At 45.0% G+C, this 288,358-nt stretch overlaps 1 long non-coding RNA gene and 1 pseudogene across 6 annotated transcripts; both read left to right on the top strand.

Moving 5' to 3' along the window:
* The first annotated feature begins 56,020 nt into the window (after window positions 1-56,020).
* Window positions 56,021-219,221, top strand: LOC123276936 (uncharacterized). 6 transcript variants are annotated; one of them, XR_011494126.1, is made up of 11 exons: window positions 56,021-56,168; window positions 57,256-57,427; window positions 57,575-57,779; window positions 58,333-58,388; window positions 76,622-76,716; window positions 81,023-81,226; window positions 85,937-86,206; window positions 111,512-111,667; window positions 113,059-113,184; window positions 116,960-117,009; window positions 119,684-119,789. It is a non-coding gene; the product is annotated as an uncharacterized lncRNA (long non-coding RNA). The 6 variants fall into 6 exon arrangements; XR_011494125.1 differs by lacking the exons at window positions 57,256-57,427; window positions 116,960-117,009; window positions 119,684-119,789 and adding exons at window positions 68,377-68,474; window positions 180,897-181,001; window positions 219,207-219,221 and having other exon boundaries at window positions 56,029-56,168; XR_011494122.1 differs by lacking the exon at window positions 57,256-57,427 and adding an exon at window positions 68,377-68,474 and having other exon boundaries at window positions 56,029-56,168; window positions 119,684-119,759.
* On the top strand, window positions 120,241-253,923 carry LOC123284661 (heparan sulfate glucosamine 3-O-sulfotransferase 4-like; annotated as a pseudogene).
* Window positions 253,924-288,358: the final 34,435 nt, after the last annotated feature.

Below are 288,358 nucleotides of genomic sequence, written 5' to 3'. Positions count from 1 at the left end.
GAGCAAGACTGACAGGGTGTTTGACGTACTGGACCTCACAGCCTAGTTGGAAAGGACAGACAGGCAGCAACTAATTACCTAGGAGATACGTAAAAGCAATTTTGTGTTGAGTGTTGAGAAATACGGCATTTACTGTTAGACTTTGTGACTTAGGCAGTGATGCTTAAGCTGAGGGCAGATGCCTAAAAGAAAAGGAGGACTTGTGCGGGAGAGCGTTGGGACAGGGCAAGGGAGGAGTGTGGCCTGTCAGAGGAGCTGAAAGAATGCCCTGGAGACTGGGGCCCGCGTAGGGACTGTAGGCTGGGGAAAACAAAACTTTTCGATTAAGGCTGGCGCTTTCTATAGGTTTTGGAGACCAAGCGTGGTGATTCGGAACGTGGACTCTGGAGCCAGACTCTGTCAAATGGGTCCTAGCTCTGCCACCGACGGGCTGTGTGAACTTGGGCAGGTTACTGCAGCATTCTGTGTGTCAGTTTCCTGATGTGTAAAATGGGGATGATTATCATACACACTCCATAGGTGAGCGTAGAGGTGAAAGGATATTTCGTATCAGGAAGTTACTTAGAGCAGTGTCTGGCCTTTAGTAGGTCTTAGTAGCGGTTGACTAAATAAACGGATAGATACATACATGAGTATTAAAGGCTTGGAGACTGTCCCTGGTGAAACGTGTGAACTGGAATGGATTACAGCCAACTTTATTTCCTTTCCAGCTTGCAGTTGCTACTGACCGCATCTGTAGCACTGTGGAATTAGAAATCATCTCTCTCAAATTGGCTGCTATTGGTAAAAGAATCTAAGGCTGTCAAAATTATCCCAGGGAAATAAAGGCCTTTTCAGTAGCATTGTAGGGTTAGGCTTATTCTCTATGTCTTGTTTATATTGGTTTGTTTAGTATTTGTTGGTAACGTCTTTTTTGTGGTTTTTTTTTTTTTTTTTTTTATTTTTTTCCCCCCCGCAAAGCTGCTCGGTTAAGAAAAGCAGATTAGCTGTAAAATGGTTCAGACACAAAGAAAAGTAGAGAGTCGTGTAAGCAGAGCACGCCTTTCCTTGACTCTCTGTGGAGAGCTTTTGTGATTCCAGCTCCTCTCTGCCTCAGACACGGTGCCCTCTGCGTGTCCAGTCCTGTAAACAGTGCAGGGTCTGGAACCGTGGAGAATCTAAGGCAGTATAGTCATGCTTTGCTTAAGAGTGGGGATAAGTTCTGAGGAGTGTGTCATGGTCAGGCAATCTCGAGACTGTGCAAACACCACGGAGTTCCTAAACCTAGAGGGCAGAGCCTCCTACACTCCTAGGCCGTATGGGACTAATCTTCTGGGACCCCCGTTGTTGACTGAAACGTCCCGATGTAGGGCATGACTGTACTTCCCAAGTCCAAGGGCACGGAAGTGTAGCCTGTGGGGCTTTTGCAAAGAACAGAGACGCTCAAGGCCTACTCTGGACCCACTGACTCAGAATCTACTGGGATAGTTCCCGGCTTTAAAGACCAGACATAGTCCTCATCTGGAGACATCGCATCAACGGTTTTTCACACTGGGTTTTCCCTCATCTGAAAAAACAGGCCAAGAGATCGTGAGGATGCATAATTAGTGTTTTAATACATTTGGCAGGACTCAGTGTTTTTCACGTTCTGTGATGCTGTGATCTGCATCTTCCGGGTAATGTGTTAAACCTTTAAATCTTGTCAAAAAGTCACGTCATTACCTAGAGAATCCTTCTGTGAATTCCAGGCAGATTGCCATCTTTCTGCTTCCGCCTCCTCACCTTTAAAACGGGGAGAACAACGGTAACCTACCTTTTGGATGTGAGGATTAAATGAGACAGTTGGTGCAAAGCAGTTAGCACGGGATCTGGCACAAAGTGAAGCCTTCAATAAATTATGATTATAGTAGTTTTGATTTCCCTCCAGTCGGAATATAATTTAGTTGAAGTTAGTGGCTATGTCACAGCTGTGTCTCAGGCTGGCGTCTGCCGCCCTGAGCTAAGCCATAAAAATCCCTAGAAGAACTTTTCAAAAGCCTGTTAGCCTCTTGAGGCTCCTACACTTCTTTATTTTATTTTATTTTATTTTATTTTATTTTATTGCAGTAACAGTGGATTCTAACATTATATGGCTTTCAGAGGTACGTGGTAATATATTTGGAATTCTGTGTAGGTTACATCGTGTTCACCACCCGAAAACTAATTATAGTCCGTCACCTCACATGGGAGCCTCATCACCCCTTTTGCTCTCTCCCCTCCCCCCCTCCCCCTATGGTAACCACCAATCCAATCTCCGTGGCTCTGTGTGTGTTTGTCGTTGTTTTTAGCTTCTGCTTATGAGTGAGATCACACGGTGTTTGACTTTCTCCCTCTGATTTATTTCACTTCCCATAATACCCTCAAGGTCCACCCACGTTGTCACAAATGGCCGGATCTCATCATTTCTTAGGGCTGAGTAGCATTCCATTGTGTATACATACCGCATCTTCTTTATCCATTCTTCCCTCGATGGGCACCTAGGTTGCTTCCAGGTTTTGGCTGTTGTGAATAATGCTGCAGTGAACCTAGGGGTGCACGTGTCTTTCTGCATTTGTGTTTTCAAGCTCTTTGGATGAATAGCCAGCAGTGGGCCAGCTGGATCATATATATGGTAGGTCTCTTCTTAGTTTTCTGAGGATACTCCGTACTGCTTTCCATAGTGGCTGCACCAGTCTGCACTCCCACCAGCAGTGTAGGAGAGTTCCCTTCTCTCCACATCCTCTCCAAGACTTGTCTCTTGTCTTGTTAATCAGAGCCATTCTGACCAGAGTAAGGGGACCTCTCCTTGTAGTTTCGATTTGCATTTCTCTGATCGCTAATGATGTTGAGCAGCTTTCCATAGGCCTGTTGGCCATCCGGATATCTTCTGTGGAGAAATCACTGCTCAGATCTTTTGCCCGTCTTTTGAATTGGGCTGTTGATTTTCTTTGTTGTTGAGATGTATGAGTTCTTTCTGTATTTTGGCTATTAACCCCTTATCCGGTATATGGTTTGCAAGTATCTTCTCCCAGTTGTTAGGTTGCGCTTTGGTTTTGTGGATGGTTTCCTTTGCCGTGCAGAAGATTTTTTTGACTTTGATGCAGTCCCGCTTGTTCATTTTGTATTTTGTTTCCGTTGCCCAGTCAGACACGGTACTTGAAAATGGGCTGCTAAGACTGATGTCAAAGAGCATACTGCCTATGTTTTCTTCTAGACGTTGCATGGTTTCGGGTCTGACATTCAAGTAAAAGCCGAGGAGGCTGCAGTTCCCCCGAGAGCGAGCGTAGCGGGGACCCTGCGTCCCTGTCAGCGCACCTTGCGGCTCCGCGAAGGTCCGAAGCAGCGTGTGGGCGGGGCCCCAGGAGTTCTCCCAGGAGGGTGTCCCTGTCGCTGTCCGCAGGGCACCGCCCGAGGGGGGGGCGGGGCAGCGGCCGGGGAGCGTCTGGGCGGCGGCGCGCGCAGGGAGCGCGCGGCTGCTGGGCCGCCGTCCTGGGAGGCGTCGGCGAGCCGCGCCTGCCTGCCCAGAGCCGAGCCCGGCGGAGTCCGGCCGGCCGCGCTCTGCTGCTCTCTCCCGGGCCGGGCTCGTCCGTGGACGCCGCTCCGTGTCCCCGCTGGGCACAGCAGCCCGGGCCCTCCACAGCCACGGCCGCTAGCCTGAGGAGGCCCTCCTTCAGCTCCCGCTCTTCCTGCTCGCCGGACACGGACGACCAGGGCGCCTGCGAAGATGATGCCATCTGCGAGAGGTACCTGGGGGCGTGGGCCTGGGGGCTGGTGGGAGGCGAGCGTGTCCCTGAGGAATAGGCTTGTGCGCCGAGAGGTGCCCGTCAGGTCGCGGGGCAGCTGTGCGGCGCGGGGCGCCAGGGGGTCTCTTGGTGCGCTTCACGCGTTCATGGAACGGGCGGTGTGTGCCGGGCACGGGGCCAGCCTGGGGATGCGGTGCCCGGGAGTCGGGCGCGGAAGCGGCCCCCGTGGTCTTGGCTTCTTGGAAGGACAGACGCGAAGTCGATAAGGACACTGGTCTCGATGCGTTCTGAGGAGTGCAGGTCTCCCTCTTTTAGACGATGCGTTCCGTTGGGGTTTTCATGAAGCCTGTTGTGCCCCGGAAGCTCAGGCCGGTTCAGGGGAAGCGGCCTGTCGAGGGCCACGTGACGTTTGTGTGCAGAGCCAGTGCTTCCCAAAGCCCTTGACTGTGCGGAAGTCTCCCTGTTAGGGGTGCGGTGGGGGCTGTCCGGGGAGCATTGTGAGCACAGGTACGTGTCCCACACTTGAAAGTGTGGCAAAGAAAGCGTGAGGCTCGAGGGTGCTCCGTTCGTTCCCTCCTTCCACAGAAAGTCTGGAGGGTTGACTTTGGGACAAGTCCTTCCTTTCCTCTGGTCGGTGCGTGTTCAGTGGTCTGGACACTTGGTGAGCAAGACTGACAGGGTGTTTGACGTACTGGACCTCACAGCCTAGTTGGAAAGGACAGACAGGCAGCAACTAATTACCTAGGAGATACGTAAAAGCAATTTTGTGTTGAGTGTTGAGAAATACGGCATTTACTGTTAGACTTTGTGACTTAGGCAGTGATGCTTAAGCTGAGGGCAGATGCCTAAAAGAAAAGGAGGACTTGTGCGGGAGAGCGTTGGGACAGGGCAAGGGAGGAGTGTGGCCTGTCAGAGGAGCTGAAAGAATGCCCTGGAGACTGGGGCCCGCGTAGGGACTGTAGGCTGGGGAAAACAAAACTTTTCGATTAAGGCTGGCGCTTTCTATAGGTTTTGGAGACCAAGCGTGGTGATTCGGAACGTGGACTCTGGAGCCAGACTCTGTCAAATGGGTCCTAGCTCTGCCACCGACGGGCTGTGTGAACTTGGGCAGGTTACTGCAGCATTCTGTGTGTCAGTTTCCTGATGTGTAAAATGGGGATGATTATCATACACACTCCATAGGTGAGCGTAGAGGTGAAAGGATATTTCGTATCAGGAAGTTACTTAGAGCAGTGTCTGGCCTTTAGTAGGTCTTAGTAGCGGTTGACTAAATAAACGGATAGATACATACATGAGTATTAAAGGCTTGGAGACTGTCCCTGGTGAAACGTGTGAACTGGAATGGATTACAGCCAACTTTATTTCCTTTCCAGCTTGCAGTTGCTACTGACCGCATCTGTAGCACTGTGGAATTAGAAATCATCTCTCTCAAATTGGCTGCTATTGGTAAAAGAATCTAAGGCTGTCAAAATTATCCCAGGGAAATAAAGGCCTTTTCAGTAGCATTGTAGGGTTAGGCTTATTCTCTATGTCTTGTTTATATTGGTTTGTTTAGTATTTGTTGGTAACGTCTTTTTTGTGGTTTTTTTTTTTTTTTTTTTTATTTTTTTCCCCCCCGCAAAGCTGCTCGGTTAAGAAAAGCAGATTAGCTGTAAAATGGTTCAGACACAAAGAAAAGTAGAGAGTCGTGTAAGCAGAGCACGCCTTTCCTTGACTCTCTGTGGAGAGCTTTTGTGATTCCAGCTCCTCTCTGCCTCAGACACGGTGCCCTCTGCGTGTCCAGTCCTGTAAACAGTGCAGGGTCTGGAACCGTGGAGAATCTAAGGCAGTATAGTCATGCTTTGCTTAAGAGTGGGGATAAGTTCTGAGGAGTGTGTCATGGTCAGGCAATCTCGAGACTGTGCAAACACCACGGAGTTCCTAAACCTAGAGGGCAGAGCCTCCTACACTCCTAGGCCGTATGGGACTAATCTTCTGGGACCCCCGTTGTTGACTGAAACGTCCCGATGTAGGGCATGACTGTACTTCCCAAGTCCAAGGGCACGGAAGTGTAGCCTGTGGGGCTTTTGCAAAGAACAGAGACGCTCAAGGCCTACTCTGGACCCACTGACTCAGAATCTACTGGGATAGTTCCCGGCTTTAAAGACCAGACATAGTCCTCATCTGGAGACATCGCATCAACGGTTTTTCACACTGGGTTTTCCCTCATCTGAAAAAACAGGCCAAGAGATCGTGAGGATGCATAATTAGTGTTTTAATACATTTGGCAGGACTCAGTGTTTTTCACGTTCTGTGATGCTGTGATCTGCATCTTCCGGGTAATGTGTTAAACCTTTAAATCTTGTCAAAAAGTCACGTCATTACCTAGAGAATCCTTCTGTGAATTCCAGGCAGATTGCCATCTTTCTGCTTCCGCCTCCTCACCTTTAAAACGGGGAGAACAACGGTAACCTACCTTTTGGATGTGAGGATTAAATGAGACAGTTGGTGCAAAGCAGTTAGCACGGGATCTGGCACAAAGTGAAGCCTTCAATAAATTATGATTATAGTAGTTTTGATTTCCCTCCAGTCGGAATATAATTTAGTTGAAGTTAGTGGCTATGTCACAGCTGTGTCTCAGGCTGGCGTCTGCCGCCCTGAGCTAAGCCATAAAAATCCCTAGAAGAACTTTTCAAAAGCCTGTTAGCCTCTTGAGGCTCCTACACTTCTTTATTTTATTTTATTTTATTTTATTTTATTTTATTGCAGTAACAGTGGATTCTAACATTATATGGCTTTCAGAGGTACGTGGTAATATATTTGGAATTCTGTGTAGGTTACATCGTGTTCACCACCCGAAAACTAATTATAGTCCGTCACCTCACATGGGAGCCTCATCACCCCTTTTGCTCTCTCCCCTCCCCCCCTCCCCCTATGGTAACCACCAATCCAATCTCCGTGGCTCTGTGTGTGTTTGTCGTTGTTTTTAGCTTCTGCTTATGAGTGAGATCACACGGTGTTTGACTTTCTCCCTCTGATTTATTTCACTTCCCATAATACCCTCAAGGTCCACCCACGTTGTCACAAATGGCCGGATCTCATCATTTCTTAGGGCTGAGTAGCATTCCATTGTGTATACATACCGCATCTTCTTTATCCATTCTTCCCTCGATGGGCACCTAGGTTGCTTCCAGGTTTTGGCTGTTGTGAATAATGCTGCAGTGAACCTAGGGGTGCACGTGTCTTTCTGCATTTGTGTTTTCAAGCTCTTTGGATGAATAGCCAGCAGTGGGCCAGCTGGATCATATATATGGTAGGTCTCTTCTTAGTTTTCTGAGGATACTCCGTACTGCTTTCCATAGTGGCTGCACCAGTCTGCACTCCCACCAGCAGTGTAGGAGAGTTCCCTTCTCTCCACATCCTCTCCAAGACTTGTCTCTTGTCTTGTTAATCAGAGCCATTCTGACCAGAGTAAGGGGACCTCTCCTTGTAGTTTCGATTTGCATTTCTCTGATCGCTAATGATGTTGAGCAGCTTTCCATAGGCCTGTTGGCCATCCGGATATCTTCTGTGGAGAAATCACTGCTCAGATCTTTTGCCCGTCTTTTGAATTGGGCTGTTGATTTTCTTTGTTGTTGAGATGTATGAGTTCTTTCTGTATTTTGGCTATTAACCCCTTATCCGGTATATGGTTTGCAAGTATCTTCTCCCAGTTGTTAGGTTGCGCTTTGGTTTTGTGGATGGTTTCCTTTGCCGTGCAGAAGATTTTTTTGACTTTGATGCAGTCCCGCTTGTTCATTTTGTATTTTGTTTCCGTTGCCCAGTCAGACACGGTACTTGAAAATGGGCTGCTAAGACTGATGTCAAAGAGCATACTGCCTATGTTTTCTTCTAGACGTTGCATGGTTTCGGGTCTGACATTCAAGTAAAAGCCGAGGAGGCTGCAGTTCCCCCGAGAGCGAGCGTAGCGGGGACCCTGCGTCCCTGTCAGCGCACCTTGCGGCTCCGCGAAGGTCCGAAGCAGCGTGTGGGCGGGGCCCCAGGAGTTCTCCCAGGAGGGTGTCCCTGTCGCTGTCCGCAGGGCACCGCCCGAGGGGGGGGCGGGGCAGCGGCCGGGGAGCGTCTGGGCGGCGGCGCGCGCAGGGAGCGCGCGGCTGCTGGGCCGCCGTCCTGGGAGGCGTCGGCGAGCCGCGCCTGCCTGCCCAGAGCCGAGCCCGGCGGAGTCCGGCCGGCCGCGCTCTGCTGCTCTCTCCCGGGCCGGGCTCGTCCGTGGACGCCGCTCCGTGTCCCCGCTGGGCACAGCAGCCCGGGCCCTCCACAGCCACGGCCGCTAGCCTGAGGAGGCCCTCCTTCAGCTCCCGCTCTTCCTGCTCGCCGGACACGGACGACCAGGGCGCCTGCGAAGATGATGCCATCTGCGAGAGGTACCTGGGGGCGTGGGCCTGGGGGCTGGTGGGAGGCGAGCGTGTCCCTGAGGAATAGGCTTGTGCGCCGAGAGGTGCCCGTCAGGTCGCGGGGCAGCTGTGCGGCGCGGGGCGCCAGGGGGTCTCTTGGTGCGCTTCACGCGTTCATGGAACGCGCGGTGTGTGCCGGGCACGGGGCCAGCCTGGGGATGCGGTGCCCGGGAGTCGGGCGCGGAAGCGGCCCCCGTGGTCTTGGCTTCTTGGAAGGACAGACGCGAAGTCGATAAGGACACTGGTCTCGATGCGTTCTGAGGAGTGCAGGTCTCCCTCTTTTAGACGATGCGTTCCGTTGGGGTTTTCATGAAGCCTGTTGTGCCCCGGAAGCTCAGGCCGGTTCAGGGGAAGCGGCCTGTCGAGGGCCACGTGACGTTTGTGTGCAGAGCCAGTGCTTCCCAAAGCCCTTGACTGTGCGGAAGTCTCCCTGTTAGGGGTGCGGTGGGGGCTGTCCGGGGAGCATTGTGAGCACAGGTACGTGTCCCACACTTGAAAGTGTGGCAAAGAAAGCGTGAGGCTCGAGGGTGCTCCGTTCGTTCCCTCCTTCCACAGAAAGTCTGGAGGGTTGACTTTGGGACAAGTCCTTCCTTTCCTCTGGTCGGTGCGTGTTCAGTGGTCTGGACACTTGGTGAGCAAGACTGACAGGGTGTTTGACGTACTGGACCTCACAGCCTAGTTGGAAAGGACAGACAGGCAGCAACTAATTACCTAGGAGATACGTAAAAGCAATTTTGTGTTGAGTGTTGAGAAATACGGCATTTACTGTTAGACTTTGTGACTTAGGCAGTGATGCTTAAGCTGAGGGCAGATGCCTAAAAGAAAAGGAGGACTTGTGCGGGAGAGCGTTGGGACAGGGCAAGGGAGGAGTGTGGCCTGTCAGAGGAGCTGAAAGAATGCCCTGGAGACTGGGGCCCGCGTAGGGACTGTAGGCTGGGGAAAACAAAACTTTTCGATTAAGGCTGGCGCTTTCTATAGGTTTTGGAGACCAAGCGTGGTGATTCGGAACGTGGACTCTGGAGCCAGACTCTGTCAAATGGGTCCTAGCTCTGCCACCGACGGGCTGTGTGAACTTGGGCAGGTTACTGCAGCATTCTGTGTGTCAGTTTCCTGATGTGTAAAATGGGGATGATTATCATACACACTCCACAGGTGAGCGTAGAGGTGAAAGGATATTTCGTATCCGTAAAGTACTTAGAGCAGTGTCTGGCCTGTAGTAGGCGTTAGTAGTGGTTGATTAAATAAATGGATAAATGCATACATGAGTATTAAAGGCTCGGAGGCTGTCCCTGGTGAAACGTGTGGAGTGGAATGGATTACACCCATCTTTGTTTCCTTTCCAGCTTGCAGTTGCTACTGACCGCATCTGTAGCACTGTGGAATTAGAAATCATCTCTCTCAAATTGGCTGCTCTTGGTAAAACAATCTAATGCTGTCAAAATTATCCCAGGGAAATAAAAGCCTTTTCAGTAGCATAGATCACTTGACTTTTACACCCAAAGTCCTGGACATTATTGTTGTCTCCAGTTTATATGAGGACACTGAGACTTAGATGGATGAAAGGTCTTTGCCAAGGTCACCCAGTTAGTAAAGTGTAGAATCAGTATTAGAACCTGACTTTATATCCCCATCTCTCTGCATAGTGCCGTAGGTGCTAAACAGGTTATTTCAGTTAACGTGATCATGCACAAAGTACCCTGAACTCTCTTATAATTTCTTTGTCCCTTAGAAAAGGAATCTGCTGCTGTCCTTAAGGAGTCGATAAGATCTCTGGGGTAATAGAATTCATTCTTTGTAATAGAAAATTATGAAAGGGTGAATCTGCAGGGCTAAAATGTTGAAGAATGTGTGTTCATTAAGAGTCTTTTAGTTGCAAGTGGTAGAAACTCAACTCAAAATGGCTTCAGGATAAAAGAATACATGTATTGGAACACTTAACTGATTCAGATATGGCTGGATCAAGGAGTTCAAATAATGCCATTGGGCATATGTCTCCTTTTGTTTTATTCTTGATTCTTAACCAGTCTCTCCTCAGTAAGGGAAAAGATGGGCACAGGCATCTCCAGGGTCTACACCCTACCAGCTTGTCCACCCCAGAATAAAAATTGTGTCTATTTCCCAACATCGGTTTAACAAACCTCCTGAGGTACGGTAGTTGGCCCAGGTTGGGTGGTATCTCATTCTTGGAGCCTGGGGTTGGAGTTGAGCTTCAGATAAATCACCTGGACTGATAATTTGGATGTGCTGGCTCCCTCAAAAGAAAATAGGAGGTTACTTCCAGAAGGAGTGATTAATGACATAGGCAGGCAATAAAAGAGAAAACATACTTTCACTACAGATGGAATATTTGGAGTTTCAGATTAACCCGTTTGTCCCGGTGTGATCCCTGTTGGCTTCCTGGAGGAAGTAGATCTTCCCTTTGGCCTTGATAAACATGGAGGGTATTGTGGTGAGGAGAGAAACAGGAAAGGTATTTCAGGCAGGGAGCCCCTTGTTCGCAAAGACTTAGATGTGGGAAGATGTGTGCAGGGGCACTGAGGAGAGGGTTTGCCCTCACAGAAAGGTTAGGGCTAGTGTCTCTTGATTAGGTCCCTGCTGTGTGCCCACAAGTGATCGAGCTCCTCGAAGGGCTATGGATAGTCGAGAGTCATCTCACAGTCTCTGGAGGCGGATGCTTGAGTTTTATCGTCATTTTCAAGCTGTGTGATGTTGGGCAAAATCTTCACGTTCCAGGGCTCAGTCTCCTGTTCTGAAGAATGGGAATAATAGTACCACCTCGCTGTAAGAATTAAAGCCAGTGGGGGCCGGCCCGGTGGCACGGCGGTTAAGTGCGCACCTTCTGCTTCTCGGTGGCCCGGGCTTCGCCAGTTCGGATGCCCGGTGCGGACATGGCACAGCTTGGCAAGCCATGCTGTGGTAGGCGTCCCATGTATAAAGTAGAGGAAGCTGGGCAAAGATATTAGCTCAGGGCCAGGCTTCCTCAGCAAAAAAGAGGAGGATTGGAAGCAGTTAGCTCAGGGCTAATCTTCCTCGAAAAAAAAAAAAAAAAGAAAAAAGAAGAATTAAAGCCAGTGATGCCCAGAGAGTGCTTAGCATTGTGTCTGTCACCTTAATATTCGATAAACGTATTATTTTTATTTCCCTCAGTGACATGAGGTTAGTTTGACTCCCCCCTTTCAGATGAAGGTAAGTAACACGTGTAATGTGCTCTGAATCCAGAGACATGGCCCTCCTCTTATCAGAAAGCTCTTCGTTGGGGGGAAAGACAATTAGATAGCTAAGGCAGGGCTGAATCGTGTGGAGTCTTACCTCGTCCTAACAGAGCTGTGCTCCCACCATCCCAAATCCATGTCCATGTGGGGTTTTGAGTCAGAAACACCTGCCTTTAGGTCCCACTTCTACCCTGTACTGGTTTTGTGACTCATGAGCTACTCTCATGGTGCACATTTTAGGATACGTGACATCTTTCAATATCACACAGTTAAGAAGATTCAAAGCCCAGATTTGAATGTTGGTCTTCTGATTCCAGACAGGGGAAATCACAATCTAGGAAGTTCAACTCTAGGAATCTCTAGAAATTCAAGGGCTAAAATGACACGGTAGCATCCTCCTCCATCCATAAAAGCCCTTAGGAATTCAGGTAGCTCTTGGGGAAACCAAGGCCCCTCCTTGTCTCTCCACACCCCTTGGCCTCGTTCAGTCTCTGGGCCAACAGCTGAGCGCCCACCACATGTGGACACTAGGAGGTAGGAGGCCGCCTGTTGTTCAACACATGACCCAGGACCCTCTGGCCTTCCTGGGGTCAAACGCAGCTTTTCCTGCCCATGGCATCCATCTTAGGGTCGCTCTTGATTGCAGGATGGGGTGTCAGAAGTCCACTCAGTCATTCACACACATTAACCCACTCATCTGGATTATACAGCTCTGCCATTTTGAAAGCTCTCTCATATATGTATTTTCATACCATTCTCCTGGGAACAGCAATACCTACCATCTATTGGATATTTACTGTGTGAGTCTGGCTCTCTGCTCAAGTCCTGATGTATGTAGACCCACCAGGTTGTTTAAATGTCACCTTCTCAGTATGACCTTCTTGACCACTCTATTTAAAATTGCCTGCATCCTCCACCGCCCATTAGCATCCCCAGTCTCCTTCTTTCAGTTAATTTTTCTCAGTAACAGTTACCTCTCCCTAACCTAGCATCCAACGTAATTATTCATTTCCTAGTGTCTGTCTTCTCCCACTGGGATGTAAGTTCCACACAAGCAGTTGTTTCTGTTTTGATTACTTCCATGTGCCCAGAACCAAGCCTGGAAACTGGCATTATGGATGAATGAATAAATGAGCTTAATATTCACAATATCTCTGGGAGGTCAGTTGTATTATTATCCCTTTACAGACGATGAGGCTGAAGGTTAGGGGGAGTGCTTTGTTTTCGTTTTCGTTTTTAGTCAATTTGCCCCCAATGTCACAAAACAGGAGAGACCAGAAGCGAGACCCATGGCCAGGGTCGCTGGTTCCCAGTCCCCTGCTGTCTGAGCAGCCACGCGGAGGGAAACAAGTCAGTTCAGTGGCAGTCCTGTTTCAGTCAGCACTGCTGTTTGTGCTTGCAGTGTCCATAAAAATGTTATTTTAGTCCTGACACTGATGCTTATGAATAAAATTTAGTCCTCATTCAAAAGCACATTAGCTGAAGCCATTTGGCGTCCTGTTACAGCGTTAATTTTTATGGAGAAGAATACATTGGCGAGGAGTACCTCTTTCACCTTCAAACAGAACAAGCGCCTCGAAGGCCAGGCCTGGTGACGCTCCCTCTGATCATAAGGCATTCCGGCATGTTGCTGCCGCTTTACTTATGGGACCAGGGATGTAATTTTCAGATGGTGGTTTGTTTTGCCGCCGCGTTACGTCTTGGGCTTGGCAATTACATTTCATTAACAGGGAAACAATAAGCCATAAATCATTGATCAGAAACAGGTTGTTAATCGGTCTAGTTAAAGCGGCTGCCGGCTGGTAGGGCGCGGACTACAAATTGATGGATGCCTGGGCTCAAAACTTGCCCAGGTAGCCCATTAAAGCAATACTGCTAATAATTTTCACTACTATTTATTGAGTTAGATTCCTATGTGCCTGTAAGTGCTTTATCCTCACAGCAACCCTAAAAGGACTATTCCCACATTACAGATGAGGAAATTGAATTCCAAAATGGTTAAATGATTGGCGGCAGTTCGCACACCTTGCACGTGGCAGGGTTTGGACTCTGAAGCTGGTGCTCTTAGTACATTCCTCCTTCCCGAACTTCACCATTGGAGGGGGAAAGGGGACCGCATTTGAGGCCACCGGCCAAATGTCTGACTTGCACACTGCTCCCCGTGGCGGCGCCTTTCTGGGGAACAGACCTAAGGCAACCGCGAGGAGGTTTTGGGAGAAACGTAGAATTTGCAAGACTGAATTTTAATCTGTGCCTCCAAACAGCTGAAGTTGACCAGCACGGCCAGGCTGCAGGCTAATTCATCTGACTTCGTCTCCACGCCTGTCGTCCGCGAGCAGAGTGGTGGCAGCTGGGCCCGTTCACATCCTATCAACCTTGTCTGTTGGAATGACACCTGGCTGTGCTGAAGCCTTGGTTCCTGTAATTAGGAATGTAAACAACTCCAGCTTCCTCCCATCAGCGCTGGCTCTGTGCCTGCCTCCAGGTCTCCCAGCCCCAGGCTGTGCCTCCTGAAACAGGTGCCCTCCCCAAGCTGAGGCCCCATGGAACTGTGGGTGCCTTTTATTTTGGGTCTACCAGTGACCTATTGGTCCCCTTACCCTTTCTAAGGCATGACCCCAGTTAAACTCATAGTGACCTCACCTGGGTTATTTATTCCCATTTTATGGATAAGAACATGACTTTGGGAGAGATTGAATGCATGAGCTAAGGTGACACAGCTACTTTATCTCTGGGACAGGTTTCTTTATTTAATCATCAAAAGTCCAGAGTATACATTAGTGTTCACTCTTGGTGTCGTACATTCTGTGTACAACATAAATTTGTTTGGACACATTTCTCAAGACATATACCCACCATCGTAGTATCATACAGAATAGTTTCACTGCTCTAAAAAATCTCTGTGCTCTGCCTGTTTCTCTGCCGGCCCCCCAACCCTGTGAAACACGCATCTTATTACTGTTTCCGTAGTGTTCCCTTTTCCAGAATGTCATATAGTTGGAATTATACAGTATGTAGCCTTTTCAGATTGGCTCCTTTCACTTAGTAATGTGCATTTAAGCTTCCTCCGTGTCTTTTCATGACTTAATAGCTCATTTCTTTTCAGCACAGAATAATATTCCATTGTCTGGATGTCCCACAGCTTATTTATCCATTCACCTGTGGAACGACATCTTGATTGCTTGCAGGTTTCGGCAGTTATGAATAAAGCCGCTGTAAACATCCACGTGCAGGTTTTTGTGTGGACATAAGTTTTCAGCTCCTTTGCATAAATACCAAGGAGCACAATTGCTGGGTCCTTGGTAAGAGTATGCTTAGTTTTGTGAGCAGCCGCCAAACTGTCTTCCACAGTGGCTGGACCATTTTGCATTCCCACCAGCAATGAACAAGAGTTCCTGCTGCTCCTCATCCTCGCTCGCATTTGGTGGTGTCAGTGGTCTGGATTTTGGCCAGTCTAAAAAACTTTTGAACCCAGATGTTTTGGCTCTAAATCCAGTGAACCTTCTAGTGGGATAATAATGCGTATCTAATAGGACCAGTGTGAAGATGAAATGACATCACACATGTATTAGGAAAAGGAGAATATCTAACCTTTGGCATGTGCCTGGTGCTGTGCTAAGTGACAGGTGGACTTCATCCTCACAATAACCTCGGGACTCAGGTGCTGTTACTATCTCCATTTTGCAGATAAAGACAGCAGCTCAGCGAGATTAAGTGCTGTGCCCAAGGATGTGTAGGGAGTGGCAGAGGCAGATTGAAACCCAAAGCTGCCTGATTCTGGGGTCAGTGCCTTTAACCACTGGGCTCTGCCTTGCCTCGTATATAAGATAGATGTTCAATAACAGTGTTGTTCTCCCTCAGGCACACAGCAGGATCAGTTTCCATTCATTGCAGCAAAGGATCCACTGTGATGCCAGGGTCTCCATCAGGTGGCCTGTGGTGGTCCTCCTTGTAGCTTTTGTTATAAGACCCTGCGGTCAGCTCGCCAGCACACCCCGGCAGAGCCCCGAGTCCGTGCGTGCAGAGAATACGGAAGCCCAGAGCATCACCCTCCTCACAGCTTCAGCATGCGCTCTGAATCCTCGTATCATCAATAACATTGATACCAACTAATTTAAACCCACTGAACCAGTGAACTTGGGCTGCAGATGTGTTTATGAGCAGGATACTAAGTAGCTATTTTAACTAAGTGGAACATTTCTTGCTTCAATTAATGAAAAGGTAGCAACTCTAAGGAAATATTAGGGGCATTAAGTTTTATATTGGTGCCATTTATTATATATGATTTTTAACACTTTTAATCACTTTATTCCATGTTGACAGCTACTGAGAGAAAAAGAGCTTTCCACGGTGAGTGTGACCCAGGAATTACTGTCAAGCTGAGACAGATGATTATTAGCCCCTGAGTTGCCTTGGTCTTTTGAGGAAATAGTGAGGATTTTATTAGTTTTATTAATGGCACTCGGGGAGATCAAGTTATTGATTAGCAAAGAATGAGTCCTTAACACGCACATTTCTTGGAAAGGGTAAATGAAGTAGAAGGGAATTAACATTTATTCAGCACCTACTGTGTGCCAGGTGTGTGCTGGGCTATCTACATACTGAATTAAATCTCCAAGCAGTCCTGTGAGGCTGGCTACAGTGATGTCCATTACACAGAGGAGGAAATGGAAAGACTGAGATACTTGCTCATTCAGTAAAACTTTTGCACCCTGCTAGTTCACGACGGGGCTTAGATCGTGAATACTGTAATACACTCCCTGCCCTCAGGAAGCTTCTATTCTGGTGGGGGAACTAGATATTTATGATTATTTTTGATGATTATAATAGTGAAACAAGTGCTGGGACAAGGAGAGAATGGAGGTTCTCTGGGAACCTGGAAAAGGCAAACTTCATTTAGACCTTAGGATGAGAAGTTAAGGAGGGCTTCCTGGAGGAAGTGATGTCTAAGCTGAGATCTGGATGATGACCAGGGCTCAGCCAGGCAAACAGGGGAGGTGGAAGAGGGGTGGAAGCATGTGCCAGGTAGAGGGAATATTATGTACCAAGGCACAGTGGTAGGGCAGAACCACTAACTTCCCAAGGCTTGTGTCTCTAGTATGTGACAAAGCTAATGTCTGAATCCAGCTTTATCTGACACTTTCTATTGAAACCCAACACAAAAGGGAACCCGTGCTCTTCTTAGCCACATAATTAAAATCTCTAGTCCTCAAAGCAAGCATCCAAGTAGTCTGAGATATGCCAGCGGCTCCTAGTTCGTGCCTTGGTGGTCTGACAGTGACGTCCGTGGTCCCAGAGAGTCAGCATCTTAGGGCTTTGAAGCTAGGCGTGAGAATTGTTCTTGGCTTCCTTCATGGTTTCTCACACAGCGATGTAAGGCTTCAAGGGGATGTCTCTGTAAATGTTAGGTTGTGAGGAAGGAATCCCCGGGCTCGCCAGCTCAAGCGCTTGTAAGGTGCAGGGAGTATTTTGCCTTCGCGTTGGCGTGACTGAGGGTAAAGCAGTGCCAGCAGAATGGTGGTTCTTTCTCCACTGCCTGGCTCTGTCTTGCACCCTATGTGGCCCATTCCCAGGCAGGTGCTCCCCCTTGTGGGGTGGATGGCTCTCGCCGTTGTGATTCTTCATATTGTCAGTTGAAGTCCCGACCATATACGCAGGATGGGGTGGGATGCGAGCGACAACCTAAGCTCAAATGGAAGCCCTGCCATCTGAGACCCCTGGCTCTGATTGGCCGGCTTCAGCCGACTGCTCTCCCTGGAACACTCGCTGTTGTGAAGGGAATGTGATAAGCTGGTTGGCTGAGGCCGGGCTTGGGCGCTCCACGCCAGCTGTGCAGGGGCTGCGCGTGTCCAAGACACAGTTCTGGGGTGGGGGGGGGGAAATGGGGCTGTAACTGAAAGGATGGGGGGTGGATCCCGGGCTCTTGTGAGACTACCTCATGCCCTAAGGATATCAGTCCTCTCTTGAAATCCCAGTGACACCCACGACAAACACCAGCCTTGGGGAAACACTGAGGGGGAGCCCCAGCTGTTTCAGGGGTCGCGTGGAAGGAAGCCAGTCTGCTCTAGAAACCCCAACACCGGTGTTCCCGTCGAAGCTGCACTTCCACGCGCTGTGACACCTCACGCACATCTTTTAGTCACTCCGGGCCTCAGCTTCCCTCTTTGTGAAATAGGAATGTTGATCCTGGGTTTGCAGTGCTATTGGTAGGATAGATGGGATACGGGACATAAAACCCCCGGTACCTGTCACACACCGTCCACGCGGTAACCGCCAGCAGATCCAGTGAGCTGCCTGGCTTTGAATCCTTCCGCTCCTCTTAGTATGTTATTCAACTCCGTTAGCTGTATGATATCTTCCTTTTTCCTATTATTACCTTATCATATTTTTCTTTTTGTTCTAGGTAGTCTTGTTTGGTATTTTTAATCTTTTAGATTTCTTTTTTCAATCTTATTATAACTTATTCTCTCTGTTTACCCATTTTATCTTATGTTATCTACATAGCTTACCATTTCGTACGATATTGTAAAGAGAACATGATATACAGTGTTTATTTTCTAGTCACCATTTTTATCTTTCTAAGACTGCCTTTGAGCGAATTTCTTCTATTAGTAAATGCAATTAAGTTGATCCTACTTATTTATTTTTTAACCAATATTCTTTTCTTTAAATATGTTATTTGTTTTTAATGCTGGGTCTAAATACTCGGTGATTATCTGTTGTAATAATGGCACTGGAACTCTAAGCTGTACCCAGATACCCCAGCAACATTTAACAATATTACATTAGAGCCCTTTGCAATTAAAAAAATAAATAAAGGTACTTTAATAGCCAAGATCTTATTTTCGTCTCGCAAAAGCTCTGCCAGGAGGAAGAGAAAAAATTAAAGTTCAGAAAAGTGCACCCTCTTGACTCAAATCGCATAGCTGAATGGTGGAAGCAGAATTCTCTTTCTTTTCTTTTGACTCAGAGCCCATTGTTCTTTCCATGTTAACATGTTCTTTTGCTTCAGGACCATGCACCTGTTGAATAAAGCCAAATCCTTGGGAACTGGACTTCACTGTTTTTTTCAGGACAATTGAAATCTCATTTCCATCAAATTTCCCAGAATGTTCTTCACTAATCAAAGACAGTGTAGAGTTCACAGCAGGCTGAGGACGTGTCAGGTATCACAGCAGATTCTTGAGAGAATTATACTATTTTCCTCCAGCTATGAGTGTTTTACCAGGAAACAGGGCCTTGTAGAAAGATCATGACCTTTGGAGTCAAGAAGAAAGACGTTTATATCTTGGCTTTATCATTTCTTAGCTCTGTGGTGACTCGGTTAATCAAGACATTTTCCATACCAGGGACAGCAGCCCAATGTAAAGTGATTTAAGTAAATAGAGGAATTTATCAGTCTATGTATATGCAGAGTTCAAAGGTAGCATTTGCTAGGTCTCGTGTCCAGGGAGGGAAACTCAGTGATTGGCTCTGACCAGAAATCTGAGTAGCTGGCAAATCCAGGTGAATGGTGGAAGGGTGGGCCTAGGTGTTGGGGGCTATCCAGAAATAAGAGCTGTTGGACATATGCCTTTAGACAGAACACAAGAATTGGATCATTCCATGTTTCCAGAGAAAGGACTTTCGCTGCCCAAACGCATCGCTAGAGTTCCTTACTTGAAAACGAGTGACAGAAGTGTTTATTAAGGTATTTTGCACAAATAGTCTTTCTCTGCTTGTCAGGTTCCCATCAGTAAAGATTTCCGGGTAGACGAGATAGTTGACTGGTTAAGTCTCTCTCCGACAGAAGGGACAGAAATCCACCTCCAGCTGACTTAAACGAGTGTGTTGACTCACGGAACTCCCCACCAGGGATTATGCAGTATAATGTTTAAACTTTTAGGCTCTGGAACCTGACACCCTGAGTTAGAATCTTTGCTCCGCTACTTACTTATCCAAACAGTTTTCTCATCAGGAAAACAGAGACAATTATAGTGCCTACGTCATAAGGCTGCATGAGGGTTAATTGATTTAATATCAGTAAATCTCTTAGAACAGGGTCTGACACAGAGTAACTGCTAGTAAGCGTTGGCTAATTTTATCCCGCAGTAACTGGTGTTCCAACAATGCCCTGCATGAATCTGCCTCTGCCAGTTTTTGGACTGGCTCTCCTGTTGACATTGATCTCAGGCAAGCTGTCCCCTGTGCAAAGACAACCACCAGAAGCTGCAGGCTCGATGCTACCGGGTTAGCAATCCCGGCAGAAGGAATGTGTCTTTTGCTTAATATTTCCAGCAAAAGTTCTGAGGGGCCGGCTCCGTGGCTGAGTGGTTTAAGTTCGCGCGATCTGCTGCGGCGGCCCAGGGTTCGGATCCTGGGCGCGGACATGGCACCGCTCGTCAGGCTACGTTGAGGCAGCATCCCACATCCCACAACTGGAAGGACCTGCAACTAAGATATACAACTGTGTACAGGGGCGGTTTGGGGAGATAAAGCAGGAAAAAAAAAAAAGATTGGCATCAGTTGTTAGCCCAGGTGCCAATCATTAAAAGAAAAAAAAAAGGTTCCGAGGGTGACTTTCACTGGAACTAGGTAAAATGGCCATCACTGACTGGTCACTACGGGCAGTGGAATGAACTAGACTAATGTTCCCTCTGGAGCCAAACACTGTGTTTGCTTCTCTTTCATATTGAAGGTATTTTCATCGTGACACTTGAGAGGGTAGGTTGGAAGCGGGTGAAGGGATGGCCTGGCAGTGCAGGACGAGAAAAGTAGACTTTTAATCAATCCTGCTGTATTTAGCTTTATGCCACGCACTCACCTCTTGCAAGTGCCTGGTACCCCCAAGTCCCAGGCCTTCCACGTTCCTTTGGAACAAATTTGCTTGCTCCTTTTTTGTGTCTGCCAGTGTGGGTGCTTAATTCCAGCTTTTTCCATCCTGCCAAGTCAGTTTTGTCACCCACTCTTGTCCCCTCTCAAGTTCACTTTATCCGTGTATATTTACGCTACTTAACGTGTATTTACAGTCATGTTAGTGGACTTTCTGGAGAGAGAGGAGAAGAATGCACATGTTCATTCCACCTTGTAATCTTGATGCCCTACAGAAAGTTTTCTTAAGGCGGTGATTCCTGCCGTGCTGACAAATACTGTTCTCGAGTATAACGGTTTCCCTCAATAAGATGTGTTGGATAAATAGGAGAGACTATGGATTCTGCCTGCTTCCCTGAGCAGTGAGGACGCTTCTTTCTCTACCGTTGATGGGAGGCACAGCAGAACTGTGCTTTAAGAGTAGCTGGTGAAGAAACTGGTTAGTAAGTACCCTTAAAGATGCTGTGGTAAGGACAGCATTTGGTAGAGAGATGTACAATGGTTAAGATCGTGTGTCCAGTCTTATTAATCATAAATAAAGGTAAAAGAGCCCTTAAATGAGATCTGTGGGGAAACTCAACACAAGAAGCAGATGCTTAACTTCTGTGGGCACTTCTGGAAGCATCCATTTCATGAGACCTCTCATGGCCAATGTCTCTGCGTTACATATGCAACAGTGTTTCTAGGTGCCAACACCTTGGGCCAGCATGTGGGATACGAAGGTGAATAAAACAGAGCATCCACTGGGGCTTTGTTTCCCATTAGAAGGACTAAAATATTTTGGTAAAATGTGATGGCTGCCAAAATAGTAAAATGCCCACTGTGGGATGTGACATATAGCATGTTATACAGAATAAATTAAAATACCTGGGCAAAGTGATTTCCTGATTACGTTTTTTCAGACTCTTCAGTCAGTGGTTTCCACCTGAACTGGGAAGATATTTCTGTTTTTTTGTCCATAAGCATCAGCTCAGTGCCTATGGTTAATGTTCAGAGTTAACCCATTTTTATTATAATGTCTGTGGTTTTTGTATTTGTTGTTGTTACTTAATATCCGAGCTCATCTTCCCATTTAATGTCTTTTCTTTCAAGCATAAAATTTCCCCGCCTATGCTGAAATAGCATTTTAAAGAAAAAGGGTTCCCATATGAGTGTGTATTTTTAGGGCTAAAAGCAAAGATCCTGTTAAGGTGAATACAAAAACTCCACTATCTAAGTTAGCCTTGGGGCTGGTTAAGACCCGGAAGGTAGCAGGTAGAAGGAAGTGCTCAGGCTGGTTTTGGAAATCAATGGGAAAGTGTAAAAGTGGAATTTCTTAATAATACCCCATCCGAAAACTAAGGTGACTTTGTTTTTACTCAATAATATAATGAGTTTTATTTTGAGTGATGCTGGATTTAATGGCTAAATCAATATGTGTATTTAGCCTTGGGCTTTATTTCCACAGTAAGTGACAGGAGATAAGCAGCCTTAGAGTGTGTTAATTGGTTTGTGTTTAGCATTTAGGCTAATCAGCAGTAGCAGAGGTGCCCTGGGCCACTTCGGGCCTGGTAATGGGCTTTATCTAAACCAGGCTTTGTTTATGTTATTGACTGGAGTTGAATTGCTCCTGTTTCTTATACACTTGAATGTTAAGCTGGATTTGCAAGTGTAACTCAAGAATTAGCCCAGGTCTGGAACAAGGCAAACCAAATGAAAACAAGTATCATGCCATCCCTGGCATAGGACAGCTGTGAGGGGTAATAAGAGCTGGAGAAGACTTAGCTGGGTGAAGAAAACTTTAAACCAGGCATCAGAGCTCGAGGGACCACATGTGAAACCAGGATTTCTCAAATTCAGCACTATTGCCGCTTGGGGCTGGATAATTCTTTGGTGGGGGTTATCCTGTGCATGGGGGGGACGTTTAGAAGCATCCCTGGCCTCCTTCCAGCAGAGGAGAGTAGCACTCCTGCCCCAAGTTTTGACAAACAAGTGTCTCCAGACATTGCCGACTATCTCCTGGGAGCCAGCATCACACCTAATTGAGAACCACTGGGTTAAATGAGGCTCAAATATAGCTTTGGTCCCTGCAGAGGTAGGCATGTATGTATGTGTGTATGTCGTTGTATTAGATGCTAGCATTTTAACAGTTTGGAGATTTCACGTAATTATCTGCATTTTGGGGTTCTCCTGAAATATGGGGAGATCTGTCCTCAGTGCCACATGGTAATTACCAACAGGAGGTGGTTAGTAGCTGTCCCTTTTCAAAAAGACACATGCTGTCCAGGCCCCCTCTTCTGTGTCTCTCCCAGGCTGCTTCTCTCATTTGCCTGCACTGGCTCCTGGAGGCATTTGCTTTTCTAACTCCTGCTTTAACTTTTGTGCTGTCAGAAGCTTATCCCTTCACGCCAGGAGGATTTGGGATCAGATGGAACTGAATTTGGGTCTTGGCTTGACCATTACCGCTTTTGAGACTTCTCTGTGTCTCAGTTTCCTTATCTGTTGTATGGTTTAGCCTCAGGAGCATCTGCAAAATGGGAATGTTAACGTATACAATGTAGAGAAGTTAGAGACTTAAAAGGGACCATATCTGAAAGCCCTAGAACTTAATAAATGTTGCTCCCCTGTCTCATTTTTTCAAATGCCCCTGGGCTTCTGTTCCGAAGGTGCCAGACTCATAAGATTAGGCCATTTCCTCTCTTTCTCATTTGCATCTTTTCAGGCCATGGAGACCGGAGCCTCTATCCATCAGCTGACAATGGCCGTCAGGGCCGCCGCACTTTGTTTTCATGAACTATGAGGGGAAATGGGGGTTTATGAGGCAATATCAAGGGAAGCTGCTTCAACACTACTTTTCTCTCTTTCCCCTCAAGGACAAACTTCTGGGGACCAAGGCAGTTAGATACAGTGCCCCCGTTACACACACACACACAAATCAAGCAGGAAGTCAGGCATTCAGGACATGCAGCACGGATTCAGACTCAGCTGGCGTCTGTGAATTAGCTCCTAGGACCTTGAGGTCCTGAGTAATTTCTCCTGTACTGTCTCACTTGTCAGCTTCCGTCCTGCTGGTGGTCAGAGAAAGTGGGACGTTCTGAGTTAGTTTCGCTGGTGCTTCACTGGCCTTTACGCAGCTCCTTAAACCGTGGGGTCTTGTCCTGGAGTCTGTGCACATGCTGTTTCCTCTGTCTCACGTGTGCCTCTCCTCTCCCCCAAACCCTTTATCTAGTTACTTGTTCCCTTCCTTCAGCTCTCTGCTCAATTGTGAATTCCTCAGGGAAATGTCTTCTGATCACCTGATTCTGTTAGTTTGTTTCATGGCCTCATGCTCCTCCTCTCAAAGCGTCTGTCGTTGTTACCCTGTAGTCTCTTTAATAAGTATTTGTCTTCCCCGATAGACTTGCACTTCTCTCAGGTCAAAGGCCATATCTGATTTTGCACACCTTTATATCCTTAGCTCCCAGCATAGTGCCTAGAACATATTAGGTGCTCAATAAATATTTTCAAGTGAATGAGAGAATAGGTTTTCCTGGAGTAGCAATCTCCAGATTCCAGTGGCTTAACACAGCAAAGGGGTCTTTCCCCTTCAGGCACCCTTCTTGTCCACAGCAGTAGGCTCCAGCCTCTGCCGCATGTCATCCTTTCTCAGATGTGTAGGCAGAGGCAGCCTCTGCCATCTGGACTGTTGCATGGTCAGTGTGGCCAAATGTGCACCAGCTCTTAAATAGCCTTCCACCCAGAAGTGACATATTTCACTTCTACTCACATTGTATGGGCTAAAGCAGGTCACATGTTCTTGCTTAACCTCAGTGGGGTGGGAAGTGCAATGCTCCTGTGTAAAAACCAGTTTAACCGTCTTGGCTATAAGACCTGTGTGAACTACAGCCACTGACCTTGGGGAATCAGCTCTGCCAAGTCAGCCTTTCATTTTAGCTTAATTTATCCTGGCAGCGTGGGCCACATCTCCCTTGCTCTTAGGAAGCCCACATTAGCATCCATTCTTCCATTCCTTCAACTAACATTTTCAGAAACTGCATTCTGGGCCAGGCCCAAGGTGAGCAATGAGGCCAAAGATGAGTAAGGTATGGTCCCTGCCTTCAAGAGGTCTATAGACTAGTATGGGTGGGAGTTTTTAATGTGTTTACAGTCTAAGTGGCTTTACAGTGTGGAAAGTGTAATTTTTAAATATAGTTTTGTTTGTTAAGTTAAGGCTTTTAAATTGAGGTTCAAGGAAACCTGGCAATCTCTGGATATATTCTTGGATGTCTGTCACTGTCAAGTCTGAGAAGTATTCGTCTAGGGGGATATCTACATGGAATCAAATAAATGCAACAAAGTTTGATGACTTCACAAAGACACGTTATGTATAGTGCTGAGGGAATGACTAATTCTGCCTGTGGGAAGTGAAAGAAGCCTTCACAGAGGAGAGATTGTCTGAACTGGGTATTGAAGAAGAAGGCAGAATGACTAGATAACTTGTTAGAAGAGAGAGTATGTTTTGGAGCTGATAGCTGATTCCTAGTCTGGGATTTGCCATTGATCAGCTGCATGATATTAAACAGTTCTCTTAATCTCTCTAAGCCCGGGTTTCTCTTCTGTAAGAATGGACATGACAACACTCCCTGTTGTGAGAACGGTTAGCACACATACCACATTCGCAGCTATCATTACCAGCTTGAGAAGGAAAAAAGAGTCCAAGTATGGAGGTACGTGTGCAGTGGCAGAAAGCTAAGACACAGCTTGGCATGGTTAGGAAAGTGGAAGTAGTTCAATGTGACTAGAGATATGGATTGCTAACTCAAATTGCTCCAGGGGCCAGGCAGGTAAGATCAGCAAGTGAAACCGGAGAATAAAGATGGGTGGAGACTATGGCAAACTGGAGAGCCCACCTATTGCCTGAAAGCATTGAAATTTAACTGTTTAAAACACACGAGCAGGTACAATAAATCATGACTTCAGGCTGGGTTTGGCTGGTGGACTGCCAATAACAGCCTGATAACAGGCATGTGTGTGGTCATGAGTGTGTGTGCTTGTGTGCGTGTGCATGCAGAAACCGGGCTTGGAATGGAGACAATGTGAGGGATTATGATAGAAAGGGAGGCAAAATTACAAGGGCTATATGAGGTTGAGATCTGAGTTACAGAAGTGAGGATATGAAATCTGTAGATTCCAGGCTTCCCTTCCCATGTGTTATTCAAACCAAAATTAATGAAAGCCGGGCCAGGGCCAAAGAGCCTTTGGAGTTTCTGGAAGAGATTGAGAGGGCTGTAAAGTTGGAGAACCGAGTAGATTCTACACCTGAATAATCAGTTAATGCCTTTTTAATGATTGTGAAGGAGATATGTACAAGTTCCAAGTCAATCTCAAGGATTAATTAACCAAGGCAACAGGGCCTGTGTCTGAGCAGATAAGCCAGCAGAGAGTGGCTTGCAGACAAGCCCATTTTACCGTCAAACAGGAAGACACAGATTCACGTCTTACCTCCTCTCACGTGGCATCTGCAGAAAGGACTCAGCATTTTCCTGTCAAAGTGTATGAGTTTGAGGAGCAGGGAGAGGAGAAATGATATGCAAGAACACTAAAAAGAAAGGAAGGTTTGTTCCTCATCCAATGAGCCAAATCTAATAAAGAAAGCTCCAGGGAGAAGAAAATCAAGATTCAGGCAGCTGAGAAAACCTGGTTAGCGGAATCATCTCTAAGCACTATTGAAGATTTCCTGAAATTTGTAATTCCACTACCACAGTTTTTTGTTTCTCAGAAGCCACTAATATTTTTTCCATTGTTTATGAAAATGTCCAGGTACCCTAGCAATAAAGTTTGTACATCACAGCCGCGGCTGACATGTCCCTGTTGGGAAGACAAGCTGAAGAGCATGAGACAGTTAAATGGCATTTCGAGGCTTGAAATAGTACATTATAATTTTGCCCTTGTCTCTACCCCTGCGCTCCAGGAGGTATAGAGGCTGGGCCACATTCTTTATATTCCCCCTGCCTGTTCAAGGGCCGGGAACCTGGCAGGTGTTTGATCAATGCTTGTTGAATAAATTAATTTATTAAATAAGAAATTCACAGTAAAAGCCCAAGTGTGTTTGGAGAGGTCGCAACAAAGAGACCAGATCTTAGATTGGAGCTATTGTTAAAACGTGCAGTTCAGCAGAGTGGTCGGGGGCAAGGTCATCGAGAGCCAACTGCCCAGTTCCTATTCCTAGTTTTACCACTTAAAAGCTGTGTGAATTTGGGCAATTCACTTAAGACACTTGCCTCAGTTTCCTCATCTATCAAAATGGTGAAGAGAACGTTATCTCCCTCAGGAGGTTGTTGTGAGCATCACATACATTAGTTGATATTAAATCTATGGGAAGCACACAATAGAATTCAATCAGTATTATTCCTGGGGTGTTTTCTGGTAACATTCAACACACATTTATGCAGATTCACCTAAAAGATCCTTGAATTTTCATTTAAGTGCCAGGTACTGAGTTCATTAATTTTGTAGGCTTAATTTTCTTTAATCCTTGATGACTGTGTTTTCTGTAGTTCAAATATGCCAAACTTGTTCCTACCTCAGGACCTTTGCACAAATGATTCTCCTCAGGTGTTCTCGAAGGGCTCTGTTGAAAAGAACACCCACTCCTACTGTCCCTTTCTCTTCCCTTACCTGCTTCATTTCCTTGGTGGCGCTTTTCATCATCTGAAGTTGTTCATTTGTGGTCCATCTCTCCTACTGGAATGTGAACTCCCTGAGGGCAGGGACCTCGTGTTGTTCGCTGCTGTACCCTGGGGGCCAATTCAATGCCTGGCACATGGTGGGCACTCCCTGAATACTTAGTGAATGGACGAATGAAAGTTCTGTCATCACCATTTTACACATGAGGACAGCATGTCTCAAAAAGGTGAAGTCACTTGCCCACTATATATAAGCAAAGGGACAGAATTAGGATTTATAGTCATGATTCCGAGGTCCGGGCTATTTCCACCACACCTATGTGACTTAATGTGTTGGAAACTACTCCTGGCTGTTACAGTGAGCTAAAGCTCTTGAACACAGCAGCTATGCTGAGCCACCAGAGAAAAGATTTTTAAGACAAAATTAATAAAATTGATGGTTAAAAATAGATGACCCTATTACACCTGTACTTGGAGTTAGCCAAACGGGAGGTTAAGGATATAGTCTTCTAGATGCCCAGTCTGCCCAAGATTTCTGACTCCAGCCACAAGTTCAGGGATCCTCAGGGCCACTCTCACTTCAGACCAGCTGGTTACAAATTTTGGGGTTCCCACAACTACCCTCGGGTGCAATATTTCACTGGAATGACTCTCAGAGCTCAGGAAAGTGCTATACTTATGATTGTGCTTTATTATAGCAAAAAGATACACATCAGAACCAGCCAAAGAAAGAGGCATATAGGGCAGAATCAGGCAGGCAGTTCCAAATGCAGAGCTTCTGTCTTCCTCAGAGATGCCTCATCCTCCGGACATCAGGTGTGGCCTTTCACATGTGGTATTGCCAAGGCAGGATGTTCCTCCAAGCTTTGTTGTCCAGAGTTTTCATTGAGGCTCCATGACTTCGGCATGACTGATTGAGTGATTGCCCATGTGGCTGAGCTCCATCTCCAGCCCTCTTCCCCTCCACCCACGTCAGGCTGCTGCTGCAAAGCTCAAAGCCTCTGAGCACAGGGTTGGTCTTTGTGGTCCGGGCACGGCCAGCCCCCTCTCAGGCAGTTGGGTAACAGTTTATAAACTATCTCTGGGCCCCCTTTGAGGAACTTCATTAGCATAAACTATTCGGGTGCGGCCCCTCATGAATAACAGAGACATTCCAGTCACTCAGGAAATTCTCCCAAGAGCGAGGACAAAGGTCAGACCTCTCTCTAGAGGCCAAATTCCTTACTCCTCAAGCTGTCTCTCCAATTTTTTGGATTTAAGTTAAACCAACATTTCTCGGCTAAGAGTTCTTGGAATCCAACCCAGGGACATTGTCAGGTAGGAGAGACATTTTTGGTTGTCACAACTGTGGTGGGAGGTGGTGCGACTGTTACCAAAATATGAACAGACCGATTTTGCCCTCTCACACGCTGTCTTGCTCCTGCAAACACAGCAACTCTGATGAGGCTATCCTTATAGGTAAGGATATAGGAATCTGCCTATAAATGTGGCAGTCAGACCAGGCCCCAAATATCTGATTCTGTTCACCTAGACATGCTGTAGGTCAGAGTAGCTCACAGGTGTGAGTACCGCTGGTATATACTACATCATTCTAGAAGCTACGTGGACAGGGCGTTAAATAACACTGAGTCACATAATTAGGACGTTACTCACATTTTACTTCTCTTTCTGTCTGATTTTGCCAAGGAGAGTGTCTGAGTTTGGGGCTAGTGTATCTTTAACACCTCTCTATCGTTAGCTTACCTCCTTGTTTTTTATAAAGAAAGAGGGGTTTTCGACTTGGACCCTTTATCGACAATGTCTACATAAAATTTTAAAGTGTACTTCGTTTCTGTTTCTGATATATTTGTGCTTATCTTCCATTTTTGGCAAATGATACCAGTTATGCTAAGTTTCCTTATACATATAATTTCTCTCAAGAAGTACAAGTTCTAATTTAAATGAGAGCTTTTTATGTAAAAGTCATTCAATTGAAAGACGATATTAAGTAAATGTGGTAGAAACTTGTGGTGCTCACTCATATCTGGTCCTCCCTTTGGGCATCCAAGGGAACTCTGTCCCGTTTTCCTGCAGGTAGACAGGGCCAGGACATTAGTCCTGGCTCAGAGGCAGGCTGAGGCAGGGAGTAGCCTGCGTGATCTCCCCACTGTCACTCAGCCACCATCCACCCAGAAGCCATGTGCTGAGAGGACCGTAAGCACTTTCTGGTGGAGCCTCCCTGAGGTGGGGGCAGAGCACAGCTCCTGCCAGCCAACACTGGGCACGTGGCATGAGCAAGAAGTAGGCATTGTCTGCATTAGACAATTGACACTTCAGGATTCGTTTGTTATTACAACATAGCCTAGCTCTCTTTGCAACACAGAAATTAGTACCAGGAGTGGGGTGATTTTATAACAACTGAAAATATGCAGCATTAGCTTAGCAGTTGGAAGATGAGGCGCCTGGAAACTGCTGTCAGAGGCCACTAGCATGGTTCTCCCTAGTGGGCAGCAGCAAACATTTGGTCACACTGTCCCTTGTGATAACTTGGGAGGCAGACCATGCACCTGATTGACTGATGGCTCTAAGAAAGAATTGGAAAATAAGATACTAGGAGTGTGTGTTGGCTGCATGTGGCAATATATTGTGTGAAAGCAATGAGCTAGGAAAAAATTGGTCAGTTTGTAGTCAGAAATAAAAAATAAATGAATAAAGAGATTCCAGCAATTGTTTGCATAATCATAGTCATAGAACAGGAGATATGTAGTTCTGGCAAAAATGGAAACCCTTTATGGCAGCGCTGTCCGGAGCTGACTCTTTCTGTTGAGGAGTTACTGTTTAAATGAAGTCCCCTGTGTCAGGAGGGCACATGTCCAGGATCAGTCATCAGCAGAATCATGGAGTTCATGTGAAATCAGAACTAGGGTTCTTCAAGTTGGAAAGAGTCTTCAAGGAACTCCCTTGATGAATAAGGCTAAGATATAGGTTTAGGATATTTAATGCTGAAGGGCTGAGGGGTCAAGCGCCTTGAGAAGAAAACACAATTTGGAAGGAAAGGCAGGCTCCATGGATGGTACCTGAGGGAGATTGGAACAGCCAAGATTATGCTGAGAAGAACTGTCAGGAGGGAGCAGAGTGGGACTTCTGACATGAATTTTCAGAAGTCAGGGAGCAGCACCGGGATTCTAGAATGTGTTTTCTAAGGTAGGATTATGGGTGAGTTAGACAGCTGAGTCAAAAAGATACGCCAAAATGGCTCCTTGCACACATCTCCACTAGAGAGTTGATCACATGGCATTCCTCTTCCAGGCTCACCTATTATTCGACCTCTCTAGTTTGGGTGCTGCTTGAGAGCAGAGCTAAGGTCGTTGTCTCTATGCCCAGTGCCCAGCATGGGACCTAACCTAGGAGAGTGGGACTACGTTAAGATTTCATAGATGAATGACTAAATGAGTGAAAGTGGATAAAGGGAAATATAAATTGAGCAAGCAGCAGAGTTGGGGACCAGGGTTTATGTCTTGGTCAATAGGACGAGGAGTTGCAGAGAGAAGACTGGTCAGAACTGACAGTAAGGAACCAGAAGACTGGATGTTAGGACCCTCACTCATTCTTTCATTTATTCAGTCATTCAACAAACATTTTCTGTGCACTAGCTATGCTCCCGGCATGTTGCTGTGCTCTGGGGGGATCATGATGAGCAAAAGAGACATAATAATTGCCCTCAAAGAGCTTACAGCCTAGAAGACTCTATTTTACAGATGAGGAAACTGAGTCCTAGAGAGGGAAGGGTAATACAGCCAGCTATTGGCAAGGTCAGGAAAGGACACAATATCCTGACCTCTGCTTTTAAGTATTAGAAACTACACCAAAGACCGCAGCTAGTGCCCCAGGAGCCATATCTGGTCCTCAAAAAACATTGTATTTGGCTCACATAGTGTTTGGAAAATTGGGAAATTCAGACAAACATCAAGTTTTCAAGTTTCTCTTGAAAATCAGAAGATCTGGCAACGCTGGGCCCATGCTTCCTCGTGGCAAAAAACTGACAGGAGCTAAATAGCAAGCAGGTGTTTACTTTCAACACAGTCACCCCATCTCCGTTCCCTTTGTGGCGCCACCTGTCTCCCGTAGTCATGTGACTTTGCAACCCCTGCTCCACACTATCTTTAATTTCCACATCTTGGTGCTAACGATTCTTCCAGCCGTCTAACAAAGGGTGGCAAACATCACATTCTTATCCTGCAAGTGGAAGCTGCCAGCTACTCAACTTTTCTTTCTCATCCGATCTCCCCTCCATCTTGCCTCTCAAGCCTGACTTCTACTCGAGCATAGGAGCAAAATGGCGGGGTGAGCTGACTCGGGATTCTCTCCCCTCCAAAATACAACAAAAGATTGGAAGAACTGAATTTCAGAGAATAAACATAATGCCAGCTTGTTAGAGACCTACAATACCAAGAAGGTGGAGATCATAAACCTTGCTTACACCTTCGGAGGCGCTGGAACGGTAGAGAGAACATCACTCCCTCCCCTAGAGTCTGCGATCGCTGCGGCCCGGGTCAGGAAGGAGCGGGGAAGGGGCCGCGTGACCAGGGGATCATCCAGGACTCCTGTCGCTGATTCAGTGGAGACCCGCTGACGGGGGGAATGCTTCCGTCCATGGGGATCCCATAAATCAAGGGCATTGGGAGACCAGAGAACAGAACTGATCTGAACCCAGACCGGCGCGTGTGAGTAAGAGCGCCCTCCCCGGCCCCCAACCCCCCACCCCCCACCCCCGGCAAAACCACTGGGCGCAGCCATCTTGTCCCAAGTCTGAGAGCTCATAACACGCTGCTCTTGACCCCCATCTAGTGGCGACAGGCTGTAACTACAACTGAATTCTACCACCATGCGAAAAAACCGCTCCTCTACCATCCAGCAATTTATAAAAGCCCCAGACCAGAAGGAAAACAATAAAAACACAGAATTAAGTCCTGAGGACTTGGAATTAGGTAAACTAAGTGATAATGAATTCAGAGCAGCTATAATCAAAAAACTCAATGAGGTAGAGAGAAAGATAGAGAAACAAGCCGAGTTCTGGAGTTACTTTACAAAAGAGAATGAAATCATAAAGAAGAATCAAACAGAATTACTTGAGATGAAAAACACAATGGACCAGATAAAACAGAATACGGATTCCCTGAATGCCCGTGTAGGCAACATAGAGGAGAAAATTAGCATAATCGAGGACAGACAGGCTGAATGGCACCAGACAGAGAAAGAAAGAGAACTAAGAATTAAAAAATGAGGAAAATATCCGAGAGATCATGGATTCAATGAGGAGTAAGAACATAAGGATCATAGGAATTCCCGAGAATATGGAAAAGGAAAATGGAACAGAAAGTGTGCTTAACGAAATTATTGAAGAGAACTTCCCAAATCTGGGGATCAATGGAGAAATGTGTGTAGAGGAGGGTTTTAGATCTCCTAGATTTGTCAATGTAAAAAGACCTACTGCAAGGCACATAGTAGTAAAGTTGGCAAATAGGAAAGATAAGGAGAGAATACTCAGGGAAGTAAGGGGAAAAAAGAGAATAACCTATAAAGGAGCCCCTGTCAGACTGTCAGCAGATTTCTCTACAGAAACCCTACAAGCTAGGAGAGAATGGAGTGATATATTCAAAGCTTTAAAGGATAAAAATCTTCAGCCAAGAATACTCTATCCAGCAAGAATTTCCTTCAGATATGAGGGAGAAATTAAATCTTTTCCAGACAAACAAAAGTTAAGGGAATTTGTAACTAAAAGCCCTCCATTATAAGAAATCCTCAAGAAGGCTCTCATACCTGAAAAAAGAAAAAAGGGAGAAAGGGGACACAATCCACAGACTAGGGAGACCGATGGATAGAACCAGAACAGGATAGCAAATATTCAATTATAGCATTAGGGTAGAGATAAGGAAACTACCAAAGCAAGGACGATCTTAGCACTCTAACTACAAATTAGTAAGACGAGTTGGAATAAAAAATGAAAATAATTATTTAGGAGGGGAAGAACAAAGGGTCTAAATCAGTATTGGTCAAGTAGGTAAGAGACCACCAGAGAATAGACTATATTGTACACGAGATTCTAAATACAAACTTCAAGGTAGACACTAAAATAAAGTACAGAACAGAGTCACAAATCATAAATAAGGAAAAATCTAAGAAACCCAGCATAAGAAATTGCAATATTAAATGGGTAGTCTAAAGCACACAGGAAAAGAAACACAGGAAAACAAGATAATGAGCGACAGATTAACAGCATTAAGTTCACATGCATCAATAATCACTCTCAATGTAAACGGATTGAACTCTCCAATAAAAAGACACAGAGTGGCAAAATGGATTAAAGAACAAGATCCAACAATTTGTTGCCTCCAGGAAACACACCTCGGCCCCAAGGACAAACCCAGACTCAGGGTGAAGGGGTGGAGGACGATACTTCAAGCAAATAGCAAGGAAAAAAAGGCAGGTGTTGCAATTCTCATATCAGACCAAGTGGATTTCAAAATAAGACAGGTAGAGAGAGACACAGAGGGACAATATATAATGATCAAAGGGACACTTCATCAAGAAGAAATAATGCTTATAAATATCTATGCACCCAAGACAGGAGCACCAAGATTCATATAGCAACTATTAACAGACCTAAAGGAAGATGTTAAAAACAACACAATAATAGTAGGGGACCTCAACACCCCACTCACATCAATGGACAGATCATCCAGACAGAAAATCAACAAGGAAATAGTGGAGCTAAATGAAAAACTAAAACAATTGGACTTAATAGACATATATAGATCACTCCACCCTGAAAGAGCTGAATACACATTCTTCTCAAGTGCACATGGAACATTCTCTAGGATAGACCATACGTTGGGAAACAAGGCAAGCCTCTACAAATTTAAAAAAATTGAAATAATAACAAGCATCTTCTCAGATCATAGTGCTATAAGGCTAGAAATTAATTACAAGAAAAAAGCTGAGAAAGGCACAAAGATTTGGAGACTAAACAACACACTACTGAACAAGCAATGGATCATTGAAGAAATTAAAGAAGAAATAAAAAAATACCTGGAAACAAGTGAAAATGATAGCATGCCATAGCAACTCATATGGGATACAGGAAAAGCTGTGTTAAGAGGAAAATTCATCGCAATACAGGCACATCTTAACAAACAAGAAAAATCCCAAATAAGCAACCTTAAAGCACACCTAACTGAACTAGAGAAAAAAGAACAAATGAAGCCCAAAGTCAGCAGAAGGAGAGAAATAATAATATTGAAACGACAAAGGCAGTAGGAAGGATCAATGAGACAAAGAGCTGGTTTTTTGAGAAGATAAATAAAATTGACAAACCACTAGCCAGACTTACAAAGAAAAAAAGGGAGAAAGCTCAAATAAACAAAATCAGAAATGAGCGAGGAGAAATAACAACAGACTCTGCAGAAATACAACAGATTATAAGAGAATACTACAAAAAACTATATGCCAACAGAATGGATAACCTAGAGGAAATGGATAAATTCTTGGACTCCTACAATCTCCCAAAGCTCACTCAAGAAGAGGCAGACAATTTGAACAGACCAATCACAAGGAAAGAGATTGAAACAGCAATCAAAAACATCCCAAAGAATAAAACCCCAGGACCAGATGGCTTTTCTGGGGAATTCTACCAAACTTTCAGAGAGGATTTAATACCTATCCTTTTCAAGCTATTCCAAAAAATTAGGGAAGATGGAACACTTCCTAACACATTCTATGAGGCCAACATCACACTGATACCAAAACCTGACAAGGACGCCACGAAAAAAGAGAACTACAGGCCAATATCACTGATGAACATAGATGCAAAAATTCTAAACAAAATTTTGGCAACCAGAATTCAGCAATTCATCAAAAGAATCATACATCAGGATCAGGTGGGATTCATACCAGGGACACAGGGATGGTTCAACATCCACAAATCAATCAACGTGATAAACCACACCAACAAACTGAGGAATAAAAACCACATGATCATCTCAATAGATGCAGAGAAGGCATTTGACAAGATCCAACAGCCATTTATGATAAAAACTCTGAACAAAATGGGCATAGAAGGAAACCACCTCAACATAATAAAGGCCATATATGACAAACCCATAGCCAACATCATACTCAATGGGCAAAAACTGAACCCCATCCCCCTGAAAACAGGAACAAGACAAGGATGCCCTCTATCACCACTCTTATTTAACATAGTACTGGAGGTCCTGGCCAGAGCAAACAGGCAAGAAAAAGGAATAAAAGGAATCCAAACAGGGAGCGAAGAAGTGAAACTCTCGCTGTTTGCAGACGACATGATCTTATATATAGAAAACCCCAAAGAATCCATTGGAAAACTGTTAGAAGTAATCAACAACTACAGCAAAGTTGCAGGGTATAAAATCAATTTGCATAAATCAGTAGCATTTCTATACTCCAGTAATGAACCAACAGAAAAAGAACTCAAGAATACAATACCATTCACAATCGCAACAAAAAGAATAAAAATAGATTGGGGTAAATTTAACTACGGAAGTGAAGGACCTATATAATGAAAATTACAAGGCCTTTCCAGGACCAATTCTTTGATTTCAAAAGCCGCTATCTTAGAGCTTCATCAGAAAGCGTGTTTTTAGCCACACGTAACAAAGGGCTTTGATTCTTTCAGGTTACACAATAAGAATAGTTCGTTACTGCACATAAGGAGAAGTTTGGAAGGTAGGGTGGCGCCAAGGTTGGATAATTCAGCAGCTCAATGATGTCACTGGTGATCTGGTTATTCTTGGCTTTCTCCTCTCCTGTTGTGATAGGTCAGTTTTCTGTACAAGCTAGCTTTTCTTCATGGTCGTGAAGTAGATTCAGCAATATTAGGCATCACACCCAGAATCAACACCATCCAAAAGAACAAGAACGTGAAAAACAAGATATGACACCACATTTCTGGTGCCATTTTTTTTTTTTTTTTATCAGAGAGGAAACCTTTCTCGGAAGCCGCCCAGCTGATTTCTGCTCAAGTCTGTTCTCCAGAATTGGGTCACATAGCTCCCCTGCATGAATCACTGGCAAGAGAAATGGGATCATCATAATTGTTTTGGATTAATCAGAGGTGTCCTCTAAGGCAGATGGGGAAATGGACACTGGTGCTCAAGCCATCAAAGAAGGAGCCACGAGAACCTGCTGCCACAGGGCAAAGGGGAGAATAGATGTCGTTATGGGTCACTTAAATGATAAATGACAAACCTTTTTATGTGCGTACATCTGTGGGCTAAGCATTTAGAAAATATCCTGCGACACATGATAGAATCCTTACTCCTAAGTCATTGTCTTCCCTCCTCGTTCAAAGGGCCCCTGTTTATAAATTTCTACTGCCTGAGTCCCAACTATACACCTTTGGAATATGAAAAAATACTCTTTTTAATTTCAGAAGTAAAATCTGTTTTACCTTTTCAAAAGTGAAAGTCAAACTCTGAGCTGGAGAATATCTGCATGCAGCCATGCCGTCGGGGAACTATAGAGAGGTCCATTCTTAAGAGGTAGTGTGGCTTTCATTGGCCGGTAATTGAAACACTGCCTACTGAGTGCTTACTGTTCAGTCTAACAGCCCAGCTTAATATTTCCTCTTCCAAGAAGACTTCCTTAGTTCACCCAGTCTGAGGTCCTGTTTCCAGTTCTCCGTGAACATTGTCTTCTCTGTAGTCTAGTTATTTAGGTCCACATTTACCTCCTCCTTGCTGACTAGTCTGTGAGCTCCTCTGGATCTGGGCCTCAATCTCATTCTGTTTCTCCAAACTGTGGTGCAGAGCTGGACATAGGACGTATGCAGCAATATTTCTATATGTTGATAAATGAATGAATACGTGACTGAACCAGCAGAGGAGTTAGCTGAGAACAACTTAATAACATTACTGCCAATCACGCCGCTACTAATGGTCAACACCCATGAAGCACGTTACCAATGTGCTGGGCGCTTAAGAGTCGCAACCTTATGAACTGGGCATTCCTTTATTACACGATGAAGAAACTGAGGCTTAGGAGAGGTTTGATACTTGCTCAAGTTGACACATCTGGTACCACGAGGGGCTGGGCCTAAACTCAGTTATGCCCGACTCCAGGGTCTTAAGCACTTTGCACATCTCAGGATGTGGTTGGATTATGTTCCATCACACGGGAAAGAAACGACCTGGATAACAGAGTCTTCTTAATTTTGGTCTAAATGGACTAAATAGGGTAAAAGAGTGAGTGGGTGTGAACTTGGGGTTCTGTTTTTAAACCTCCTGAAAATTTGTGATAAATGAATAGAAAACTCTGTTGCCTTGAATGGATGTGTTTGGTTATCAAGGAGAGAAGCTTCTCGATCTGCTTGTTGAGTGCAGCGTGGAGGCCTGGTCCCTGGGATAGCCCAGGGATGAGGTGGCCTCGGCAGCAACAACAGTTTGTTAAGAAGTTCAGGCTACCCGGCGTCTCCACTTGGATTTCCTCTCTAGGCTTTGGGAAGATGTTCATGGCACTGGATGGTTGTTGACATGTGTTGATTCCATCTCTTGGCAAAGCCTAACTGGTCCAGGCCCTTTTTACAATCCAGGCACAAAACTGTCTGAAGTCGGGATTAGACACAGAAACCCTGAGCTGTGGGCAGGAGGCACAGTAGCAGACTGTGTAAGAACATGGGCTTTGGCGTCAGAGGATCTCAGCTTTGAGCCCCGGGACTCCACAAATGTTATGCATTAGTTGTCATTTCATTATTATTCTGATCTTGACATGGTTACTAATTCCGAGAACTTGATCAAGTCATTCTTGGCCTTACAGATTTAGTTTCCTCAGCTGGAACTTGGGCGTGACAATACTCAGTTCCCAGAATTGTCATGAAGAAAAAATGAGATAAGGGAGGTGACATTGTAGCTCAGGGAGACCAGGGGCAGGCCTGGCTTTGTGGGCATGTGGCCTGTGCAGTTGCACAGGGCCCTGTGCTTAGGAGAGCTCCACGCTTGGTTTAATGATCTACTGTAGCCATCTTGAAATTCTTAATAATTTCTGAACAGGGGTCCTCACGTTTTCATTTTGCACTGGGCCCCACAAAGTCTGTTGCTGCTCTGCCTGGAGATCCCCTGGACATGTTACAGCACCAGTCCCAGGAGGAGAAAGATGCTCCCCAGAAGGAGCTGGCCAGGGAGGGGCTCTTCCTGGTTGGGAGAGCACCGTTTCCACATCTGGTGTCAAAAGGAGTGAGTGATCATCTGGCCCATTTTTTGGGGAACCAGGATGTGCTCTTCCTTACCCCTGGACCTTTGCACACCCTTTCCTCTTGCCAGTAACACTTTTCCCCTGCATGCCTGTCAAGACTGAACTCCTAGTCCTCCACATCTTTTGCTCTTTATGAGAAAAGACCTTTCAAACTTGCGAGCAAGTGGCATGATAGTATAGCCCTGGGGACGTTTGGGAATCTAGGCTTCCTTTAATGCAAGATCAATTTGTATCTCATCTTTGAGGAGTGAGTAGACATAGTGGGGAGGAATTGGACCCGGCACCAGCCAGCCTGGGTTCACATCCCAGCTCTGCCCCTTCCTAGCTCCATGACTTTGGGGGAGTTTCATAAACACTCAATCCTTCAGTCTCCTCATCTGTAAGAAGGAAATAATACTAAAATTACCTACATTCATAGGTCAGCTAGGAGGAGCAGATGAACCCATGCAGACACAGCAGCTGGAGCCATGCCTTTGCAGAGTGGGTACTCTTGTCCATAAGCTAGAATTATGATGCTTTTCCACGCTCTGTGACCTGATTAACTGAAGGACCTTTAGAATCAGTAAGAACCAGTTTGCAACTGTCCCTGGGAACTTGCTAGCTGTGCGAACCCAGGCACAAGCTGTTATATCTTGATCTTACCCCTTCAATCATAGGAATTCTGGGAGTAAGACCTGCGATCAGCTGCAAGAGGTAGGATGTGAGGGAAGGAGCATAGGTTCGGGTCTTAGAAGCCAGCGCGTACATTTCATCTCTTCTCTTTACCAGCTGTGTGAAATTCCAAGTTATGAAAACTCCCAGAACCTTATTTTTCTCTTTAAAAATGGGGGTAGCAGTATCATTTAGAGAGGTGCTCCTCCACAAAAGAACATAAGTTCCACAAGGAGAGGGGTTTGCTTGCTTTGGTTCTTTGCTGCATCCCTCGGACAGTGCCTAGCACTCAGGAAATGCAAAATAAATATTTGAAGGAAGGGATTGTTGAGAGAATTAAATAGCATGATTTATGTAAAGTACCTAGCATGGAGACAGGCCCCTACATAGCAGACGCTCAGGAAAGCAATGGCTGTGGATATTTTCAAGTCAGGTGGGTGGGAACACTGTGGGTCTAGCCAAGGGCTCCATTCGGAGCAGGACTGCCTGTCCCTGCTCCTGCCCAGGCGTGCTGCTGGGATTGAGAAGAGGGATCTGCCACAGCAAGGATGAGCAGAGTTGCTGAAGTGAAAACCAGGTGCGTGGATCTCTCCAGCAGAACGAGGGGAAGGAGATGGCTGTAGGTCACGTGGCAGTTTCCACTTACGCAGCAGCAGGAAGAATGCCCCCCGACTCCCTCAGGCAGAGATGAGGCTCTCATCTCACTCTTTTCTATCAGAGTAAGCTTAGAATCGTGGTAGAGCTTAGCTTACCTGAGGAAGGTGTTTGTATTCCAGCCAGGGAGAGGCTGGGGAAGGCTGGCACCCACTGCAACACGCTGCACAAAAGCAAGCTCTGATTATCACTCCATTTGTTTTGACTAGGCAAGTGTTAGATCCTAATCAAGCAGAGAGGAGCAAATTGGTTCCAAATTTAAAAAATGAAAGAGAAGAATGATCATTTAGAAAGCGTGTCAACAAGGGGCGCTGGCCTGATTCACCGGCAGCATGGCCCAGCAGAGAGTAAGGTGTGGTTTGAGTTCTGATTTCGACTCTAAGCCAGAGTATCCTCATAATACGTTAGGAGAAAGTGGCTCTAGCTCAGGTGTTCTCTTTACACTCACTGGAGAGTGTGTATGAGGTGAGACCCCCTCATCAAGACCTTGAAGAGAGGCTGTGAAGTTGAGTGGAAGGAACACAGGCTGTGGAATTGGGCTGGTCTCGATTTGATGCATGCTCCACTGCTTGCAGGCTGGACAATCTGAGCCTCTCTGAGCCTCAGTTCCCTAAGCAAAAGTAATAAGAACGCCAGTGTGCAGTGAGAATTAAGTGGACATTACATATAGTCTTGCTTAATAAATGTTCCCTGGGTCCATACCCCCGCAATCCAGAATCCAAGGTTCCACAATCAGATTTCAGCTCTGGCTGATTCTAGGAAAGCCAATGAGAGCTGCAATAAATGATTGAGAGAGTCTCACCCCTGATCGCCTCTTCTCTAGGACCTTCCTGGAGTCTCTGGTGTCTGACTGAATTCCACAGGTTCTTGGGCGGAGGGTAGGGTGAGGGAGGGACGGCGGGAGGCAGGCCCATGGATATCTTGATATCAGGGGCAAGACTCTGCTGGGTTCTAAGTGCAGATGCCCAACCACCGAGGCAGCACTTAAGGGTAATATATGCCAGGATGTCTGAATGACATCTTCAGCATCCTCAGCCAGGCCTCATCACTGCTCCGTATATTCATCATCTGCAGAGTTATTAACACACATTTATTGAAGCCCGCTTTGTAACAGGCCTGTCCTGGCCCAAGAACACAAGAGGTGTAAGTCATGGATCCTGCCCTTATTCTTGGGACCACATGGAATAAGTCAGATAATATCCCCAAGTTACCTTGCTCCCCATCCTGCATGGCTTCCAGCCTGCTCTCTGTGCTGGACCCTTGTCCACAGGACATAAACTAGTTCATCCATTCCTGTCCTAATGTGTAATCTCCCAAACTGGAGATGCTTCATGAAGTATGGAATAGGAGGTCTGGACGCATAGAGTACAGGGTTTCAGATTCCAGATGCCTGGTGTCTCCATTTCAAGAACCAATAAAAGACAAAGTAGAATTAGCCTCATCGTCTGCCCACATCTCTTTTGCCATCTCTGTGCAAGGCATTGCTATGATTCTGCCATGAAAAATATTTAACAAAGTCAAAATACCATCTGCAGAAATTAGCAGGGGGGGAATATTGGGTTTAAGTAGGAACAAGTCATGTGTGCGTGCATTTTGAGAGGTAGAAAAACCAAGAGCATAAATGTAAGATGGAAAGAGAGAGTTGTCGGAGGGAACACAGAGGGGGCAGTTATGAGGTTGGTCTCTGGTCGCTCTTCTCCTCTCACTGATATAATGCACGTCTTTGGCTTTCTACGTGGACTGGCAAGTTAATATCTCCAACTCAGATACATCCTCAGTGTTCCATATTTGTATATCCAATTGCCTCTTAACACTTTCTCTTAGGTGTTTCAAAATACTCCGAACTGAAGCCATGCTCTTCATGACTCCCTTCCTCAAGTCTGCTTCTCTTTCTGATTTCCCTCTATCGGTGAAGTCACCGTGATCCATTCACTTGCACAAAGCGCAAACTTAGGAATCATTTGTGACATCTCTTTCTCCCTCCATCCCCCATATCCAATTCATCACCAGCCTGTTGACTTTAATTCCTAAAAGTCACTCGAGTCGATCTACTTCTCTTCCACCTCCTGCCAATATGCTAGTCCAAACTGCCATTTCTTTCCTCAAAACTCCCTGCAGTCTTCCAGCTGGTCTTCTTGCATGCAGTTTCTTCCTCACCCTGCACCCAGAGGGATTCTACCCAGATGCATCTCTGATCACATCATCCTGCCATTGACTCTGTCCTCATAGGGACATACTAAAACTCTTCAGTGGTGGCTCCTTGCTCATATGATAAAGATATGCTCTAGAGCTGGAGGAAAAGTGAGCTCTCCCCAGCTGAGCACGGAAGTGGGAGTGGAGGAAGGGTCCTTTATCAAGGCCAGGTACAAAGCTGCTATAGCACAAGGGGAAGTGGATTCTGGTCATGGAGAGACAGCAGACATCCACCACAAGGACAGGCTCTCAAGGGAGAGTTTTCTCCAGGAAGAACTTTGCAAGGGATTAACAGGATTTCAAGACCCTGTACAGGTGGGCTGAGATAATGGTTTCAGCAAGAGACTAAGAGACCTTATAGGCTTAGGGAAAAGCTGACTGAGTGGAATCAGGGCACGTATATCAAGTTTAGGGCAGCGTTAGTAAGACCGCACTAGTGGTGAGGCCAAGGCACCTAATATACATCTGACTGCTGAAGACTTCCAGTTCATGGAGCTATACAGGAGCAGGCTGGGGCTGACAGGAGTCTGGCATGACTTGGTCATACTGAACCTCCGTTGGCTTCTCCCTGCTCAGAAACCATCTGTTCTATAATGTCTTCTAGAATTGAACTGGGATTTGATGTTGTACTGCCCGATCTCTAATTCCTGGGAGTCGGCCTTGAATCTTTGTTCTTGCCTGAAAATGAGCTCAATTGCTCATCGCCAGTCTCCTGGTGTCTCTCTCACCTACCTACCCTGAAGATTTCTTCTTTCTTTCTTGAAGTTGAACTTATATTTCTTAATAGGTGCCTCTGTTTAATCCACCGTTTGAAGTGCTGGAGGAGCAAGGAAGGCCAGACGAGTTTCTTCCCTTTCAGCCCATCTTCTGTGTCTCTCTAGAGACATTAAAAAAAAAAAGCCAGCTCTCTGTTTAAAAGCCTCCAATTTTCTGCAGACTAAAGTTCAGCCGCTCTAATGTGGCACATGGAATTCTTTGTAACACGGCCTGCATCTTGTAGGGTTTCTTGGTTACAGGCACAGTAACTATCTCTGAATGGTGCAAGCCTTAGAAAGCTCACGGAATGGAAGGCATAGCTGATCAAAGAAGCCTAAGAAAGGACTGGAACCAGGAGACCTCCAATAATCCAGAGAATAGGACTTAAGCGACAATCTCTTCAAGACGCTGTGGCTGGTACAAACCAGCTCCAAGACATTTCCCTCAGCCCCTCCGTTCATGATTTAAATTCCTAAGAACCACCTCCCACTACCATTGTGTGGCTTCTTAGAGGAAATACCAACCAAGGTGTCCCACGTCCCTTGGGTAAGGAGCAGTGACCTAAGCTCAGCCGGCTTGACTGAGGAGGGCAGCGCCATTCTTAAGCCCATGCAGAAAACATCCCTGCACTGAGTCATCCGCCCTAGAAGTCTCCACTCTAGTCCTTCTCCCATCATGTCTTCCCAGGGGATGAGGAGGCCACAGGCCAAGGGCACTTGCCTACCTCAACCTGCACCCTCCCTTCTGGACCATTCTCTTGGTCACGGAGACCCTGGACTTCCCTGCCCAAGTTGGCTCTTCCCTGGATCTGTCCTCCCGAGGGCACATGGCACATGAAAGCCAGAGGGGATGTAAAGACTGCTGTCCACCCATTTTCACTGTGCAGGTTATGATGTACTCACACACGTACAAAAAGCCACTACAGTGATGGGCAGAGCTGGGTGTAGGAAGAGAAGTGGGGAACAGGCTGAGGGTAGGGATCCGGGAGCCATAAGCCAGGAGCCAGCTCTCCCCATGCTGCTATATTCTGGCAAGAAAATCTGAGAAGTCAGAGGATTCCAAATTTGAACTTGGCCTTCCGGGTCATTATGAAGATAGGAGGATAGTACATATTTTAAATGACACTTTAATAGATTGCTTTATCACTTTCAAATCCCTGGGCATGTGGTATATGGCCCTTCATTTGTACTCTTCCTCTGGGTCCTGCAAGGGTATAGGCAGGTCGGTCAAAGAGCATCAGGATGCTGCTACCCGAGGAAGAGGCCAGTGATGTCCACGTGCTGTTGAGATTCCGTGTTCCCACCCCTGTATGTAGTGACCCAGCGCCCCGTGACTCAGCTGCCCTGGCCCTGAGCAGACCCTGCAAATGCCGGAGGCTCCCAACTGTCTCCCTGCCTCCACGTTCGCCCCCTGGAGTCTTCTCAGTCGAGCATCCAAAGGTATCTTTGAAACATATAACGAATCAAGCCACTTCCCAGCCTCCGGTGACCGCTCCCCACCCCCACCTACCCCGCCCAGAGGAAAAGTCAAAATCTTTTCCACATTTCACAAAGCTTTGCACGACACCTCCCAGCCTCCCTCCACCGTCTCTCTGTCCTCTTGCTGACCCGCTCCAGCCATGCTGTCCTTCTGGTGGTCGCTGGGACACGTCAAGCTCAGCCCTGCATGGGGTCCTCTGCACCTGCTGTCCTTGTGGCTGGAACATTCTTCCCTTGGTTGTCCCCATGGCTAGCTCTTTCAGCTCCTTCAGCTCTCTGTTTATGCTACTTCCTAGCACAATCTTCTCTGGTGACCTCAACTAAAGTAGGGGACCCCGTTCCCACCGCAGCATCTCCCACCTCCTTTCCCTGCATTATTCTCCGCACAGCACTCCCCGTCACACTATGCGTCTTGATTGTTTCTTGCATGTTATCTATCTAGACAGACTAGAAGAGAAGCAACGTGCGGGCAGGGACCTTTGTCTGTCTGTTCCCTGCTGTCTCTCCAGCACCTGAAACACTCCTGAGCTCAGAGGTGACACTCCACAAATGTTTGTTGAGTGAAAAATGGGATGAATGAATGAAAGCATACATGCCATGCCTCTGAGCCCCTGCATATGGTCCCGTCTCTTTCTGGGATGCCACCATCATCTTCTCCTTCAAGGCCTAGCTCAGCATTACCCTATCTCTGCGGCACCTCCTCCTCTCCATCCCACCCCAGCAGCATTGTTTTTGGTTCCCCCATCATACTTTACACATACTTCTCTAACAATACTCACTACATTCAATTATTGTCTGGTGGTTTTTTTTCTTTTAAAAGATGTACATAAGCAGTACATGAATACATTCACTTTATTAAATATTCAAACAATATAGTAAGTGAAAGATCTCCTCTAGGCTACTCTCAAAATCTACCTTTCCTTTCCAGAAGTAATCTTGTCTGGGAATTTACATACACATACATGGATAAAAAAGTAAAGTTTTGTTTTGAGTGTGCATGTGTGTGCTTTATTATCCCTATGTTCTGGCATTTTCTATGATTTGCATCTTTGACACAGAGTACTTTGGGTGATTGTCCATTTTGTACCTGTATGCATTTAAATCACTTTAAAAAATACTTTAGCATTGAATTAGATAGAATGGAGGCATGAAGATTTAGTTGGCCATTCCCCATTTTATGGGTATTTAGATGGTTCACATTGCTGCAGCCATGCCACAGTGAAAGTTCCTACACAGGTCTGTTAGAGCATATGTGTTTCTCCAGACTACATACCTAGAAGGGAAATAGAGGATTTGAAAAGTGTGCAGATTTTAACCTGCCAATTCACCCTTTAAAAAGCCTGTAAAAATTATGCTTCTGTGAAGGTGGGATATTTTTAATATTTGCCTATTTGCTGGGAGAAAATGTCTCATTCGAGTTTTGTTTTTCATTTCCCTGATTATTGCTGAAGTTTACATGTTTGTCTATATTTATTAGAATTTAGTTTCTCTTTTGTGACTCGTTTTTCCATCTTCTTGGCCCGTTTTTCTTTTCTCTTGCTGTCACTATCTTACGTGCCTGTTTGTTTTACTTGACTGTGAGCTCCTTCAGGTGGTCATCACATCTTATTTATCAAGGTTTCCCCTTCCAGAGCACACAGACAGTGCTTAATGAATGTATATCCAATTGCATTATTGAAGCCGTAGGCATTACCCTCTATCATGGTTATCATCATTATCATCCTCCTCATCACTGCCAGTACCATTTATTTAGTCTCACAGGATGCTAAGCCCTGTCTCGGGAGGTGTGCGTATATTGTCTCTCATCTTCCTAATACCTCGCCCAACAAAGTGACTATTGGTAGCTCTGTTTTACAGATAAAGCAGTTGAGACTCACGCAAGTTACACGGGCTGCCCAAGGACATTCAGCCGGATTATGAAGGGAGGGATTATGGAGCAGAGTCTTTTCAGCCTGGTTCCAAAGTATGTGCAGTCTCCCTTAGAGCAATTGGCCTCTTCCTGGCCACGCATTAGAATCACCTGAACAGGCTTTTAAATGATAGCTATATCCAGTCCTACCCCAGGCCAGTTGATTCAGAAACTCTGGGACTAGGTCTGGGGAAGTGGTGTTATAAAAATCCCTACATGATTTTGATGTGCAGAAATGGTTGAAAACCTTTGGTCTACATTGGGAGTGAACGAGCTTTTTTTGTAAAGTGCCAGATAGTAAATATTTTAGACTTTGCCTGCCATACAGTCTCTGTGGCAACTATCCACCTTTGCTGTTGTAGGGTCAAAACAGCCAAAGACAAAAATGAACGAACATGACTGTGTTCCAATTAAAACCCATTTACAAAAACAAATGGCAGCCAAATTCGGTCCATGGGCTGTAGTTTGTGGACCCCTAGTCTATATCATAATACTTCGAAGATCTTGGAATTTCGGATTGTCCCAGTCAAACCACGACATCTGGTCACATTAATTACCTTGCTAAGTCTCAAGGACAGTGGCATGAGAATCCTTGCCCCACCTCAAGAGATTCTGCTTCAGTAGGTTGGGGCCTGGGCGTCTGCATTTCAACAAGGGATGCAGCTGATTCTGATGTAAGCAGACTTCGTGGGTCCTTACTGCAAGAATCACTGGGCTACCGAAGCATAATGTTCTTGGCAAGTAGTGAAAGCTTGGCTGGAGAAGCAGAACTGGTTCTTATCCAAAATTCTTTAAGCTCACGGATAGACATTTTGTGCGTCCCTGCCTGCCTTATGTTCCAGCATCCTGCCTCCAAGGTTCTGGAACCTTTGGTGCCCCAGCATCAAATCTTCCCAGTCTGCACGTTGGCAGAGAAGGAAGCCGTCCTGCCTCTTCAACTCTGAAATTAGTAGAAGACCAAAGTCCTTGTATATTTCAAAATATTGAAGAAGAAAGTGACTGTTTAACCACCTACGTGATAAAACTGATATTGGCATTTATCAGTCTGTGTGTGTGTGTTTTAATAGTTCAGTAGTTAGAAAATGGAGCCTCCATTTTCCCCTCATCCGCTTTGAAGCTATGTGGTGGGTGAATGCCATCATTTCTGTTTCCGACCTCTTTAGGATCCATTATTTCTCTGTTGTCCACATCTAATAGTCTGGATCCTTTTAGTTGTTGATGGCGCAGCGATTACTGGGGCTGCTGCTTTAGGATGACATCCAAGTGCCTCTGAACAGTTGAATTTACTTACTGCTTCCCTCCTGAAAGCTTTTTAGCATGATCCAGCTGGGGTGGTTTCATCGGGAAAACCATTATTTGTGGCTCTCTTTTTTTGAGGGGTAGAAATAAATTTCCCAAAAGATGAAAGTGGATGCTGTTCATTGTGGATCTGCAATCTTACTTTTTCTTCTCTCTCCTTCTTACATTTCATTTGCACAGTTTTTCTCAGGAATGACTTCTTTCTGGGGAAATGGAATGTTCTAACTTGCACGATTGAGTCAAATCAATGTTTAGAGTGGTTTGGACTTTTAAGCCTTTTGCTGGATTTTGGCAGTATCATTTTATACTGTAAAACCCCTCTTTCCCAGGTAACCTATAGTATTCATATTGAACATTATTCACAGCTTTCTAACACCCCCTCATTTCACTTAGCTATCAGCTAAGCAAATAGTGCTCAAGAGTTAAACATATGCTATTCTTCCTCTACAGCACATGCACTTTTATGTGAAAGGGGAACCGCTCTGTGTTCCTAATCTCTATATACATATCTATCTGTGCATGTAGTAGCTTTCAACACTGTAATTAGACACAGAAACCACACCGTGCCAACACAGTGCACACATGCAGGTTTATAGAGCAGCTGTGACAAATATATAATATGGTAAAACACCTGTTCACTAGCTGGGACAAATTCTAGAGTATACAAGGAGAGTTTCAAATGAAAATTAGGTAGAAGAATCGGAACTATTTCATGCAGGAGGACTGCACAGATGAAAATATCTAGGACGCCTCTCTGGAAGAGTGTATTTGAGAGGCAGTGTGCAATACTGGAAGGCTGATAGCTCAAGGAGTCCAATCCTCTTGGATTTAAATCCCAGCCAAGGTGCTGTGTGATCTTGGGCAAGTTGCTTTACCTCTCTGAGACTCAAGTACCCTGTCACGTCACAGAGATAATAGCAGCACGTTTACCTCATGGGGCTCGTGTGAGGATTAAGTGAGGTAGCAAATGTCAGGCTGCAGACACACTTTCGTCATCTGAGGATCGGAACCACAGTGTGGTGATGAAAATGAAAGGAGATATGTCATCATTACAACAGAACTCTCTGGAATATGCCCCTCCCTGCCACACACACAGCAAATATGAGTCTCTTTTGTGAACTGTCAGTGTTAATTGCATCCACATTTACTCAGCTACCCTCATAAAAAAATTAGGAGCTACACTTAAATGGTTTCTCTCTCCTCCTACCTGTCCTCTTCTTTTCGTGCCTGATCCCCCACGGTCAGTTGGTACCAAATTGTGCCATTCAGCCTCCGAAATAACTTTCTAATTCGGTCTCCTCAGCTTCATCCTCCCTGTCACTGCCTCAGTTCAGACCCTTATTGTCTTTTGTCTGGATTAATGCAAGAACCTCTTAACCAATTTCAGTATCTTCGGCTTGGATCCTCCGTGATCCATTAGTAGCCCCATTTTACAGATTAGAAAATTGAGACAGAGAGAGGTTCAATCAAGAGCCCCAAATCACACAGCTAGTAAGTGGTGTTATAGGGATTCCAACCTCAGCATCCTGGCTCTAGGATCTCTGCCGTTTCCTACCTTGGAGCTTGGTGCAGTGCATTATTTGGTTGTGGAAATCGGCAGTACCTCCTACGTCTGGTAATTGCCTCGAGTGAGTCCTGTTTCCCCCTCACCAGATGTTTCCTTAGAGCTGCTCTAACTGATACATCGATCCTGCAGGAGCTCCAAGGAGCAGCCAAGCCATTCTGCAGGAAGAGAGCGGGTGAAGGAGGAACAGGCAGAAATGTACAAATGAGTTCTGGTGGGAGACCATCAGTGCATCGTGGATGCTGTCCAGAGGCTGACGTGGGCCACGTATAAAAAGAGGAGGCTGAACTAGGGATGGAGAAAGTAGGGATTCAGGTCCATTTCAGCATTTCAGGAGTCTGGTCCAGTGGGTGGGGCCTGGCATGAAGAACTGCCAGGGGGGATGATGCTGGGATTCTGGCAGTAACAGAGGCTGCTGGTTTAGAGCAGGATCGCAGGCAGACGTGATGCTGTGGTACCACAGGGACAGATCATCCATGTTCCCGTGAAGCCACAGCCACTCTGAAGGCGGGGCCAGGGCTTTCCCACGCCCTGTGGTCATAGGCACTAGAGTGGCAGGAAAAGTAAACTGAGAAACTACAAGTTTCTCCTTGTAGAAACCTTACTCATTCTTTAAAGCTCACTTAAAAATTAATATTTATCTAAGGAATCCATACTTGTGCCTTTAAAATCAAATAGTACTGAAGGCTTTATAAGAACCGTGACAGGCCCTCCCCAACCTCACAACCCCAATCCTTTCTATCCCCCCAGTTCCATTCCCCATGGAAACCACTTGAGCCATTTCTATCATAGCTGTTCTTCTGTTTACCTCCATTTATATAACTAGTATGAATACTTGTATTTTAAAGTAATTTTCAAATATTAGATACTAACTTCTTGCCGTGGTAGATAAAATTTGAGTAGGTAAAATTGCAGGTGGATGAAATTTGGTCGACACCCCATTCCCCTCTTCACTCTTCTCAGTCTGTCCTCACTTAAATCTTTATTCGTGCAAAGTTCATCTTGGCATGGAAGGTGACCCCTTTCCTGGAACGTGTTCAGAGACTGCTCCTCCCCTGCTCCCACAGAGCTGTGTATCTCTCTTAGTGCACTGTTCCCCTTGCCCTTCCACGTTGGGGTTATCTATAGAACAGGTCACACAACTGTGGTCTTTACTGCTGTGTGCCCGATATTGGTAAACCCTGCTCTTCTTCCCTGTCCCTAGCCATCTCTATATCTCTCTGCTTTGCCAGTCTCTGGGTGGGGGGAAACCAAAGTGGGTACTTCATGTGTGCCCTGAAAGGCTGGGACGCTGGTCGTTTACTCTGCTCTCTCTTTCCCTGAAAGGAGAGCTCTTTCTAGCTGAGGAGTTCCCTCTTAGCACTGAGTAATGCCAGCTTAAAGGACGGGGTGATGCAGGCAAAATGAAGCTGTTCTTCTTTCTCTTTATGTGTGGTTATTCTCACATTTTTTGTTCTGCTACATTGCTAAAGTTTCTTAAGAGGGCTTGAGAGCTCTCCCAGAACTCTTTTTGATCATGGGTAGGTAGCAGTCTAATTGTTGATCTTTCTGGGAGGACAGAGGCTAACATCTCCTACTCCCCCATCTTGGTGACATCACTCACTAACACATCGTTGAGGATTTTTCATTTATATTCATGAGGGATAGTGGTCTTGTCTTTGCATGTGATGTCTTCACTTGCCATTGAAATCAAGGTGACTCTGGCCTAATAGAATGATGAGAGACCAGCTCTCTCCTTCGATATTTTCTGAAATAGATGGTGGGAGATTGGGATTATTTTCTCCATTAATAGTCAATGGAATTCACCAGTTGAGTCATCTGAATCTGGGCTTTTCTTCCCTGAAAGGGTTTTAATTAGTAATTTAATTTTCTTGTTTGTTACAGATCTATGGAGATTTTCTGTTTCTCTTTGAGTCAGTTTTGGAAATTTGGATCTAAGAATTTGCCAATATCTTATAAATTGTCTAATTTGTGGCATAAAGTTGTTCATAATATTCTCTTATAATCCTTTAATTTCTCTGTGGGTGGCCCTTTCTAATTTCTGATTTTGGTAAATTCTGTCTTCTCTCTTCCTTGGGGATGCTAGCTAAGGGGTTGTCAACTTTATCTGGTAAACAGCCAATTTCTGGTTTTATTGATCTTTGTGTTTTGTATTTCACAGACATGTGTTCTAATCTTTTGTATTTCCTTTCTTTTGCTTGTTTTCAGTTTGGTTTATTTTCCTTTCTTTCCTTTCTTAGGGTAGGAACTTAAATTATTGATTTGAGACTTTCCTCTCTTCCATTATAGGTGTTTAATAGTATAAATTTCTCTCTAAGTACTGCTTTAGGCACATCCCATAGACTTTGATATTCTATTTTTTAAATTTTCATTCACTTCAGAGTACTTTCAAATTTTGTTCCCAATTTATTCTTTGACTCATGTGTTATTCAGATGGGTGTCATTTAAGTTCCAAATGTTCGTGGATATCCCAGATATATTCCATTCTTGATAGCTCACATTCCATTGTGGTTGGAGAACATATTTTATATTATTTCATTCTTGCTAAATCTGTTGAATTTATTTTATGGCTGAGTACACGGTCTATCCTGGAGCATGTTCCATGTGCTATTGAAAAGAATGTGTATTTTGTAGTCATTGAGTGCAGTGATCTGTACACGTCACTTAATTTAGTTTGGTTGATAGTGCTGTTCAAGTCTTTTATAACCTTGCTGATTGTCTTTCCTCTTTTTAATCCATTATGGACAGGAGGCAGTTGACATTTCCAAGTATTGTTGTTGAATTGTCTCTTTCTCCTTTCATTTCTGTCAAATTTTACTTCACGTATCTTGAAGCTCTGTTGTTACGTTTGTAAGCATTGATAATTTTTATATCTTTCTGATGTATGGACATTTTGTCATTTGGATATATCCCTCTTTGCTTCTAATAATATTTCTTGTTTTAAAGTCTACATTGTCCAGTATTAATACAACCCTCTAGCAATCTTTTGGTAACTATTTGTATGATATCTCTTTCCCATCCCTCTAGTTTCAACTTCTGTTTGTCTTTGAATCTAAGTGTGTCTTTTGTAGATCACATATAGTTGGATCTTGCTTTATTATTCATTTTCCCAGTCTCTGTCTTCTAATTGTTTTTTTTAGACCATTCACATTTAGTGCAGTTGTTGATAGGATCAGAGTTACATTTGCCATTTTGCTATTTGTTTTCTGTGTCTTCAGGCTTTTTTGTTCTCTGTCCTTCCTTTATTAACTTCTTTTGTGCTAAATAAATCTTTCAGTATATCATTTTAATTCCTCTATTGAATATTTTTTACTGCTTTTGAGCTATTTTCCCAGTGTCTGTGCTAGGGATTCCAATATGCATTTTAACTGACTATGGTCTATTTCAAACGAATATTAACTTAATTCCTATGAAATATAGAATGTTTCCTCCAATGTAACTCTATTACTTTCCCCTCTTGTGCTATTTTTTTATATATATCTATATATGTTACAAAACCAATACTACAATGTTACAATTATTTCTTTGTACAATCTCATGTCTTTTAAAGAATTTAACAGAAGAAATGAGAAAAATATATTTATAGATTCTTTTTTTTAAAACCCAGAAATTTATTACTTCTGGCTCTCTTAATTTCTTCCAGCTGATTCGAGGTACTGTCTGATGTCATTTTCTTCCAGCCCAAAGAATTTCCTTTAGTATTTCTCACAATTCAGTTCTGATATCAAGAAATTCTTCCAGTCTTTTTAAATTTAAGAATGTCCTTATTTTACCTTTATAATTAGTGGATAGTCTTGCTGGATAAAAAAATTCTTCATTACCATTTTTTCTTTCAGTATTTTGAATATGCCATTTCTCTGCCTTCTAAGGTCTATTTTCTCTGATGAGCAGTTAGATATTATTTATGTTGATGCTCTACTGTACATGTTCAGTTGTTTTTCTCTTTCTTCTTTTAAGATTTTCTCTTTGTTTGTGGCTTCCAACAGTTTGACTATGATGTGTCTAGGTAAAACTATATCTTTGTATTTATCCTACTTGGAGTTCAGTAAGCTTCTTGGATGTGTAAATTAACATTGTTTCATCAACTTTGGGAAGTTTTGGACATTATTTCTTCAAAAAATTACAATAACTATTACATCCACAATTTGAGGAGGTTGTATTAGATGAGATTTGGGACATTTACTGGGAAAGTCTAGGAACCTGGAAATTGGAATGATTACATGTATTTGGATTCAGATATAGCTGAACTCATTGGGCACAATGAGTCTCCCTTGATTTCATAAGCAGTCATTTCTCCCTGTGTGAGGCTGTTCCTTCATTGCTGGTATTCAACTATAGGATGAATCTCAAAATCATTATCCTGAGTGAAAAAAAAGCCACACGAAAATACACTGTATGATTCCTTTTGCATGAAACCCTAAAAAGATAAAACTAATCTAATATTGACAGGCATAGAGAGAAACAGTTCCCAGATGGAGGTGTCTGAACAGTTTGAAGAGTGATCCAATATACTGGGGCTCTCAATAGATTGCCTCAATTACTCACTCAGATAAGGTTTGAATACAAGAATATCTTCAAGAGGGGCATTATGTTCCTCAATATTTTATAAAATGATCACTACCCATATGAGGGTGAATGCCAGGTAAGTACACCTCCCCCAGTTACTGCTAGGATGGACTCAGTGTGAGGTCAAGATTAAGGTGAAGAAATTGTATTCCTTCACTTACATGGATTTACCGAGCATCTAGGAAGCCCAAAGTTATTATCAGAGGAGAAGGATATGGTCAAACATATACTACTACTTGGTCGGAACAGATATTCTAAACTCTGTGCACTTTGCCTGGCAGGTGCACACTTGCCTCTGCACAGCTTTGAGGCTTATTAGACAGTTCAAGTTTGTTGTACCTGCCACACTCTCTGCAATTTTAAGGCCTTTAAGGTATACTAAAAGTCACTGCTTTGAGGAGCTTAGAAAAAAAAGTGAAGAGTAACTGGATTCTGACAGTGTCTCTCTCACTTCTCTCTCTCTCTTCAAATCCTAAGGGGTGATCCTAGTATAAGTTACCCCTGAAGGAGATACACACTATCCTCAGGCCCTGTCCGAACTTCCTTACTGGCTCCAGGCCCATAATGGGAATAAAAAACCAGCTATGTTCAGAGTAAAATTGCAAGAAATCCAGAAATTAAAAAACCAAAAACACAAAAGGAACTCAAGATCTTGCCCAATAACGCAGAAACTAGGTAGCACATAAGGGGGTGGATCCTTACCATATTAGATTAGGAAGGATGAATTATGTTTGGATAGGCTCAAATTAGTCAATATGAGTATACTCCCTGTGGACTCAGGAGCAGCCCGTGTTGCATTTCAAAGCAATGAAATATGTATTTTCTCTAATGGGATACTGACAAATGTTTTTTTAAAACTCTTAGAGTGTTTCTCATGTGCAGCCATCTTTTGTGGTGACATGAAGGGATCAGTGGTGGTGGCTCTTTGATCATGAAGTTCATTGAAATGAAATAGATGGGTATTCTACTAAGATGCTTCTTGAGATATATATCTATATACATGTGAAATTCTGGATCTTGTGGGCAGAAAATGAACACAAATCACCACAACAGGGATTTAGATTCTCTTTCTAAATCCTTGATATATCCTACTTTATAGACAGGAGGCTTTGACTAAAGGGAAGGCTGGGTCCCTTTGACAAAATTCCTCATAACTTGGTCACAAGAATATACAATTAAACATTCCCCAAAAGTCCCCAAGGGAGACCTGTGGCCACATACCCATCAACTTTCCTTCAAACTGGGTTTACAGTGTATGGTGGCATCATTGGAAATTATGGCTGCTACAATTACAGTCTCACTTGGGGTGGTTCTGAAACGTGTGGTGAAAAAAATCTTCCCAGTGGGTAGAGTTTGAGGTATATTTAGTTCACTTTGTGAAGAACTGACATGTACTTGAGTTTCGATTTATACTGATTTATGTCCAGTAGCTCAGTGAGTTGACAGGTAGTAGGGGGCTAAACAAGAATAAGACTGGAAAATTGGTGACAACAAGGTCTAGAAGAGACATATGTGGATGGAATTCTAAGAATAGGTATTGAATGGGGTTTATAAATGCTTAACAGAGGATAGGATATCAGAGGGAAGAGAACAAGTGAGGTGTTGGGTATTTATTCCTTTGGCTCTCCGTGCTGAGCCATGTAATGGGCATTCACAATGTTTCTCTTCCTAAGACCACAGCTCTCATAAGGGTGGCCTTTTGTGCTAAGTTCTGATAATGTTACCTACTCTCACTACAGCCCTGGGGGTGATAATAACTCTCTACCAACACTAGTTACAGGATGCTTCCCTAACCCTACCCACATTTTTAGAGCCCTATTTATTAGACTCTCCTCAAGTGTCCCATGGTTTCTTGACAACTCACACCTGTTTCTTGAGGGGACCCTGACTAATAGGCCCCACAACAACCCTGATCATAAACTCCATGGGGGTAGGGAATTTACTCTCTTTTATTTGATGTTGCTATCCCAGCACCTAGAATGATGTCGATTGTACAGTCAGTTTTCAATAAATGTTTGTTAAATGACATATGTTGTGACCACTTTCTCTCCTTTGTGATATTTATGTTAAAGTCTATTATGATTGATTTAATATAGTTTAACCAGCATTCTTGTGCTTTTATGTGTAATTTGCTAAAGAATGACAAAGAATTATAAACGTCAGCAAAAAGCAAGCAAACTTGTCGTTATGTGCATGGAAATCCAAGATATTTAACACAAGTATTTATGAAACAATAAGAGAATTCAGCAAGAAGCACTGTTAATGTATAAGACCCAACAGATTTCCTATAAACATCCACCCCTGGAGCACCTGTGCAGACCCTCAGTAGAATCTGCACACTGGGCCCCAGGCGCGCCAGGATGGAGCTCAGGGGTTGGTGGGTCCGGCGGCTGTAAAGGAACAGGGTGGAGGTCCCAGGTTGAAAAATTGTAAAATTATAATTTTACAGCTATGTAATTTAACTACTTCAGTCGTCATGTCTTTTTCTTTTTACAAAGTCAATTTTCCTACATAACTCCAAATTTTTTTCACACCATTTAAGTAACGATATTTTAATATTTTCCGTATCCAATCCGTATTCAAATTTCCCCACTTACCTCCAAGTGACTTATGAAAAAAAATGCTATTTTAATCGGGAGCCAATAGCGGACTACCCTTTGCATTTGACAGCAGAGTTCAGGCTTAACCCTTAACCTCTTTGGGCTCAGAGGACCCTGGGCAGAAAAGGTTTAAGAACATCGTGATCCCGCTTTCGCGGAAAGGCCAAGAGTGACTTGAAATGTAGACGCAGAGGCCTATGGGAAATGTAGTTTTAAATAGGTGAGGTTCACCGCCTGGACTCTGGGAAGGGCACGCCACGCTCCTTCTGCGCATGTGCAGCCGTAGCCTCCTCGTTTGTCTTCTCAGGACTCCGGAGAACCGTTGGGGAACTTTGGGGTGTGCTCGGAAAATGCAGGGTGCGCACCGAGGGCGAGGGACTAGCTGGGAAGGGTGTGCCTGTGCTTGGGGATGGGAGCAGGAAGTGTCTGGGACCTCGTCGCCCCCCGCGGCGGTGTATAAACCCGGGCGGGCCGTCAGAGCGGGTAAGGCCGATGGGGGAGACCCCGGCCCTCGGGCTGCCGGGGGGCGCAGGTGTTCGGGGCGGTCCGGGATGCCCGAGGATCGTGTGACCAGCCTGCCTGCAGCCCGCCCGGAGAGAAGCCCGTGTCGGCGGCGGTGGGTGCGGGAGGGAGGAGTGCGTTTATCAGGCGGACGGTGACCGTGGGTCTGCGGTGGAGCCGAGCTCTGGAGCACTACAGGCCCGGTCAGTGCCAGCTCTGTCACCTGTAAGCAGGGGCGACAGAAGGAACCTGGGCGAGAGTCAGGGTTCTCATCTATAAATATTAATAATGATTGTTTCACGGCGACGTTTGGAAACATAGATCACTATTTTAGACAAGTGCCAGGTAGGAAGCCTTAAGTAAGTGACAACTGCTGTTATAGTTAGAGGACGCTTTGTTTTTTTACTGGATAGTTTAATGGACCCTGACAACCACTTCACCAGAAACCGAGGCTCGGGTCGGTGGCCCAATGTGCTCGAGTCAGGAGCTCCCAGCCAGGGAATTTGGATTCGAGGGCAGGTGTGCTTCGCTTCAGTCTCAGGCTTTGTCTGATGTCACACCTGCCCAAGACTGGCATTACAGCCTTCACAGCACTTAGGAACATGGCCTGTCCCTGCGTCCCCAGGGATGTAAAGGAAAGGATGTGGATGGAATCCCACCGTGTGTCACATGTATCCTGGGATTTCTAGTGTCTCTTCAGGTCCCTTGGGTCAGACAGAGGTGCCTGGCCCCCTCTGCATTGTCAGGCTTTCTGTCCTTGAAGTCTAATGTTATAATGAATTCCAAGAGTCAGGCTTTTTGCCCCTAAGATGAATTTATTTCTCAGATCCATGTCCCAGTTGCCTTGAAACAAACCAGCCCTTGTGAGGCAGGAAGCAGGGGGCCTCTGTGAGGGAGTCGTACCTGGAAGAGAGCGCCCCTCTGACCTTAGACCTCTCTCCAGAGCTTCAGAGCAGAGACCAGAGCCCAGAAAGGAGCAGATGCTAGATTTGCAAGATCAGAAGCAGGTCTTGGTCCTCCTGCCCAGAATGAACCAGACTTGATGATGATGCCACCTTCAGGAGCCACCACACTGTGTGACAGTGGGGCATTTGGGCCGTCCCTGGGAAGTACAGGTGAGCTGGGGTGGCCCAGGGGCAGGCTGCTCAGGAAAGGCTGCTTTGTTGGAGAGCCGTGAGGGCAAGGTCTGGGGGTAAGGGACAACCAGGCAGAGGGAGGAAGTTCTGTCTCCAGTCCCCTTAAATGGCCCCCGCTATTTACAGATGCGCTGCTGTCACACATGTCCACCACCACATGTGACATTAGTGACGTTATCCTGATGTCACAGGATCCAAGAATGATGATCTGTGAAGAGTTTTCCAAGGTCACCTACTTCTAACTCTTTTGAAAGATTTAAAGACATTGGGCCTGAAAATTTCAGTGACTTGTCCAGGGAAACGCAGTTTGTGACAGTTCACTCTCTCACAGGTAAGTTACCAAAAGCATCTATCAAAAGGGCCTTTTGAGAAATACTTCCCAGCTGAAATGAACAATTAAAAATTCCTGCCTTAAATCCTCCCATCTCTTTTACTAGGCTTTCCGTGGATTGTGTATACCAGGGGTTAAATAATATTACTGAGAAAAATAGATAAATGATGCATACTGAGTATTTTTCTGCTAAGTTAACTTTAATGAAGGAATAGTGTCTTGTCGTTTGGCGTACTTTAATTCAACGGATCGGTTGTTTTTATTTCTTTCTGTTATTCAGAGGGACGCATGCGTTATTGTTAAATCAATCGAGTAAAGTTTATGTTCACTCAGTAAAAAAATGCAGATTTCAGCTCCGTGGTCATTTCAGAATCACACAAAGACAGGTGTTGCTGCCTGTCCATGATCCTTCTTGTGCCTTTTCAAAGCCCAGAGGGCCCTGTGCCTATGGGGAGGATGATCCCCAACTGGGGTGCTGAGATTTGAGGAGGTGAATCTAAGAGCTGTAAGGCAGCTAAATCTCAGGACCCCTGTCTTCTTTCTGTCCCCTCAGCTGAACCACAGTCCTCTGTACTCGCCCAGGAGCCACAGAAAGTGAACATCCCTCAGGTGAGCTCTTTATTCATTCCCCACTTTATATTGTAATGGATTTATAAGGTTTAGCAGGATCCATGCATTAAAGGAAAAGGAGAAGTAGAAATAGTAGAAATCAAGTCAGTCTTGAGGAAAAATACACCGTGTTTTACTATTAATTGTGATGTTGGCTGTTAGCTTTGAGTGGGTAACCTTGTCAGGGTAAGTAGTTTCCCACTAAGCTACCTGTTTCAATCTCTTTACTTGTGATTGGGCTATTCACATTTTCTGTTTCTTCTTGATTCACTTTTGGGAAGTTGTATGAGTCTTAGAATTTATCTGTTTCTTCTAGATTGTCCAGTTTGTTGCTATATAGTTTTTCATAGTATTCTCTTATAATCCTTTATATTTCTGTGGTATCTGTTGTAATTTCTCCTCTTTCATTTCTAATTTTATTTATTTGAGCCTTCTCTCTTGTTTTCTTAGAGAGTCAGGCTAAGGGTTTGTCAATTTTGCATATCTTCTCAAAGAACCAGCTCTTTGTTTCACTGATCTTTTCTACTGTTCTTTTTTCTTTTTTGGTTTCAATTTCATTTATTTCTGCTCTGATTTTTATTATTTCCCTCCTTCGGCTGACTTTGGGCTTTGTTGGTTCTTCATTTTCTAACTGTATTTTAAGATTGCTTATTTGAGATCTTTCTTGTTTTTTAAGCTGGGCCTATATTGCTATGAATTTCCCTCATAGGACCACTTTTTTCTGCATCCCATATGAGTTGGTGTGGTGTATTTTCATTTTCATTTGTCTCCAGATATTTTTTGATTTCTCTTTTAATTTCTTGAATGATCCATTGGTTGTTCAGTAGCACGTTGTTTAGTGTCCACATATTTGTCACTTTCCCAGCTTTTTTCCTGTAGCTGATTTCTAGTCTCATAGCATTTTGGTCAGAAAAGATGCTTGATGTGATTCCAATCTTCTTAAATTTATTGAGGCCTATCTTGTTTCGAAACATATGGTCTGTCCTTTGAATGCTCCATGTGCACTTGAGAAGAATGTGTATTCTGCTATTTTTGGACAGAATGTTCCATATATATCTATTAAGTCCATCTTGTCTAGTTTTTCATTTAATTCCACTATTTCCTTGTTAACTTTATGTCTGGATGATCTATCCATCGATGTAAGTAGACTATTGGGGCCCCCTGCTATTATTGTGTTGTTGTTAATATCTCTTTTTAGGTCTGTTAATAGTTGCTTTATGTACTTTGGTACTCCTTTGTTGGGTACACGTATATTTATAAGTGTTATGTCTTCTTGTTGGAGTGTCCCTTTTACCATTATATACTGCCCCTCTTTGTCCCTCGTTGCCTTTTTTATCTTGAGGTCTACTGTGTCTGATATAAGTATTGCAATAACTGCTTTCTTTTGTTTGCCATTAGCTCAGAGTATCATCTTCCATCCCTTCACTCTGAGCCTGTGTTTGTCTTTAGAGCTAAGAGTGTTTCCTGGAGTCAGCATATTGATGAGTCTTGTTTTCCAATCCATCCCACCACTCTGTCTTTTGATTGGAGAATTCAATCCATTTACATTTAGAGTGATTATTTATATATAAGGGCTTAATGCTGCCATTTTATCACTTGTTTTCCAGCTCTGTATTTCCCTTGTTTCTCGTCTTGTGTATTTTGGACTGCCAGTTCAGTTTGGTAGTTCTCTATGATGGTTTTCTCAGTTTTCTCTCTTTTGTGTGTGAGGAAGACTGGCCCTGAGCTAACATCTGTAAGCAATCTTCCTCTCTTTTAGCTTGAGGGAGATTGCCACAGATGTTAGCTCAGCAACAATCTTCCTCTGTTTTTTGTATGTGGGATGCCAGCACAGCAGGGCTTGATGAGAGATGCATAGGTCTGTGCCTGGGACCTGAAGCTGCAAACCCTGGGTGGCTGAAGCAGAGCATGCGAACTTAACCATTATGCCACTGGGACAGCCCCTCAGTTTTCTTTTTTTGGTATCATTTGTGTCTCTGTTCTGATTATTTCTTTAGTGGTTACCATCAGGTTTGTATAAAAAATCTCGTAGATGAGATATACCATTTTCTGATAGCCTCTTATTTCCTTGGTCTAAGCCAGTTCCATCCCTTTCCTCTTCCTCTGATTTGTTGGTCATAACACATTCTGTTTTGTGTTGTGATTTTGTGGTTAAAATCACAAGAGTATAGTTATTTTTGATGTTTTCCTTCCCTTTATCTTTCATGTCATAATTAAGTTTTTGCTAACCTCTTCTGGTAGAGAGCTGCAATTTTCTGACTTTGGCTGCCTATTTATCTCCTTGCTCAAGGCTTTGTGAACTCTTTTTTTTCTTTTTCAGGTATGAAGGTCTTCTTGAGCATTTCCTGTTTGGGGTGTCTTGTGGCGATGAACTACCTCAGCTTTTGTTTATGTGGGAAAGTTTTTATTTCTCCACCATATCTGTAGGATATTTTTCCCTGGATAGAGTATTCTCGGCTGAAGGTTTTTGTCTTTCAGAATTTTGAATATCTCATTCTACCTTCTCGTAGCCTGTAAAGATTCTGCTGAGAAATCTCCTGAAAGTTTGATATGGTCTTTGTAAGTTATTTTCTTCTGCCTTGCTGCCTTTAAAAATATTTCTTCTTTGTCACTGACTTTTGCCAGTTTTACTACTCTATGCCTTGGAGTAGGTCTTTTTACATGGATGTAATCAGAAGTTCTGTTAGCGTCTTTTACTTGTTATTCCAGCTCCTTTCCCAGGTTTGAACAGACTTTCTGCTCCTTTCTCCCTCCCTTCTCCCTCTATAATACCCATAGTTTTTATGTTGCATTTCCTAATTGAATCAGATATTTCTCAGAGAATTTCTTCATTTCTTTTTAGTCTTAATTCTCTCTCCTCCTCCATCTGAAGCCTTTCTATATTTCGGTCCTCCAGATTGCTAATTCCGTCTTCCATAACGTCAGCTCTGTAATTCAGTGTGTCCAGATTTTTCTATACCTCATTGTGTTTTTCATCTCCAACATTTCTGATTGGTTTCTCTTTATAGGGTCAATCTCTTTTGTGAAGTATTCCCTCTGTTTATTAATTTTATTCCTGATTTAATTGAACTATCTGAATTTTCTTGTAACTCGTTGAGTTTTTTAATGTTAGCTATTTTGAATTCTCTGTCATTTACATTGTAAATTTGTGTGCCTTCAGGATTGATTTCTAGGTGCTTTTCATTTTCCTTCTGGTCTGGACTATTAATATATTTCTTCATACTATTTGATGGGGTTGGTTTGTGCCTTCACATAGATAGTATCTGGTTGCAGATTTCACCTGCCGCCAATGGAGGAGGTTCAGGAGCCGTGTATTCTGAGCCTGCTGTGATCCCTGGTGTCTGTGCTTGTCCCTTGGAAACTATGCTGACAGGACCCATCTGCGATTGCCTGCTTGTAGCTGCTGCTTTGCTAATGTACGCATGGGCACTCTAGACGGGGTCCCTTGCTCTGGCTGACTGGCTGAGCTTGTGAGCCCAGCAGGGGGAGGGGCACTTCTTTTGCATGTGCCATCCCGTGGGTGTTCTCTGTTTGCCCTCGCTGTCTGTCCTCCTGGCGTGCTGCCTTCATGAAGACAACCCCACAATAGCTTAGCCTCCTCTGTGGAGCTTTCCTATGGGATGTGAGGGAACTTGGAGAGCGAAGGCTTTCCCACAGAGTCTCCCCCCAGGCCCCTCTTTTCTCAGAGCTGTGCATGGTCCTGTGCCCTGGGTCATTGCTGGGGAGGGAGAGGAGATCCCCTTACTTCCTCCTCCTTCCTCCTGGGGGGGTCCAGCACGTCCACCTTCAGACATGTGGCTGCATGGGTCTCTCAGATGTCTTTTGTGTTGTGTGCCTGTCCTCTGTTGGTTTATGAATGTCCTTTTCATTGTTTCTTAGGGAGGAGAGTCTAAGGGAAGAGCTCACTCCGCCGTGAAGCTGATGTCATGCCTGGTCATTCTATTTTTAAGTTTCTGAGGAATCTCTGTACTGTTTTCCACAGTGGCTGCACCAATTTACATTCCCACCAGCAGTGTATGAGGGCTCCCTTTTCTCCACATCCTCTCCAACACTTCTGTTTTCTTTGTAAAGATTGGCACCTGAGCTAACATCTGTTGTCTATCTTATTTTCCTTCTTGTTCTCCCCAAACCCTCCCAGTACATAGTTGTATATTCTAGTTGTATGTCCTTCTGGCTGTGCTGTGTGGGATGCCACCTCAGCATGACTTGATGAGTGGTGCCGTGTCCAGGCCCAGGATCCAAACCGGCAAAACCCTGGGCTGCTGAAGTGAGTAGCGCACACGAACTTAACCACTCGGCCATGGCACTGGCCCCTCTCCAACACTTCTTATTTCTTGTCTTTTTAATAATAGCCATTCTGATGGGCATGAGGTGATATCTCATTGTGGTTTTGATTTGTATTTCTCTAATTATTAGTGATGTTGAACATCTTTTCATGTGCCTGTTGGCCATCTGTATATCTTTGGGAAAATGTCTGTTCGAATCCTCTGACCATTTCTTGACTAAGTTTGTTCTTTTGTTGTTGAGTTCTTCATATATTTTGGATAGCAACCCCTTATTGGATAAATGATTTGCAGATATCTTCTTCCAGTTGCTAGGTTGTCTTTTCATTTTATTGATGTTTCCTTTGCCATACAGACGCTTTTTAGTTTGATGTAGTCCCATTAGCTTATTTTTTCTTTTGTTTCCCTTTCCTGAGGAGACATATTCAAAAAGATACTGCTAAGAATGATAGCAAAGAGCTTACTGCCTACGTTTTCTTCTTTGGAGTTTTATGGTTTCAGGTCTTACATTCAAGTGTTTCATCCATTTTGAGTTAATTTTTGTGCATGGTGTAAGATAATGGTCTGCTTTCATTCTTTTGTGTGCGGCTGTCCGTTTTCCCAACAGTGTTTATTGAAGAGACTTTCCCTTCTCCATTGTATGTTCTTAGCTCCTTTGTTGAAAATTGGCTGTTCCTAAATGTATGGGTTTATTTCTTGGCTATCAATTCTGTTCCATTGATCTGTGTCTGCTTTTCTGCCAGTATCGTGCTGTTTTGATTAATACAGCTTTGTAGTATACTTTGAAATTAGGGAATGTGATGCCTCCAGCTTTGTTCTTTTTTCTCTGGAGTGCTGTGGCTCTTTGGGGACTTTTGTTTCCAATAAATTTTAGAATTCTTCTTTCTATTTCTGTGAAAAATGTCATTGGGGTTTTGATAGGGATTACATTGAATCTGTAGATTGCTTTAGGTAATATGGACTTTTTCACTATGTTAATTCTTCTAATCCATGAGCACAGAATATCCTTCTATTTCTTTATGTCTTCTTTAATTTCTTTCAACAATGTCTTATAGTCTTCAGTGTATAGGTCTTTCACCTCATTGGTTAAATTTATTCCTACCCACTTAATTCTTTTTGTTGTGATTGTAAATAGGATTGTATTCTTGATTTTTTATTTCTGCTCGTTTGTTTTTAGTTTTTTGATGGATTCTTTAGCGTTTTCTATATGTAAAATCTCATCATCCACAAGTAGTGACAGTTTTACTTCTTCCTTTCCAGTTTGAATATGTTTTATTTATTTTTTTTATTTGATTGCTCTGGCTAGGACTAAGAAGTGAGCGTGGGCATCCTTGTCTTGTTCCTGCTCTTAGAGGGATAGCTATCAGTTTACACCATTGAGTATAATGTTAGCTGTTGGTTTGTCATATATGGCCTTTATTATGTTGAGGTACTTTCCTTCTATAATTATTTTATTGAGAGTTATTATCATAAATATGTGGTGAATCTTGTCAAATGCTTTCTCTGCATCTGTTGAGATGATCATGTGATTTTTATTCTTCATTTTGTTAATGTAGTTTATAACATTGATAAAGAATACTGTTGTAATCCTTTGTATTTCTGTTATATTGCTTGTGATTTCTTCTCTTTCTGATTTTATTTGAGGCTTCTCTCTTTTTGTCTTATTCTACCTAAAGGTTTGTCAATTTTGTTTATATTTTCAAAGAAGTAGCTCTTAGTTTCGCTGATCTTTTCTATTTTCTTTTTACTCTCCATGTCATTTATTTCAGCTCTGATTTCTAGTAGTTCCTTTGTTCTCCTGAGTTTGGGCACTTCATTTTTCTTCTTTTCTGATTCTTTTGGATGTATTGTTAGATTGTTTATTTGAGATTTTTCCTGTTTCTCAAGGTAGGCCTGTGTTGCTAGGAACTTCCCTCTTAGTACTGCTTTTGCTGTATCCAATAGATTTTGGTACACTGTATTTTCCTTTTCATTTGTCTCCAGATATTTTTCCATTTCTCCTTTAATTTTGTTGTTGTTCCAATAGTTAATGAATAGCACGTTGTTTAGGCTCCACCTATTTGTGACTTTTCCAGCTTTCTCCTTGTGGTTGATTTCTAGTTTCATACCATTGTGGTTGGAAAAGATGCTTGATATCTTTTCAGTCTTCTTAAGTTTATTGGGAGTTGTTTTGTTTCCCAACAAACAGTGTATCTTTGAGAATGTTTCATGTGTACTGGAGAGAAAATGTATATCCTGCTGCTTTTGGATTGAATATTATATATGTATCTGTTCAATTCATCTGGTCTAGTGTTTCATTTAAGATCAACGTCTCTTTGTTGATTTTTCTCTCTAGAAGACCTATCCGTTGATGTAAGTGGGTTATTAAAGTTCCCTACTCTTATGGTGTTGCTGTCAGTTTCTCCCTTTAGATCTGTTAATAGTTGTTTTATAGACTTTGGTGCTTCTACGTTAGGTGCATATATATTAATAAATGTTATGTCTTCTTGATGGATTATCCCCTTTATCATTATATAATGCCCATCTTTGTCTCTTGTCTTTTTTGGCTTGCAGTCTATTTCGTCTGATAGAATTATGGCTACACTCACTTTCTTTTGGTTGTCATTTGGTTGGAGTATCATCTTCCACCCCTTCACTCTGAGCCTATGTTTTTCTTTAGAGCTGAGATGGGTCTCCTGGAGGCAGCACATTTTTGGGTCTTTTTCTTAACCTGTCCAGCCTCTCTGTCTTTTCATTGGTGCATTCAATCCATTTACATTTAGGATGATTATGGATATATAGGGACTTACTATTGCCATTTTATCTTTTGTTTTATGGTTGCTCTATATTTCCTTTGTTTCTTTTTCCTTGTGTTTCTCACTACAATTTCAGCTTGACGGTTTTTGGTGGTGTGTTTTTCAATTTCCTCTTTTTTTATGTTTCGTGACTCTGCCTTAATTTTTGTTTTGTGGTTACCATGAGGTTTGTATAAAAGGTCTCACAGATGAGATAGTTCTTTTTCTGCTGATAGCATTTTTGCTTCATTTGACTAGGCAAGTTCTGTCCTTTTCTTCTTACCTTGCTATTTTTGTTGTCAAAATTATTTCTTTCTGTATTGTGAATTTGTTACCAAATTGGAATGGTTAATGTTATTTTTAATGCTTTCTTTCCCTTTAACCTTTGCATCATAATTGTTTACTACCATGTTCTGATACAGAGTTGCAGTTTTCTGATTTTATCTATTTATCAACTTGTTTAAAGCTTTGTATCCTTTGCCTTTTCATTTCAGACAGGAGAGCTCTTTTTGACATTTCTTATAAGGCAGGTCTAGTGGTGATGGACTCCCTCAGTTTTTGTTTCTTCCTCACACTTTATTTCTCAGCTGCAGCAGTGGACCCCCAGCTGTCGCAGCACCCAAGGACACAGAGCTGATTATTACAGTGTTGATTAATACAGTCCCTAAGTAGCTCTCAAATACTTGTACTTTTCTGCATCCTTTCTGAAACCACCCTAGTCGAAGTAAGCAACTAAGTAACTGGATGACTTTAATGACCTCATGTCTCTGATCCTCAATTTCTTGGTTTGTGAGATGAGGCAGTTAGAAGGAACACCAAGTTTCTTCCTTCTCTATATTCTGTGATTATCAGAATCTACAACTATGGAGAGACTCAGGGAAAAATCAATTCCAATGTTTTCGGAAACCATCTCACTTTCTCCGTTTAAATTAACTCTTGGGGTGACTGAGATTGTGCCTCATATCCTCTCATAGCACTGCTCTTAAGGACAGTCTCAGAATCTTCAAGACAACTTAAAAGAAGGCCCTTTCTCTTAAATAGGAATCTGCCTTATGCCATGTTTTGAGCTGTAGAAAATATTTTAGAATGAGATTCTAGTGTTGGTAACAAATTTATCTACATTGTTAATTCATCTGAAAGCTCCTATTCTTGAAAATGTCCCATGTGGGGGTAAAGAAGTTCCATGTAAAGATTTAGTCCATTTTTGTTGACAATCTCTTGAGTGTATGTTAAAAACCTGGATAACAGGATACTGTTCATGAAGATTGGGGGGAGGGACAGTGATGAATGAGTTTGGTTGACTTTCAGCAGTAGTAAGGTCAAAATGAAAGCATTATAAAAGAAGAGTAGAGATTTAGGTCAGGGCTTTCTATGAAAAACAAGTAAAAACCATAAGCAGATGGAAAAAGTTTAAGTGACACAGTATGGCAGATTCCTCTGATGAGTTTAGTAGGCAGCCATTTTAGTGGCAGAGAGAGTAGACTGATTCAAGGGACAAGAACCAAAAAGCAAGGGGTCCCATCCTGCCCTGAGGATTCTTTTGTTCTGAAGTGTGTTAGCCCAGCTGAGTGAAGACCTGGGGAGGATGTTGTAGATCCTCTAAAAGGGGCATCCATCAGCTGCAGGAAGATGTGCCATCTCTCCCCAAAGCTCATTAGCAGATTGGAAGTGGGATGCTACATTACTCTGATTAGCGTTAATTTTATAATTCTAGGCATAGAACTTTCCTCCACATGAGTCAGCCTTCACACAAAAACACAGACTCACATGGTGTGGATAAAACACAAGTAACCTTACTGCTGCTTCCCATCTTCCAAGGACCCAGTGGGAAGGAAAACGTGGTTCCCTAGCAAAGAGGGGAGTTAAGGGCTGGAGTTTCCCAGCTCTCCAAGCTGGGTGCAGGTCCCACAAATCGGGAAGAAGTGCAATGCCATCTTTCTGGCAGACCAAGACTTTGGGAAAACTGGGTCCTTCTGATCTGCTTAGGGAAGACGCAGTACTTCCAACAGCCACTGCAGCAGGGCAACAGCAGCATTACAAGTGAGATGAGGAACGTTACCTCAGAGCCTCCCAGGGAGAGAGCATTTAGGCCCCTACCGTTTATTGGGATAACTGGTTCCTGGCCCTTTGGAAAATACCCAGTCATCCCAGGGCTAGACTTCTCAGGAAAAGTAACTTGCCAATCCCTTTAAAATTTGCAGCTAAAACCTATCTACACTTTTTTTTGTTACATATATTGTTGGGGCTTCATTTCAAACTGCTATATTACAAAACTGTGTTTCAGATAACTTTAAATCCATGGCAGTGACTTTCAAATTCTTTTGATGGCAACTCACAAAATAAATCTATAAATTATGTTTTATCATAAATCAGTATATACGCACACACACCAAAAGAATATAAAAATTTTATGAAACTCTTCTTACCTTTTTACGTGTAATACACTCTAATATTATCTATTCCATTTTGTTTCATTGTTTTTTAAGTGCTTGTCACACCCTCTAGAATTATTTCATAGTCCACTAGTGGGTCAGGAGCGACAGTTTGAAAAGCACTATTTTAAAATTATTGCTTCCAGGTACCCTAGCCGGTAGTCTGGTATCCAGATTTTTAAAAGGCTTATTAAAATGCATCATCAAAAAGCAATATTTGCTAAAGGACCCTCAGTCTCTATAAAGAGCACTCTCTTGGGGATTCCAACCACAAGTTACCAGATAAATAACCAGCTTTCCTTTGCAGAACTGAGATGTGAGCTCAACACCAAGTAAAAATGACATAAAATCAGAACAAAGTTGGAAAAGGAGGACCACCTCCAAATGCAATATGTGGTCCTTCTGGGAAACATGATGCAGCCTAGAGTGAGGTGAGGGGGACAAAACAGAAAAAAAACATTAATGGAGAAAAAATCAAGCTTGTAACTTCTGTCTCCAGGCTTCACAAGGTGGACTTGTACTTCCAACCCTAAGAGACAGAGTGATGTTCAGCATGACTCCATAATCCTGTGGCCTTGAGCACCTCAGCAGACATCAGTTAAGTCATTTAAGGATAACTGCAAATTAAATTAGTTCATCCTAACTCTATATGACTTCACTCATAGGTGGAAGTTAGTATATTGATAAGGAGATCTGATCGGTGGTTACCAGGGAAAACGGGGGGTGGGGGGAGGGCACAGAGGGGGAAGTGGTGTACCCACAACGTGACTAACAAAAATGTACAACTGAAATCTCACAAGGTTGTAATCTATCATAAGAGTAATAAAAAAAATTAGTTCATCCTAATTACGCAAAAATGATAAATTCAAATAAGCAAGGTAATTCAATTCTGAATTAAAAATTTTTTCAATCACTTGACATCTCAAATCAAAGCAAATGGGTAATGTTACCAATTATATCAATTCGACTCTATATTTCAATACATAAACATATGATGAACAATTAAAATTCTTATGTGATATGCATTTAACTTGTTAACATTTATGCTACAGTAGGGAACCACACTCGAGAAACGGGGTCATGTCCTTGAAAACCAAAGAAGGTTATCACAAAAGAGTCTTTGTAAGAATCCAGCAACAGGATGAGTCCCCAAAATCTATTAAGTAAACTATCCCACAGGAAAAGTGAGGCAGATCACACTAGTAAAGGCAACACTATGGAAGCTTATGAAATAGTTATCAAGGGAAACCTTTGATACATAATAAAAATATTTAGTTTTAGGAAGCAGTATGATAGGCTCTGATATGGTTGCACTTATGAGTACAGGACTTTCATAGGAAGGAAAGAAATGGAAATTCACTGAATGTCTGTGTTTTGTCATGCATCACTAAATACCTTCGATTACATTATAGCATTGGAAACTAGGAAGCAGAAATGTTAAATAACTTGTTGTAGGCCACACAGTAATAAATGACAGAACTAGGACTTAAACTCCATCTTCTAATTACGCATCCATTATTCTTGTCACATCAATACCACTTTATCCTGAACTAGTACTCAAAATATGATAGTGCTTAAAATATTTGCTTAAGCATTTCTTAGGATTTCTGATCAAGGTCAATTGAAATTCCAATTGCAAGGCTAATGAATAAGAAAGTGACCTTTAAAAGGAAAAAAATACGTAAAAAATATACATGCATTCTGGGTGGCATTATGAATCTTCAAACTTTCGATATTCTTTGTGTCTCGTGTAAGGATGAAAAAAGTTATCTATTGCTGTATAACAAACCACAACAAAGTCGAGTAGCTTGAAACAGTAACTTATTCTTGTCTCTTATTGTTCTGTGGATTGGCTGGGATTCGCTGGGCAGTTCTTGCTTGGGGTCTCCTAGGAAGTACAGTCAGATGTCAGCTTGGGCTGAAATCCTCTTTGCCTCTATTGTGCTGGATGTCAAGATGGTTCATTTCTGTGTTTGCTGAGGATGCTGGCTGTTATCTTATTCGGGGCTGCCAACTGGAGGGCCTGCATGTGGCCTCTTCATGTGACTTGGGCATCTCTCAAAGTGGTGGCTGGGTTCCAAAAGAAAGCATCTCAAGAGGATATATTCCAAAAGACCAGGCTTCTTACAGCCTAGCCTCAGAAGTCCCAGAAAGTCACCTCCACAGCATCCTATTGGTTGAGCCAGTCACTGAGGCCTAGGGGGAGGGATGTAGACTCCATCTTTTGATATGAGAAGCAGCAGGCAATAAGGGAGGGAGGGAGACTGCCCATCTCACCTTAGTCTTTAGCCTCCCATCTGGCATCTCTACTTTACCCAACTGAGTTAGAAGGGGAAATAGATGATACAACTACAATAACACAAATTATTGTGTGGTGTTTTCTCTATCTCTTTGGCACTCTCTCTTTCTCTGGAAACACAGCACTTCTTGAATGAATGGATAAATGAGTCTCTCCCTTTTCCTCTCTACTCCTTTTTTGCCTCCTCACCTTTCTTTTCTTCTTTTTAACTGCAGATGAAAGGTTAAAAAAAATGTGTTAAGCAGCAACATGCTCTAATTAGTAAATCTTATAGTTAGTTTCTACTCAGATCTCCCATTTCATGTCTACCTGCCTGATTCAGTCATCGTCCTGTCAGGGAAGGTGATAAGAATGCAAGCAAAGGAGAGAAGAGAGGGAAAAATGGGAAAGCAAAAGTAGATTATCGAGGGAAGAAGGAAAATATAAATGGGAAGGGAAATAAATCAGGAGCTCTGAACACCGTTAAGCCCAAATGGCTGAAAAGACAAAGGGAAAGAAGCAAATTTTTCCCTTATGATGCTGCATCCATCCTTCCTTCCTTTCCAATCCATGGCCGCCATCGCCAGCCTAGTCTAACCTTATTTCTTAATGCCTGAATTTTTGCTATATCATCTTACCTAATCTCCCTGCCTAGTTTTTACCCCTTAGAAATCATCAAAAATGGGGCCAGCCCGGTGGTGTAGTGGTTAAGTTTGTGTGCTCCTCTTTGGCGGCCTGGGGTTTATAGGTTCCCATTCTGGCACAGACCTATACACTGCTTATCAGGCCATGCTGTGGCAGGCGAGCCCCGGATGAAATGGAGGAAGATGGGCACGGATGTTAGCTTAGGGCCAATCTTCCTCCAAGAAAAGAGAAAGAAATAAAATAAAATAGATCATCAAAAACACTCCTTTCCTCATGGTGCTCTCAATTACAAAAAAAGAAAAGAGAACACTAAATGACTTCTGAAGGATTAAGTCCAATATAAACATTTTAAGAATTTTCATAATCTGACCTAACTTTCCTTGCCACTCTTGTTTCTCAAGCCTCCCATATGTGAAACTCTTTACTCAGCCAGAGCACTCTACTCAATGTATCCAAATACACAGAAAAATGAGACTAGATCTCACTATTACATCATGAAAAATACAAAACCTGAATCAAGGAAAATAACAGACAACAAAAATATTACATTACAGAAAGCAGTGTGGTGACATTATAAGCTTCTAATTATAGCGCTTATGGTCCAGCTCACTTCTCACGAATACAGCCTTCTCCTTTTGTCTTCTGTCCTTTGCTCTAAGGATCCTATCACCAGGAGCATTCCCCGCCGCTCTCTGCCTTCCTAAATCCTGTCTCATCAGGACCCACAACATTAACTGACTAATTTGGAAGACGTGTGATTAACAGAATCATTCTGGACCTGAAGTCCCTTGTTAACACTACAGCATCAGATTTGATTCTCGATGGACACCAAGTCACTCAAATTCCATCTCAGTTTTTACTCTGTAGATTTGTTCAGTATACGGTTGATTAAAAGACCATTCACCCCAGTTTGGTAGATAATTCAACCAGCCTCCAATCCAAAGTTTGTACAACTTTGATTTGTAGTAATTAAAAACAGTAATTACAGAAACAGTTAAAACATTCATTGCTAATATTGTAACTCTTTGGGAACCTGATATAAATGCAGTTTTAAAAAAACAGGATATTTGAAGATAGTAACGTACACCGTGATTAACAAGATTTTGTGGTGAGAGTAGTTTATTGTCAGGTATAATTAAAGCTGTAGATGCTATTCTGAAAGTACAGACTTTAGGGGGCAAGGGAAGAGAGTTTTTGAAGCAAAGTACAAATTAGGAATAATTACAGTGATGGTTATGGAATGTCAACATCCATTTCATCATGATGAGCTCAGTCTCCTTCAAAATTCACTTGAGTCCGGGAAAGCATTAGTGTAAGACAAAAGGCAGCTTTGGGAAAAATACCTTTGAAGTATTAAGGAGTAGAGTGATTGGCAGTCAGCAAACATAAAAATGGACGAAAGAGTAAATGTCTTGATCACCTACGGAAAGTGTACATTTCAAGTATCTTATTAAAAAACCAGTTTTCTTTTTTTATGTCCAATGTTGAATGCACCTGCAATTGTTGTTTTTTAATCTATTTTGATCCCCAAACTGGATATAACTAAATGTTTTATGGGAGTCTATAAAGGTGATGAAATTATAAAGAAAAGTAAGTGAAAGATTATCAGACAGGAGAGTGGAGGCTTCTGGGGTGATATCAGCATTGTATGATTTGACATGAGTGGTGGGTCTGTGGGTGCTCACTTCATTCTCCTTGTTTATGGTTTATGCGTGTTGCTGTTTACAACGCAGTTATGTAGAGAATCCGCTGACACTAATACCTTCGACAGTTCATTAGCCCAAGGGTGTCTGTTATGCTTTAACCAGGGCTTTGCTCACGTTCCCTTTTGCCCACATGAAGCCAGTTGTGCATTAAGAGATGACACAAACATCTCTTGAAACAAGAGATTTCTTCTTGTTTTCTAGAAGAAATAGCGAAGCTGGTCTAGCGCTTGGTGATATTTCCAAACAGTCCTTTTGTGAATGGCCGTGAGAAGATGTCCTCCTTCAGCCAAGGATGAAGCCTTGTACTTTGTATTATTTAAAGTACCTGATGCCATGCTACACAACTAGTGTGTGTGCATCCATCCATCTGACAGATATTTATTGACTCACCTACCAGCTGACTCCCTGGGAAGCCAGAGCAGTTTGCCAACTAATATGGTTAATTGGGATTTGATAAGTGCTATAAAGACACCAGAGATTCAGCAGTTTCTCCCAGCTATCGAACTTATTTTGGCTAATGGATATCACTCCCACTGCCATTTCAATCTTACAAAGAAGAGGATTGAGCAGTCAGAAGGTGGAAACTTAATAAAAATTGAAAGTCAGAGAAGGGAGGGAATGAAAGCAGCAGAGGAAGGAGGAGGCAGAGACTGGACGGCCAGCAAGGCCTCAGTGCCCTGCACAGTTTAAGCTGAGCCAGGTATTCTTCCTGTTTCCTTGCTTGATCTTTGCTTGATCCTCCCTCTTGCCGACGCCCTCACCTGGAGGAGTCAAGCCCAGCACAGATGCCACTGAGACAGGTCAAAGCCAGGGAAAGGTCCTGGGATCAAAACTTGGCTAAGTATGATCCAAACTTCCAAGCAGTCAGAAGTAGAAAGAGCCAGAAGATAAACCTAACCCATTTTTGAAGGGGTGCCAAAGGTGAAAAGCAGGAAAACCAAAATTACTCATCAAGTCTAAAGGGGGAGCACAGAGCCAGAAGCTGAGAGGAGAAGAGGAGTCAAGCAAGTCAGTGCCAGGTAAAAACAGAAATAGAGAGTTGGAAAAAAAAAAAAAACAAAGCAAAGCGAAATGAAGGGTCCAAGACAATAATTGGGAGCATTCCTTGGGGTTTGATAATGGATTTTATGGGTTAGCTTAAGTTAAAAGCAAAAGATGTGAGCGGGTACCTTCCTTCCTTCTGACATTATCTCCCACCTTGTCAACAGTCCATTGTTACCAAGGCATTAACAACACTTACCAAACAAAGTCTAGAAGCCCTTTGGGCAGTCTTGCTAAGAATCAGCTTAGTCTAGAGTGATTTGGCCTTGAGGATGACCACATCTCCTCAGGACAGTTCTCCCTGGATTCCTCCATTGGCTATTTTGGGAAATGACGCACTTGGACAAATGGTCTACCTAAATGAATGGTTCAGATCTGAGCAGCATGAGACACTGGCAGATAGGAATGCCTCCCTTAGCAGCAGGAAATTCAGCACTTACCATGTCCCATGCGGCATGCTCTCCCAGAATACTTTTAATATGATATCCCAGTGTATTTAACATTTTAAAATTACTCCATTTGGTTAAAATCAATCAGATTTTTTTGAGGATCTTGGTCTTTCTCTAGCCCAGTTTAAACCATAATTTCCTGAAGACTAGGATTATCTCGCCATGTTCTTTTTCACGTCCCCATCGTTTCTAGTCAAGCCTCAAAACGTGAAGTCTGCACTGTGGGTTCATAGCACCTCAGAGATCATCTCGATTCTCCCCATCCCACAGTGGGAAAGTGACCTCAGTCAACGTGGAGTAGAGTGTTTAGTATCAGCCTTAAAATAAGTGTTTTCTTTTTTATTGTCTTTTCTTCCTGTCTGCTTTTCAGAGTAGAAGCAACAGTAATTTAAACTTTTCTACTATGTGACCTACACTCCACAGGTACCTTATAATAGCTGAGCCAGGGCTTAACAAAGGAATTGGGTGTGTGTGGTATTTGTGTGAGCATGTGCTTGTGTGTGTGTGTCACAATCTGATTGCCGATGTGGGATGGGAGATGGGAAAGAATGTTTAGGCACTTGTGTATTTATATCAAAGAGATGGTAGGACCCACAAAAAAGAATTCATTTTTTGTGATGTTAATGTTATATTTTGGGGGGAGGTTTTGGGGGAGGAAGATTTGCTTCTAAGGGGTGGACTCATATCTCTGTGTGGGGAGGCTCAGTTATAACGACAACTGAAGTCTCTCCTGGCGTTGGGATATTTCATTCTCGTAGGGAGAAATGCAATGCTCATCCCTCCTCCCTCACACCCCCCACCACTTCCTTGGTGCCCTTCCAAGGTAGGGCCCTTGGTGCTGGCTGCTCATTCCTCCCCCAGGGGTGGCTTTCCAAGGCCAAGAGGGCCAGAGAGGGCTGCTGCCAGAGATGCTTCTGTTCTGGCTCCTTCTCACTCCCCTTCCTGTCTGCTGGGGCTTTTGGTGGCAGCACCTAGTCCTGACGGGGTGAGAGTACCACCCTGGAGCGGATGGTGTGTGCACCAGCAAGCATCCAGTCAATTCATGAGTTATCCTCTGCGTGAGCTGGGCTGTGATGTGCCGTTATCTTCCTGCTCCCATTTTACACTTCATACACCAGCTTTCTCTCCAGACAGTTGTTTGATCACTAACTACTTCGAATATCATGACCATAGGCTCATTTATTTTTTTCTGTTTTAAAGGATGGTGCTGGTGTGCACAGGGAGCAGCCACGTCAATTTACACATTTGCCAAGGTATCCGATTGTGAGCTGCCTATCAAGGTGCTGACTTTAATAAAAGCTTATTACCATGAGCATTATTTAGCATTTATGTGGCTCCTCACAATTGTTTACCCATTATTTCTCAGCGCTCCCCTGTCCAGGTGATCAGTGTTAGCAACCCGCCTTGTAGAGGCAATAAATCCGGGGTCCTGGAGAGGTTTTAGTAATATCCCCAAAAGGACACAAAGTGAATAACCACAGAACAGTGACTTTCCTGGAACCCCTTGAAACTGGCCTGGACCCCTCTCCCTCTAGCATACTTGGCGAGTTCACTCATTCCATCATCTGGTTTGCAGACCTGCACAGGGTGGGCTCTTCTCACAGATTGCAGCTCCGATACCCTGAGGCCTTCCCTGGCAACCTTATCTACAACAGCATCCCTTCCCCAAGGCTCTATCACATTCCTGTGTTTATGGACTCCACAGAGCTTAGTGCCACCTGAAGTTCTCGTTTATGTGAAGTTGTGTGTCTTTGTGTTTGTTGTCTGTCTGCACCATTCAGGAAGGTCATCACTATGAAAATAGCAGTCTTGCCTGGGTTGTTCATGCTGTGTCCATCCTCTTTGTTGAAAGCACCTGTCATTACAGTAGGCACTCAGTAATGCTTGTTGAGAGAATGACAAAGACAGACCCTGTAAATACTGTTACTCACACGTCATTTTCTTTGCCTTTTCATCTCTTTCTGGATTTTCTGGCCATAGTCACACATACAGTCAGTTATTCTCAATTACGCTGGAGCTAATGATCCAGGCTGTGGATGGCCCAGGTCCTTGGCTTCCTTCCCTCTCTGGCTTCCTCTCCTCTGGAGATTCCTCCAGATCTTTCGGTCTTTTCTGGCCTTAGTTGAGAGGGGTCGAGAGGAGAGTAGGGCAATGAAAGTCCTATTAGACAATCTTGCAAGTTCTAATAGCTTTTGACAGGTACAAAGTTGAAATTATTGATCTGAAGATTTATTTTTTACCTTATTTGTGGATTTAAAAAAATGCATCTGTTTTATATATGCAGTACAGTGAAAAGTGCTTTGAAGAAGTTAAAAGCACTGGATAAATGTAAGAGAGAATTATGTATGCATGTAGTCCCATTAACATTGGTAATTGAGACTTGGTTGTAGATTTAAAATATAATTAGTTTTGATAGAACAGTAGCTCACACTTTTCTAATGGGTAGAGCCAGACGAGGCTTAGAAAACCTACCTTTGGTACATTTTATTTTTGAGCCATCAAATCAAGACAAAGCTTACAATCCCTTCAGAGGCTAAAAGGGTGGCAGTAGTGGTGATTTCTCATCAACAAGTAAGAATAGGCAAATGGTCTTAAATGATTGAGTTTTCTTGCTTCAAATTTCAGGACAATGAGAATACAGTTTCCTCCGAAAAAATCTTAGGCTGATCTTGGAAGAAAGACCCCCTGGATCATCTAAAAATAAAGTTTTCTATTTAAAGGTTGGTTTTAATGTTCATTATAGCCCTATGTGCTACCAGAAAATGGTTTGCCTTTTTGTTTTAAACATAAGGAATCAATATAACGCCTTATACCTGATAACCTGTGCTGTTGTATTTGGTCCTCCCTACAACTCTGTCCATAGATATTATTGTTGCCACTTTATAGATGAAAAAATGGAAGCAAAACCATTAAGTGCCTTCCCCAAGGTCATAAAAGAAGTCACCAAGAAGGTGGTGTGGCTCAAGTCTCCTGACTCCAGTTTACTATTCCCCACAATAATGTTGGAAAACCACATTGGAAGGGGAAGACTCATTCCAAGTACTGCTGTCACACCAGCAAGCTTCAAAGGTCAGGCAGATATTTTACTTTACGGTTAAATTGGCCACGTTTGCTCAGTGTGTACTATATCACAGGCCCTGTGCTTTGCCCTGGGAGGATTGAGAGAAAGTAAAAGACGGATTAGACTTTCCTGGCTCTTACAAGCTGGTGGGAATGGGAGACACATACATACAAACGTGGAAGGGCAAGGGGGACAGTGCACTAAGAGAGATACACAGCTCTGTGGGAGCAGGGGAGGAGCAGTCTCTGAACACGTTCCAGGAAAGGGGTCATCTTCCATGCCAAGATGAACTTTGCATGAATAAAGATTTAAGTGAGGACAGATTGAGAAGAGTGAAGAGGGGAATGGGGTATCGACCAAATTTCATCCACCTGCAATTTTACCTACTCAAATTTTATCTACCACGGCAAGAAGTTAGTGTCTAATATTTTAAAATTACTTTTAAATACAAGTATTTGCGTATTAGTTATATAAATAGAGGTAAACACCAGAACAACTATGATAGAAACGGCTCAAGTGGTTTCCATGGGGAATGGAACTGGGGGGATAGGAAGGATTGGGGTTGTGAGGTGGGGGAGGGCCTGCCATGGTTCTTTATAAAGCCTTCAGTACTATTTGGTTTTAAAGGCACAGATATGGATTCCTTAGGTAAATATTAATTTTTAAGTGAGCCTTAAAGAATGAGTAAGGTTTCTCCAAGGAGAGGGAGGAGGGTGGGTATTTATAGCAGAAGACCCAACATTAACAGAGAGAGGCGGCAGGAGAGCAGAGGGAAGAGCAGGTAACCCATTAGGATGACTGTGGAACACACCTCCCTGCGTGGGGACACATGAGCTGGTGCTTGATTGCACAAGGCCTTGGATAGAAGGGCGCGCACAGACACACACAAACACACACACACACACACTCATGTGGTTGTCGGCAGGAAAGCAATAAAGGGTATTGGGCAAAGGGGTGATATGCTCAGAACTGAGCTTTACGTACAGCAGTGGTTCTCACCTTGGAGATTACCTTGCTTGTTAAAATTGCTGGGCCCCACATCAAAGTTTCTTCTTGAGTAGGTCCAGAGTGAGGCCCGAGAATCTGCATTTCTAATAAGTTCCCAGGCAATGCTAATGCTGCTGGTCTGGGAACCACAATTTGAGAAGCAATAATAGAGTAATCTGGCAACAAGGAGAAGTCGAGACTAGAGTAGTGGGAGAATGAAGGTCAAGGGACTGTTCCACTAGGACAGAGCAGAAGGAAGGGGGCCCTGATGGGGAGTGACGGTGAGACAGTCCAGAACAGCAATCAAGAGAACAGACTGACTGCTTCAAAGGATAGAGGACCATTGGGCCATGTTCTGGGTCACACCAAATCACAAATCACTGTGAAATCTCCAGTGCTTGGGCCAAGTATGCCAAGAAGCACCTGAAATTCATTTTTAAAGCAGCAATCCTGTCTAGAAATTAAGCTGTCAGTTTTACCTTACTTTCCCTTTCTTCCCCATCTCTAACCTCATTCTAGTGCAATTTAGGTTACAACAGCATCTTCCAGGGAGAGCATTCATATCTGCACGTGGTCAGAAAGTGTATCTGTCTGTATATATAAAATCGTATTAAAGCTGGTTTCCTTATTATTCCATTTTAGAACATCCCTGTAGCTAAATGGTGTTCAAAGTAAACATGGAGAACAGAAAGCATCCATCTCTACCTAGTGGGGCAAAAAATGACTGAATTCCCATACCATATAAATACCCCATGAAAACACAGAGGAATCCTTGATCCACCCAACATTCACTGAGTATCTGCCTCGTGGCAAGCACTGCGGATGTGCTTGGATACAAAGATAAATAAAACGTGGGCTCCACTCCCAGCAGTTCAACATCTAGCAGTCTTTGTCCCATGCTCTTAAATCTTGCTAAGGATTGGGTTTTGTTTGTAATAGAAATTCTAAAGCAGGGACAGAAGAAGTTATCTTTTCTAAATTGCCCACCTCTGTTGTCTAATTATTCCACTGAGGAAAACACTTGGTCCTGGGTTACTTCGCTGAGCTCAGATATGTTTTGCTGACACACAGAGTCTGGGCAGCAGCCAGCCCCCCGTTTACTCCCTGGTCTTTAAGTCTAGTAAGTATTTTATCATTTACACCTTTCGATGTCCAAAGAGAGTGCCGCTCGGGGTTTAACACATGTAATTTCCTTTACTACCTCCCCAAATAACGGGGTCATTTCAGGACCAGGACAGTTTGGCACTGGGACGTGTTTCCCAGAAGTACTAATAGCTCGAGAGAGGAGCAAGTGTCTTCACAGCTGCAGGTCTGGGTGCCGAACTTTCTACTGTCGGTGACAATCATGTCCCAGTGAAAATGTAGAAGTGAACCAACCCTGAAAGGGATAAGGTGACAGGGAGTGGTGTTTACTTGAGTCAGAGAGTAACTGAAAATGACTTCTGCAGCTGGAATCAAACAAAGGGTTGAAGGTCAACTTCCTCTTTGATTTTGGCTAGTCAGCAGTTCAAGCAGCCTTTTCAAATGTTTCGTGTCTGCTGACTTGTCCAACTCTATAAAAGACCCCACATCTTGCACCGACCTGCACCTCTTGGGCACTGGAGCGAAACAAAAGGAAAAATGTTCCGTCTTATTAGAATTAATGAAGTCATGCCACTCACATCTGTCCACGTTACTCCACTTTGGTCACCACCATTGTGGTCCACGCTGACATCATTTCTCTCGTAGATTACTGCAGTGGCCTTCTCACTGGTCTCTCTCATCCTGTTTACCCCATCCAAAGCATTCTTCACATTAAATCACTGTAATTCATTAATTCACAGTATTAATTCACAGTAATCTTTTGGAAACTCAAATAATACAACTAAACTCTGAATACCCTACACATATAAAGAAATCCTAACTTAAAAATTTCCCCTGGCTCCCCATTGCTCCAAAGACTTAACTAGTTGATTTGGCCCAGAGAACTCTGCTTAATCTGTGCCTCCCACGCTTTTCCCTCTTCTTGCTGCATCACGTTCCTCCCTCCTCACTCTCTCTGCTCTCATCACCCAGATTCCTCTGCCTGGAACACTTCTCCCTCCCTGCTTTGCCAAGTTGTCTCCTACTCACCTTTTACCTCTTAAGCCTTATCAGCTCCTGAGGGGTGGGTGAGGAAGACCCTCTTCTCCTTGGTTAGGCCAAATCCCCATGTTTTGAACTCCCTTGGCACCGACAACCAGCTCATGAACCCTTCATAGAATGTAACATGGGACATTTACACAATCTTGTATGATTAATTTCTGCCTGATCTCCCCTCTAGACTGTAAGATCCATGAAGGCAGAGACTCTACCTTTTTGCTTACTATTGTATTCCAGAGCCTGGCATAGTGTCTGGCACATGTTAGGTACTAAATAAATTCATTCTGAAGGAAGGAAGAATGAATGAGTGGTAGATTGATACTTCTACAATAATAAAGAGGAGGCCTAGCATTTTAAATGAGTGATAATAATGGGTAGCACATATTAAACTTCTAGTGTTAGGTAAACACTGTTCAAAACTCTTTACTCATTCATTCCAGTTCCGAGGACCAACCCTATCAGTACACGTCAGTATCTGCACATAATAGATGAGATCTGAGACTCAGGCTACTTGTGCAAGGCCAGGCAGCCAGTGTAAGGTGAAGCCTTAACAGTTGTCAATGTTGTTACTCTATTTATTACTATTCTCACCTTGGTGGAGTTCCTAAGAGTGCCATCGTCAAAGGGGGTGGTGTTGGGCAGACACAGCCCTGCCCCCAGGCCTCTGAGCGCCTGCTAAGGCTGGGCCTGGAGTGAGAGTTTGGGGGCCCAGGGGCTGTGAGGGCCTGCCCACCGTAATGGAAATGGCAGATGGAGGAAAGGATCCTTCAGGCTGGGCAGTGGGGAAGGTCACTCAGGCATCCAGAAACCTTCCTCAGAACCTGTCTTTGAATTAAATCTCAACTCATATCTTCCAGAAGCCTGAGGTGAGATGTCTGGCCGTGTTGCTAGTGCCGTCGCCCTCAAGAAGCCAAACAGGCTCTCAGTCTCTCAGGCCCTGCCCCCGGACGTGGCCCCGCCCCAGAGCATGCTGGGCAGGACCTCCCCATAGATCCCTCCCATTGCCAATGTATTCCTCCAGAGGATTCTGAGCTCTGCTTGGTGTTTCCAGCTGTGATGAGGTAAATGTAGTCTTGGTCCTCTGGAAAAGTAGATAATTAAGGCAGATAGTCCACACATGTGAAAGTGTTGTGACTTGGAAAGGGCGGGCAGATCCCAGGTTGGGAGGATTAAGGAAAGCATTGAGGGAAACCTTTCAGTATGGTGGGAAGGAAGGAGGAAAGAAGAGATGGAGGATCTCGTTTTGGTTTTGGTTTTGTTTTGTGTTGAAGTGTTTATGAAGAAAAGTTCCCATCTGATGACTTCTCTGTTTCCCTCTGGTGGTCCAGCACATATGATCAATGAGCGAGGAGTGTGGACAAGGTGTAGGAAAGTGGAATTGTTTTGAGAACTTAGGCAAGCGAGTTGACTGAGAAAACAATCACAGAAGCTCCCCCGAGACAGGGCCTCTGTTTGTTGCCTCCACTGGGTGTCCCAAGTGCTTGGAAGAGCGTCTGGCACATGGTAACACAGGAGGAATGACTGGATTCGGAGGCAGTGGTGGAGCTGAGCAACAGATGTAGAACAGAAGTTTATGGGGCACAAACACACTTGTGTGATTTTATCCAAGAGGAAGCAGGCCCTTATTTGAAGGCAGTTCTAAAACAGGCAGAGTTGGATTTTGCTAGACAGGACGAATGAAAGAAGGGGGTAGGCTGTTTAGAGCAGAGCAGTATATTTAGGTTTAGGATTAGGTGATGCCCCATGAAGTTTTCCTTGGAGAGGGAGGAAATGAAGACAAAGGTTGTCAGGTGAGCAGGGGAAAGTATAGAGTGGCTTGTAGTTCCTGAATAGGTTGAGGCATTAGCATGCTGAGGGCATAAGCTGAGAGGATAAAGGGAGGAATGTCAGACTGTATTTTTTCAGAACACACAAGTATTGCTGGTGATAAGTTCTAGGATATGGCCATAACTGAACTGGAATGAAGGTAAAGGACTCTAAGATGAGAAGGAGAAGTGAGAGATCAGATCATTGGATGGTCTATCTGCATGGATGTTGGGGCCTCTGATTGATTCCTTCCACTTTGAGTTCCTTTCCTGTCCACAGAATTGGCATTTCCTCTAACTCTAACCTTCAGTCCATGGCATGACTCTGGACAAGAAGGCAGAAATGGGGTGGTGAGAGAGAGAGCTGAAGTAGACATCCGTTTTGTTTTTGTTTTTATTTTGACACTCAGCATTCACTCACCTTCCAAAAATAGTCCTTCTTTTGCCCTCTGGGGATCTAACCCCGTTGTCAGTTTCAGTCCATGTCAAGTGGAGTTGTTTATCACTAACGCTCTTACTTTAAAGGAGGGCATTGAAGTCAGGCTTGGCCAAAAAGATTGGTCCATGCTTTTGGCAACAGTGATTGGTCAGGGATGGGCATGTGACCCAACAGGAAACAATAAGGCACAGTGGGACTTTTGAAGGGACTAGTGGGAGAAACAACCCATTTTTAGCTGCGCTTTTAGTTTGGAAGATGTAGCTACGAACTTGCCAGACAGACTTACAAGGTAGCCAGTCCAGAATCTAGAGCAGAGAAATGGATAGAAACTGAAACTTGATGACATCAGCTGAGCCCCAATATGAATCCTCCTGCGTGAGGGCAGTCTTACTCCCAGAGCTTTTTCAGGTGCCTGAGTCAACGGATCCTGTTTTTAAAGTCAGTTGAATTGTACTTGCCATCATTTACATCCAAAGAATCCCTCACAGCGGAAGGGGGCTCTCCATCCCTGGCTCCCTCTTCTGTGCTAGCACTCTGAATATATATTACCTTCTCTGTCCTTCAGGTCGTGCCCTTCTATAAAAGAGGGTAAAGAAACCTACTTCAAAGCATTGTAAAGTTTAAATGGGATAATATACATAAAAAGCATAAATTTGTTTCACAACATTGAAGTACAATAAGCAGTACTTAATTTTTCTAAATTAAATCTGGCTCAAAGACCCCATTTTCAAGGGTAGGAAGATATACAATAGTAGTCATTAATGGGAACTTTTTGCCTATTTAGTTAAGTATTCACCATGAAATATGTAGGTAAGAGCCTGTGATCTTGAGTCCATCTTGGTTGCCCCTGGGATTTTCATTGCCCAAGCCCTTCAGGCCCATTGAAAGGCCAGTGGCTGCACAGCCTCTGTGCTAAGTGTGAGCAATGCCGTGTCTTGCGACAGCTCTCAAGATGATGGGGCTTGATGATTAGTCATCTCAGCATCATCACTTCATCCCTTAAAACATTGTGCTGTCTCCTAGAGGACTTCCACACAGAACCCGTCCACCTAAGGGACTCGTCTCTACATCCTGATTCTCAGGGTCTTGGAGCCACTGCTACCTTTAGGCAACTCTCCTTCTCTCACCCCAGCACCTGTGTCAACCCCTATCTCCTCTCTCCTTGGAGCAGCCAGCTAAAGTCTCCTCCCACATGAGGGTCTGGACAGGACTGTACAACAGGTATCTCACAACTTCTGTTTGGGTTCGGCAAACATGAAAGCCATTAGTAACTCCTGAACCCAGAAGCCCAGAACTTCCTGTAAGACAAATGAGGAAAGGTAACTTTTATTCCTTCTGGAGTCCCCTCAGGTGGAGGGTAGAAACAGCATTATCCTGCTTCAAATGAAGCTTGCCTCAAGCTGGGCAAGAATCCCTGCAAAGGAAAATTACCTACTCTTGTCAGCCCAACCTCCTCCCACAGTGAAGCATTGCTAAACTTGCATAATACTCAGTTCCTTCTCTACCTCCTGGCCCCCATAGAAGGAAGGAACAGACCCCGAGTCTCCTGGGAGAGATAGGGAGGCAGCCTCCACAAATCTCTGAGCTTCCACTTGGCCTCCCTAAGGAATACCAAACGTGTCCTTGTGACCCCAGGAAAATAGCCTAAATTAGGCTCTGATCCAGGGCCAATGGAAGTTCCAGAGGAAAGGCCTCAAGAGGAGCCCCGGGGCCAGCCCCGTGGCCAAGTGGTTAAGTTCGCACGCTCTGCATTGGCTGCCCAGGGTTTCACTGGTTCGGATCCTGGGTGTGGACGTGGCACTGCTCCTCAGGCCACATTGAGGCGGCGTCCCACATGCCACAACTAGAGGGACCCACAACTGAAATATACAACTATGTACTGAGGGGATTTGGGGAGAAAAAAGAGAAAAAAAGAAGGAGAAGATTGGCAACAGTTGTTAGCTCAGGTGCCAATCTTTAAAAAAAAAAAAAAAAGAGAGAAGAGCCCCTTCTCATAGCCTGGGCCCCTTCATTGTGGCTGCAGATTACGGCACAGTTCTGAGTGTTAATCCATGTGAAGGCTGCCTCAAGAAAGCTGATTCCCTTAGGCAGCACCTGGTACCAGAGAAATTCACAGTGCCTGAAGCTGAGATCTGGGGTTCCCATACCCAAGCCACATCAAGGTACCAGTCAATTCATGCATTTTATTCGCCCTGACATTAGGTTTGGAGTGTGGGCTTGAGGGTATAAAAATTCAGGTAACCCATTCCCATCACATTCTATGTCACTGAAAATTCTTCGGGTGCCACAGAGTACCATGTAAATGAGACCCCCACCCCCACCCCCATGCCCCCCAAGCTGCACAGCACTGATCTCTGGCTATAAGCAGCAAGCCCATGAAATCTGTTTCTGGAGAAATTCCTCCTCATCTCTCCAGTCACTGTTCAGCTAATACGTTTTCCTTCTTTTGGTAAGAGTCCTGCTTTCCCATAGGAACTGGAATCTGGGAAAAAGGAAAACAGTACTAGAAGCAGAACAAGAGTGTGGGATCACTCCTGGGTGGTACTGTCACCTCATTTGGACAGTTGACTGCCTAGATGTGCTGAGTGTGCAAATTCTGTCTCGTTGCCTCATCCAGTGTTTCTCTGAATAGAAGCAAATATCTGGGCACCAGGTATGACTTGTTTTGTGACCCCAGCCAGTAAGTCAGCCCTTTTGAGCCACCACCTCTCCCTTGGTTAGAAGCTCTTTGGCAATGGGTTCATGGAAAACATCCCAGAATGGGAGCTACATGCTGAATTCCCTAGTACTGGCTTTGCCATCGATTGTGTGATTCATTCTCTGATGTTCAAGCTGTGAGAAGCAAATTTGAAATGATGGATGTGCTATATTAACTATATCAATAAGAGCAGAAGTTAAACCTTGCAAGCTGTAGGGTTTGCTTCCTCTATAAGCCTGGCTATCTCTATGGGAACTGAAGGTTGCTTCTTTAGGCCTATAGTCGGGGAGCTAGAGCAGAGTGGAGATACGGTGGCGGAGCGAGGATGAGCCTTCTTGCACCTAATTTTTCCTCCCCTCTAAGTCTGAATACTGGCAGTGGTGAGGCAGGTGGTTCTAAGGGCTCCTTTCACTTTACCGTTCATGATGACCCCACACCGCCTTTACCTCCATGCCACCTTTCCCTCCTTCTTTGGATGCTTCAATCTCTTTGATGTTTTTCTTACCAGACGTTACTCCGCTTAGCCATTAAACAGCTTTAACTTTGATGACGTGGATATGGATGAGCACAAGGATCCACTTGGTCCCTTTGGTCACTTTTGCTTCAGTGAACTCAGTGGGATGTCCAAGAAGAAACCCTTGTGTTAGGAAGAGTTCTAAGAAGGTTCCAAAGATCCCTTCTTTTGCTAGTCGCACCCTTGTATAAACTGCTCCCCTTGAGTGTAAGCTGGACCTCGTGATTTGCTTCTGACTAATAGAATAAGGGAAAGGTGATGGGATATCATTTCCCTCATTAGTTTCCAAGATTGTGACTTCTGTCTTGCTAGCAGACTCTCTCCTGGCTTTGATGAAGCAAGCTGCCATGTTGGAGAGGCCTACGTGACAAGGAACTGAAGGTTGCCTCCAGCCAACTCCAGCCAACAGCCATCCAGGTATTGAGGCTCTCAGTCCAACAGGCCTTGAGGAACTGCATCCAGCCAGCAACTATAGAAGTGAGCAAAGAAGTGTGTATTTCCCCAGTCAAGCCTTCAGCTGAGACCCCAGCCCCAGCTGCCACCTTAATTGCAGCCTTGTGAGAGACCTTGGAGCAGAGAACCCAGGTAGGCCTTGCCTAGATTCCTCACCAACAGAAACTATGAATTAATAAATATTTGTTTTTTTAAGCCACTAACTTTTGGGGTATTTGTTATATAGTAACTAACACACCCCTAAATTACTGTAACCTTGGTGTAAGATGTAGCATGGATGGGAAGGCAGGCACCAAATGAGAGGACAACCTCCTTGACAACATTCCTGGAGATACTGTCTTTAGTCTCGAAGACTATCCCAAGTTCTCTTAGCTGCAGTGGTATCATTGTGCTCCCCCCAGCCCTGATTAGTCTCCAGGAGGTGAGGCCTAGGTAAGGTAGTGCTGGGTGGAGTGGATGGCCAGGATGTGGGGTGTTAATCTGTCTGGAAGGGACATTTTGAGCTCAAAGTGACCCTCAGGGACCATGAGGAGTGATGATGAGGTCATTCTTCCTTTCCTCATCTTTTCCTTGCTTTTTCACTCACTCCACCATTCCTTTTTCCCTACTTGTTGTCTCCTTTTGCCCCAAGTTCTGGGTGGCTGCCCGATGACCATTCCTACAAATGATAGCCAGGTGATCTCTTGGTCTTGCAATAATTCTACCAAGCTGGGCATCCTGAGGAAGTTTCCCTCGGGAGCGGCTCTTCCCATTCCTTGAGGTGTCCTCACATGCAGGGAGACCTCATTGTTGAGCTCAGAATGTGCCTTCCAGACAGCTTACCACCCCACATATAACAGATTCTTCGGCGGGACCCACCCAGTTCCTGGACCCTGCCCTGGCCACTCTAGTGTCCACAATCGCAAAACCCATCCATACACACACCTGAACTGACTGCTCACCTGTGAGATACTCAGGAATCAGCAACTTTTTCTAAATGAAGGTAAGTTACCGTTTTCAGGAAAAGATTCATAGCTCTGGTCCTTTTCAGAGCTGCAGGGTCTCTCCTCCCGTCTGCTCCAGGAAGGGTAGAGGAAGGGCAAGGGTGAACTGCCCCCCATTTTCGTTAGGGTCAGCTGAGGCGTGGGGATGCGGCCCACCACCCAGACCTCCTGAGGGAGAGAAAGGCTCTTAGGAGCAGGTGACATTCATTTCTCACCAAGAGATCCAAGAGCAACATTTCCCCCTGCCACTCACCTCAGGGCCTAAACACCCCCACACTTCCAATTCCAAAACTTTCTGAGGCAACAAGGGGAAATTCTGGCTGTATCCTTCTAGAGGAACGCATCCCACCCTGCAGCTGTGTATAGTTCAGGATAGTGAGGGAGCAGATGGAAAGACAAGTTGAGCCAAATTCTGAACTTGAAGGGTTTTTCTCATTTTGAAAAGGCCTGGAAGTTTTTAGAGTAAACTTTTTGTACTTTTTATGAAAAAGTAAAGTGTTTTAAGTACAGGACATCTGAGTAAGGTCAAATACAGGACCCAAGATAAAACTGAGAAAGCCACTGTCAGGCCCTCTACAAGGGACTAGTCATCTTGCAGAAACCAAAAGAGGAGATCAGTCAGAGCTGACTTCCCTCCTTCCTTTCCCTGAGCATAAGTGCTGGGAACCCCAAACCCACTCCCCCAAAGCACCACACAGAGAACACTACTCTCTCTTGGCAGAAACATTTATTGAGGATGATCAGTATCCTTGGTTGTGCTAACTATGGTTCTCATCAGAGGATGTGTTCTCGTGAAAACGGCAATGCTTTCTCCACAAGGACTGAATGATTTCTTTGGGGACATTTTTCCTCCCTGGAAGTGTTGGAGAAGCATTTCCTGTTTGAATAGAAGAGTCAGATCTCTGAACACAGTGCTTTCATTAGAGGTGAGGGTGGCCGGAGGGACGTGGGATACATCATGCATGCAGGTGGGTCTTGGATGGGGCACAGACTCCCTGTAGGGTGGGGAAGGGGGTTGACTCTGGCATAAATGCTGGTCCTTGAAGGCCACAACTTTCCAGGGCTGTCTGATCCTGTCTCTTTTCTGTCTAACCCTTGTACGAAAACTCTTGTCAGGAGGGACAGCATCTTGGCTGCAGGATGTGGTCCTTGCCCATTCCCCTGGCTGTGGGTCAGAGAGAGCCCCGTAGTTGGAGGGATGTCCCTCGTCAGGCTCTACCTGGGCCTGCAGTTCCCCCTTCTGCTGACTTAACTCTGCAGCCTCAGGTGCGTATCTCCATGCCAGTTTCTCCTCTAGGATCTTCCCGATGGCTGCCATGAGCTCATGAGCTTCAGGAGGCCCACAGCTCACGAGAGCTGCACTTTGAGCTGGGTCTCGGAGCGGTGCAAAGGTTGACGTGAACTTGGCTTTTTGCTGGGGACTTTCCTGCCCTGTGATTTTTTTCTTGGAATTAATCCACTGAAAAAACTGCCTCATTTTTTTTCTGAAGTAACTTTCAGGAGGAAACTGTTCATTCTGTGACAGATACGGGGAAGTGCCCTCTAATTCTCTGTCCTCAATAGAGTGGCTCTTCTTTCTGGCTTTAGACGTCCCAACTCCTGAATCCTCGCTTCCACATTCTCCTGCTCTGGAGTCCAGAGGTCACACTGTCTTTGCAGCTGGTGGGAAATTCCTATCCTGGCGTTTCCATGAGACATGCTTAGAGGCCCAGGGTTCCCACCAATCCCCATTGTCCTCCAAGTGGACTTGCAGTACCTGGGAAACTCCCATGTCCCCACTGGAGACGCTCTGGGACTGAGTCAGTGAGGAGTCGGAAGGCAAGCTATCTGAAGTAAGGGATATGTCAGCGGGAGAGCCTTTAGGCTGGCTATGTTCCTTGCTCTTCAATTCCAACTTCAACTCGGTAAGGAGCTGTTTTTTAATGTCTGATGGCTTGGAATCTTGGGGAACTGGTATTTTTGGTGAGGGACATTCACTGGTCAGGGTAGTTTCTACTTTGCTCACATTGATATTTACCATTTGGGAGCTTCCCAAGTTGTTGGTTGTCAAGATGTCACAAGATTGTGATGTAAGAACGCACAGCTCCTCAGCCTTGAATATCTCCCTGAAGTTCATGGTGGACGTGGAAAAATGTTTTCAATTCTTCTCCACCATCTTTTGGCCCTGAATCATGTCCTCTCTATCACTGGAACTCACATTCTCATCCCTTGGCACATGTCCAGCCCCAGCTTGCCTTGTGGGCACCTCTCGGCTGCATCTGTTATTGTCTAGTGCAGTCTTACTCTGACTCACTTTGTCTATAAAGCTGTGTGTGAGGATCTCTGAAGTCTGTCTGCCATGCTGGATTGCCTGGATGTCCTTGGCAAGCTCCTGGTCGATATCAGAGTGGGATGGTTTTAGGGCCCCCTGTCCTTCGTTGCCCACAGATGAGGTAGCAGGGAGTGGAAGATCCAGGATGGGGACTGAATTCGTTGTTTTCACCTTATTTCCCTGAAAACTTTTAGAGCTTCCCTCAAGGGGCTTGGAAACCTCAGCTTTTGGAATCCACCCCAGAAATATAGGTGGCTGAGGAGAGAAAGTCAAATTGGGGAAGAGGCCATGTTTTGGCTTCTCTCAACTTATAGGATTTTATGGATTCAAGAACTTTGAGGGGTAGGCCCCACCTCTGACTCACGTGAAACCTTATAATATGGGCTTCTAGCACCCGTCGGGTGTTGGGATCCAGAAAAGAAAGCTCTGGAGTGGTCATCTGGGGGTGGACCCCACCTACTGTTACGTTTTTCAAATTTCTGTTTTCCATATTGTTCTGGGAACTCCCAGAAGGAGGGGATGGGTTGTCCTCAGCCAGCCATGAATGACACACCCCAAGGGGGATCCTCCCCACAGTGATCTGCCAAAACTACTGGCTTACATGTAATCTAAGAATGGTTTTCATTTCATTCTGGTCTGTGTCCTTCCTTGAGACATTTAAGAGTTGATTCCCTGAGTAATTCCTTGAGTGACACACACAGCTACTTTTTGTCTCTGAGGCAGCCCTCAGACTCTTTAGTAGGTAGCATTCTGAGACCCTTGGAGGACTATCTTCTGGGCTCTTCTCTAGGATATGTCCAAGATTCCTCTTCATGTCCTGCCTTAGTTGAAACTTTGTTGAGATCGTCTCATGGAAGCTTCCTGGGAAACTCAATTCAGTCTCTGCTAGATCCTTGCTACTCTGGCCCTGAAGCTGACGGAGCTGTGAGTGAGTGTGTCTGCCTTTTTGCTGAGATGTTTCTGTACATTTTACACAGAGACTCTAGATTCCTACTGGCATGGAGGCAGCAGTGTGAGAATAGCCTCCTTGGAATGTGGAGCTCCATTTTATGCTGGGGTTCACTGGTGATATGAAAATGGCCAGGAAGGACAGAGACTGGTACATAGGCATGGGAGGACTGGCTGACCAAAGGAGGGGTGAGAGCTTGAGGACAAGTGGCTTCTTGAGATTTTTGGAATGCAGGGACTAAACCGCACAAACTTTCTTGTTGCTTCTGCAACATATGCCATTTCAGGTGTTGATTTTCAGTTGAGATATGAGAGTCTGACTCAATCTGGGATCTATGGAAAGACACTCCATGGTCCCTAATCTGGGATGGAGAAGAAGATGGTAGGATTGAGAGTGGGGATTGAAGGTGGGCATGGGGCTGGACCTGAGTGAAAGGTGGGGGCTGGGATTGGGGGTTGGTCTGAGAGAAGGGTTGCGGATGTACGTCGGAGAGGGGAGGAGGGTGAGAATGGGGAAGTGGTGGAGATTCTGGATCCCACATCTTGACTGCAGAAGCATTACAGATTCCATTGAATAAGACAAAATGAGACCCTAGTGGGGCACTACTACTAGAAACCAGGAGAGTGGCCACCAGGGACTCACTGTGCAGAGAGGGAAGACCCCAAAAGAGCTGGGTATATTTCTGCTGCAAGTTTTCTCCCAAAGTCTTGACATACAGTAGCTGTTGACGAATGCTCAGCTGCTCTGGTTTGCCTGTGATGTCCCAGCCAGTTTTGGGGGCTGTGGTGTCTTGTACGTCAAGTGGCTGCAATGAATTCCCTGAAGACATCCGTTGGTTTTCTGAGCACATTTGTTTTGAAAATAGTCCTTCCTCCTTTTCTTTCTTCTCTAAAATCTGGAAATCCATTCTCTTTTTTATTTGTCTTGCCAAGAATGCCTGACCGTTAAGGCCAAGGAAAGAATGGCTGCTGGCCTCCATGTGATTGGTAGCAGAGTCTCCCCAGAGACAGGTCTCTAGTAGACAGAGGGAAACTTGCTCTCGTTGAAAATCAGAGTGTGATAATGTGGGGAGGAACATGTTCCTGGCAGGAGCCTGACAACAAGAGAATTCTGAAATTGACAGACTTGAATGGTCAGTGCCTCTGACTGTTGGGACATAAGTGGACAACCCACCAGGGCTATCTGGAGATGAGTTCTCTGGAAGAGACTTCAATAAGATGGAAACCGATTTAGACTGAGTCACAGTTAAAGGGTGGTCTGTCGGTGGTGAGACAGACAGGCTTGGTGGTCCGTGATGACAAGCTAGTGAATCAAGCTAGTGGATTCATTATCTGGGACAAATTTGGTAAGGCGTTAATATCTTGGGAAAGGGTGCGGTCAAGAGAGAAGATCGTATTCAGAGACAGAGTGGCCTCTGGTTGGAGAATAGGATCCATTGCCTGGGTGTCATGTGGTGGGAGAGGGGGAAGGGCAAGGGGTTGGGGTGGGGAATGGTCTGCTGGGAATTTGGACTCCAAGGGAGGAAAAGGCTCTGGTGGCATAGAGTGACCCGGTGGTGAGGGTGAAAGAAAGTCAGCTAAGGGTGTCATTGGGTTAGGTGAGAGAACAGAGGGGGGCGGTGGGGATGGGTCAGGTGGTGGGGATGGTGTTAGGTCTCCTGGAGGGACTTCTGAGAAGGCGGAGGACAGAGTAAATGATGACTCAGTCCCAGAAGCTATGGAAGCCATAGAGGACACAGAGGCAGTATCATCTTCCAGGTCCTCCAGGAACAGCAGCCGATTGATGTCAGCAGTTGTGCTATTACACACCTCCCAGGAGGGGTCTGGACATAGCAGTTGACGAAAGCAGATGGTATCGCGATGCTGGCCCCGGGGACTGAAGGAGACAGGATATACACAGCTGCAGCCAGGACCAGAACAAATATATGGGGCCCTGGCAGGTCTGACAGAGGTAGGGGCACCCATTGCATACTGTCCTTTCACATCCCCCCACTTCCTTGAGCTCACAATCTATGTTGTTTCCTTCTCCCCAAGACTTTCACAATCTGGATTTCAAAATCTGAGGATTTTCCCTCCCTTAGCAATCTCACGTTTCACTGAGGCCCTAGAAATTCTTAGACCCTACTAAGAAGCAGGATACAGGAAAGAAGGATTGTGTTTAGTCACCTTTGCAGCAGAGAAAGCACCTTCCTTGCCTCCTCTGCTTCGCTCTGGCAAGCTCTCCCACCTGGGAAACCAGAAAAGTGATGAAGACAGAAGCAAAGAGATCTTTTAGGAGGCAGAGTAGAATGTCCTTTATGGTACCCTTGGTAGATTGGACTTGGAGAGCTCCAAGAATTAGGATTCAAGATCGCACGGTTAATGATAATAATAAAGCTCACGTATGTATGTTGCTTTATCATTCACAAAGGGCTTTCATTCATATATGTATGTCATCCCATGTGAGGCTCAAAAACACCATGTGAGGAACATAGGTCACTGGTTACTCCAAGGAAGAATCTGATCATCCAGGAAGTCAAAGTACTTTCACAAGGTCAGGAGACAGAAGTTCTGACTCTTGACATCTCATATGGCCACTTATTGGGCAACGCCCATTGCCCAGGTCCATCACTGCTTCATGCCCAGAGCTGGGCAGAGCAGGAATCTGAGAAATGTTTCAGGTTCTGACTGCTTTCCCATGAGCCTCTCCTCTGAGGGCTCTGTTTTCTGAGAGGGACTGTATCTAGTGACTGACATCCTCAGAGACCATGGACCTGGGACCTCATGGAAAAGACAGGAAGGGTCACCCTTGGAGAGCTCAGGTGGGATAGGTAGAACCTTACCACTTGGTGTTCCACCTTTTCTTCTCCTCTTGGCTCTGTCCTGACACTGAGAACAATAAGAAAAGAATGAGGGGCTGGGACTCATTGGTCTCACTTCTCTGTTTGGGAAAGTCAGATATTTGTTATCCAAGAATAATATGACTCTCTATTTTAATTCCTATAATTTTGCGTTCCTTTTATTAATTTTTAAAGGTGATAAAATTCTTTCAGTTTTTCCTTCTTTGAAAACCTCGAAGGAGGATTTTTGGCTATGAGGTCCACACTTGATATTCTCAGTCAGAAGTCCTCTGCTCAAGGAGGGCATAGACTCTGAGGCCCACAGTCACATCTGTGCTTCCTCAGATAGGCCCCTGTATCCTGGGACAGAGCTCTTGCTCCAGCATCTGCTCAGAGACTCAGCTCTGTTCTCCTGATCTGCCCAACACGAAGGAAGGCTTGGCAAGTGGCGCCTGACATGGCAAGATGACTCATGATCAAGTGCTGGGAACGGTGTTCTCCTACACAGATCTGAACTGCTAAATAACTGAATCAAGGACTACAGAATCACTGTTTGGGATTTTATTTGGGAACCTACCAGCACACCCAGACAGTCTGTGAGCTTTAAATGGAATCCTTGGTCCTCCCTGAAGCCCTAGTTCTGCCTGTTCTCTTCCCCTAAGAGAGCAATGGTGTGTCCTCTCCTCAGACTTCCCATTTTAGGTGTCTCTCTGGCCCAGCCAAACTCATTTAAAAATGTGAGAAAGGGAACAGGAAAATAAAGAATTATTCTTTGAGGAGTGACTTTTGGTTCCAGCTCCAACACTTAAAGAGCGTGGGAGTCTTTACTACGGTCCTTAGGAGAAGCAAAAGCTGAGCAAACTGAAAATCAGTGGCTTTTCTTGAAGTCACCAGAGAATTGAGGTTGCAGGGCAAACTACTACCCAAAATCTTCAGAGAGGGTGAATGCAGAGAATCACAGTTAAGATCAGCTTACCTGGAGCAGAAGCCACTAGAGCCATAAACTGGTAGAAACACGTAAAAGACACTGACAAACTGCTGAGGATGCATGTGGGCTAGCATGAAAGTGAGAAACTCCTGGAGGACCGTTTAAGGGGAGGCCCCACCTACTCGTGAGTTTTACTTCCAGGAACCCTACTAAGTTCTCACAGTGAAGAACCATGAAGAAACTCTGATGTTTCTGGCACGGGAGGGTGGGGGAGAAAGGTTACCATTTTGAAAGGATTTTGAAATATCCCGAATGTGCTCCGTAATAGAAGCCTCCTCAGCAGGGGAAAAGACTACCAAGCCTTATCCCACGTGGGTGAAGGGCAGTTACCCAACTGCAGCCCCCTGTAGCCTTCCCGTCTCATCTAAAGAGTTGAAAGAAAAGAAAAAAAAAGCTTAGAAACACTTGTGAACGTCACAACCCAGGGACACAGGCCCACTAAAAGATTTAATTATATCCCCTCCCTTAACACCTTCCCACCGCGTCCCCAGGGCTGCAGTATAGTGATGGGATCATAGCTGAAAGAGTTGCAAGGCATGGGCTCTGTTTAAGGAGGAGATTTAGGGGAACCTAAAGACACAAGAAACACAAAAACAAGGACACTAGAGGAAATGGAAGCCTCTGATACGCACAGCTACGGTAAATATTAAACACAGCCCAACACCTAGCCAGATGAGCATAAAACTTCACACTAAAGGTTTATTTATTTCAGTTCCTATTTCCTAATACAGCGTGTCTGGCTTTCAACCAAAAATTACAAGGCATCCTAAAAGGCAAGAAAAAACAGTCTAAACAGACAAAGCAAGCATCAGATCCACATTCACATTGACACAGGTTTTGGAATTATCACACATAGAATCCAAAATAACCATGATTAGTATGTTAAGGGCTCTGATGGAAAAAATAGATGGCACACAAGAACAGATGAGGAATGTCAACAGACAGAGGGAAATTCTAAGAAAGAATCAAAAGGGAATGTTAGAAACCAAAAACACTACAAGAAATGGAGAAGGCCTGTGATTGGCTCATCTGTAGATTGCATACGGCCAAGGAAGGAATATGTGAGTTTGAATATATGTCAATAGAAACTTTGCAAACTGAAATGCACAGAGAGAAAGAAAAAAAGTTTTAAAGCCCAGAATATCCAAGAACTGTGAGACAGTTTCAAAATATGTAGCATGTGTAATTGGCATACCAGAAGGAGAAAAGAGAAAGAACAGAGTAGAAAAATATTTGAAGTAATGATGGCCAAGGATTTTCCAAAATTAATGACAGGTTAACCATAGATTGTAGAAGCTCAGAAAAGACCCCAACAAGATAAATACTAAAAAAGTCTATACTTGGACATATCGTCTTCAAACTGTAGGAAACCAAAAGATAAATCTTGAAAGAATCCAGAGGAAAATAAACACCCTACATCTAGAGGAACAAGGATGAGAATTGTGGGATTCTCATCATAAACCACGCAAGCAAGAAGAGAGTGAAGTGAAATATTTAAAGTGTTGAAAGAAGAAAAAACACCACCCACCTAGAATTTTCTATCTAGTGAGATTATCATTCAAAAGTGAAGGAGAAATAAAACCTTTCTCAGACAAACAAAAACTGAGGGAATTCATCAGCAGCAGACCTGCTCTGCAATAAATATTTTTTAAAAGTTCCTCAGGGAGAAGGAAAATGATAACTTGGATCCTCATTAAAAAGAGGAAGAGAAGGAATAAATTAAGGTAAAATGAAACTTTTTTTTTTCTTATTCTCAATTGAGCTAATAATAATAGTGACAATGTATTGGGTGATTATAGTATATGGATAAGTGAAAGGAATGAAAACACTGATACAGAGGACTTACATTAGTTATAAATGTATATTACAAACTCTACAGCAACCACTGAAATTTTTTTTAAAGAACAATTGATATAGTAAGAGATGAGAGAAAATGGAATCATATAAAATGCTTATGTAAAACCAGAAAACGCAGAAAAAGAGAAGAAAAAAGAATAGATATAATGAATAGTAAACAGTTATAGACATTGTAGATATGAGTCCTACCGTATTTTTAAAAAATCACTAAATATAAATTGTGTAAATTCACCAGTTAAAAAACAGAGACTGTCAGTGCATAAAAAAACAACACCCAATTAAATATTGTATACAAAATGCCCGCTTTAAAAATAAAGATACAGATAGATTACAAATAAAGACAGAGAAAAATGTACCATGCTAACACTAACCAAAAGAAAACAGGAGTAGCTATATTAATTTCAGACAAAGCAGACTTCAGAACAAGGAAAACTATCAGGGATAAAGAGGGGTATTACATAACCATAAAGGGTCCATGCTCCAACAAGACACACAGTCCTCAACATGTATACATCTAACAACATAGTGTCAAAATATGAGGCAAAAACTGGTAGAACTGCAAAGAGAAATAGTTGAATCCATTGTTATGTTTGGAGATTTCACCCTCTCCCTCAGAAATGGACAGATTCAGCAGGCAGAAAATCAGTATAGATGCAGTTGACCTGAACAGCACCATCAGTCAACGTGATCTAATTGACATTTTTTAGAGTACTTCATCCGATAATACACATTCTTCTCAAACTCTCATGGAACATTCACCAAGATAGACCACGTTCTTGGCCACAAAACACACTTTAACAAAAATAAATAGAGATTGTACAAAGTATGTTTTCAGACCATAATGGAATTAAACTAGGAATCAATTACAGAAGGATAGCTGGAAATCCTAAAATGTTTGGAGATTAAACAACACGCTACTAAACACATTGGTCAAGGAAGAAGTCTCAAAGTATTTTAAACAAAATGAAAATTAAAATAGAACTTAGTAAAATTTATAAGGTATAGCAAAAGCAGTACTTAGTGGGAAATTGATAGCATTGAATGCATCTATTTGAAAAGAAAGATTTGATATTTCTGAGGGACCTGATTTACTTACCTGATTGATGTCTCTCTCTGTCCGAAATATTGGGAAACATGGACTCCTCTTTAGGTAGCAGAGTGACAGAAGAAGGAGCCCCACCCCACACAGGAAGGCAGGGATGGGAATACCTAGGAACTGAAGCTGGAGCTCAGCCATGGTGCATTAACATTCCTCAGACAAAGAGGGTGATCTGCATCACCAGAAGTGCACTGCCACCTCAGGCAGCTGGGCATTAAGAGTGCACATTCTAGACTAGAGTTCCAGGCCCGCATCACAGAGCTTTAGCATAGACACCAAAGGTCCTTGAAGGTCGGGGAGGGGAAAACACAGAAGTGATGAACCCACAACCCTTCCCCCACCATCCAGGCCAGCAAATCAGTCCACCCCTCTGAGGCCCTTTAGATACTTCCAACTTACCTTCCAACTCCACATATTCACCATAGCATATATTTCACCTTGGTGAAATTTTCTATTTATTCTGTTACCCAGCTATTACCTAAGAGCCTTTTATTGCTTGGCGATCTCCTTTTGGACCCCCACGTCATCTTTGAAAGTCGGTCCTGTGCCCAGGGATTTACATCCCCAAGATCTACTCGGCCTTCAACTAAAACTTCCCCTCATACATAATGTGTTTTTACCTGTATGAAACCAGAAATACACTCAGCAGCAGCCCCACCTCCCATTATCTCCTCAAAAGAATCCACTATCACCAAAAAGCATGAGAGAACAGAGTAGCCTGTATCAACCAACAGAAAGCATGAGAAAGAGGGCCACAAGGGCGTGGCGCATCCGTGGACCCAGGGCAAACAACTTGAAAATGTTTGGTAGTTCTTCTTTTCCCCGAATCCCTCTTAGGCTAGTCAGCCTCTAAAGGTTCTCAAATCTGGCCTCCTCCACCCATACGGTGTCTCACCCTGCTGCTCCCTCTTTTTCTCTGCCAAATCCCCTCCTCCCAGCAAAATTTTAAACTTTTCCATTATTTTACAGAGCAATTGTGCTGGACCATGACCTGCAGAGTCAAACTCATCTTGATTTAGGGACTAGGCTTCTCTTTAGCATAACTTCTAGTGAGCACAGTTGTAATCATATTTGACAGTACCTTTAGATTTTGTTTGAATCACACCTATGGTTACTTCTTCCATGAAAGGTTTTATGATTTTTTCCCCATCTACTTTCTATCTTTTCCCCAAAATTCCCATTGACATCTCTGTACCTTTTTAAACAATAATGTCATTATTGTTGATGGTGTATATATATTTATTTCATCTCCCCCCACGCTAGCTAGTCATTTAATAGTTATAACTTTTACAGCTTCATTGTTTAGTGCTAAACTGCTGGAATGAAGGCCTGTGTCATGTCCTCCCTTTGCGTGCCCACATTCCCTCGCTGAGTCTGATGAATCTATCTTGGCCGCAGACACCCAATCCTTTCCCTCCCATGTGAGAGGGTTTACCAGTAATGACAGCTCCTTTCTTTCCCTGTCTTCTCCCTCATCCACAGCTTCACCATCGTCTCTACCCAAAAGGAAGGTACACTTCAAGCCCACCCCTCTCATGTACCCTCCCTCGACTGCAGAAGGTCTCTGTTCAGACAAATCCCTCTATGTATCTTTTCTTCTCTGGCATTGCTTTTTTATAGCAAGTCTGGTCCTGACTGCCCCTAAGGTCCCCAGGACTGATGATTGTAAAATCATCCTTTAAAGTCTGAGCAAGATAAGCTCCACCAACAATAGTTTCAGGTGGGGCCGGCCCCATGGTCGAGTGGTTAAGTTTGCACACTCTGCTTTGGTGGCCCAGCGTTTCGCCGGTTTGGATCCTGGGCGCGGACATGGCACATTCATGGACATTCGTGTGTGTGTGTGTGTGTGTGTGTGTGTGTGTGTGTGTGCGCGTGTGCTGATAGAGAAAGAGGAGGGAGGGAGCGGAGACAGAGACAAAGTGGAGAGATATCGAAAATGGGTCAAAATACTAATGGGTACACCTGGATAAAGGGTATATGGTTGTTTACCATCCATGCAACTTTTCCACAAGTTTATCTTTAAATAAATACATTTTAAAAATGGACCGTTGGCTGTTGTCCCAAATTTTGCCTAACCTTTGAGATTTCTGGCTTTGATTCCCACAGCTGCCATCACTAGCGTACCCAAACCCCAGAAGTGTGCAATGGTGACTTTAAAACAGTTGTCGCAGGTTCTGTCCCAGGCAAGAAACCCTGGATCCTCTTCGCACATTTAAAGTGTGCTAACATTCCAACAGGGTTTCACAAAATACTGGAAAAGAGCATCCCCCCCAAAATTTTTTTAAAAAAAATTATGCATAATATAAAACAAAAACCAAAGCAAAGAACAAAATATTCAACATGTGTACAGCATGAAACCCTTAATTTCTTCCTTATCTGGTGCCACTGGGTCGTCCGTCTTCTGGGGTTTTGTGGTGTGAGTTGGTTTGCCGGCACTTCCTCTGCTCTGCTAGTCAGTTACCACTCCTGCACCGGATTTCCGTCTTCAAAAAATGTGTTGACATCTTTTGTCATATCTTCTCCCCTTCTTGTCATCCTCAAGGGCCTTATTCTTTTTAAATCCTTTACTTGTTTTAGCAGCTTTATTGAAATAGAGTTCACATACTATACAACTTACCCATTTAAAGTGTATAATTCCATGATTTTTAGTATATTCACAGATGGGTAACCATCACCACAGTCAATTTTAAAGCATTTTCATGACTTCAAAAAGAAACTTCATAACCTTTAGCTGTCATGCCCCTGTCCTCTCATCCCCCCAGCCCTAAGCGACCACTAGTCTACTTCCTCTCGCTCTAGATTTCCCTGTTCTGGACAATTTCGTATGAATGGAATCATATGAGGTTCTTTGTGACTGGCCTCTTTCACTTGTGCGTAATGTTGTCAGGGTTTGTGCATATTGTAGCATGTATCAGTACTTTTTATTGCCAAAAAATATTACATTGTGTGGATATACCGTAGTTTATTTACCCATTCGTCAGTTGATGGACGTTTAGGTTGTTTCCGTCTTTTGACCGTTATGAATAATACTGCTATGGACATTTGTGTACAAGTTTTTGTGTGGACGTATGTTTTCATTTCTCTTGAGTGTCTAGCTAGAAGTGGAATTTCTAGGTAATATGGTAATTCTGTGTTTAACTTTTGAGGAACTGCCAGACGGTTTTCCAAAACAGCTGCACCATTTTTCATACCCACCAGCAGCGTAGAAGGGTTTCAGTTTCTCGGCCTTCTAACACTTGCTATTATCTAACTTTTTGATTCTAGCCATCCTGTGTGTGAAGTGCTATCTCACAGTGGTTTTGATTTGCATTTCCCTGGTGACTAATGATGTGGAGCATCTTTTCATGTAATATTTTACTTTTGGGGAAGGAGAGGAGATAAAAAAGTGTTTGATCTCCTGTGTTTAACTCATCATACAGTAGCTTGTTTTAAATGTATTACAGGAAAAAAACTTTCTTCTAAATCTTTGAAAACACTTGCATGGTGATGTGAAGTCCTTATCACATGTACCGTTTTCTCCTTCTGTGCTCTCTACGTGCTGCAGTCACTGTGTGACTGAGGGACTGCAACACCGTGCACTGCATTTGCTTAGGAAGATTCCTTTCTGCGTGGGGTGGAGGGAGGAGTTAACTCAGTGACTTCTCAGGCTTGACTACAGGGCTGAGCAGAACTGATGGCCAGAGCATCTAAAGCTCAGTGCGTTTCCTCCCCATGGCTCTGTCCATCTGTTTTGGGTCAGTGAGCTCCACAGGTAGTAAATGTCAAAGAAACATGAGAGCTGTGACATGGGCACAAAGCATACACCTGAGAGACGGACGGCAGGATGTTCCCATGGGCTTTTGCCCCTTAACCGTAGTGTAGGAGACGGGCCGTATCACACGTGCCAGATGATAACAGTGAAAGTGGGGTCAGGGGTACATGGGAAGTTCCACTGCTCTTGTGCGTGTTTAAACATTTCTGTAATAGAAGCTTAAAATAATGAAAGAAGCTGGGTGCCTCCTAAAGAGAGGGAGGGGACGAGAGGATACCTGGCAAGGGGGCTCAGTCCGTCAAGATGAGGGTTCAGCTCTCTCAATAAGGACATTTCAGGAAGTGTAATCATTGAGGTTAGGAAGGAAACCTCTTTTCATATAACAGGAAAGAAGGAAAGGAGGAACGGGAAAAGGTTTTTGTGAAGCTTTATTGACGGAAAGTTCCTGTCTCCTGACTTCTAGTTCCTCTGTGATCAGTGGTCCAGCACATCTACTGAGCAAATGGAGACAGCCTAAATTTGAGGAAAGTGAAGGAGATTTGAAATAAATTTGAGTGTCCCTGGAGAGAGAATGGAGTAAGGAAACAGCGACCTAAGCTCCATTTGTTTTGTTCTCATGTTAGTAAGCATGGGATAATTCTTTGTGGAATGAGTGAGTGATTTCCAGCTAGTGTTGGGGCTGAATTTACTGTGGCATCGGTAGACTCCATTGTGAGATTTAATCCAATAGTGATCAATTAGATATAGGAAGGCATTTCTGGGAAAGGCAGAGAGATGGGATTTTGCCAGACAGGAAGGATTAAAAGGGATTGGATGGGGCCCATTAGTAGCGGAGCTTTTTAAATGTTGGTTACCTGACAGACCATCAAGTCTACCCCGGAGAGGGAGGAAATGTAAACAAGAGCTTGACGGACAGACAAGGAGTAAGTGGAAAAATGAATGGCCTGGAGTTGAAAAGTTAACAAGGGGCATGTGAATCAGAAGAATGAGAGACGAGGCCAAAGGGTGGAATGTCCGACTGTAATAATCTGGATGGCTGAAGTGTTCCTGGTGATAAGCTCTGGAGTGTGGCAGTAACTACACTGGAATGGAAGGAAAGGACCCTAAGATGAGATGATGTAGAAACTGAGAGGCTGGTCTTTGGCTGGTCTATCCACATCGATGGTAGAGCCCTCCGTGGCCTCCTCACCTCTTCAAGTCTCCTGCCCTGGGCCCCATCCCCCTCCCAGGACCTCCACAGAATCTGCATTCTTTCTTTGACCTCAAGTTTCAGACATTGTGGGGTCAATGGCATAACTCTGGACAAGAAGATACAAGTGTGGAGTGAGAGAGGCTGTAGTGGACACCGGTTTTGTTTTTGGTTTTTGTTTTAACACCTAGCGTTCACAAGTCTTTCTGGGAAAACTACCTCCAGTGCCCTCTGGGATACTCACCCCATTTGTGTAGAGTGTGCCTGCGTGCGTGTGCGGTTTTGTTACAATAGTTACCATTATACTTGTATCTTTTCTAATGTCCTCAAATTCCTTTCCCTTACTTGGAGTCTTATTTCGTTTGTCACCTATATCTTGACCCCCTCTTTTTACTTACAGAACAATCATTTTATTCTATTTTTCCCTTTTTCTCCTCCCTTCCATTTTTAAAATCATGTTGTTTTTAGAAAACAAAATTGGTATTTTATTTTTCCACCCTTGTAACCATCTTTATTTTACTTAGACATCTACAACTTAATGTATTTAACGCTCACCATCATAATGCTTTTTGAATTTTGCCCCAGTTGACACTCAGCCAATTTTTGAGTCCCAGTCTGTCTAAGTGGAGTTGCCTTTCCTCCCAACCCCTATTGTAAGGGTGGGTATGTGTGCAGTCCATGGTGAGACCCCCATATATCTGTAACCTGGTGCATAGTCTGGGACTCATCTCTGGTTCATGAGCTGCAGGTGTTCTGGGGGAGACCAATTCAAGGCCGTGAATATCAGAGGCAGCACTTCCATCCCGACAGGTGAACTGTACACACTAAGGGCAAGATCTTGTATATTCTTATTAAGCATAGATGGAAGGAAGGCAGCAAGATCACCTTCCCCAAAGAGGGGGATGCCATGCCTCATGACCTCCCTGCAGATATTGTTTAGTATTCAAAGAACAGCCCAGTGCCTTTTTGGAATAAGGCATCAGTGTGCTGTGCAGTGCCTGGATCAGCCTCAAGGTGGTGATGCCTGGATCAGATTGAGGAGGGGGCGGGGGGAACAGGAAACAGGACAGGGTCACCATATGGATGATGAGGCATAAAGCTTTGTTCTACCAGCAAGGTCCTTCTTTCCCCTCTTCATTTTTTCTTCCCTCCTCGCTTACTCCAAGTCATCTTTTCCTTACTCTCAGCTTTATTTTATCCTGGGAGGTAGGTGGCTACCTGGTCAACATTGTTACTACTGGCAGCTGAGTGATGCTTTTGCTCTGCAACAAAATGTCATTGGGCAGTCTGAAGAAATACCTACAGAGGGGAACCACTTCCCCCAGGTGCCTTTCCAGTAGGGAAACCTCAATGTAAAGTTTAAAGTATTCTTCCCTAACACTTTAATATGACTCACATGACAGATTCTTAAGGAGTGTCTGTGCTGTTCCTAGCCCCTCCCCCACCAGCCCAGGATCCACTGCAGCAATACCCTCCCCCACCCCCCAAATCCCATTCAGGGTTCACCCACCTGTGGGGTCCTCTGGTCACTGACCTCTAAATCATGATGAAGCCACTGTTTTCTCTTCATTGTTGTTTTATGAACTGCATACCTATTCTTGACCCTCTTCGGATAGAGAAGACCTGTCTTCCCTACTCTCTGAAGGATGTAAAACATTCAGTGAGCGGAAGGTGTGGGCTGCTCTACACTTTCGTTAAGGCTAAGCGAAGAGGCAGGAGGCAGAACCCACCTCCTCAAACTTCATCAGGGAGGAAATGGGCTTTTGGGGGCACGTGATATCTCTTTTGTCAACAAGAGCTCCAGAGCACTGGTGACCTTTCAGAAGCCAGAGGAAGCAATCAGTAAGAGCTGAACTCACTCCTCCTTTTCCCTAAGCACAAGCCCTGAGTTACCTGAAACCCATGCCCCCAACACAGGACGCAGAAAAGACATCACTATTATTAGAGAATCATTTATTGGGGAGAATTAATATTCTCCACAAGAAGGAATTATTTTGCGGTGGGAAATTTTCCGCTCTCGAAACGCTGGAAAAGCGTTTTCTGTTGACATAGAGACGGATCCCTAAACATAGTGCCTTTAGCAGTGGTGAGAACAGCTGGAGGCCCCTGGGCCGGCTTGACGCCTGCAGCTGGAGCTTGGATGGGGCACATGCTCCCTGCGGGGCACAGATAAGGGACGCTTCTGATCCAATAGCTGATCTTTAAGCGCCACGACTTTCTGAGGGTGTCTGTTCTGGTCTCTGATCCGTCTAGAACATGTAGGATAATTCTGGCCAGCAAAGACAACTTCTTGGTGGCAGGACTTGGCCTTTGGCACTTTACAGGAGGGAGCCCTGTAGTTGGAAGGATGCCCCTGGACGGGCTCTGCCTGGGCCTGCTCTTCTGCCTTCTGCTCAGTTTTCACAAACTTCCTCAGGGAAGGAAGGGGCTCTTGAGGGCGGGTGACCTCTGTTGCACACCGCTGCCCCAGTTTCTCCACTGGGAACTTCCCAGGGACCGTCCTGGTCTTCTGAGCCGTGGTGGTCCCAGTAACGGCAGCTCTCCCTTTAACCAGGCCTCTGCTCTGTGCAGATGATATGGGGCGGCCCTTTTCCTGGGGATGTTCTTGCTTTTTGCCTTTTGTCCCAGGACGAAGCCATTGAAAAATGTGGTTCATCTTTTTTCTGAACAGACTTTCAGGAGGAGGCTGTGCCTTCTGTGATGAGGTCTGGGAAGACTTGCTCCCAAGCGTCTCCTCTGATGCTGTGATCTGAGTAGGGAAACTCTTTCTTGTAGGCTGGCATGTCCCCAACCCTGCATCCCCTCCACCAAGCTCTTCTTTCTTGGGGCCCGGAGGGCTCAGTCTCATTGTAGCTGGTGGGAATTTCTTATCCTCGGACCTCTTTAGGTCTTTCTTAGGGACCCAAGGCTCCTTCCGCTGCTGCCTGCTGATCCCACTGTCCTCCAGATGGACATGCAGCACCTGGGAAGCTCCCATGTCCCCACTGGAGACACCGTGGGCATGAGTCAGTGAGGCCTTGTAAGTCAAGCTCTCTGAGGCAGGGGCCCTGTCAGTGTGTTGGCCTTGGACCTGGCTCTGATTCCTCTTCTCTAGTTTCGACTTTAATTCCCCAAACAGATGTTCCTTAAGATCCGATGACTTTGGGTCTTGGGGAACTTGTCTTTTTGGTGCAGGGCTTTCAATGGTCCCAGTAATTTCTATTTTACTGTGATTCTCACATATCATTTGGGAGCTTCCTGGCTTGCTGGTTGTCAACACATTACCAGTTTTTGACTGCACAGCGTTGAGCTCCTTGGCCCTGAATATGTCCCTGGTCGTGTTGTGCCCGGAAATGGGTTCCGACTTCATCTTTTTGTCCTGTCGCCCTTCTCTTCTATCACTGGAACTCACTCTCTCATCTTTTGTCTCATGTTTGGCACCAGCTTGCCTTGCAGGCAGCTCTGGGGGGCATCTGTTGCCTAGCTGAGTAAATTTCTGACTCGCTTTGCCTGTGATACCACATGTGACAGGCAGATGAGTCTGCCTGGCACCCTTACTCCTCTGAACAACCTCTGCAATCTCTTGCTTGATACCAGAGGGTGATTGTCTCGGCACCCCTTGTCCTTCCCTGCCCATAGGTGAAGTAGCAGGGCAAAGACGATCCAGGACCAGGGCTGAATTTGTTGTTTCCGCTTTTTCTTGAAGAACAGATTTAGAGCTTCCTCTATGGGGCTCGAAGCCCTCGGATTTGGAGTCGACTTCCAAAGTTGGGTTATTTGAGGGGGGACAGTAGAAATAGGGCAAGGACTGGGATGCAGCATCTTCCAATTTAAACGCCTGTATGGATTCAAGGACCCTGCAGGGAAGGCCCCACTCCATCCTCATACGGAAACTTTTAATATGGGTTTCCATCATCTGTTGTGCACTGGAATCAATGAAGCAAAGCTCCTGGAAGGTATTCAGGGAGGAGTCCCCACCCACTGAAGGTGGCAAACTCCTCTGTATTATTTGGGTGCGGGATTTGTCAGAAAGCAGCAATGTCTGCTTGCTAGCATGCCATGAACTGCGCACCGTCCCAGGGAGCCGAGCCTCACTGATTTCCTCAAACTTCTTGCTCAAATGTGCTTTCAGGACATTTTCAAGTTGTTTCTGATCTAGACTTTCCTCCAAGGCCCTTGAAGTTTTCCCTGACAGACTTGCCTTGTGACTATTTAGGTCTTTCTCAGAGTCATCTGCCGGATCTTTATCTGAGGAGCTCTCTGGGTCACTCAACAGATGAGCTTTTGGGCCGTTCTCTGGGCTGTGCCCCTGATCCTTCCCCATCTCCTTCTCTACCTGAAGCAGTTCTGAACCCCTCTCATGGAAGCTTTTGGATTGGCTCAATCCAAAATTTAGATCTTTGTTCACCGAGATCCATGAGAGTCCACGATTGCTCTCTGACTTAGCTATCTCTGAGAAATCTCTTGGAGGCATCATCAGTGACAGACACTCACAGATCCTGCGGGGCAGGCCCCACCGGTGTTGGATGAGCCTCTTTCGAAGGTGATGTTCCAGTTTCTTCCTCAGCTCATCACTGAGAGGAAACTCTACGGGAAGGGTGGAGATGGAGGCATGGGCCTGGGAGGCCTGATGGTAAGGAAAGTTGGGAGCTGAAGAACAAAATTCTTCCTGAGATCTTTGGACTACAGAGGGGGAACCCCACAAACTTTCCTGTTGCTTCTGCAACACTTTCCATTCCAGTTGTTGAATTTCAGATGAGGTGAGAGACTCTGATTCATCCTGGGGTCTATGGTAACACACTCCACAGATCCTTATCTGGGGTAGAGGACCAGATGGTAGGATTGGGAGTGGGGATTTAAGGTGGGCCTGGGACTTGACCTGAGTGAGAGGTAGGGGCTGGGATTGGGGCAGGGTTTGAGGCAAGGGTTGGGGCTGGATCTCAGGCAAGGATGGAGGTGGGCGATGGAGAGGTACTGGGGATTCTTGGCCCGTGGAGGCATTTGAGATGGTATTGAAAAGGAAGATTGTGGTGCAGTCACTTGAGTCACGGATAGCAGAGGGCAAGGACTCGCTGTGCAGAGATGGGAGACCCCAGAAGAGCTGCATACATTTTTCCTGTAAATGGTCCTCCAAGATTTTAGGATATGGGGGCTGCTCATGCATGTGCAGCTCCTTTGGTTTGCCTGCACTGCTCCAGAAAGGAAGGGAGAATGCTGAGTCACACTCATCAGCATTTGACTCTGACATTTTCCCCGAAGGATTTAGTTGGTGGCCTGGCCTAAGTTTTTTTGGAAAAGAACCCTTCTCCTTCTCCTTTTCCTTCCACATCAGGAAATCACTCCTCTTTTGGACTTGTCTCTCCAGGAGTGCCAGGACATGAGGGCTGAGAAATGAGAGGTTACCAGGCTCTATAAGGTTAGCTGTAGGGTGTCTCTCCAGAGAGGACTCTGGAGAATGGAGGGCAAGAAACTCTCGATTAAAATCACGTGGTGCCAAGGTGGAAGGTGCTAAGAACAAGTCTTTGGCACAAGCTTGCCACCAGGATAAGTCTGAAATTGACAGGCTTGAATGGTCAGTGCCTCTGATTGTTGGGACATAAGTGGACAACCCACCAGGGCTATCTGGAGATGAGTTCTCTGGAACAGACTTCAATAAGATGGAAACCGATTTAGATTGAGTCACAGTTAAAGGGTGGTCTGTCGGTGGTGAGACAGACAGGCTTGGTGGTCCGTGATGACAAGCCAGTGAGTCATTGGGATTCATTATCTGGGACAAATTTGGTAAGGGGTTAATATCTTGGGAAAGGGTGCGGTCAAGAGAGAAGATCGTATTCAGAGACAGAGTGGCCTCTGGTTGGAGAATAGGATCCATTGCCTGGGTGTCATGTGGTGGGAGAGGGGGAAGGGCAAGGGGTTGGGGTGGGGAATGGTCTGCTGGGAATTTGGACTCCAAGGGAGGAATAGGCTCTGGTGGCATAGAGTGACCCGGTGGTGAGGGTGAAAGAAAGTCAGCTAAGGGTGTCATTGGGTTAGGTGAGAGAACGGAGGGGAGCGGTGGGGAAGGGTCAGGTGGAGGGGATGGTGTTAGGTCTCCTGGAGGGACTTCTGAGAAGGCAGAGGACAGAGTGAATGATGACTCAGTCCCAGAAGCTATGGAAGCCATAGAGGACACAGAGGCAGTATCATCTTCCAGGTCCTCCAGGAACAGCAGCCGATTGATGTCAGCAGTTGTGCTATTACACACCTCACAGGAGGGGTCTGGGCATAATAGTTGACGAATGCGGGTGGGATCGAGAGGCCGGCCTAGGGGCCTGCGGGAGACAGGAATTAGAAAACTGTAGCCAGGAGCAGAACAAGGAAAGGAGGACCTGCTGGCCTGTCAGGGGAGGGGCCACCTGAAGCCTGCTGCCCCTTCACAATGCCCCACATCTATGACTTCACCATACACCCAGCAGCCCTCACCCCAAGGCCTTCATTCACATACCCGTTCCTATGGCAAACCCCTCCCATGACTACTGCAGGCTGTACTGAATCCCTGGAATTGCAGAGAACATGTCAAAGAGGGATCAGGAAAGAAAAGACTAGTCACCTTTTCAGAATAGAAATTAGCCTCCTTTTCTCCTCCGTTTCCCTCTGGTAGTTTCTCCAACCTGGGAAACCAGAAGAGCGAATTACATGTAATAAAGGTAGAAGCATAGGTGTTACACAGGAGTCCCTTTATGGGAGACCCTTGGGATATTAACGGGATATTAACTCTGAAAGCCCCAAGAATCAGTAGATGTGGTCAAACGGTCAATGATAATATTAATAAGGTTCACATGTGTTTGTTGCTTCATTTATAAAGTACTGTCACATACATTATCCCATGGGATGTTCAAAACCACCATGTGAGGAACATAGGTCAATGGTTACCTCAAAGAGGAGTCTGATCATCCAGGAAGTCAACGTAGTTTCACAAGGTCAGATGACAGAAGTTCTGACTCTTGGCGTCTCCCACGGCAACCCACTGGGCAACACCCATTGTCCAGGCCCATCACTGCTTCATGCCCAGAGCTGGGCAGAGCAGGAATCTGAGAAATGTCTCGGGTTCTGACTACCTTCCCATGAACCTTTCCTCTGAGGCCTCTATTTTCTGAGAGGGACTCTATCTAGCGGCTGACATCCTCAGAGACCATGGACCTGGGACCTCATGGAGAGGACAGGATGGGTCACCCTTGGAGAGCTCAGGTGGGATAGGTGGAACCTTACCACTTGATGTTCCACCTTTTCTTCTCCTCTTGGCTCTGCCCTGACGCTGAGAACAAAAAGAAAAGAATGAGGAGCGAGGACTTAGTTGGCTTGCTCCTCTCTCTAGGAAACTCAGATATTCATCCAAGATTAATGTCACTCTCTATTTTTATTACTAGCACTTTGTGTTCTTTCCCTTTCTGAATTTCTAAAGGTGATAAGATACTTTCAATTTTTCCTTCTTTGAAAAACTCGAAGGAGGATTTTTGGCTAGAGTCCACACTTGATATTCTCAGTCAGAAGTCCTCTGCTCAAGGAGGGCATAGACTCTGAGGCCCACAGTCACATCTGTGCTTCCTCAGATGGGACCCTGTATCCTGGAACAGAGCTCACACTCCAGTGTCTGCTCAGAGGCTCAGCCCTGCTCTCCTGATCTGCCCAATACAAAGGACGGTTTGGTCGAATGACGCCCGTCATGGAAATGTGACTCATGATCCAGTGCTGGGAACAGTGTTCTCCTACACAGATCCCAAACTCTCTAAATAACCTAATGCAGGGCCGTGAAATCACTGATGGGATTTTATCCGGGAATCCTCCACCACACCCAGATGGTCTGTGAGTTTTAAATGGGAAACAGTCCCAGCTGAACCCCTAGTCCTGCCTGGCCTATTCCCCTAGAAGGATGATGTTCTATCCTCTATTCAGACTTGCCATCTTAGGAGTCTCTCTGGACCAACTCATTTAAAAATGTGGGACTAGAAATGGAAACAACAATAAAAAATGCCTGTTGGTGGCTTGCCCAGGGATCCTTACCTTTTGGTAGATTTTGGTTTTCCAGAAGGTTGGTAAAGATGGAATCCCCACCAGGAAGCACAGGAACAGAAGAAGCAACCACAACCCACACACGATGGTGAGGTTATAGTCACTATCTAAGAATGTTGAGCAGATGCTCAAAAACAACTCAATATGGCTATTCAGAAATGAGAGAACATTCCATTGACTGAACTCCATTTTCTGAATCGCAAGGCTGCCTGAGGCAACTGAGCTCTGAGAGTGTCCGCACTTGCCTATAATCCCAGGCCTGCATCACAGAGCACTGAAGAGTCACAAAGGGTTTCAGAGGGTGGGGGAGGGGACATGAAGAGGGTGTGCCCATGGCCCCTTCCCCCCACCAGCCCAGCTGATCTCTCCATGCATCCTGGGCCCTCCAGGTCCCTCTGCCCTACCCTGCCATCCTATTTTCCAACTCTGTCCGTTCATGAAATCATACAATTACATTAATGAAATTTTCTGCCTGTTCCACCTGTACTCCAGATATTACCTGGGCCCCCTTTACTGTTTGGAGAGCTTGACTTTGGTTTCACCAATTCCACTGCCTCGAAAGTCTGAAATGCTCCCTGGAATTTTTGCTTGTACCCAGACATTTACACTCAGAATCATATATGTCCTCAAATCCATCTTTCCTTTAGAAAGTTTTTGCCTTACATGAACCCTGATATGGAACTTAAAGTTCTTCTGTACTCATTTGGTTTTGTGAATGTTGAATAACAAATTTTAGTTTTTTGCTTCAGTCAGCCTTTACCATCTTCAGCCAGTGGGGCTGACTCAAATAATTGAAATGAGTAATTCATTATTCAACACTCACAAGACTAAAATCAGTGCAGGCGTACCTCACTTAATGAAAGGGAAATGTTTAGAGAAATGCATCATTAGGCACTTTCACTGTTGTGTGAACATCACACAGTGTACTTACACAAACCTAAGTGGGAGAGCCTACTACACACCTAGGCTATGTGGTGCTACCCGTATGGGACCACTGTCATATATGTGGTCCATCAGTGACCGAAACATCGTTAATATTGTTACGTGGTGCGTGACTGTGGTGGATGACAATGACAAAATGGAGTACCATTTTCAAGGCTTCTAAAATGGAGCTGGGAGGCCATTAAGGAAGTGGGGCTTATGCTTGTACACCACATCCACCACCAGATGTTAACTGAACTTTTGAGCTTTACCTGACAGCAGAGGTCACATCTTGAAGTGTTTCCTCATTCCAAGAAGGGACAGTCTGCCTAGGACCAACTAGGTTCTGGCAAGTCAGCTCACCCCATGCCAGAACCAGTCAGTAACTGTTCACTGTAGACCTTTGTAAGCCTGTGTCCTTTCCTTTTATCTACCCCTGCCTCCTTTGTCTTCCTAGGAGCACATTTGAGCTTCTACTCGAATCTACATCTCCTGAATTGCAATTCTTGAGACCCCCAAATAAACTTTTTGGTTCTTTTGCAGTTTATGCCTCTTATTTGCTGACTTTACATGGTGACAGAAGTGGGATCCCTAGCTACTGACCTTCAATTCTGGTGCCACTTCACAGACACAAGCAAGGTGCCTGCAAAGAATCTTTTGTGCTCTGTCGTCTCCTCCTGGTGGCTCTGGTTCCTGGTGGTAAGTCCTCCTGGGCCTGGACCTCCCATTTTTGGTAGAGGTCCAGACTCTTTCTGTAGGCGTCCTTTGATACTGGTTCTGGCCATCCTTCCGTTGTCAGCTTTGTTAGAAAGGACACAGGCTTACAAAGGTCTACAGTGAACAGTTACTGACTGGTTCTGGCATGGGGTGAGCTGACTTGCCAGAACATAGTTGGTCCTAGGCAGACTGTCCCTTCTTGGAATGAGAAGTTTCTTTGTTAGAAACTTCTGTTTCTTTCACTCCTTTTTGGGGCCTTTGATCCTTTGGTAAGTTCATACAAATGAGAAATCCATTTTCTCAGAGGACCACCAAAGAACAGCCCCACTCTGGGACTCCTGCTGGTTTTGTCTTTAAAGAATACAGACCTTCTACATGTAGATTTCTGTCCCACTGGGCTCAGATTACTCAGGGTGATTTAAGGCTTCACTGGCCTAAATGGGGCTCCTTTGAAATTCCTAAATTGGTTTATCTGTGCACTCAATTGGAAAAAGCCTATCAAACCAAACAAATAAAATGGGAAACTTTTTAAAATTGGTATCTTGAGGCCTCTAAATGAAACACTGAAAAGGACACTTCCTTGCAAGCCATAACAATGTCATAACTAAGAATTTCAAATGATTAAATGTAAATGCCATCAATAAAAGAATATTAACTCCTGCTGTATTCGTCAGGGTTCTCTGGAGAACCAAGGAGATTATATAATATATATATATATATATATATATATTAATATTGCTATATAATAGAATATATAATCCATTGTATCTATATTTAAATTCACTTATTTAGTTCTATAAATTACATATATACACACAAAATTTATATATGAAAGAAACTTTGGCCTCACCCCTAACTGCCTAAAAGAATTTAAGACAGAAGGCCTGTTCCAGGAAGGAGCTGTCAACGTAGGGAACTCTAGATGTGGTAGAGAAGAAGGTACCTAGCCGGGCCCATTTTACACAAGTTCTCTCTCATTTGTTTAGAGATGGCCCAGCAAACATTTGGTTTTCTGTCTCCTTGTGAATTGGCTTCCTCCTCTTTGAAGTCCCAAACCATGACCCCCAACCCCGCGCCTTTGTAAAATATCTAAACCCTAACCATAGGCCTGGCAGACACGCTGTGGACTGAGCAGCAGCATGAAGACCAGGGTCAACCTGATGACATTGTGGGTGGGACTACTGGCTGTTTGTCCTCCACATCCTTGTCCTGGGTGCCCAGGAAGGCAGTCACCCAGCAACTTGCAGTGAGGTGTGGCGTGTGACTATGTTTCAGCCAATGCAATGGGAGTGGAAGTGGTGTGTGCCATTTCCAGGTTGGAACTTTTGAAAGCAGGTGTGTCTTCTCCGTGTTCCTTCTTTCTCCTTGTGCAGATTGGTTGCAGACAATGCTACAGGCATCAGGAATGGCGGAGCCAAGAGACGGGAAGTCATGGGTGACTGACACACCCTGTGGAAGAGAACCACCTGCCCAACACGAAACCCACCTTGGCCTGTAAGGTAATCAGACATAAATTTCTACTCTCTGGTTATTCTTTTTAGGGATGTGCTTGTTATTTTCTTAACTATTATGGAAATATTTCAAATATGCAGAAGAGTACATAGTATGACCTCTATCTCCGGCCCCAATATCCAGAAAGAACAGACGTTCAATTCTGCCCTATTTGCTTCCGATGTTGCATTCATTTGCTGGGGCTGCCATGACAAAATGCCACACGTAGGGTGGCTTAAACAATAGAAATTTATTTTCTCACGGTTCTGGAGGCCGAAGTTCAAGATCAAGGCGTTGGCCGGTTTAGTCTCTTCTGAGGCCTCTCTCCCCGGCCGCTTCTCCCTGTGTCCTCACACGGTCTTCCCTCTGTGTGTGTCTGAGTTCTAATCTTCTCTTCTTACGTGACTATCAGTCACATTGGATTGGAGCCTACCCATGTGACCTCACTTGACCTTAATTACCTCTTTAGAGGCCCTCTCTCCAAATACAGCCCTATTTTGAGGTCCTGGAGTTAGGACTTCAACATATGAATTTTCAGGGACATGATTCAGCCCACAACGATATCTGTGTTTTTAAGAAGCAAAATGTTGCCGTCACACCTAAAATTCACATTTCCATCCCGTTCTCCTCCCTCCCTCATCATAGGTATCAATATCCTAAAATTAATTACATTCTTTATGATTCCAAGAATATCCATGTGCATGGCTCCATTAACAAAAGATTACATTTTTATGCAGAGTCAAGACATACATGTGTATGTCTCCGTTAACAAATTCTTACGTTGTTATGCACTTATAAAATGTACGGGAACAGCATCACACTGCACATGTCCTTCTTTGATTGGCTTTGGGCTATAAATGGGGAAGGAAAAACAGCAGCCGAGGGTAAGAGAATAAATAAATGGCTTATGCATAAAAACCCAAAAGGACAGATTTCCAAGAGCGTCCCAGTTGGTGACCATGTGGAGGTTCTGGGAGAGAGGTGGTTCTGGGAGAGTGGTTACCTGGAGAGGGCGTGGAAGCTCAGTGCCCTTTCCCCATGTCTTGCCCTATGCGTCTGTTCCATCGAGCTATTCCCGAGTCATATCCTTTTCTAATAAACAGGTAATCTAGTAAGTAAGAGGTTTCTCTGAGTTCTGTGAGCCGCCCTAGCAAATTCGTCGAACCGGAGTAGAGAGTCTTGGGAACCTCCTACTGACAGCCAGTTGCTCAGAAGCATAGGCGACAACCCAGACTTGCTGTTGGCACCTGCAGTGGGGGCAGTCTTGTGGGGCTGAACCCTTAACCTGTGGGGTGTGATGCTGTCTCTGGGTACATAGTGTCAGAATCGAGTCGAATTGTAGGACACCCAGCTGGTGTCCCAAGAATTGCTTGTTGGTGTGGGGGACTCCCCCGACCCCCAACCCCACACACATTGGAATTGGTACCAGAACCTAGGAACAAACTGTGAAAGATAAGCGTCTTAGCTTGGGTTCCCATAACAAAATGCCATAGCGTGGGTGACTTAAACAACAGAAATTTATTTTCTCACCATTCTGGGGGCTGGAAGCCTGAGAGCAGGATGCCAGCATGGTCAGGTTCTGGCGAGGGCTCTCTCCTCAGCTTGCATAAGGTCCCCTTCTCACTGAGTCCTCAGATGGCGGGGTGTGTGTATGCGTGTGAAGAAACAGAAAGAGAGATCTCTTCAACTTCTGATGAGGCCACAGTCCTATCTGATTTAGGTTCCACCATTATGACTTCATTTTCACCATAATTACTTCCTAAAGACCTTGTGTCTGGACATGGTCACAATGGGGGTCAGGGCTTCCATTATATGAACTGTGGGGAGACAGAATTCAGTCCATAGCAATAAATAGAGAGCAAATAAATAGAAACAAAGGTTTGGCATTTCTCTTTATCATTTCCTTTCTTCCTGACTTTACTGTCTCGCTCTTTGTCTAGCTTCTTGAGCAAGCAGCTCGTTGGTTTCTAATTTTTCTTTTTAGATAAGTATATTGAAGGTATCTTTCTTCGAAGTATTGTTTAATTCCATCCACCAGATTTTGTCACGTAGTGCTTACAGCTATAATATTTCCTAAGTTCCATATGAGATGCCTTTCAACGCAAGGTTCTGTAAGTTCCCGGCCATTATTATTATTTTCTCATCTGTCGCTCCTTTTACAAGTATGTAATGTTCCTCCTTGTCACCATGTTGGTTTTGTCTGGAGCCTTACCTCCAGATTTCTATAGATATACTTGTTTATTGACAAGTAAAGGACAAAATGAGGAAATATCTTTGCTATATATAAGCGTGGTATCAGTCTACACTCCTGGGACAGTGTAGACTTCTAATCTGTCACTTATCCACCTTTGTGAAAAGGAATTCTAATATTGGCTCACTGAAGTCATTTTGGTCAACAGCAGAGGAAATTGATAATATGTATGTTTTCATCAGTCAGATAGTCCACGTTGTGCTGTATTCACAACAAACTCCTAAGTCTCAGCTAAAAATAACCAAGGTTTATTTCTCGAACATGCTCCATGTCATCAGGGGCTGGCTCTGTATTATCCTTGCTCAGTCTGGAGGATTGAGTAGATGGCAGCTAAAAGATGCTCGATCCAACTTCTTGCACAACTGCCAGGCAGGAAAAACACACTCCCACTGTTTGCCAAAGGTTCTGTCTGGAAGAGACAACCTCACTTTTGCTCAAGTTTCATTCGCCAAAGGCTCACAGAGTCACCTCTGACTTTAAGGGGCCAAGAAGATACATCCCTTCTGTGGGCCAGAGAAGAGCCGACAATGTCTGGTGAACAGCAGTAATAATAACTATACACTGTGCTCTATTGTGCCTTCCAAAGCTTATTTTTGCTTTTTGTTTGTTGATTTTTCAAAAATTCCCTTCAGTTATGTGAGTTACCATAAATCCTTCTAGTCAATTTCTTTAATAAGAAAACTGAAGTTAGCCAGAGTTAGCTTCTTTCGCTTAAAAAAAAAACAAACTATCTAAGGCATTAGATTTGGCGTTATAAATGTCACTGAGCGGCTTAGGAAAGTGAACTTCAGTTTTTACACCTTGGGCTGGTTTTGAAGAAAGGGTACACACCGATTTTTCAAGGATAAGGTTTTAATAGGAAAAGAAGCAGGGCATGGCATGAGCCAATATTTAGGTCCGAATAATTATTGGTGGCTGCAGCATGTCAGGCAGGGAGCCAGCTGTTTTTGCATATGCTCTCTAAGTCAATTTAATTCTTTATAAAAACAATATGAGGTGAGTCTTACTATTCATCACTTACATATGCAGAAACTGAGGGTCAGGGAGGTGAAATTACCTGTCCGAAAGTCACTTAACTAGCAAATGATGGCTTTGTTTCAACTCCATCATCTGATCAGGCAGAGGTGAAAGAGAAGAATGCAATGTGTGCTTTTGGGTAGTGGGTACTGTTCGGTTTGGCAGGACTGTGGGATACATGCAAGGCGGAGGGGCCCTTGAGTGCTAAGGCAGAGAGTTGGAGTCTATCAGGTAGGCAGTGAGAGGAAGGTTTCTGCATCAGAGAGGGCACTGGTGGAGCCATGCCTCAGAAACATTGATCTGCTATTGTCCTCTACGATGAAGAGAAATGAGGCACGCTGGAGGCCTGGAGACCAGTTGGAGGAGCATTGTAAAAACTCTCGTAGGCCTGAATGGGCATGGGTGTTGGCAGTGGAAAAAGAAAAAAGTATTCTATCGAGTCTCCAGACGCCCAGGGAATTGCTGAACGAAGTCTGAGTTCTCCCTATGTAGATAGCTCGTACTTTTCATTATAGGTTTCTCAAGAACTTGCTCCCAGAAAAAACCTGGATGGAGAACAAAACAGGTAAGTGCCCAAGTGAGAAATCTACAAAGCTCCTCTCCCCAAAAATCACCTCTTCCCCATCAGTTGTGGGACCTATCATTTTACCAACGGGGTTCCGTTCTTTCAAGAGTCTCTTATTTAAGTAGGACTATCTGTGGACGAGAGGGAGAAGGGACACTGGGAAGTGTCCTCATTAGCAGCATCCAGGCAAGTGACATAAATGTATGAGGGCACTCTGGGGGGGCACCGTGACGAACAGGGCACATGCTGCATGTCAGGGGGGCCTCTCGGTTCTGGCTGAGGGGCCCAAAGTTGCTGGATCTACTATTTCAGCAGAAACCTCATAGCCAAATTTTTTGGGAAAGTCCTCAATTTTACACCACTGCAACCAGTTTCAACTTTTTAATATCACTGCGCTGGCCACATTCAGCTCTTAATTTGTTAGCAGTTTGCCACCTCTAGGTTAAATGTTAGTACCATTTCATCAAAACCTTTCCAAATTTGAAAGCACATCTTTAGTAAAACTAGCTACAGAGCAAGTTCATTTGGATTGCCCAGAGCGGGGATAGAGAAGTCCGGGAGCTGGGCAGGGACTGTCAGGAGGCCCCTGGACCACGTGCTGGGCATCCTGGTGCCTTAGCTTTGAAAGGGAGATGGAAGACAGCAGTGACAATATTTGCTGCAACCGGGCCCTCCTGGGCGACCACCCAGAGCTGGGCTTGGAGCCGAAGGAGGGATGGGCAAGCTGTGCTGCTCCCAGCTCCAGTTGGCCCCTTCCCATTAACATTACAGGAGTGCAGTTGCGTGGTGTTTGAAAAAGCATCCCTAGTTCCACGAAACGATTTACAGGACACCAGACTCTGCATTTCAGAGGTCTCCGGTGTACCATAAAAAATATATTCTAAAGGAATAATCTTTATCTGAGCTGAAGCTGCAGTGAAGGAAGCTCACGTCCAGCTGAGAGCAGCCGTGAGCTTCTGTTCACTCAGGGAAAAGTCTGTGTTCATGTTATTGGAGCAACAGTTTTTTCTCTCTTTGGCACTAGGTATCTAGTTAATATTTAGACACTATATACATTTTCTTTCAACTGTTGTCCCTTGCCGGGGTCCCGCCCCGGCGGAGTCCAGGTTCCTGAGGGATGGACGGCGTCGGCACGATGAGGGAGGGGGCAAATAAAGGGGACGTGAGACTTGGGTTGGTGTTAGCAAGTCCGACTTTACTGTGCACAAGTGTCGTTTATATATTTTTCAGGATTAGTACAGAAATAGTTTTACAAATATTCTCAGAGAGATAAGGAAGTAAGAAACGAGCACAAGAATATTTATTAGCATTCCATTCTATAGAGCATAAGGTTAATGATCGTCTTCTCTGCAATTAACTAGTGTTTGTTGTCTCTAAGCTAAAGGAGATAGGTACCTAGGCATCTGTTGTAATTCATGGTAAAGTTAAATCAAAGAGAGAAGGTCCAGGCCTCCGGACAGGACAGCAGTCCGTCTGGTTACATCCTGGTGGAGCCATCCCTGCCTCCCTCAATCATTTATGCCATTAGTGTAGATGGTTAATGGGAACAAAAGGCGACTCCAGGGTGTCTTATCCCCAGGGCTATCTGCATTCTCAGCGGGCAGTTAAACATCTTTACTTTTTCGCGCCCTTTAGGGGGTGGAAGCATTCCTTTGTCTTTTAGATTGTAGAGCTAACGGTCCCTTAAGTACACTGCCGGAGAAAGTATCATATTGTTAGTAAAATAAAGGGCTGAAAAGCTAAACTAAACTATATATCTTCAAGAATAAAAAAGAGAAATAAGTATACACATAACCTTGATAGAAAGCATGCATATAATTCAGAAAATATCGGGGGTGTTGGCCGGCCATCCTTCACCGAGGGGCATTCTTGCACCCCTCGGCCCTTCTACTCACCAATTATTTATTATTTATTGCTTTTAGGAGAAAACCTCTATAACATTTTAACAGAAAGCAGAAGGTCAAGAATAATATATAGATACTTCTTGATCAACCAATTAACCAACAAACTTAGAAGGACGATGCATATGTATATTTAGAGAAAGAACTGGAGGGAGAAGGAAACATTAACCAGATGGAGGCCATAAACCTAATTCGACATCTTATCTGGGCAGGATTCCTTTCTGATTGTCTCAAATGGGACTGTGTGCTCCTCCATTAATTAACTGAAAAATATCTTGAAAGTTACCTGCAGGTGGTCACATTCTCTTACTATATCTAATTTTCCCAGGAGGTAGTGCCTCCCAAGCAGCCACCCAAAGGAGTGAAAACTGGAGGTTAAGAAAGGAAAAGGAATGAAGGGCAATTAGAAGCAGCACAGGTTTCAGAACTATGTGAGGGGCTGGCCGGTTATTCTTCACCAAGGGGCGACCCTGCACCCCTCGGCGTTAATCGGCTGGACCCTGTCAAACAGCCGATCAAATGATGTAGCCACGGCTCCCAGCAGTCCCTGTTATGTGATCAAACAAAACTGGAGATGCCAACCACATCAGCCCTGTAGGTGAAAGCAGACCCTCCAGGCACCCAGCTGTGGCTAGCAGGGTAAACAGGACTCACTGGAGCCAGCCTCTGGGAAAGACTGGCGCCATGTGCGTGCAGGGCCAGCCCCTGCCCCCAGGAAGCAGAGTTCGCTGGAGTGCCTCAGTTGACCGCTCTGCCTCTTCCTGCCATTCCAGCCTCGCGTTTCCTCTACCTCCCTGAGCAAAAGGAAACAGGAAGCAAAGTCTAGTCTTGAATGTTCCAAAGCCTTATGATGTTTACCATTCCCCCCAGGAGAGAAAGGTGAGGGCCGGAAATCTCTCTGCAAAGAAGATACTTTTTTTTTTTTAATTCAATGAAGTGACGCACAGACACAGCAACACAACTTCTCTCTGCTTATAAGTTGTTAAGAGTGATGATAGTCTCAGTCTATTTTAGTCCAGGGAAATCCGAACTCCTTTAGCCGCAGTGGCCCCCAAGGGGCGCATGTGCATCTGTGGTTCAGGGTGTCCAGGAGGAGACAGCCTCTCCTTTTGGAGCAAAAAGCATAGTCAACCGGTGGCGGGACAGAGGCAAAAGCTCTAGGGCAAGGAAATCTGGGGGTTTGTGTCAAAGCTCCACCAATCAGGAGCTTCAAGCTAAGATGGGGAGGCTGGAAAGATGGAAGTTGGCATGGGAATCCTGGTATGGACAAGAAATTCCTCCTGGGTCAAAGGCAGGAGGATGTCCAGGAAGGGAGAAGGGCGGGTCATGGATGGACCGAGTTTGCTTGGAGTCCCATGAGAAAAGGGGAAGCGAGAGCTCACCACCTTGTGGCCCCCAGCTTCCTGGTGTGCGGCTCTGGCGGCAGGTGTGGGGCTCTAGTCTCTGAAAGTATTGGGAGAGGGAAGGAGAAACTGGCGTCCCAGGCTCCCAGGGGAGGGGAAGCACGCGGGGTTGGGCGGCAAACCCCTCCAGCGTGAATGCGTTGCGGGGCGGGGGGCGGGGGGCGGGGGGCGGGAGGGGGGGCACGATCTCCGCTTTGCCAGGTGCCCCAGCCCTAGCGCACGCCTCCGTTCCGCGTCCCAATCCGCAGGCGCGCGCGAGGCGCACTCACCCTTCTCTCGGCGACGCGCGGGGCGCGGCGCGCGGCGCGCGCACGGGCCCCTCCGCCTCCCCTCCGCGCCTCTCCTCTCTTCCGGCAGAAAGTTAGCAGTGGGGAAGGAACTCGGGGCTGCAACAGCGCGCGGCTGCAGAGGCTGAAGCAGGAGCCGCGGCGGAGCCGGGAAGCGGGGGCGCTGCAGACGGAACAGGTGCAGCCGACGGGTCAGTGCGCCCCCCTCGGGGGTGGTGTAGGGCCACCCGGACTCCGCGGGAAGAGTGGGGAGTGGGGCCATGCAGCCGGGCTCTCCCCTGGCGCAGCAGCGGGACAGCGGCCAGGGCCGGGGGTGCATTGGCGTCGCTTCATGCAGCCGGGGCGCCTGGGCGGCGGCGGCGGCTGAAACCATGTCCGGGCAGCGCCGGGGGCTGCTGCCGCGAGCCGGGAGCCGCGGTGGCCCCGTGGCCCGCACCTCCTCCGCCTCCGCCTCCGCCTCCAACTCTCACCGCGCCGCTGCCGCCCGGCGCCTCTGCTAAGTGGCCGCCGGCGAGCAAGTTGCTTTTTCTGTGCACCTTGTCCCTGTCCGTCACCTACCTGTGCTACAGCCTCCTGGGCGGCTCGCGCTCCCTGCAGTTCACCCTGGCGCTGCAGGAGCCGCCGCGCGCCGCCGCCGAGCCGCCGCGCGCCGCCGCCGAGCCCCCGCCGAGCCCGCCGCCACCCTCTCTGCTGCCGCCCCCCGTGCACCTCGGCACCCCCTCGCAGCCGCCCGCGCCGACGCCGGTCAACGCGAGCCGCGGGGAGCCCCCGGAGCCCTCCGAGCAGCCCGCTGCCCCCGGGGCCGACGGCTGGGTGTTGGCAATCGGCGGCGGGGGCGCTCGGGACACCTGGCTCCGGACCCCGCTGGCCCCTGGCGAGATGATGACTGCGCCGAGCGCGCTGCTGGAGTGTGAAGCGCAGGAGACCAGCACCACCGACGAGGAGCTCGCAGGCCTGAGAGCGGCCAATGGGAGCATCGAGAGGCGCGGCGCCCTCAGCACCCCCGACTATGGGGAGAAGAAGCTGCCACACGCGCTCGTCATCGGGGTCAAGAAAGGAGGCACCCGCGAGCTGCTGGAGGCGATCCGAGTCCACCCGGACGTGCGGGCCTGCGGACCGTGGGCATAGAGCCACACTTCTTCGACAGGAACTACGAAAAGGGGCTGGAGTGGTACAGGTAGGACTCTGGGCTTGGCGCAGGGGATAGATGGGTGGGGAAGACCCAGAGGGAAAGCTGCGGCTTCCCACGCCCTTGGATATCCAGGCACCTCCCCGAGAACCCTTCGCCCCACGAGGGCTCTGCGGACCCTGGCGGGCCTGCTCGGGGGAGCGCGGAGAGGACTGGAGGCTGGCCAGGGATTGCTGTATTTCAGGGTTAGGGGAGCTGGTGTCACACTGCCCTGCCTGCCTCAGGCTCCTCACCCAGGGAGGTGCTTTCTGAAGCTGCCTAGCTCCACGCCTGGGAATCCCCAGCCCAGGTGCCCGCGGGGTGTTTCCCAGCCTGGGCTCTTGTGGGGCTCTGCGCTGCTGCGTTGGGGACGCTAAGGCATGAAGCAGGATAGCTAGATTGACTGAAGGGCTTTGAGATCTCCTGGAATCTCTCAAAATCGCCCTCAAACGTATTTGCGTGTCTGGAATCCGACTTTAGTATTTTCAGGTTAGAGCAAAATGAACAGGGAACAGTTAAAAAGATGATGCTGGCGAGTTTTGGCTTGCTAGAAAAGACTGAGGATGTTCCCCATCTCCAGCAACCCTGGGTTGCTTTGGCATCAGGAGCATCAAGGTCTGCACGACAGTCGGTGCCCTAAGAGTTTTTACATCCTGCACCCCTGCCCTTTCTTACCGTCGCCTCCTTGGCAACAGATTAGAGCTTCTGTCTTGTGAGATGTTCATCTCCCTTGTCTTCCACCGTCTCCCAGCGGTGAGGGAAAGGAGAGGAGAGTAGAAAGTTAAGTGCAGGTAAAATAACTTAGTGATCCGGCTTTCTTGCCCGCCATAACATTTAAAAAACACTGGAGCAGATGCCCAAAAGGCAAACCTCCTTTACTCCCCCCCCTTTTTAGCTCTTTCTGAAAAACATCTGGATGGCTGGTCCCATCTCTGTTGCGTCTCAGTAATTAATTGGAATTGTCAGACAAACACAGGCTTTGTCAGCTAAAGTCGTATTATCATCTTCACAAGGCCAATAGGTAAAATAAGGATTGTTTCCTGACGAGTTGCCTTGCTGTTGAAGAGATGTGCTTTCTAAGTTTAAATTGCAGCCTGCGACAGTTTTAGAAATAACCTGACTTCAGAAATATATAGTAAATGTGTATTATATAATAATACATATTGCTGTATGTGTGTATTATATAACATCTATTATATATGAATATATAATATGTATTGATTGATTTCTTCCGCTTTAGAAAATACGCCTTATGCTTTCAAAGCTTGAGAAAAAGTACACTTAGGCATAAACATTCCAGCAGGTTAAATGGAAACAGCAAACGTGTCTGTTAATGTCTCGTCTGTTTCAACAGACGAGTTGCAACATTTTAGGAGGCTTCAAACAGCCCCTTCCTATCAAAACAGAAACCAGTCAATGCCTGCTTGAACTGGAAAATCAGTATTTATAACATTGCAAGTCATGGCTTCGAGTTTGCGATTATAATTAAAAAGGTGTCAGGATGATTAATGCAACAACAGCAAACCAGAGAAGGAAGGGGATGTTTGGGAAGGTTTCGGTTGTTTAATTGTTGGTTGTAGGAATGTTCTGATTTCTGCTGTGGGGCAGCTTCAGCCCTATGAGGGTCACTGTGGTCTTTTCCAGTTCTAATTTTAAAGCTGTGTATCTTGTGAGAAGTGTCAGATGCCATTTGGGGGAAAGGAAGGCCTGAAGATCAGACCTTTCCAACGTGTGTTGTGTTGCTTTGTGGCAGCTGGAAATAGAGATGGGGGTGTTTGACTCAGGTGACTTAAAATAACGTTGATGACGTGTGCGTGGTGGAGTGCGTGTCAGGAAGTCCCATCGTAGGGTCTGGAGAATTTTCTGAATGAAAGGATAGAAGATGCCAGATTTTCTCATGTTGTTTTACACTGTGGCTGGGAAAGGAAGGTATGAACCGGCCTCGCTGTCATGACATGGCTACTGAAGATGTCATTCCAGCTCGGTGGTACTCTCAGCCATCACTTGTGGTATTTGGACCTTGTGGTATTGCGTGTCAGTATTTGGTAGCCACCTGTAGAACTGTTCCACTGGAGAGGTGTGGACAGAACTGGATCCTCTTGATCCTCACTTCAGAGGACCATGCGGTGTCTCTGTGTCCTCGATCTGCTACGCCAGTGACTTGCCTGTGGGAGACCCTTATGCTCAGTGGTGCCGATTGGAAGTGCGGGAGGAGAATCTGTCTAACATAGAGGTAATCATTAGCCACCCAAACCTGGCTGTTGAGAAGACTCCCAGAAACCCGTTGGACCTGCAGGAGCCGAGTGGGCTGGCACTGGCCTTGGACCGCTCTCCAGCCTTATGAGGGACAGCAGTGCTTTGAGGACATTTGTGGGAATTTTACTTGCTGCACCTCTTCAGGCTCCTCTCTCTCCCATGTAGGAAGAGGGGATGACAACCTCACTCTATTGTAGAAAAGGAAACAGTGGCATTGATTCAAACCAGTAACAGAAACCCTTCCTCTTGGTTCCCTGGTGCAACTGCGTCTTTTCAGTGGTGGCATCGCTACTTAAATGGTTATACCACGTATTCTGCCTGAAATCTTACTCTACTGTTTAACTGGTTAGAGATCCACAGGTTAATTAAAGGCTTTGATTTCCCCCCATATATTTATTTTGTTTTTGTTTTTCTTTTCAGCGTGTTTCCCAATAGCCTACTAATTCTGCTAGTGTTTCTGTTCTGGTTGTGTTTTCAGCAAGAGGGAGAGCGAGAAGAAATTGGGGCTGCTCTCGGCACAGCTGGCTTGGGGTTTCCTCATATCCAACTAGGCAGCCCTAGCAGTTTTATTTCTGGTGTTCCTCAGGCTGTATCTAAATCTGGGTTTTGCTTTCTCCTGTGCTGTTGATCTAACGTGAGTCAAAGACACATCTGAGATGAGAACATGTGCATTGGATTTTCAGGGCAGGGTGGACTGATGGATTAGGATGTGTGTGTTAAAGCTATGGAGAAGCAAGCCTCACTTGGTGGATGGACGGAGGCCAGTGATTAATAAGTGGGAGTAGATTAAACCCTCCACTCCTTCCTCTGTCCACCCCCCAAATAAAAGGGTAAAGCCAGAACACACCTTTCAGTATGAGCTGATACACTCTGGCTGGGCAGAGACCTGAACTCTCCTAAGGGATGGGACCTTGTGGCAGGCCAACTGGCTGCCACAGCAGAACTCATCAAAGTGACAGAGACGACTCGAGCTGTGGCCTCCCTCGTGGTTTACAGACTGAACAGTAACCGTGACCACTTTGCTCTGGGAGCCACTGAGCTCCAGGGTGCTGAGAAGGGACCCTCCACGGTTTCCAGTTGTCTGCAGTGGTAGCAGTTAATAGGCAGGTCCCATTGGCTGGGGGAAAATAACTCAGGAAAACAGCTTCAGTCATGCTCATGCCACACAGAGGAAAGTGGTCAGCAGCGTTATTCGCATGTGGTATTTGGAGAGAATGAAAGAGGACAATGGAAAGGCACTGGCATTGATTGAATGCCTGTGATTGTGGTGGTTGGTGCTTCACAGACATGTTATCACATCGGGGTGTCATGATGAGGCTGTGAGTTAAACAGCAACATTCCTGGTTTACACTCCAGGTGGCTCCCAGAGGGTGAACCACTGGCTGAAGGTTGCTCAGCTGGTCAGTGGTTGAGTTGACCACATCTGTCCAATTTCAGAGTGCTGGTTTCTTTCCCTGTGCCACGCTGCCGCACAGAAAGTACTAGAATGTGTTTTCCTTCTTTCATTCAACAAACACTTAATAACGTTTACCATGTGCCCAGTACTGTTTTAGGTACTGGGGATAAAGTGGAGAAGAAGACAGAGGGAGGACCTGTTCTTGTGGAAATGGCATCTTTTAGTAGGGCGTTAGGGGAGACAGCAAACAAACGAGTCGTTCTTTTAACCTTTTTAATGTGGCTGTGGAAAACTTAAAATGACACTTGTGACTCCCATTGCATTTCCACTGGGCAGGGCTCCTGTAGAGCAGTGCTTTTTAAACTTGAAATGCACATGTTAACATGCAGATTCTGATTCAGCAGGTCTGGGGAGGGACCTCAGACTCTGCATTTCTAACTTCCCAGTTGATGCTGATGCTGCTGATCCCTGAACCTCACTTTGAGAAGCAGGAGTCTAGAGAGTAATTGGGGGGTGTATGTGTGCATGCACAGATATTATTTTGAGTCAAATGGTTAAGGGAAACCTCTCTGGGGAGGGGATGTAAATGAAGTGAAAGAGTAAGATCCTTCCATGTGGAGATCTAGGTGGAGAGGTTTCCAATAGAGGGAACAGCAGGTACAAAGGCCCTGAGGTGGAAACAGGCCTTATGGCCTTAGAGAGTGTTCTTTCATTATTTCAAAAGCAAGGTGTTTGTAGCTGGACAAAATTGGGTTTTGCAACTTACTAGTTAGATGATCCTGGTTGGATAACTGATTTAACATCACTCATTTCAGTTTGTTTATCTGAGAATAATTCCTTCCTTGCAGGACTGTTGAGAGGAATAAATGAAATAATAAAAGTGAATGTATTTTCTAAGCAAAAAGTGAGTATCCTAGACCAAAAATCCGAATGGACTCAACTGCTAGGTTTTTCCATTTCTCAAATCCTTTTGGTCTCATATGCCTTACCTTCTGTCACAGCTGTCTTAATACTGAGAGAAGAGTCTGTTATTGGGGGTGTTTTTAGGAAAAGTCTAATAATGATTGGCTTTGCAGTCTACATCTGCTTAACCTCTTAAACCAAGGGTCACCAACTCACATGCCTTCTGGGCCCACAGCGATTGTATAAATGAGTGAAATAGACCAGGTGGGGAGAAACTGGGACGCACATGCTCTGTCTAAAGGGGCAGCTACTCTTTTCCACGTGCAAATGTGGCATCAGGGTTATCAGATCTTCCACTTGGTGAGAGAAACTGGAAATCCAGTTTTTGATGTGAAATTATCTGGTGTTTAATGTTGGCAACAGATGGAAATTTCTTCCGAGCGCAGTGTGGGCTAGCACTGCGGACAAACAAAACCCACCTGTGGGCTGGGTACAGCCAGCCGGCTACCAGTCTGTGACTCTGGCTTAAACTCATTTCGGAAAGTAACTGGCACACCCGTACCCTTTGTGGTTGTCAGAATTGTGGCTTCTGTGTGCTATTTTAGGTTAGAGTTTTCCTCCTTTGCAGATTTTGCAAGAGCGTGGGGCAAATACCTGCCCGATACATTGCAACAACAGCAAAAGGAGCTGGGTAGAAAGAGGAACATTGAGGCAGAAAAGGACAATTCCCCCCAAAATTTCCCATTTGTTCCCAATGAACATTTTCCAGAAGTTGAGAAAATTCTCAGCTTTTCACTCATTAATGAGGCAGTCCCCTATTTGATCCATATTGATAAACTATACTTATATAATAGGTTCTGGTCAGGTGGAGAGTGAGAAAAATTGGATTCTGGCTTTGCCTTGCCCCATCCTAGTTCTGTTGGGCATCGGGTTACTTATATTAAATTGTTTCTTTCTCTCCTTTTCTTTTCTTTTCTTTTTTTCTAAATTCCTGTTTCTTTTCTGATGAGGTTGTATTGTCTCCGTAGGGCCCATTGGCCCACTAGAATGCTTTGGTTCTGGAGCAGACGTCTGTGTTAGACCCTTCAGAGGAAGCACGAGAGCACTGTAGGAGGAACATTATTTGGAGCCTGTTTTTGTATCTCTGAGTCAGAATCTACTGCATCCTCCTTGTGTGACCTTAGACAAGTTACTTAATATCACCAAGCCTCCAGTTTTTTGTCTGCAGAATGGGCTCAATGTTACTTACTTGCAAGTGATTATGTGAGGGTGAAATGAAGCGGCCCTTAAAAAGTGCCCCCACGCAGAGTGTGTGACATGATGAATTTCTTCTTCTCCTTCTCTCCTCTCTCTCCTAATTATCCTTTTCCTTTGCTTTTCTCCTTCATTTTCCTTCAATTCCTTCCTTTTATCCTGCCTATCAGTATGGAGGGCCCTACAGAGAAAGCTGTAATGCATTTTTCATTAACAAATCGTCTTTCATTTCAAGATTATGTCTGAATGAGGGATTTCAAACCCTGAAGCGGCTCTTAAGTAGCTCTCCAGAGAATAATCCAAACCAATTCCAGAATTTGGTCTACCGTGACATGAGCTGAAGGAGGAGAAGAGTCTGATTTCCTGGGGTACCTGCAGCCAGCCTTCTCCACTAAGGGGACGGGGTATGGAAGGGGGCAGGCTCTTGGGGCTTTCCTTCTCATATTTTCTTGAGCCCACTGTAGGAAGGAGGCCGCTTGCAGTGGAGAGAGACTGAGGCATTTAGAATGCCGAGGGCATGCTTTGCCTTCCATTTTTCTGCAGAGCTGAAGGCACTGGAGAAGGCAGGACTGTTCTGGCAGACCCCGCCAAACATCCTATGTTGCGATTTGGCCACTTTCCCTGGAGTTCTCTGGCCATCAGAACATGATTTAATTATTTTAACTTTTGTAAATCATACCAGGCATTTTTAGTTTTAAATTGAGTCAGGAGAGGGGCCTTGAGACTTTAGGTGAATGAGAGATTGCTAGGGTTGTGCGTTAGAAAGTTTTAAAGGTTTTGGGTTTGCATAATGGATGCTATTTCTGAAACTGATTGAAACACTGATCTTTCAAGTCATCTCTTGATTCCATTGGTTTCTGCGGCTTGACAAGCTCCTCTATAACTGTTTTGGGAATTTCAGTCTGAAATTATAATTCACTAAGGGAGCTTTTCAGCCCATCTTGCCATTAATTAAAAGCAAGCGGTTGATGATTTTTTTCTTAACACTCACTAGTTAGGCTTGCCTGCCTTTACTTTTTTTTTTTTTAATCTTTATTTAAGAATGTGTAAAGCATATTTACAGGGAAACAAAGCAACACATCAATTAGGCAATACTTTTTTGGTTGTGAATGATAGAAATTGAGCTTAAATTATTATAAACGAAAAAAGATGCTTTATTGGCTTAGGTAATTAGGAAGTCTGTGGGGTAAGTGGCTTCAGGAAAAGCTGAATCCAGGGGCTTGAATGATTTGACAAGGTCTCTGTCTCTTTCCATTCTTTGCCAGGTTTGTCTCTACCTTGCCTCATTCTCAGATAGGTTATCTCACTACATTTTAGGCAAGATGGTAAGCAGGAACCCATACAAACATTATATGTTTATTTAATTCTTTTGGAAGTAATATATATTTTTTAAATTGAGAGGTTTATACTTTCCCCCAAATTACAGAATTGTTAAACCTCATTATGGAAGTCTCTAGTGTATTGTTTTCTTCTGCATTGTGTTGAATTGTAAATGCTATTGAAAATTCCAGAAATATAAAATTTTCTAAATTTTATAGTCTCTTTTCTTGGTCTCTTGAAAATTTTCAGCTAGCTCTATTCACGTAAAAATACCCTCAACCAAAAGCAGTAGTAAACCATAGAGAAGGAAATAACTTCTCCATTAAAAGACAGACGGCTCCACCACAAAGGCCCATATGAAATGACCACACATTCAAGCAAAGCTGAGTTCCCGAAGGCCAAGAAGATTCTGTGATGGATTGCCTCTAAAGGAGAAGCGTAGACCCATATTTTCATGAGTACAGTTTTGCTGATCTAAAGATGTCTGGGCACACTGAACAAAGTACTTTACTTATAAATGTAAGTTCACATTTGTGATGTCTGATCACTGAGATAATTAATAATGAGGCTACATGAAACTTAGGGTAGATAAGTGATTTGGAAAAAATTTTTCTTAAGAGTTTCTGCAAGAAATTCCTGGAGATGCCTGTGGTCCAGGTTGGGTCATGTGCTCATTCCTAAAGCTGTCGTTGTGTAGTACCCTGATCGGGCCTGGCTGATGTAGCCACCCCTTTGGCCTGGAGTGGTGGGGGGAGTAAGCAACCAGGGCTAGTCCCATTGAGACCATAGGGAATAGTTTCCCCATGAAGATGAGGTGTTCGAGGGTTCTGTTGCTAGAAGAAGTGGGGACCAGTCTAGCCACATGTTTATTAAACCTATAAAGATCTACTTGGGACAGGTGTATGATCTCTCTGAGTATTTTAACCCGGAAAGAGGGACAAAGGGTTAATTTTGGGAGGTTCCATGCACTTGTTATTTTAGTTATTCATTCATTTATTTATTCATTAAACATGTATTGACTTCCAACTTTGTGCTGGGGCAGACATGAATCAGTCATGGCCAGTGATCTGAAAGAGCCTGCAGAGTGGAGAAACGGACAAGTGAATGGTTAGCTCACAAAGTAATAAAAGTCCTGACACAGTGGGGTTTATTCCAGGAATGGAAGAATGGTTCAATCTTAGGAAATCTAATAATTTGACTTATAATTTGACTTATTCTTAATACGGGTAAATGAGAAAAATTCTGTGAATTATTTGATGGATGCTAAAAGGCAAGTGATTAAATTAGCATCTATTTCTAATTTTTAGAACAACTCCTAATAAAGTGGGATCTTACCCAAAGCCAGCATCATCTTTTTTTTTTTATTAATGTTATGGTAGATTACAACCTTGTGAGATTTCAGTTGTACGTTATTGTTAGTCATGTTGTGGGTACACCTCTTCCCCCTTTGTGCCCTCCCCCCACCCCCCCTTTTCCCTGGTAACCACCGATCACATCTCCTTGTCAATATGTTAACTTCCACCTATGAGTGGATTCATATAGAGTTCATCTAAGCCAGCATCATCTTTAATGGTGTAATACTAGAAACATTCCCATTAAATCCAGAGCAAGACTAGAATGCCCATTATCATCACTATTATTTACCATTGCTCAGTAATTAATAGATGATGCAGTTAGATACAAAAAAGAATAAGAAAGGGGGAGGTAGAATTATCACCATTTGCCAGTAATTTCATTTCTTTTGGAAAATCTAAGATAACCAATACCCCCATGAATCTATTAGAAACAATAATAGGGTTCATTAAGGACACTGATGAGGAAATTACTATGCAAAATCTGTAGTTTTCCTACATGCCTACCCCAACCGTTTTGAAAATATAATGAGAGAAAATATTCTATTTATAGAACCAGCCAACCAAACAGAATAACTTGAAATATATTTAGCAAAAGTTGCAAGGGACTTGTAAGAACCAAATTTTAGTACTTTATGGAGGGGCATCAAAGAAAGAGGAGTAAATGGAAAGTGACCTCTTTCTCTTGGCTGGCATGTCTTTTTTCCATCCCTCCCCCCCCATCTTGTCCCTGGCTCTTCCCTCCTCCCTCCCCCCTCCCTCCTCCTTTGATTAGAGTTCTTTGCTGCTAAGTTGAGGGTGTGTTTGAGAGTGGTCTGAAAGTATTGGTTATATGAACGTGGCGAAAATGTTGTACTTCATGTATAGAATTCCCTTACTTTCCACATTACGGAGAAGATGGTAAGACAGCTGTTACTGTTTAGATTCATAAACAGTGGGGTGGGTGCTGATTGTTTTCTATCCCAATTCAGGGGTGGTAGGACTGTGCCAAGGTGTGGATTAATAGTTGAATTGGTGTAAATCAGTAAATTTACATGCACTCCTGTTGTTGCAAAGCAAAAGTCCAGTCAGGGACAAGTGATGGTTATTCTCAATGGGACAGGGAGATGACGGTGTGGATGGGAAAGAATAATGGTGGCGGTGGTAGTGACAGCAGTGGTGATAGACACATATTGTATTCCTGTGCGTGTGCCAGGCTCTGCTCCAAGCAGTGGAGTCATTGAGTCTTCAGAGGACCTGGCGAGATAGGCGCTGTGATTTTACAGGCGAGGGAGCTGAGGCACAGAGAGGTCAAGTAACTTGCTCGAAATGTGGAGTTGGGATTCAGACCCAGGTGTTTGGCCACAAACATGCAGCATTTCCTTTTATTTGTTACAAATCTCTTTCCCACTGGAGGTGGTGTCTTTCAGCATGACGGGAGTGAATAATCACTGCTGGCGTTCCCTTCTAGGAGCTTGTGATTTTCTGCATGCAGATGGACTGCTTGCCTACCAGATGGGCTAATTGAGGTGGTCTCGGCCCAGCAGCAAACTGTGGCAGTGGCTTCCATTCTGGGACCAGGCTCATTCCCACTGTTCCCTTCTCCTGAAATACTCGGCCCCAGATCCTTAAACTACCATCGGCTCCTTATCTGTCCTTCAGGTGTCGGCTCAAATTTCAGCTCCTGGAAAATACCTCTCCCAGTTACCTAATTTAAAGACCCTTTTCCACGTCTGAGCTTGTGATGCTGTTTTATTTTCTTCAGAGCATTTACTACTTTCCAAAATCATGCTACTTAGTTACTTCTTCCTCACCAGAAGGCAGATTACATGAGAGTGGGGGTCTTGTCCATCTCGTTCCTTGCCGGTGCCCAGAACAGTGCTTAGCACCCAGCAGGCACTCCGTCATGGTAGTTTATTAATCACTAATTCTGAATCAATGAATTAATGAATGGAAGGAGGGCCTGCTGTGTGCTAACTTTTGTTGCAAAACTCCAGGCTTCTGAAAAGAAATGACACTCACGTTTCTTGGGAACTCTGGCTAAGAATTGTTGTCAGCTCTTTCACGTACTATTTTTGCAAGACTATTTTGGGTACAAGAAAGAGAAACCCAGGGGCTGGCCCCGTGGCCGAGTGGTTGAGTTCGCGCACTCCGCAGCAGGCGGCCCAGTGTTTCGTTAGTTCGAATCCTGGGCGCGGACATGGCACTGCTCATCGGACCACGCTGAGGCAGCGTCCCACATGCCACAACTAGAAGAGCCCACAACGAAGAATACACAACTATGTACCGGGGGGCTTTGGGGAGAAAAAGGAAAAAATAAAATCTTTAAAAAAAAAAGAAAGAGAAACCCACTCAAACAAACCATGTGGGCTCAACAGTCTCCCACAAGCTGCCTACCGCACAGGACATCACCTCCTTTATTCCTCACTGCAGCCTCATGAAGTCGAGACTTTCTTATCCCAGTGTTACACAGAAAGTGAATGTGACCTGGAAGGGAGGGCAGGAGTCCCAGGGTCACACAGCAGGCTGGCACAAGCCAGGTGTCTTCACTGTAACGTGGCTTTTGGTTCCTGGCCTTTGTTGCTGATGCTGCCGAAGTTTTAGAAGAGTTCAATTACTCCCGATAGACCATTATGCTCTAAGAGTGGATTATGTTTCTCTAAATGCGTTATCGAAATTACATAGTTGGCATTTAACAATCAAAACATTACGCTGAGGCCCGTGTTCGATATGTCACTCACTGTAGGTACAGGGGCACCCTTCCCGGTGCCTCCTGGCTGAGCCTTCTGCAGGGGGCTGGAGGGTTGGGTGTCGCTAGAGCTGAGGAAGTATTTGAGCCTAACTGCCTGAGCGCCTGTGTCACAGGGCAGTTGGACTGTTTGGAGCCATGTTGTGTTTTGAAAGAAAAAGCTGAACCTGAAGTCAGAATTAAGGCTTTGAGTCTGAGTTCTGTGTCTACCTTGCCTTGTTCACATAGGTAAGTGTTCAGCCTTTGAGCTTCTGTTTTCTTATCTCTCAAACGGGAGTACCAGTCTCTAATAATTCCGTGGTGCTTTTGCAAGGATAGAATGATGATGCTGTGCTGGGATCTGCTTTGTCTACGTCTGTTAGTTGTTATTAATCCATGCACGTTTTCGTGAATTCCCCCAGGTAACTGGTTTTCTGGAATATTGCCCTCCAGGGAGTACCTGAAATACAGGACGAGCATTCTTATCATAAAGTTAGATTAAGAAATTTAATTTACAGAAACTATTACACACCATGGATATCAAACATCGTGAGGGCAGACTGCATAAAGATCCCGGAATTCTGGAGAACCTCTGTCTGCATCACTCTTTCACCCAGCTCAGGACCACTGATGCATCATTCTTTTGTACTGAAAACGTACAGAGCGGTGGGGTTTCTCATGTATGCCTCCAAAAAGAAATTCTTATTTTAAACAGTGCAAGATGTATTTTAGATCCTGTCTATCTTTCCATTGTCTGTGGCCGTGGGTCCTCTGATTCTCTCAGAAGGAGGACGGATGCAGGAACCGTGCATTGCACAATTTTCAGGACAGATTTCATTTCCAATGCTCACGTTCGCCATAGGCTCACTTAGATTTCTTCTTGGTACCTTTACTTTTGAGTTGGAGGGTACCATCTATGTAAGAACACGTACATACCACAGTTAGAGCAATCCTACCTTCCCTTCAGTTTGCAGAAATCTCAGCTGTCTAGCAAAAAGGCATATGCAAATTGTTTTATTTTCAATGGCTAAAGATTGGAAACCAACTCAGTATATATCAGTATGAGACTGGTTAAATAAATTATGGCATGTCCACAGAAGGGTTGCAATGCACTGTTCCAAAGAATGGGACAGCACTGTGCTGATAGACATGAAGCCATCTCCGGGGTCCATTGTGGATGACAAAACCAGGGCGCAGAGCAGAGAGTGGTGTAAATCCTTTACACCGTGAACTTCTCTTTTTAAAAAATCATATGAGTGTATTTCTTCAATTGAAAATAGGTAATGGAGGGGCCGGCTCCGTGGCCGACTGGTTAAATTCCTGTGCTCCGCTTCAGCAGCCCGGGTTTTCGCCAGTGTGGATCCCGGGCGCAGACACGGCACCGTTGATCAAGCCGTGCTGAGACGGTGTCGCACGTAGCAGGACTAGAGGGACCTACAGCTAGAATATACAACTATGTACTGGGGGTCTTTGGGGAGAGGAAGAAGAGAAAAAACAAGATTGGCAACAGATGTTAGCTCAGGTGCCAAGCTTTAGGGAAAAAAAGTAAAAAAATAAAAATAGGTAATGGAAAAGAGTGAAGATTTGTAAGCGTCTAAGATATTTTAGCAAAAACGTCCACCAGGAAAACTCGGTTGTCTAATGTTGATACTGTGTTGGTTTTGCTTGAGAATTGCGCGCTGAGCTCTCCCAGGGTGGAGGGAACCCTTGGGGATCAAATAGGCACTTGGAAAGAGTTCACCTCTGAGAATGTCCACTTCCGCCCTGTCTACACCTAGGGAGGACCTGCGTCATTCAGTCATACTTAACCCATTTAGAGGCAGCCTCTTTAAAGCTGAGTTATGCCAGTCGGTACATCTCATGACTAGAATTATGATCGGCTTCTAGGGTTGCTGATCATTCAAGTGTTTTATGGAAGACTAAAACTGGGGAGAAACACATGCACACTCTCACACACCCGTGCACGCACTTTAAAATGATAAAGTCAGTATTTATGACTTCAACATTATGGACCTCGTGGAAGAGCCGGGGTGGGCTTAAAGAGAGGGGGTTTGGCTCAGCGTGGAGACCCTGGAAATGTGTATTAGACACTTCACAGCACTTGTCACCTGTATTTAATCCTACTCTTCTATTCTGATTGGATTTTCAGTAGGTTTATGTTCAGGTTTTAGCATCATTCTGACCCAGGCTCAAATCTCAGATCTGCTAAATCCTAACTGCCTTGGGCTAATTGCTTGGCTTCTCTGAACTTTATTTTGTGATCTTGCAAAGTAGACAGTGTAATACCTTTGCTATAAGGCTGTTGATTGGGTTAAGGGAGATGAATTATACAAAGTGCCTAGCCTCATGGCAGCCCCTGGTAGATACTGATTAATTGATAAGTGTGTCTCGTTATGATGATGTTCTGGGAAGAGAGGCCTTCTGTTAGGAAGGTGTTAGTGGGAATTAAAGAAGATCTCTGCAAGGCTGAGAGGGCCAGAGCAACAACACTTTCAGGAACAAGGAATCAGAGACCCAGTGGGGGAAGCAGCTGTACAAACCAAGATTCCAGAAGAATTTCTCACATCTGTTTCTCAGTAATGATAATTAAATTTAAAATCCTTGAAATGTCCTATGGAGTTTGGGAGGGCATCAAGGAAGAATCTGGAGAGATGGGGCCCCACTGAGGAGCCAGGCTGGGAGCAGCAAATCAAGGAATTCAGTGGGGACAATAGGAGTTCCTTTCTGGGATCTCCCTGAAAAAGTATCGGGACACAGTACTTGGAAAATGACCCCATACATCTAATGGTGTGAAAATCCTGTGGTTTCTTTTATTGGGCACAACTTCTGTACGTATGCATATCAGCCCTCCCAAATCCCAGGCTTCCTGTACACTTCATAGCACACCTGCCTCATTGTGATCCAGGAGATGCAGAAGGCATGGAACACATTCAGCTTCCCTCATGGGGCCAGGAGTCCCAGCCCATCCTCGTTTGATGAGGTGTAGTTCGGTTTAACACCACCACCCGGGCATACAGGGAAGCGATAGAGAGGAAGTTCCTTTCTGGGATTTCAAACCCAAAGACAGATTTCCAAGTACAAATTAGGGCTATCTCGTATTGTAAGAGACTTGAGGCTTCAGATTCTCACTCATCTCCTTTCCCTTCCTGTTGTCATGGGGACTTCTTTTCCCTGAGTGATTACATCTTGCACTTTGTGTATTGCTTCGGGACCATCGAGTCTCACGTGGGACGTTTTTCACCGCTCGTGGTGTAATACACAGAGGTAATTTCTTTCAAATGATCTTTGCTTGAAGTGGTTTTCAATGAATTCAGAAGAGTCAGAGAATGAATGGAGGACCGACTTTCGAGCCTCGGGTCCAGGCATGGAGCATCTCCCCTCAGCCTTGCCAGAGTGTTAAATGTGGGCTGTTCAGTTGCACTGATGGCACAGAAATAGACAGCTATCCATTTTATTCTCTTGTTTGACCATGAAAGAAAACATTATGTAATGCTATAATCTGTTTAAGTCTCTTCCAGATCACTTTTGAATGTTTTATTTTATTTCTGAAATGGAATGTTGGGATGTTTTCATCAGAAGGGAATAGCTATTATTTCTCCAAGGTGGAGGTTAGTTGTTGCACTGGGGAAACGGTTAGACAAAGCAATCTCGAGGACAGCGTGGTGGAGTCTAAAATTATGCCCTGTGTGTTGCACAGGCAGCCTCTAATAGTTATCTATTTTCAGTATTTTTCAAGGCTCTTGCATACATGGTGTTTTCTTTCCTCTTGTTACTTTGAGCTCAAACAGTGAGAAATTTGACACTAGAACACTTTCTTGGGTTCTTTGCTTCTTGTTTCATTTTATTCCTATTCTTTTCTTTCCCTCTCTTCCTCTTTCCTTCTTCCTGTCCCCCCTTCATCCCTCCCTCCCTCCCTCCCTTTCCCCTCCTCCATTCCTCTCAGGATGGGGCCTCCAAAACCAGCTTCAGGTTCAGTAATTCACTAGAAGGACTCACAGAACTCAGAAAGGCTGTTATAGTTATGGTTTATTACAGTGAAAGGATACACACTAAAATCAGCAAAGGAAGAGGACACGCTGGCCAGAGGCCAGGAGAAACCAGACCCGAGCTTCCAGTTGTGCCATCCCAGTGGACTGGCACAGACAGTGCTAATTCTCCCAGCAGTGGTGTGTGACAAACGTGCTGAGTGTTGCCAATCAGGGAAGCTCTCTGAGGCTTGGAGTCCAGGAATTGTGTTGAAGGTCACTTGTGTAGGCCTGGAGTGCCCACATGACTGACCTTAGGCACTCGGACTCCAGGTCCTCCACCCTCCAGAGGTCAAGCTGATATGGGCTGGCCCAGGGTCCCAGGAAAACAGAAACAGCTTCTCATTGTCAAACACATTGTTTGCATAAACTATTTGGTGCGGTCCAGTGTCCCAGTATACAGAGACACTCTTATCAGGCAGCATATTCCAAGGGCTCAGAGGTTATCTTCCAGCACATGGTCAAGGGCCAGTCCTTTCTTTGGAATGTGCAGGGTTTGGGCACCCCACGCCTGCTGAGCAGACCCTTTAACGTGTGCTGCCATCCCAACACGACTCAAGGTCAGGCAAGTCCAAGCTGCTGGGAACGTAAAGATGCTTCCTTGTATTATATGCAAATCTGAGAACTTCCTTGGGACTAATAGAAGATTTACTCTTCTCTCTTGGCCGTCCCACAGTGAGTAAACAATGTTTTTAGGACCTACTTTGGAGGGAGAAACCTTTTCATAATGTTTCAAAGGAGCAGGGAGTGTAATCATTTTGCTGCACTTCCAATTGGCCTCTCCTGATCCAAGATTGGGATAGAGAAACGTCACAGAATCCTTAAGCGATGTGACTAGAGATGGCCTGCCTTCTCTCGGAATCCAGGGAACATTTCAGTCACAGCAACTGGATCAGGCTTTCTGTTTTTCAAACTTATGTCTTTCAAACAAATATTGTAGTTTCCCCCCTCCTTTGGTCTTCCTCTCACTCCTCTCCCTGCCCTCCCAAACCCTGGGGACCAGGTGAGCATCAGGAAAAATTGCCAAGTGGGCCGCGCTTTTTGGAGGCGCTTTACTTCGGCTACCTTTTTACATTGTATGAGTCCTTTCGACACATGTCTGCTCAAATCAATTGATATTCTCATCCCGACCGACTCATTTGATGAGCCACACTGATATGCCATCTCTTAGGCTGACCCTTGTAACTCTGCCACCAAACCATAGGAAATGCATGATTATTTTCATGCTAACAAGCCCCGGAGAGCAACAGGTGTTTCCTTTTCTAGCTTTTCACAGTGGCACCCATTGACCTTCAGCTGACATTCTGGGTGTCACAAAGGATGGTCAGAACCTGGGTGATCCCATGGATCTCTTGACACCCTGAAGAAGCCTCAAGAAATGGCTTTGCCAATAGTCTTGTGCAGTCTCAACCGATCTAACAATAACAACAACAAAACCTCAAAGGCACCCCCCTGCTTGAGTGGGATCAGTTAGATTTCTGGAGAGAGGCAGTGTAGCTGGGTTATCAGAAGCCGTGTGTTTTAATTGGTGGTCTTGCTCCTGCTCCTTTCTAGCTGTGAGACCTTGGGCCTGTCATCTACCCTCTCAGGCTTTCCGTTTTCTCATCAGTGACACGAGGGTAGCAATAGTACCTACTTCCTGGCATAGTGATGCTGATTAGGAGGATAGAGCACGTAAGGCTTTTAGCAAGGTGGTTAGCACACGGTAAACAGCCATACAATGGCAGCGTTATTGTTGGCAACATTCGTAGTAATAATAAAAGTAATACATTCTGATGCAGCCGTGGATCACCACACCTACCTTGTAAATTTATGGGTGAAAGGTGCCTTCCCAATAGATGGTCTCTGAGCTCCATCCCATGTAGGGAATTTCTAGAACCTTCTACCTCGGCTTCCTCTTCCTCTAGGATATGGGGAAATGGAGACAGTGGATGACGTTTTTTAGAGTTTATCAAGATGGAAGCACTGCATCTTATTATTAAAAAAAATGGTGATGTGAGATACACTTTTTTTATCTTTGGTTATTCTTCTTATTATTTTTGAGGAAGATTGGCCCTGAGCTAACATCCGTGTCCGCCTTCCTCTACTTTATACGTGGCATGCCTGCCACCGCAGGGCCTGGCAAACGGTGTGTAGGTCTGTGCCTGGGATCCGAGCTGGTGAGCCCCAGGCTGCCGAAGCAGAATGTGCGAACTTAACCTCTGTGCCACTGGGCTGGCCCCTCTTTGGTTATTATTTAACTGAGTAATCTTGACTCTCTCCATCCTGAACCTGGGTTCAGATAACTGGACTTGTTGGATAGTCTCCTCATCAAGCATCTTGGTGCAGGGTGACAGGGGAGTCACCTGTGTAGTGAACAGGTGAGGGCAGCAGTCTGCGTGTGAGTTAGGCTGGGCTCTTTGAGCTCAGAAGCACTGGGCAGTGGTGTGTAATGGGTTCTTGCAGGTTGCCTAAGTTCTAATCCTAGCTTGGCTGCTTACTGGCTGTGTGACCTTGGACAAATTACTTAACCTTTCTGTGCCTCAGTTTCCTCTTTTTTGAAATCTAGATACTCATAGTACCTATCTCATAGGGTTACTCTGAAGATTGAATGGGTTAAACAAATGTACTGTGCTTAGAATGATAGCTGGCATGTATAATAAATGCTACATGGATGGTAGATGGTATTATTAAGTGTGTGAAGATTAAGTTCACGCCTACAAAGAAATGTGCTCTCTCTCAAAATTTTTTAAACCGTGGCTCTCTTGGTATGTCTTTATAGATGTTTATTTACTAAAAGAAAAGACATAGGGCCATGTAATCATAAATGGCAGCCGACGTATGGTGCTGGTGCAGGACTACGATGGGACTGTGGCTGCTGGGAGATTTGGGGCCTCACCCAAAGCCACAGCCCTGATTCCTTTCTAGCCCATTGCTGCCCTTTGCACTGTGGTCTCAGTGTTGTCAGAGCTTATGTCTTGCAAGAGAAACCAGAGATATGAATTTTTCTATGAAATCTCCCAGGTCTTTTTTTTTTTTTTTTTTTTTTTGGTGTAGAAGATTAGCCCTGAGCTACCAGCTGTGCCAGTCCTCCTCAATTTTGTATGTGATTCGCTGCCTCGGCATGGCTGATGATTGGTGTAGGTCTGTGACCAGGATCCAAACCTGTGAACCTGGGCCACTGAAGTGGACTGTGTGGAACTTTAATCACTGTGCCCCGGAAGTGGTCCCCTCCCCGTTTTTTAGATTGTTACAAATGTATATAATCAGAGGATAGGCCAAAGAAACCCATCTGTGCAGGATTCCCAGCCAGGTCTCAGAGGCCTACCTCCTCATTTGTTGGAATGAGGACCCAGGCCCTCAGAGGGGCACAGCATGACTGTGAGCATGTAGGCTTGGGGGAGAGCGAGGACTGGAAACCAGGCCCCTAACTCCCAAGCCCAGGGCTGCTTGCCATACAACCATTTACTCAACACATGCGGATTGTGTGCTTCTGTTCCCGGCACTGTATGAGGTACCAGGGTACGGCGGGGCCCAGGAAAGACATAACTCTGCCCTCTGAAGGAATTTACAGTATGGTGGAGCACTCGGCCAGAAGCGAGCGAACCATCCCAGGCCTTTCTGGTTTCCCTAGGAGGCCGCAGCGAGTGTCACGAGCAGACCTGCGTGATCAGGACAGGTGAGGTAGTGAGTTGAGGTGGCCTTTCCTGTGTGACACAGATGTATACCAACAGAAGTCTTTGAGAGAGAGAGAGAGAGAGTGCTAGAAGCTGAAGGGGTCACCTGATGGTGGGGATTTCAGGCTTTGTTATGGGCGGGTGAGGGGGCCAATGGCTACTTTGGCCCAGTGGAATTTTCTTGCGCGTCTTACATCATTGCCACTGGGACACCCACGCCAGGCTATGGAGGGCTGACCCTACCAAGAGCCTGTCTACAATGCACTGTGCTTTGCGGATTCTGAACGAGCCGTTGGTTTAGAAAACCCTCAGCAGAGTATTGCAATGAGTGCACTCCCGATGTCCGTGCACTGAAGAACTTGGCCACCAGCCCCTTGAGCTCTTGCAGAAGAAGTCTCATTCCAAGCCTAGGTAAAAAGCCAGCATGCTCCACCTGCCCCAACATTTAGGCCATCAGCATTATAGGACATAGTAGTCTATAGTGTTTAGATTAAGTCAGGACTCTGTCTGTTGCAAGTGACATCCCCTTTACCCACAAAGGAATTTATTTCCTCAACTAAGTGAAAAACCAACATTGTCCAGAGGTTTAAGGCCAAGCTGCACCCAGAGCCTCAAAACCATCAGTGTTCCATCTCTCTCCAGTTCTTTGCTGTGCTCTCTGTTGGCTTCATTCTCAGGCAGGTGTCCCTTACGTGTGGCTGCCAATAGTTCCAGGCTTACTTCGCAATGGCCTGCTCACAGCAGAGGAAAGGGAACGCTTCTTTCCCAGTAGACTCAGTGGACGTTCCAAGACTGATTCTCATTGGCCCCAGTTGGGCTGCATCCCACAGACCTGGGTCTCCTGCCGCCCCTGGAGCTAGCGTGAAGGCGGCCTGCCCCAAACAACACAGACTAAGAAGAGGGAGGGATGTCCCCAAAGGAAAACTGGGGTACTAATTACTACAAGATGGAAGAATAAAAGTTAGGCAGAGAGGCTCTGATGGGTCAAAGTCTCTGCCTAAGATCTTGGACCAGTTTAATTTCCTTAGTCACTAAGTTCAACTTCGCAGTGCTTCTCACAAAGGCCCCTCCATCTCTCCTAGTCTAGGCTTTCATCCCTTTGTGCCTCGGAGTTGTCTCCAGATAGGCCTCCACATGGTGTCTGAGCAGAAGTCAAAAGATATTTTCCAAGGCTGTCATGGTCACGGTTCTCCAGAGAAACAGAAACAATAGGAGACAGAGAGAGAAAGCTAGTGACTGATTATAAGGAATTGGCTCATGTGATTATGGAGGCCAGGAAGTCCCACAGGCTGCCATCTGCAAGCTGGAGAACCAGGAAAGCTGATGGCATAGTTCATTCTGAGCTTGAAGGCCCAAGAACCGGGAGTGCTGCGGTCCGAGGGCAGGAGAAGATGGATGTCCCAGCTCAAGCAGAGAGAGTAAATTTGCCCTTCCTCCATCTTTTTGTTCTATTCAAGCCTTCAACGGATTGGATGACGCCCACCCACACTGGTGAGGGCAGATCTTCTCTACTCACTCTACTGATTCAAATGCTCCTCTCTTCTGGAAACACCATCACAGACACACCCAGCACTGTTGTACCAGCTATCTGGGCATCCCTTAGCCCAGTCGAGTTGACCCCTAAAATTAACCATCGCAAAGGCATAGTAAGGGAGCTAACTGGAGCGGTGGTCCAGAACAGTGTTAGAAGAGCATGTCGTTGAGGATGTGACCACTCTTGGTCATAATGTCCTTACAGAATGACCTTGGCTCTTTAAATGTTGCGTATGATTCATTTGAAGGGAGAAAAGAAACTGTGCTATGTGAAGTCGCTTATTAACATGTATGAGGTAGAATTCATCATATGAATTTTGAGGATGTTGCTGTGAGATTACTTGCTGTACTGCACATGTGAGATTCCTAGCACTCACTGGATACTCAGTAAGTGTTCTCAGATTGCCTTGAATCTAGACAGAGCACTCTTGTTTGTGTGATCACTAGGAATAAAGCATTGCCAATTAAACCATAACAATCCTTTTGCATTTAGAATTTTCACATTTTGCATTTATTGGAAGAGCCTTGCTATGCTTGGACATTATCTTCTATCACTCTTGTGATTCATGTATTGGAAAAAGTAAATGCAATTATTAGTTGGTTCATGTATTCCTCAAATTTCCTTCTTGGCGTTCGACTCTCTAAGTCACCCCCAGGTTGCAGTGTCCTTCCCTGGCATGCTCTTCATAGTACTGTTCATAGTTCCATCAAGGCCATTCCTCTTGCAGCATTTTTTGCAGAGTGCTCATTATGGTCCCCGGGATTTTCTTCCAGGCTGTTACTGGTTTTGGTGCACAGGCCCAGGCAGTAATAATATGTCATGATGACCATGAGACACATTTTTATTTCAGACAGGTTGAAATGTGAATAAAAATATCCATTGGAGATTGATGAAATATGGTATCTTGCTCACTTTTCTCTGCTCTCCCATCTTTACTAATAGCAGCACCAGGGCAGCACACCTTATATTGCTCACTGAATTGTATGCCCTTTCCTGATATGTGCAGAAAGTGTGTGGGTAACTGTGCCTTCTGTCCTCTGCTCATTGTGTCTCCTCCAGAAAGTCTTCCCGGCGGGCAGCATGCAAAGTCAGTGTACAACAGCTAAGCCTTTATGACTGTCAACTCAGCTCTCCCTCTTTCCCCATCACTCATTGTGTGCCAGACACACTGGCTGTCTCTCTCTGTTAATTGAAAAGCCCACGCTCCGTTCTAACTCAGGGTCATTGTCTTTGTTCTCTCCTTCATCAGTGGTTCTCAACAGGGGCAGTTATGGCCCTTCCTCTTGGGAAGTGAGTGGGAGCATTTTCAGCTGCCCCAGTGACTACAGAGGGGACCTTCCATAGAGATAGGTGGGTGGGGTCAAGAGATACCGAATGTCCTGCAACGCTCAGCACAGACCCACATAAGAAAAAAACCCCACTCCATACGCCAATAGACCCCCTTCAAGAAAAGCTGCACCTCCGTGGCTCTTGCCCTTAGCTTTGCCTGGCTCTCTCCCCCTTGTCACTCACTCACAGCATGAATGGTCTCCTCTGGAAGTGTTCAGAGCACAGCCTGCATCCACAGGCTGCAGCCCTGGTCACTTTCTATCATGCCACTTCGTTTATTACTGTTGTACACTTGCCACTGCCTGAAGTCACCTTGTTTATCTGCTTACTTCATTATCGTTTGTTTGTGTCCTTCCACTAGTGCATATACTACCAGAGAGCAAGGATCTTGCCTGTTTTGTCTACTGCTGCATCCTCAGCATCCAGGAAAGAACCTTGCACTTGATAAATATTTATTGAATAAATGAATGAACAAATGAAGACTTAGAATTGTCTGCTAGTTATCTGAAGCCTCCAATTAGACAGCAGCTATTTGTATCTTCCCACTTTCCCTGTCTCCTGTTTAGTGAGTGACATGCTTAAAAAAACACGGAACAACCAACTCAAAAGACTCACCAATAGTTGGCTGTCAGAGTGACTGCGATTCCTGCTCCTGATTTCTAAGGAACTGTGACATTGCTCATCATTGTCAAAGTGAATTGGCTGGGTGATGTCTTAAGCTGAATGTTTCCTGAAAAGAAGCAAGACTCTCTGGACATGCCTGTCTATTTGGGATGGCAATACATGGGGGAGATTATGATGTTGGTTATTGAGAGATGTCCTTTCCACTTAAGCTTTCTTTGAGAATCCCAGTGCAGGTTCACAGACCTTTAGATTACAGGGGAACAATGTATTCCAGCTTTGGCATCTTTCTGTAGTTGAAGTGATTAAAGTAATGGTATCTCTTCAAGGCTTCCTCCGGAAAGATAGAGATGAGACTCAGGAGAGGCTGTTTAGCCAGTGCTCAGGGCTCACTCTAAGCAAAGGACACGTTTCCGTCTGTTCCCTTAATATAAATATTTGCCTGCTCTGAACAGGTCCAGTCTCTTAGATGGAATGAGCCTCAAAGATGGAATGAGCCTTAGGTTCCAGGTGACTCCTTTGACGGACGGTGAATGAACTTGTTCAAGGTGGGACAAGTAGTTAGAAGCAGAGCCATGATTAGCAACCAGGTATTCTGGTTGTGGCTCCTTTCATGTAGAAGAGTCTTAGTGATTTTGTGGTGGCTGATTCAAACCATGCAAAATGAAAGGATGGTTAAACAATGATCACTCCTTTGTGGTAAGCACTTTCCATGCCATTTTCTCCCTCCATCCCAGCAAGCTATGAGGACACTACTATGTTACCCCTTATGTAGATGAGGAAACTGAGGCTCAGAGAGGGGGAATGACTTGCTCAAGGTCACACAGTGGCAGAGCCAGGGACTCACATATTCCCTGCCCTTCCAAACCTACATTCTTAATTGCTATAGTGGATGGGGTTTCCCCCTCCCACCATTATTTACTTTTTAATCGCTCTGTTTACCAAGATCCATGGAAAGAAAGAATGTATGAGTAAATATAGTTGAAAGATATGGTGAGAGTTTCTTATTACTAGATTTTTAGTTTCTGTCTCGAATCTGTCACTATTGCATTTTTGATTATACTATACGGTTTGTGTGTGTGCACACTTTACTTTTGCAAAAAGTGTTTGAATTGAAGAGATTTCTATTTTTGAATCATTTGTCTTCTTTCCTTCCCATGCAGGACTTTAGCAAATGTTGCAAAATTCATTATACACAGACATTTTTCCGTTCCATTTTGCATTTTAACATCAGAGATGGATCATAAATTGTTTTTTTTTATTACTTTAAATGATGTACTCCTCACTCTTTTTTGTTTTGTTTTATTTCTATGTTAAGGAAAGCGTTTACCTTGCCAAGATTTGATTTTAAGTACTTGCACTGCATTTCCTTAAACGATGCATTCGAGAAAGAAGAGGAAAAAAAAGCAATGGGTCCAGATTGGTAGGACTCTATGTAGCCAAATAAAGTCCTCAGTCATAAAGAGCTCTTCTCAAGGACCTTGAGTGAACTTCAGACTCAATCAAGTTTTAAAAACAAAAGAGGCTATTATATCATCTTTGTGTGAAATCACAGTAAAATATGCTCTGCAGCTTCTAACGTCCTCTTGCCTATATTATTTCCTTTCGTTGATTCAGCTTCATTCAGTGAGGTTCGTTTCTACTGTGAATGTGTCTGGCCCTGTACTAGGTATTGCCATGTGGGGGAAGCACGTTTCTTGCTCTCAAGGAATTTGTGTTGTTCTAGAGAGGCGTGGATACATAAAGAAGTGCGTGTTCTGATAGAGGTGTCTCTGAAGCATGGTGGTGATATATTGGCCATCACTCTCAGTGGCAAGTGACAGAAACCAACTAAAAGGAGAATTTATTTGCCTACATAACTGGAAAATCAGGAGGTTTGTGTAAATATTCAAATAGCTGCGTCTGAGTGTTCAGATGCTCCCCCTGCCCCCCAGTCAGTCCCTTGGCTCTTCTTTCCTTCATGTTGCTTCATTTGCGGACAAGTTCTCTCATAGTGGCAAAGATGTTTCCAGCAGCTCTATGCATTCATCTTACTGGCTTAGGGACCCTGGGTGGTAAAGAGGAAGCATCTTTCCTAATAATTCTACAAAAAGTTTCAGCGTTGATTTGGATTGGACCCAGTTGGGTCTTATGTTCACCCTAAGCCAACCGTGGTGATCAGGAGAATAGGCTATGCTTATTGGCCAGGTCTGAAACGTGGGTAACCTTGGGTTCTGGGGAATAGGGTCAACCACACCAGGAAAACATGACAGAGCAGGGTGGCTCCCAGAGGAAAGTAGGGTGCTGTTAGAAGAATAAGGGGGAATGGAACCTGGGCAAGTAAAAGGAACAGAGGTCTGTCATGCTTTTCAGTCATTCAGCCTCTTGAAAGGCTCATGTACTATCTTCTGTAGCATTATGCTGTTTCCATGTTTATCAGCCACTGGGTTCTCTTTCTGCTCTCTGTGTGTACAGTGTGTGGTTCATGGTTTGAGCCTTAGCATCTGCCTTCCTTTGTCTCTGCTTTCTACCTTCTCAAATGGGAATGCTTCATGGCTTCAGTTGTCACATATGCAAAGGGTGGTTTCGAATTCTTCATCTCTAGCCTTGACCTTCCTGACAAAGATGTGCCTCTGAAATCTAACGCTTCTCTTGAACCACCTTCCAGTTGTGTTACAGTCACATCAAAGTTTACATGTCACAAACCCAGGATATCAACTGTTCCACAAAACCGGAATCCCAGTGAGCTTCCCCAAAGCCCCAGGTCATTGAAGGTACCAGAGAGGTCCACAGTTCCCAGTTGCCAGCTCAACATTCCAGACAGTTAACTCTTAAGATCTGCTCCAGTAATGGGGCAATCATGGGAAGCTTGCATGTTTCAGCGTGAAAGAGACAGTGTAGCTTTCTGGTGGTGAATGCATGGGCTCCGAGGGCCAGAACTCTTGTCTTTGAATCTTGACTTTGCACTCATCCTCTCCTCTGTGTGACCTCGGGCAAGTTATTTAACCTTTCTGTCCTAATTAGCTCATCCATAAAAATAGAGGTAATATTAGTAACTACTTAAGAGTGTTGTGTGAATCAAATGAATTATACATCTAAAGCACTCAGAATAGTGTTATCACATAATCCCTTTAAAAATGTTAGATGTTTATTTTGGGAGCAAGATGAGGTGTAAATCGATTAATCAATCAGTGTATCAGGGAAGTTGATATCCTGTAAGACAGCTCATTCTTTGGTTTGATGGGTCTTCTTGTACTACTGACTCCCTCTGACTCTCACATCCTGCTCCACTTTCTTCTTCTGTAGCTATGCAGAGTGTCTTATTGTTCTAGAACATGATGGCTTTGCGAATATTTCCCATCATCTGTATCATCCCATCTCAGTGTTCCCTTCTTCAGGTTAGGTAGTCTAAATTCTTTGGTTGACGTTTTCTACGCACTTGCCCACTCTCTCTGTTCCATCCTGGATCCCTTCAGTTTTGCCAGCATTCTTCTTCAAATGAAGTGTGCAGAAATGAATTCAATATTCTATCTATTGTCTGCAAAGCCTATTAGAAGGCTCATCTTCTCTGTTGTTTATACTCTACCTCCATTAATGTAATCTGACTTTGAATTGCCTTTCTTAAGTCAGCTACATCACAAAGTTGACCGATATTGAGTTCTGTCCCTAGGAGACATACTTTTTCCTTTGTTGAGATTTTGACAAAATGTCTTTTATGGTTGCATTTTTCAGTGGGTCTAGCCATTTGCCTGAAGTTTGGTTCTGCCACCCAGCATGCTGGATAAGCAACCAACTTGATGTGAAGTGCACGATTGATAAGCTGCAGATATGAGTTAGGATTAAGTTCAACTGCTGTATATATAGCAGAAACGTTCCAAATAACAGTGGCTTAAAATAGGATAGAAGTTTATTTTTCTTTTCAATAAAAGAAATCCAGAGTTAGGCTTGGTCTAACGTAGTCCGTAATTTCTCCATGCCATTAGGGACTCAGGCTCCTTTTAGCAGGTGTTTTTCCATCTTTAATATGTTGCCTCAGGGTTCAAGATGGCTTCTGGTATTCCAGCCATTGCATCCATATTCTAATTGAAGGAATAGAGAAGAGCCAAAGAAAGGCACATTCCTTCCTTTTAAAGGAGTTTTCCTTGAAATCTTGAAAAATGCTTCTCATTGACCAGGATTTAATCACCTGGCCATGTCTAGTTGCAAAAGAGGCTGGGAAATACAGTCTTTTGGCTGAGGAACTATGTACCCAGATAAAAATAAGGGTTCTGTTACTAAAGACGAAGGTGAGTTGGGCATTGTCAGTCTTGGCCACACATGTGTTGGTGATAACATTTTGAACAGGATCAGGCATTGGCTCATGCATTGCACAGCTAGAGGTCTTCCTGAGTATGGCTCTGAGTAGATGATCAGTCCATCAGCATTTCTGAAATGTTTGTTCTCAGACCATCTGTATCCGATTTGCTACAGATGCTTCTTGAGGATGCAGAATCCTGGGCCATGTCCTATATTTTTATACACATTTTAAAATGGATTTTATCGAAGCATAATTTACATTCAATAAAATGCACAAAATTTAAGTGTGACATTGATGAGTTTAGATGAATGTATAGTCAAGTGCACCATCCAGATGTCCAGCACATGTCCATCATCCAAGAAGGTTCTTTTGTGCCCCTTACAGTCCCCTCCGCCACTGTGGCCCCAAGAAATACACTTTATGTCAGTTTATTTTTGCCTTGTGTAGAATTTTATATAAAAAGAGTCGTATAATATGTAGTCTTTTGTATACCATTAAAACTTGAGATTCACTAATCTGCATTTTTTTTGAGGACTGTTAGCCCTGAGCAAACACCCACCACCAACGCTCCTCTTTTTGCTGAGAAACGTTGGCCGTGAGCTAACATCTGTGCCCATCTTCCTCTCTTTTATGTGGGACCCCTGCCACACCATGGCTTGATAAGCAGTGCGTAGGTCCACGCCTGGGATCTGAACCAGCAAACCCTGGGTCACCGGAAGCAGAGCACATGAACTTAACTGCTATGCCACCAGACCAGCCCTTAATCTACATATTTTTGATAAAAATAAGCTCCGACTTGTCTTAACCATTGTTTCATTTGGTTTTAATTTCTTCATCTGGTTTCTGTAATATCATGGGACAATTTGTCAGATGTTATGTTTGGCAAATATTGAAACATAAATTATCCACTGCATACAGCCTTTCCCCTGCATTTTCCTCTGATTAAGTCACTTCTTCATTCCTCTTATCATGCATGAGTTGCTTATTACATAGGCTACATTGTTCAATGGACCTACCTTTTGATTCTAAGCTTACTGCATGTCTATTCCATTAGTGTGCTTCTTAAGGCCACTGCCTATTCTTTGCTCATTATCGAATCCCCAGTGCCTCTGACAATATCTGGTTTGGCCAGAGAAAAAGTATTTTCAAGTGACTTGAACACAGAATGTTGTTACAATTGTTATAATATGATGTAAAAGTGCTATAGGGCAGCAAAGGAATGCGGCTGAGGAAATTCAGAGAAGGACTTGTGGAGGTTGTCTTCTGGACCTTGAAGGAAATTTGCTAGGCAAAGAATGGGATTAGAGCATCTTGAATAAAGCAATCATTGTGCACAAAAACATGGAGATATGAGTGCACAGAAGTTACCTGAGGAGGAAGGAAGAGTTGCCAGTGATCAGAGCATGTGTCGTGTAGCAAGCAAGGAGGGGATCAAGCTGTCAGTCAAAAGTTCATGTTAACCATCACAGTTAATCAGAACACAGTGATAGAAATTGATGGCTGGTCTGGAAAAATACTCTCTGCATCATGCCTTGACACTAGCATTACTCCTCTTTCCATAGCTTTCTGGCCAGTAGAGGCCGCGGACATGACGGTCACGTAGCCGAGAGTGCTATTTCCGAAGGCAGAGACATGGTTCATTTTCAGCACCATGGGTTGTGGACAGCACCTGTTGCATCCCTGAGCTGTTGCTGCCTTCTACAGCCCAAGACTTTTGGTTTGTCTCGATGCGGGACAGGCCTCTCAACCTGTGGTGGCAGAGCACCAATGCTTCAGAACCAAAAAATAACAAGTACCCTTACTGGCACAAGGGTAGGCATGGTCTTTGCGTTTCCTCATCTAATGTTCACAGCTCTTCTCGGGCAGATGTCATTTTGGCTTTTCTTTTAGAGGAGGGAAATGAGGTATAGAGAGATGAGATGAGTGGCAGATTCAGGACTCAAGCCTGGGTCTTCCTGACACCAATATCTGCACTCTTAGCCGCTACACTTGTCTTCCAGCGGGCACTAACAGACTCTTGTGGAAGCCTTCAGCCTCCTTCAGATGCTCGAGCACGGATACGTCCTCTGCAGAGAACCAGCATTACAGGTAATTTATAGTTGGAATCTGGCTAGGGCCAGCTCAGTAATACTGGGAATGATGGGAAGAGAGAGGCTTTTCCTAGCTCGCTCCCTCGTGAGTTTGAAAGGGCACGCTCAGATAACATGTCAGCTGGCAAGCAGGTGTGTGCATCTGAAACGTTCTAGCAGTTGCACCTGTGAAAGGGAAGTTAGTAGCATCCAGGAATTGTCTCTCTCTCTCTCACACAAATAAAAGTCTTTGAAGCGCCGGTAGAAAAAAACCCTCAGCTACTTTCTCACTAATTTAATTTATAATTATACTTCCCTAATAGTTGTCTGGGAGTTGATCGGTGGGAGCTCCAACTCCAAGTCTGTGGGAGAGATGTGTTGAGCTCTCCCCAGAGTCGCTGGTTCCTGGCTGTGCTTGGATGAGCATGCTCACATATGGCATAAGCATTTCTTTCTTAATGGTTGCATGCCACTCCTCCTCACTTTAAAATGAGCCCACCCTGTGCCCCATTAGCTGAAATTGACATGATGGTTATTTTCAATGCCATTTCTTTAAAGAACTCAGTCTCACTGTGCATTGCTAGCTTTCCCCCCTTGCTAAGCAGAATGAAGAACCCCTGGGAAAGTGTGGTGGCAGCTGTTTGGAAGCTGTGGAGCCCAGCTCCTGCCTTCCCACCTTCACATCTACAGCTCAGAGAGCATCACACGTTATACAGACATTAAAGCTTCCTCCCTCAATGCAGAATCTTCTGGAAATCTCAGAATCAAAAAGCTCCATGATAAAAATGCATGAAGTAATGTTCTTATTGGTAAACTTACATAGCCAGCTGAGATACTGCACATGATAATGCAATTTTCTATGCAAAAAGGGTTTATCTCCATCCAAATATTCTTCCAAATCATTATTCATTCTGGAGAAGTGATTGCTGTCCTAGGTTAACTGATTGAACTTTTGGAACCAAAGCTTATCTTACTGGCTATTGCCTGACTTCTCATAAATTGCCACTAGATTGGTAGGAATGAATATATGTACACTCCATTAGGAAATATTAAAGTTTTTTTTATACTGGTTTAGAATAAAAACAGGATTAAAAGGGGGCATTTCTGAGATTCAGTACAGCATGAAATTGAAATCTTTTTGGCGTATGAAATATACAATATGAATATTCTTCCCATTTTCTGATAGCTGAGGGGGTTAGGAAGAGCGGAAAAACCACTCCCAAGTTCACCTGTAGATGCTGAAACTGCAGAAGTGGGAAAAACCCATTTTGGTATTCCCAAAGTCTATGTCTGTTAATCGTCAGATTCTGAAGCAACAACAACAATAATAACAATGAAACATTCTTAAGCTTAAGTGTGTGTCAGGCACTGTCTCATATGCTTGTCTGTTTATAGGCAGATTTTTAGAGTTGTTAAAAAGCTGGAGCAAGACTGCCTTGGTTTCAAATTCATCTTCTGCCTCTCACATGAGTTTTGGCAAGCTCCTGTTCTCTCTTTGCCTCAGTTTCCCACTTTTCAAAGGGATAATAACAACTGTATTACCTCATGAGCCTGTTAACAGAATTAAATTATGTCAGAGATGCAAAATGGATCCTGAAACATAAGAAGCTCTAGATAGATGTTGGTTGTTGTTATTATATTATTATTATCGTCATTATATTTTGGTGGCTTTTCAAAGACCTCTGTGAGGTAGATATTATTAATCTTAGTCCCATTTTCCAGATGCTGAAATTAAGGTTAGTAATGTAGAAATTGATCATTTCCTGAAGAAGCAGGAAAAACACATACTTTTCTGGTTTGCCTTTGTGGTGTAACAAACTCAAAAAATTTTGTACCATAGAGCAAGCACTGTTTTCTTCGGCTCGTGTATTCTGTCGAGAAGGAATAGGACGGGCACAGCAACGTTGGCTCTGCTCTACAGCTTCTGGGGCCTCAGGTGGGAGAACCCAAATGGCTGGGTGCTGGAATCCTCTGGCTGCTTCTTATTCATGTTTCTCGGGCCTGGCCGGTATGATGTGAAGGCCGGGTTCAGCTGGGATGGTTGATTAGAATGCCTCATGTGGCCCCTCCGTATGGCTTGGGCTTCCTCACAGCATGGTGACCCGGGGTAGTCACACTGCGGCTCAGGGCTCCAAGGGTGAGTGTTCTAGTGACAAGGGTAGAAGGCACATGGTCTTTAATGGCCTAGCCTTGGGAGTCACATAGCATCACTTCCTAAACTAGGGGTCAAACATGGTGAGCCTGCCTAGGTTCAAGGGAAGGGAACACAGACGTCCATTTTCCATGGAAGAAGCGTCAGAGACTTGGAGCTGTGTTTCATGGCCACCACGCTACTGTTGAGACTTGATGCTACCTTTGTGTCTCGGGATGGACCGCCATTACTCACTCCATGCGATACGTTGTAGCTCTTGAAAAGCTCAGAGTATGAACTGCTTGAGAAACTTTCTGAGTATTGATGAGCTCAGCCCTTGGTGGTACTGCCATCTTGAAAGCTATTTGCATTCACACTTACACAATTCCTCTCCTGTGTATATTCAGGTTCCCACTCACTCGCCCTGCCCCCATGTGGGGATGTGTGCGCGCGCGTGCACGCAAGTACAGTATCAGCCTCTCCTGTTTTCGTTATTCCATCATGTTACTTCACCCTCCTTTTCCCTTCTACTTCTTTCCAGTGGATTCAATTACTTCTCTTTGCTGCCTTAGCAATAAAACAGTTCCCTCCACAGCATTAGAATGAGTCTCTCTCATTATTTCATTTAGATTGTTGTGGTGTTTGAAAACTTGAGGACAGGGCAGGCAGGAGGAAAGGAATGTTAATTTGCAGGGAGTCCCTGTTGTGTGGTGGGAGTGCTGCCAAGAGGAGCCAAGAAGCTGCCACTTGATGTACTCATGGATACGTAAAGAATTGATGAGGGATGCTGAAAACCGCACAACCCCAGTGTCTGCTCATGCTGGGACTCATGACCTTACAGGAGGGGGCGCTGTGTAGGTCCTGGCCAAGCCCAGTTTGAAATGGCCTATTGGCACAACTCCTCTTGTCCATTTCAGAAGAGATATTTCCCCTGAAAATGTGTGTGCAGATGCGACTACATGTCTGTGTGCTCACGTGTATATGTGTGTGGCCTCATTCAGTTTTCCTCCATACTCTCCAATTATGGAAATGCTCTTTCATTGTGGTCATCACTGGGAAAATGCAGTAGGTGGCAGAGACTGAGCTGAGGATCCTTATAATTTGACTCACAGAATGTCAGAGAATGTTACACAAACCAAGGAATTAAGCTCTGTGAGTGCCAGAGTGACATTGATTATGTAGGAATGACATACGAATAATTACAAAGCACTCAGGGTTTTTGTTAGTAATCTGTGTTTAGAGTCCCCTTTCAGGAGTTTGAAATGTCATCAGGTAACTGAATAATGCTAACAGACCTGCATTACATTCCTGCTTCACACTGTGCTAAACAGGAATCATGTTTGTTACTAGACTGAAGAGCATCTCGGTGAAAAAAAGAAAAAAGGACTGGTGGGGAGTAAGCAGGACTAGATTTCAATCTAATTGTCTTTCCTGTTTTCCTCTGCTGTTTGGCTCACACACAGTGGTAGTATTGGTGGGCAATGAGGATTAGACCGTTTGCTGGAAGGCAGAGTGAGAAAGGGCTGGTTCTGCTGCCGTCGGCAGTGATCTCAGCCGAAGATGGATGGAAGGAAGTCTCAAAGTCATTATGCATTAGATGGTTAAAAAAAAAATGGCTTTCCCACTGTGTTTCTGTGAGTAGAAGTTTTAAATCTACTCCACGGCTTCCATTTACTTTTCTTTTTTCATTCTAAGATTAAATCTGGGCCTGTTTGAAAGCTTCCAAACCAGAGAATGATTCAGACCAGATTTGGGAAGACAGGTAGAGATTGGATAGGATGAGCCTTGCCAGTTCCATTTACTCTCTGAATGAATATGTCGCAAAAAGAGGAATTTCATGGAAGACTTTTGGGGTCGCAGTCACTAATTCTGCCAACTAATTATCAAATCAAGGTGTCGGGCTCTTCCCCAGCATTGCCCAGCTCACTCTAGATAGTCAAGTTCACAACTGCCAATGCTGGCTGACTGGGCCAATGGAAAGCTATCGTTAATAACCTGGAGACATAAAATGGAGGTGCTTTCGGGGGTGCAGACATGCGTGCTCGGATAAGAGAGACTATCCTGCACATGAAAAATGAGATCTTAGAGTTGTGCAAGAATGAGGGGAAAGTTTAGTCGTTAATCACATAGGTCATAATGAGGAGAGGAAATCACCGTGCTGAAAGGGTTTGTCTGAATGGATTATAGGCAAATTCAAAAGAAGGAGGAAAAAAAAGCAACAAAGGGCACTGCTGGTTTGGGAATTGGGCTCTTTAAAAGTCCTCAATCATTCTCACAATCAATTTTGCATTTCCTCAATAGCCATGTGAAACAGGGCTGTCTCTTCATCGTCTTAGATTAACCACTAAACTGCAAACCATACATTAAATGAAGTACCGAGTATTTGTCCTCCAGAAATACACTTGAATGTTGTTTATTTCCCCAGTAGGTCTGCTGTGATGCATTTAGGTGCCATATCGCTAAATACTTACTGTGCTTTAATATCTGCACCAGCTCGTCTCCAACTGCCTGACTTAGGAAGCAGCTGTGCGGGGGCCCCACAGTTACAGATAGAGTTTTTCTCATAAACTGTTTAATTGTTTGCTTCTGAAAACAATTCGACTGACAGTATTATAAAGTGAGTGTTGTATTGCAGCTGGCAATCCCCTTTATGAGTTTTCTTAGCAAAATACCATGTTGACATATGCTAGGCCCACACAGAAGATTCAGTTATATGGCGGCCTGATCTCCAAGGGAAATGTGCTCAGCAGAAGTTCCCCGGGGAAAATGACGCTGCTGAGGGTAAGGCGGTCTGTAAACCAGTGCTCTCCTGGCATGGGTTGCCTCTGATCAGACTGGCACTGGGTGTGGACCAGTGGTTCCTCCCCGCTCTGTTGCTGGGGGAAAACCCTGACTCCTTCTTCAGAGCTGAGTGAAAGTGCAGTGTGTGATGCTTCCCTCATGACGCTTCACTCATGACATCTGTCCAGCTCCGCAGGCTTTCACAGGGCTGCTGGTCTGCAAAGCCTGGATAGGTAAAGTGCTTTGGGAAGGAGGCAGGTGTGCTGATATCTTTGTTTCACAGACCAGGTCTCCTAACATAAGTGGCCAATGGGCGGAATGGCCTCCCAGCTCCCCAGTGAGGGTGCATTTCCTTTGGGTGCTTAGTTTCTGGCAGACTTTGTGTTTTGTGCTTTTCATGCACGATGATCTTATTTAATCCTCACAAGCACTTTATGAGTTTACACTCTTCTTATTATTTCTGTTTGACAGATGAGGACACTGTGGCTTAGCAAGTTAAGTGTTTTATCAAAGATCACTTAGCGATGATGCATGACAAGTCCTAGTCTCAAGCCCAGGTCTGTCTGGCTCTAAACCCCAGGCTTCTAGAGGAAATCTTAATAAGGACAAGAGATTTCTTATGCCTAGTATTTTTTTTTGATGCCTCAAAGGCCAATAAAAGCACCAAACAAGTGAATTCCACTCATTCATTTAATTCATATTTCCTCCTGCAGTAATCAATGTATTAAATTTTTCCATATTTATTCAGCATCTGCAATGTGTCAGACACAGTGGTAGGCATGGGTGTATAGGAATGCCTTCATGAAGCTTTCAGGTGGAGGTGAGTGGGATGCATAAAATCGACAGGAAAACAGAAATCTAGACAAAGCAATTTCAGACAGTGAGAATTACTAACAAGCACAGTAATGCAATAATTACTGACTTGATTGTCACTCTTATGATTGAGATGGTTGAGAAAGGCTTTTCTAAGGATATTTCACCTGAGTTGAAGCCTGAATCACGAGAAGGAGCTAGTCTTAGAAAGAGCTGGGGAGAGAACAAGTTCAAAATCCCTGGTAAAGGAATGAGCTTGTTGTGTGTAGGAACTTAAGTAAAGCCAGGGTGTCTGGACCAATCCTTGGCAACTATACCTAAGGCCCTGGTGAGGAACCTCCAGTCACACAGTCCACCCATCCCTGCTTCTGTCCATCCATATATCCAGTGTCCATAATCCATCCATCATACATCCATTTATGCATGGCAAAACCATCCATCCAACCATCCACCTAGCATTCATATATTCATACATTCCGTTATCCATATAGAAACTGTCCATCCATCCATCCATCCATCCATCCAACAAATATTCATGCAAGGCTGCTCCTTAAGTCCCATTGCTTGACATTGGAGCCCCAGAGATGAATAAGACATGATTCTTGCCTTTAAGAATTTCAAATACTATTAAGAGAGACAGAAATTAATACAAATAATGTAAAACGTGGGTTCAAATGTAATGTTGAGAGTACTAAAGTTGCCGAGAGAGGCAGTGATGAGCTCTGTCGGGAGTCAGGGAAGGCTTCACTGAGGAGGTGACATTCGAGGCATGTTTTGGGAAGGAGCTTTTCCAGGTAGAAAAGGAGGAAGAGGAAACGGCATGGCCAAAGGCCCAGAGGAGGGTAACCCGAAGCATGCATGCAGGGCATCTAAGGGGGAATGGAGTGAGACCGGGCAGTGCTGGGAGGGGAGGATGACCTCTGTATTCTAGGCCAGAGGTCAGGAAATGGAAGCCACAGGTTACATTGGGCTTGCAAGTCTGTGTTGTTCAGCCTGGACTGAACAAAGGTTTTAAAAAGTAAATCCATTTCTCAGTTTTTAATTTGGAGAGCTCGCACACAAAATTCCAGATTTCCAGCTTGTCTTGGAAAAATTTGGCAACACTGGACCCACCTTCCTGCAGGGTGACAGTGGGCTGGCCGTCCAGACAAGGCTGCCCTCTTCTGTTGGGGCGTCTGTTCCCCGGGGGCCTAGGCCTGCCCTCCCCGTTTCTCCCCCTGACACTGCAGCTGAGTATCAGTTTTCCTTTGTCATCCCACTTGCGTTGTTGTTTGTCTTAGAGTAAAGAGGAAAGTAAAATACTTCTTTTCCTTCCGTCTCTATTAAAAGAAGGCAAACAAAAGGTAGACTGAGAGGTCTGTCTGTTTCAAGAAAGTGAGAGAGAAAACATATTTCTTTGTAGAAGTGAAGACTATTCCTTCATCTTTAATATGCAAACAAAGTATGTCAGTGTGGGAAGGATGCAACCCTAGGTGGCATTATAGAAACACACACATGCACATGCACACGCACGCGCCTGCCTCTTTCCTTCATGTGGCCTGTTTGGCCCTGAAACACTTTGGAACCTATAAGACTTACTGCCGGCCTCAGGGGGTCTGGAAGGATTTTAAGCAGAGGCGTGACATAGGTGGTGTTTGATCAGCGATTGAGTAGGACCACTCTGGTGACAGTGGGAACGCGGATGATGATGATGGTTTTGCAGTGGGAGGTGAGGGGACTGGGCAAACCCACAAATAGAAAAGCTGTGACCGTTATGCAGTTGAGGAAGGGTGTCAGTCTGCATGAAAATAGGACAGTGGCAGGAGGAGTCGAGAGCAAGGGCAAGAGTGGAGGTTTAGACAGGACGTGAAAGTGATAACTCGTACGACAGCCATTTGTACCCCTTCCTCGGCTCTCATCTCGCCCCAAAGACGAAGACAGGTCTTCAGATTCAATATTGACCATAAACCTTCCCGTGGAAGAAGAGTGTCTGCAGCCCCTGGAAACCTACAGCGTATCCTCATGGTGAAACGGCTCTGTTGGTAAAAATGCTCCCGGTGTGAAACAGATGTCACTGGTGCTGGTGCAGAAAGATGAGGAAAGATAACGAATTACAATGGAGTTGAAAACACTGTTAAAAAAAAAAACAAAAAAACCTAACAGCATAGCATGGCAAAGGAGCAAAACTGTTTTGAAGCTGCAAATCTTTCCTGCACCTGATGGTAAAAGCCTGTGAAACTTTCTACTTCATTGAAAGCATCCAAGCAAAATGTGTTACAGTAGCTCCCTTCAGCTCTCATCCTGTGAGTATGTCTTATATATTTAGTAAGATCAAGAACACGCTGAAGGCAGGGATCTAGCCATGTTTCCTGTATTATTTTAATTACCTGTTACTTGTGTTTTTAGTTTAATAAAATCAGTTTCCCATAGATTCAAGACTGTCATATAAGATTGAGCAGGTTGTGCACTGCACAAGTCTAGCAGGACACTATTCACATAGATCTCAATATGGATGGTGCTCTCTAGATTTATGCACTGTTCAACCTGTGCAGCTGTACTTACTGGCCCTATTAGACTGAATTAACTCCAGTTATCACACTATTTTGATTACTGTAGCTTTGCAGTACATCTGAAATCAGGGAATGTGAGTCCTCTAGCTTATTCTAGTATGACTTTTTAAAACTTGGGTTCAGATCTCAGCTCTAACACTTATAGGCTATGTGACCTCAGGCCAGTTATTCAACTCCCTCGAGCCTTATGTTCCTTACCTTTTTTTTTAGGAATGGCGCCTGGGCTAACAACCGTTGCCAGTGATTTTTGTTTCTTTTGTTTTTTTTTTGTTTTTCTCTGCTTTATCTCCCCAAACCCCCCCTGTACACAGTTGTATATGTTAGTTGCAGGTCCTTCTAGTTGTGGGGTGTGGGATGCCACCTCAACGTAGCCTGACGAGTGGTGCCATGTCCGCACCCAAGATCCGAACCTTAGGCCGCCGCAGCGCAGCACATGAACTTAACGACTCAGCCACAGAGCCGGCCCCTGTTCCTTAGCTTTAAGCCAGGTCCAGTTACATCCTAGGCTCTGGAGCCAGACCACCAAGGCTTGAGCATCTCTTTCTGCCACCTCCTGGCTGAGCGACTTTCAGAAAATTCACTTAAACTGTCTCTGCCTTCCTTTATAATCCATAAACTGGGGATAATAATAGCACACATCCCATGGAATTGCTGTGAGGATTAAATGAGTTAACATGTGCAAAGTGCTTAGAACAGAACACTGCACACAGTAGGTCTTCGATAAATGCCAACTCCTATGATGTGCACTTGGTGCAGTGTCTGGTGTACAATAACTGCTCCGTAAAGATTATTATTTTAAATCTGCACGGACCAGGAACAGTTCCAGGGCCTGAGCACACAGTAGGTCGTCTGTTAGTTGAATGACTGCTACATGAGCCTTGCTGGTTTGGTTTTGAACAGACTAGAATGAGGGAACAGCAGATCAAGCAATTGAAGAGGAGAGTGGAAGGTTTTTCTTTGTTAGGTGGGTACTATATAAAAATAAGTTTATTTTTGTACTTTTAAATTTTGTTTTAATTTGTGTTTATTCTATCACCTTTTTACACTTTATAGTTTATTACCATTTTTATGCCTCCCTTTTTAATAGACTATTTTTTTAGAGCCAGATTAGTTTCACAGCAAAATTGAGCAGAAGGTACAGAGATTACCTGTATACCCTCTGCCCCGACGCATGCACAGCCTCCCCCATTTTCAACCTCCCCCGCCAGAGCGGTGCCTTTGTTACAATCGATGAATCTACATCGACACGTCATTATCACCCAGAGTCCCTGGTTTATGTTAGGGTTCAGTCTTGGACCATCCGTTCTGTGGTTTTGGACAATTTATAATGACTTCTATCCACCGTTATGGTCCCACGCAGAGTGATTTCACTGCTCTGAAAACCCTCTGTTCTCTCCCCCTTCATCCTCGCCCGACTCCCCATCCCTGGAAACCGCGGATCTGTTTACTGTTTGCATAGAATGTGACGTAGTTGGAATTGCATAGCATGTAGCCTTTTCAGATAATGTGTGTTTAAAGTTCCCCCACGTCTTCTCATGGCTTGGTAGCTCATTTCTTTTCGGCCCTGAATGACGTTCCATCATCTGAAATAAACACAGTTCATTTACCCTTCACCTACTGAACGACATCTTGGTTGCTTCCAAGTTGTGGCAATTGTGAATAAAGCTGCCGTAAACATCCGTCTGCAGGCTCTCATGTGGACGTGAGTTTCAACTCCTTTGGGTAGATGCCAAGAAGCATGGTTGCTGGATCAGATAAGAGTATATTTAGTTTTGTAAGAAACTGCCAAACTGCCTTCCAGAGTAGCTGTAGCATTTTGCATACCCACCAGCAATGAATGAGAGCTCCTGTTGCTCCACACCATGGCCAACATTTGGTGTTGTCAGTGTTCCAGATTTTGGCCGTTCTAGAAGTTGCATAGTGCTATCTTACTGCTGTTTTACTTTGCATTTTTCTGATGACACATTATGTGGAACATCTTTATAATTTATTTTTATACTCTCTATAAAAGTAAAAAATATGTCCACCCATTACATCCTGGTCACATGTTGTGGAATTCCTGTGTCCCTTCCTTTTCTTCTCCTCAGGTGCCAAATGTAAGGGACTCTCAGACTCCTCAGCCTTTCTTCCTGGACACTACAGTAGAGCCTGTCTGGTGCAGGCGTCTGCTCAGCTGGGAGCTGCTAGAGAAGCAAAACCTCTGGAGGTCAAGGACTGAGCCTGTCTTGTTGACTGTTGAGTTCCCAGCCCCTCTGGTGTCTGGAATGTTGAAGGATCCCAATAAATGTTTAACATATATGCCCCCGGGTTGGGTCATTGAATGGAAGATAACTTTTGTCCTGTAGGGCAATGTTATCTTCCAAGGGGCATGGAGTTCCTGCATACTTTCTCTCCCCTGCCTCTGACCTGAGCCCCTAGAGTAATTGAAGGCTTTCCAGTATGTTACAAAAAGATTCTTCTGGTACCCAAGGTGGGATAGTGGAGACGCCTTCCTCCTTGGGTACCCTCTTTACCCATTTCCTCCAGTTCTCCCCAACCTAAATGTGAGGGAGGAAGAGGGAGTTCTGAATAGAGCAGGTACTTCCTGCTTCTTTCTTACTTATTTGAACAATGTCTTTGCTCTAGTCACTGTATCATTCCAATCCGATACCAGTAGTGATTATATCATTGATCCTCTTTTCAGTTATTTCTAATTGGTTACAGACATTAATCACGGTCTCTGCATAACAGATTGTATCTGCTGTCAATACCTGTGCTCAGATAGCCGTTGCCTTGTAGATTTAACCCATTGTCAGGATTCTTTGAGGGCACCCAAACTCGTTGTCTCTTATGTTGCCATTGGGCCAAGACTGCTTCTCTTTGAGTCCTTCTTTCCATGTGGCTGTCACTGCCAGAGTCCTCAGGCGGGTCGAGACCGTCCAGGGGCCTGGGCTTTCTCACTTCTCCGAACTTCAGAATGGATAATCCGTTTGCTGATCCCCCGTCCCCTCCAAGGGCATAACGACCACCTCGGCTCTGAGCACTCAGCCACCTGGGCAGCTCCTTCTTTGCCCTGTGAAGGCAGGTGGAAGAATGGCGATTGGGTGCTCACAGTTGCCTGCAGGCTCCAGATGGTCGTAGCCAGAGAGGAAGAGGGGACTTTGGTGTAAAGAAAGGTACTGAAAAGGGTCACCATGGCTCAGAGACAGCCTCCTTGGGAACAGGAAGTGAGAGGCTAACCGCAGTCACTCAGGTGCCCAGTACATGATCAGAGCACCATTGATTAAGGCGCCTCACTAAAGACCCCAACAGCTGGTGTTCGGCAAGAGCTCCCTCTGCCCCGGCCAGTGTGTTCGTGCTTTTAGGGACTGTCTGATGGAATCTTCCCTGCAGCCCTTTCCTTTCTCTCTTTGCAGCTTCTGTTGTGTTGTAGGCACAGTGCTGGTCACTGAGGATGCTGAGATGAACAAAAGAGAGCACAGCCCTGCCCTGTGGAGCTCACAGTCCCGTGGTGCAAACCGGTAGCAGTGAAATAACCACATGCGGTGACAGGTGTTGGGAAGAGAGGCTGTGGGGCCGCCTGTGCGGGTAGAGGGGCCGCATGCTTGCAACAGGCCCTTTCTGGAGGCTGGACAGGCTGGGCAGGTGGAGGTCCGAGGGACAGCAGGCTTCGGTGGCTGGAGAGTGGAGGGAAGGACCTCCTAGCGAAGGGCCAGCCATGGAGCAAGAGCAGGAGTGGAGAGTATGCACGTCCGAAGCCCTGGGAGATAGGAAGTAGGTGTTTCCATTGTTTGTAAATAGGAAAACTGAGGCTAATCCAGATTCAGAAATCTGCCTGAGGCGACGCAGTAGATGGCAGACTGTATGAGTTTGCTCCAGCTGCCGTAACAAAGTACCACAGACTAGGGGTGGAAACAGCGGGAACTCCTTGTCTCACGGCTCTGGAGGCTGGAAGCCTGACATCAAGGTGCCGGCAGGGCTGCTTTCTCCATTGGCTTGCGACCGGCCATCTTCTTGCTGTGTCCTCACCGTGGCCTTTCCTCTGTGTTTGTGCGTCTCTGGGGTGTGTCTCTCTGTGTCCTAATCTCCTCCTATAAGGACACCAGTCGTATTGGATTAGAACCCACCCTAAGGACCCCATAAGCTGAATTACTTCTTTAGAAGCTCTGTGTCCTAAGACAGTCACATTCTGATTACAGGGTGCTAGGGCTCCAGCATATGAATTTAGGGGACACATTCAGCCCCCGGCACTGACCTTCCCAAAAAGAGGGCTTGGTAGAGTCTGAGGAGGCGGGTGGGGGCAGCCCGGGGGTGCTGAGTCGGAGACGAGGGGGAAGAATTGCAGCGCCGCCCTGAGGCGGGGCTCCGAGCAGGAGTGCACAAAACGCAGAGGCTGAGCCAGGCCGGGGAGGGTGACCGCGCCTTGCCAGTGGAGTGAATGCATGTGCACTGATCTCCCCGTCAGACACCAGAGTCGGAAAGAGCCAGGTCAGAGCCGGGGCCAGCCTGGGGCGAGGCACAGATCCTGGGGAAACCAGAGTCTGGTCAGAACCCGCTTGGGTGGATTTCCTGCAGCCACATCTTGCTCTTAATTACAAGCAGGTAATCATTGTGCGTCATTCTGTAGCTACCATCAACTCAGATGCCCCGCACCCCCCACTCAATACAACTGTCTGTGATGATGGAGATGTTCTCTGTGCCCTCCAAGATGATGGCCGCTAGTCACAGGCGACTGTTGAGCGCTTGCAGTGTGTCTAGTGCATGTGGCTGAGAGCTTTTACTTTTATTTAATTTTAGAAAGTTTACTTTTAAATTTAAAAAGTCACACGTGGCCACCACATTGGATAGCCTCGTCCTTGACAGTGCAGCTGCAATCATACTGATTGCTAGATCAGCCAGGAGGGGTTTGGGATGTCCAGGAGCAGGGTGCGGGGATGGGGAGCCCCTCTGAGAGGTGCACTTGTCAGCTAGAGCAGTTTGTCCACGTCTGCTGGACGCGGAGACCCAGCTAGGGGTGGGAGGGAGCCAGCTCTTGTGAGCTGCCCTCCCATTTCTCATTCTAAAGAGAAGGCAGGGCTCACTCGTTCAGCAAATGTTTCTGAAGCGCCTCCTCTGTGCCTCTGACCTCACGTCACTGCGGGGCTCCACTGGGGCAGTAGTCAGTCCCCAAGTATACTGTTTAGTGCGTGGTTGCCATGTGCCAGCCACACACTCTTTCTGTTATTAATTTAATCCTCAGAGCCATCCTCTGCGGTAGATACTATCTTTCCCACTTCAGAACAGAGGAAAGTGGGATTCAGAGATTTTGAGTGACCACTTCAGCAATTGGAAGAGGCCGGATTTGAAGCCAGGTCCCTCTGACTCCAGAGTCCACACTGGTAGTGTCTGTTCTCTTTTGGAAGATCTCATTGGAGAGGGGTGCAGGTGAGGGGAGTGGGCCAGGGAGCACATCTTGTTGACTTTTGGAGATGCTGTCACTTGCAAGGCCAGCTTGTGTGAGGAGGACGCTGAGGGCGAGGCATCCACAGGCATCTGCTGAGAGACTTAACTCAAGCAAAAGCCAGGGAGGAAGCTGACTGTGAAAAATGGTGAACCAAAGGGGCAGGTCGTCTGGACACAGGGAAGGGCTAGTCTGTTGGGTCGTGAAATGCATATTGGGACAGGGACAGGCAGCTGGGTGCCCAGGAGGGAGCGTGGGAGTGGAAGGGCTTATCTCCTCCACCTGCTGTGCCCACTTCCTGCACGCTGCCCCTCTGGCCTCTGCATCACATGCATCTGAGAGCAGCAGCACGCTCGGGGTAGCAGCTGCCTGATAAGAAGGCTGCTCCGACCTTGACCTCCGGCAAGGTCATCTGAGACCTGGAAGTTAGGAGAGGAAACAGCAGGTTTAGAGGAAAAACTGGCCTTTGGGGAAGTTGCAACAACTTGTGATTTCTACGGCTGTTTTGCTTTCTGCTCAGCTGCTTCTCCAGGATGGAAGACAGCCCAGGCAATAGGAAATTCCACCTGATGGCCAGCTCTCCAGTCTCCTCCCAGCATGCTTCAAGCGGATTGTGAGGATAATCTTGGGAAGTTTAAACCCAACCAAGGCCCTCGGGGTCCAGAGCAGACATTTTCCTGCCACCTCTGGTCAGAGCTTTGAGTGCCGAGTTATTCATGCATTTACCAAATATTTCTTGAGCGCCGGGCACTGTGGTGGGTCCTGGGGTACGGGCATGGACAGGACAGCACTGTCCGAGGCAATTACCAGAAGGACGCAGAGAAGTTAGCCAGATGAGGGCATGTGGCTGGGGGAGAGACATGGAGTATGCAGGCAGAGAGAAGGAATGTGGGCTCTGAAGGGTGCATTCAGGAGACAGAAAGACATTCATTGTGCCTGGATCTTAAAAGCAAGGAGGAGGAGTAAGAAGTGAGGCTGCAGGGGGATGAGGAAGATCAGACGATGAAGGGTTTCCTAAGCCGCAGTACGTAAACAGATGGTCTCTTAGGTTGACGGCAGTACTGAGCCGCTGAAGATTCTAAGCAGGGGTGCGACTTGCTCAGATTGGAATGTTTATAAAAATTACTCTAGCTGTGTGGGGCTGGAGAATGGATTAGTTGGGGGCAAGAAAAGATTCAGGAAGAACAGTTTGAAAACTAGCACAGGTGATGGCCTGGATTGAATTAGAGACGCAGAAGCCGGGATGGAAAGAAGGGGAGGGGTCAAGAAATGAGGATGATTCTAAGCACTCGGTGAAGGAGAGCGCAGCTTCCAGGCTGACTTCTGGCTCAGGCGACTGGGTAGAAGGAGGTCCCAGTTAGTGATGCAGGAGACACAGAAGGATGAGCAGGTCTGTGGGGGAAGATGGTGAATTCTGTTGAGGACATGTTGGGACATGAAAGGGAGGTGCCCACTGGCAGCTGGACTCGGCGGCCTGGAGCTCAGCAGTCGACCTGGGCTGGAGGTGATTTGCAGAGCTGCAAGGCAGCGAGGGTGCGAAAGGGCTTATCAGTGCCTGCTGCAGAACGGGAGTGCCTCCACGGACGAGGAGGCGGAGGCGCAGAGAGGCTGAGGACCATTCAGGGCTTCGTACCCAAGCTGAGATTTGAACCACACCCTTTGTGTGTTTGTGTGTGTGTGCATGTGTGCACACGTGCACGTGTGTGTTTTCCCCAGTAGGCAGTCCTGTCATTACTCATGCCTGTGCCAGCCAGTGTTTGAAAATATCACAGTTGCCTTTGCCAACTTGGTGCATAGCATTGGCTTAATTCTGTGGGACATCTAGCATTGAATGCCCCTAGAATAGGGACGGCACATTGATACTGGAGCTGGGGATTCAAATTGGCATTAGCTTGGTGGACAGGCAAATGGAGGGAGCATAATGTAGCCATGCGTGGTGAATGCTAGATTCAGAGGGTTCCTCTTTTGCACCCTGCCATATGGGCAGTTTCCGTGGCCATGAGCGTAGATCTTGGTGAAATCGCTTCTCTGCTGAAGAACGAGAGATCAGAAGATAGTTCTGCTCAGTGCTGCGTGTGCATGAACTCGCCGCGGTATTATTTGAGGTCAGAGTAACCATGTGAGAGGCCACCTTCTGATCCTGCCAGCTGTCTCCTTTACCTGGAAAAAAGCTTAGCCGTAAAAGAAGAGAAATAGCTTAAGGGGAAGGATGGAAGAGAGGGGAAGAAATAAATAGCCGAGATGGGCAGCACAGCCATACTTGTGAACACTCTGGGCTGTTGGAGCATGGCAGAGTGGAGTCTGCGTGAAATGTCTTGTGAAATAGCAGAGAGCAAGGCCATAGCCCCTGGGCTTCGGAGGCCGTAAGCTTATTAAAAGTTTTGTTTTGCTCCGTGGAAGCAGACCCTGTTTGTGTGTGCGTGTGAAAAGGAAACAAATCCTGGCATGAGATTCCGTTCCACTGAATTCATTCGGAAAGATGTTCCTGTTCGGTGGGCCAAGACGTTATGAAAAACCATAGACGCTGCTGAGAAGCTGTCCTAAGGGGTCCGGCTTGTCAAGACCCAGTTCTGAGCAGCTGATTGCTGCTTGCCATTGTTCGACCTGGACTGGGGCTGAAAATGCTGATTCCCTGAATGTCCCTAAAATAGAGGCCAGCTCAGACCGGGCTTAGAGCTGGGGTGAGAGCACATGAGCCAGATTCTAAATCAGATCGAAGCAAGAGGGGTTGTCAGTGCTTTGACCAGAGAGATTCCCTGGGTGTTAATTCCACCCTCTGTGAGTAGGACTCGGGACTGGAACGCATCCTCAGCTCAAGGTTGTGGCCATCTTCTTGTCCCTTTTAGCCCTGCGTGGGCCGTTGTCTTCTCTGCGTCTCTCAGTGAATTTACTTGGACTAGTGCAGAGAGAGCATCCTGTTGGCTTAACCAAGTACCATCGCCCCCTAGTGGGCAGAGCCCTCTGTACGAAGCCTCATGGTAATCGTTGGCCAACCTATGGAGGTATCTTCTTTGAGTCAGATGCTGTGTTCCAGTCCAGTCAGTGGCCAACTCAGACAAAGCCATGTTACTTTGCCAAGTGGGCAGTGCTGGGAGGGGGAGTTTGAAATGGCTGGACCGTGGCCGACTTGCACACTCCCAGTATCTATTGTCGGGGCAAGGGCTTGGCTCAAAGCTAAGTTACCAGACTGGTTAACGGCTGGTGTGTTAATCGGCCGCTGTGTTAGAGAGTGGGCCCAGGAAGAGCAGGTGTGTTGAGTAGCAAGTCCAAAATCCCAGAATGATGCAAAGACCTTCCCGGGCTCGTCTAGTCTATTCTGTCAGGGATGTGGGAATCTCTCTGGATTTGGGTCAGAGGGCGAGGTTGAAAACCAGACACCACCACTTAAGAGCTGCTTGGTCTTCGGAAGCTTGATTAACCAATCGGTGCCTCACCTCTCGTGCTGTGAGCTGGACCAACAACAATGCCCCCTCCCAGGGTTGTGAGGATGAGGTGAGGAAGGTACCTCCCCTAGCATCTGGTACCCGGAAGGCACGTAATGCCTTCGTCTCCTTCAGTGAAATACCAGGGACCTTTCAGCATAGGGTCACTTGCGGAAGGAGTGTGTCCACCCAGGGGCAAGAGAGTGGGATATAAGTTACATAAAGATTTTAGTTATTGCAGCCAGAAGAGTTTGGCAGACGGTGGCCAAACTTTCTAGGTCAGTGTCCGGAGAGGAGAGATATAGAGAGTGTTAGTGGTGATAATTTTGTCTGTCTGTCTTTCCTGCTCACTCACTCACTCATCTGTCACTTCTCTCTCTCTCTCATCTACTTTTTGTTCCATCTATCAGTCATCTATGTACACACACCTCATTTTTTAATTAAGAATTATTTCTTGAATGCCTAGTATCTGCCAGGCACGGGGGGTACAGTGATGAAGAAAACAAACCCATGACTTCATAGAGCCTGCATTTGAGGCGTGGGGTGCAAAAGATGATACATGAAAACTAACTCATGGCAGACGGTGACAGTCTAATGTGCTTCCGTGTGCACTGCTTCATCTTATCCTCGCAGTACCTCTGTGATGGAAGAGGGTCTCATCATCCCATTTTAAAGACAAAAAAAGTCAGACTCGGGGAGCGGGGGGTGCCTCGATTTCACCAGGTGGACACAGCCTGCCTGGGGCAGAGCTGCCTGACTCGGCATCCTGCATTCTTTTGACTTCCCCATAATGTAACTTCCTTGGAAAAGGAAGAAATATGAACTGACGGGAAAAAAGAGAAGGTTTTCAAAATAAGAGTTTGTAAATCAACCTTAAGAAGTTCCATGAGTTGCAAGGGGTAAAAAATAGCTCACTCGGTTACCTTTATTTTCCCTTCTGGTTTTAAATTCCCATAGCACACTTTCTGTGAGCGGTGCAGGGGACTTTAGCTTCTCGCATTGCCAGGCAAATATTTATCCTTATGGATAAAGCAATGCCATAGTCGTCTTCACGGCCTTATTCTAAAACGTCTTCCCTCCCTCTGGAATTTTACACTAGGCCAGCATTCTTGTTTTTGTTTGTTTTTTGGTGAGGAAGATTGGCCCTGAGCTAACATCTGTTGCCAATCTTCCTCTACTTTAGGTGGGACGCCACCACAGTGTGGCTAGATGAGCGGTGCTAGGTCTGCGCCTGGGATCTGAACCTGCGAACCCTGGGCTGCAGAAGTGGAGCACGCACACTTAACCACTTGGCCACCGGGCCAGCCCCCTAGGCTAGCATTCTTGACCGTTCCTCTCCTCTCTTTGAGGATTTGTCAGGGGCTGCAAGGCAGATGCCCAGTGGGGCCGGGCAGGTGTGACAGTGCGTGAAGGGGGCCTGGTGGGAATACTGGTGACCTTGAGAGTGAGCGTGTGTCCTCTGGGGGCGGCCGTGACTCAACGCCATCCAGTCCCCACGGGTGTTGAGGGTGCACCGTGTTGCCAGTGCTCGTCCTTTGGGAGAAACACAAGTCAAGATTTCATGCACAATATCTTCAATTTAAATTTTAGTTCAGTTTCAACAAAACAAAATAAAACCCATAGTGTGGGCCAAACCAAGCATGCCCGCGGGCCAGAGTATTTTGGGTCATAGGCTGGGTTACAACCTGCTGTCATGGGACACTTCTCAGTGGAGAGAAGGGATGTGTTTACATCAGAGATCAGATTTGATTTGTTTGGCCCGGAGAGTTTTGAGACCCATTTTGAGTTAATGGCTAATATTTTAAAAGTGGGATATTTCACCCAAAGATCTAGGTTTCTGGCTTCTTTAGAAAACAAAAATCAAAAGATGGAACAACACTGAGTCCAGTGTTACCCAGTCACAGACTCCTGGTGCTGAGTGTGGCACTTCCTTTAGACAGGGGCTGCCTAGTTTGCCGCAGTCCCCATCTATTGTTGACTTCTGGCCCACTGCACTTACTAATGTGATCTCCCTGATGCCTGTAGGCATTGGAGTTTGTGCTCACAGGTTCAAATCTGTGTTTGATCAGAACGTGAAAGGGGCATTCCAACTCACCTGACATCAGTGTGGGTTGACGGTGAAAATCAGCGTGCTAGTTCTCCCCAAGCAGAAGATCACTCCCAGGAGCAAAATCAGTCCTGCTGGATCTTCATAGACCCTTTTACTTTTTATCTGTGCCTGGGGGAAGATCTGTGTGTGTGTGTGCCTGTGCGCACACCTGCATCCATCCTGTGTGTGCACTTGTGCGTGCAGGGCATGGAGGTTTGATCTTTCTCCCGTTTCCCTCCATCTTCCCGTTTACCAAGCAGTTATCTCTGCTGTCTTCAGCTCTGGCTCTCAGGCTTGGGGAGCAACCTCTTGCTCATTGGTGCCGGGAGGACCAGGCATCCTCACTCTCGTGGTGGGCCCCTCTGAGTGGCTGGCGATCTTGCTGTTTTATGTGTTGTTCGCCTCTCACAACCCGTTTCTATCTGCGATGCTCTGAAATCCGTGGCAGTCTCCTTGAGATACGCGTGTTCAGCAGCTGAGACCACTCAAAGCTTTATCCCTCTATTCTGCCACCATTGCTCCTTCATGGAAAGGATTTGAAAAGGAAACCTTGACTTTTAGATTGATTTTTAAATAAGCACCTATTTAGCTGTTGGTGCTTGAAAAGCAGCCCGGATTATAGTCTTCCAACAAGCAAACAGTATTCTAATTGATGCCTCTCCTAGCTGATGAAAGGGGCCTCCCCCCAGCCTGGGGACAGACCTGATATTCACAGGTTGTTGACAACAGCGGGGAGTGGGGAGAGGTCAGCGAACGCGGGCACAGGCGAGTGCTTTCTCCTCTCCTCGGTCCTTCCCCCGTGGACTCTTGTCCTGCCGCTTCCTCTCCCTTCTAGTTGATTGCCGTGGTTTTGGTGGTCATGCCAAGGTTTTTTTGCTGCATTTCTAGAACAAAATGCAGACTAGGAAGTACTGTTGCATTGCTAACCCAGTGGTTTCCAGGAAAGATGATGGACAGAGTGTTTAAAATTGGATTGGAACTTAGAAGTTTCCAGATTCGTAGATGCCTCCCTCCGGGTGAATAGTTTTCTCTGCTTTTACTAGAGATGTCTAGAATCTAAAGTGCCTTTGCCAAGAGATGAATAAAAGCCTTTCCTCCTCCATCGGGCCTTCCTAGAGTGTGAGAAAGAAAACATATTCTCCTTTCACTCCAGTCATGATGGCCTTGAGGAGAAGTGAATAGCCAGCATTTATTGACCACTCCTTAGACACCAGGCTTTGGGCTGAGTGCGTCACATGATCATCTTGTCCTCACAACCAGCTTAGGAGGCTGCTCTTGTTGTCATCTCCAGTTTACAGATCAGGAGACAAAGGCACAGAGAGGTTAGGTAACCTCTCTCAGGCCACACAGCGGGGGAGGGGTGGTACCTGGGTTTGAGCTCAGCCCATTCTTTTAAGTGGAACACACTCTGCGCTGCAGCCTATGTTGATACATTTCATCCGGCTGCGTGTTTCCTGATACTTTTCTCTCTGCCATTTACAGAGTCTGTGGAGGCCGAATGTTGCAATTCGTGAAGAGCGGTTAGTGTGCAGGACATTACTCATCATAAAAGTGAATAGTCAGTGTTTATGACATGGCAGGGACTGTGCTAAGTGCTTTAAATGCATTTTCACTTGGGGCTCTCATACTGACTCTGAAACGTGGGTATGGAAGTCACTGACCACGATCCTACCTCCAGGATTTGAACCAGGATTGATGCAGTTAGAAGTGAACCCACCCTTTAATTTACCATGTTGCAATTTCATCCTCTGCTGTTCTCTCTTCAGTGTCTGGTTTGCTCCAGCCACAGGATGGCTCAGTGCTGTTGGTTTAACATGCTAAATGATTTCCTACCTCAGGACCTTTGCACAACCTCAGCTCTCTGCTTGGCACACCTTTTCTCCTCTTCTCCCCTCAGCAAACCATGCTTTAGCACCCCGTTCAGGTGTCACCCTGGGAAACTTTCGGCATCTTCCATGGAAAGAGCTAGTGGCTTCTCTCTGCCTCCTCCCCTGGAACCCTGCTGTCTTTAGACTCTCTTACTGCCCTCCTTACACTGTGTTGTCATAATTTGTATACCCCATGGAGTTGTAAATCCTTTGAAGTGGAGATTATGAAGGATGCATCTCACCCGACTGTGTGGTTTGTCACTCTCCCAGAACTTACTCCAGTGGCGGGTAGTCATAGGTGCCCAGGCACCAATGATGAGTCCCTGTCTCGCTGGTGCCTAGCCTGGAGCACAGGAACAGACATACTGAGTGCATATGACAGTGCTTGTATTAGTCAGGGCTCTCCGGAGAAACAGAGCCAAGAGGATATATAGAGACATATTTAAGGGGACATTTGTCATGGGAATTGGCTCACGTGGCCATGGAGGCTGAGAAGTCCCGTGCTCTGCCACCTGCGAGCTGGAGACCCAGAAACCAGGTGGTGGAATTCAGTCTGAGTCTGAAGGCCCAAGAACCATGAGTTCGGATGTCCGAGGGCAGGGGACGATGGACGTGCCAGCTCTGAGAGACAGAGGGAATTCACCCTCCCTCCCCTTTTTCCTGTTTGGGCCCTTGACCGAGTGGAGTTGCCCAGCCGCTGTGCTGACAGCGGATCTTCTTTACTCCGTCGGCTGCTTTAGTCCCTTCCAGAAACACCTCGCGGACACACCCAAAATAGTGTTCTACAGGTATCTGGGCATCCCTTCCCCAGCCCTGTCCAGTGGACAAGATTACCCATCACCGTTCTCAGTATGGTTTTATTGATGGTTTTGTATCATTCTGACCCCCCTCCCCACCTCTTTGTTACCTTCTGGCTTCAAACAGCGTTTAGTAGACGATGGAATCATTTTTCTCGCCCAGAGGTTGGCTGACCTCTTCCTGTAAAGGGACAGAGAGCAAGTATTTTAGGTTTTTCAAGCTGTGTGGGCTCTGTCAACTACTCACTTCTGCCATTGTGGTGTGAAATCAAACTTTGTTTGCAAACATGGCAGCCGGCAGATGTGGCACACCGGCTGTCACTTGCTGACCTGTGTTCTAGGAGATTCTTGTCGTGACAAATACTGGAAGATGATAATTGGGCTGCTCTTATCACAGTCAAGATTAGCTTAGTTGCCCAAGCCATAGTCTTAAACTGGGCCTTGAAGAAAGGATTGTGTGTTCAGTGTCATGCATAGCATCACTCCGAGTGCCTCACTGTTGGCCCATGTAGGTATCATTAAAGGGGTCTCGTAGGTTGTCGTGGAAAGGACCTATGCTTTGGAGTCAACTATTCTGGTTTGAATTCTGCATTTAAGCTGTGTGATCCTGGGTAAGTTACTGAACCCCTCTGATCCTCACTTTTCCCATCTGTGATACTTAGATCACCATCCTTACCTTGCAGCATTTTAATGGGCTGCAAATATTTAGCCTGTTTCAGGCACATAATAGGGATTGAGCAAATATTAGTTACTTTGTCTTCTTGCAGGCTTTTACCGCAAATCCCAACCTTTCAGCTGCAACATGGAAATGTAAACTGTAAAAGCCACTAGAGCCCAGGGAGGCCCAGTGTATTTGAAATTCTAGAAAGAGTCTTTGAAAAGTGAGAGACATTTAAGTCTGAGGAATTTGTCCTTTCTAACTGTCTCACCATTCTCTTTGAGACGGAGTGAGAAGAATTTGACATTTCATTTTCACACCTGAATGTTACAAGTCTAATGCAAGCTTGGGAATCAGAGGTGGCTGTGACGTCAGGGGACGGGGAATGGAGGTTGCAGACCAAAGGCAGAGATGGCCTGTTCAGCTCTGCAAGGAGGTTGATTGGATGCCTACAAGGTTATCAAAGGGACTCTTACGAACATTCTGGGACCAGGAGGAGTAAATCTTGGGATGCTCTATTGGGAAAAAGAAGTTGGATGAGACCCCTGTATCTATCTGTACGTGCCACACATCATAAGTATCTATGTCCCACAGCTCCTTGCGTATGGTGTAGGGCACCTAAATGTCGCAGAGAACTGTCTGGCTCCGCGTCTGCCCACACTTCGCATTCTGTTCCCAGACGGGATCTCCGCAAGCGTTCAGAAATGCCTCTCCTTGGTCCAGGCTGACTTCTGTGCTCCTTACAGCCAGTGTCTTCGTGTTTTTACCATTGAGCCTTGGCGATGTTTCTGTCCTATTGCCTGCACGTGGGGCCTACCATGACTGGACCCCTCCCCAGGCAGACCAAAACGCTCCTTCCTGTCCAGTCCCAAGGCATTCTGTTCATAAGCCCTCAGACCACTTATAACACGGAATGGACCTTCGTCGTGCCTCTCTCTCTAATAGATTAAAAGCTCCTTGAGGACAGAGGTCACATCTTATTGATCCTTTTAGCTCCAGTACCTGGCATGGTGGCAGGTACTTATTAGAGGCTTGATAAATATTGCTGACTTTGAAAACAGGAAACTATTTTTAAATTTGGAGATATTTTCAAGCTGACAAACTGAAAATGTCTTGAAACGCTGGCTGTCCAGAAAAAATGGTTTTGTGTTGACTTTGAAGTTGAGTGGCCCGTCCTTTTAAACCAGCCCCGCTAGGCCCTCGGCGAGTCTCAGCGCATCTTGGTGACAGAACGACATCGCCCAGAGGCCTGCGGTGATTGGCTGCATCATGGGGCGCACTGTCGTTCCAGATGTCGGTCCTGCGGGGTTTTCCTGCGGGAGCAGCAGGGAGCGGAGCCACCGCTCAAGAAACACTCCAGGATCTGCAGCATTGACCCTGAGAACCGTCCACGCAGGTGGGTCAGGCGGAGGTTCAGTCCACGGTGACTGGAGGGCAGGGCGAATGGGTCAAACCAGGCATTTTGTGGGAAGTGGTTAATGTTTAGGAAGTGTGAGCACTTGAATAAGAGTAAGCAGCCACGGCGAGAGCCCTTCGGGTGGCTTCTCAACCTGGGATTTAGCAAACGTCTGCTGGCTGCCCGCCATGTGCTGGGCGCTCAGTGAGTTCAAGACCTTCTGAGAGAGGCACTAGCAATGTTTCCATTTCGCAGCTGGGAAAATCAAGTGCGGATAATAATAGTTCCTACCTCACTGTGATGATCAAATGATGTCCTATGTATAACATGCCCAAAACGGTGTCTGACATATAGCAGGCACTGCACAAGTGTTTGTCATTATTACGTAGGACCACCTCTTCCATACAAGGCGCCTACTTGGTCTGTTGCATCGTTTTGCATGAATCTTGGTGGGCATAGCGCAGCATACTCTTCACCCACTGTCCCCTTCTCGGACAGCACTGAATTTCCAGGGATATGGGGACCTTTGATGCATCTTGCCCCAGCTCGTAGCTTAAAATCTGGTGATGTTATTATTTTTCTTCTGCACGATTGTGCATCGCAGGGATTTCTCTTGTAGCACTGACTAAACAGGATGCTATTTCTGCAGGGGCCTTGGTGACTGAGCTGCTGTGGAACCCACCACGTTTATGTGTAGTTTGCGAACTGGCAGGTTGATCCATCAAGAGTTCCAGGAGCAGAAGCGCACCTCATTCTGTTTTTCTGGGAGGTCCCCCGCCACACTGTCTGTGTGATGTGCCGGAGGTTGGTTTCCTAAGGGCCTGCAGCGGGAGGGACATCAGTACTGAGGGTTCTAGAGAATGAATCTGGACAATAAGTGTTGCTGGCCTGTGTCTGCAGGGTGAGCAACTGTTGCCTGCCTCTTGCCCTCCCATAAAGGAAGGCGGCACATGTCTGCAGAATGTTCCATGGCTGAAGGGTCGCGGATTCTGTCATTAGAAAACACCAGGGCTTGTTATATGTTTAGTGGGAAAAGCCTTCCCTGCGTTGGTCCGTTCATCTCGCCTGCTGCTTGCAGACCTCCTCTGGCTGTGCGTTAGGTACAGAATCAACTCCAGAGTCCTTACCATGACACACAGGCCTTACGGTTTCAGGTGCCCCAAGTCCAGCTGTGTGCAAAAAGCCACGCCCTCTCCCCCCACTTGTACCCTGTAATCACTTTCCACTGAATTTCTTGACTGGTCTCCAGATAGTTTGTACTTACTCATAGCTTTTGCCTTTGCATGTGCTCTTTCTTTTGTATGGTATGCCCTGTCTCCTCTTCTCCAATGGCAAACTCCTACTTATCCTTCAAAACCCAGCTCTGATAACGCTTCCTTTGGAGAAGGCTTCTGCAAGGCACCTAAGCCAAATTACTTGCCCTCGCTCCTGTCCTCCTCTAGCACTCTCTTCTCTGGTATGATAATGAATCCATTGACTTTTGTTATCTCTCCACCAGTGCATACTCCTTCATGGCAGAGACCGTTTATCTCTGACCTCCTTTATTTCTGATAGGAGTGAACCATGAGTTCGAAGTCCTGGCTTGCAGGAGTCTGGTTTCTGCAGGGCCGTGCCTGCTTGGCGAGTTCTCCTGATTCAATGCATTTATTTTTAGCAACAAAATTTAACGAAAATCCCCAAATATGCATGCCGTCACTACAAGGTGCGTTATTCCGTGGGTGTTGCTTAGCCAATGCTCCCTCCCCGTTTTAATCCACTTCCCCCTGATCGGTGCCGTCCTGCACCCCTTTCTCTAGTGCTGCTTCTCTGAAAGGCCTTCCATGTCTCCGCTGCCCCCTGATGTGTGGGTGGGGAGTCTCTCTGGACTCAAGCACGTTAGCCTGTCGGCGTTGGCGAGTGAAGTCAGTCATCTTGCAACTGACCCAACCTCAGAATTAACATTTCCAGTCCCCACTTTGTCTGTTTTGTTTGTTTCTCTAAAACCTGCTGGTCTCCTTCACACCTCCATAGCTTTGCCAGGATTCAGTAATCACTCATTTTTTTCAGCAAATGGTTATTGTTTACCTTCCATGTGTCAGGCGCAGCTCTAGCCATTGGGGATGCAGCAGAAAGCACAAGAATGTAGAGCTTCTACCTTGAATATATGACTAAATTAAATATTGTGACGGAAGATGAGAGCACTGTGGAGAAGAATGGAGGTGAAAGAATAAGTCTTGTGGATACTTGGGGGAAGAGCATTCCTGGAAGGGCTAACAGCAGGTGCAAAGGCCCTGAGGTGGAGGAGTACCTACCGGGTTTGAGGAACATGGAAGATCGCTGTAGAAACTCTGACTTTTATCCTGGGTGAGGTGGGAAGACATTGGAGAGCTTTGAGTGGAGAAATGCCACTGACTTCATGTCTTCACAGCATTACTGTGGCTCTTGTGTTGAGAATCGACTGTGTGGGCCAAGGGAGGAAACAGAGAGCAGTCAGAGAGCCCCGCAGTCATCCACGTGAGAGCTGCGGCGCATCGGACAGTGGTGTTCCCAGTCCGCGAGGACACCCTTCTCTGTGCCATCAGGAGCAGTCTTTCTCCTGTAAAATCGAGGGCCGGGGCATCCTCCTGCTGTAACTCTCCCGGACTTTCTTCTCCTGCCCTCAGCACGTTTGACGTAAACTCCTGCGGTAGTGATCATCATGTGCTGTCATCCTCACTGAGCTTTTCTTCCTGCGCTGGTTTCACTTCACTTGGGAATCCTTGGGAACTTACTCATTTGTGAATTCCCAGGGACTGGCACAGAGCCTGGGACATAGTAGGCAAGTTTGGAGGGCGGGACGCACATTGCAAAGCTACCTGGTGGACACCCCAACACCCATGCTCACCGTTTCTTGGCGTTCTAGAAGAGAGCTAGTCCAAGTCTTGCCTCTGCCTTGCCGGCTCATGTGGCTGAACAATTGTGCATTCTGAAAAGAAGAGCCCTTAGGGGGATGAAAAGATTGTAAGAAGAAGCGGATTTAGATTCGCTAACACTGAGCTAAGAACTGTGTGCATGTTTCCGGATTTCATCTTCACTCGATCTCATGAAGCATCATCTCCATTTTACAGATGGGATAACTGAGGCTCCAAGGCTTTAGATCACCCGGCCAGTAAGTGGCAGACAACAGTCCAACCCAGGTCTGTGGGCTTTGAAGGCCAGCGCTCTCCCCAAAGATAGACTGTTCCACCGAACCATCGGGAACCAATTCATCCTGCCTGATCGCCTTCGTATTATAAAACCTAGTGGGGAAGGCTGCAGCTGTTAGCTCTGGGTCTTACTCCAACTGTCCACCAAGGGATGCAAGAGTTTCTTGAGTAACTCAATTCCTTAGAAAATAATTTGCCTTCTTTTCACTTTCTGCATTCTCTTCTCTAAAAATTTCACATAAATAACATAATATACCATTATAATATTTTATAATACATAATATAAAGTATATTAAATATATATAGATATGTAAAATATAAATAGATATTATGTTATATATATATAAAGTCACCCAGGAGATACATGGACAAAACCTGAATGTCCCTTGATGGGGGGAGTTAAGAAAGGTGCAGCCCTGAAAAGAAACTGAGTGGCCCTATGACATGCCAGGACGGCGTGATTCCTAGGTGCATTTTAAGGGGAAATAATTAAAACAAAGCGTTCTGTGTATCGTGTGTTTTCGTTTGCATAGAAAGAGGCCTGTGCAGACGCACACCGGCTGAGCTGTGGGCGGTCCTGGCGGGCGGGGAAGACGTTGGCACAGTGTCTGATTCTTCGGTGGGGCCAGGTGGACGGCAGGTCACAGGTGGGAGGCAGACTGATTTTTCAATAGATTCTTCTATGCTATTTGATTTTTTAAAGAATCTAAGATGCACACATATATGTACACATATGTATAAAATATGTATTTCGATTGGTATATAAGTATAATATATATATATAAATGTTGACATGTATTTTTTAAAATCTAGCTAATTTTAAGCAGGGCTTCCCCGGTGCGTGTGGTATCTCTCATACACCATCGCACAACTCTTTGGCTTCACAGACGGTCTCTGGGGACAGAGGCCCTTTGGTTGGGGACAGCCACTCTGGAGGCTGTCAGCTCCGCGTGGGCTGCCTGGCTCGCTGAGGCGGAAACTCCCTGGGGCCTGGCCTCATGCCCTCCCTTTGAGCCCTTCCCCTCCCACCCTCAGTCTGCTCCCTGCGCATCCTTCCAGGCTCAAGTCCTGCAGGATGGAGCAAGCCTGCTTCTCTTACGGCTCCAACAGGAGCTGACGTGAATCTTACTGGCTGCTGGCCTGCTTAACTTTATGTGTCAGCTTGGCTAGGCTCTGGTGCCCGGTTGTTTGGTCAAACACCAGTCTCGATGTTGCTGTGAAGGTATTTGTTTTAAATGTGATTAATATTTAAATTAGTAGATTTTGAGGAAAGCAGATTATCCTCCACAGTGTGGTGGTCCTCATCCAATCAGTTGAATCCGTCTGTCTCTATAGATCTATCTATCTGTAAATCTTTATCATACAGACATATGCCTACGTCTATATCTAGATATATCTATACTGTCTGTGTCTATGTCTATATCTGTATCCATTTTCTCTCTCTCCCCCACCTTTTGGTTCTGTTTCTCTGGAGAAACCTGAGAAATATACAGCTGTGATTGGCCTAACTTGAGCCATGGTCCTGCCCCTGATGCATTACTTTCTCCATAAGAATGCAACACACTGGGCTAAAGTTAGGGGTTGCTCCCTGGGCTGTGGGGGAGTGAGATCCGCCCTAATGACCATGGTACTGAGGATGGGAGAGAGGTAGTCTGGAAACCAGAATCAGGCTGTTACAGGAAGTAGAATAAGTGGAGGCTGGAGTGAAACACAACAAAACAGAGAACAGAAGTCCATCACTGTGGCTGTTATTATCTCCTCTTGCAAATGAATTAACAGGCTCAGAATGGTTAAGAGGCGTGGTTGAAGTCACACAGGAAGTTGGTAATTGAGCAGGATTCAAGCCTAAGTGTGTATGATCTTGAAGTCTTTATTCGTTCTTTGTCCCCGATCATTTCATTCCTTCCTTCATTTATTCATTTCATCATCCAGCCAGCCAACAGTAAACTAATGTTTACCGGCTGCTCACTATTGACAGACATGGACTGTGCTGGACCCTGAGGAATCCAGATCATCTGACCTTAAAAGTGTCCCTCACATGAGAAAAAAATGTTTCCTGTGCTGCAGACCGCTTTTCAGATATTCCAAACAAAATCCACTTTTCTCGAGCTGCTCAGAGCAGGCACATTCAAATCCGGATTGGTCTTCAGAGAAAAGTACAAACTCCTTTTCCGCTGAGCCAACTCATTTTCAATTCACTCCATGAAGTCAGGCAGAGTACCAGGAGGGTAAAAACAATTGTAACGACACCACCGCCCACTGCTGTTTACAAGAAGGGGCATTCCTGGTGGGGCAGAGGAAGATGGACGGCACCTGTGTGCCAGAGCTGGCATGGCGTCCTGGCAAGTGGCAGATTTATGGCTCTGGCATCGCCAAAGGAGGAGTCCCTTTCCACTGATGTCCTTCCGAGCTCCCCTGGTTGGTTATTGCTCCGTTTCTTCTTAGCGTGAGTGATGAGAGGGTCCTAGGAGGCAAGTGGGTGCATGCAGGCGAGCAGTTGTTCCATGGATTTATGGTTTATTCTCTGCTCGAGTCACTTTCCTGGCTGCTGCCACTGTGAATGAGTTCCTCTGTGAGAGCAGCTCCTGGCCTCGCTGTGCCCACTGCTGCCTCCGGGCCTTTGCCGGACATGCCCTGCCTGTTACTGTAGGTCAGTCCAAGCCCTTCCCCTTCCATGTGGCCAAGCTGTAATACTAGTAATCGTGGTCCCGTTTGACATTCGTGTGGCACTTTACAGTTTATAAAGTAAGGTACGGTTTATAAAGCAGTGGGTCACACTGGTTCAGAGCACGGTCTTTGGAGCCAAACTGCCCGGGTTCAGATCTCAGTTTAGCCTTCACAGGCCAGATAATCGTGGGCCACCTACTCTCTCTCCCTCGGTTTCTGCATCAGTAAAGTGTGGGCAATCAGAGGGGCTCTTGTGGAGAGTAATTTGAGCTTATCCATGTAAATCAGAGGGTAAGCCCTAAACAAATGATTATTATTTTTATTTTATTATGTAAGTCATCCTAAAAGAAGGAGGAGAAGCAAAGAATTGGCATAGTGGTTTGTAATCTCAGCTCTGCCACTAATCTGCGTGAGCTTGGGCAAGTTATCAGTTTTCTGTCATCTGTAAAATGGGGAGGATGACAGTGCTCACTGCACAGGGTGGTTGTGAAGGTTAAATGAGATGTTGCCTGGTAAGTGTTGAGCACAGTCTCTGTGATGCAGTGAATGCCCAATGACAATCGTTTTTAACGGTAACTAGGCACCTTAGAAACATTTAACCACTACGTCAAGTGAGCTTGATTTGTGTGATATAATCCTAAAGGAACTTTATTTTTGTCTTCTATTGTTTCTTCAGATTTACTCAGTGGGGCTGATTCTGTTGCTGCCTCTGGATGAAAATTCTGGAAGGCCCTACTGACTTTTTGGTACCTATTCAGTAACAGAAGGTCCTACAGCCCCTGTAAGTTGCAAAACTCAGTTGCACATCAATAATTAACATATTCAGTCCAGTGCAATTGCTAAAACTTTAAACGTGGTTTCTGGGCTTGCCACATGCAGGGCAGCTTGCTGTCATGACAGGGAGGTGACCAGCTTCTATCTCCTCCCTCATCTGCTGACCACAGTTTCTGCCTTCTCCAGCGTTGGAGAGGGGACAAGGGAGAGGAGAGGGGACATGAAAGTGTTTCCTTGACTGGACTGTCGTGAGCTGGTATCAGCACACTTCCTGGAATTGGCAGATGTTTCAAGCAGGCTCTTTTGCTCGTGGTTGCTTTTGGGGTTTCTTTGGAGATTCCCATACACATCGACATCCCTAATTGCTGGAGCTCTCTCACCAGCGATTCTCTTGATGACAGAAATTGCATCGCTGTTTCTGCACTGTCACTTACAACTTCTTCTCAGCCCTTAGGAAAACGCGATTTCACTTCATCTCTTTCTGTTGAGATTCCATTTGTCCTTCCAAGTTGTCCTCTTGGATAGAACCTTCTCTCTTACACATGGCTCACGTCTGGTTCACGGAAACATGAGCTTCCCACAAACTCATTTAATCTTCACCTGCCTTTGTGTGATGAGTGCTGTCATTATCGGCATTGACGGGGGCAGAATCTGAGACGTTGAGTGTACACGTAGCATATCCAACATCACACAGCTAGCAAGTGATGAAGTCATGCCCTTAATCCAGGTCATCTGACCCCATAGCCGAGATTTTGACCACCCACGTTGTACTTTCAACTTAAAATTGAGCATAATTGTTTTCCTTCACTGTCTGAGAAAAGATGTGTAAAAATTATGTACAATTCTCCTTCTTGTCTTTTGATTTTTGGGGGAGTTATGGGAATGAAAATGTTCTAGTCATGCTTATCTAGTGTTTTCTCCTTTCCTGCTTCTCCCTCCAGAAAAGTCTAACCGTACAGAAAAACAAAAACAAACTCAGCCACCAAATAGAAAGACCTCTGTCTTTTGCTGGTGTCCATTTGCTCAGCATCACAGAACTCAGCGCATGTGCACTTCCCACGAGCTGTCTCTCTGCCTCCCACCTTTTCTGTGTGTTTCATACCAATTCTCTCTAGCTCACGCTTACATTTTCTCCACTGTTGGATCTTAACAATATAGTTTGGAATTCAATTTATAAGAAGAATATATTACACTTTACCAAGTTACACTGCATACCCTCTGAATCTGTTTACTGACATCTCTGGGGTCTCAGGATTACTTCAGAGCAAACTTGATTAAACACTGTTGGATTAGTTAAAGAGGGGTGCACATGCAGCTGCCTGGATAGCACACTGTTCTTTAAGAAAAATATTGGATAGGGGCTGGCCCGGTCGCTCAGTGGTTAAGTTCGCACGTTCTGCTTCTTGGTGGCCCAGGGTTCGCCGGTTCGGATCGCGGGTGCGGACATGGCACCGCTTGGCAAGCCATGCTGTGGTAGGCGTCCCACATATAAAGTAGAGGAAGATGGGCATGGATGTGAGCTCAGGGCCAGTCTTCCTCAGCAAAAAGAGGAGAATTGGCAGCAGTTAGCTCGGGGCTAATCTTCCTCAAAAACAAAAAAAGAAATATTGGATAATCCAATGCAGGCAAATCAGACATCAGCTTGTTTTGTTAATGTTCTGACCTCATTTAAAATTAATGAGATTTTATTAAATTAGAAGATCCAGATAAGTTAAAATAAAATTGATTCATATATTTTTGCAGAGGTGAGCGTACGAAATCAAACTTCCAGTCTTATTGGCTTACTAGTTTAAAAATACTTTTCATAAATTTTAGTTCTCTTGGGGTAATAGCTTGTCTGTTTCAATGGTATTGGGTGTCCTGTCAAATGCTTTTGTTGTAATCAGCATTTTCTTTCCCCACTTAACACAAAGAAAACCTAATCTACCCCTCATTTTGCTGCTTTCTTTGAAAAAAAGAGAAGGATTGGGAGCTATTTAGCCAATCTGCCTTGCTGCAATTTCTCATATCAGAGGAATCTCGTTCTTCTTTTTTTCCTTCATATTTTGTAGATTGCAAATATGTTTGAAGACGTCATTGTCAGTGAAAGGATTCTTTTCAGTTTTCCACTGTGTTTCTTTTCATCAATCTAATTCTCTCTTTAACTCAATGCTGCTTTTATTTATAGCTTGTGACTCCTCTTCCGAACCTTCTTCTACTTTCCAGAATGGTTGCATTTTTAAAGCTACGCCTGATTGCCCATATTTCCAGTTTTTGCAGTTAGAACCATGGGGATTTGGCTTCCCTGCCCTCTGTTTTAACATCAGCTCCATTCATGGCTGTTGTCCCTGAAAATCACATATCTGCTGTCTACCAGAAAATCAAGCCAATTCTTGTTTTTTCTGCCTGTGGCGTAATGACAATTTCCTGCTTTCTAGACACTTGAGTCATTTTGACGCTCCAGCTACTCGTGGGGAGAAATTGGTTATATTGAAGGATAGGGCAAGGTGACAGTGAAAAATATAATAAAGAATTCGTGGTAATTCAGATGCTGAGTTTACTTATTTTTTTACACTCAGAAGAAAGATATTTATGAGCATTGTTTTTGTTGTGGTAAAATATGTATAAGAAAATTTACCATTTTAACCATTTTTAAAGGTCCAATTCAGGGGCATTAAGTACATTCATAGTGTTGGGCAACTGTCACCATTGTCTGTTTCCAGAACTTATATATATCTCAGAGATTTTGAAGTACTTGGGTGACCAAATCTGTTAAACATTTTTAAAGCACTTTTTACGTCATTGTGTCATTTTATTTGTTCTTTAAGGTACATCTTTTCGTTTATCTAATTTATATTTATTGAGTGTTCCTGCTAATCTGGGCACACTTCTGGGCACAGAGAACTATAGTGTTAACCAGAAAGACAGGAAGCTCGTAGCTCAGTGAATTGGCTGGAGTGATTTCCAGGTCTTCTTCAGCTAGTCAGCATTTCTTCACCCGTATATGGATATGTTGTCCTTTTCAGAGCAGTCAGACCAATGTCCCTTTGCTTCAGTCTTCACTTCAGGCTGCTTCTCAAACCCCATCCCAATATTATATTTGGACTTTCCCAATCCTACAAAGGACTTTCTATTCCTTCTCCTTTATAGATATGTACTTTGCGGTATTCTTTCATGGATGTTTAAATGGTATTATAGTGTATGTATTTTGGAGCAATTTGCTTTCTTTTTTCCCAGTTTTATTAAGATATAATTGCCACGCAGCACTGTGTAAGTTCAAGGTGTACAGCATACTGATTTGACTTACATATATTGTGAAATGATTACCACAAGAAAAAACTGTTTTTTTCCCTGTGATGAGAACTCTTGGAATCTGCTCTCTTAGCTACTTTCAGACCCAGCATCCAGCAGTGTTCGCTGTACTCATCATGCTGTACCTTACACCTGTAGTACTTTTTTATCTTATCCCCAGAAATTTGTACCTTTTGATCATCTGCAATTTGCTTTTTTACACAGCAGCATTGCTTGGAAATCAATGCATATTGTTGTATTTATGAGTCTCTAGCAAATGCTCGTTGAATCCTTAGCATGCGGCAGGAGCTGTGAGCTAGATGTCTTCACCTCTCTTCCACGTGTAACCTTAACAACAGCCCGGGAACAGAGTGTGTTGGCACCATCCTCATTTTATATACAGGAAAACCGAGAATCAGGGTCTTCAGGTGTTTTGTTCAGGGTTGCACAGCTGGTTAAGTAGAGTCAGGATTTGAACTCAGCTTCCTGACCTCGGAGCATGTACAATTACCATTCGACCAAGCTGCCTCTGCCTGGTCAAGTCAGAAATTTCAGTCATTCACAAAGATTTTATTTGTAGTTAGTCCAAATAAATAGCCCATTAATCATGCGGTCACACGTAAATACAACATTGCAAGTGTGGTGAGTGTTTCAAGAGAAGTGCGTTGCTCTGTGAGAGGGGTTGACCTTCACTGTCTCAGCTTCCCTGAGGAAATGGTAATGAGCTGAAATTTGAAGGATGAATAGAAGTAACCAGATGAAGAGGAAAGGAAGAGAATTCTGGGCGGAGGGAACAGCATGCACAGCAGTTGTGATCAGAGGGAGCACAGAGCTTTCAAAAACCTAACGTCCAGTGTGACTGAAGCACAGACAGGAAGAGAGGAAGTGGATGAGACAAGTGGGGAGAGGTGGGGTCCTGGGCAGGCAGGGTTCAGGGCCTGTTTGCCATCTTGTGGATTCTAGTCTTTATTCTTTATTCAAATAATTTCGAGCAAGAAGGGTGGCGTTTGCGTTTCTAAAATATCACTCAGCCATACTGAGCACAAATTGGACACAGACCAGAATGAAGGTGGAGGCTGTTCAGTATTTGGCAAGCTGGTAGCTTGGACAAGGCTGGTGGTGATGGAGATGTAGAGAGGTGACTTGATACAATTGTATCAGCAGGATACAGCTGGACCAGTACAATTCTACTGTCAGAGGTAGAATCAGCAGGTCTTGGAGTTGGGTTGAATTTGGCCAGGGAGGGAGGGAGGATGTGAATCAGTAACATCTGGATTTCTGGCTTGAGCAGCTGAAATGGAAGGTGGCGATAGTCACTGAGCTGCGGAAGACTGGAAAATGGCCAAATTTGGGGCGAAAGATCAGGAAGTTAGTATTACTGTGCAGAATGGAAGGTCGGGTAGCTGATTTCAGAAGGGCCCTCCGACTTTACGGGCAGTGAAGCGGCTAAGAACACAGCCCCTGGCATCAGACAGCGACTGGGGTCCCTGCTCTGAAATTTTTGGCAGCTTCCGCTCGCTCCTCTGACCTCAGTCTCCTCTCAGGTCCCAGGGATGTTATCAGCCCCTGCCCTGATGTGCTGAGAGGATTTAGAGAAAACTGTGCATGAGGCACTTAGCCCAATCCTCCGTGCTTAGTAAGTACTCAATCTAGTTACCCAGATCATAATCGTTATCACCCGTTATTATTCTAAAATGATTTGTAACTAAAATATTGGAGGAGTTCGGAGTGACGGAGTAGATAACTCTTTATCTTATCAGTTTATACCAATTAAACTTTCTTCTTGACTTAACAGTGGACTCCCCAAACAATGAGATGTTGTTCCTCGTAGAGGACATTTTATTACAGGTAAATCAGGCAAATGGTCGCCTTTGAATAGATGTTGTACAAGAGCCACAATACATCATTGTAAAGGTCACCGGTGTCAGTTTTTAAATTAATTTTTCCCACTCTTAATAGTTCAGATCAAATTCTTGATTATATTGAGTTATCAAAAAAAATTCCCCTGTAATTTCAGAGGCTGGTGTCAGCCTCAAGAGTGACAGCCATGTGACTGTGCTGTGAGGGATGCTGTCAGCAGCATGAATGGGAAAATTACTTTTATGAACACCAGATTCTCATGGGAGGGCTCTGCCTCTGACATGTGTCAAGAAGGAGCTGCCAAATTATTCTCTTCCCAATACTTGCTAAATTGAAACCAATTCAAACATTGCCGGTTGAGGTTGAAACTTCTAGGCTATTAAAAATGTCACATAAAATGTGAGTGTACTTATTGGAAAAGGGTAAGTCTCCTTCTAGAGATTGCATAGGTAAAGCTTTCTGATTTTCGGAACGTATAATGTAGTTTCACTAAATAAATATATGCCGAAGCTTCAATGCCTTATCTCTATTTGAAAGAAATATCTTTTATAAGAAGAAAAATACTGGGTATTTGGAGAACAGATGTTAGCAACAGTCTAAGCATTGCCCGTGGCTTAGATGGAAAACTAGAGGAATGTGTGTTCAAAATCAGAGGTGGGGACGTGGTCCTGCCTAGACCTTGTTCATCTTGCAGACGTGGTTGGCCTGCATGGGGATTAAAAAGACAGTCCCAGCTAGCCACACTCAGTGGAGCTGAGTAGCAGCTGCCCACCTTGGACTGGCTTGTGCTCACTCTATTCTGTACTTTTCTGTCTTAGCTGTCTGATCCCTGTAGGAATTTGAGTCTGTAACCTCTTCCCTAAGTCTATTCTTTTAAACCAGGGATATGCTGCCCCCAGAAGTCCATAGCACTGGGTGAGTGATGTGGGTAACTCAGAATAATACGGCACATCTTCTTGGAATGTTGGTTTTACATGACAATTTGGAGGAAATGTTTTCATGTTAAGACAAAATATGTTGGGATAGGTTAGCAAATTCACATGACATTCTGTTTTTGAAAAAGTAATAGATGAGATTTGAACATAACCTAGAGTTTGCAGTAGCCCAGTAGTCACTAGCTGGCCATGATCCCAGATGCGAAGGAGACTCTGAAAGTTTGGGGAAAGACAGTTTCTTCCAGGTTGGAAGCATACAACAAGCCCTCCTGACCAAAAGGAGGGTCTTCTGCTGTACAAACGCAAAGTAACTAATGATTACAAGGGCCTCTATGCAGTAAAAGCAGACCAGAATAGTGATTTAATGGAATGAGTGTTTGAAACCTGGAAAAGAGAAAATGAAGCATCTTTCATTGAAGAGGAAAATTAGGAGGATCTAGTTATTTTAAACAAGCTGCTTAGTCTTTAATGTATGCTTTTTCCCCACCCCCACATAATGTATTCCTGAAAATCTGCCTGGAAAGTAGACAGACATATAGAGAATAAATGCTCTTGTGTGTACTAAAGAAAGTTATATATGAGATTTCAAAGGAACATCAAGCTAGATAGTGGAAAGGCTTGACTCCTGAGTGTATTCTTCCTTCTCCTTGGTCCATGAAGGATGCTTAGTGGGAAAAGTTTGGAATGGGTTGCCTAAGTCATGGACTTAAAGCTGGAAGTGGTCTTGGAAATTTTAACAGCCAGGACTCTTGGCTGCAAGTGACAGAAACCCAAGTCACTGCCTCAAGCAAAACAAGGAATTATTGGCTTGCAAAATTGGAAAGTTCAAGATTGGATATGACTATATTCAAGTTCTCAAAAATATGTCATCACAAGTCAATCTCTGTGAAGGATCTCTTTATCCCCCCTCTTTCTCTCTTTCTATCCATGTATCATTTATGTATTGTCTGTCTGTAGCTCCATCTATAATCTGTTTTCACTTTTTTTGTCTATCATCATCATTTCTACTTTTCTCTGTTTCTTCTTTATTCTCAGGCAGAGACCTACAGTGCGATAATGATGCCAAGGATTGTATTCATGAGTTAGTTATCAATCTCAATGGCAAAGTTTGCTGTTCTTGTCACATCATTCTACCAAAAAGCTGTGCTAAAATCGTTGGTTCTGTTTGGGTTCCATGCTCATTCTTAATCAGTCGATGATGTGGCCAGGAAATGGAATAATCTGATTGGCTGGGCCTGGGTCACGTGGGCTTGGGGGTCAGTTCCACCTGAAATTCCTAGTCATGAGCGTTTCTTACCGGAAGAAATTGAAGTGACAGCTACAAAAGATCTTATTTAGTTCTGATTTCTCACCTTACTCATAAAAGAACTCAGGTCCAAACAGATTTTTTTTTTTTATTGTTTCATGAAAAGATAATAATGAGTAGAACTAGATTTTTTAAAGTGATTTTTTAATGGAAATATAACACATACAGGAATGTGCACAAATCCTAACTGTACAGCATGATGAGTTGTCATGAAGTGAATATACTCATGTAACCACCACCTAGATCAAGAAATAGAATACTACCCAGAAGGCCCTCTCTTGTGTCCCTCACCATCACTACCATCCAACCACTGGGTCTATCTGGACTTCTATCACCACAGATTAATTTTGCCCATTTGAACTTTACATATATGGTGTCATAAAGTGTATAGTTTTTGTGTCTGGTTTCATCAGCCCCACATTGTTTGTGAGATCCATCCATGTTGTGGTTCATTCTTTTTCATCACTATGGGGTATTCCATTGTATGAGTCTGCTGAAAATAATGTATCTATTTTACTATTGATGAATGTTTAGAATGATTCTGCGTTTTGTTTATTATAAACAGTACTACCATGAGCATCCTTGAACCTTCCTTTGGTGGGGGCATATATTTTGTGTTGAGTATATTCCAAATAGTAGAATTCCTTTGTCATAATGTCAAGTTAACTTACAATTTGGGTGATCATTATAAACAGTTTTCTAAAACTTGCCACTGACAATTTTAATTCCCACAGCAGTGTTTGAGAGTTCGAGATACTCCACATCTTCATCAGCACTTGGTATTGTCAGTTGTTTTAATTTTTAGCTTTTTTGGTGGTTGTGATGTAACTTATTGTGGTTTTAGTTAGCATTTTTCTGATGACTAACAGGACTGAGCACTGTTTCATGTGCTAATTGAACACTTGCCTATACTCTTTTGTGAGGCGCATCTTCAAGGTTTTGGCCCATTGGTTTTAATGGTTTGCTTTTTTTTCTTATTGATTTATGGGCGTTCTTTATATTTGCTGGATAAAAGTCCTTTGTTGTATATATGTTGTAAAAGTATCTTCAACCCGTCTGAGACAGGCCTTTTTGCTCTCTTCATGTTGTCTTTGTAAAGAGGAATTCTTGGTTTTCATAGAGCCTAGTTTATCAGTATCTTTCATTATAGTAAGTGCTTTTTTCACCCTGCTTAAAAATTAAGACTTCATCTCAGGGTCTTGAAGATATTCTAAGTCTTGTTCTTAAAAGATTAGTATTAAATTTTTCAAACTTAGATCTACAATCTATATGAGATTGATGTTTTTGGTAAGACATGCAGTAGAGGTAAAGATTCGTTCTTTTTCTTCTCCTTTTTTCTGATGGGGTGTCCAAATGACACAGAACCATTTGTTAAAAAGTCCACTCCCCTCTGCCCCCACTGCAATGTAGTGTCACTTTAGTCACAAATAAGTGACTGTATCTTTGTGGGTCTATTTCTGTGCTCTCTATTCTGTTTTGCTGGCCTATATGTCTATCTTTGAGCCAATTTCACACGATTTTGGCTCTTGTAGCTTTATAATAACTCTTGATATCTGAAAGTCTAAACCCTTCAGGCTTGTTTTTTCTTCATGATTGTCTTGCCTTGTCTGGGCCCTCTGTGTTTCCGTATATATTTTAGAATCGTCATCTCAATTTCTGCAAAAATAATTTATTGGAGTTTGGTTGCAATTACATCAAAACTATAGCCTAAGTTGTGGGGCAGTTGGCATTTTTATTTAATTGCTCTTTTAACCTATGAATGTGGTATATCCTTCCATTTATTAAGGTGTCAGTTTATCTCAATAATGTTTTCTAGTTTTCTGGTCTTGAACATCTTTTCTTAGATTTAGTCCTTAGTATCTGATAATGTTGCAAATGGTGTGTTTTAAAATTTTTTATTTTCTAATCATCTGTTACTAGTATATAGAAATACAATAGATTTTTTTTTAGATATTGTCCAAATGCACTTTCATCCTTAGTCACTTGACTGTATATTCTTTTGGGTTTTATGTATGTATAAGCCAGTGCGCTGTGAATAATGGCAGTTTTATTTCTTCCTTTCTAATCCTCTTATTTCATTTTGGTGTCTTATGGAAGTTTAGCTCCGATATATTCTTGGATAACGGTAGAAATAGCATCTTTGTCTTGTTCCTTATTTCAGAGGGGAGACATTCAACATTTCACATTTAATTATGATAATTGCTCCAGGGTTTTTAGGTTGCTCTTTGTCAGATAAAGGAAATATCATTTTATCAAAATTTGCTTATAAATGATCATGAATGGGTATTGTGTCTTATCAAATGACTTTTATACATCTGTTGGTACGATGTTTTCCTCTTTTTTTCTGTTAATATGGGGATTTATGTTAGTTTTTCAAAAAAAATATTGAGATATATTATTATATTAATTGACAAGATATCTTTGGTAATTTTTATTTGGCATATTCACGTCCATGTTTATTAGAGAGAGTGTGCTGTAATTTTCCTTTCTTGTATAGTCATGTCGGATTTGGGTTGTTGTTTAAGGTAATGCTGGCCTCACCGAACAGGTTGGGAAATATTGCTGCTGTTGTTTTCTCTGTTTATTCTCAGGAAGGTTTTGGGTAAGACTAGTGTTAATTGTAACTTGAATGTTGGAAGAGTTCACTGGTAATGCTCTCAGGGCCTGGAGATTTCTGTGTTTGGAAATTTTTATTTGCATTTAACTTTCCTAACTGTTATAGAGTTATTCAGGTTTACCACTTCTACCAATTTTCTAAATTATGTTTTTCTAGGAATTTTTCCATTAATGTGAATTTTCAAATGTGTTGGCCTAAATTTGTTCCTAATTTCTTACACTGTTTTTCAAATGTTGGTAGGATTTGTAATGATGTTGCTCCTTTCACTCTTGATATTGTGATTTATGCTGTTTCTCTTTTTTCTTGACCATCTTGCTGGGTGTTTATCAATTTTGTATGTCTTTTCAAAGAACCAACTTCTACTTCTTTGATTTTCTCTATTTTCATATTAAATTTGTCCTTACGTTTATTATTTCTTTCCTTCTCCTTTTTTGGTTTATTTGGCTCTTTTCTTAAGTTCGTGCATTAGATTAGTAGATAATTGTTTTGAGCTTTTCTTATTTTCTAATAGATGCATTTAAGGTTATAAATTTCCCTCTAATTACAACTTTAGCTATATTCTACCAATTGTATTTCTTTTGTTTGTTTGTTTTGCTTGAGGAAGATTGTCCCTCAGCTAACATCTGTGCCAATCTTTCTCTATTTTGTATGTGGGACATGCAGCGTGGCTAATGAGCGGCATGTAGGTCTGCACGCAGGATCCAAACTCGTAAACCCTGGGCCGCCGGAGTGGAGTGCGTGAACTTAACCACCATGCCACTGGGCTGGCCCCTACCGATTGTATTTTTATTAATATTCAGAAGAAAATATTTTCTAACTTCCATGTTAATATGTTCTTCCACTCATGGTTATTAACAATTATATTGCTTAGCTCCTGAACATTTTTGATTTCCTAGTTTTTCTTTCATTATTGATTTGTTGCAGAATTGTAAGGTAGTTGAATGATGTACTCTGAATGATATTTGCTGGAACTTACTTTATGATCCAGAATATGATAGATTTTAATAAACATCCAGATACCCTTGAAAACTTTGTGTGTTATGTCATTGCTAAGTGTAGCATTCTATATATTTCAACTAGGTAAATACTGCTAATCATGTTAAGCTTAAAAAAAATTCTTTCTGGTATTTTGCTCTGCTTTTTGTACCAGTTGCTGAGAGTTACTGGGAGAGTTTGTTAAAGTTTTCTATTATGTGTGTGCAATTGCTTATTTTTTTTTTTAGTTATATCCTTTTTTGCTTTATATATTTGATGTTATGCTATTAGTTGCAGACAAATTTAGAATGTTTATATTTTTCGGGAAGATTGACCATTTTAGTAGCATAAAAGGTTCTTTATCTTTAGCTACGTGCCTTGCCTGAAAGTCTGCCTTGCCTTGTATCAGTATAGCTGCATCAGCTTTCTCTGATTTAGAGTATGCAGCATGTAACTTTTTCCAGCCCTTTCCTGTCAACCTTTATTTGTTCTATTAAAGGCATGTCACTTATAAGATCAGTATATCATTTTTTATTTTAATTCAGTCTGTTACTTTAAGTTGATGCGATTAGACTATTTAATTTAATTGCTAATATGTTGCAATTTTATATAACTATTTATTTTTTATCTTCCTACTGTTTTGTATTCCTCCCTCCCTCCCCGTTTGCTTTCTTTTTGGTTCGTTCAACATATTTTAAATTATTCTATTTCCCCCCTCTATTAGTTGGTACATGACCGTTTAGGAGCTCCGTAGGGCTTAAAGCATAAGTCTTTGAACTGTTACAGCCTAATAGTGACCTGTTCACAACTAATGCTAGGAATAAAGAACATTGTAACTTCTACCCTTTCTAGCCTTTTGTGTTATCGTTATCATGCATTTTAATTCTACAAATATTTTATACACCATAAAATATTATACTTTTTTGTACAATGTTGCATTAAATTCATTCTCATATTTAAACGTTATTTATTCCTTTCTGCTTCTCCTGTTTCTGTTGGGATCGTTTTCCTCCTTCCTGAGTAATTCCTTGGCACAGGTCTGCTGGCAATTAATTCTCTTAAGTTTTGTCTCTTTGGTGGAAATGTTTTTATTTCGCCTTCACAAGTGAAGAATGTTTTCTCTGACTGGAGAATTTTAGGTTGGTGGTTATTTTCTTTCTCTGCTTTAAAGACGCCATTGCATTGTGTCCTGGCTTCTACTTGTTTTATTGAAAAATCAGCTGCTAGTCTAATTTTTGCTCCTTTGAATATATGTATCTTTTCCCCCTTTGGATGCTTTGAAAATTTTCTGTTTCTTTCATTTTCAATAGTTTCTATATGAGTTAGTTAGGTGTAATTTTCTTCGTATGTATCCATCCTGGGAGTTGTATCACACACCTTGATGTCATTCACTAGATTTAGAAAATTCTGAGCTGTTATCTATTCAGATATTGATCCGATCCCATTCTCCCTATTTTTCTCTTGTAGGACTCAGAATTCCAATATGATAAACCTTTTCCCAGGGTTTCATACATCTTGTTCATGCTGTTCTCTGAACTTTTGGGATTTTTTAACTTTTTGTGTTTCAGTCTGGGTATTTCCATCTGTCCATCCGTCTTCCTGCTCTCTTCATCTTTGTCCAGTCTTCTGGACTGGATAACCTATCTACTGAGTTCTTAATTTCAGTTATTGTGGTGTTCAGTTCTAGACTTTCAATTTTATTCTTTTTTATACATTTCAGTTATTTGGTCAAATTCTTGAACATCTCATCTCTTTTATTGAGCATTTTAATCAAAGTTTTAATTTGAGTCTCATAACCCTAGTAACTGAGTCACTTGTGGGTCTCTTATTTACTGTTTCTTTCTTTTCCCGTTGATAACTACTTTTTGATTTTCCTGGCAATTTTGATTGGATGTTGGACATTATGGACGTCAACTTGTGGAGGCTCTGGCCGGTGCTCTTGCTTTCCGGTGAGAATTCACCCTTTTCTATGGCAGGCAGCAGGGGACCGATCATCTCACACCATCATGGATAGAGCTGACTTGAGGTTGTATTGCATTCTTTGTAAGTCTCAGTCTCCCTTTTGTTCGCCTTCATTCCTAGCCTCTCACCGTCTAGGTGTGCCAACTTAGAGCCCATGGCATTTCCTGGAAGGCTTCCCCTTGGCAGGTCTTCAGATCTAAGTGTTGTCCCTCCAGCACCGTGAGACTGTCAGAACTCTTCGTGTTTTTGAATCCGTTTTGTTTGGCTTCTTAGCCTCTGGCCTGTGAGACTTCATAGATAAATGCCTCAAGAGGAAAACTGATGCTGAGTAAGCCTCACTTCTCTGTTCTTTCCTTCTGTCTCTGATCTTTCCTCCTAAAGTTCTGGCTAAGCTGGCAGCCCTGAACCCCCATTTCTATTACCCTCAGCCCCATGCAATGGCCTATATCTCTGCTGGTTTGTGTCCCTTGTATGGACTGCCCCTGTCTCTCCTTTCAGCTTCTTGACCTGTGCCAATAATTGACAAATGTCCTGTGGAAAATATCAGCATGCAGAAAATTGGGCTCAGCTCAGTGAGCTTTCCTTTCTAGGGTCTGGATTTTAAATTCTGGCTGCCACGGAAACTCTCTGATGCTTTCAAACAGATGAATTTTGCTGTGCTGTTGGCTTTTATCATTGCTCTTGGTGGGAGTGTTGGTCTGCTACAAGCTACTCCACTTTAGAAGAATCTAGAGGCTCAGAGTTTGATATTCTACTCAGATTTCCTGCCTGGGGCCTAATAGTGCTTGTCAATATCTGTTCGTTGTTGCCATTGAGCAACCAATTATGGCCTTGCCAAGATGAATGATTATCAAGGACACTTTTTTAGCATTTGGAGTTTATGGTTATTGTTCCCATCTATTAACACCTTCTGTAATCATTGCACCCTATAAGATGGGAATCACGATCCTCGTTCTGTAAATGAGGTAACAGATCTTTCAGGAGTGATGAAGCGGATCGCTCAAGATCACACAGGAAAAACTGCCATTGTTTGGACTCAAACAGAAACCATTAGACAATAAGTTTTTCTACTTCATCCATGTTACTTTTCCTGAAAGAAGTTTCTAGATATGGAAGAATTTCCAAGTATTTTAATTTATTTATCCTTTTATTTATTTATTTATTTATTTATTTATTTATCCTTAATCACAAGTAATATGACAGGTAGGTACTTGGACTCTTATGGTCAGAGACCTGCATTCACATTCAAAATCTTCCATTGAATGCTGATAAGACCCTTTTTAAGTTACCTTTTTAATCTTCTATTTTCTCACATTAAAAGTACGGATAATAAGTTGTACCTTGTTCTCAGGTATGTTAAGAATGGCAAAAGAATGAATGCGCATGAAGAGCTTAGAACACCACATGCCGTCCAGCAGGAGTTCATGTTAGCCCTCATATTTAATTATAACATTCTTGTTGTGCTGTTGCTATTGTTGTGTCTGACGCCTCTTGACCATTGCCAGCACTCCCTGTATTTCCATTTCCTTCCAAGGCTTCCCGTGTAATATTCAAGTGATGAGTTTGCAGAGATCCAAAAGCACTGCTCATAAACCATTCAGACAGCAGATGCTTACATTTTATTGCCAGGGACATCTCTGCTTTGTCTTCAGTCGGTAGAACCGTGAGTAACAGTCGGAATCCTGGGTTCTTGGAAAACAATGTTACTCGAACTGTAAGTTTCTTTACCCAAGCAAGCCTTGAGAAATCAAGAGCCTTTGAGGATATTGACTGGAGCAAGGGATTTCCTGTTGTGTCATCTTTTGGCTGCTGTCTGAAGGCGCACTTCATTCTCTGCTGGTGAAGCTGTCCATTGCTTCTCATATCCTGTCATCATAGAAGTGGCAGAGGCTGTGTGACATCCCGGAAGAAAGGAGTGTTTTGACATAAGTATGCGGTGAGCTTGGGGTAGAAGGAGGGGGCAAAGAAGTCAGCCTCCTACTCCACTCCAGAGAGGGGCAATTCCGAGAAGGAAGATGCACCCAGGCTGGCTTTTCTCTCTCTGGGAATGCAGAGAGCGGTCACAGAGCTGCTAGGAGGCCGTGATTCATAGTGTTGAGTGGGCCTCCGAGTGTGAAAGCCAGGATACAGGCGTGTATCAGTGAGTATACTAAGATGTGCTGCGGGAACACTTAACCCCAAAGTCTCTGGCTTACAACCACAAAGGTCTATTTCTCACATTTCATGTCCGTTTTGGGTCAGCTGTAATTATGCTACACAACTGATTTTCTCTGGGATCCAGGCTAATAGAGCTGCATTAACGTATCTGGTACATGAATGGTTTTATGGCAGAGAGAAAAGAGAACATAGCCGAATACCATAAACATACAGTGACTCTTAAAGCTTTTGATTAGAAATGTTTGCTTGAAACTTTCATGTTTCTTTCATTGGCCAAAAGAAGTCACAAGGACAATCTTGATGTCCTTGTGGGTGGAGAAAAATAATCCTTCTCTAGGGAGAGGCAGTGAACATTTGGAACAATACTGTAATCTACCACAAGGATGAGTTCATCCATAAAGAAAGGGGTTGGATGCCCAAGGATGGGTTGTTGAAGCAATCTGAATATCCAGCGCCAGCGGCTGGGAAGTGCTGAGCTATAGAAGGCTTTACAGCACCCTAGCCTTTCAGACATTTGTCTCCTGTCCTCTCTTGGAGCCTGCAATCCCGTTATGAGATATTCTGACCCGGAGACCTTTCCTCATCAGGAATGCCCACCTGCCTGCTCTGGCAGCACTTCCCTGGACGTTGAGCATAGCACAGATATTACATGTGTGATCCCTCTAAGGAGCAAATAAAGGCTTTCTTGAAGAACCCAGGTATGCAGTCTCTTTGGTGGTGTGTCTGAAGCAAGAAGATCCTGTGCAATTTGAGTACCCCAAGTGTTGGGGTCTCTTCAGTGAGGAAAAGCCACATTTGCATGTTTGTGGAGCGGACTGGAACTGTAAGCTACAATTTCCCTGAGCCCTCCTTTTCCTTTGGTCGCTGCCGTCTTGAAGTGGAATGATGGGTGTTGTGAGTGGTTTCCATGCCACCTGCGCTCAAATTCTCGTTGTTACCTTCAAGTGCCATTTCTTTTCAAAGCTCCATGCCTTTCAAACATTCTCTACTGGCTGGATTTTGTAGGGCTTGCCCTCACAGTGAGCTCTTACTCATTCTTTTTTGTTAATAGATGAAAAATATGTCCCCAATGAAATATTTATCATTTATATAGCACAAGTCATAGATCTTTAGAGACAAAAGATAAGCCAATGGAAAACAAAATTTGTTACCTTTAATTCCATGACCCAGAGATAGCTATTGTTTGTGTTTTAATGTCTAACTTTGCAGACCTTTCTCTATGAACCATCACCAGCAATTTGAATGATATCATGTGCATGGTGATTAGCAGTGTGGAGGCTGGAGACAGCCTGGGATCCATCATAAGCTGGCCCCACTGCTCATGACTTGATGGTCTTGGGCGAGTTATTGAAATTCTCCAAATGTGTTTCCTCATGTGTAAAATGGTAATTGTACTTTTCATATGATTGTTAGGATCCTGTGAACTATTTCTTAAAATGTTCCTAGAATACTGCCTAACACACATACTAAGTGCTTGATGTTGGTAGCTATATTTTTCTTGATAATCTATTAATATATTTCTATATCAGTAAATCTACATTCATACCATGCTTTTTAATGAAATAATTATAGTACAATAGCAGTGTGTATAACATAATTCTTTGAATCAGTTTTCTATTGTAGAATATTTAAGATGCTTTTTTCTTTTTTTAACTATTATCGGAAAAAAACTATGTCCTCAAATATTTATCTGGGAGAAATCCCTAGAATTTGGATTACTGAGACAAATAAATGGCCAGTTTTAGACCTTTTGCTATAAATTTCCAGTGCTCTCTCTATAATATTTGCCGGAAGTCTCTGAGTCTGCTACACTTGACTCCATTCAATTCTATTATTTTTCTTAATGCTGTTTATTTGATAAGTGGAAAAAGTTGTCAAATTTTAATACAAATGTCTTTTAATTCTAGTCAAATTGAATGTTTAAAACATACCTTTGTTAGGGCTTTTTTTGCCTTTTTATGGAGGTGGCATCACCCCCTTAAATCTTTTGTCCATTTTTCTATTGGCCCGTCACTTTCTCTCCCTCTCTTTTTCCCTCCTTCCTTCCACTCCTCTCCCTCTTTCTCTTTCCCTCTTTCTCTCTCTGATGGAAATAACTTTCCTTTTCTAATTTCAAGTGCAGTACATGTCAGCTGGAATATAGATATATATCAAAGAGAAAATGAAATTTCCCATGAAACTATACCCTGAGACAACTTTATTTGCAGTGTCGTGTCTATCTTCCAAGATTTATCAGTGGTTCTCAGACTTCAGTGTGCATTAGAATGTCTTAGAGGGCTTGTTCAAACACAGATTTCTGAGTCCCATCCCTAAAGTTTATGATTCAGTAGGTTTGGTCTGAGGCCTGGGAATTTGCCTTTCAGACAACTTCCCCGGTAATGCTGATGCTGCCGGTCTGGGGACCACAGATTGAGAACCATGCTTATATATGCACACGGACAAGATATACATACTGCTCGGTGACTTGCTGTCTTTTGCAAAATTTATCACAGACATTATTCACGTGGTTCTGACCCACACTGGTATGCAGCAGAGTGTGTATTATTCCACTGTGTGGATGTACCTTATTTATTTGATATCAAAGGCATTTAAATTGTTGCAGCTTTGTTGTTATTACGATAACAGTACATCCTGTTTGTCTGAGTAGTGTATTTCTGCAGGCTTTTCTGTAAGACAATTTCCTAGAAGCCGAATTGTTGGTAAATGGGCATGCACATATAAAATTTGACACATTTCATTGCTCTCCAGAAAGATCCTACTAAAATTTACTTCTGCTTACCGGTGTAAGAGTCTCGGTTTCCTTACACTCTGGTCAAAGACAGAGTGTGATCTGACTTTGCCAGTCGGAGGAGAGACAGATTATATTTCACTCCTTGTAATACACTTTCTTTTGTTATTTGTGATGTTACGCATTTTAAATATTGACCATTAACATTTCTCGTTAGGGCATCATCTTTGCCCATTTTTCATTCTTATTGTTTCATAGAGGCTAGTTATTTAATGATAAATATTCAGCCTTTATAATACAGGTTGCAAATATTTTCCAATTTATCAAATACTTTTATTTACCTTTTCTGATGTGGAGGAAAAATTAATTCACCTTATATTTTATGTAAGATGTACTATATATTTTCTTTCATGTTACTTTCCTTCTTGATTTTATGTTTAGAAAGCCTTTTCCAATCTGATATCATTTGTTTATTCATTTATTCAACAATTATTTTTGCTTACTACTATGTACTAGAAGCTTTCCAAGGCACTGGGTATAAACAGCTAAAAATCCTGTCCTCATGAATCTTGCATTTTGGTATGAAGAGACAGACAGTAAGCAAAATAATAAAGAATTGATATAGGGGCCGGCCCTGTGGCTGAGTGGTTAAATTCATGCACTCCCCTTTGGTGACCGGGGGTTTGCAGTTCAGATGCTGGGCATGGACCTACACACGTCTCATCAAGCCATGCTGTGGCAGCATCCCACGTAGAAGAACTAGAATGACTTGCAACTATGATATACAACTATGTACTGGGGCTTTGGGGAGAAAAAAAAAGAAGATTGGCAACAGATGTTAGCTCAGGGCCAATCTTCCTCACCAAAAAAAAAAAAAAAAAGAATTGAAAATAATATTTTAGAAGCTGATGATGCTATGGAGAGAAAAGCAGGGGAGGATGATATGAATATTTGCTTAGATTTTCTTCAGTTTATTTTTATAATTTCATTTTTCAATTTTTAATTTTACATTCATTTACAAATTATCTTGGGGTAAGGCCTGAGGTGTGGTTTAAACCTGTCTTTTATCTAAATTTATTTATTGAATATATTGTTCTTTTTCTATCTGAAATATCAACTTTAGGGTCCACTCAGTACTTAAATAGATTTGGGTCTATTTTCTTTCCTTTTTATTCTGTTTCATTGACCCACCTCTGTTATGGTCTCAGGAAGAAGTTTTTTATTGTTCCTTTATGTATATTGTATTCTCTAATATTGCAACTTCTCCCTTCTTTTCACTCTTTTTCAGTCCTCTTTGGGCTATTCTGATCTGCTTATACTTGCTGATGAATTTTACAATCATATTGTCAAGTTTCAAATAAAATCACTTTGGGATTGTCGTTAATAATGTTAAATTTGTAGATTAATTTTAACGTCTTAAAATTGATACAGTATCGTCCCTCTAAGAACTTGGCTTGTATAACAGTGCATTCTGTTATCTTTATATTCTCCATCAAAGGATTAATATTTTTCATTTGGGTGGTGTGCGTCTCTCTGTAAAGCTATTTCAAGATGTTTTACATTTTTGTTGTTATTGTGAAAATTGCATACTATGCTTTTTAACTGGATATTAGTGCCATGTAAGGAAGCTAGTGGATTTTAAATTATATGTGAAATAATTTAATATGTAATATTAATTTCATATGTATTACACACACACACACACACACACACAGATATGGCCTGGACTGCCTACTGAACAATTTTAATAAATTTGCAGTGGAATCTCTTGGACTTCTAAGTAGTATTGTGTGATCCACGAATAATGGATAGATGCCTCTGCCTTTCCAATTTTTATACAGTATTGCTTCATCTTCTATTTTCTCATTGCCAACCATTTCCAGAATGCTGCTAAGTAAAAGCTGAGACAATTTCCATCTCTTGTTCTTGGCTTTAATGAGAATCCCTCCATTGTCTCATCGGTAAATATGATGGAGGCCACATTTCTCGAACACTTAACCTTTTCCAGGGCGTGCCTTGTGCTAGGCGCTGGAGGTCAGGAGCGTTTTATGTGTAGATGTTCTCAGCACTCACTTCTTGTCCTTTTATGACATGCCCTCCCTACAAGCAAGGTTTTTAAAAAATTTGTTAATTCACTCCTTATTTTACTGAGTGTTCTTACAGACTTTTTGTTTCCATGAAAGGTAAGTGAGGACTTCATTTCCTTGGTCCTTTTCTGTCAGAGAATTTCTTTTTTGCTGCTTTCACAAAGGGTTTCCAACCTGCCTGAAGAGACAGTGCCTGGTTACAGCTGTTTTTCATCAGAACTGCATACTTTGTTTCATTGTCTCTGGCATCTAATGCTGCGGTGAAGGAGATTGCCAACAACCTGGAACCCCACCCCTCGGGTGGAACTAAAGTATCAAGATGTATCTAAATGTTGCTGTATTTTTTCACTTTTTTTCTGTGGTAATAAATGAGCCCTTCCATTTTGTCTCTTTTAGTATGTTTTCAGTTTCTCTTTCTCTCTCTCTCCCTCTCTTCCCCTCCCTCTCTCTTCCTCTCTCTTTCTCCCTCCCTCCTCCTCTCTCTCACCCTCCCTTCCCTCTCTCTTTCGTTGTCTTCTCTCTCTCTGTCCCCCTCCGTCTCCCTCTTTCACCCTCTTTCTGTCCTCCAGAGAGGCTGACTAGCCTCTGGGTGTGAATTCCAGCTCTCCTCCACAGGCTTCAGAAGCAAGTTACTAACTTGTCTGGCAAGTTACTGAGCAAGTAACTAGCTTATCTTGGCCTCAGTTTTCTCACCTGTAGATCGCATATAAAATATCTGCCTCATATGTTTGAAGTGAGGACCAAATGTGGTAATCCTGGGGCTGGCTCGGTGGCATAGTGATTAAGTTTGTGTGCTCTGCTTCAGAGGCCTGGGGCTCACCGGTTTGGATCCTGGGTGCAGACCTACACACCACTCATCAAGCCATGCTGTGGTGGCGGTGCCACATAGGGGAACTAGAAGGACTTACGAGTAGGATATACCGCTGGGGCTTTGGGGAGGAAGAAAAAGAGGAAGATTGGCAACAGATGTTAGTTCCGGGCCAATCTTCCTCACCAAAAAGCATACCTTAAAAAAAAATTGGAAAAAAAAGTGATAATCCTAGTTGTGGTCATTTAGTTTATATTTCATTGGTTGTATGTTCTTCAGGGTTTCCAGTTTGTATTGTCCATCACCATCATCAACATAGCTAGAGGAGCCATTATAAAAGTAGTTTCTAATTAGCTTTATCTCTTTTTCCTTTTTTTTTTTTACATTCAGAAAGAGCTTCTTCAATTTGTTTTGCTCAACAAGGTGTTGAAATTTCCTATATTGTCAGTTCAGCTCTTTACCACCTTTTGTGTTTTAATTCTGTAAATCATTCTTTCTTTCCTTGAATTAATTCCTTAACTTGGTCAGCTTCCCCTTTTTTCCCCTCAGTAAATTGCCATATTATTTCCTCTTACTTTACAGGGTCTGTGTTTCTGTGATTTCCTTGAGAGTGAAAAGCAGATGCTATCTAAAATTTCCCCCAGCGGTTTTTCTTGAAATACGATCCTCCGCTCTTGTCTGTTGGGTTCTGTTTAAATCCTCCTTCATGGTTACACATCTTTTTCACAAGCCTCTTGTGGTGGTGGAGGTGGTGTTTGTTCTTTTTAAATTTGTCGTTGAATGTGGACAGCCATATTCCAGCTTATTATTTGCCCCAAAATTGCACAGCATTTTTCTAGGATGTTGCTGTGTTTACCCATGTGCCGTTGGGATCCTTATCTGCGATCTAGTAAGACTGTTGTACGATGAAGTGAGATAATGTGTTTCAGGAGCTGAATCCATTGGCTAATGCTTGGTATTAGCTTTTAATAGTTGTTACTGTTATTGTTATTACAATATTTTCTCAAGTTGGAGAGGAGGATGACCAAGGTTGGTCTCAAAAGGTCAAGGAGACCACAGCCTTGGGTGGGATGTGAAGGGGCTTTGGAGACCAAGGCAGTCCTGTCAGCAACTTCTCCACGCTTTCTAAAACTCCATGCCCGTGTCTGTTTGGTTGCTTGGTGGCAAAGTGGTGTGACTGAATCAGGCTCCCTTCTTGATGCTACTGGCTACTCATCAGGGCTGCGCTCTCCCTCAGCTTCCTATCTTTGCGTCTCTAAGAGAGTCCTTATGGGATGCTGTTTGATTTCCCTCAGGTTACATCTTGCTGTCAATACTCTCCAGAAAGGAAGTTGTCTGGTAATTCATTTCAGTGTCCTTACATCTGCAGCGTACGTCACCTATGTTTGTCAAAGTATTGACAAGTAGATGGCACCCTTCTGTAGATTCAGTGCTAGGGTGAAGTGCCCGTTTCATTTGTTCTCTGCTTGGTTCCTCTGTGTGTGAGTGCATGTGTGCATGTGTGTGTGTGTGTGTGTGTGTGTCCCCACATCAGAGATAGAACATTAGTCCAATTCTCACACCTCCATTTTCCCACAAGTCTTCTACTCATATAGTGCCAGCTCAGTTGTCAGTGTTCAATCCACTGAATCTCCGTGTCAATGGCACACACATGTACTGTGAGAGTTATCACAATCAGCTTTAATTATTCCTTTAAATTATTGTTCCCGGGGCTGGCCCCGTGGCCGAGTGGTTAAGTTCGTGCGCTCCACTGCGGTGGTCCAGGGTTTTGCTGGGTCAGATCCTGGCCGTGGACATGGCACCGCTCATCAAGCCATGCTGAGGCGGCATCCCACGTGCCACAACTAGAGGGACCTGCAACTAAGATATACAGCTATGTACTGGGGGGGATTTGGGGAGATAAAGCAGAAAAAAAAAATTGCTCTCTTCAGTAGACCATGAGCTTTCATAGAGACTGCCCTTACTCATTTTTTTAAAGTTGAACTTTTTATTTTGAAATAATGTAAGTTCACAGACAATAGTAAGAAATAATACAGAGAGGGTCCACCTGTCCCTTATGCCGTTTGCCCGATGGTAGCGTGGTAATATCTCACAGAACTACAGTACAGATCCCAACTAGGATATTGACATTGATGAAATCCACTGACCTTTTTCAGTTTTCCCCACTTTTACTTGTACTCATTTGTGTGCATGAATGTGTCTGTAGGTTGTGCGTGTTGTGTGCACATGCGTATTTACTTCTGTGCAATTTTATCACATGCATAGGTGTGTGAGTCCTTTACCACAGGCAGGATACAGAAGCATTTCCATCACCACAAGGATTCCTCATGTGACCTTTTATAGCCACACACGTATTCCTCCCAACATTAACCCCCACAATCCCTAGACCCTGGGAACTACTAATCTGCTCTCCATTTTTATAATTCTGTCATTTCGAGAATGTTATATAAATGGAATCATGCTGTATGCTACCTTTTGAGGTTGGCTTTTTGCACTCAACGTAATTCCCTGGACATTCATCCAAGTTGTTACGTGTGTCAGTAGTTTATTCCTTTTTGTTGCTGAGCAGTATTCCATGGTATGACTGTAGCCCAACTTAACTGTTCATCTGTTGAAAGACTTCTGAGCTGTTTCTAGTTTTGCTTATTAGGAAAAAAGCTGCTACGAACATTAGTGTGCAGGTTTTTGTGTGAACATAAGTTTCCATTTCGCCAGGCTAAATGCCCAAGAGTGCAGTTGCTAGATCATATGACAGTTTCACGTTTAGTTTTATAAGAAACTGTCAAACTGTTTTCCAGAGTGGTGGTACCATTTTACATTCCCACCAGTGATGTGTGAGTGATTCAGGTTCTCTGCATCCTCGCCAGCGTTGGAGTTGTCGCTGTTTTTAATTTTAGCCTTTCAGCCAGGTATATGGTGATACCTCATTGTGGCTTTAATTGGCATTTCCCTAATGGCTAATGATGTCGATGATCTTTTCATGTGTTCATTTGCTATTTGTATATCTTCTTCAGTGAAATATCTGTTCATGTCTTGTTTATATTGTCCAGTTGGATTGTTTGATTTTTAACATTGGGTTTTGAGAGTTCCTTATTTACTCCAGATATTAGTCCTTTGTGGGCTATGTGATCTGCACATATTTTATTGCAGTTTGTAGCTTGTGTTTTTATCTTCTTACTAGGACCTTTTGCAGAGCAAAAGTTTTTAATTTTAATGAGGTAAACTTTATCAAAATTTCCTTGTATGAATCTTGCTATTGGTGTCAAGTCTAAGGAATTCTTTGTCTAGCCAGGATCTCAAAGATTTTCTCTTGTTTTTATTCTAAAAATGTTATAATTTTACATTTAAGCTCATAACTTGTTTTGTTATCTTTCCTATAAGGTTTGAGGTTTTGGTCTATGTTCATTTTTCTTCCTGTGCAAATTGTCCAATTGCATCATTTGTTGAAAAGGCTGCCTTTCCTGCATTGAATTGCTTTTGCACTTTTGTCTGAAATCACTTGGGCGTAATTGTGTGGATCTATTTTTGAGTTCTCCATTCTGTTCCATTGATCTGTGTGTCTTTTCCTCCATCAGAGCCACACTGTCTTGATTACTGTAGCTATACAGTAAGCCTTAAAGTGAGTGATTCCTCTCACTTTGTTTTTCTTTTTCAAGATTATTTTAAATATTCTAGGGCCTGTACCTTGCTGTATAAATTTTGGAATACATTTGTCTATTTCTACAAAAACCTTGTGTGGCTTTTGATAGGAATTCGTTAAATCTATAGATCAACTTCGGGAAATTTGACATCTTTACTATGTTGAGTCTTTCAATTCCTGAACATGATATGTCTCTGCATTTATTTAGATCTTCTTTGATTACTTTTATTTGCATTTCGTAATTTTCAGCATACAAATATTGTACTTGTCTTGTTAAATTTACAACTTTTATTTGCAGAGGTTGTAAATGATACTGTGTTTTTAATTTTCATTTATACATATTCATTGTTAGTATGAACGTGCTGTTGGTTTTTGTGTGTTGATCTTGTATCCTGTCACCTTGATGAGCACACTTATTCCTTCTAGAAGGTTTGGAGGAATAGATTCCTTGGGATTTTTGTCAACAACCATGTTATTTGCAAATGGGGTAGTTTCACTTCTTCCTTTCCAGGCTGTGTAGTTTTATTATGGTTTTCTTTGCCTTAATGCAGTGGCTAAAACTTCCAGTATTATGTTGAATAAGAATGTTGAGAGTGGACCTCCTTGCCTTGTTTCTGATATTAGTGAGAAAATGTATAGTCTTTCACCATCAAGTATGATGATCTTTATCAAGTTGATTTAGTTCCCCTCTATTCCTAACTTGCTGAGAGTTTTTATCATGAATGGTGTTGGATTTTGTCAAATGGTTTTGCTGCATCAGTTTTTTCTTCTTTAGCCTGTCGATACGGTGGATTACATTGATTGATTTTTGAGTTGGCCTTGCACACCTGAAATAAATCCCAGTTGGTCATGGTGTGTAATTCTTTTCATACATTGTTGAATTTGCTAATATTTTCTTAAGGATTTTGCATCACAGTTCATGACAGATATTGATCTGTATTTTCCTTCTTTATATTGTCTTTGTGCTTTTTTTTAAACAGGATCATACAGGCCTCATAAAATTATTTGAGAAGGGGTTCCTCCTCTTTTATTTTGGAGAAGAGATTGTATGTAGTTGGTGTTTATTCTTCTTTAAAACGTTTGGTAAAATTCTGTAGCAAAACCATCTGTGTCCAGAGATTTTCTCTTTTGGGAGTGTTACAATCAGGAATTCAACTTCTTTAATAGTTATAGGGCTGTTGAAACTTTCTGTTTCATCTTCCTTGAGTTTTGATAGTGTGTGATTTTTGAGAAATTGTCCATTTCTTCTAAGTTGTTGAATTTATGAGCATAAAGTTGTTCATGGTAATTTCTTGTTATATTTCTTCGTTTTTTCTTTTCTTTTTTTTTTTTGTTTTTTTGAGAAAGATCAGCCCTGAGCTAACATCTGCCTGCAGTCCTCCTCTTTTTGCTGAGGAAGACTGGCCCTGAGCTAACATCCATGCCCAGCTTCCTCTATTTTATATGTGGGATGCCTGCCACAGCATGGCTTGACAAGTGGTGCATAGGTCTGCACCTGGGATCCGAACCGGTTAACCCCGGCCACCGAAGTGGAACTTGTGAACCTAACGCTGTGCCACCAGACTGGCCCCTCTTGTTATCTTTTTAATAGCTCCAAGATCTGTAGTGATATCTCCTATTTCATTTCCGATATTGATGACTTGTGTCCTCTCTTTTTTATTTTTGTCGGTTTTTCTTTCGTTTTAGCTATTTTACTGATTTTTTTCAAAGAACCAGTTTTTTCTTTCATTGATTTCTCTATTGTTTTCCTATTTTCAATTTCATTGATTTCTGCCTTTATTATTGCTTACCTATGCTTTCTTTGGGTTTATTTTGTTCTTTTTCTAGTTTCTTGAGGTAGGAATTTAGCTTATTAGTTTGAGATCTTTCTTCTTTTCTAAAGTTATCATTTAATGCTATAAATTTCCCTGTTTGTACTGCTTTAGCTGCATTACACGTATCTTGATATGTTTTATTTTCATTTTCATTTAGTTCTGTATATTTTTCTTTTTTTTGAGACTTCCTCTTGGACCCATAAATTATTCAGAACTGTGTTATTCAATTTCCAAATGTTTAGAGGTTTTTCCTGTTGTCTGTTAATGCTTTTTAGTTTGGTGTCATTGTGATCAGAGAAAATAGTTTGTTTGATTTCAGTTCTTTTAAGTTTATTGAGATTTATTTTATGTCCCAGGGTATTAGCTATCTTGGTGAATATTCTATGGTGCTTGAAAAAATGTATATTCTGCTGTTTTTGGGTGGAATTTTATGTATATGTCATCTGAATCCTATTGGCTGATTGTATTTAGACCTTCTGTATCTTTTCTAAGTTCCTGTAGTGGTTCTATCATTTTCTGAGAATGAAGTGTAAATGTTCCCAATTCTATCTGCAGATTTGTCTATTTCTCCTTTTATCACTATCAGTTTTTGCTTAATGTTTTTCAGGCTCTGTTGTTTGATAAGAAACACATTTAGAATCATTCTCTTACTCATTTTTATATTTCTAATACAGGGCCCAGCATATAATATGTGCTTTCAATAAATATTCCCTGAATTACTTAGCAAGTTAAAATTAAATAAGTACGTAGGTGAAAGATAGAAAATATTTCATTTTCTCAAGCTGCAATTCCCCCCCCCCCGGTTGTATCAATTATGCATCATATAGTGTTCAATTAAATCTTATTATTTCCTCATTTATGTTTATTAGTGTTGATTCAAAAATTAAGTTTGAGAAGGAGCAAACTTAGCAGAAAAAGCACAGACTTTCAAGTGAGATGGATTTGATTTGTAGATATGAGCTGTGTGGCCAAACAGAAAATTTATCCTTTTTACTTTTCAGCTTTTTTGTCGGAAAGTGAAAATCATGACAGTCTATCCATTAGGAAACTGTTGGTGACAGAACTTCTGGCTTAAATAACAATAAAAAATTGGTTTATTTAACAGAAAATTTTGGCAGTAACTCATCCTAGGTGTGGCTTTATCCAGTCCCGAGCTTCATTTTGTCATCAGGGAATCTAGCTGTATTTCTTGATGATTCTCTAAATTTGGTCTTCCCTCAGTGCCAGTTTTATCCTCCTAGTGGCTTCCCTCATAGTGGCCAAAATGACTTTCACTGTTCCAGACCTCACAGCTTCTCACCTTCCCACCACAGCTTGCTTGGAAAGGGTGAACATCTCTTTGGGCCGTGCCTGCAGGGGCTTGTTCCCCAGAAGTGCCACAGATGTTTTCTTGCTTCTCATTGGCTTTCGCTGGATCACATGTGCATCCCTGAACCAATCACCATAACTAGTAAGACAGAGCTAAGAGTGATGTCAGTCCCAGTCATACCACTTGCCTGAGAATAAGGGTCTTTGTGGGAAATGGAATGCAGGGGAGTCAGACAACACATATCTGTTGTAGTTGCCAATATTTCAAGATTGTTATGAGGATTAGAAATAATATGCAGAGGGTACCCTTTGTAGAGCCTGGAATGGTTGGTTACATGTCCAGTAACTCTTGATATCGTAATGATGATGATGATTTGTAGAGTTTAAGTAGATGTCTCCAGAAGGTTCTTAGAATATTGTAGGGATGCCTGCAAGATAATTTGAGTTTTGAAAGTGGTTTTCTTGTGTATGTGAGGAAGATTGACCCTGAACTAACATTTGTTGCCAATCTTCCTCTTTTTTGTTTGAGGAAGACTGTCATTGAACCAACATCTGCGCCAATCTTCCTCCACTTTATGTGGGATGCTGCCACAGTGTGGCTTGACAAGCGGTGCTGGGTCCGTGCCAGGATCCGAACCTGTGAACCCCAGGCTGCTGAAGTGTGGTGCACAAACCTAACCACTATGCTACCCCGCTGGCCTCTGAAAGTGTTTTTATCAAAAATGACACTTAACTTCTGATGTCCAGGGAGATCTAATGACAATGGACTCTTAGCTGATCTTTCTATCTGTGGTCTAGCGTCCTTCAGACCATTCTCCATGTCGCCTCCAGGCTGAAATTCCTAACCTATAAATCTGATCAAATCACTACCCCAGTCGCAAGCTTCGGATGTCTCTCATTGTCTACAGCAGTGCCTTTCAGACTTTATTTGCATATGAGTCACACAGAGTATTGTTAAAACTCAGATTTTGATTTGGTCATTTCTAACAAGTTCCCGAGTATTGCTGCTCTGGGGGTGCCCTTGGAGAAGATAGGCCTATAGAATAAAGAGCAAACACTCTTATGTGGCCAAGACCTCAATAATCTGACCTCACCTACATCCGTAGTCTCTTCTCCCATCATGCCCCAGCCTGCCCCACGCATTGCAGCCTTGCCTAAATGCTACAGGCATTTGCATCCCATTGACCTTTCACAAGGCCGTCTTTCTGTTTGAAAACTGTGTCCCCTCTGCCATCTTCCTTTCCAAGTCTTACTATTGCCGAATAATCTTCTAGTCTTTTGTTGGAAAGTTTATTTGACATGCCTTCCCGTGATCAGTTAAGAGCTCTTCCTATACAGTCTCATAGCACTGGATTCTTTTTGTCTCTGCCTTCCTATACAAATACTATTTTCTTGGTGATAGAAAGGGCTGCTTTTTTTAATGTTGGTAAAAACAACAGAAACAGTTTATTATGTGCTGAATCCTGGGTTAAAGACTTCCCATGTATTATCACATTCAGTCTCATGTAGTCCTCACGTCTACCCTGGGAGGTAATTATTTCTTAACGTGTTAATCAGGACTCCCACTTGCAAAGGACAGAGTCTGGACACTGAATTCAGTTGACCCTTTAAAACAGAAGACTTTGTTGGTTCATATCACTGAACACTCCTGGGAGTAGGTATAGTCACACATATGGTTCAACCACAGACTGGATGAACAATATTCATGGTATATCTATCTGGCAAAGGACTTATGTCCAGAATGTATAAAGAATGCGTACAAATATATGCCTACAAAGTATAGATACACAAGAGCATTAAAACGGGCAAAAGGCTTGAACAGACAGTGTGTGAAAGAAGATGTACAAATAGCCAATAAATGGGGAAAAAAATGTTCAATATCATTAGTCATCCAGGAATACAAATGAAAACCACAATGAGATACTCTTCCGCAACCACTAGAATGGCAAAAACAAGCAAAACAAAACAAAAAACAAAATTGACAAATCAAGTATTAGGATATGGAGCAGCTGCTGGTACGTTACATTGCTTGCTGTGGGGAATATCAAATGGTACAACCGTTTTGGAGAACTGCTTGTTAATTTCTTATAAAGTTAAACATCCATTTACCTACTGACCCAGAAATTCCACTCCTAGTTATTTACCCAAGAGACATGTAGCTGTGTGTCCACAAAAAGACTTAAATAGCAATGCTCACAGCAGCTATATCACAATAGCCAAAACCTGGAAACAACTGAAATGTCCATCATTGGGTGAATGGATAGATAAATTGTGGTATATATTGACAGAGAGGGATATTATTCAACAACAGTAGGACAAGCAACTGATATATACAACAATATGGCTGTAGTTCAAAAACATTTTGTTGAGCAAATGAAGCCAGACACAAAAGGATATTTTTGTATGATAATATTTATTCATGATGATAAAAGTAAAAAAATGGTTGTTTCTAAGGGGCAGGGAATTGATCCGAAAGGGGCGTAAAGGGACTATCTGGGGTGATAGAGGTGTTGTGTATCTTGTGTTCAGTGGGGGTTGCTTGGAAGTTTGCACTTGTCAAAACTCATTAAACCAAACACTTAAGAACTGTGTATTTTATTGTAAGAAAATTATACCTCCATAAAAATAATTATATAGTACAGGGGAAACTTGAAATAGAAGATGCTCACTGCTGTTACTGTGTCCATTTTATAGTAGAGATAAGTTTGAACTCAGAGACATCAAATGGCTTGCACAAGTTCACATAGCTGGTATGTGGTCTGCAAAGACTCCCAATAGCTGTACACTAACCACTCTATCATTCCATCTTCCTGGCATCTGCTACAAGATCTGGTGTGTAGTAGGAGTTCAGTGAATGGTTATAGAGTGAATGAAAGCGTTTGTGATGAGTGCTGGTAGAGTTGTGCCTTACCCAGGTAGTGGAGCCACAAATTCAGGAAGGAACGAGAAATGTAGAGGTGTGTCCTCATGCTAGGGTTGGTGCAAGGGCTGGCACTGATACCCCCATCCCAGGAATAGTTTATGTTTCTGGGAATGAACTGTACCTACAGCAGCTAGATTTGCAGGACTTGTGGGAATGAGCATGTTGGTAGATGGACCACGATGACCACACAGTGCCATGTCTGGGTCTATATGTAGCTTTTGCAGAAAGCGAGTCTGAACCGCGTCGCCTATTTCCCTGCTATGGAATGGGAAATGAGAAACAAGAACATCTTTCTCCCCGACGAAGGAGTTCCCAGTGATTTTTCTGCACAAGGGGTTGTGTCACTTCTCTGCTTAAACTCACTGGTGTTCCCCATTGTCGAAGTGTGAATCCCACCCAACTAAGGATGTCTAGAGTCTGTGAAGCCCTCTCTATACAATTTTGGGGACCCTTTTCAAGAAAAATGGAAATAAAAATATATTTCAAGTAAATAAACATGACCACGTGAACATGCTGTAGGGCTCCTCCCAAGGTCTTGGATTGGCCCCAAGCAAGTGAGGGGCTAACTAAAGCTTCACCTTCGTTAGCTTCGGGGTAAAATTGCCTCTGTGCCCAAAGATTTTCACGTAATCTGATTCCTTCCTATCTCACTCAACTTGTCCCCTTACTGCTCATTTTTCCAACCCTCCACGCAGTTCCTGCCTCATGGAACTTCCCGGAATTGACTAGGCTAGTGGTTTCAACATCCATTCGGCCCAGTGTTCCCTGTCTATTACAGATATTTTGGAGGACCTCCTGAGGTGAAATTCATAGACAATATAACCGTTCCACATGCCTCATTAAAAAATCAATATTATCTAATTGTAATCTAAAGGAGAAATAAAAATGAAATAATTTATTATAAAATAATATACATACCAATATGTAAATGCTTGGTTATGATGACACCAAAAGGCTAACCATGTACCCCTGATTTACGAACTCCCACTTTCCTCCCCTACCCTCACCCCATAGGGCTTGGTGCCTTCAGCATTGGGAAGCATTGTACAGGATCATTTCTGACTCTGGTTTTAGCAGACCCTATACCTTCTCTCCGGGCTGCCTTCCCCCACTGGTCCTATCTTCTAAAATCCTCCAGAACCAAGGCTCAGACAGTGGCCCTCATCTCAGCCCTCCCAGAAGCTTCCATTGACAGCTCACTTCTCCAGAGGTGATCGATACCTTTGTCATCTGTACCTCCAGCATCCGTCCAGACTTGTGGTTTGCCCTAGCTGAACCACATCATTCCTACAAATTTATCTAAACCATTTCAGTTAATGACCAAGACATTCAACTCCATATTGAGTGTTTCACATCCTTTTGTCTCAGTACAAATTAAAATAAGTTTTGAAGGAAGAAAATTGACCAAAACTTGACTCTTTAGAGATTCAAAGTAAAAAAATAAGAAAGTAAACAGAGGAAGAAGTCCCTAAGGACATGGAGCATTTCTGAAATGTACTCGAGATTTGTTCAGTGTTTATTCGACATGTAAAATTAACATGAAGTTGTCTTGAGACAAATTATTTTTTTTTAATATTTTTAGATGTCTGGCAATAAAGAACACCTGGATGAGTGGACAGACGCTCCAAAGGGAATTTAATTTTGAGGGGCGAACTGGGTCCAGGTGGAGTGATTGTTTGAGAGAAGTGGACAGGGAGGTGCCTCTTGGGATCTGGCATCCGGACAGAAGGCTCCTGGGTCTGCGATCAGCATGGGATGACTTTCTAAGGGCTTGATATGGTGATGGAGGCTTCTTCATTGTTGGCCTCAGATGGGTGGCCATCTGGCTTCCTAGATGCTCCTAGGTTGATGGGGGACTGACCAGAGTAGGGGAGCTGAATCAGAGAATGATGACCCCCAGGGGAGGAGCCGTTAGAGCAGAAGGGAAGTCAAGGGCGTTAGGAAGGAGACAGATTTGAGATTGAATCTAAGCTCTGTCTCTGCTAAATAGGGAGATTTGGGATAAAAAATTTTACCTCCTAGTTCCCCAGTTTTCTCATCTGCAAAATGGGGCTAAAATAGCACATACTGAAAAATTCATTTTAAGTGAAAATTATACTTGATTGTACATGTTAAAAATTTAAGTCAATACCTGGAACACTGTCAGTAATCAATACATGATAGCAATGATTGCAGTCATTACAATTGGAATTATAAAAACAGCAATATAATAAGAATAGAAATTACAATAACAAAAAGGTAACAAGATCAGATCCCCATTGAGGACTTAGGGTATAACCCAAGAAAAGGCAGAAGCCCATTTAGATGGTGGCCAGGTGGTAAGGATGGGGCAAAAGCAGCCCTTTGGCTTCCCTGGGTGTCCAGGATCAGATTTCAAAGACGCCAGTTATCTAATGCAGGAATAGTTCTTAATATTATTGTTCATGGTAACTTTTATTGTTTATCGTAGTTTGTAGTAAAGAAGTCAATCCTGCCCAAGACATCTGGTCTTTGTCTTTGGCTTACTGGGAGGTGATCCAGTGTTCTGCTTGATAGGACATGGTTTTTGTTTTGCTTGGGACCTGGGGTCACACTGGGTGGTGAAACAATACGATTTAGGGTGGGGGATGGCCACATGTTGGGGTAAGGGTGAGCCATGCCAGAAAGGCCAACAGTGTGATTTGGGGTGGGGGCTTTGGGACACGGGTGGAAGGGTGGAGACTGAGACTGACATCAGCCACAAGGGCAATCCCTCATGTTGATATAGTGAAGTCCCCTGAGAACTCTGATCATGGAGGCTCAAGGAGCGTCCTTGGGTGGCACTGTTCTGTGCATATTGTCACACATGGATGCCAGGAAGGTATCGTGTCCTTAACTCCATGGAGAGAAGACAACGGGACCTCCCCTTTTAGCACTTTTCCTGGACTCTACTCCATACATCTCTTCCTTTGGCTCATCTTTTCTGTATCCTTTCTCTGTGTAAGCTATAATTATGAGCATAACAATTTTCAGTGAGTTTTGTGAGGTTTTTTAGTGAATTATCAAACTTTAGGGTATTTTTGGGAACCCATCAAACTTGCAGTTGGTGTCAGAAGTGAGACAGTCTTGGGGACTGTGCCCTCTAACTTCAAGTTGTCCTAAACCCTCACAGATAGGAAGCTCACAGAAGGTATAAAGAACATTTAAATTCATCCGTAATCACACCGTTCAAAGAGAATCACAGTTTTATTTTGGTGAACCTCTTTAAACATGTGAATATTTGCAAATCTTGTACGTACCGACGTGTAATATAATTTAAAAATGTGTATACCCTAAGCATTTTCCCACGTTATTAAATATTCCTCAAAACAGAACATTTAAGGACAACGTAATATCCCATGGATCTCCTGTAATTTAATCATTACCCAGTTGTGTTTTTAAGTTATTTACAGTTTTCATTATTATAGTTAATTCTTGGATGAACATCCTTGAGTTAAACCTCCACATATGTGCATGATTATTTCTTTAGGATACATTCCTAAAAATGCAATCGTTGAGCTTCCTATATTCTGCCAAACTCTCCTAGAAGGTGGGGCTGGCCCAGGGGGTGGGACTTTGGTGTCTACATCCAGACTGGAGCAGCACACACTCCCTGGAACAGTAGAACCTTGGAGGGCAAACAGAACTCAGACCTGAGCAAACTCAGTGACCCACAGGACTTGTTCATATCAAGTACAAGTCACATCGACTATGCACTTGACTTTGTCAAAAATTTTAGAAAGCCTTCAGATTCATAGGGTGGGCTCTCACAGCTCTTTGTAGGGGCAGTCTTGATAGAAAGTTCTCCCTTCTGAGCGGAGTCAGCCAGGTAGCCTTTTGCTTTGCATAACATTTTGCTTTGGTATCTTCAGATGGTTTTGCTTTCAGAATCGCAAAGACTGAGCTCCCTTGGGGAAACTGAGGCAGTTACCTTCCATCCCTGTCTCTCGTTGATCTAAATGTAAACAGAGTCATCATATACTCAGTGAAGCTAGTGACCATTAGCTTGTGTTCCATTTGCCACAGAGCTCAGAGGGCAGCCCAGGACTAATGCACAGTTCCTGAAATGAATACACCTTGAGAAGTATCCTCCATCCTTCCTTTGTCAAGTAAGCTGTTGGAACTCCTGTGAAAGATTTCTGGATGTGGAGTTTGGAAAGTGAAAGGAATGAGCCTGGGCAACACTGGCGCGTAGTGCCCCTGTCTAACTCTATGTCGCAGAAGTTTATGTTCCTGAAATGTCATTTCAGTTCTAGGTGAGAAGGTGAATGGAGAGGGGAAAGCAGAGGGCTATGCCAGCTTCATGTCAGGCAGTTTTCAGCTGCCTTTTCTCTAGAGCATTAGTTTATTGATGGTAGGTTGTCTTTCCAGCAAATCTCTTTTGATTGCAAGTGTGTAATGAAGGCGTATTTTAGTATCCTTCTAGCTCTAGGGAGAACTCAAGCTGGTTCCTCTCATTCCCACTGAAGTGTCAATGCCAAGGCTGATTCATCTAGATTTTTAGAGCCATCATTCCATCTTGAGGGCTTATGACTACTCTGAGCCATCATAAAGGGGATGTGTCTATGTGGGGTAATTCAGATGGTGCTAAGCAAAGTCTTAGGGCACAGACAGGTTTCTCTTTGTCAAGGATGCTGGCTGCTGTCCTTCCCAGATGCCCAGGAGAAGAGCAATTAACATGATGGTGCACAGTGCTCACCTGAATGGTGGAAAGCAGGCCTCAGCTTCAGCCTCCATCCACAAAGCTCCTCCAGGTCCAGGGACCCCAGCCTCTTTCCTTCATCGGCAACGCCAGGCTGTCATTCCCACTCTACTGGGGTGACCCTCGGCAGGGTGCTGGAGAACTCTCGAATCCTGTTCACTTTCCTGGTCCTCCCTTGGGAAGTGAGAAGAGGCTCCTGTATACCCTCCTGTCTGTGATTTTATCCTTAACTCTTGTATTCCGTGGGACCTGGTCTCACTGGGTGCCCTGACAGGAGTCTAACCCTCATGTTTCTCTTTTGCTGCTTTTCCTGAGCCTGTGAGATTTTTTTGTGGCGGGAGAAAACCTCATGCTCACAGATCAATGAGCGTATTCTTCTATGCCTATTGTTCAGTGCAGGATTTTGGTCTTTTGAAACTCCAAGGATATGGGCTCTTGAAACTCAAAAACCTTTTTTGCTCAAGACTGTAGTCCTTGCCTTGAGTTTCAAAGGCCTGTTTTGAACCTCAAAGACCAAGCACTGATTCTCTCTCTCTTTGGATACCTGCTAGAAAAAACCCTACACCGGAGTCAGTGGGTGTAGAGTGCTCTAGCTATTGAAGCGTTAGCAGGAAATACCTGGAACCAGAAAAAGAAATTACGTCAGCTTCTCTTTCACAATAACCCATCCCAAGTTCCTTCACACAAGAAGAGACTCAGAATTCAAATTCAGGTCAGTCCTCGTTCAGCCTATATGAACCTAAGTGTCTTCTGGAGTTTGTCCAAGGAGAGCAGTAAAATTAGAGTGATGAGTAACCATTGTTGATTATTTACCCCAAGAAGTAAGCTGAGCATTTTAGATAGAACATCGTATTTTCACAGCAATCCTGTGAAATAGGTGTTATTGTTCTCGTTACCATTTTCCAGATGGGAAAACTGAGACTCCTAGGGATTAGGGACATGGTTAATTAGTGATGGAATTAGGAGAGAAACCCAATCCAGAGCCACATCTCTAAGCTGTATGAAAAGAGGTGGAGGTGATGCGAACTTGGTGAGTCGAGGAGTCGAAAGAAAGATTTCTTGGACTCTCAAGAGCTAGCAGTAGTGCTCGTTTATTCACAGAATAGCATGTAGTAGTGGGGGACGAGACCCGTGGGCAGTGAGGAGCTGCTGGCATGGGGACAGGACCCATGGGCAGTGAAGAGCTGCAGGCGTGGGGACAGGACCCATGGGCAGCGAAGAGCTGCAGGCGTGGGGACAGGACCCATGGGCAGTGAAAAGCTGCAGGCGTGGGGACAGGACCCATGGGCAGTGAAGAGCTGCAACGTGTTGAGGGTTAGAGCTAAATTTGTAAGGCATAGGTATTTGAGTTATTTCTTTACAAGACAAAGGACAGATCATGAAAAACATTGTTAAAATGATGTCAGTGCAGGTGGGGTCTGGTTATTGGGTGGTCCTATATCTTTGGGTAAGAATCAGATTGGATTAAGTCAGGACGTCCTATGCTTCCTGGAGGATGATATAGATCAGTATGTAGGGCAGGATGCCTTGGGCTTCTCTCCCTGGGGCAGCCTTGATCCACATCGGAGGGAATGTAAGAAGGGTCAATATGAAGAGGGTAAATGAAGAAGAGATAAATCGAAGGAGTCTCATCACTGGCCTATTGTACATTCATCTTCCTTTACCAGGAACACCCTTCCCTCAGATCCTGTGAGGTTGAATCCTTTCGTTATTCAAGTTTCGGATCACAATATTATAGACATCATCATCGACCACCCCAGCCAACCACCCACCGTGTGCACACTCAGGACCTCAGCCACGTTTTGATGAATCCTGTTTTATTTTTTAAATAGCATCACTTCCTCTGGAATGGTCTTGTCATTTATTGATGTTCCTCTGCATTTACTATCTGTCTTCCCTTTCTAGAATCTCTGGAGCATAGGCTTTGAGGTGAGGCACTTGGTGGTTTCGGCCTCTTGTTTATCCTCAGTGTTTAGCACAGTGCCTGGCTCCTACAAGCTTGCTCCATAAATCTGTTTGAGTGAGTTTGGTTGAGTGAGAAGGAGCAATCAGAAAGGTTAGAAAGAGAAAAGCCCCATCTTGCATATCTCTAAGCCACATTTCAGAATAGAAATGGCAAGCTTAACCGCTCATTGCTTTTCACCCTTGACGTCAAAAGCTGCTTAGGAAGGTCTGGCTGGTTTGCTTTGGGGCTGCCTCTTTAAGCGAGGATCAGACAGCACCTTTAATGTTGAGCTTCATTTGTTTATCAAAGACAGACGAGCCTTTGTCCTCGGTCACAGCTGGCATGGGGCAAGATGGGAGCATCCTCTGCCTTGTACTTCAGAGGAGCCAAGTGTAGCTAAAACGGTGGTTTTTCAACTCCAAAATAATCCGGGAATGTGCAAGTTCAGCTTAGACACCCTAAGAGGAGGAGAGCAGGGAAAGTTCAGATTATAACCCGCTTCTAAAGCCCTTTATGCAGATGGGAAGACCAGCTGGAGTGAGTTTCTGAAGTTCTGCTTCTTCAGAGAATTTAGGGGTTCACCAGCTTTTGGGCTGTGCCCACCAAACGTGTCATGGGTACCAGGAAAGAAGGCATCTGAAAGGTAGCCACTGCAGCCCCTTCTAGCTTTTTCCCCTGAACTTGACTCATTTGAGTATCACTTTTACAAAATTTTGTCATATCCGAGGACCACCTGTGGTTAATATATGTAATTATATATAATATTATAATGTATATACACGTATCACACCTGTCACACAGGGATGTGTGTATGTGTTACTATGCTTACTGTCCTTTGTTTATTTTGACTCTGCATTTAAATGAAAACTTTACATCATTAATATAAATGGAAAAGAAGGAAAAGTATCAGTGACCTTAGGTGGAAGGGAATTAGAAACAACGCAATGAGAAGAAGACAATATTATTAATTCTCTGCCTTTTAAAAATGAGAGATTAGCAAATGTTAGGTGTTAAAGACATCTGAATAACCAAAATTAGACTTTCTCTTTTTTATCAGAAAGAATGAAGGAAAGTTGAAAAGAGTATCTTTCCTCCTGTGTCTGTTGATCTCATCCACTGCTGTTGACCTGAAGACATCTGGCAGAACGCCTAAAACGGTGGCCGTGTTTTGTCGGCAGCTTCGAGAACCACTTCACTCTCCAAATCTGGAATCCCATCTGTAACTTCTGGCCAAGTGATCGCCAGGCCTGTCTCCATCATTTGCTCTGAAGGAAGCTCAGTCTTCTGACACAATCCACGCCAAGTTCTCTCTCTTTCGAGTGAGAAAGTCCTGGAACCAGGAGTTTGAGTGGGGTGAGAAGGAAGCGAGTCCTTCGCAGCCTCTGAGAAGACAAGATATTTCAGGCATATGGAACAGCATTTAAAAAGGCAGAAGGAGACAGCACGGCCTATTTTAGGGGAACTGTAAGTAGTTAATTCAGTGTGGCTGGATCCACATAAAATGCCAAAGGGAAGGCAGAGAGGGGTGAAAGAAGAGGTGGGAAAGAGGGAGGCAGGGTGTGGGTGCAGACCCTGGGGAGCCAGCAGGCCATGCTCCTGACTGTGGACTGCAGTTTTGACGCCAGCCGGGTGCTTGCTGCCGTCCTTTGCACTGGTATTTATAGGTAAATTGTATTTGGGTGGCAACAGCATTCCCTTCTGGAAGAAATCTATTTTTGCTGCATGAATATATTGATAAGATTTGGGGGTGGGTGGGAGGGATGTGAGAGCTTCTAGGATTTTGTTTACCTTTCTGGGATATGCAGGCTGAGGGCAGAGATGTATTTCTAAGGATCATGAAAGGGGATTTGTAAAAGGCTGGGCAGCCTAAGAGATAAAGGCTGTTAGGGGAGGAATTTCCAGGAGGGGAATAACGGAGTGTCTGATGGGAAACTTGAAGAAATTTCTGCTCTCAAGGCAGAAGCAGACACGGAGACACTGATTGAGCATATGTAGTTTATTTAGGAGGTACAGGGACACACCAGGGAGTGAGGGGGCCATACAGGGAAGGAAGGCAGCTGATTAGCGGGCCAGTAGTAAGCCAGCTATCCCAGTGGCTGCCTCAGACTTAATCCTGTGGGGGAAACTCTGGGAAATGGGGTAAAAAACTGCCTCAGAATCATCGTGCCAAAGGGCAGGTCAGTGGTGAGAGGCCGTCCCCAGGGAGATGTTAATTCCCAGGTGCTGCTGACGTGTCCTGGGTACAGGCAGAGCCGGATTCTGAAATGGGGGCAGCGTTTCCAGGAAGACGAGGCTCTGAGTGTTGAAGTCAGAACAGAGCACGTGGAAGCGGTCGGGGCGGCTGTGTGGAGCGTCACCGGCACCTGCTTGTCTGGTTTGGCAGGTTGTACCTGCTTTCCCAGGACTCACGTGAAATCTCCCATGATCTGCCCATATGTTGTTCATGCATTGGAAAGATGAATCTGATGGGAAGATGTGACTCATTGCTGAGTGTTGCCTTAAGTGAGGCTCCACAGAGACCTGCCACTTTCCAAGCAGGCCGGCCTCATCTGCTGATACAGCTACATTGGAGTCATCAGATCCTTCTTAGTTGCAGTGACAAGAATGCAACTCTGACTTAAAAACCAAGTAAAATGAAACTTATTGGATCTTAGAACTGAACAGTCCAGGGGATGGTCTTCAGGTACAGCTTGATTCTAAGAGCTCAAATGATCTAATCAGACTTTGGATTCTCTCTCTTTCCATCTATGTCTATCTTTCTCTGGACTGATTCCATTTTCTCCTTATTATGATAAGATCTTTTTCAGGAGCTTTAGGCTTGCGTCCTGTTTTTCCATCCACCCTAGTAGAAAGATGACTTCTTCTTCTCTTTTTTTTTTTTGGTGAGGAAGATTCACCCTGAGCTAACATCTCTGTGAATCTTCCTCCATTTTGGATGTGGGACGCCTCCACAACATGGCTTGATGAGTGATGTATAGGTCCAAGCCTGGGATCCGAAACTTTGAACCCCAGGCCACCAAAACAGAGCATGCAAACTTAACCACTACGCCACCAGGCTGGCCCCTAGAAAGATGACTTCTTTTAACAAACAATTACAATGAATTTCAAGACTGAGGCTCATTGGCTATGATTGGCCTTCCTTGGGTCACATAGACACCCCTGAAACTCTTGCTGGGGCCAGAGTGGCTGGCCAGCACTGATTGGGCAGGGTGAGTTCACATACCTACCTACCCTTAGAGCCAGAGGGGTGCTTAATTCAACCCAAATCTCACAGACTGAGAAGTAGAAGAGGAGCTGTTTCCTGGGATAACATGAGTACCATTGATAGAAAATGAAGAGTGCGTGGATGCTAGGCAAGCAAGAGCAAGAGATATCCACTACAACCAAGAAAAACCAACAAGATGCTCACAGACCTGGGAGCTCAGGCCTACTTTAAGGACCTAGTACAAAACCAGCATCTCAGGTTACCATGACCCCAAATACCCAATCTTGATAACCAGCCCCCTTCCTGAGCCAGACCTACAGCTTCCTTTCAAAGCTGCTGACTCCAGCTGATGGATGAGGGTCCCAGGGTTTCCAAGGCACTGGATTTCCATTGACTGCTGTAACCTTGAGCTACAGACTTTATTGGCAGTATTTAACACAAATCTGTTTTCCATCCTTGTCAGATCCCGCTTCAATATGCGCCACAGGAGGAGAAGTCAAATGCTAAATTGATTTCTTTAATGGGGAGTGCTTTGCAGCTGATAGCAACCCTTCTGGAGAAGCATTAGTCAGGTTACAATGGAACCTCTTCTCGCTGGCTTTTATGGACTCTCCTCTTTGCCAGGAGTATAGGACTCTGATACCATCGTTTGCCTGTTTTTTCTTTTAACTGGAGACTAAGAAGGTCAGGGCTCCCACCTCCCGCTTCTAGGTCAGAAGCTGGGTCTTTCTAGGGAAGATTTAACTGTAGGAGTTAGTATCTTGAGATTGCCAAGAATGATTAGTGTCGAGGTGTTTCTTAGCAACTTGAGCACAATAAGGGCCTGGAATCGTGTGAATGAACACTTACTTGGGAATCTGGGAGCTGGCCTTCTTGCCTGTTTGGGGGATTTTATGGACTGTTTATACTGTAGTTTGAGATAATTTGGTGATTTTTCTAAAATATAGTGAGCTCTTGCTTACTTCTGTTCGGTAAGGATTCGTTCCATTTCTGTGTATAACAACAATAATAATGGTGATTGGGGGCATACCCTTGTTCTGTGCTGGGCTCTCTCCATTGTCTCACTCAGTCTTCACAACAGTTCCATGAAGTGGGTCCTGTTGTGCCTGCTATGCTGATGAGAGCCTGGAGGCAACAAAGTTACACAGCTTGCCCCAGGTCGTACAACTCATGTAATTAGGAATTCTCAGGGCCTGTATTTATACCTTTGTTTGAACTCCAAAGATTGTTCTTTTAGCCACCCCTGTATATTTCCATCCATGAGAAGGCATTGTACACTCATCAAAGACGGATTTGGTACCATCTCCTAGGATAAGGACCCAGATTTAGAGCATCACATTCTGGAGTGTGACACAAAGAGAAATAAAAACTGGAGGGATGTGGCCAATACAGATCTTCTTAGCCACACCCACCATACCAACTCATGAGGAAGGACCATCTTTATTTCCTAGTTGTGTTGATCATAGAAGGTGTATTTTCAAGGTAGAGGCTGTTATCCTGTTAAGATATCAGGTAGATTTTCTGCAGGAGAAAAACCCAATGGTTTTTGTGTCTTGGAATCCATCATGTATCTTGTCTTCAACCTTCCGAGATCTGACCTCTCAGGGGACACCGAGGCAGCTTAACACAATTGTGTGACCAAAAATGACTTACTGTCTCTGAGCCTCAGGTTTTCCATCTGTATAGTGGAATCGATGATGTTATTAATTACACAGGATAACTTGTGAGGGTTGAATTCAGTATTATACATTAGGGCTTCAAGAGATGTCAGTTGCTACTATTTTGTTTTATGTTGCTGGGCTTCAATTTTTACATCTCTCCAATGAAGAACCTGGATCAGCTCCATTTCTGAACCATGACTGTCACCTGAAAACGGATGGGGCTGGCTAGGGCAGAATGAGGCAGGAAACTGAGATCTGTGGACAAAGTTGAGAGGTCAGAAACAGTTTCAGAAGTGAGAGCAAGTTCAGTGTAGCTGGTGACACTTGGTGTCACGAGGATCTGGCTACAGACAAGAAGTGGTAATTGAAGGTGGCTGTTGGCGTTCAGCACGTCCAACAAGGGATGACGGGCGACATATCAGGCCAGCAGAATATGATGGACCTGTCACTGGGTGTTAGGGACTGAACCAGATACCATTCAGAGACAGAGCTCTATAGACTGGACATAGACAAGGTTGTAGACAGGGGATGATGTTCCAGTTACTATTTCTGTGTAACAAACCACTGCCTAACCTAGTGGCGTCAACTGACCATTTTATTAGGCTCCTGCATTCTCTGGGTAAGGAATTTGGGAGGGCTTGTCTCTACTCCCTGATGTCTGGGGCCTTGTTTGGAAAGACGCAAAGCCTGGGAGTGACTCAGTGACTTGAAGCAGGAAACATCTGGAGGCATCTGCACTCACTTAGCTAGTGGTGATGCTGGTTACAGCTGGGACCTCGGCTGGGGTGTCAGGCAGAACACTTCCTATATGTGATCTCTCCATCTGGGCTAGTTTGGGCTTCCAAACTAGCATGGCACTAGGTCTTGAGACTGAGTGTCCCATCAGAGCAAGGCAGAGGTACATAGCATTTTTACTATTAAGCCTCAAAGTCACATAGTGTCACATACTCTAGGTTCAAGAGGAGAGAACACATACTTCGCTCCTCAATGAGAGGGAGGGCGGAGTGACATTGTAAGAAAAGCCTGTGGGATGGAGATTTTGCTGCATCCATCTTTGTGAAATCCAATCTACCACAGGTGTTTATAGTCTAAGTTGTTATTGTGTGAATGTTAATAGCACAGACTCTGGAGCCAGACTGCCTGGCCTCATGTCCTGACTCCACCACTTACTAGCCGTGTGATGTTGGGCAGGTCATTTAAACCCTTCGTGCCTGAGCTTCCTCATCTATGAAATGGGACTACTAACAGTACCTATCTTTTTGGATCGTTGTAAAGATTAAATGAACTAAGAACATGGAAAGTACTCAGAACAGAGCCTGGCACATGATAAACTAAAGGCAGGTGTTTCCTATCATTATCATCACTAAGAAGGTTTCTGAGGCAGAGACTCAGGCTTCGGGAACTAGCCAGGAACAATTCAGAGACCCAAACGAAGGAGCAAGATGTAGGTCAACCTATTGGAAAACAAGGCCTGATGCTGATGTAGAATGTGAGACAAGAACTGATTAATTGCTTCTCTTTTGGATCAGAACTGATCCCAGAGGTGGGGCCTCTGTTTTAAAGGCAGACAGGAGCTGGGGGCCAGTGGCCCGTGCAGGGGTGAGGTGGGCTTCAGGCACAGGAAAAACACCGGGCCTGATTCTGTCACATCTATTAACCGTCTGACCCCACCACACTTCCTTTCGCCTTTCTCCACATAAGCCCCTCCATGTCTCATCGTGCCTCATCTTACTTGCTGAGTGACAGGCCTGGAGCTAAGCCGTGTTACATCCTCAGTGAGTGACAGAGGAAGGAGGCCTAAGCCATCATGACAAAGGATTGTCCAGATCTGTTTGGGGAACATTCTAGTTGAAGCAGAGGAGGAGAGCAATCACATGGGTGGGCTCCACCACGGGCTTTATGAAGCCCCTTGGTATAAGTCAGAGTTTTTTGTGGCAGAAGACAGAAGCCCAGTTCCAACCAGCTTAAGCTAAACAGGGAATTTATTTGCTGCTTAACCGAAAAGTCCGGGAGGAGACAGTCTCACTGGGGTCTATATGCTCAAATGATGTTGTTAGGAATCCTGTCTTTCAGAACCACTTTCCTTTCTTATTTACTTTTAAATTTTTGGCCCTATTCTCAGTTAGGATAAATCCATTCATTCATTAATTCATTCATCAAATAGCTATTATGGGTTTATTATGCACTAGGCATGTTTTAGTGAATAAGACAGCAAGTCCTTGATCTCCTGGAAATTATTTCCCGAGGAGGAAGATAGAATAAACCAGCAGACAGATGAAAATGTATGTATCGTATCGTACATTTACATACATACAGCTACTAGTGTAATGGAGACAATAAAACTGGGTACAGGAATACAGAGCAACAGTAGAGGGAATAGTCACAGCAAATCTCTCTGAGCTGGTGACATGGGAAAAGGGACGCCTGTAGTGAAAGGGAGCCTGCTGTGGAGGGAAGAGTATTCCAGCAGAGGGAACAGTCCTGCAAAGACTTTGAGGCAAAGATCGTCTTGCTGTCTTTGAATAACTAGAAGGAGACCAATATGGCTGGGCCTTAGGGACCAAAGAGGAAAGTCATGTGAGAACAAGTGGGAGAGGCAGATGGTACAGGGATTCTGGCCATGGTAAGGAGTTTAGATCTTATTTTAAGTGTAGTGAGAAGCCATGGGTGACTTTTAAGTGAGGTATCAATATGATCTTATTTGCCTATTTAAAAGATCACTCTTTCAGTTTTGTGGGGAATGTGGTGGCAAAGGAGGAATCAATTCTTGGTTCAAGGCTGACATCCTTCCGGATTAACAACCCCTCCAGACAAAGTCCCAGGGAGAGATCTCATTGGTCAGCCTTGAGTCACATGCAAATTCATGGGCCAGCCACTGTGGCCATAGTGATGGGATATTTTGAATGGCCCAGTTGAGGTCCCATATCCACTTCTAGATGTCGGAATGGGGCTAGCCCCACCCCATCCACTGAGAAGGAAAGAGTGATTCCTTAATTGAGAACTGTGGGTACACTTAACAAATGAGGTGATGGATGTTGGACAGGCAAAAGGGATAGAAGTCCTCTGTGCCCCTCAGTGACATTCCCAAAGTGAGGACATCCATCTCTGCTTGAGCACATTCAGTGATATCCAGGGGCTTCCTTCCTCCTTGCCTCTCCTCTCCGTCACTCACCAGAGCAGCCACTAGAGAATGGCTAGAATGGAAAGGCATTTCTTCCTGGTTTTAAACTAGGGCCATTTCCACTATGTGGTCCTTCTTCTACTTTCTGAAGCCTGTCAGGTGAGCCTAAATACTGTTCCATACAGCCCTTTGGAAGAGAGTAGCAACATCTCCCTCAAGTATTTATTTGTCTACCCTGAATAACCTCGGTGGATTCCTTTCTCTCCCCAGGTCACAGCCCCTTTGTCATTCTAGTTGCTTTCCTTAGAGTCCTTAGGACTTCATCAGATTTTCAAATGCTCTATTCTGTTAATGGGGCGGGGAGGAGTGACTCCTGGTTTAACAGGAGCAATTTCTTATTTTAGGCCTAACCTAGGCTGAACTAAAAAAGTATGGTGTGCAAATGAAGTTGTTCCCAGCTTAGACAAAGAAGTCACTAGTCCATCGATCATTGATGTTGGGGGCAGATAAGGGGAGCAAAAAGCAGCTTGGAAAGCAGAATGGGAACTTCCCAGGAGGGGGGATGTTCCTGGGGACCTTTGGGTTTTCTGTAGTTTGTAGCCCTCTTTTTTATTTACAGGAGGAAAGTTGGTAGGAGTATTCCTCCCATACCATCCGTATTTACCTTCAGTATGGAATTCATCATGTTTTCTAGTCATGCATTTATTCAGCAAGCATATATTGAGCACCTACTGCATACCAGGTACTGGGCAATAGGGATGTAGAGAGGAGCAAACAAATCTTCTGGACTCAGTCTGTTGTGTGGACAGATCAGAAAATCACTAATGGTAATGAAGTGGGATCAGGGCTATATCAAGAATATATGCTAGTGAGGATCCTTCTAGGAAGTGCCTGACACTGGGGCTGAGGGTGGAGGATGGATGGGTGAGGCGGGGTGTGTGTGTGTGTTCTGGGCAGTGGGAACAGTATACAAAGAAGGGAACCAGGGCTTCAGAGAATAGGGTGATGTGAGTTAAAAAAAAAGATGGGGTGGGGGGAGGATAAATGGGATACAGCCGGATATTAAGCTTGATCACTAGACAAGGTAGGTCTTGGCATGGCATATGCGGGCGTTGGGAGTGATTGAGAGTGTCAGTCATGGGCAGTGACAAGATCAGAGTTGTGTTTTACAAAGGTCACTTTGATAAATTTGTAGGGGGTGGACAGAGACCGAGGTGGTCAGAGGCGATGACAGGAGCTTGATGAGTGGGCAGTGGACCAGGGCAGCATGAAAACCAGAGCAGAGATAGCGGCTGTCTTAGTCAGTTCAGGCTGCTATGACAGAATGCCATAGACTGGGGGCTTAAACAATAGAAATTTATTTCTCATCGTTCTGGAGGCTGAGAAGTCCAAGATCCACGTCCCAGCGAATTTGTTGTCTGATGAGAACTCTCTGCCTGGTTTGCAGATGGTTCTTTCTTGCTGTGTCTGCACATGGCAGAGAGAGAGAGATCATCTCTCTCGTGTCCCTTGTAAGGGCACTAATCCCATTCATGAGGGCCCTACCCTCAGGACCTCATCACCAACGAGAGGCCCGCCCCACCTCCAAATACCATCACATTGAAGGTTAGGCTTCACTATATGAATCTGGGGAGGACGCAAGGATTATTCAGTCCATAGCAGTGGCCAAGGGGACAGAGGGACAAGGAGGGAAGGAGATGGAGTCGGGGTAATATCGGCAGCCCTGGTGAATGCCTTGTTCGAGGAACCGAGAGGTGGCAGGCCAGGCTCTGCACCCACATCCCTCTGGACCCCACCTCTGACCGACAGAATCTCAGTCTCTTCTCAGAGATTCTCCTGGGAGTGAAACCAGTGTGAATAGAGAATCCTTATGGGAATTCCAGGCAGATTGCCATCATTCTGCTTCAGTCTCCTCACCTTTAAAATAGGGAGAGTAGCGGTAACCTAGCTTTGGGATGTGAGGATTAAATGAGATAGTTGGTGCAAAGCAGTGAGCACAGGATCTGGCACAAAGTGAGGCCTTCAATAAATTATTCTTATTATAGTAGTTTTGATTTTCCTCCGGTCGGAATAGAATTTAGTTGAAGTTAGTGACTGTGTCACGGCTGTGTCTCAGGCTGGTGTCTGCCGCCCTGAGCTAAGCCATAAAAACCCCTAGAATACCTTTTCAAAAGCCTGTCAGCCTCTTGAGGCTCCTACACTTCTTTATTTTATTTTATTTTACTGCAGTAACAGTGGATTCTAACATCATATAGCTTTCAGATGTACGTTGTAATATATTTCGAGTTCTGTGTAGATTACATCGTGTTCACCACCCGAAAACTAATTATAGTCCGTCACCTCACATGTGAGCCTCATCACCCCTTTGGCTCTTTCCCCTCCCCCATCCCCCTATGGTAACCAGCAATCCAATCTCCCTTGCTCTGTGTGTGTTTGTGATTGTTTTTATCTTCTGCTCATGAGTGAGATCACACGGTGTTTGACTTTCTCCCTCTGATTTATTTCACTTCACATAATACCCTCAGGGTCCATCCAAGTTGTCACAAATGGCCAGATCTCATCATTTCTTATGGCCGAGTAGTATTCCATTGTGTATACATACCACATCTTCTTTATCCATTCCTCCCTTGATGGGCACCTAGGTTGCTTCCAAGTTTTGGCTGTTGTGAATAATGCTGCAGTGAACCTAGGGGTGCACGTGTCTTTCTGCATTTGTGTCTTCGAGTTCTTTGGATGAATAGCCAGCAGTAGGACAGCTGGATCATAACGGTAGATCTATTCTTAGTTTTCTGAGGATACTCCCTACTGCTTTCCATAGTGGCTGCACCAGTCTGCACTCCCACCAGCAGTGCAGGAGAGTTCCCTTCTCTCCACATCCTCTCTCCGACACTTGTCTCTTGTCTTGTTGGTTAGAGCCATTCTGACCAGAGGAAGGTGACATCTCATTGTAGTTTTTCTTTGCATTTCTCTGATCGCTAATGATGTTGAGCACCTCTCCATATGCCTGTTGGCCATCCCTATATCTTCTTTGGAGAAGTCACTGCTCAGATCTTTTGCCCGTTTTTTTAATTGGGTTGTTGATTTTTGTTGTTGTTGAGGTGTATGAGTTCTTTCTGTAGTTTGGGTATTAACCCCTTATCCGATATAAGGTTTGCAAGTATCTTCTCCCAGTTGTTAGGTTGCGTTTTGGTTTTGTGGATGGTTTCCTTTGCCGTGCAGAAGATTTTTTTTACTTTGATGTAGTCCCATTTGTTTATTTTGTATTTTGTTTCCATTGCCCAGTCAGACGTAGTACTTGAACATAGGCTGCTAAGACTGATGTCAGAGGGCTTACTAAGCCTATGTTTTCTTCTAGGCGTTGCATGGTTTCGGGTCTGACATTGAAGTAAAACCCGAGGGAGGAGGCTGCAGTTCCCGGAGAGCGAGCTTGGCGGGGACCCTGCGTCCCTGTCAGCGCACTTTGAGGCTCCGCGAAGGTCCGAAGCGTGTGGGCGGGGCCCCAGGAGTTCTCCCAGGAGGGTGTCCCTGTCCCTGTCTGCAGTCCACCGCTGGAGGGGGCGGGGCAGCGGCTGGGGAGCGTCTGGGCGGCTGCTGGGCCACCGTCGTAGGAGGCGTGGGAGGCGTCGGCGAGCCGCGCCTGCCTGCCGAGAGCCGAGCCCGGCGGAGTCTGGCCGCGCTCTGCTGCTGTCTCCCGGGCCGGGCTCGTCCGTTCCCCCGGCGTCCGTGGACGCCGCTCCGTGTCCCCGCTGGGCACAGCAGCCCGGGCCCTCCACAGCCACGGCCGCTAGCCTGAGGAGGCCCTCCTTCAGCTCCCGCTCTTCCTGCTCGCCGGACACGGACGACCAGGGCGCCTGAGAAGATGATGCCATCTGCGAGAGGTACCTGGGGGCGTGGGCCTGGGGCCTGGTGGGAGGCGAGCGTGTTTCTGAGGAACAGGCTTGTGCGCCGAGAGTTGCCCGTCAGGTCGCGGGACAGCTGTGCGGCGCGCGGAGCGAGGGGGGGGGATCTCTTCGTGCGCGTCACACGTTCATGGAACGGGCGGTGTGTGCCGGGCACGGGGCCAGCCTGGGGATGCGGTGCCCGGGAGTCGGGCGCTGAAGCGGCCCCTGTGGTCTTGGCTCCTTGGAACCAAGTCTTGCTGGAAGGACAGACGTGAAGAAGATAGTGACGTTGGTCTCGATGGGTTCTGAGGAGTGCAGCTCTCCGTCTTGTACGGGATTGTTAAGGCACCTTCTAGTTTTAGTTTATTTGTTGTTGTCTTTTAAAAGAAATTGATCGGATCTCACGGTATTTCTGTGCTGTGTCCGTTTCTGCCTTAATATGTGGCTTTCTATTTCTAGATTTTTTTTTTAACATCTTCCAATGCGTGTTTGAAATAATTAAATGTGGAGTGTTGTGCTGTATTTTTTCTCCTCCTTGTTTTTGGAGGAGCAGAGGAGAAATTTTGAACGACTGAAATGTTATGATTCAGTTTTTCTTCTTCTTACAGTAACTTTGTATGGAATTTTTTTTTCCTGTTCCTGGATGTTGTATGGACAGGGTTCCTAGTGTGAGAGAGCCCACTTCTGTCAGGATGGTGAAGCGCAGTTTCTTTAAACATAACGCAATTGGGAATTAAGGGGTATATTTTGTTTCTCTTTCCTTTATGCAAAATCCTTCCTATTCCTTGTTTCTTTCCTTCCATCCTCTTTCCTTATGGCCCCGTCTCGGAGGAGCACCGCCTCTTTTGCCAATTTCTGCTTCTCCCTTGGAAGCAGTGCTTCTCCAAGGCTGACACCTCCAGAGCCTTTCCCCTTGCAGCTGCGTGCTCGTGGCCAGTGCCCAGGACTACCGAGTCCTTCGCCTGTGTTGCGTATTTCAGCAGGTAGTGTTGGACTTCCTCTTTTGAGGGTGGTTTGATGTGTTTTATCTGATTCCTCCATGACCTTGTCCTTTCCATGGAGTCTTAAACTTTGTAATCCTCCACTCTGCCAAAGGCTTTCAGCAGTGGTCGGATCTGGGCTGGAAGTTGGCATTTCTTTCTGAACTTGCAGGTCATTTGAAGGTTATGGTCGTCTTGGTCATCTTGTGACGCTACAGGCTTGCTTCTGTGTGGCTTCGTTGGTTCTCCTTGTTGACTGTATGATTTGGAGGAGGTCGATTGTATGACTGTGGAGAGTTTTGGATCCAGGGAGCTGTCTTGATCTTCCAGACCCTGAAGGCTCTCCCAGAGTTCTTCCCAGTATCGATTTTCACAGGCCTTTCCCACACGTGATGTTCTTCCTGTTGTTTTCTTGATCCGATGGTATTTCGATGCCAGTTTCATTTTTAATTAATGGATTGTGTCCTTGCTGCCTATTGGTCATCTGTATTTATTTCTCAGTCAATTATTTATTCCTACCCCTTAGCAATTTCTTAGTTGGGTTTTGGGAGCTCCTTCTTCAGTGTGGATATTAACCATTTGTCTATTTTACGTGTTGCTCCTGTTTTCTCTGAGTCTGACTCATCTTTTAACTGTGTTTCTAGTATTGTTGCTAGATGGAATAGTGTATCTTGGGAGTCTTTGCACATTAGTGTAAATCTTTTTGTTTTTGTCTTCGCTCGTGGGTGAGAGATTGGGTATCGAATGCTTATCTCACACAGTTTTGTCCCTCGTCTTTGTCCACACACATTGCTCCATTGTATCCTAGAATTGCAGATGTGCAATCTAATTCCAATGTGGCCTTTTTTCTCTTTCTTCCTAAATCCCTAGAGAATTTTATTTATTCTTGAAGTTCCAAAACTTTCTCAATATGTGTTATGGTCATATTTTTTTCTCATCAATTTGGCCTCATATCTGATGTGTTCCTTTTGATGATCGGGGCCCTCCTTGAGTTGCAGAAAGTTTTCTCTGAGATGTGTTGAAAGATTATTTTTCTCATCTGCTCTGCTCTCTCCCTCAGACATGCCAATCATTCTTCTATTGAAAATCTTTTTCCATCTCTAGAATCTTCTTCTTATTTTCTCTCTTTTCCTTTATCTCCTTCTTTCTGAGAGAGTTTCTCAAGAATGGTTTCAACATCATTGATTCAATTCCCAGTGATGTAAAAACTGATCGTGATTGTTTCTAAGCTGCATGTAATCTCAAGGGAAATTTTATTCTTTCCCAAATACTTTCTCTTTATCTTTTTGTCTGTTTCTCCCTTGCCACCCTCTCCCTTTACAGCTCAGTCCCTCAACTTATACAAGTTTCCATTTCTTGCTTCATAGAGCAAACAGTTTCCTGAATTTTCCTGAGAACACAAACACAGCAGAAGCTTCCTAAAATATAGTTGTTTCCTCAAATAGAAGTCTTTCAAGGACTCTTCTCCTGACTTTTCAGCTGAACGTTTCTATGTTCATGCTGTACAGTCTTGAAGAAAAATAAGACAAAGACATATGGCTGAGATATATGTTCTGATTTCCACGTCGGCGTATTCATGAAGGAGCGAGAAATGGACAGCCTTTTCCTATTAGTTAGACGTAATTTCTACTTCGTTCCTATCAGGTTGCTATGTGATCTTTTCCTTGTTCCTGCTCTGAAGTTGGAGAAGTCGGTGATGTGCACAGCCTTGAGCCACATTTCTAGTTTATTTTTTTTATTTTTATTTCTTTCTGCTGATGAAGATTCGCCCAGAGCTAACATCTGCTGCCAATCTTCCTCTTTTTTTTCTAATTGAGGTCAGAAGAGTTTATAACATTGTGAAATGTCAGTGGTCCATTATAATTTGTTCGTCACCATATCAATGTGCCCCTTTCCCCCTATGCCCAGCTCCCTCCCCTCTTCCCCTCTGGTAACCAGTAAACCGTTCTCTTTGTTCATGTGTTTACCTTCCACGTATGAGTGAAATCACATGGTGTTTGCCTTTCTCTGTCTGGCTTATTTCACTTAACATAACACCCTCAAGTTCCATCCACGTTGTTGTGAATGGGACAAGTTTGTCTTTTTTTATGGCTGAGTAGTATTGCATTGTGTGTGTGTGTGTGTAAATATATATATGTGTGTGTGTATGTACGTATATGACATCTTCATCCAGTTGTCAGTTGATGGGCACTTGGTTTGCTTCCGTGTCTTGGCTGTTGTGAATAATGCTGCAGGGAACATAGGGGTACATAAGTCTCTCTGAATCATTGATTTCCAGTTCTTTGCTTAAGTACCTAGTCATGAGCTAGTAGTGAAGAGACTGTCTTTTCTCCATTGTATGTTCTTGGCACCTTTGTCAAAGATTAGCTGACCATAGATGTGTGGTTTTATTTCTGGGCTTTCAGTTCTGTTCCATTGATCTGTGTGCCAGTTTTTGTACCAGTACCATGCCATTTTGGTCACTATGGCTTTGTAGTACATTTTGAAGTCAGGGATTGTGATACCTCCAGCTTTGTTCTTTCTTCTCAGGATTGCCTTAGCAATTCGAGATCTTTGCCCCATATGAATTTTAGTATTCCTTGCTCTGTCTCCGTCAAGAATGTCAGTGGGATGCTGATAGGGATTGCATTGAGTCTGTAGATTGCTTTGTGTAGTATGGACGTTTTACCTATGTTTATTCTTCCAATCCATGAGCAAGGAGTCTCTTAACATCTCTTTAAGTCACTATCAATTTCTCTCACTCATGTCTTATAGTTTTCTTTGTATAAGTCCTTCACTTCCTTGGTTAAATTTATTCCTAGGTACTTAATTTTTTTAGGTACGCTGGCAAATGGAATTATATTTTTGAGTTCCCTTTCTGTAAGTTTGTTGTTGGAGTATAGAAAAGCAACTGAATTTTGTAAGTTGACTCTGTACCCTGCAAATTTACTGTAGTTGTTAATTATTTGTATTAGTTTTCCAGTGGATTTTGGGGGGTTTTCTATATACAAGCTCATGTCGTGTGCAAACAGCGAGAGTTTCACTTCTTCACCCCCTATTTGGATTCCATTTATTCTTTTCTCTTGCCTAATTGCTCTGGCCAAAAACCTCCAGTACTATGTTGAAGAAGAGTGATGATAGTGGGCATCCTTGTCTCGTTCTTGTTCTCAGGGGGATGGCGCTCAGTTTTTGCCCATTGAGTATGATATTGGCTGTGGATTTGTCATATGTGGCCTTTATTATGTTGAGGTAATTTCCTTGTATCCCTATTTTTCTTCATAGTTTTTATCATAAATGGCCGTTGGATCTTGTCAAGTGCTTTCTCTGCATCTATTGAGATGATCATGTGGTTTTTATTCTTCAGTTTGTTGATGTGGTGTATCACATTGATTGATTTGCGGATGTTGAACCATCCCTGTGTCCCTGGTATGAATCCCACTTGATCATGATGTATGATCCTTTTGACGTATTGCTGAATTCAGGTTGCCAAAATTTTGTTGAGAATGTTTGCGTCCATGTTCATCAGCGATATTAGCCTGTAGTTCTCCTTTTTTGTGCTGTCCCTCTCAGGCTTTGGTGTCAGTGATGCTGGCCTCGTAGAATGTGTTAGGAAGTGTTCCATCCTCCCTTGTGTTATTTTTAATATCTTCTTTTAGGTTTGTTAACAGTTGCTGTACGAACTTTGCTGCTCCTGTGTTGGGTGCATAGATATTTATAAGTGTTATTATTCTTCTTGATGGAGTGTCCCTTTGATCATTGTATACTGCCCCTCTTTGTATCTCTTTACCTGCCTTGTCTTGAAGTCTACTTTGTCTGATGTAAGTATTGCGACATCTGCTTTCTTTTGTTTGCTGTTAGCTTGGAGTCTCGTCTTCCACCTCTTCACTCTGAGCCTGTTCTTGTCATTGGAGCTGAGATGAGTTTCGTGGTGGCAACAAATTATTGGATCTTGTTCTTTAATCCATCTTGCCACTCTGTGTCTTTTTATTGGAGAGTTCAGTCCATTTCCATTGAAGGTGATTATTGATGTATGACGGCTTAATGCTGTCATTATATCACTCATTTTCCAGTTTTCCTTCATTTCCTTTGTTTCTCGTCCTGTGTGTTTTGGTCTACCCATTGAATTATGCCGTTTTTTATGCTGTGTGTCTTTGTTTTTTCCTTATTTCTTTTTTGTGTCTCTGTTCTGCTTTTTAGTTTAGTGGCTGCCCTGAAGTTTGTATTCAGAATCTCGTCCATAACATAGTCCCTTTTCAGATGACCTCTTACTTCCTTGGTCTAAACTGATTCAGTCCCTTTCCACCTCGCCTCCTAAGTTATTATTCTCATATCTTATTCCAACTTGTGTCATGAGTTTGTGGTTAAAGTGACAAGATTGTCTTTGTTTTTGGTGTATTCCTTCCCTTTAGCCTAATGCTGTAGTTGAATATTTGCTATCCTGTTCTGATCCTGTCTATCTGTTGGTCTCCTTACTCTGTGTTTTGTGACCCCCTCTCTCCCCTTTGTCATTTTTTCAGGTATGAGGGCCTTCTTGAGGATTTCTTGGTGTGGGAGGATGGGTCTCATGGCTACGAAGTCCCTTAGCATTGTTTGTCTGGGAAAGTTTTAATTTCTCCCTCATATCTGAAGGATGTTTTTGCTGGGTAGAGTATACTTGGCTGAAGATTTTTATCTTTTAAAATTTTGGATCTGTCATTCCATTCTCTTCTAGCTTTTAAGGTTTCTGCAGAGAAGTCTGCTTATCTGATAGGGGTTCCTTTGTAGGGTATTTTCTTCTGCCTTGCTGCCCTGAGTATTCTTTCTTTGTCATTCATTTTTGCCAGTTTTACTACTATATGCCTTGCAGTAGGTCTTTTTACTTAGACACATCTAGGAGATCTGAAGGCTTCCTCCAGACACGTTTCCCTCTCATTGTCTAGATTTGGGAAGTTGTCTGCTGTTATTTCTGTGAGCACGCGTTCTGCTCTATTCTCCTTATCTTCACCTTCTTCAATACCTATGATTCTTATGTTGTATTTTCTCATTGAGTTGGATATTTCTCGGAGACTTTCTTCATTTCTTTTTAGTCTCAGTTCTCTCTCCTCGTCTGTCTGGAGCATTTCAACATGTCGCTCCTCTGTGGTGTCCACACGAGCATTCAGGGAATCTGTATTTTGTTTTATAGCTTCCATTGTGTCTTTCATCTCTAATATTTCTGATTGATTCTTCTTTATAGTTTCAATCTGTTTTGTGGACTAGCTCCTGAACTCGTTGAATTGTTTCTCTATATTCTCTTTTACCTCATTGAGTTTTTTGACAATAGCTCTTTTGAATTCATTGTTGCTTAGTTTGCTTATTTCTGCATCCTCAGGACTGAATTCTGGGTGCTTATTTTCTCTCTGGTCTGGAGATTTGATGAGTTGCCTGATGCTGGAAGGGTGAGTCTTTTTCCCATTGTGATAGTATTCTGTTGCAGTTACAGCCTGTTGCCAATGGATGGGGGTCGAGAGCCGTGTGTTCTGAGCCCTCCACCTTCAGCGGAGCTGGCCCCGTGCAGTGCGGGTCAGGGGAGGGGCACTTTCTCCTGCACGCAGTCCCGGGTTCCCGATCAGCTCTCGCTATCTGGTCTCCTGTGGTCTTGGCTCGATGAGGTCACCCCTGAGTGAAAGCTTTTGCCCTGTTAAAGGGCTTCCCTTTAGGCCGCAAGGGCCCTAGGGAGTCCCGGGTGATTCCACAGATGCACAACCCCTCCCCCACTCCTTCTGTCACGGAGCCTCCCTGGCAGTGACCACAGTCTTTAGGGGAGGGAGCAGAGTTCTCTCTTACCCTGTGCCAGCTCCTCTGAGGCAGGGCTCCAGCCTCTCCCCCCTCTGTCGTGTGGCTGCCATGACTCTCGGAGGATTTTTGTGCTTTTAGGGTATTTTCTTTTGGAATAGGGTTGCTCCTTTTTGTTGTATCTTGGAGGGGAGAGAGTCCTGGGCAAGCTCACTCCACCATGATGCTGATGTAACTCCATTGCTTGTTTAATCTTGAAGTTGGTTTTGTCTAAGGACAGCAACACCTGCTTCTTTTGTTTGCCATTAGAGTCTCATCTTCTGTCAGTTCACTCTGAGCCTTTGTTTGTCTTTAGAGCTGAGATCTGTTTCCTGGAGGCAGCATAATGTTGGGTCTTATTTTTTAATCCATCCCACCACTCTCTCTCTCTCTTTTTTTTTTTTTTTTGAGGAAGATTAGCCCTGAGCTAACATCTGCTGCCAATCCTCCTCTTTTTGCTGAGGAAGACTGGCCCTGAGCCAACATCCATGCCCATCTTCCTCTACTTTATATGTGGGACGCCTACCGCAGCATGGCTTGCCAAGCTGTGCCATGTCCACACCTGGGATCCTAACTGGCGCACCCCGGACCGCCAAAGCAGAACATGTGCACTTAACTGCTGAGCCACTGGCCCGGGCCTACACTCTCTCTCTTTTGATTGGAGAATTCAATCCATTTACATTTAGAGTGATGATTGATCTATGAGGGCTTACTGCTGCCATTTTATCACTTGTTTTCTGGTCGTTCTGTATTTCGCTTGTTTCTTGTCCTTTGTATTTCGGACTGCCAGTTTAGTTTGGTAGTTCTCTATAATGATTTTCTCCGTATGTATCCTTTGTGTCTCTGTTCTGATTGTTTGTTTAGTGGTCGCCATGAGGTTCATCTAAAAAATCTCATAGATGAGATAGTCCATTTCCTGATGGCCTCTTCTTTCCTTAGTCTAAAGCAGGTTCCATTCCTTTCTTCATCCCCTTCTAAGTTACTTTTGTCATAACTTCCGTTTTCTGATGTGAGTTTGTGGTTAAAATGATGAGATTATGGTTATTTTTGATGTGTTCCTTTCCTTTATCTTCAATATTATAATTGGTTGCTATCCTGTCCTGATAGAGAACTGTAGTTTTCTGATTTTGTCTGCCTATTTATCTCTTTGCTCAAGGCTTTTTAAACCCTTTCTTTTTCTTTCTGATATGAGGGAGTCTTGTGGCAATGAACTCCCTCCGCTTTTGTTTATCTGGGAAAGTTTTTATTTCTCCATCATATCTGAAGGATAATTTCGATGGATAGAGTCTCCTTGGCTGAAAGTTTCTGTTTTTCAGAATTTTGAGGATATTGTTCTGTTCTCTCCTAGCCTGTAAGGTTTCTGCTGGGAAATTTGGTGAAAGCCTGCTAGGGGTTCCTTTGTAGGTTATTTTCTCCTGCCTTGCTACCCTTAATATTTTTTCTTTGTCATTTACTTTTGCCAGTTTCACTAATATATGCCTTGGAGAAGGTGTTTTTACATTGATACAATTAGGAGTTCGGTTAGCTGCTTTTTTTTTTTTTTAAAGATTTTATTTTTCTCCTTTTTCTCCCCACAGCCCCCAGTACATAGTTGTATATTCTTAGTTGTGGGTCCTTCTACTTGTGGCATGTGGGACGCCGCCTCATCGTGGTTTTGATGAGCAGTGCCATGTCCGCGCCCAGGATTTGAACCAACGAAACACTGGGCCACCTGCAGCGGAGCGCGTGAAATTAACCACTCGGTTAATTTCGGAAGAAATTCGGTTAATTTGGAAGAAATCCAGTTTCTTCCCCAGGTTTGAGAAGTTCTCAGCTATTATTTCTTTGAACAAGCTTTCTGTTCCTTTCTCTCCCTTCTTCCTCTGGCATACCTATAATCCTTCTGTTGCATTTCCTAATTGAGTCGGATGATTCTGGGAGAATTTTTTCATTTCTTTTTTATCATAGTTCCGCCTCCTTCTTCTGAAGCATTTCTATATTTCTGTCCTCCACGCTGCTGCTTCTGTGTTCCATAAATCAGCCCTGTTATTCAAGGACTCCAGATTTTTCTTTATCTCATTCATTGTGTCTTTCATCTCCAACATTTCTGATGGGTTTTTATTTATAGTTTCAGTCTCTTTTGTGAAGAATTCTGTCTGTTCATTAAATTTTGTTCCTGATTTCATTGAACTGCTTTCCCAAGTTTTCTTGTAACTCATTGAGTTTTTTAATGATAGCTATTTTGAATTGTCTTTCGTTTAGATGGTAAATTTTTGTGCCTTCAGGAGAAGATTGATTTCTGGGTGCGTGTCATTTTCCTTCTGGTCTGGAGTATTAAAGTGTCTTTTTGTACTATTTCAGGGGGTGGATTTGTGCTTCCCCTTAGTGGAAGTATCTGATCGCAGATTCTACTTGCTACCAGTGGGAGGGGCAGGAGCTGTGTATTCTGAGCCCACCGCAATCCCTGGCATCTCTGCCTGTCCTTTGGAATCTGTGCTGACTGGGCACGTCTGCCGTTGCCCGCTCACTGCTGCTGCTTTAGAAATGTGTGTGCATGTGCTCTGGTAGGAGTCCCTTCCTCTGGCTGAGCTGGTGTGTCAGGTGGAGGGAGAGGTGCTTTGTTTTGCATGCAGAATCCTGGGGGCATTCTGCTCTGCACTTGCTGTCTCCCCCCCTGGGGTGCTTGCTTGATAAAGATGCCCCTGCAATTCCTTGGCCTCCTCTGTGTGGGGCTTTCCCACAGCTGTAGGCAGCTCCAAGAGTAAAGGCGTTCCTGCGGAGAGCTGCCCCTTCCCACTCTCCTCACAGAGCCACATGCAGTCCTGTGCCCTAGATCACCATCAAGGAGGAAGAGGAGATCCCCTTAGCTCCTTCCACTTCCTCCTGGGGGTACAGCACCTCCACCTTCAAATGTATGGCTGCCTGGGTCTCTCAGGCGTCTGTTGTGTTGTGTGAATGTTTTCTGTTGGTTTATGAATGTCCTTTGCATTGTGTCTTGGGGAGAGAGTCTAAGGGAAGAGCTCACTCCACCATGATGGCGGATGTCACTGGTTTTTTGTGGGTGTGTTTGTGAGCTGCCATTAGCATGGCAGATGGGTGGTGTAGGTCCGTACCTGGGAACCGAACCTGGGCCACCGAAGCAAAGTGTGCCAAACTTTAAGCACTAGGCCACTGGGGCTGGCCGCCAGATATCTAGTTTAAAATAGCCAAGTGTCATGAAACTTTCTACTTTAAAAAGTCACTCATTCTTTAAAATAATAACCTGATGTCTAAGAAGAGATATTGAGATACCACTACCTTATTGTCTTTGTACAGTGTTTAAAACTCATTCCTGGATGGGCTGTTTCTGCATTCGTGGCTAAAAGCTACAACTTCACCATGGCCGCCCCACAGCTCCTTTCCTTCCACATGCACGTTTCAGCTCACAACTGATGCTGGATGAGGGTGTTAAAGACTCTGAATCCTCTACTAAATAGTTTCCATACTGAGGGAGATTTGAATTCCTTCGCTCTGATGAAAGAAAGTCTATGCTTGTGAGATTTCTTGAAATATTTTACCATGAATGGTTCCACCAGTCTACCTGTAAGCTTTAAAGGTTTAACTCATGGAAGTTCTTCCGGTTTTCTAGCAGGTAATGGTGAAATATTCCTGGTTCCTAGTGCTATTGAAATTCTCTGTGTACTCTTGAGTTTTTACATCGAGGTGAGTCTGCGGAATGGCTCATCAGAAAGTACCCACTTTCTATTCATGATTCTGAGCTAAGTAGATTGTGAATATGTCGCTCTGCTGCATAAAATTCTCCAAGGGTTCCCAACTATGTATAGTGTCAGGTAGAAAAGCCTCTCAGAATAGCATGTGAGCTCTTTACAATCTGGCACAATCCTATCATTTCAGATTCATGTGTATTCACTTCCTGCCATAGATCTCAGACTCTCGCCACACTAAACTACTGATCTCTTTCTCCAAACCTGTCAGGAAATTTCAGACCTTTCTACTTCTGCTCATATACTCTTCCTTCTGCCTGTAATGCCTTGCCTCTCAGTGGGAATTGATATTTGTCCTTCACAGTGGAACAGAAATAACACCTCCTTTTTCTAGTATTTCCGATGCCCAAAGCAAAATTCATGACACCATTTTCTTTGGCCCCGTTGCTGTGGCCTAAATGTTGTGTCTCCCCAAAATTCCTTTGTTAAATCCTAAGGCCCAATGGGATGGTATTAGGAGTTGGGGCCTTTGGGAGGTGATTAGGTCATGAGGGCAGAGCCCTGAGGAATGGGATTAGTGCCCATATAAAAGGGGCTTCTGGGCCGACCTGGTGGCACAGTGGTTAAGGGCACATGTTCCACTTCGGTGGCCTGGGGTGCACCCGTTTGGATCCCGCGTGCAGACATGGCACCGATGGCAAGCCATGCTGTGGTAGGCATCACACATATAAAGTAGAGGAAGATGGGCATGGATGTTAGCTGAAGGCCAGCCTTCCTCAGCAAAAAGAGGAGGATTGGCAGCAGATGTTAGCTCATGGCTAATCTTCCTTAAAAAAAAGGAGGGGGCCTTCAGAAACCCCTGTAGCCTTTGTCTCACGGAAATTATCTTCTACTGAATTTTTCCTCCCTTTTATTACCTCTGTTCTCTGCCTCCAGAACCCCGATAAAAGAAAGGGCAGACATGTATGCTGCTTTACATTTCTCTCCTACGTGCCATCATTCTGCCTTTGGCTCTGGTCTGCAAGATTCCACTGACTTTATCACCAGATCACTGACATGTTGTTAACCATCCCCATTCTCTTAGTCTGTCCACTGAATTGTTTTAGTGTCAAACATATTTTTAATTCCCAGGCACTCATTTTCGTCCTCTGATTACTCCTTTTTTGCAGCAGCAGTCTGTTCTTACTTTTGCATGTGCCATCTTTCCTATCTCACTAGAGTCATTTCTTACTCTTTTAACATTGTTTTGTTTCCTGAATGATCTTTATTTCCTAAAAACACAATTATTTTACTTGTTCATCTTAATGTGAGTCACGTATGTGATTTTTTTTCTTCACATTTGTTGACCCTTGGCTGTTAGTTCTTGTTTGTGAATAAAGATCTAGGCTGTTGAGCGGTGGGAGTTCCGTTTGGATTTGTGTAGCTCTCTCTGCCAAGAAACTGCTCCCTGGATGAGCCTGTACTGGTGGGTCTGGTGCCATAACTGGAAAATGACAGTTCAGAGTTGTGGGGGTCAGCCGGCTGTGGAGAGCAAGTCAAAAAAGGGAGGACTTGACTTGAGCAGTGAATTATTTTGATGTGTTCCTTCTTGGGAAAAGCTGTGTTGCCTCTCCTTTTTCATTAAGGTGCCTGCTGGATGTTCCAGAGTTTCCTCAGACTCTGCTTTGCTTCCCATTCATGGTTCTGCACTCAAATTAGGAGGCATCTGCATGTAAGCAGGTCACTTTCTTTAGCGTGCCCAGCTAGGATTTTTATGTGGGGGCCAAAAGCCTCTGCTGTCTGCTGTATATATTTGGGAGGAGGGCAGGGAAGAGAGATGTGGTCCAACTAGCCCAGCCTTCCCAGGTGCAGTCTTTTAAATCAAAAATATTCATCATATGTATATATATATGTGTGTGTGTGTGTATATATATATATATATATATACACACATATATTGAGCAGTATGATAAGAGTGGCAAAATGGCTGAAAATTCTGTCTATCCTGTGTCCATGCCCCTCTGCATGTGACTTTGGAGCCCCTCCTAGCAAGAGGTGGCATTTGTTTCTCCATCTTCTTGAATCTGGCTTGGCCCTGTGGCTTAGTTTGATCATTGGGATTCTAGAACAGTGACCTGAAGGAGAGACTTGAAAACCGCTTGCACACTGGACTTGCTGTCTCTTGCTGCCCTTATAAAGAAGATAGGTAAGGGGCCAGCTTGGCGGCATAGCTGTTAAGTTCGTGCACTCCACATCAGTGGCCTGGGTTTGCCAGTTTGGATCCTGGGGGTGGACCTATGCACTGCTTATCAAGCCATGCTATGGCAGGCATCCCATGTATAAAGTAGAGGAAGATGGGCATGTATGTTAGCTCAGGGCCAGTCTTCCTCAGCAAAAAAAGGAGGATTGGTGGCTGATGTTAGCATAGGGCTAATCTTGCCCAAAATAAGTGAAAGACAGGAAAGTTAAAAATACATTTTTTTCCATATGAATTCTGAGCTATCAGAACTAACAGTCCTGGGGGCCAGCCCGGTGGCTCAGCAGTTAAGTGTGTACGTTCTGCTTTGGTGGCCCAGGGTTCGCCAATTCGGATCCCGGTTGTGGACATGGCACTGCTTGGCAAGCCATGCTGTGGTAGTCGTCCCACATATAAAGTAGAGGAAGCTGGGCACGGATGTTAGCTCAGGGCCAGTCTTCCTCAGCAAAAAGAGGAGGATTGGCAGCAGTTAGGGCTAATCTTCCTCAAAAAAAAAAAAGTAACACTCCTATGAAGAAGCCCAAGAGGATGACAAGAGGCATGTGGCCCATTTGCTTCTGTTGCTCTGACCAACAGCCTGCCAGACTCATAGCATGTGACAAAGACTTCCCTAGATTATCCAACCAGCAGCCAGTCTACAGCTGAGCATGGATGCCTGGGATACAGAGCCTGGGAGAGATGTGCTGAGTTCACGCAGATAAGAAGAACTGCCTGGCTGATCCAAATCAGGAACTAAATGAGCAGTTGTTGTTTGAGACCCTGAGTTTGGGGTAGTTTATCACCCAGCGAGAGCTCACTGATACAAACACCGCATTGTATTGATGTTCCAGCTACTGCAGATACTCTGATAAACAAAGTAGATAAGGCCTCTGTCCTCAGGTGACGAGAAACAAAGAAATAAATGAGTCAGACAACTTCAGAGATTCACACATGCTCTGAAGGAAAGCAAGCAGGGTGATGTGACTGGCTGGGGTTGGGATCTCATTTAGATACTGTGATCAGAGAAGAATGCTTTGAGCAGCTAAAGTTTGAGCCAAGACCTGAGTGACAAGGAAGAGCCAACCATGTGAAAGTCTGGAGGTAGATTGTTCCAGACAGGAAACAGCAAGTGCACAGGCAGTGAGCTGGGGAGATACTTCACGTGTTAAAAGGACATAAAGAAGGTCAATGAAGCTGGAGTTGGTGAGCAAAGGAGAGAGAGAGGGAAAGATGTAAAGTCAGGAAACAGACCTTGGGGGAGGACTTGGCCTGTGATTCATTTACCAGTTACCTTCATGCTTGTACCCTGTCTCATCTCTGTCCTTGATGTTTGTGGACTAGGAGCTTGCAGCTCTCAAAGGACCCCTGTGGGAAGGGGGTCCCTCTTTTCTCCAGCATTTTGGTCTACATCTTTCTGTGATCTGTTTTCATCAGTCAGATCTATCTGCTTTCTGTCTTCTCGGATTTCTTCAAGATGTCCTCCAGCTGACTGCCATTCTAGTTTACTAGCATTACCACGGATTCATTCTTTTTAAAATACAAGATGGTTTTTGGGGGCGTTTTTAAGGACCTTCGTATATATTAGTCCCCAAATCACCATCTTTAGTTGAAATTCTCATATCTCATGTTTAAATTTGGAGCTCTAAGCCCATAAATCTCCCACCCCCCTTTGTTATCCTATCTTTTTCTCTGTTTCTTCTCTTTTCAGCTTGTCTTTACAGTGGCTGGTGAGAGGCCAGCCCTCAATGGGCTCTTTATTCACTATCCAAGAAATATGTCCTGAGAAGCTTTTATCTGCAAACAGAATGGAAGCCCTTCTCCCCTACCAGTTGCCCCTTTGCAGCCTTGCCTTGCTCGGTTCCTGCTGAGTTGAATATGCTCATCCAAACACCCCCTGCTGGGACACTGAGGGGACACAGGGTCAGTTCTTCCCAGTGCCTTCCACTTCACTAGACACTTCAGGTGTTTCATTTCCTAGGGAGGTTTTGATGTCTCAGAATTCATATACCAGAAAACTGTATTTGAACACCCTGGTCTTCCATCTATCTGTCTGTCTATGTTCTATCTTCATTGAGTTTTGGGTGCCACAAATCATTAGATGGCACATAGGATGTCACACCTGGGAGGGATGGTCCATGTTACCCTTTTGAGAACAGGAGATGCTACACCCTTGCAGACCAAGAGCTTGGCCTTCCTGGACGTTTGTAAAGTTTCCAGGCAAGGAATCTTCACTTATCTCCCTAAAACAGATAAACATACTTTTGTACAGAGATGAGTGCACGTGAAAGGTGAGACTAGCAATCTTCAGGGCCCAGAGCTTACTCATGATGTTTTCTTCCACAAATCTGTTGGGTCCTTTGCAGAAGCCCAAAGTACAAAACTCTTTGCCTGCCCTGCATTTGCCTTACAGGAATACCACTACACACTTCCCTCCAGCCCAGAATCAGAGGCCAGAGCACGTTGAATGAAGAGGAAAGGAGGTCCATATTCTCTTTTCTACCCCAGGGCCATTGCGAGTGCTGTTCCCTTCACCATTCTCCGTGCTTTTCCTCCAAGTCTCTTACTTATCCTGGCTCTTACTTATCCTTCTGGACTCAGCTTATATGCTGCTTGCTCGGAGAGGCCGTCTCTGCTTTTCTGATCTTCCCTTCCTTCCCCAAGTGTAGTGGATGCTGCTGGTGCCCTGCCCGGGTCCCCTTCACTGGTGGCACACTCTTTCCTCAGTTGCTGTGAGTATTCATTGCTCAAATGGAGCTGCCTTGCCTGGGAGGTTACTCCTGGCCGCAGGGGACAGTCAGTGGCCAATGATTGACTGGGGCACAAAAAGTCCGAAGCCTGGCCTCAAGGTGGACCAGAGCCTTCTGGGATACGAGGGAGAAGTTAGTCTCCAGCTGAGACAGCCCCTTTGCTTAGTTTTCTTCTCCTGTCTGCTGCTTCCCTCACACTGCACCCCCTCCAGAGAGCCCTCCTCCAATGAATCCTTTTCACCAGAGTCACTGTCTCAGGCCCTGCTTCTGGGAAGCCTGACCTAAGACACTGAGAAAGCTTTCTTTAAGAGGTTTGTCTGTGTATTTACACAGCGAGGACAAGTTTTCTCTCTGACCCCTGCGCCTCTAACAGTGATGGAGTGTCATGTGAATGGACTCGGATGTGAATAGTCCCCCTGGAACTGGCCACACAGCAGCCCCCCGTCTGAGGCTCCTGAAGAGCTTCTCTAGGAGGTGGAAGGGGAAGAAGAAAAAGAGACACTGCACACAAGCAGTTCACCGGGAGGCTGTGCTGTCATTTCTGAAGCAGAGCTCTTTGACCTGCTAAAAAGGGGTATTTTTTAGAGGCTTTAGTAAAAATCATTTAATCTAAAATTCAATATCAATGCCGCTCGTTAATTTTTAAGAACCCCATATCTGTTCTTTCCCTGAAGTGAAACAAATTTGGTTAAGGATGGGTGTTTCTGAGTTTATTTCCTACACAGTTGAAAGCTCAATGCCATGGTTAAGTCTCTTGTCCCAAAGGTAACCCCTTGGGAGCCACAGCAATAGCACAAACTAATGAAACAGGAGGAATTCATGTTTGAAGAGCCAGAGCCTCTGGAGACATTGACTCAATGGCCTGAGCCCCACAAGATGGTTTCGAATTGAGTTCCTATGCAAATGTTTTTAAACACCAGTCCTGTGTCACTTACACATTCAATACTTAAAATTTAGATTATCTGGAGGTGACTCTTGAGATTTAACAATTGTGACATTTTCTTGAGGCATGAACTCAACTCACACATCCTACAAAGTTGGCAGATGGTGAGTGAACGAGGTGACCATTGAGCATCTACTTGGCATGTGTGCAGTAACTCACATGAAGGGATTTAAATCTTTCCAACTGTGAATGTTGCTAACAGAAGGGCAGAGGTGGGGGAAAGAAATGGCAGGTGTTTGAGGGTCTGCAAGACCAAAGCTCTCACAGCTGTCGCGTGATTACCATAGGCCCTCCATGTCAGCCACCACAATGGCTGCTTTAGAAGCTGATTTTCCAGATGCACAATTAAGGATACAGAGGCACTGATGTGCTGTCTTAGGAAGAAGATGGAGCTTGGGTGTCTGTTAAATTGGAATTTGAAGGTGATCAGGGTTGTGATCCCCTCTCTGATTTTCCCAGCTTCTCGCACCCGCAGTTGAAGAAGCCGTGTCCTGATAGTCTCAGGCAGACTAGTTCCGCCGATTCCTTATTCCCAGTGCAGGTTTGCTTTTCTCTCTGCATCTTTCTTTTCTGTTTATGACACCACCATCTTAGTTGCTGAAGTTTCCAACCTTGACTGTAGGCCCCTGTACGTTTGTCCTTCTTATGTCTTCTCCTGTCATTAACCTCAGGGCCACCTCCACCCCTTATCTTCTGACTGTGATTCCTTGGGCTCCTCACGGGATGTGACCATCACTTCCATCCACTTGAATCCTTCATGGGCCTGGCCTCGCCTTGGACCTTTGGGTGACTCTGAGTCTCTCCTCCTCCAAGAGCATCATTATGAGGACCCATTGGGAAAATCCTCTACTTTGGCTCTGCTCCCAAGGTCTCCTCCTACAGCAGCGTGTGCTGCCTTTTCCCTATCACGGGAAGCGTGTGAGATTAACTGTTTTGACTCCTTTCTCTTGTTTTAAAGAAAGCAACACCAAGATGTGTGTTTCCTCCCAGAAAGACTAGAGATAGGCAATAAGGAAGGGGAAAATGTGTCTGCAAATCTGTAGCTTAAAGCTTCGTGTGTTTAAAAATCATTCTTGTTTGTCTTTTATATTCCTATAAAATGCATAGAGAGTTTTATCCATCAGTATTCCAGACAAGATCAAAGAAGCCTATGTTCTGATAGCACCATTAAAGAGGAGGGGCCCCTCTCTCCCTGCTGCCCCTGAACAAAGGCTCCCGTGAAAGCTAGGACAGTCGCTCTGACACCTGCCCCATCACCAGATGAACCTCAGGAGCTCTGGGCCCAGGGGTGTCCTGACTGGAGCCAGAACACAGGAACAAGGGAGGTTATAAGACCTGAATAGTACTTGGCATTGGATTTGACAGACACTGCAGGGACTGAAAAACTCTTTAGCCAGTTTTCTTCTTTTACTCTCTCATAGTTTGTATTTCATTTCCATCAAGTGGCATGAAAGCATGTTATTGGCCAGCGAGAGGATGAAACCCTGACGTGGACCTACCCTAAACCTAGTGTGAATTCTGAAATCCCCACGACTGATCACAGTGACTTCTCCTTCCTCCTCTTCAGCTCTGTTTTCCCCTGGAGCCTGCTGTTTGTCTAGCTCAGGATCTCCGTGCTCACACCTCTCTGGCCTTGCTTGTTTCAGCCCAAGGTTAGCCACTTTGCTGGTTTTCGTGAGCATCCCTGATGCCCTTGCCTCTGTGAACTTCCATGACCCCTGCCTTCCCATCCTCAGCCATGCCACTCATGACCCCCTTCAATATCTAGAATGTCAGGCCACACCGAATAAAATCACAAGAGATATTTGCTCTTTATCTAGTTGGCCCTTTGATGGTTCTGATGTCCTCAATCCTTCACTGGTTGACCACAACATATTCTTAAAGTACTCCAAACCTGTTCCACTCTGATCAAGGTCCGTATGCCATCCCCACTGCCAAACTCGGCAAAATCATGTTTTGTGGGGACCAAGTCCATCAGTGTGAGTTTTCTCAAAATCTCTCTCATCTACATCAAATTCATTTTTGTATTTGCCCCTCTCTTGTTTTTCTTCTTTCCTCCAATAAAGAAATTTCCCTTGGTATTATCTAATCAAGTTGAAAATGTACATGGTCCCTGACTCAGTATTTTTTTCTGTCTCTTCATCTCTTTGCTTATTTTCCTGTTGACTTATTCTATGTATTTTTTTTAGAAGGTCTGTTTAGTTCTTAGGAGGATGAAGCTGTAGAGAGAGCCATGCTAATTATGTGTGTCCCTTTCTTCCAGAATCTCGGCCTCCTCCAAAATAGACACAGATGTCGGACACTGTCATCCTGGAACTCAGAGCTCAGCGGGGAAGATGGAGTATGAATAAAGTGTTACAACGCAACGTAAGTACTATAACGGATGTCCACTCCAGGGACGGGTGCGGCACAGAGCAGCAGATGAACTCAGTGGGGGTGGAGGCAGGAAAGCGTTACAGTCAAGAAACAGCTGAGCTGGATCTTAAAGAATTATTAGTTCAGTAGACAAGGTGGGGAGGTAGCCATTAAATATTTGTTAGATTAGTAAACGAAGGGCATATCCCACAGAGAAAACAACGGGTGCCAAAAGAGTGACGAAGTGACACAGCTCTGTCTCTTGAGGAAAAGTGCAGGCTCAGTCTAGCTAAAGCAGGTGGGAGGAAGAGAGAGCTGGCAAATGGGCCTGAGAGCTCAAAAACTAAAATAAAGAATATACCTAAGAAAATTAGATGAAGGAAATAATACTGATAAAAGCAGAAAATATTGGTTCAAGAAATCATAAAAACAGTAGCATTAACACTTAATTCCAAGAGTTGTTTCTTGAAAAGAAAGAAAGAGCAAGAAAGGAGAGACAGCAAGAGACCAGAAAGGCAAGAAGAAGGGATGGAGGGAGGATAGAAAGAGGTCTTGTAAGTTTAATCAGGGGAAAAGGAAAACACGTACAAAGTAAATGTATTGAAAGTGTATTTATAGAGGGCTCGATACTTCCCAGGTCCTGGGCAAGGTGTTGGGGACAAACAGCTGTATAGACAGACACGTTGTCTGCCTTTGAGGAGCTGAATTTTAACGAAGAAAGTGCTTCTTTAAACACATAACTACACAGACAAAATATAACCCACTAATTGAGAGATGTGAAGGCAAAGTAAAGAATACAGCGAGAGGCTGGAGCAAGGTCAGAAATTAACTTGGGGCTGGGTGCTGGGTCGTGAAAGGCTATCTGAAGATGTGGCATTTCAGCCAGCATCTGGGAGAGGAGGATGAGTTAACCAGACAAAGAGTGACTGCAGAAGCAATCCAGGGAGAAAACCAGCCCGTGTGAAGGTCTTGAGGTAAGAAAGTCCAAGTCGCTGGAAAAGGTGAGTGGGGCTGCAGTGAACAGAGGAAGCAGAGAGATTCCAAGACTTACAGGGAGGGTGCCAACAGTGTCACTTTGGCCAGGACTAGGGGGAGGGTCCTGGCGTGTAAGACTTTCAGATTTAACACTGGGACAGTCCCGGGCAAACCTGGATGAACTGGTCACCCTATTTACAGGCCTCATTCATGATTTTGGACCTTAGCAGCAGAGCAGTGTGGCAGCCATAATCGAGGCAGCCATAGTGAGGATGGAGAGAAATGGACGGATTCAAGAAATATTTAGATGTAAACTGACAGAACTTGAGGACAAAATGATAGCCAGGGAAGGGGTTAGGGCAGGGGGAATAATCTAGAATGAACTGCAGATTTTTCTGGCTTTGGAAACCAGAGGGATGTGCATTAAAAAGGAATTAATACAGAAAGAGACGACGCTAAAGTTGGTCTTTGACGTTAACTGTCAAGTGAGAGCTCGAGGTTTGATCACATTTGAGCACACAGGAATAAATTTTGGTACCCTCCATCTCTCCCACCCCTCGGATTGAAATAGAAAGTGGACCTGGTAGAAACCCAAATGTGCTCCAGACAGAATTTGGAATTCAGTTTGAACCTGTAAAGAAGTGGAGTGTTCCTCACCCTGATAAGGGGACAAGACAACATAATAAGTAAAAGGAAAACCGGAAGGCTTTGTTACAGACCGCATTCAGCCTGCATTCAGATGGCATGTCAAGAACTGTATTACTCTTGTCCCCTCGCCCAACTCTTAGACTCCCATAATTAACCCAGAGGAAGTTGTAAGTGAAATAATTATGAAGTCCTTTCAAAACTAGACACTTGACACATGTGTTATAGAAACCTTATAAAAAGGAAACTGGATTCTTGTAAATTTTAAGATTATATGAATTCAGACACAAAGACACTCCTATGAATTTTCACAAAAATACTCAAATCACAGAGTTTGTTCTGCCTGCCATTGAGATGTGGGGGATTTTGCTGTGTGCACTAAATTCTCTTCTTCTTCTTTTATTTATTTACTTATTTATTTCCTTCTTCTCCCCAAAGCCCCCCAGTACGTAGTTGTATGTTTTAGTTGTGAGTCCTTGTTGTGGCATGTGGGACGCCACCTCAGCATGGCTTGATGAGCAGGGCTATGTTCGCACCCAGGATCTGAACCGGTGAAGCCCTGGGCTGCCAAAGCAGAGCACATGAACTTAACCACTTGGCCACAGGGCAACCCCTAAATTCTCTTCTTTAACTGCCCATGTCACGAGAGCACAAGACTAGAATGAAGACAAGCACGGGAGACCAAGGATGAGAGTTTATTGAACATGAAGGTCTCATCCACATTCAAAAGCACAATCCCAGTGAGACCTCAGTCATGTATCTAGACGGGTGAGAACTTGCTTCCAGTGTCCCTGAATCCCAAATGGAAGGATGCTTTTCCTGTATGTGGGAGCCGAACGCCAGGGCTGGGAAGGGCTGCCAAAATCATTCAGCCCAGTCTTAGATCCGCAGTCTGTTTTTCAACACTCCTTCACTCGTTTATTAATTTAACAAATATTATTGGCACCTGCTGTATACACGGCACTCTTCTAGGGACTTGGGATCTGGTGGTGAACAAAACAGACACCAGTTCCTCCTGTCGTTGACGTTATGTTCTAAAGAAAGGATTCGAGTAGTAAACAATAAGAATAAGCAGTAAACGTAGTGAGTAAGTAAGTTACATAGATAGTACCATAGGTTGGAAGGTGAAAACAGTGCAACAGAGAAATAGGAGGGCAGGGAAAGAGATCAGAGCGATGGTGAGGGGGCAGGGTGCAGCTTAAATAAGGTGGTTGAGTAGCTCCTTGTGAAGATGATGTTTGAAAGCAGTTTTGAAAGAGGTGAGGCAGTTAGCCACGGGGATCTCTGGGAGGAAAGCCTGGTTGGTGGTTTTATTTCCCTCCAAGACAGTCCCGAGTGCTCTAAAGTGGGCTGTCTAGCAAAGTGCTCCACTGGGTTCAGAAGCTGGGCTTTGCTCAGGTCCCACTCATGAGTCGTGTGTCCTAATCAGTTTGTTCTAGAGTACTCTAAATAGCCCACCACCCTCACAAGCCCCCTGCCCCCAGAGCCCCTGCGTCGGCTCTCCCTGCTGTAGGATAATGGATGTCGTGGAATTGTCTGTTTAGGTGTCCAGCTTCTGCAGGAGGAAGTACAGAAGCTCCGAGATTAGACCACACAGGGTCAAAACCTGCTCCTGCCGCTGACTGGCTGTCTGTCCTTCATCAGGTCATTTAACCTCTGTGAGTCTCAGTTTCCTTATCTGTAAAGACAAGATGATCATGTCTGTTCAATGGGGGTGTCATTAGTATTCCCAGAGAAATTGTGTGTATAGCGCTTGGCATGGTGCTTGGCACACAGTAAGCACGTAACTAAAACTAAGACTCTGGTGGTGCCCACTCCAGTGCCATCTCCTTGAGGGCAAGGCCCCTCTTGTCTTCCATTCTAGTTGACCAGTGCCTGGCATAGAGCCTGGCCCGTGTAAGGATGGTCGTGAGCAATGGAGTGCAGTTTGTCCAGGAACACCCAGGAGAACACACCCGAAGCCTCACTGGAGGACTCAGCCTCCTCGTCTGGTTGGTAAATAGCCACCCATCCATCCGTTCACCAGGATGACGAGTTTATACACACACACCAGAATCAGGTTTTTCCTTTTCTTTTCTTTCTTTTTTTTTTTTTTTGTGAGGACGACTAGCTCTGAGCTAACGTCTGTTGCCAGTCTTTCTCTCTTTTGCTTGAGGAAAACTGTCGCTGGGCTAACATCTGTGGCAGTCTTCCTCCATTTGTTGTATGTGGGACACTGCCACAGTATGGCTTGGTGAGCAATGTGGAGGTCCACTCCTGGGATCTGAACCTGTGAACCCCAGGCTGCTGAAGGAGAGTGCACAAACAACCACTACGCCACTAGGCTGGCCCCCAGAGTCAGATTTTATTCCTCTTTTTTCCCTGAATTGACTGTCTTGGGAAGAGAAGGGTAGCCAGGTAAGGGGACATGTGTGGGGAAGTTTTCTTCCCTACAAGAAAGACTCTAATAAATGAGACTGTTTCTTATCCAAGTTATAGTATTTCTTGGCACTTTTTTCTTTCAAAATGTGTTTTTTGTCTAAAATTGAAGCGTAATAATAATAATAAAATTGTCTCGAGTGTCAGGCTCCAAGTTAAAGGTAGGCTGTGATTCTGTATATAGAAGAGCTTCATAAAGAGAATCAGAACTCTAATCCCAAATGCCTTGCAGTGTGGGTAAAAAGGTACCAAATTAAAAAGACTGTTTGCCAAGTTTCCTTTCTTACTGCGTTTTGAGATTCAGAACTATAACGGCATGGCGCTCAGACTCTGTCAGTACGCATTGGACTCTGGTGGCTAATGTGCAAAGTCCATAATTACCCGGCCCTTCTGGATGTCCCAGCAGGAACCAAGTGGTGAGGACCTGCAGGCATCTCTGAGCCTCCTGAGGTTGAGGGCCGGTGGGTGGAAACCCCATTCTGGGCCAAGGGAAGTGGCAAGATAGTCATTCTTGCTGTGAGCTGGTTTGAATACAGATGTGAAGTGAAGAGGTGATAGTGCTGTGACGCTGTCTGCTGTCCAGGCTTGTGGCCCCAGTCGAGCCTGTAGCCTGTCGTTGTGAATACATCCGATGGGCGGCTGTGGCAGTGACTCCTCCTTCCACAGCGGTCTCCTGGCCCGTCGAGGGTGTGTCCACAGCTGAACAGAAATCCCACCAGTTTTCCAGTTTGCCCTGGAACAAAGGTTGACCCAGAGCCTCTGAGCTAATTCTGGCCACTGCTTGTTCTGTCAGTAAAGTTTGACTGGAGCACACCCGCGTCCGCCCGTTTATGGCCTGTCTGTGAGGGCTTTTCAGCTAGGATGGCGGAATTGAGTGGTTGTAGCAGGAGGCTGCAAAGTCTAAAATGTTTATCATCTGACCCTTTACAGAAATGTTGCCAATGCCATTCTACGTGAATGAAGGTGTCTGGAGTGCTTGCACCCAGAGAAGGTTGTGAGATCGTTGTCATCACCCAGACGTGGTAGCAGACACCTGCACTCACACTCAGATGAATCTGGGGCTGACCTGGGACCTCGACGCAGACATCTGGTTGCAGCCAAAAGACATCGTCCCTCACCTTAAATTAAGGACGTTAACGTGAAATTGACTGGTCTTGTAGTTTTGTTTGTACTTGATTTTTAAGTTTGTTTTGGTTTTAGAGTTGTGTAAGAGCTAAAAGAATAAGGAAGTTTTACCAGGATGTCTGTTTGTAAATATTTAATTTATGTTTGAATAAAAGTAATTCAAGTGACACTAGAGCTCCTGGAGCAGTTTCGGAGGGGGATTTGTACATGACTCAGGTTGGAGAAACATGGCTGAAGCTTCTCCCTCTGCCCTTCATGCTGGCTTCCCTGCCTTCTCTTCTCTCTCTGCTCTAAGCTATATCCTTTAACCCGAGACTGGCAGACATCTTCTGTGCAGGGTAGGTAGTAAATACTTTTAATGATCTCTGCTGTTTAGCACAAAAGTGGCCATAGACAAGGTGTAAACAAATGAGCATGGCCGTGTTCCACTAAAACTTTATGGATGACACTGAAATTTAAATTGCATTTAATTTTCCTGTGCCATAATACGTTCTTTTGATTGGTTTTCAACCGTGTGAAAATGCAAAAATCATCCTTAGCTCATGAGCCGGAAAATAAAACGACAAAGGACTGGACTTGGCACATAGGCCACAGTTTGCTGACCCCCGTCCTGTGATATCAATGAATGTGTCTTTCCAGACAGTAGATTTTCTTGTGTTCTTGCTTAAAAATCTGCACTTGGACCCATGTTTCTTATTGGGTTAAGTCCATTCACCAGGCATAGCACTTCCTCCTTTAGGATATTTTTCCAATCCCATTTTCTTCTCTAGCCCTTGATGAAATCTGTGCTCTGAACACATTGAACTCATTATTGTTCCTCTGTTTTCCTGCCTTCTTTTTTTCATGTCATCTTGCCTTTTGCATGCAGTCTTAGCCCAGTACACCCTTCCCCTCATTCTCACCTGGCAGCGCCCTAAATGTTCCTCCTGAGCCGTCTCTCCTGCACAGTGTTCCATCTGCACAAGCACCGCAGGCTGCTCCCTCCTGCACTCCCACCTGGTACTCAGTGTCCTATTAGAGAGAGCACTTATGAGGGTGAATTCTAATTGTTTATCTGAGGGGTTTCTTGCCCTGATCACAGGAGCCTTTTGAGACAGAGATTCTGGCAATTTATCAACATCTAGCAAGGTATCCTAACACCAAGTAGATGGTCACGAAACATTGGCTTAGCGAACGGTCCAGCAGTTATTAGTAATAGAAATAACAGCTACTATTTATGAGTCCTTTTTATCCTTCAGACACTGTACTGAGCACTTTGCATGTATGATCTAGTTAGTGTATCAGGTTCAATGAATTTTCCCTCCCTCTCATTGTTTTTCTTAGGTCACAACTCCTTAATGTCATAAGGTACTTAATGTATATCCCACAGTGGAATTTCAGGCATGGAAGATAGGCTGATGGGGGATATTTAGGTCCCTTAAATCCCATTGGCTCTGCTGCATGGTTAAGCCAGTTCCACCTTCTTGCCCTATAGCAGCCCCATGCCCTGAACAAAGAAAAGCCTACGAAGTTCTTATTAAAGAAAAGATAAAAATAAACTGTTGGCACTTCAGCAGACTTCTGCTTCAGCTTTGTCACTGGATGAGATTAGGGGTACGCCTGCTTTAGTGGAGTCTCTAGGACATCAGTGATGCTCGGGTTCGAGTCAGAGAGGGCCCCAGGGCCCTGACTGTGCCTTCTCCTCCTGGCTGAGGCAAGAAGAGGCCCTTTGTTGGGCAGTGGCTGCTTTCCAAATGGAGAGTCCTTAATGACTCTTCGACTGCTTTACACCCTGAGGATAATGAGTAATGTTGCTGCTCGGTGGTTCAGCCCCAATGTTTCAAAGAAGATACACAGAACATGCAACAAATCCAGAATCTGAACCCGTCCCAGGGAGGAAAAGGCATCTCCTTCAAGGTTCAATAGAAGAAGTCCATCCTTCTGGGAAATGTATTTAGAGGGGAAAATTTAAATAAATAAATAAGAGGCCCTTGTGAGTTTTTGTGCAATTACAATTCATTTTTGTCTTCTTCTTCCACGGTTGAGGCTACACGGTAGGAAGGTCCTTACAAGGAAACATAAAGTGCAAGGCAGTGGAGGTAACAGAATTTTTCTGAAAACTTGGGATAGTGCCACCTTTTCTAGCTACTTGTCCCAAAGCTCCTTTCCAGAAATGTTCACTGGTTCATTCCTAGCCTGTGGCATGAACTGTGGCAGATGCTGGGGCAGTGACAGAGCCGACTCAAGGGTAGAGTCTGCCTTTGCCCCGTCTAGGCAGGAAGACTCTTCCCTAAACTGAGTGAAGAGGGGAGACTCAGCTGTTTGGGGCTGCTGCTGAGCAATGATGAGAGAGATGAGTACAGAGAAATGCTCAGTGAGTTTGACAATGCTGGAGCAAGAGTGAGGTTGCTTGAGGAGTGAATGGAAAGAGAGGGAGTGGAAAAGATGGGTGTAGACAAACTGTTTGGATAAAGTTTGCTATGAAAGAGTCACAGTGGCAGTAGCGTGAAGGGGAGGGTAAGATCCGAAAGAGCCTTTTGTAAGCATTTTTTTAGTGGAAGAGGCTTATCTACCTAATTTCAAAAGAATTCTTGATGGCAATTGTTGATCTTTTTTCTGTCCTTATAATGTCACCTTTTCCAAAATGTCATGTAAATGGAATCACACGGTAAATCCCTTTCCGAGACTGTCTTCTTTCCCTTGGCAAAATGCATTTCAGATTCCTCCACATTGTTGTGTGTCTCAACGATTCATTCCTTTTTATTGCTGAGCAGTATCCCCCCGTATGGACGTACCAGTTCCTTTATGCATTCACCAAAGGGCACTTGTATCATTTCCAGTTTTTGACGATTGTGAAGAGAGAGCTGCAATCAACATTCACACGCAGATTTTTGTGTGTACATGCTCCCCTTTGTCTTGGGTAAAGACCCAGGAGTGGGGTTGCTGAATTATATGATAATTGTATGTTTATTTTTACAACTCCCGAGTTATTTTCTAAAGTGGCTTTACCATTTTGCTGAGTGTAATTTGCTCAAAAATTAGTGACTAAAGTTAAAATTTATGAAACTCCAAAGGCAAGGACCTGGTAAACAGGGAGAGAGCAAAGATACAGAATCGAGTGGGGAAAGGTGAATCTTCAAATTCCCAGAAAGAAGCAAATGGGATGCAGTAAAGAGGAGCAGGTGATGGCCTCACACAGAGGAACACCACCTTTCTGAGAGAGGAGACAGGATGGGTGGGGGTGGGTGCAGTTATTGGCTTGTTAGCAGAAAGCTGAGAAGAAGTTTCTATCTTTGAGGCAGAAGCTAGCAAAAGAAAAAAGGGGAGGTGGAAGTTTGAGAAGAGTGGCGATTTAAAGCAGTCTGCAGAGTGTGTGGAAACGAGCTGCCTGGAGAAATGTGGTAAGATGTCGGGCAGCGTTGGGCTGGTGATCGGTGATACAAGTCTGCTCTCTGGAAGCTAATGAGTTTATGATACCAGCCAGAGAGTAAACTGAAGTGCTGGACGGTTAATCCAGGCCGGACAGACAAGCAAGTGAAGGCAGGCCGGGATGATGGACGGAAAGAAAGTCAAAGAGTTGGTTCATTATTAAGTTCTTGTCCCAGCTTCAAACTCACCTGGAGCTGGGACTGGTAATCTGAAAATGACATTTCTGCATGGCCAGCCGTTTTCTTATTAGACTGTCCCAATAGAGAGAGGGAGAGAGAGAGACAGAGAACACTAGAGGATGATTGCAAGGCTGAAGGTGGGAGAAGGGACTTGCTCATTCCCGTGTGCCCGTTGTTGCTGCGACCATCCCCCTTGCAATGCTTCACCGTGTTGTCAGTGACGCTTCCTTCTGGAAGCTGCAGTTGAGTCCAGTTTGCAGCTCTTCCAGCCTCTCAGAACCAGCTTCATGGCACCCTCTCCAAGGCAGCCGCAGCAGCCAGCAGTGCCCCTCCTCTGAGATCTGGGCCCTGGGCCCATGGGCCCTCCTCCAAGCTTCCATGATTCAACACGCCCAACTTCTTCCCTTTGTTTTCCCCTTTCTAGTGGTACTAGCTGCTTCCTGCAGTTGCTCCCTCCCTTAAGGTTAGAATTTTGCCTGTTCCTTTCTTAATACCAGGTAACACTTTTTAGTATTGAATTGTTTCTGTTCAAATAAGTTGTGTGATTTCTTTCTCTTGAATGGGCCCTGAGGGCTGAACTGGTGGTACCTAAGAAGTGAAAGAGCATAGTAATAAAAATATTTGAGGCAGTGAATTGGAAGCTTAGGAGGTTTGTGTGCTTGAATTAGTAACGTAGAGTGGAAGAGTGTGAGCGAGATGACCAGCTGGAGGCTGCTTTGGTCAGCGGATGGCTGAGCTGGAGTGGAGGGTCAGGTTACTGGACATGAGGGAGTCCCAGGCCTGAGATGCATGGCATGGCCAGTGAAACCAGCCCAGATGACGACGGGGCTGGGACGGAGAGGAGAAATGTGTGCCAAGAACTAAATAAATAACCAGGCAAAGTCTAGAATGTCATCCGATGAAAGGGATATGCAAAGAATAGGCGGTCAGAGTTGAATGACCTGAACTTCAGAAGAATAGTTTGTTCTTTGTTTTTTAATGAGATGAGGTTATAAAATTTTCCTGACAGGTGTGCAAAAACTTGAATAAATAAAAAATAGATATCCAAATCCTGGATGGAAAGTCTTCATCCTCTCCAATCTTAATCCCAATAGGACTTTCTGGACCTTGATGACAAGTTCCTAATTGTCATCTGTGCGAATATTATGCCAGAAACAGAATTTTGAGGGGAAAATGGGGGGAAAGAGCTTTGAATAGATACTGCTGTGTATTCTACAACAGCAAACCGGTGACATAGGAATACACAGATCAATGGAACAGACTGGAGAGTCTAGAATTAGATCAAAGATAATGATATAGAAGTTTAGAATCGGATAAAAGTGGCATTTCACGTTTGTGGGGAGAATAATTTGCAGATAATTGCTTACTCATTTGGTAAAACAATGTTAGACTTATGTAGTTGAATACATAAAGGAGGCAAACATTCTTATTAAGTTACAAAAGGAATGGGGCCGGCCCCGTGGCCGAGAGGTTAAGTTCGCACACTCTGCTTCGGTGGCCCAGGGTTTCGCCAGTTTGAGTCCTGGGCGCGGACATGGCACCGCTCATCAGGCCATGCTGAGCCGGCATCCCACATGCCACAACTAGAAGGACCCACAACTAAAAATACACGACTGTGTACCGGGGGGCTTTGGGGAGAATAAATGAAAAATAAAATCTTTAAAAAGTAACAGACTATTATGCTGTTATTTAAAATGACGCTTCAAAGAAGTTTCCCCGCGTTGTTCTATGGCTGTTCCAGGCACAGGCTGTTATCTCTGTGGACTCCACATCTTGGATGTAACAGGCAAGTACATCCCCTCCTTCCCCAGCCTGTAACATTGTAACATTGAAAATGATAGCCTAGATTCTAGAAGGTACATGAAATGGAAATAACTGATGGGAAGGTTCAAGTCATTCTGAACATTTTCAAACGCAGCTTCTCCCCAGTTGAAGGGTGTCCTGAAGACCCCATGGCCACAAGACGGGCCTGTGGGCATCTGTTTTGATTCGCCTATTTGATCTCCATTTAAAAACCATCTCTTCCAAGTCATGTAGCTTGGAGTGGGATGGGGGGTCAGGAATTCCCTCAACATCTATCTGGCTCCAAGAGTGGGCACATGACAGGGGCCTGACCTGGCCAATCGGGGCTTTCAACCATCAGAGCTGGGGCAGATCATAAAGAGTTGATGTGTTTGTTGTGATTGACATCGTCAAGCTCCTGGATCCAGCTGCACCTGAAATCTACCCCACTACTGTCTAGATGTGCAAGCTACAAGCCCTTAGAAATTATTTTATTGAATTAAGCCAGTCTTAATTGAATTGGATTCTTTCCCTTGAAACTCCAAAGAGTTCTGACTCACAGGGTAGAGAGGCACAGTCACAATGGCAAATATCAGTCTCCTTTGCCCTCTCGCTCTACGTCAAGCATCTACCTGAACTTTTTGTACTTGAAATTTCTCCTGATACGTAGCTAAACTAACAGCTTTCAGCCTGCCTTAAAATTTCATACCTTTTGGAATACATTTTTATAAGTATTTTAATTAGAAGGTGGGAGAGAGCAAATTTATACAAATCCTTGAAAAGTCGTTTAGCAATATATAGTAAGAACCTTAAAAAAATAACCCTTTATACTTTGTCTCAAGAATTTCCCTTTTTAGCATCCAACCTAAAGACATACTTAGTAATAGGGGTTTATGCTAAGGGTACCTGGGAAATTAGGAAAGACAAGAACCGCAATTGCCAAGCTGCCAGTTCTCACAGAGACTAGAATGTTGTTTAAGCTCAGCTCATCCAGGATTCCATGCTCCTGCAGACACTAGGCTATGCTGCCCCCCTCTGAAACACATTGCTCCCCACCTCGTCATAACGGTGACTGACTTACTCTCTACATTTTATTGATCCTATTGTTACTAAATGCTCTCTGCTCAGCTTCTTGGTACCCTGTAGCTTCTGCTTATGGCATCAGCCACCTCAGAGTCTGGTGCTGCCCTCTTCCTGTGTGTCCTCTGCCTCACCACCAACTGCTGACTGTCTCTAGCTGATGTACGGTTCCTGCTGACAGTAGTTCTACGGACCCCTGGCTCCTGATGAACAAAAGCTCCTGCTGAAACCTGTCTCCTTTTGACCTGTGGCCTCTGCTGACTCATGGCTCGTGCTGACTCATGGTTTCTAGAGATCCACGGTTCTTTCTGAACCTTTGCTCCTGCTCATCCATGGGTCCTGCTGACTTACATCTTCTGCTGACACATGTCCTTTGCTGAAACATAGCTCCTGCTAAGCCATGCCTTCTGGTCACCATGGCTTCTGGAGGGAAGAGGAAAAGGAGCCAGCCCTTCAGAAGATGCAGGGCTCCAGGAAGCGAGACCTCAGTTCGGGGTAGGCTTGGAACGTCAACAAAGATCTGCGGCACTGATTGTGGATGCTGTCTAGGAGGGCAGTATCCCCAAACACACACTTGCTGCGCCCTTCCCCCTACTGAACCGGCTCCATTGCCCATTGTCAACCCCACGGTATCCGAGAGGGACCGTGAAAATCTTCCCGTCCTCGGCTACTGGAAATAGACTCACTTTTTGCAGAAAATCCCTCACTCTACTTCTTCAAGCATGTTTTCTCTGTGGAGCTCCCAAAAAGCCAGTTTTTGCAGAGTGTGTGATGATTTTTGAGCGCTCTAGAAAAGTTTGTCTTCTGTTTTAAAAGAAATAAGTTCCTGTAGGGGAAATAATACCTGAATGTGAAATATTAAAAAAGAAAGATGGCAGGAAACACAGATTTATAGATTCTCAGGGATAGAAAATGCCCTTGAACCTTGAACTCCCCATCTTTTGTGTGAGTGCCTTGCACAGCATGCTGCCTGAGAACAATCCAGCCTCTCCTTGACTGCCTCCAGTGAGCACGAGCTTATTCATCCTGGAGCGAGACCATTCCGTTGTTGCCTAGTTGTCATTATGGCAGAGACTCCTCACACACGTCCCAGTATCTTTCTCCCTGTAATTAATTCAGCTGTAGGCCCCGACAAAGGGGACAAAAGGTGAATTCTCATATCACAATTCTTCAAATATTTAAGTACAAACTATTGGATCACTCACTTATTCATTCTTTCGTTTCCAGGAACAAATAATTATCTAGCCCCAAATGTCATTAGTGCTAAGATTGGAAATGCCACCCTAGCCCAATCTAACATAAAGTGAAATATTCTTGTTCCCAAAGAAGGGATGTACCGGACATGAAGGATTATTTTTCCTCAAAATAATCTTGAGGATTGAGGGGAGAAAACGGCAGGCCTGAAAGCATTTTTTTCTCTCCCTTCACCCAAGAGTATGAAAATGAAGTTCTCGCCAGCCTTCAACTTCATAGTCTTCTAAAAGAGGCTTTCATGACATTGTTCTTCTCCTCCTTGTCCTTATTTGAAAGAATGGTGAGGTGCTCAGTGCCTTGTGGCTGTTCTTAGAACAAAAGCAGCTCCTTGCTCAGTGCTCATAATGAGCCTCAAAGGTCCTCTCTGTGTCTCGGAGCTGCCTCCTGTCCTGGCTGATTCCTACCCTGGAGTCACACGTGTGGAAGCACAGCCCGGCAAGTCTGCAGTCTGTACCAGAGAGACGGGGGTTGCGGCTAAGCCTCTGCTTGTGATTCCCAGCCACCTGGCAAATTCTACTCACAGAAGAAGCCTTTGTTGTTGCTACTCCTCTTACTGCTGAATGTGTTCAATGCTAATGATCTGAGTATGGTTTGCAGTGAATAAGGTGACAAGTTAATAGAGATGAGTTTATTTTTATTTCAAAAGCGAATAAAAACCTGGGAGTAATACTTGCCAGAAAAACAAGTCCTTAATATATAAAGAACTCTGACAAATCAGTAAGAAACCCCAAAGCCTCATTACTTAATAAAAATCAAACTAGAACTGTAATAGTTTAGCCCACAAAATTATCTAATTTAAAAAAATTGTTGATTTGGGGTTAGGTACATCTGACCTACTGATGGGACGCTAAATGAGTACAAATTTCTAAAAAATCCAATCTGCAATAATGTATAAAGAACTTTTAAAATATAACACGCTTTGAAACAATAATTCTCCTTTTATGAATTTATCTTGGGGAAATAATCAGAGATTCATACTCTTATGTACAAGAATGTTATCAAAGCATTTATGATAAGAAAAATAGAAAGTATCTAAATTGTGAAAAAATTCTTATATCCAATGATGAAAAAATATGTGCTCATTAAAATGGTGATTTTCTTAAAATTTTATAACATAAGAAAATCCCCCAATCTTATGAGATAAGTAACAATTATATGAACTATTTCATTTAGTATGTCATCGTGTGGGAGAATGAGCATGGATCAAGATAGAGAAAAAGCATCAGATTAGTAGCAAAGGTTATTTTTTGGGTGGTGGATCATGAGTGATTTTTTTGTCATTAACTTTATGATCACTCCAATTCCTGCACAAAAGGCATGTACAACTTGATAATTCAAAAACTGTGAAAGATTTTAAAAATCTGGAGGCAACAGGTCTGGAGGGAAGATCACGGAACTTAGGCTCAGACAGCCCCGAGTCTGACTCCAAGCTCAGCTGCTCTCTTAGGGTGGACCTTGACAATCCTGCCTTATCCTCTGGGGGCCACAGGCTCGAAATAGGGAAACAGGAACTACCTCCTGCAGCCATCCTGATAGCTAAATGAAATGATAGACCATGAGAGTTGTGTCGAGGCTGCCCGATAATTGTGAAATAATTGAAGAACTGAACTTGGGACATGAGGAGCCAGAATGATGAAACTCCTCTGGGCATGAAAGTGTTCACCCAGCCATGATAGTGTAGGAAATCCTGAGTTGGAATACTGAGTTGGAAACCACTTTTTGCTCTGGGATCTCACGTGAATTACCTCATCTCTCTGAGACTCAGTTCCTTTATCTGTAAAATGGGGAACAGTAAAAGTACCTACTTCACAGTATCATGGGGTCAATAGATAATGCAGGAGTTAGCAAATACAGCTCGTGTGCCAAATCTGTTTTTATAAATAAAGTTTTATTGGAACACAGGCATGTATATCTGTTTACTTATCATCTGTGGCTGCTTTTGTGTCTCGAGGGCAGACTTGAGTCGTTACAACTGAGACCATGTAGCCCACAAAACCTAAAATATTTACTCTCTGGCCCTTTATGGCAGAAGTTCGCTGAGCCCTGAGAATGTATAGAAACAACCTAGAAGAGTGTCTGTCACTCAAAAGATGATCCTACTATTATTATTAATATCATTATTGCCTGACACCTCTGCTTAGAAGTAATTCTGAAAAATTACATAGTCCAACCCTGTTTTCATCAGTATTAAACCTAATGAATCCCAGAAGGCAGAGTCATTCTTGCTGACTCACTCTTTAAAAACTGCCAGAGCAACAGTTCCTGAAGAATCCTTCTGCAATCCAGCCCAACACGGATCTATCGTCACCTTTAGGAAAACATTTTCTCTCCCAGCCTCGCTTTCACTGCTGTTTCTATGCATGTTCTGCTCCCGACCAAGAAAAAGAAGATCTTGGTGTGAACTTTCTGTGCAGCCACGTCTCTTACCATAAGAATAGTGTGTGGTCACATCACAGTTTCCCTTCCAAAGGCCATATGTCCCCAGTTCTCTGCTATTTCTTGGGCAGGCTCTGGTCATAGGCATCTTGGGACACCAGGAATTCAGCCAGTGTAGACAGGGAGAGAGGCAGGGGTCAAGGAAACTGACCTCACTCTAGAGCTGGCCCAGTCCCAAATGTACAGTGTCTCAACGGGGGCGGCAGTTTCAGGCTCCGCTGAGGAAATAGCGTGATCTGAGGAGCCCAATCCAATGGAGAGGGTGAGATCAGGGGAGCCCAGGCAGCAGGCAGTACCCAAAGTCAGCACAGGAAGATGGCAATGGCATTGGCTGTGGATCTGTCCATTCAGATCTCAAATGCCTGCTAGGGAAACTGAGGCAGAAGACGCTTTATGTGGATTGGGCTGATGTGGTGAAAGTAGCAGCAGTCTGTCTTATGAGCCTGTGAACGCCCAGGCTCAGGGTGGGTTATCCAGACACCAAGTCTCAGCCCAGCTCGTTGGCTCAGGATGGGCGCACAGGTGAGCCCGCAGCTGGAAGGTGTCGGGCTGCCGGAGGAAGCAAGCTGTGGAGGCTCCATCCCACACACAGTAGCCTTTTCCCTTGGTCTCTCTCACCTGCAAAACATCAGTCACCCATGGATCTTGGTTGAATTTTCTCCACATAATTATGGAGCTCATGATGGGATTTTGATCCTGGTGAAATCCACGCAGAATTCCACTCTCTCCTGAAATGCCTGGTAATTCATCAAGCGTTTGGGTCTAGAGTGGGACCTGAAAGTTTGTATTTCTAACAAGTTCCCCACTGATGTTAGTGCTGCTGGTCCAGGGATCTTGCTTGGGGCAACTCTGGGTATAGGAACAACTCGTGTGTAAAACAGAGGTATGGACCTTAAAGCGTGACCTCCATCTCCATTTCATCCAGATCAGAACCCTGAATAGGTGCTATCGATCCATTTTACAGATGAATAGAGGGAAGTACAGAGAGATAAAGTAGGTGGGCTCAAGAAAAAATGCTTGGGAGCAGTCATCCGGCTGGGGAGGGACCGGGGAGGGGAGGGCATGAACCAGGAGCTGCAGATGTCAGGGCCAGCAGAGGCCCTGCAGACACCCTTAGTGAACGAAGTCATTCTGCAGCAGCTTGGAGCACGTCCATTCTGTCTCCACTTGTCACCACATGAGAACGGACGCCCAGTATTGCTAGATCTTCCAGTTTTTCAAGAGAAGTCAGAAATCCCAATTTTAAAGTGTAAATTAATTCCAAATTTTAAAAAATACTGTGCAAGCCAGGTGGTATACATCTGCCAGCTAACTTTGGCCCAGGGGCTGCACGTCTGCACCCTACGTGTTAATGCTTTTCGATCCTCGCTGTGCAACTAGATTTCCTAGCGCCCTTTTTAAAACACGGATGTTGATGTAGCAGGTCTGAGACAGCTCAAGATTTTTTTCTAATGAGTTCCTGGGTGATGCCCGGGCTCCTGCTCCACGGACTGCGCACTGAGTAGCAAAGCTCTGGAACAGAGCTGCTCAGTGTGTGGTCCGTGGACAGGCAGCAGCAGCATCACCTGGGGCTCATTAACAATGCCTCCTCTCAGGCCCAGCCCTAGAAACACTGACTCCACATTCTGGGGCTGGGGCTTCAGAAGCTGTGTTGTAATGCATCCCGTGGACAATTCTTATGCACAAGCGACTGGGAGAGGCGCTGCCTGGGTCAGCGGGGCTCCACCTTGGTGGGCACTGGAATCACTTGAGGAGCCTTCCAGACACTGAGGCCTGGAGACGCTTTTCATTGGCCTAAATGGGGCTGAGCTCCGGAATTTTTCAGTCTTCTCGGCCGGTTCTAATATGCAGTGAAGGTTGAAGCCCATTGCCCTAGAAGGTCACATCAGGTTCTTCTGTGTATTTTGTCCAAACTGGAGAAATTGGAATGTGCTTTTTGAAAACAAAGAGGTGCTTGCAGCTAATGCCTGGGAGTGGGGGTTGCATATGCCTGAAGCCACCGTGCCTGCACAGTAGCCCACGTGCCCAGGAGGAAGTGCCGAGAGGCGATGGGGGCAGGAGCCCTAACTCTTTCCCGGGTCCCAGGAAGCCACGACCATTGGTTTCCCTGGCACTTCACAATTCTTCACACAGCCAAGACCCTGTCGGGAAATGAAGCCAACACCACACTTGGCCACTTGGAGGATGATAACCGGCCAATGCCTGCAGCGGCCAATGGCCAAAGTAACCCATCCACAAAAAGCCCATCTGGCCAGGTAAAGAGGCCTGGCTTTAGTGCTCTGCCTGGATGCACACTTATAAAGCAGGCCAGTCTGTTTTCTGGTTTTATAAGTTAATTGATGACCAGTTAAATGTCCAAAATAGCAATAGGAATCACAGCAGATGATGACCATCTGACTTCCCCTCCTGTGAGCGATGTTTGAACTCTCTGGTCTGGACTGTGGTCTCTAAAGACCAGTCGAGCAAGAAAACGGGACTAGTCCAGGGCTTCAGAACACAGAGAAAAGAACTGATATCAGAGTCCCAGAGGATGGTGGACTTGTTTCCAGTGGCAGAGTGCAGAGCGAAGGAACAGAGCAATAGAATCGTCAGGTCCTCCAAGCACACAAGGAGAAGGAAGGGGAACTAAAGCAGATAATCAGCAACATGGAGAAAGCCAAACAAAGCTGGTGCGTCCTGGAGGCAGAATCTGCAGAGCATCCCAGAGGACCATAGGATGCAGATGTTTATGGGATGCTTACGGCTGAGGAGGTGGACTGGAAAGGAGATACCAAGGGCAATAAGCCTGTCTGGACAACATCTCCCATTACTTCCTTCCACACTGGCCAGTTGGTCAACAAATATTCATTGAGCCCTGGCTATGGGCCAGCAATGGGTGGAGTTGGACTGAGCTGCTCCAGTTTCATCGATGATTAGTTTTAACGTGAGCAAGCGTGTTCTGAAGGTTCATTCAGACATTTTGCAAATATTTGTTGAGTACTTTTGTATTCCGAGTACTGTGTGTAACACTAGGGATACCACAGCAGAGGAAGCATCCTGGACAGCTGCTTCCCTCTTGGAGATTACAGGCTAGCGGTGGAGGCAGATCATAAACAGGCAAGAGAATGACACCAATAAAGGTACTTCACTGCTGTGGAGACAAGCGATAGGTACTAACAAGAAAACTTTTCTTAAAGAAAACTTTTCCTTTAGGTGTGTGGAGACATTTCCCAGAAGAAGTGACATCTGAGTTGCTATCTGAAGGGCAAAGAGGAGTTAGGTTAGCCAAAGCCGTTCTGAGCCCCTGGCAGAGGGCACAGAGTGTGCAAAGGCCTGGAGGCAGTAAGGGTCCTGACGTTTTCAAGAAATGGAAAGGAGGCTGGTACGGCTGGAACCTAGTGAACAAGGAGAAGGAACCAGCTCTTGCCAAGCCTAGTGTGTGATACAAGGGACTTCGGCTTTGATCCGAGAGGAAGGAGATGTCATTTAAAGCTTTAAGGAATCAGGACAGCCTGATGAGTGAGGCTGGAGACATTCTTCAGATTGTCAGTCTGTGATGATGCCCCAGTCACCCCTGATAAATGGAGTTTTGCCTGAACTCTAATTCCCACCAGATCAGGAGTTCTCAAGATGTCCAGGTGATGGAAGCTGTCCTTTCCCAGCAGCGGCCCTAGCTGGCAACTAAATTCAGATTTCTTAGATATGATCCCAAATGTTTGTAGGGCCCGTGTACCTTCTGATCTTTCTGCCCAAGAGATACAGCTCAGGTGACACTGCTGGCTTCACCTGAGCTCTTGGTTTGACTGCGGCATAGTCAGCTACTGTGTGCAGACGGCATCGGAGGCTCCAGAGCAAATGCACGGTGGTGTGCTCTCTGTATTTGTACATTACAGTGGTTGAATGACCCGGAATCTCCTTAGTGTGCTCTCTTTAGTGGTCATGTAGGATCCATCTTCTCACTACGATCTCACTATATATTGTCATGCGTCGCTTAATGACAGGCACACATTCTGAGAAATGTGTCTTTAGGTTACTTTGTCGTTATGTGAACATCATAGAGTGCACTTACACAAACCTAGATGGTATAGCCTACTACACACCTAGGCTATATGGTACTAATCTTAGGGGAATACCGCAGTATATGCGGTCCATCGCTTTTCTGCGTTTTGGGGGAAGGCTCTCATATTGACCTCAAGTGTGTGTTTTGGAGGCTAGAGGACAACACACACAGAGACATGGGACGTACACGTCCATAAACAGCATATCTCTAGAGACCAGTTCCCAGCATAGGGACTGTAGCTAAGCATCTCTGATAACGAGTAGGCTTCTTGAGATCCCACACACGTAAATGGATTTTCTTTGACCCTCGGGTTCTTGTCCGTGGGCTTGAGGATGTCTAGGAAGTCCATGAAATGATATGCCAATTTCTGAGTGTAGATGATTGTTTCTGGGGAGAGGGTTGTCAGAGCTCCATCTAAATCAGCGGGAAACAAGGTTTCTATTCCTAAAGATGGCTCTAAGATTCAAAGACTCCAAAGAAGTCCACTGCCGTGTGACCTTCTGAACACCTCTTTAGAAGTTATCTGAACATATTGCCACACATGCACCCTTTAAACTCCTCTCACCATTTCTCAACTTCCTCTTCCAATTCCTTCCTCATCTGAGTCCACTGCACTATTTTCTCCATAGAGTTGGATGACTAGAAATTCAGTATTCTGCCTTTAAGATCACCTGCCAATCTTATGACTGACACAGGGTGAGGTCCAAATATCAGACATACTAAAAGGGATGTGGCCCAAAAGAGAGGAAAAAATGCCTGTAGATTTGCATAGGGAACCATTCAGATGAGACATTTGCATTTCAGCAGGACTTACACATTCCTCATCACTTTTCTGGAATGCCCAATCGGGGGGCAATCACATGCCCTTTATACTATATTGCTACAAACAAATATATGCTACACATTTGTTTGGAGAGTCTAACCAATTAAAGAAGGAATGAAAAAGAAGGCACTGAAATAAATAATAGGAAAAGAAGAAATAAAAACGTAGCAAGATAATATACATAGAAATTCAAAGAAGTAACAAAATTATCAATATGAGTTAAATACGTTGTAAAGTAAATAAATATATACAAACATTAATATCACCCATGTTCACCAGCTAACCTAATTAGGCACTATTCTCAACAATAACAACAAAACTTACGAACCACATAAAAGCTTTGTGTCTATAAAGAGACGCGTCATGTTGTAAAGATGTCCATTCTCCCCAAGGCTTAGTTCACGGATTTACTAAACCATAAATGCCTGAGTTTTAGTTATTTTTGTATCCTCAGGACCTAGCCCCTAGCACAAACCCAATAAATATTTGGATGAATGAGCTCCAAACCAACCAAAATTATGAATGAATTTTTCTAAGAACTAGAAAAGAAGTGATACCTAAATTCATTTTGATGTGAAAATAGGAGAGAATAACTGAAAAAGAAAAGCTGAAGGACAGCAGCTCTCCCAGATTTAAACCACTTTACAGATCTGCAGATACTCAACAGGGTGGTCTTGAAACTCACACACACACACACACACACACACAAAGTCATGTCATTGGAAGAGGAAGCCAGCAAAAAGGTAGATATGGGAACTATAAGTTTAAAAACAGAAGCATTTTAAAACAATGGAAGAATGAAGAACCACTGTTACCTTTTCAGTAAATAGCATCCAACCATAACCCGAATCTCCTCGACTCGTCTCTTTCTTTCTTCTTTGTCCCCAACACTATGTATGATGTTAAATACTTTTTCCAATGAGTCTCCAGTGCCATTGTCTTCGCTCTGGCTGTCGTCCTCTCTCTTACCCTTTTGCACGAGCTTCCTCGCTGGTCTCCTTTCACCTTCTCCTCTTTCTCTTCCTCCACAATCCTGACTCCACCTTCCCCCAGACTTGTCTTCCTAAAGCACCAATTTTCTCAGGTTTCTGCATAGAAGGGCTCCCCAAATTCTACTGCAGTGGTCCTCCAGCTGTGATCCCCCCAAACTGGCACAGAAGCTTTCTAATGATGGTCTTCCCCATATGAGAACAAAGCCAATCAATGCTGCCTGTCTCCAACAGTTGGTCTTCACAGTCATGGGTGGTCATATATTTGTGTCCTGCCATCTTGTGGTGGTTTGGGGAGTATTATGAATCCTAGCATGCCCAAAAATGCAAAAGCAGTCAGAGTTTTGAAAAGATTGTAAGAGGAGATGAACAAGTATAATGAAAATTAAAGAACTTACAAGTAACGGTGTGGGAAATGATGCCTCAAGAGATTTTCAACGTCCTACAACAAAACTGTCCATTTTAGGGAAAGATGGCCATGAGTTTACGCTAAGCAAAACAAATTGAGTGTGCTGCTTTTAAAGTTTTTTAAAGCTTTGAAGAACCAACCTACTCCTTCTATTGGATGGAAAGGCATCCAGGGGCTTCTGAGTTAAACACCGCAGTCACTCTGGACTTGAGAACATGTGGATCTATACACAGCCATTCACTACCTAACTTAAAAATAAAAGCTGGGTAGAGTTTTTCTGCTGCTAAGAATTAGATATTGTCTTTTTCCAATCCATAGACAAAAAATGTTAAGTTAAAGGATAAAACTGCCAGTGTGTTAGGTCTCCCCTAAGAATTTTTCTTCCCTCTTGGAATTCTCTATCGCCCCGCATCTCTACCTGCCTGTTAGCAAGATTGCCCAAGTGTCACATGTCAGAGAAGCCTTCCCTGAGCCTCAAGCACATCTCAGAGACCCCATGCCTGTGCCCGGCTCCCTCTATGCTAGCCCTCACAAGATCTAGCAGAGCAGAACACTTTGATGAATTTCCTCAAGGAACAGCTGGGCAGGGGTTCAAGCGGCCACTCCAGCCTGTGCATCTGCGAGTATCCAATGACCACGTGAAATCCAAGCTGGCTGATTTACAAATGTTCACACTGACAGTAGACAGGTACCTGGTAGGTGCTTAGAAGAATTTCTGTGCAGTTCTGAACATTTATTTGCCTGACAGGTGACCCAGGAGGTGTGGTGACATTCAGTGCACTAGTGGGCACTGGGGCACACAATGCACTAGGGCAAGTGTCGGCAACTCTTTCTATAAAGGGCCAGACAGTACATAGCATAGGCTCTGCGGGCCACACGGTCCCCGTGACAACTACTCAATTGTGCGGCTTAGTGCTGGACAGGGCACCAGTAAACCTTTTTCATAGAACAGGCAACAGGCCAAAGGTGGCCGACATATAGACTAGAGAATACCGGGAAAGGAGGCCCATTTCAGGATGAAGTTCAGGAGTTCAATGATAGCAGGACATTTAAGGGAGACGTCCAAGGCAGAGATCAATGTAAGGATGAAGAAGTGCCAGGACTGGAGGCAGAAAACTGGGAGCCATCAGCCACGAGGTGCTGTTATGGGGCTGACATCACCTAGGGGTCTGGTCTGACAAGAGAGGAGACCAAGGACACTCCCCTGTCCCAATACAAGGGTGGATACGCAATATCACTTCCCATCACGAGGGCCCTGGAAAGGCAGGGATGTTACAGTCTAAACTCCCTCAACTCAAACTTTGTACAAAGAGGCTCCTTTTTAACTTGGGGCTTTCACTCCCTTTTCCAAGATAAGTAACTTGAAAGTTTCAGATTCACAGGTGAAAAAGAAAACTTCCCACTGGCTAGAAAATAAGGCAATTCTAAAGCAAAGTGTCTATCGACTTTTTCATGTTTTCTTTTTACTGTGAAGTCTTTTACACTCAAAAACTTCTAACCTATATGCAAAGTACGATGAATCACCATAAAACACACGTCCCGTCCCCATCTCAAGAAGCAGCCCATTACCTAAACACGACTGTCCAGCCTTTCACATCGGGAGAATTAGTCTCCAGAGCAGAGGTCAAAGCAGGCAGCCCAAGGCCAGAGAAAGCTTGCAGATATGTTTTCTTTGGCCTCCACAGGGGATTTTTCTTTTTAGTTGACAGCATTTAAATGTCAAGAAACTTTACGTGGAAATCAGCATTCTGGGGGATCAGTGAACATGGGAAGATGTGGCTACATTGTGTGAACATTCCCCACGGCAACAAGTGGCTAGAGCTGAGGGCAGCCAGCTCCTGCAGATGGACACGGACCCACTAGCTCATCAAAGTCCTCACTCACTGCTGTCTTCTAACCAACCGCCCACTTCACTGCTTAATTTTACCTGCCCTGGCACTGGAGTCTGCGACCCCTGCTTACAGAATGTAATTGTGGCTTCCAAGTTCCTGGAGTATGGGAAACAGCACTAAAAGTCTAAAAAGTTCACAGGCTCTGTCTATTGGAACATTACTGAAAGTAAGACGGGTCCATATCCCTTATCCAGCATTTTGAAATCTAAAGGACAAGTTCTTTTTATACCTCACTAGGCAGCAAAACTGGAGCTGAAGTGACATGAAGCTGTTTATCATCTCTATGTATTCCATTCAGTGTGAGATACATTCATATATTTTGCTACAGAAATGCTAACACGTTTGGCTAAGGGCTGCTGCCCCAGACCCAGCTGGAGACATTATATAAAAATGACATGTACACATTATTACTTTTCCAAAATCTGAAAAATTCTGAATTCTGAAACTCATCTGACCCCAACGACTTTAGATAAGGGACTGTGGGCCTCTTGTACTTTTAATATCTATGTTGGAGAAAATACACACACACAAACACACAAGGCAGACAGAAGTGCAATAATATTTTTAAATGAATTTTCAGTGGATTAATTACTGTGGCATCTACCAATATGTGAGAAACATAAATAGAATGATGTATTCAAATCATCTGTAGTCTGACAGGAATGTGAGGTGCACATACTGATCCTAGGACCCTGTGCCCGAATGTCCAGTCCCTGAAGGGTCTGCCATGCCCACAGTGGGAACGGCAGCCACAAAGGGAATTCCAGGTTAGAGACACATGCTGCCTTCACATATAAGAATGATGCTGTATGACCACGTCCTTTTAGGATTCATTTATTTCTCAGTAAAAGTGGGTTTTCCCTTGCCTATAAATACCCTGTTTGATATTCTAGGACTTCACAATATGTCAAGTACATAAAAGGCCCGGGAAGATCGGATCAGAAGGAGCTGCAAAGATCCCAGATTTCTTTCCACTCCAGAACATGCTGCTAACCCATATTAAGCGTCAGCTGAATGAAATCCAGCTGCAAGTGCTCAAACGGTCCAAGGGGAGGAGATGTGAGGCCTCTAGGGATAGAGTTTTGCTTAATGCACTATGGTGGGGAAAGGAATGCAAAAACCCAAAAGTGGGGTTTGCCAGGGAGCCAGAACCAAGCAGCTGTTTGGGGTTTCCCATAGCCCTGACTGTTTGTTTATGTACAGCCACTATTTACACTCTCTAATTCCTCTGATTCAGGACCAGACAGTTGCCATGTTACAAGAACACGTCAGGATAATAAAAGTCAGGCAATGAGGGGCTATTCTTTGCAGAGACAGAGTGGACTTCATCCACACATGCCAGTCTCTACAGATTCTGATGTTGCTGCCTTTGCACGAAAGTCAGCTAGGGCATTTTCCTGACGCTCAGATTCAGTCCTCGCAGGGTGGCCTCAATTTTGATGACAGAGAGCCAGTTAAGTCTGATGAGTTTCCTTTCTATGAGCCATTGTCAGAGTAACTATAACTGAGAAAGGACTCAAAAAGGGCTCACTATACAGCAGTTGAGAAAGGAATTTGGTCATTCCTGTGACATACAACATTTTAAGATAATAATTAGAGTTATGACTGATAACATTATATCAGGACATATCAGATTTGTAGGAATTTCACATAATTTCTAGAATATTTATATACCTATGAAAATACAACATAAAGAAGTCTAAATGTTATTTCTTATTTGAAAATGCCTCCCATGTAATTTAACTTATTGAATAAGGCTAATTAGTATCATATCCCTCTTTTTATAAGGAGAGAGAACAAGTCCTTAAGATGTTGCAGGGATCCTCTGAAAAATCCCAAAGTTAACTAGAGGTCGAAAAAGACTTCATTTAGAATTTGATTTTCAGAAGTTCATCAAAAAATCTCAAATCAGTTTTAAAACCCTTCGTCAAATAGGATCATAGGTCACTGTGAGCTAATACTCAGTTATGCCTTCGACCATGGTGACAAAGACTTTCAGACAAATAGAGAAAGTTAAATGGCCGTAAGAAAACCCTTAGCTCTCGCAATCAAACACCTGATAAAAGCAACATGGGAAATGATTTTGAAAACATAAAATCCCTTTTTTGCCTTTTAGGCAGACTATCAAATGTAAAGAGAAGCCTTTCATAATCTCTTCATCAAGAGCAGACTAGAAGCCCAAGAAAACCTCATCCTTATAACAGTGAGAAAGCCAAGTTTCCAATTTTGCACCAGCTTACTTTTGGTCTTAGAAACGCTGACTTAATTAAATTCCTTCAATCTTTGCCAGCTTGGCTAGGCGGAAAACTTCTTTTCTCGGGGTTCCTTTTCCACAAACCTTCAGAGACTTTCTTACTCATATTCAGAGTTTGTTCTTTCCTCTTTCCCATAACCACTTTGACTTTAGGACCAATTTACTTTCTTAAAGCATCTCCATTCCTTATACCTTCTTTTACTGAAAACATACATTTCCTTATAGCATACATTTTTCAGTGCGGCACAAGACATGTTTACTAATAGACCCAAACATCTTTTAGGTTTTTTGTTTTTAATCAGAAGCCGAAAGTAGATAAACCTATGTTTAGTAATTAATGTTTTACAATTTTATCTTATCTGGAAATGGTCAAGATACTCAACAAATTTCTAGCATTTAACTTAATTTAGTAAAACTCAAAGGTTTCAAGTTACCAGGAGGTTTTGAAGTTATTTTTAAGTACTTATAGCATAACACATGACTACTATTAAAAAGTTCAGCTAAAAACTTTTAACTTACATACGTCATTTACTTTACTTGTTCCTAATAATTTTGTTTACATTACCTACAAAAACGCGGAGCTCGGGGCAGGCTGACCGGGACTTTCTGGTCGCTGCGGCGGCGGGTCCCCAGGCCCGCGGGGCCAGCCGCGCCGCCCCCGCGCCCCGCGCCCCGCGCTGGGGCAGGAGCGCACGGCAGGCCCAGGGCGCGGCGCGCAGCCGGGCCTCGGCCGCCGGCCCCGAGTCGGGCCCCGGGGACGACGTTCCGCCGGGCTCAGCGGGGCTGGGGGCCGCGCGCTCCACGAGCACCTCTGGGTCCTTTCCCCGCTCCACCGCCCGCTCGACGCATGGGGAAGACTCCCTTCCACGACCAGAGCCCGCCCCGCGCTGACAGAAGCGGGCGCACAGCGTGCACGCGGTGTGCCACACCCCGCCTGTGGCGCCCGAGAGCCCCCAGACTCCTCCCGGGGACCGCTTCTCCAGGCAGGGCCGCAGGAAGAGGGGGGCGAGGCGGCGGGGCAAGGACCCCGGCGACTGTGTGGGGGATGGCAATGGTCAGGGTGCTCAGGAGGGTCGTGCTTCCGCGCAGGGGGCCGACGTGTGTCCGAAGACACTCGTCGGAACTCTGCAGGTGGAGGCGGGTCCCCACCTCCCTTGGCCCTCTGAGTGTTCTCCAAGCCGGCTGGGAAAAGCCCCGGCCGCAGGACAGGAGGGAGCGTGGGAGGCGCTCGGCGGCATTCAGAGCCCTGGGGTCCTTCCTGCCCACACGCGCTGCCACGCGCACAGGTGGCGGTGGTGTGGGGATGGCGGCCTTCAGCGCGGCGGTCTTGGCGGGCGGCCCCAGGGGGCAGGAGGGCCGCCTGGCCCCCGGGGGCGGCACTGAAGCAGAGGGAGAGGGGTGCCCACCGCCGTGGTGGGAAGCCCTGGGGTGGAGCGGAGGCCCACGGGGCTGGCGGTGGGGGGTGGGTGGGGGGCGGAGCGGGGCACGCGGGTCAGGAGGTGGCCATGGGTGAGGGCCGGGCGGCAGGCCTCGCGGTTGCGGGCAGCCCCGCCCCTCCCCTCCAGGAGCCCGAGCCCAACGGTTGGAGCCCGCGCCCCGCCCAGGCCCCGCCCCCAGGCCGCCGGCCCGCCGTCGCCTAGCAGCGCCTGGCTGTGATTTGACTCTTAGCCTCGCGCAGCCGCCGGGGCCCTGACACTTGGCGGGACTGTCCGACTGGGCTGGACGCTCTTCGCGGAGCGCACCAGGTCAGTGCTGTGACCCGCAGCGATGGCCTCCTGGTTTGGCCGCCTCGGCCTCGGCCTCGGCTCCGGCTTAGGCCATTCCCTGGGGCGAGTGGGCGGCAGTGTGGCTTCCCTCCCCGCACACCTCTCTGACTCCACCAGAGGTGTGCTGAGGAAGGGGACGCCAAAGCTGCCAGACTTCCCCGACTCGGGGAGAAAGGAGACGGAAGCCATTCAGGCGACCGGACCACCCGAGCAGGAGAGACCGGCAACTCCAGCTCGGAGAGACACCGCAACGCTGCAGGAAACCCTCGAGGAAGGAGACACGAGGCTCGCCTCCCTGCAAGAAGAAGGCAGTCACCTGAGGGAAGAACTGGAGCCACAGAGACAACAACGGGCTCGAGCCGCTCCAGTGGTTGACCGGAACACCCTCGACGCCGTGACACAACTAGAATCTGAGGTGTCTCCACTGGAAGGGATCGAAGGTCACCTGGAGGAGGAAACCCAGCATCCTCCAAGGACCACTGAAGAGCAAAAGCAGAGGAAGGCACTGAAACTTGGGACCGAAAAGACGACCCCTCTGACCGAGCGGCTTGATGAGCCGGACGAAGATGAGACCGGGCCACGAACTCAGACGATCCAGCCGCAAGACTGGGAGAGCCAGGGCCTCCCCGCTCGCCTAGCTTCGGCTGCCTCCGTCCAGGATGCGGGGGGCCTCCAGCAGCAACTGCAAGCCTATGCTTTGGAAAGGGAACGAGTGTTGGCCGTTTTCGACGAGAAGGTGAGGGAAAACAGCCAGCTGAAAAGGGCGTATCACGCAATGATGGACCTGCTGGTGGCCAAAGAAGCAGAGCTCGGGAAGCTGCGAGGCGAAAATCAGACACGGCGCCCTCGAGCTGACGGCGGCGGGGAGGACATGTTTCGAGAAGCGATCCGGCACTTATCACGCCTCGTCCGAGCCAAAGACATTGAAATCGGTGCCTTGAGCCAGAAATGTCAGACTTTACTGACCATCTGGCAAACGTCCGACGCTGGCCATGAGGTTCGGGGCGTGGACGCGAACGAGTTGGAGGAGCTTCTCCGGGAACGGGACACGTTGAAGCAGCGGGTCAACGTGCTGGAGGAGTGGCAGCGGCTGGTGCTGACCGAGGTGCACAATCTGCAGCGGGAGTCATCCCAACTTCAGAAGGAACTCCCACCACTCGAGGCACGGGCCTTAGTGGACAGCGAGGAGAAGTCTCGGCGACAGATGCACCCTGCCGCCCCGTTGCCCCGTTCTCAAGGGGATGAGACCCAACTCCGGCTCTTGGGGAAGAGACTGGCACAGATGCAGCTCGGCCTAGAGCAGCTCTGCAATGCCGAGGAGGTTCTCTTGGGTCCACCCGACCTCACGTCACCACAGCCGCCCGCCGCATCGTCGCGGACTTGCGAGGCAGCCGGCTCTCAGGAGGCAATTAAGTCCGAGGCGCTGGGCGAGCCTTCGAAAGGGCCGCCAGCAGAGATGGAAGCCTTAAGGCGAGACACGGAGGAAAAAGACGCAGCCATCAGAAGCCTCCAGGAGGAGACTCAGAGACTGTCCGAGGCGATGGCCGCCACCTCGGAACTGGAGAGAGAACGGCAGGCACAGACGGATTCCGAAATTCAGCGGCTCAAGGAGAAACAAGAGGCTTTGCAGAACACGCTGGAGGACAAAGAGCTCTTAATCGAGGCGCAGAGGGAGGAATTCCTTTCTCTGGGGGAAGACCTCACGACCCAAGCGAGCGAAAACGAACTTTTGAGGCAGGCGGTGACAAACCTGAAGGAGAGGATAGGCCATCTGGAAGCGGATGCGTGCCAAGTCAAACAGGAAAATGCAAAACTGCTGGAAAGGTCCAGGGAGAAGGACGCCGAAAACCAAGCCTTACAAGAGACGAACATGCGCCTCTCTGTGACGCTGAGGGAGAAGGAATTCGAATGCGTCTCCGTGAAGAAGGCGGCTCTGGCTTTTGAGTGCCTCCTGAGAGAAAAAGAACAGGGCCGGGCTGGGGAATTAGGCCAGCTTCTCAATGCAGTGACCTCCATGCAGGAAAAGAGCATTCTCTTTCAGCACGAGAGAGATGAGGCGGCGCTGGCGCTGAGACAGGAACGAGTGGAAAACTGCGCCCTGCGGGAGGAGGTTCGCCTTTTGCGGGACAAGGAAGCGCGCTTAGGCCAGGAGCTGGGGAGGTCTCGGACGCAGGCTTCAGAATGCGAAGACGCGCATCTCCGGGCAGCGCGGCTGGCAGGAGACAGAGCGGCTCAACTCAGGAGGAAAGTCACGGCGCTAGAGGAGAGGCTCCTGTCATCTTCCCGCGCCATGCAGAAGGCGAGCCAGCGGGCCGCTGCCCGGCCCGGGTCCCTGCAGGAGCAACTGACTGCGGTCACCCAGCAGAAAGAGGAGACTGCCCTCCAGCTGTCCGCCTCCCGGGAAGCAGAGAAGCAGCACGCCGGAGCCCTGGCCAACCTGAAGGTGGTCCTGGCCGAATGGATGCAAAAGGCAGACGGTCTGGAAGGGAAGCTGAGGTCGCTGCAGGGACGGCTGGAGAGAGCGCAAGCCGCCTCGCGCCTGCAGGAGGAGCAGATCGGAGAACTGCAGCGACAAGACGAGGCCCGACAGGAAGTGCTGGAGGACGTCCAAAAGAAGTGGACCGACTTAGTGAGCAGCCTGGAAGGAAAAGCAGACAAGGCCCTCCTGAGAAAGCTCTTCACGGACGCCTTGCAAAGCGCCAGACACGAACGCCGGGAAGCCTTCCGACGGATGGGAAGCACCCTGGGTGTGGAAAGGGAGGCAATGGAGCAGTTGCTGCAGGAAGAGCAGGGCGGCCTTACCGGATGGGTGACCGGGCGGCTCGGATCCCGCAGTGCCCCCGACACGCCTCGGAGACCCAGCCAGCAATCCGAGCTCAAGAGTTCCTTCTCGGAGCTTTGGGTGAATTTTCTAGAAGCTGAGTCTCGGGGAGCTTCTCCCCCACGACAGCTCCCCGCTCAGCCCAGGAAGCGTCCCGAAGCACCCGCCAGGAAGAGACTGGCTAAGAACGTGCCAGCTCTTCTGAGACCCGCCCTCGCAGCCACCCCCAGAAGATCGGACGGGAATCCCTGCTCCCCAGCCGTGTCTCTCATCGACCCACCCGGCCCCGGAACCGGAGGGTCTGGGCACCTTCTCTTAGACGCCGTGAGCGACGTCGTGCCCAGGGGCACACCTTGGCTGCTGCCACCCGCCAAGAGTGCTGCCGGGCTGCTCCAAGGCCTGTCCAAGCCCTAGAGGCTCCCCAAGCCGCAGAGGAGACGACGGCGCTTTCAGGAAAGCCGGTCCCCCGCTGTGGGTTCCTTAGCACGAAGTGGCCTTGTGCTAAAGGTCACAGGTTTCTCTGCGGCTTTACTGGAGCTTTCAAAGAAATAGCTATGGCTCACGCTTTCAAAAGGGTGTCGCTGCAGGTGGTCACCCAGCTTAAAGCGGACGGATGTCACTTCTCTGGAGAGCAGTGGGATCGCAGGCTGTGGGCCAAGGACGCTTCCGATTCTGTTTGCCACGCTGTCACCGTCTCCGAGGAGCTGGGGGGCGTGGGGTGGGGGGTGGGGGTTGGGTCTGGGAGGTGGGGGGGTTGCGGGCGGGTGGGGGGTGGGGGGGTGGGAAGGGCGGGGGTGGGGGGAGGGGGGCGTTTATTGAGCTTTCCCTCGGGGAGCGGGAACCTAACTTGCCTTAGTGCTGCAGAATCAGAAAGCGCGCGAGGGCGCCCACTCCCGGGACAGTAGGAAGAAAGGGGAAGGGCACCAACGTGCAAGGGGCAGGCATCCAAACTTCAGGAGGAAAGCTTGGTTTCCCCGGGCTCGGCTTGGTCCTCCTCCTCTTTCCGCTGCCTGGGAAACCGCCCTCGGGTGCTCTCTGGCCTCTGGGACAGACAGGAAAGAAAACTCCTAAGCAGGGGAGGATCTTATTCCCTGACTCGCTTTTGGTTGCAAAGCCAGTCACCTGACCTCAGAGATCTTTGCAAGGGTTTACGAACTGCATCTTGTTGTTTTCCAAAGCAGGGGTCTGTGGTCTGTGGTCCAGATGGACACCGACTGACTGAACCGGCGCCTCGCGATGGGCATGGAAGCCGCTTCCGCCCCCAAGCCCATCAGAGGGCCGTGGTCAACGCCCTCCCCCCGCCCCGTTTCCTCAACAGCCCCTCCAAATCTCCATCGCCTGCCTCAAGCGGGATCGTCCTCATACCGTTCGGGACCCGAAGAGATCAGAGGCCAGCTAGTCAAGAACTCTCCGTTTCCCGCACCCCCCCACCCCCGTTTGAACGTCCCTCTATTTCTCTCCACCCACCCCTCCCCTTTCCCTTTGGTTTTCCAGGAAGAGGGATTCAGCTTGGCAGTTCCAGGGGCCCGGCTCCACGTGGGGTGCCCTGGGAACCATCTGCTCAGCCTCCCCCAAAGATCTCGTTCCCTCAGTTTGCCAGCTGCTTTCTCTTCGGCCCGTCTCTTTCCTTAAGCCGCTGAGCACACCCAAGTCTCTCCCGGCATCCACACCTCTCCTTTCTGCTCCTCCACCACCGCCTTCTCTCTCTACCTTTCACGGCTAAGCTGCTGCCAAAAGACCTCGACTCCTCTCCTCGTCAGCCATCCAGTCATCGCCTCGTCTCTCACCGGCTCCTCGAAAGACTCCCCAAATCTCGTCGCCGTCCCGTCCTGGCAAGAGGCCAGGGCACGCCCTTCGGTTCCTTCGTCTTCCTAAACTCCCTGTGGTGTCTGAGGAATGCTGCCCACGTCTTCAGTCTCTGCAAGTTCTCTCCACCCTCTTTCTCTGGGGGATGGCCCCCTCCCCAGGTGCCCTTCCTAACCTCAGACCCCTCTGTCTCACTTTCCTCTGCGGCTTCTCCTCCCGACCACTTCTCAAAGGGTTCTGTTCCCGAAGGCACGGTCTTCAGGGAACAGGAACCCCTCGGGTCTCAGAGCAAGCTCATGCGCTCTCCTACGATTCGACTCGCCCCCCGGATGCCCAGGGCTTCGGAGTGCGTACGACTGACGTCACCCTGCCCCTGACTCCACGCTGCTTTCTCTAACTGTCTGCTGGACGCACCTCTCAGGATGTCCGAAGGCTTCTCAAAACCGACACGTCCAAAAGGGAGCCCGGTATCCTCCAACAAAAGCCTCCCCCTCCTCTTACCTTCCTTTCATCCCCTCAGAAAACCTCTGCCCATCTCATCCCCCGACAGCAGAGCGAGAGGCCTCAGGGCCACGCTTGAGCTCTCTGTCTCACCCACTTCGCAGCCTACCGACTCCCAAAGGGAGCCGAGCGCCTTCCCGTGTTTGCCGTCCCCGCTGCTCTGCCGCATGCCTTCCTGTCTCTTGCACGCAACCAGCCCGGTAGACTCCTTACTGATCTTGCCGGCTGGCCTCCTGGCACACCACCCCCCCCACCTCCCCGCTTGAACCCATCCTCCACACTGTTGGGAGGGTGACCCAAGAGGAAAACCCTGCCGTTACCGACACCACGGTGCCCGGCCCCCACAGGGCTGGACGTGGGCAAGAAAGTAACCAAAGTTTCTGAGGTTGTTTTGCAGAACAACAGGAAGACGGCAGATCAGAGAGCAGCTTGATGGCAGCCCCCCCCCCGGCCCCCGCCCGAGCGGACATCGTGCAGAGGCTTGGACCAGCTGAAATGACGGATCGCCCACTTTCCGCGTCACGGACAGAGATCCTCGGCGTGCAACACGTCGAACCCCACTGACTTCGCACTTGTGACCCACGAAGAAATACCAGTGACAGTCGCACCTGAGCAGAGGACTCTTCAAGCTTCACCCCCAGCGCTCTCCTGGTCCCACCCCTACCCCGAACCCCAGATAAACGCCCCAACGTTTTGTTTTCCCTTTGAGGAGGCGGGTTTGAGTTTTACTCCCACCTCCTTGTCTGGCCGCCTCTTGATCATAAACCTCTTTCCTTGCTGCAACCCTGACGTCTCACTGATTGGCTTGGCTGCGAAATCGGGTACCCGGACCTGAGTTTGTGTGTGGTCCCATCGCTTCCCTGCTTGAAAGGAATCCAGGGTTCTCCACTGCCTGCAGGCCAAACTGGAGCAGAATCTCCAAGGCCTCGCCCCTGCAGCCTTCCTCCCTGCTCCTCACCCACACGCGGGCCACCCTCCCGCCACGCGCGACTCTCTGCAGACCCCAAACAGGTTCTGACTCAAAGGACTTCAAGCCCAGGAGACTCATGGTGGCAGGGTAACTCCTTCAATCCAGTGCACACCGAAAGTCTTTAATTTTCCTCTGCCTGACCTAGATGGCGAGGGATGGATTCCTATGCACCTTAGGTTGATGGGGATTTCTGAACACTAAATATGTGAGTTCAATGGCAATTTCTTATTTATTTACACAGGCAGCCTATGGGAGGACACTCTACACCATGTGTAGCCACATAGGAAAGTGCGCTTGGGGAGAGAGTAAATACGCAAGGGGGTGGGGGACAGTCTTTGTAGTACCAGGAGAGGTGCGCTGTCCCCTGGTTCCCACAGGAACGTGGGACTGGCTCATTTGAATAATTTCACAGGTGAGCAGGGAACTTGAGACCACTACTTGGGGAGCACCCATGCCTGCTCCCTGTGATGAAGGTGTTGTTTGGCGAGGGGATCTTATCTCTGGGAGCTGTGGAGGAGGGAAACTTGCAGGTAGGCCATTTGAGGCCCTCTTCATTTACCAGGTTTCAAAGCAACACTTCATATTGAATCTTCGTCTCAGGCCTCATAGTACAGTTGTCTCTCTTATGCCTTGACATCGTCTTACACCCTGGGGATATCTGAGACATTTAGGGAGGAAGAGAAATGCTTCCCTGGGAAACAAGGTTGGCACTAGACCAGGAGGGAGAGGGGGTCATCGACAACCTTGAGTGTATGAACTTTCATTGATATTCACTCGCTTGATCCCAAGAGAATTCCCAAGCAGCCAAAGGTTCTGTGGGAGAGGTGACATCCTGCAGCTCCATCATATTTGGCAATGGAGGGAGGACAGGGGAGGGCACCCCATCTGGCAGGTCGCACATGCCACGGGGCCCAGGTTTGGATCCATCCTGTTGCAAGGAAGCCTTGGTAACCTTCTCGCACTTGGTTTTGTTTTGTTTTGTTTTGTTTTTGAGGAACATTAGCCCTGAGCTAACTGCCGCCAATCTTCCTCTTTTTGCTGAGGAAGGTTGGCCCTGAGCTTACATCTGTGCCCATCTTCCTCCACTTTATATGTGGGACCCCTACCACAGCATGGCGTGCCAAGCAGGGCCATGTCCACACCGTGGATCCGAACTGGCGAACCCCGGGCCGCTGAAGCAGAACTTGTGCACTTAACTGCTCTGCCACCGGGCCGACCCCATCTTCCCGCACTTGTTGGATGCTACTTCCAGGACTAAAGTGATAATAGGAAGCTGGGGATGGAGGCTCAGCATCTGGGAGAGATTCTGTTTCCAGAAGAGGCCAGTGTGTGGCCAGTAATTGCTGCTCTAATAGGGCAGAATGCAGGGCCAAGGAGGCGGGCTTCTTGCATCAGGAACCCACAGACAACTTACGCATGTGCTGGGTTTTCCAGAGACTCCAGGAAGCATGAGAGGAGGTTGCCAAAGCCTCTTCCCCACAAGAGTCTCTGAGGGCTCTAGTGGGAGGGCCTGTTGATTTTAATTTGGACAGCTCCTAGAGTCCTTTGTTGGAGGGGGTCCCCACTGAAGCTGGGCTCATTTATAAGTCACAGCATAAATGGCCTTAAGTAAAATTTGTAGACAAGGACTATATTGCCTCCAGAAGCAAAAAGGGATCACATGATATTGGATTGTACGTCCTTCACAAGTGTGTCAAACAAATGTCCTCGAAGGAGGAGGTCACAAAAGTCATGTCATGCCTGTACTCCTGGAGAAAGGGGGATCCGGTGAAGGTCTTGCCTGCAAAGACTGCCTGTGAGAGCAGAACGGCTTAGTCCCTGTGGGTAACAAGGCAAAAACATGTCCCCTCAGAGGTGATGGCAAACTGTGGCTCGGAGGATGTTGAAACAGGCTCTGAACAGAGCATATTAACCAAATCTATAATAGCAAAATGTTCAGCCACGTGTAAATGTAGTTGGGCCCAGGAGGTTTAAGTGTACCAGGGTTTATTTCCATCAGGTACAGTCAGACTCAAAGATACAGAAATAACTGTCACAAAGGAAGAAGCTTTCTCTCCTCACAGATTCCGAGCAACAGAAGGCAGGGTACACCATGGAGGGCCACACAGGGCAGCACCAGGGGCGGTCAGGTGACAGAAGGAGCGAGGGGAAAACGTGGGCGAGAGCCTTTCGAGTGGATTCCACGGGAAGGAAGGAGTGAGGCAGGGTGAGCAGGTGTTGGCTTGGCTGGTTTGAATCATTTCAGTGGGCTCAGGGCACAGCAGTGTCCCTGGTTGTCTGGTCCCCGTCCCTGGGGTGACGAGAGCAAGGGAAGAGTGGCCCAGAGTGGAAGAGCCTCGGAGAGGAGGGGGTTGAGGGTGTTGACTCTAGATGATTACGTATGAAAGGATTGTTCAGAGGAGTCATTTACTATCTGTAGCAACTAGTTAACCCTGGCAGGGCAGTTCCTCCAAGGTTGCCGAGGCCTCAGATGTCAAAGCCTTAAATACAGAAACTAGAAAACATGCTCATTTCACTAGGTATAACCATAATTTCAGCTCTTGTGTAAAGTCCATGAAGGTTTCCAAACTAGGGCATGATAGCAGATGTTAAAGTTAGTTCAGAAACTATGTTGTGTAGGCACAAAGGCCAGTTAGAACCCTTTATCTTTTTGCCATATAAATTACTCTAGTAAATTTTCAATTTCTAATTGGGCCAAATTGTGAACCTTTCTGGAATCAGTTCTTTTGTGTGATTGCTTCCTCCGCACGTATCCAGGTTTCTCTCCTTTATTTATCTTTTGATTGGTCTGATGGTCACAGGATGCACTTGGGGCTGGGGGAGTGTCTTTCTGCTCTGCTCTTGTTTATCAGTTTTCCCTCCAGAGAGGCTCAGGTCGGGAGCATCAGGGTTAGGGCCTCTCTCCAGCAATGGTTGTATTTAAGTCAGGTTTGAATTAACACCTTCACTGTGCCACAGGGGTGCTGTGCATTGTTTTCCTCATAACCCTGAGGATCAGAGTTTTGTGCCACCCCGGCTTAGGTGACAGGGTGCATTGGAGGAGCCCAGGGCCCCCAGCATGCAGACGTTGAGGGGTGGAAGCCATCTTCTGCTGCAGCCCTACCTTCTCCCCGCTGGGCACTGCTTCCCTCCCCCCACCTTCTCTCTGTACTTATTCCCTCGGGATATTTTTGCCTGGAGAGTCACAGTGTTTGTGTTTCTCCATCGGATGACATGTGGGCAGACCTTCAGGGTGGTTATGTGGAAAGGAACCAGGTGTCGGGCCTCAAAGACAAGTGTTCTTTCCCTCCAGGAATGCCAGTCAATCTCCCCAGTGTTGAAGTCCACATCCAGGAGGTCATTTTGTCTATGGCCGAGGTGGGGGCCTCGAGCCCCTTGATGACCAGATTAGCCCTTTGGCATGCTGGTCAGGAACAACGCTAAGCACAGCCCAAGGGTGTTGGTTCAGAGTTTCGCATTGGGAGAGAAGTAGAACACCACACGCTCCCCCATAGACACTTGTTCTTTTTGATCTGTGCCTGGGCCATGGGCTCCCATGCTCGTGGACCTCGAAACCCTTATGGATCTGGAGAGCCCCTGACAGCAGCATGATGAGCAGCAGCACAGGAGATGGGTGAGCTCACTGCCTTTGCCTGAACAGCCCTGACTCTGGAGGGAACCAGGGAGTCATTCTGAAATCTTCCTGGGGTCATGGCCTTCTCCTTTCCTCAAGCCAAACAAGGGGTCATCCCCAGGACTGTGCTGGGGGGACACTTTCCCAAACAGTGTCTCTGTGACCGCCCCAAGCAGCCACTGATGGTCATCAGACTAGACACAGTGACTAAGGAGCATCAGCCTGAGATTCAGGAAATGGAACTCAAGCATCCACCAGTTAGGAGGTTGTGTTGTCGCTGCCCTCGGGTAGGAGGCTGGGAGACCACCTGCCAGACACAGGCCACACCTGATGGCACCTCACTCTGGGATAGAGTCAACTAAGAATAGGTCTTGCTTTCTGGGGAAGAATGAGACACTGGGGTGGGGAAGAGATGGCAGCATCCACTTGAGAGAACAGAACATGAGCTAAAGCCCAAGCTGGCCGGCAATGGGCCCTCACTCCCAAGATAGTAACTGCTGCCAACGACCCCGATAGTTAGCAAAGGAGTAGTTAGTGAGCACTGCCCAGGTGTCCTCAGGTGAGGTTGGGCCATCCTCCTTGTGATGCCAACTGTTTTAGTCACTTCACTCCATTGGTGAGAGGGAGATTTCCACCCTAGACTCATGGGGCTGGCTAAACACAGTACACTCGACAGTGGACAGGTGGAATGGACAGCAGTTTATTAGTTTATCATATATTCTCACAGCCCCAAGAGGAGGACAGCACACACCATGCAGGGCCACACGGGGACTGCACTTGGGAACAGATGGAACAAGCAGAGGTTTGGGTAGGAACAGGACTGTGTGGTAACAAGAGGGTGAAGTGAGCCCTGGTTCCCACAGGAGGGTGTGGTGGGCTTGTTGGAATGATTCTCTGATAGGGAACTGAAGCCTGAGGTCAGGAACAAGCAGGCACTGTGTGTGCTCCCTGTGATGAGAAGGGGTGTTTGGCCAGGGGCCCTTATCTGCGGGAGAAGAGGGGGCAGAGGAGTGGGGAATGGCAGTTAGGCCATTTGAAGTCCCCTTGATTTATCAGATGTCAAGACAGGTCATAATATTGAATCTTAATTTCATGCTTTATGTCACAAGAAGTTATTAAAAATAATTCTTGGCTCTGGCCCGGTGGTAGTTGGTTAAGTTGGTGCACTCTGCTTCGGTGGCTCAGAATTCACCAGTTTGGATCCCAGACACAGACCTATGCATCGCTTATCAAGCCATGCTGTGGCAGGTGCTCCACATACAAAGTAGAAGAAGATGGTCACAGATGTTAGCTCAGGTCCAATCTTCCTCAAAAAAGAAAATTAAATTAATAAGTAATTCTTCCTAGAAGTGATAACACAGTTCAGCAATATGCTAGGATAGAAAATAAACATGTAAAAGTCAGTTGTATTTCTATGTACTAGCAATGAACATGTGCATAGGATACCAAAATTAAAAGTACACTAGGGATCACTAATAAAAATAAAAGACTTAGGTGTGAATCCAACAAAACATGTCCAGGACTTGCATGGCGAACTCTACACAACACTGACAATAGCAGTGAAACAGCTAAATAAGTGGAGAAAAATACCATGTTCCTGAATTGGAAGACGAAATATAGTAAAGATGTCAATACTCCGTAACTGTTATACAGATTTAATGCAATCAAAATCCAGTAAATTGGTTTTGTAGCTAGAGACAAAGTAATTCCAAAATCTGTACGGAAAGAGAAAGGAATTAAAATAGCTTAAACAACTCTGACAAGGAAGAAGTGGGAGTAATCGAGCTACTCAGTTTCATAACTTATTACACAGGTACCGTAAGCAAGACTGTGTAATATTTGCAGAGGGATTGACACATAGATCAATGGAACTGAACAAAGAACCCAGATATAGTCCCAACAAATATGCCCCACTGATTTTTGACAAAGGAGCAACAGCAGTTCAATGGAAGAAAGTTGGTCTTCCAAGAGACTAGAGCTACTTAAGGCTTGGGAGCAAATCACAGGTCAAACTTAGGCAAATGGAAACACAGGGAAGGAAGAAAATGGTTGACTGAGGTACTACCAGGTGGTGATGGAAAGGGAGGGATCGTTGGCGCCTAGCTCAGGAGTAAAGTTGCAACTACCCAATGAGAGCTTATTTCATCTTTCTGAATTTAGCTGCTTCTGATTGACCATTTCCACAGACGCTGGTGATTTTCCCGTCAGCTACCACACTCCAAACTCAGGTCACCACTAATTGTGTATACGGTGCCCCAGACTCTGTTAGCCTGCCCATTAGCATCATTCTCAGGCTATATGAGATGGCAAGATGGCTCTCAGTAGCTTGAAAGGTACATCCTCCCAGGTTCAAGTCTGGCCAAAAAGAGAGCTCTTCCAGACTTAGTAACTCCTGGTGTGGTTCAACTCCTTGGATTCGTTCAGATTGGACCCATCTGGTCACCGCCCTCCCCCGCCCCAACACACACATACACACACTCCTAAAGTATCACTGGGGTGTTCTGGGTATCATTGCCAGGCCGCGGTAAGGTTCTGCCCCCCGTGCCAAGCATGGAGCCTCATGTGATACAAGTGGACTAAAA

The sequence above is a fragment of the Equus asinus genome, chromosome 14, assembly GCF_041296235.1.
Source record: "Equus asinus isolate D_3611 breed Donkey chromosome 14, EquAss-T2T_v2, whole genome shotgun sequence".
In the NCBI taxonomy this organism is placed as follows: Eukaryota; Metazoa; Chordata; class Mammalia; order Perissodactyla; family Equidae; genus Equus; species Equus asinus.
The sequence above is the reverse complement of the archived record's forward strand: the minus strand, read 5'-3'. Positions and strand labels throughout refer to the sequence as shown.